Source organism: Alligator mississippiensis, chromosome 5 (genome assembly GCF_030867095.1).
Source record: "Alligator mississippiensis isolate rAllMis1 chromosome 5, rAllMis1, whole genome shotgun sequence".
NCBI classification, from domain to species: Eukaryota; Metazoa; Chordata; order Crocodylia; family Alligatoridae; genus Alligator; species Alligator mississippiensis.
In genome coordinates, this window is record NC_081828.1 from 7,501,242 (window position 1) to 7,789,599 (window position 288,358).

The following is a 288,358-nucleotide window of genomic DNA, read 5'->3' on the forward strand; positions in this document are numbered from 1 at the left end:
GTGTGTGTTGGGAGGGTTGGGTGTGTGTGTTAGGGAGGGCATGGGTGTGGATGTGTGTGTGTGTGTTGGGGAGGGGGTTGAGTTGGGAGGGGTTGGGTTGGTGTGTGTGTGTGTTGGGAGGGTTGGGTGTGTGTGTTAGGGAGGGCATGGGTGTGGATGTGTGTGTGTGTGTTGGGGAGGGGGTTGAGTTGGGAGGGGTTGGGTTGGTGTGTGTGTGTGTTGGGAGGGTTGGGTGTGTGTCTGTGTATTGGAGGAGGGGGTTGTGTGTGTGTGTGTGTTGGGGAGGGGTTGGGTTGGTGTGTGTGTGTTGGGAGGGTTGGGTGTGTGTCTGTGTATTGGAGGAGGGGGTTGTGTGTGTGTGTCTGTGTTGGGGAGGGGTTGGGTTGGTGTGTGTGTGTTGGGAGGGTTGGGTGTGTGTCTGTGTATTGGAGGAGGGGGTTGTGTGTGTGTGTGTTGGGGAGGGGTTGGGTTGGTGTGTGTGTGTTGGGAGGGTTTGGTGTGTGTCTGTGTATTGGAGGAGGGGGTTGTGTGTGTGTGTCTGTTGGGGAGGGGTTGGGTTGGTGTGTGTGTGTTGGGAGGGTTGGGTGCGTGTCTGTGTATTGGAGGAGGGGGTTGTGTGTGTGTGTCTGTGTTGGGGAGGGGTTGGGTTGGTGTGTGTGTGTTGGGAGGGTTGGGTGTGTGTCTGTGTATTGGAGGAGGGGGTTGTGTGTGTGTGTGTTGGGGAGGGGTTGGGTTGGTGTGTGTGTGTTGGGAGGGTTTGGTGTGTGTCTGTGTATTGGAGGAGGGGGTTGTGTGTGTGTGTCTGTGTTGGGGAGGGGTTGGGTTGGTGTGTGTGTGTTGGGAGGGTTGGGTGTGTGTGTATTGGAGGAGGGGGTTGTGTGTGTGTGTCTGTGTTGGGGAGGGGTTGGGTTGGTGTGTGTGTGTTGAGAGGGTTGGGTGTGTGTCTGTGTATTGGAGGAGGGGGTTGTGTGTGTGTGTCTGTTGGGGAGGGGTTGGATTGGGTTGGTGTGTGTGTGTTGGGAGGGTTGGGTGCGTGTCTGTGTATTGGAGGAGGGGGTTGTGTGTGTGTGTCTGTTGGGGAGGGGTTGGATTGGGTTGGTGTGTGTGTGTTGGGAGGGTTGGGTGTGTGTCTGTGTATTGGAGGAGGGGGTTGTGTGTGTGTGTCTGTTGGGGAGGGGTTGGGTTGGTGTGTGTGTGTTGGGAGGGTTGGGTGTGTGTCTGTGTATTGGAGGAGGGGGTTGTGTGTGTGTGTGTTGGGGAGGGGTTGGGTTGGTGTGTGTGTGTTGGGAGGGTTTGGTGTGTGTCTGTGTATTGGAGGAGGGGGTTGTGTGTGTGTGTCTGTGTTGGGGAGGGGTTGGGTTGGTGTGTGTGTGTTGGGAGGGTTGGGTGTGTGTCTGTGTATTGGAGGAGGGGGTTGTGTGTGTGTCTGTGTTGGGGAGGGGTTGGGTTGGTGTGTGTGTGTTGGGAGGGTTTGGTGTGTGTCTGTGTATTGGAGGAGGGGGTTGTGTGTGTGTGTCTGTTGGGGAGGGGTTGGGTTGGTGTGTGTGTGTTGGGAGGGTTGGGTGTGTGTCTGTGTATTGGAGGAGGGGGTTGTGTGTGTGTGTGTGTGTTGGGGAGGGGTTGGGTTGGTGTGTGTGTGTTGGGAGGGTTTGGTGTGTGTCTGTGTATTGGAGGAGGGGGTTGTGTGTGTGTGTCTGTGTTGGGGAGGGGTTGGGTTGGTGTGTGTGTGTTGGGAGGGTTGGGTGTGTGTCTGTGTATTGGAGGAGGGGGTTGTGTGTGTGTGTCTGTGTTGGGGAGGGGTTGGGTTGGTGTGTGTGTGTTGGGAGGGTTTGGTGTGTGTCTGTGTATTGGAGGAGGGGGTTGTGTGTGTGTGTCTGTTGGGGAGGGGTTGGGTTGGTGTGTGTGTGTTGGGAGGGTTGGGTGTGTGTCTGTGTATTGGAGGAGGGGGTTGTGTGTGTGTGTCTGTGTTGGGGAGGGGTTGGGTTGGTGTGTGTGTGTTGGGAGGGTTGGGTGTGTGTCTGTGTATTGGAGGAGGGGGTTGTGTGTGTGTGTCTGTTGGGGAGGGGTTGGGTTGGTGTGTGTGTGTTGGGAGGGTTTGGTGTGTGTCTGTGTATTGGAGGAGGGGGTTGTGTGTGTGTCTGTGTTGGGGAGGGGTTGGGTTGGTGTGTGTGTGTTGGGAGGGTTGGGTGTGTGTCTGTGTATTGGAGGAGGGGGTTGTGTGTGTGTGTCTGTGTTGGGGAGGGGTTGGGTTGGTGTGTGTGTGTTGGGAGGGTTGGGTGTGTGTCTGTGTATTGGAGGAGGGGGTTGTGTGTGTGTGTCTGTTGGGGAGGGGTTGGGTTGGTGTGTGTGTGTGTTGGGAGGGTTGGGTGTGTGTCTGTGTATTGGAGGAGGGGGTTGTGTGTGTGTGTGTGTTGGGGAGGGGTTGGGTTGGTGTGTGTGTGTTGGGAGGGTTTGGTGTGTGTCTGTGTATTGGAGGAGGGGGTTGTGTGTGTGTGTCTGTGTTGGGGAGGGGTTGGGTTGGTGTGTGTGTGTTGGGAGGGTTGGGTGTGTGTCTGTGTATTGGAGGAGGGGGTTGTGTGTGTGTGTCTGTGTTGGGGAGGGGTTGGGTTGGTGTGTGTGTGTTGGGAGGGTTGGGTGTGTGTCTGTGTATTGGAGGAGGGGGTTGTGTGTGTGTGTCTGTTGGGGAGGGGTTGGGTTGGTGTGTGTGTGTTGGGAGGGTTTGGTGTGTGTCTGTGTATTGGAGGAGGGGGTTGTGTGTGTGTGTCTGTGTTGGGGAGGGGTTGGGTTGGTGTGTGTGTGTTGGGAGGGTTGGGTGTGTGTCTGTGTATTGGAGGAGGGGGTTGTGTGTGTGTGTCTGTGTTGGGGAGGGGTTGGGTTGGTGTGTGTGTGTTGGGAGGGTTGGGTGTGTGTCTGTGTATTGGAGGAGGGGGTTGGTTGGGGGGGTGTTGGGGAGGGGGTTCCTTGTGTGCGTGTTGGAGGACGGGGTTGGGGTGTGGGGGGAGGGCGGGGATTGGGGGTTTTGGGAAGTCTGGGCCCCTGGCCCCTCCTCCAGCCACAGCCCTGCAAGGGGGCAGGGGGGGGGTCATTTTGGACAGGCAGTTGCCCCCCCCCCCCCCAGTGCCCAGGCCTGACCGGCAGCAATGACAGCACAGCAGAGAGCAGCTTGTGGGGGTGTTGGGGGGAAAGGGGTCAGTGTGTGTGTGTTGTGGGAGGGGGTTGTGTTAAGGGTTTGCAGGGTGTGAGGTGTTTGGGGTGGCATGAGAGGGAGGGAGTTTTGGTGTGTGTGTGTGTATTGGGAGAGGAGGAGGGGAGGGGGCTGCAGGTGCACATGCGTGTTGGGGGAACAGGGTTGGGGCATGTATTAGAGGCTCGGATGTGCGTGCATTTGGGGAGAGGAGGGGTTGGGGGGTGTGTGTGTGTGTCCACCCTCTGCCCCCAGCCCAGCAGGTGAGACTGGCCATGTGGCAATCACAGAGGCTTTTTTTTCATGCAGCCCAGTGGGGACCCTCATTAAGCGGTGCCTCTCGCCCTCATCTCCAGACCTGACAGGGGAGCCGGACCATACGGCAAGTGCGGGACGGGCTCCTGCAGCCCGCCCCGGGGGTGGAACCACCCGGAGGAGAGTGAGTGCAGCGGGGGCGAGGAGGGGCTCGTTATGTGCGTTTCCCATACGGTGCCATATGCCAAGAGGGCCCATGTGTGTTTCAATAAAGAAAGCCTCAGAGGGGAGGCTCCTAATTTGTCTCCACCATACACACGCTCCCAGGCCCACCCTGTGAAACTGCCCCTGTGAGCAACTGCAATGTTGCAAGCGCAGGAGGTTTATTGTGGCTGCGTTTCCCTGTTTCCTAGGTGAGCCGGAGCCTAGAGCGATTGAAAATACTCCAAGACTGAGACCCGGAGCAGGTTGAACAAGATCTCCTCCCACACTGAGTGTGACTTCGAGAATTGCCTTGACTTCCTCTTTCTCTCACTGTCCTGGATCTCTTCCAACCTGGTGCAGGCCCTCCATGCTCCAGTGGAACTGCTCTCCCCTGAAAAACAGGGGAGACTTAATTTTGCAGCCTCTGCCATGTCCTCGCTTTCACTTAGTGCTGTCAGTCATTTCCCCTTCCTTTGCACCCCATTTCCCTCTAGCTTTTGTGGCCCTGGCTCTCCATCTCCCTCCAGCAGTGGCTGTGGTGGCTTCTCTTCCTCCACCCTTGCTTCTCAGTCCTTTGTCTCGTCCTCTTCTCTCTCAAAATTGCTTATGTGCATATGACTTCCTCTTTCTACTAACTCAGTTACATCTCTGTGGCAACAAATCTTCAGGTTTTCTGCACCAGACTTGGCTCCCTCTGCACAGAACCGTATGCTTTATTGTTGCTCTGATATGTGTTCCTCATTCTCAGGTATGTCTTCTTGTATAACCAATGACTCAAGCTTCATTTGTTAACAAAAACGGTCTTATTTTTTCTCCCAACTCCTTTTTCCTGTCACTATAGACAGTACCATTATCCCTGCACCCTCAGGCTCACAAGCCTAAGGCCATGTTTCTTCCCTCTTCCAATCCTTACTCATCCAAACTGTTATCAAGTGGCAGTGTGTCTTTCTCCATTCCTTTCTGCCCCAACAGCTAAACTGCTTCTTCACATTCTGGTCATCTGAGTAAATTCCCCCATATCCACTACTGTTTTTCCCTGTTCTCTTCCTGTCCCTAATGCTCCTGCATTACATTCCTCTCCAATGGATCTTATCAGACCCCTTGCCCTCTCACTGTTTCCCTTTGGCTAGCATATTGGGTACGCATTTGCCATCCTTGCCTTCAAGGTCTACCATTACAAAGGTCACGTCCCCAATTATTATCAAGGTTCTCAGTTTCCTCATCCCTTTTATTCCAACTGCACATTATCAATGCCCACTCATGCACACCTAATCTTTAAGCTGGGCTGCCCACATAGTAATACCTACCTAGCACATACCTACCTATAGTGTGTTTCATCTGTAGTGCTCATGGAACAACCTCCTATTGCAGTTCTCCAGATCACCTTCCTCTCCTTATTCAGATTTCTCTGAGATTCCCTCCTCTTAGCATTACAAGTATTAATCCAGACAATTAAATGTCCTCACAAAGAGCCATTCTTTCAAGTTACTCCCTGTGGGCAGAGCCCTGTGCCTGCAAAGAACCCCAGTGAAGTCAATGACCTAGTCCTCGTCCAAGTTAAGGCAACTGGAAAGTCGTCCACTACTTATGCAGAGTATGTTTAATACTTTTTAAAACCAGGTGTGCTAGTACAGTTGTAATCCGGGAATCAGATACAGCTGAAAGGTATTAAACATAGATGATAAGCAGACTGTGGAATACAACTGATCTGATTCAGCTGAGAAAAAGCATCTTTTTCTCATCTAAAATTTCCTGTGGGGCTGAACATGGGAATAAATACTCTTCCATATAGAGTAGTTTGAAGAAACAGGGCCAACAAGGAGATGAGGGAAACAGGGAGCAAGAAAAATAATGTGGTAATTTTTACAGCACACAAATGCATTAGGTGAGAGGATGCGTGCCCCAAAGAATTTATCATGTAATCTTAGATATATGCCACCAAAGGGAATAATGGGACAGTGTTGTAAACCCTGCCAAAACAATCATCCCAGCTCCTGGGTCTGATCATGTCACCCCCTTGTATCCTTTCTCTACATCCTACAGTACTCCTAAAGCACATGGAGCACCTACTGGGCACATCTACATGTTCATTAATGTGCCATAATTACAACACTTTAAGTTTAGTACCTGTAATAATAGGTACAAACATAATGCGCCATAATCAACACTACTGCACATTAGTGCAAACAAATGGTCTTTTTGTGCCATTAATGCACAGTAGACCAAACCTACTGTGCATTACTGCACTAACATTGGGTTTGCCTACTGTCCTAATGCATAGCAGAGGTAGTCTACTGCGTTTGAAATGTCTTGTGTAGATACACCCATTCATTGTACATAAAATGCAATTTTAAGATTTGCATTTTTTAAATCCAATTTAAAATTAAACTTTGCTTTCCAGGCCCTTCACAACCTATTCCTATCCTCTTATCTCTCATACACTGTGAAGATGTCAGCTTTTGCCTGCACTCTGCCAGTGATGCCAGTCATCATCACCCACTTGTCACACTTTCATATCAGTCTCTTTGTGTTTGCTTTCATTGCTGCTCCTCACACATGGGACACTTCATTTTTCAAACAACTGTTAGTTATTCAGGTATGATATATGTGCACCTCAGTTAAGCAGTGTGCTACTTAAATAAATTTATATAAAAACTGTTGATGTTGATTCATTTCTTACAACATTTGAGGAAGAGGTGGATTTTAAAGGAAAAACTGGATTTTGTTTTCATCCTTATTATGTATAAGAGCTTAAGAACAGTGTTTAAAACATGTGTTTTCCTTCCTTGCATTTTATACAATCGCTTTTTGTCCATATTATGTAAGTATCTTTGGCGATTAAAGAACAAGGGAAATCGTGACATCACAAAAATAGGGAGAGAAGAGATTTTTGATCAAGCAGTTGTAAATATTTTGTTTTATTCAAAACTTGTGCCACTCTGAAAAACTGATGAACAGTTTGGAGTCATGATTATTTGCAGGCAGGATGATTTGAATTGCATCAATTAAGGTTGGGCCAAATTCAGGACTATATACTGAAACTCTCCCAGGAAACTAAAGATGATCAGATTTAATACTCCTGATTTTCTGTAGTAAAAAGTAAGCAAACAAACTTAATATATGCCAGGCCTTTTTAATACATTGTAAAGAAGCAAAAAGGGAATAGCTCAATTTTTTTAAATTGTTTTCGGAGGACCTTTAACAAGGGACTGAGTAATGAGATTATTGTGGATGGATGTATTTGTTTAATGCATCATGGATGTGGCATGGTGAAAATGCTGCGGAGATGTTTTAGAGAAAAGTAGACAAATGGGATATCCAGCCTTGAATCAGTGGTGAAACGGAGGGAGTCGAGTACAAAACAGTAATAGATGAGGACAGGTTTGTAAGCACCTCTGATAAGGACAAGACATTCAAATCGGATACAGAAGCAAAGAGAGAAGGGAACTAATAGAAGAAACCAAAGGATGGGGTGATACAGAAAAATTACAAAACCGTGTCATTAAGATATGTACACTGTGTACTTAAATTACGGCAATCTTGCGGCTATATACCTCATTCTCCCTTTTCTGTTCCGCTAATATTTATTACTCTCATTGGTTTTGTAATGTCTAAAATTATACTGTAAATTCTCTGTCTCAGGACACTATGTTTTATGGGTTCTATAATGCACCCAGCATATTGTTAGATGCTCTAAATAAGAAATAACAACACCTCATGGATTTTTTCTGTTATTATGAAGCATAAGAAAAATTAAAATGCAGCAAGTCTGGAAAGGTCAAACTATATTTCCCCTCAACCTATACATGGCTTTGGAATGAATCAAAAGCTTTGCTAAGAGAACCAAAATAAAATATGAGATGCAGTAACTGCAAAACTTGGATCAATTTGTACCCAAACGGTCAACACGTTATCTTATTTCATTCCTAAAAATATTTTCTAATTTAATATTTTATGAGTATTTTGAACTATTTGTTCTTAATAAGAGTTGTCCTTGCGCTTAAATATTTTATAACTACATAGAGTAACCGTCAGCTTGAAGGCACCCGATTTGGATGCTACACATGGGCGATTTCATCATTGCACCAGTGCAAAGCATGAGCAAGTTATGACTCCAGGGAGGATGGGGTTAATCTGTGCTTTCCCAGCTGCCCTAGCATCTGTAGGACTGAAAAAAACGGGATCTGCAGGGCACAAGACCACTCTGGTCATGTCACCTTCCTGCTGAGACAAAGGTTTCTGCAAGTTTTCACCGTTTTCACAAGGTGTATTCGCCAGCATTAGTTTATGTGAAGCATCTACAAATCTGAGCCACGCTATACAGAAAAGGGAGTGCCACCAAGGTGATGGGCAATGCCAGCCAATTGTATGCAAAAGGGAAAATTTTACCAAGGGACACTGGAGCAAACACTCATACAAAAAGGAGTATTTTCATTCCTGTAGGCCACAAGGAATTTTGGTATTTCAGGAGAACGCCCTCCTACACACACACGCACACACTAAAACTACAGTTTATCTATCTGAGAAAGACGAAGGGCTGAGTCAGCTCTGCTGGGATTTTAACATGTGGGTCAAGACAGTTTCAGAATTTCAAATATGAAGCTGAATGCTAAGCTATAAAAATGTTCTCTACCATTCAATGCCAGCTGCACTAGCAGATTCTTTGATTTCTGGAAACCCCCAATTCACAGAGACCCGAACTTGTAATAGGGATTACAGATTGTTATTAATCATGCGTACCTTCTAAAAAGGACTTTGTTTCATTGCAAATGGCTCAAAAGTCTTTGTTCAGGTGTTTTCAGGAACGTGACATGACCTCAAGGCATTCCTGGTAGCAGTGACTACTATGAAAACTGTTAAAATGAGAATCAAGTACCAGTAATAATATACTTTGTGGGGCCCTTACCTGTCTTTTCTGATTGCCTTGATATTATCTTTCCAATGTCCTGGGACCTGTATATATTACTGACATGTCCAGGACTATCTCCTAAAACCAAAACCTATATTGGTTTTAATGCACTGTACTTTCACATGGCCTGAGCCTTAAATCTTCTTCTCATCTTTAAATTCTTCGTAGCATTTTCTTTACTGGGCAAAATTATTTAAAGATCTAGTTCAATGAACATTGAAAAAGGGGTAACCAGTAACCATTTACCACTGATTATTATCCTGAAAAAACAAGCATAGGCTCTGCAACTGAAATGTAGTTATGGTTTTTAGAGAAAAGGGCAACTCAGAATGGGTTTAGGATCTACACTCAATTTCTTATTTAAGCAAGTTCACGTATTTGGTGGCATGCAGTTATTTCCAGCAGTGAAAAAAAAAAAAGGAAGTGTGAATCACTATTACAGTCACCAGAGGCAGCATTTGGGATAGAGGAGGTAAGCTGAAGTTGGTAGGTGTTTGCTTCAGACAGGAGTGAGTTCAAAGGGTGAACCTACACTAGGAAAAAAAGATACGTATTCTTACCACCATGTCTTAGCTGACAATAGCTAACATGTAATTAAATTCTAATAAAGGCAAGGCAATTTGCAGTTGTCGTGTATATTAGCACGCCAAAGTAAATACTAACTCTGGCCAATATGTGCTAAAATTACGTAGTATCTTATCTAGGATTCCCCTGCACGTTAGCTAACATGATAAGAAAATGTGTTTCTTACTGAGGACAAGGGCAAAGAGCGCAGATCATTGAACAAAATAACTCTACATCGATGTAAACAAGGACTATTTATCCAGTTGTTCAAATCACTTGGAAACTGGGATTCAAAGGGATTCAGCTTAATAGCATTAAGGTCATTACATAGAAAGCTAAGTTCATATAACTTTTTTAATCAATCAGTTCATATGTTTCAATACGCAAACTCCCCACAGTGCCTTTCCCTTCCCCTTTCCTTGGACAAAACATTGAGACATGGGTGTCAGATTGTCAATACTTTACATTTTTTTATTTATCAAGCTTGTTCATCTTACAACTGGCAGTGATGAGAAACGTGTACTCAGTGCAGCATAATCATACCCAGTCATCTCCCTCCACCCTTGAATGCAGAGGCTGTCGGGAAAGCTATTGAGCACGTAGCTTATTAAAAGTTTGCACCCAACATATCTTTCTCCATTCTAGAGCTTCAGGGACCTTCACAACCTGCAAACCATCCACCCCCTCCTTTGCAATAGGTTAGTGAAACTGGAGAGGAAAAAAGCCTTAAATTAGGCCCGTAAGGAAACTACCATATATATTTGATTAGAAGCCACAGAATTTATTAAATTTAATTACTGCTCAATCCTGCTTGCAATCAAGGATGGTTTAAAAAAATGAGGACACTTCTATGAAATTAAAATTAGCCTTCCCTGCAGTTTGAATAGCAAAAATACATGGCAAAAAGATGTAGTCACGAATCAAACGTAACTGCTAAATGAAGATATATGGTAAAACACAGGTGGACTATTGTAGTGGCTGAGTTAACTAACCTAGTCCAGTTGGCAATGAGGGAAAGCTCATTTAGTTATGGGTTTCATGCCCCTCCCCTCCCACATTTTACCTATTATTGCTCTATCATTTTCAAGGTGAGTGGCATGTAATAGCGGCACAGCAAACATCACTACAACTGGGAGTCCCCATATCACACGAGACATGGCTCCAGAAAAACACTCCGAGACTGTACACGCTCTTGAAATCTTAACTACAGATTATTATCTGTAGTTATTATAACTACAGTATTACTATCCTGCTTTATGGATGGGGAACAAAAGCACAGAGACTTCAGTGACCTGCCCAAGCCTCTTGCAGCTCACACCCAAACATCAGGGCCTTTCTCATCTTTTGAGTGTTTGCCACCTCCCCGAGCCAGCCCGTGCAGGGAGCTGATGGCCTAGCAGATGATAGAGCTTTGTCTGAGATGAATTTTGTGGACTCCGAGACATTTACCAAAAATCCCGACACTTAAAACAAGCAAAACACAACACAGTAGTAGATGGCATTCCTTTAGGGCCTGTACAAAAAACAGCTGATGCAATTTAGTGACCGGGAAGTCTTTTACTCAGACAACATTTATTGGGAGATAAACAACGTCCACCATCCAATTCTACAAGCTAATTAAACAGCAGGGCTAAGGTAATGGAGATCTCCGCCTGCATGGCTTGGACATAAGGTTTATTACCCATGTCATTATGGGACAACAGCAGCAAGAGCAAATATTTGCCTATTCAGAAAGTAAATTATACTATTCTTTAAGTAATAACATGCTCCAGAGGTCAGAGAGTAGGCTTGTTTCTAGTTACTTTTCTGCAGAGATTGATGCTCGACTACTATTTGATGTTGATTAATTGACAGCAGCAAAACCAGCTGGAAGATGGAGTAAACCCCAAACCTGGGAGCACCAAAGCAGGGTCCATCCACCTGAGACATGCTGACCCTTATCACTCCCATGGACTTCAGAGAGCAGTGATCCCGGTGAGATCTGCCCAAGAGGGGTTTGAATAGCTCTGTCATTAAGTGACTTGATAAATTATCTTTAAACACACGGATTTAAACAGCACCTAGCGATGGTGGGTGGGGGCATTGTGTGGTTTATAGAACTGATATTACCTGGTGAATAAATTGCATGCTGATACAGAATTATATACATAGAGACCTTGGAAACTCTGCTGGGTTCCTGTTGTGCAGTTTTCTTACAATTCTTTCAGCTGAGGGTCTGTTGGGGTTTCTTCCTGTAAAGCCTATTAGCTCTCCAATAATCTGTCACAAAAACTGGGCCCTCTATTTGGAGGCCCTGAGCCTCTGCATCAGCAGTGGCTTTTACCCACCCCCCAGCAGCCGAGTTGCATGTTGCCAGGTGGTGCCTGCTGCTAAGAGTCCTTTTCAGGGGTCCCTAGAGCAAAGCAGCCACTGCTGTACTAACATTCTTGCCTGTCCCCTGGGTGCTGGGATGACGATATGTCTGCTTCTTTGGCCTGTGCCCAACCACTCACAATCCATTCTCCCTTTACGTCTCCCTGAACCGATGAATAGTTCTCCGTAATACGCAGAGAAATGGGAAAATGTGCTTGCAGAGGTGCCCAACACTCCTTTGTTCTCTTGGTTGGAGGGCAGGCTAGTTCTCCTTGGAAGGCTTCTCCAGGCACTGGTCTGTAGGGTACGATCTCATCCTAGGGGGTTAATAGGAATCATTAGCCATATGTAAATGGCACCACTACTAAAAAGTAGTAGCACAAGCTTACTTCCCCTAAAAGTCCTACTGCAAATGAAGTCCGTGAGAGCTTTTCTGGTTTTAATACTAACAGTATTGAGATCTAAATTTCTTTTGTAAAATACTTTTCTTGACAGTGCTTAGACTAAAGTACATTTACTGTAATCTTCAGCTATGGCCTTCAAATGACTTGCATTCTATGAGCTGTCTTCACACTGAGCAGTTGTATATGAATGTACTGAAATCCTGAAATGTTTAATATCCTTTTAAAGTGCACGTAATTTTCTCAAAGAGCAAAATGTCTGCGGTAATCCAAGTGGAAAATCTAGATTCAAAAATCTTAATGTTTTTAAAGCTATACCCTCTAACAATATTTCATACAGAGCAGTAGGTATATAACTGTTCTCAAACCTTAAATGTTTTTACAATAATTTAAACTTATAATAATTTCTTTTATTGCATTTTAGATTTGAAAGTAGCAAGAATAATTTCAAAGAAAAGAAAGACAACTTCAAACGTGAGATGCAACCAAAAGACATTTTACAGGATGAAAGAACAAACGCAAGGAGGATCAAGACCTTACAGTGAGATCAGCTATTAGCTAATTAAATATGTGAATAAAATACATCATGTTAAACAGAAGCAGTATTGGTGATAGGCAATCTGCTAGGCAAACAAATTATAGCAAAATGTTTTCAGATCTTCAGAGAGAAACATTTGTCTTAATCAGATTTACTATGACAAAGAATTGAGATAAATCAATGTCTGTTAATTAAAGGACACTGTCAACCTGATGTTACGTAGAAAAAAACGACAAGAGCAAAGTTTAGAAATGAAGTTCCTAATAGGTCACTTCTTGCAAACTGTGCTCTAATTTAAATAAATAAATAAATAATATATATTCCTTAAAAACTGACTTTTTCTGTTCTCATGCAAATCAGTGCTGCAGGCATGCACCTCTAGCTTTGCTGCCAGGATCATGTCTCTTCTTCATTCAATGACCATTTATTTGGAAATGCACAAGTAGCGATGGGAGAAAGGACCAGAGCCAAGCTCTCTCTCCTCCCATGGGGCTACAGGTTAGGCTTATTCCTGTGTTCTCTCCTCCTGGCCCCATGGATATTACATTTCTTTGTGCACTTTGTGCACAGTGCTTCTGTTTCAAGAGGAGAGTGGAAAGGGACATCCTCCCAACTTAGCCTCTACACTACTAGTTAAAGCCACTGAGCCACCTCGTGCTTTTGGTGGGGCAGAGGGGAGTATCTACAACTCTACATTTGTGAGGGACCTAAATCTGTCAGTATATGCTAGCCTTACTCAGGCTCTCTCAAGACTGAGAGGCAAGGCAGAGGGTGGGGGGAACTCACGGCCTGTCAGGACCAGGAGGTGGGTAGTCATGCCTAGTGGTTAGCCCCAAGGTCAGAAACCCAAGTCTAGAGTCAGAATGGGATCACAGTCAGAGTCTAGACCTGCCGGTCAAGCCAGATTCCAGAGACTGAAGACATGGTCAGATTCAAGCAAGGGTCAAGAAGCAGAGGGGTGGTGATGAACAAGCCAAGGTCAAGGAACCAGAATCAGGCGCTGAAAGTGATAGTCAAGAGCAAGTTACTAGGGAACAATCAAAGAGGCCAATCAAAGAGGTGCATCATATGTTGCATGAGCTTCCACTTCAGTGGCTGCCTAATCTTGGGTGACTGGGGATTGCAATTTGACTTAGGCGGCCAAAATCCACCCAACTCCTGACTAGGCACACAAGACCTCTTCTGGATCTGGCCTAGACTTATTAAGCAAGGCTTTCATTCTGTGTCCAGTTTTACTAGTACGTATGCCTAAGTTTATGTGGAGCCCCAATAATTGTTGGTCTCAAGAACTGTACTTGATAAAAATGGAACGGGCCACACGCAGAAGACAGACAAATGTCTGAGGCTAAAAAATCGAGTGGCTTCCTCTCTTTCTTTTCCCGTTCAGCAATACAAAGCTTGGGTGTTACCTCATTTTAAGATGTAAATATGATTTTCAGACTGAAAATGAGCCTTGAGCTTAGTACTTTGTAAATGAAATGAGATTCCCAGAATAAGCACATTTCTGTGTTTTTTCCACTGATTTTGCATGTAGCTTTTTCAAGAAGTCGTCATCGTGTATCTGTCAGCAAGGCTGTAAGAGTGGGAGGATGTTTGGATTTCCGGCATATTGAAACACAGCTCTTGGCCACCAGCTAAGATGTGTGTGAATTTCATTTTATATCTGTTCATTGCAATATTGCATATGTGTAAAACATTATTTTTTTTAAAAAGCTCTTTGAAATAGGCTCCATATTATTAATTGTAGGTAAGTAATCAACTACTTTTCTCCAAAATAAGACCAAGTAGTACAAGCTGAGGGTATTTACAGTAAAGATATCCTGATGTAACTTATATCTTGGCTGGTGGCTTGTGAATGATGTGATGCTGTCCCAAGAGAAGTAAAATAAAACCCTAGTAATATGGTGAATAATGAGCTGATGTTCATAGCACTTACTGGGAACCTACTCCCTAGCCTGGCTTTTCTTTCCAGATACAACTTAAACTGTATATTTCCTCTATATCTTCTGTATTAAAATATCGTTTGCCAACCAGACTTATAGTAATCCAAATACTTTTTACAGTGCATATTTTTCCCAGGTGCAAAAGTTTGACAATGAACCAGGTAGCATGCTATTATTCTGTAATTAGTTTTTATATGCACATCTATATGTACTTCATCTTCAATTTGCAGCCCCTGCCTTTTCTTTTTTTCCCATGTCAAAGTCACCCTTCTCACCCTATGCTCTCTGCTCTACCCTCACTCTGTGTGTACAATCCCCTTCCCACCAATGCCATATGTAACCTTCTTCACAGGGTACCAATGCAGATCCTTGCACTAAAGAGCTCTTCAATGCCATAAGTAAAAAGATAGGCCTGAGATTTTCAAAGCTCTTGTCTTTACTAGGAAAAAGATGTGATTTTTACAAATGTTCATGATCTAACATGTTACAAACAAACCTTTCCCCCTAAGCATAGATGTGTCCTTTGGTAGTTAGGCACCCGGCCCCTGTTGAATTTGCAAATCCTTGCACATGATAGTACATTAAAACCAACATTATTATATCTTCCCTTATAAATAAAACGGTAGACTCAGAAATTAACCTGCAGTCATATGTATGTACTGGGCAAATAAAATCCATCTTGCACATCTCTTGCACTAAGTTGTGCTATCAGGAGTAAAACCTTGTTTTAGTCATTAAAGTAATCGGATACGCGCCAAAGACACCTAGGGAGATGGTATGTTGAGAAAGCAGGTGCCAGTCTCAGGCAAACAAGCATTTTTCTGATCCTAGCTACATGTTAATGGATCCATATCTTTAATAAACAAAACCATTACACTGAGTTCTACCAGGAAATTTCCATCTTCCTCGTTGCAAAAACAAAAGATACTAAAATGCTAAAAGCATTTTATTTATTTATAGACTTTTCCACTGTGCTCATCACCATAATGCAGCACTGTAAATGCTACAAAGTGAAATTGTGATCTATAATTGTAAAACAACAGTGATCCTCAAGCCATGCTTGGTCTTAGAGAACTTCCCCAGTTCCACAGAGAGAACAATAGCATCTGTTACAGATTTTTCAGTCCGGATTTATAAAGGGAAGATGTGACAGGCTAAAATACTTAACTAGCAAGTAAAAAGTTGAGTGAATTTACACTGGAATCGAGATCTGAGCTACAGAGCGAAAGAAGAGCACGTGACAAGCTCAGACTCTGCCGTCCTGTCCTTACAGATGTCTTGCTGCATCTGCAGGTCGGGCCTGATGCTGAGAAAACACAGCAACATAACCTCCTTGTCCTTGTACGTTAGAAGCAACGTCATGATCAGTGCCCTGTGTATTGTGTAGCATGGTGGGAACAAATGGCAAAGCAACACCCACTGCCCCTTCAATTGCATAGAAAACCCAGAATATGTGTGAAGCTATGACTAAATACAACCAATTCATCCATAACTATCTCAGCTCTTTTCTTTTACACAATGCTGTACAGACAGCTGAGTCCAATCTCTGACTCTTCAGCCCAGCAGCATACCTTAGCACCTCCTTTCCCCTGATACGAGAACAAAGGTTGGAACGTGCTTCAGGAACCTGCCTTCCCAGCAACAGAGGTTGTGGCTGCTGTGCTGATTTCCACGCAGCCCACCTTGCTCGAATCCCTCCCAGTTTCACCGTACCGTTGCAGGTAGAATTGACCCTCTGACAGGGCGCATGCCTTGTACATCTGTTACTTGGCCTTTGCGGGGAAAGCCAAAAAAAAAGCATGAAGAGGCAAACAGCTCCTGGAGAAGCAGGAAGACAGAAAGCAACATTTTAGGAACCTGGCTACAGCAAAAAAGAAAAGCTGACTGCTGTAGCCTTCCAGAAATAGCAAGTTTCCACAGCTGCAAAGTCGTGGATTCTTTGGGGCTCTAGGCACAATGAATGAGACGATTCACACCTCTCAGGACTGTTGTCTTAGGCTCAGGCCAGCAACACTCCTCGTTTTGCATTTTTATATACCTCTGGACCGCCGTGAACAATAGAAACGTACTATTTACAAAGAAAAACCCTAAGATTTTGGCGTGCAATTCAACAGCAAAGAGTGAGTTCTGCAACACATTCTGCAGCGGTGGAATATGCAAGTCTTGATCTGATGTACTGCAGCCTAGGCACCAATCACAAATTAAGACCCTGGAGCAGAGGTATCAAAAGTGCTCATTTAATTTCAAATATGCAGCCTGATAACTCTTAAGTACAAGTCTGTAATATCAAAGTATGCAAGATATTCATTACATCCAGCCTCCTTTCTCTTCTGAGAACCCAGATATTTTCCCATTAGAAATTTTCCAGATCACCCACCTTATTAAGGAGGAATTCTTTTATTCTTTTTGTAGTTAAGTCATCAATTTTGTTAGGTGCGGTGGATCAATTGTCTTCTGCACTCAGCCATTTCTCAGTTATCTGCTTCATCTAGTCTTTCAGCAACTGCAACTCTTTCTCCCCTTAAACTGAAATGTGAGCTATGAGTTCCTACATGCTCTTCTGTCCACAATAACCATAATTCCAGTGTGTTTCCTGGATAATATGCTCTGATGCAAAGTTAGAGTTACAGCCATAGTCTATCTGTCTGTCTTACCTCACTGATGAATTAGGAATTTTTAAGTTTTCAAAGCTACTTAATAAAACCAGAATTTAATGACAGAAAATTTCAACAATTTTGGACCTAGTGTGTATTGCAACCTTAACTCTGTCCCCTAATGCACACATTGTAGACTGCAAACTGTTCAGAAAGTAACAGATTGCAGATGCTTCTGAAAATGAAGAATAATAATGCAATATAATCATTTATAACATGGTAACATAAAAAACAATGTGAAACATTCCTTAAGGAGTATTCTGCTAATATAATGGAGAGGAATAACACTTGTTCAACATACTTTTAATGGAAAACTGTGAAAACATGTTGAGATGTGCATTGCTTTATGTTTAAATTACTGTATCACATCAATATGAAATATTGCAGATAGCATTTGTCATTAAGTCATGTGATAAAAGATCATGGTTTCATGCATTCACAAACAGAACAAATTAAGGTTGCTATGGAAATCTTGACTTCGTATTTTCATAACTACTCTGAAATTAAAATTTCAACCTTAGAGTTATACTAGGACGAGGATTTTTTTAAAATATCAATATATAAAATAAGTAATCAAATAACTAGACATCTATTTCTGGGTAATTATAACATGTCTCAGTGACATTAGCAAGATCTGAGGCCTAAAGACAACTTTTTGTAAGCAGCTCATAAATGTAGTGACCATCCCGAAGTAGAGTCATGACCCGGTGTGTTAGTATGGAAAACAGTTTAAATATGTGTGCTTATTGCACAGTAGAGATAGGGGTATGAAATCATCAACAGCCAGTCAGGAGAGTCTAGCTGTAAACAGTTCAAATAAATTCACACCAATCCATTAATTTAAATAATACCAGCTAAATAATAATAACCATGCTATCAGCAGCCAAAAATTGTACATAATGAAAGTAGAACACGTATCACGGAGGGAGACAATTGCACTAGGGTTCCAGTTTGATAACGAAAGCATTCTAGTTTTCATCACTAGACTAAGAGAAAATTGTTTCAGATGAATTACTGAACGCATGTGATCCAACTCCAAATTCCCATTTCATGGGGTACTTTGAATTTTGAAATTTATTTTCACTTAGAGAAAAACAATTATTGTTGAACATATACAGAGAATTTCCTGTATTATTTTATTATTTTACTATATCTGTTAATGTCTTATTTTATTATTTTACTATATTAATGCATTATTTTATATTTTTAGATTCTCTTGTTACATGTGACATCGTAACAGAGTATGACACGTCACATTATGCACAACTACCACTATCACGGAAGGCACACAACAGTGTCCTGATTTCATGAACATTTTGTCAAAATTGATAGAGTTTGATGGGGAAAAAATAGGTTCCTGCAAAACAGTATTTTCCAACTGAAAATTCTTGATGAACATTTTCTGACCAGCTCCAACACTCAACACAAACTGCTCAAACAAAAAAGGACAAGCAGATTCGATGGCTTTTCGTCATTCAGATGCCTTAACTTCTCCCCTAAAAGCACCTGCTGTCTTAAGGCTACTAATGATAAAAGTAGATTGATCCAGGCGGAGGGGCTCTCCCTGCACTAGCTATGGGAAAAACATTGTTTATTAAGGCAAGAAAGGCAAAGGAAGGAAACTCCCCTTTGCAGCAGCCTCTATCTGCAATGCAAGCCCACTACCTCTACCCCAATAACTAAAAGGACAAGCCCCTTCAGAGAGACTTCACAGGTTCTTCTCAGGTGAGACCTGCATATAGAAACGTGATATAATACCCTAGGGAGAGCTGTCAGCAGTGGGACTGAATTTAGCACCCCATCATCTTAAAACATAAGCATCTGTTTTCTGAACATTCAGGAACCAAAAGCAAATCATCAAGCTCTCCCTGTAGTCCAGCTGCCAGCAGAGGGAGACAGAATACCAGTCCGAGCCAGCCTGCATTGCAAAAACTACCTTGATCTGGGTAGAGTAAAAAGGAGTGGAAACTTGGGGAGTTAAGAGGGTATGGTACAGATACAATGAATTGAATGGACAAATATTTTAAGAGCAAATTTGCAAAAGGCGGAGGCAGCCAATCTAGCAATTAGAACTCCAGTATCAACAACTGCCAAGTATAGACCAGCAAACCTTGTCTACAGCAAATGTATCATAAAACTGGGAATGACAGCAGAAACCGGCTTTGCAAAATGAAGAGATTCTATAGACACTCTTAATAGTCTAATCCTTTTAATCATTACACCAAGATGGCTCCCTTGCTGTAAAATTAATTTAGAAAACCAAAGAAGTCAGACGGGCTTGCTTGCTGTGAACCTCTCGTAGTGTAATGGTGCGATGTTATGATCTGAATGCCCAGGTCTTCTGCATGGAGAAGACAACTGAGGAAACGGAGTTTCCTTTCTTCGCTGGACGGATCAGATGAGCATATTGTCCACTGAATCACTTCAAGGTGTGAGGCTGCCAAGCAATTGCCTGTTTCCTTTGACCTAAGGCAGTCCTAATGACAATCCCCAGAACAGGTACCATGCGAGGAAATTTAGCAGAGAGGGAATACAGGAAATAAACAATATAAAGAGTCTGAATTATTTAACCTTGTTCTTGGTTCCATTCCTGCTGGCGCAAGTCAAGAACAAGGGCAGGAGTATGAGGCACTGGAATAGGGTTACCAACCCAAAACAAATAATTTACTGACAATCTGCAAATTTTTTAATGGACAACCACATTTTTGAATGGGCATATGTCTTTACCGGTATATATTTTATGTAATGTAAATGTCACCGTTCTGCCAGTCTGGACAAGAGCTAGGTTCAAATGTAGGGGGTTAATACCAAACATAGTAAATATATATATTAAAGAAATGCCAATAAAAAGTTTCTAGATGGCCAGTACAAAAGATTTCTTGGATTGGCAACCCAGTTTGACAGCAGTCATGGCTTTATACCATGCACATTCACCCCCCTACTCATCTCCAGACTCTGATACCTGTGACTGCACCCCACACCATGCTGCCCCCTCAGTCCCACCCCTAGCCTTATATCCACCAGTCCCATTCCTTCTATCCTGGCACAGACCCCCAACAAAGTGCCACTCTCTGCCTATCTGTGAGATCAGCAGCAGCAAAAGCACAGGGCTTGGGTGTGGGGGAGGGAGCAAGGAGCTACCGAAATCCCATAAAACACAAAACCCTGAAAAAAGCTCCTTTCAGGGACCTGGTGGTCCTATTGTGCTCCACCTGTGTTCAGCACTGCCTCCAGCTCCTTTCTGATCACAGAGCTAGATGGAAGCTCCAGTGCCTTTCTGTTTTTAAGGACAGCACAATGTTCTTACAGTTTTTACAGACAGGAGGCTTTAAGCTTGATTTTTATGGAATGTTGGCTAATTTACAGACAGCTGGCAGCCCCGCATTGGAGTAACCAGGAAAAGTTAACCAAAAGAATGTTAAGCAACAAAGAAATCTAATAGAAACCATAACAAAAATCCACGGTATAACACTCACTGCTGAAGGCCAACTGATTCAAAATCAATTCAACCTGTGCAACTCTGAGGTCTTATATTCTCAGCTGTTCCTATTTAAATGCTGTTTGGCTCCAGCAAGATGTTAAAAGATTTTTTCAGCTTGCCCTCTATATCAAGTGAAAATCAAATGCTCACTTAATGTACATATCTGTATATTGCCACATTGATTGAAATGAGATCATATGTTGAAATATAAATGCAGCCAGCCCATCCTGATATTGCAGTACAGGCATTTGTGTAGCTCAGTTGTGCTCACAGTTTTAGCAAGGTGAGTTTGCAGGGCTAGTCTGCAGGCTGAATCAGGCCCTGCAACACCTCCACCCAGCCCAAACCCAATCCTAGCCAGACAGGGGAAGCAAGGGTCCCTAGGTCCCAATCCTGGCACATGGAGCCAGGCAGGGGCAGCACGCCTAGGGTGCCACTGCCTAGGGCCTTATCTTAGCATGTGAGCACCAGTCAGAGGTGGCGCAGGGTCCTGGTGCCCAATAATGCTGGGCAGGATTGGGCTCTGGGGGCCCCATGCTGGGGACCCCACGTGGCCCTACATGCCAGGATAAAACACTGTGCCACCCTGGGTGCCCAAGCTGGCATGCAAAGGCAAGTCCCTGGGGGTCCCTACAGGATCTGCGGGGAACCTGTTCGGCTGGATTACACAGCTCTGGAGCCTGCATCTGATCCATAGACCAGGGGTTGAGTATCCCTGCTGTAGGTTATCAGAATGGCAGAATAAAGTTAAAACCCTTAGCAGATAAATGTCCAATCCAAAATCAGCATTCACAAATCCAAAAATTAGGTTAAGTCTTTACCTTAACTATCTGATGAACTATATTAAAAAGCATTTGAGTGTCTTCCACTAAATTAATGGGAGAGGCCAAGAAATTATCTGTGCAGCACTATAGAAACCTGTGGGATAACAGTTATACGAAAACTAGAAAGAGATAATTATTGCTAAAAATGGAGCTAATCTGTCATTGGGAACTGCATTACCAACTGTTTAGGAGGGATGGATATGGTGTTTCTAACTGGACCCATCTCTAAATACTTCTTTTTACAAGCTTTTCTATTTCTCCAGAATGCTAGAAGACTATTAAAAGCTGAATCCTCTTGATTTAAGCCTGCTTTTGACAGAACCTCTAATTTTCTGAAACAAGCTCTTTTTCACCACCTCTGTTATTTGAAATCTGAATAAACTAGAGGTCCCTTAGGGACAAATCATTCAGTGAGCTCCAACGGGTTTATATTCTCTCTGGTCTTATTAGCACATGATACCTGGCTAAGGTCTTATTATTAAACATTTATAAAGAACCATATCTTTGTATGATGCTTTACAAAATTAAAAATGCATAAGGATAACTAAAACAAAAAGTAGGATGATAGACCAAGTTCATTCTCATGGGCACAGATGGACAAAAAGATGGGGGGAGGAAATGGGGCTTTTTTTTTCTCTTTTTACTTGAAATTTGAGAATGAAAAAAAATCAAGTCTATATCTCTAGCTAAAAAAATTTTAAACCACCCTAGCCCTGACAAAGGCCAGTTATGTCAATTTTGAATACAAGGACCTTAAATATCATATTTAATAAAAAAGTGTTGTGCTTCCAAAAATATATGACTATGCAAATGTAAATAGTATTTTTGTCTTTAATATAGTACCATATTTCTGCAAATAGCAAGCATTTTGATCATTTTTTCTCGCTGTCATCTCGTAGAACTTCAGTATCTCGGTTGAATTCTATTTCAGAAGCAGTCACATAAGGACATGACTCCGAGTGAATCCATGCGCGTTGAGGCAATTCAAAGAAAACTTAAAGTGGTCCAAAGATTAAGCTCATATGAAGATAGAGAATTGTTCAAATATGGATATTTTCTTTCACATGCCAGCTCTGTTTGGTTCCTCCTGAATGATGGTGCATCTTAGCCACTTTTTGCAATCAGCTGTTGTATACTGTAGAAAAGTATTATACAAATACAATAATTAGTGGACAGCTGGTAACAAAGATGCCAGCTCGCTTTCTAAACAGTGAGGGTCTGTTATGAAACCAAAGGCTACCTTTAACAAACTTTTCTTCTGCAAGAACAAATTTAAAATAAATCTTACCTTGCAGTTAATTGTGTCTTGCATTATATTAGGTACCTGTTTTTCTTTTATAAATCTTGCAGGACCCAACAAATATGGAACATGAGTTGAAGGAAAATTGTGAATAAAGCTGGAAGCGTAATCAAGTTCCGGTATTATCAAAGACCACTTGAGCTTCGCACTCAGAATTACCCTCTTAGGTTACTAGGTTTGGTGGGAGGTCTGATTGTACAAAGAACACAAGTTTGCATCTGATGTCTTCAGAACCTTTAATCTACATATAACCTTTGTAGTTGCAAAGCAAGCATTGTAATGAGCTTCTGAACAAGCCATAGCATGGTATTCTCTCGCTAGTGTTTAAAATACACAAAATAGTCATCTATTTTGTAGACTGCAGTAGACTGCATTTCCTATTCAAGCTAAAAAGTGTGCATTATGCATAAATGACACAATGATTTGAAGTTTAAAATTTTGAATATATAATTTGTTCATTGTGCTCTAATAGCACCAGGAAATCTCAGAGTCTCTGTTTTATTTAATCTAATATTGCTGTTTTATCAAATGAATGTGTTAGCAAAATTCCATACTTTGCTTTAAGATTTCAACCATGAGACAGGTGAGCTCCTTATTGGTAGTAAGTCACACCCTTTCCGTTCTATATTATTGTTCGATTGCTCAGATCAAACAAAGAAATGGGGCGGATTGTGGGAGGAGTAACGCACATGAAATGATCAGGTAGACAGACGTATATAGACAAAGGAACACAGGTGCCTTTCTAATTCAGGTGTACAATGAGAACCCAAATCCTTTGATTTGGAGCTTCTTAACATTGCCATTACCATCCATAGCGGATTTGTTTTCAGAAGGAGAAATGTAAGTTTTCACTTTATTTCTTATTTTAGAAAGCAGGTTGTGTTGTTTTTGGTTATATAACTAAAATACGGAGTCACAGTGCAGGATTATGAAACTAAATAAATCTTTACAGTAATTACATGTAATGAATATCTAAACTCTTCGCTATCAGCGCTCAGTCTGCAAAAATAAATGGGTTAAAATTGGCTTTTTCTATATTTCAACGGAAATAATGTTAGCATTCACATTTCCTTCTTTGGAGAGCAAAGAATAGTCTGCTATTAACACTTTTAATACTATATATAGTAGGTTAAGTACTTAGCTTTGGTGGATGGACTAGATCAGTGTTTCTCAACCTTTTAATTAGAAAGTACCCCTTAACTTCTGAAAATTTTAATAAGTACCCCAACACTCAATTTTCCAGGTGATTTTATATTTACAGACTAATGTGTGCCGTATGTTGGAAGAAGGGCTGTGGGATGACAGATGTCTGACCTGGTGTGGGCAGGGTTGCCACCTTTTACACTAGCGGTGCACAACTCGAATATGTAGCTGGGCTAGAGGTGATGTTGGCCAAAGCTAGGAGGGCTGAACCCAGTGCCGCGCAAAGCGTGGCACGCCAAATTATTACTGGGGAATTTAAAGCACCGTGCAGTGCACGGCATGCCAAATTTTTTGCCATAGTTTTCAGAAGAGGGAGGGGCAAGACAGAGAGGAAAAGAGGGTGAGAGAGAGTGTTGGGGTACCCATGTACCCCCAGGGGTACGCATACCATAGGTTGAGAAACTATGGACTAGATAAGTTACAAGGTCCCATCCATCTTTCATTTCTATGATGTTTTATAATATTTATAGATCAAAAGGGATATAGTCAATGGACTGCATTTCTCTATAGAATGGCCCTAGTTAATATGGCAATGCTGGCTTTTTGTAATTTGTCCCGCAAAAACATTTGCATGGAAAAACATATCCGATGGAAAGCTTGAAATGGTAAAGATAGGATATTTTGCAGACTTGTAAATGATTTTTCAAAGACCTTATAAAATCAGGGTAAAACCAGAAATGCGGAATAGTACAAATGGCATATACTTGAAATAAAAAAGTTAAATATGAGAGAGATCTTTTTTTTTTTATGTCTATAGGACTTGAAAAACAGGCTGATTTTAGAAAAGCTGTTGTCTAATGGGGTCATAGCTTATCATTCAATGGATTGATACCCTTTTTGTGCCTGTTGTTTGGAGTAAGACTTCTCAGTTTTTAGGAGCATCCATCTCCCTTCAGGGAAACAGGCAAAAAGTAGAGAAAGATTTCCATGATTCTGGCTATCAAAATACACAGAAAAAAATAATTCAACAGACCCACAAATACATTGAGACGAATGTAGCTGAGAAATATGTTGGCATTTGTTCTTTGCATAGTGGAATAAGATTAAGGTAGTAAACCTGTAACAATATACAGAAAAAGTCATATTCACTGACAGAACATAAAAGCCCCTGTTAAATTCTACCAAGATTACAGTTCCTCTCTGTGATTTTGAATAACTTATGCTTTCCTTTGGGATGCCAGCTCTAAACAATCGACTCCTGGCAATTTTAAGGATTCCCTTGGTTAAAAATAGCCTGCAAATGTAAGGGATTGGATTCAATGACACAAGAGGCCCATTGCACTTGTGCGTTTGAAGTGGTCTTCTATCTTCTACATAGAGAGCATCATAAATTGCCTCTGTAATGGCAGACCATTAAACCTGGAAGGATTTTGACCAAACTAATAGACAGATTTAGACAAACAAATTATTTCTATGCTGATATCTGAAACACGTGGATTGCGACCCAGTATTCAGCAGTCGCTTGATAACAATCCAATGTGGAATCATGCATGTACGTGAGCTGGCGTATTGGGAGCAATCTGAATCTCGCTCAGACAACCCCACCCACACCTACATGTATACAAAGAACTGCGACATTCAAAGAGCATCAGCAAAGCCCCCCCTTATCACGTGCAGAGATCAGGGTACAATTCTGAGGTTAAAGGAATGGGTATTCAAAAGGGCTGAGATGTTAGGGCCAAACAATTGTCTCACGTTGTGGTAGAAAACACCTTGAAATCAATGCAAGTTGCACATGTGGATTGAAGCACGTTGCATATTACATCGTGAACTTGTAACTTTCTGGAGACAACGACATTTTCATAAGGGGATCGGCAGGGTTTTTATACCTCCTTAATCAGCCTCCCTCTCAACAGGCTCCCACATGTGTATGTCACCCTGCCCTCATTGTACAGATCATGCCATGGATGTCATTTCTGCCTTTTGAAACCGGAAACCAAATTCAGCATTTTTGTAACAATTCTGTCCTCAGTGATGATATCTCCTGTCAAACACGGGCTAAATTTAGCCTCACGGTAAGGATGACCTACACTGCAAAGAAATAAATACAGCTGTATGAAAAATATAGGACAAAGTTATGTTGAAGGGAAAGCTTCCCACAATTTTCTATTTATGGCACAAGATCATACATTTGTGTCACAGTGCCTTATCCTTTGCTGGAGCACTGCTCAAACATTGGCTTTTTTAGCCTACTCAGATGCTTTAAACTAGGTCCTCCCTGGTACAGTCACAGGACATCACGCACTAGGTAAGGGGAGTCCCTTGCAAGGTGGGGCAAAGAGAAATGGTGATTCTTGCTGAGGCACATTTGCATTTCTTTTTTGTTTGCAAACATCCAGGGGCTCCGTCGTGTACTAAATGGCAGGTGGGCAGCCAGCATAGCGGAGAGGTGTCAAATGTTATTGATATATATGAAAAATCAATTATTGTCAAGGCTTTGGGGAGATGGAAGCAAACGCGGGACCCTGTGAATGGCAGTACATGGGACATGCATGGTGTGGGTTGGTGCCACGTAGGACAAGGTGCATCTAGGGGCCCTGCCAGTTGTTCACACGAAAGCTGGATAGAAACCAGCTCCAGCGTTGTTCCACATGCATGTGCTTTATAGTGGGTTGGTTCTTTTTATACCTGGACAGTCCTTCTTTATGGGACCTTTGTGCCTGTGGCCAGTCCAAACTCATTGCAGGACTCACCAGTCAAGGGGGCAATAATAACCCTGCCTGCATGACCCGTGTCAGGGCATGGCGCGATTCACCAGGCCGTTGTGCATACAGACATCATGCAGAGATCCTGGTTTTCTCTGATTAAAAAAAAATCCCCAATTTTCAGTTAAAAAAAAGTAACTCCACATCCACATTTGTCCACGATTAAAATGCAACACCACTCTATAGACCAGGGGTTCCCAACATTTATGTGCCCAAGGGCACATTCGAATTTAAAAGGAAAAGCACCAGGCGCCAATATGAATATTCAAATTTAGAATTTAGAGCCCTGGCTATGCGCGTGCGCAGCGTCTCGTTTGGGGAAGGAGTCACAAGCGCCACGCCGTCGCCACGTCGGTCAGACCGACCCAGTCTCATTTGGGCGGCTGTTGTGCCCAGCCGGCCAGAAAAACATGGACGTGTCGCCGTTCTGTGTTCAAGCGGCAGCGACGGCATTCGTTCTTGGAACGATGACTTTCCCTCATCGTGAAAACGTATGCGGGCACCTGAATAAACCTCGGGGTGTGAGCGTTGCCAACCGCTGATATATATCGATAGATAGATCTATCTATCGTTATATTGATCTATTGATAGATCTCTCAATCCATTGATATGTAGATCTATCGATATATCAATAGCTAGGTCTATCCATTGATGTATTACATATCGATAGATCTATCATGATATCCATCTATTCATATATCGATCTATTAATATGTAGATCTATTGATGTATCAATAGCTAGGTCTATCTATTGATATATAGATCTACATATTGATAGATCTATCATATCTATCTATTCATATATAGATCTATTAATAGATCAATCTATTGATATGTAGATCTATTGATATATTGCTAGGTCTGTCTATTGATATATAGATCTACATATTGATAGACCTATTAATAGATTAATATATCTATATATATTTATCCATATATATATATAGAGAGAGATCTATTTATAGATATCTATATATATAGATTAATATATCTATTAATATATCAATCTATTGATATATAGATGTATCGATAGACCTACATATTGATAGATCTGTTGATAGCCCTATCAATAGATATATCTATATAGATCAATACAATACATAGATCTATATATTGATAGATAATTCTATATAGATCTATTTATCTATAGACAGACCTTTCTGTAGATAGATCTATCAATAGCCCTATCAATAGATATATTTATATTGGTCTATCAGTACAATATATAGCTCTATATATTGATCGGTAATTTAATATAGATCTCTCTCTCCATAGACCTATCTATCGAGCGATAGATCTATATATTTATATAGTAGAGGTGTTTTAAACCACGGGAAAGTGGGGGTTTAGGGTTACCTTTTTAAACCAAAAAGCGGGAGCGGGGGGTTTCAAGCGGGGGGTTTCAAGCGGACACCCGTGAGCCCTGCGGCGTCGCGGAGCGCCCAGCCCAGACTCGTGCGGTGTCTCGCAGGGGCTGGCGCGGCCGGAGCCGGAGCCGGGCGGGGGTCGAGTGGCGCCGCGTGGCTCGGGGCGGGACACGTGCCGGGCCCACGAGCCGTGGGGTTTCCCGCCGCCGCCCCCCCGCGCCGGAAGCGGCGGTTCCGCCGGACGCGCCCGCGTTCCACGTTCCACGTCCCACGTTCGGAGCCACGTGCGCCGCCGCCGCCGCCGCCGCCCCGCGCCGCCAGCATGCGGTTTCGCAGCGAGGTAAGCGCGGGCCCGGGCGGTGCGCGCGGGGCAGGTTGACGACCCCCCTCCCCCGCCTAGGCCGGCGGGCTCCAGGCAGCTCCCCTTCAACTCGAGTCCGCCCCCCCCCCCCCATAATTGTTTTTGACTACAAAAAAATACCCCTTCTCTGGCCCAGCTGCCCCCCTCCAAAACCCCAACCCCCATGGGGTGCCACAACCCCCTGTCTGCAGTGCCAGCTGGCAGCCTGCCCTCCCCACCCCCCACTCCGGGGCTAGGTTGGGGCAGGGCCAAGCCCCTGGGGTGTGTTGGGGCTGGGAGGGATGGCAGTGCCGCCAGACAGGGCGAGCACCTCTGTGCTGGAGCCGTGCCTCTCTTTCAGAGATTTCGGACAGCTGGTGTGGGTTGATGGCGCGAGTTGTGTTTGCACACCTCCCGTTGCACGGGAGGCGGCGTGGCGGAGAATGGGGCACTTCTTTGACTTCCTCGCTCGTGGTTTCTAGAAGAGACCGCTGCGCCCAGCGTTTGCGCGGAGGGTTTTGCCAGCAGGATATAGAGGCCTCGGCGCCTGGACTGATGCTTTACCCCTTTCCCCGTTCAGTCAGAAGTTCACTGTCCTTCCTTTTCCGTGTCCTCGTGACAAGGTGGTTAGTAGCAGTCTGACAGGGTTGTGCCATGAGCGCTTCTGCTGTGGCCTCAAACTTGCAAACTTTAGCACCCGCACCACCCCAGCCCCCAGCAACGCACCTGCTGACCCTGGTTATTCATTTAGCCCTTTACCCCCCAAATGCATCCAGACAAGGAGGTCCTATCAGCTTGGCCTTGAAATCAAGCCCAACCACCAAGTGTTTGCTGAATCACAGTCTCAAGACCCGGCTTTAAGCATCTCGCATCTCCCGCTCTGTTAAGGCTAGCGAGACGTTTTATCTTTAGCTAAATGTAAGATATCCTTGTCTTTTTTTCCTGGAGAATCAATGTCTGGTGAAGGGGGTGGTGTCTACCTTGCTAGAAAGCTATCGGCATTAATTGAACAGCTGCAATCAGGGTTCATCCACTTTTGAAGCAAAGGTATGTTATGAAATGGTATTTTTGTGTGGAATTTCAAAAACTGTCCATTTGGGAAACCTGGGATGTTGGCTTTACTCATTATCCCCTCCCTAGGTAGTGACTTCTGTGGCTTCATTCATTACCCCTCTGGGACACTGGGTTCTGATTTCAGTAGTAAATAACTTGCAATACAAGAGAGAGAGAGGCTGTGGTAACCAGCTTTCCAGCACAGAAAAAATCATTTGATCCCTTTGTGTTTTAAACCATGTTAATAAAGTATCTTGTCCTTTTTAGGATTCTACGATGTTTATAAGCTAATGCATTTCACGACCGTAGCACACAAATACCAGTGTAACACAGCGGTCAGTCGATAGCCTGCATCACTGGATAGAGCTCACAGGGTTTCTAGATCCCTCTACGTTTGCCCATTGGGATGGTAAACTCCCAAACACTGGTAGAGGACTTCAGAGCAGTTGCAGCATATGAACCTACTTTGAACTCATTTTGTTGACTAAATTTAAACATTTGGTGGTGGCGAATAGGGGAGTTAAAAGTTAAATTTCTAATGGAATTCCTTATCTGATTGCTCCTTTTTGTATTTCAATTATAACTGTAGATTTTATCTTTTGAAATCACACTTTTTAATTCTTTGAATTGCACAATACTTATTCTGGAAGTAAGTTTTACTGGTTTTCATTCCTCCAGCCAGCTTTTCCCCACCCTGTGTATTGAAGTTCCCCATTTAATAATTTAATACATTTAATAAATCAATGTATGTAAAACTTTTTGTTAGCTTTTCCTTCCATATAACTTATTCATTGGAGTGGTATCATTTTACACTATCTGGTGGAGTTTATGCATTACAAAAGTATATCCCTATAAACATTTATCTTCTGAGTGGCTTTGGAGTACTGCACATCAAATAAGAGGGTCTGGATGTGTCCTGTTTATCTACTGACTTTGGAAACTTGGAGTAGGTTGCATATGATGGCAACGTTCACGTTTCATAACCTAGTCGGGTGACAGTAACAGATTTCTGATTGCCATGCTTGTTTGATTAGTTTGTCGGTCCTTAAGCACATCTCCCATGACTTCATTGGGACTTTTATATGGAAGAGCTGCACATTCAGCACCCTCGGAGGTATCTGCTTTGTCTTCTGTGATATTTTATAGGAACCACGTGATATTATTTGATCATGTCGCCTCCTGAGTTTTGCACCAGCATTCAGTCTTTGTTTACGAAAGAGCTTGGCAAAGCAGTTTAGGAATTTTATTTTATAAATTTAAAAACTGCTTCCTTTTATGCTTTTTTAATTTAAACTTTCCCTTGCAGCTTTAGGAAACTAAGGCAAGAGCCCTGTGTTGCTAATTAAGAAGCAGAAAGTGCCACCGATTTTAAGAAAAATGAAATTGATAGTCTAATTTTACTATCTAAGCTAAGTGAAATGCAAAATAGTAAAGTAATCCTAAATGATGAAATGTAAATTAGATTTTTAAATTAGGTAATGTTTGAAGATATTAGGGTATTATAACATTTGTTTCATTGTTAATATTCTGAGATGTTTTAGGGAAAGGTAAGGAAAGATAAATCATAGCAAAATAATTTAAGTGACATTAAAAAAAAATCAATTATAATATTAGGCTTATTGCTATGCAGAGGAAAAGCCCTTTGCAGAGAAATAAGTCTGTTCTTTACTCTTGTGTGCTGGATAGAAAAAAAATAGCCTAAAGAGAAGATGCATCTCAGGCTGTGTGAATAGGGAGGCATTAGGGAGATCTTCCAGTACGTGAAGTGGTATGAATACTCCCCGCGTTGGCCTGCATGGGGGATATTTTACAATCCCAGATTTGGCATAGGTAGCAAGGAGGCTGGCACATACATGCCCATTTTTATCTCTTTTAAAGGGTTCTTAGGGATTTAGTTGTTAAGGGTTTTTTTCAAACCAGATGCTAGAAAGGAAATTTAATATATTTATTACAGAGTGCTCAAGAGAATATCTCAAATCTACAAGCTAAAGCCTGAACAAGTAGAATTTAAAAGAAACCCTGTGGGTACAGAGCGGGTTGATACAGGCTGTCTAGTTTGCAGCTTCAGGGTAACCTTGGTTGGGCTGGAGCTGGCACCCTTTCTTCCTGCCATTCCCCTTCCTAGTTTGTAAAGCTATGGGGGGGATGATCAGTAATCTGAGATCTTTGCAAGGAAACCAGAAGTGCTTTGTGCTTTTATCAGTCCTGGGGTTAAGTTGTATTAAAAAAACAAATGGAGAGAAAAAGCGCTATTTGGGTTTATCTCCAAGCGTGAGTTCCCTAAAACAGAGTAGGTCTCCCCACTGTCCTGGGGGACCCAATCGCGGGCGTAAGTTAAGGATCCTGGATTTGTACGTGCGCTTTCTTGTGTTCTGGGGGATCTAATGTACTTGCTTATTCCTCCACACAAATAAATGCACGTGGGGGCCGTGGAGGTGAAGCAGTTGCCAAATGGCAAACTGGCTGCCCCACACTGGTTTCACCCTGCCTATAGGTAGCCAGCTAAAACATATCACAAGCTGGGCTGAGCACAGTCTCTGCACATCTGTGAACAGCTGTTCACAGCCTGCGCGCTTCTGGCTAGCTCAGGAGTTGGGTAAAGCTGGTATAAAGTGCCAGGCTAAACCCGCACTCCTCTTATAAGCAGAACTTCATCTCTGAAGCTTTGGTCCGTTTCTTTTTATTGCTCCTCAGTGGTGCCGGGGCCAAATGATGTCTTGCCACTCAGTATATTCTTGGAGTGACATGCTTGACTCCATGACGTCTACCAAATTTAAAAGAGTGCTTTTAGAGAGTCAAGTTTGGGGTCTCTGGTTGCAGAGATGATTTTCCAAATAAAGGCTACTGAGTCTGCTACTTAGGGAACTCCTTTCCCTGGGATGTTGACTTCTAAATGGTTACCATCACAGGATTGTTTTGGCCGTAGTATCTAAATATTCTAGGGCTGTGGGTGAAGCTTCCTTTATTTTCTAATAACTCTAGGAGTCAGTGGGAGGAAATAGCCCTATTTGTGTTGTAGAATTGGGGGCAAAGTATATCTTCTAGATCAGTGGTTTTCAAACTTTTTTCATGCACAGACCCCTAAAAGATTTCAAATGGAGGTGCAGACCCCTTTGGAAATTTCGAATGCAAGCATGGACCCCTTTGAATGGTAAGGATGGGTGTTCACATACTTTTAATTGATCATAATCATCTTCCGTGGACCCCTTAGGCATAGCCTACAGACCCCCCAGGGGTCCGCAGACCACAGGTTAGAAACCACTGTTCTAGATCATTTTAGGTTGGCTCTTTTTTTTTTTCCTGTTTGATTTTTCATTGTTATTAACTATTACTGTATGAAGAATCATCCTGACAGCAGTTGTGAAGAGCAGCCAAGGTAACTGGGATGAATGCATCCTTGTAGAAATGCGGCTAGAGCAACATGAGAAAGGTACGTTTCTGATGTTCATCATAAAGTCCGATTAGCTGTAACGGCTCTTTGGGCTTAAGGTAAATCTCCAGCATTTCCAACATTAATCTTGGAAACTGTCATGTTTCTAAATTAACTGTTGTAGCTATTTGGATCAAGTAGAGCATCTCATAGAATTTAGTATCACTGATAAGATGCAAATAGATCAGCATCTATCAGTAACAAGGACCCATTTAGCATGAATAAAGGAACATTTTATTTTAAACACTGTATAAACCATAATAGAATATAACTTCTGTGCAGAAGGATGGATCTATGAAAGGAAAATCTGTCACAGGGTTCAGGACAAAATATGCCCTCAGAGTTGAATTTCTGTGGTGCATCCTTTGATTCAGCTGTATCTTTGAAGGATTTTGCAGCACAAGTAACAAAAGAAGAAGAAAAAACAACGGGGAAGCTAAAAAATAATAATTAACAAAGGTGACGGCTCCTGATGAGATTTCTGATTGTTTACAAGTAGTCTGTATATGTCAAAGCCCTGCTGTACAGCAGTTTTTTGGGAAACGTTTAATTTATTTTTTTTAAGTCTAGCATGCAATGACCTCTCTTACATCTTTTAATTAAAAGTTTGGATGCAGCGAATAATTATGGCCTGCTTGTGAAGGTTTTGTTCTGTTTATGAATGCTGCCTTGGAAAAGCACTGATCTTACTCGGAGGTTTTGCGTGGTGCTTTTCCTTTGGGGTTAGCGGACAGATGATCCGTCTTGGGCTCGTTCTGTTTCCAGGTGCCAGGAGAAGATGCTCTCTGAAAACGATAGCTCAACAAACAGGCATTTTATGCTGTTCCATGACCTAGCACAGTCAGTTAGAGATTTGATTTAAAAAACATTGAGCGACTTAAACCTAAACCAAAATGGTAGTGAATTTCTCAAGTTTCTTTAGGTTTGTTTGGTGTTTTTAGTTCTTTCAGACATTTTTGGTAAGGAAAAAGGGTTTTGGTGGGAAGATCTAAACGTGTATTATTTTTAGCTGTTAGTATTTCTGTCAGCTTATCCCCCATACTGTATATTGCTCATGTATTGTGAAACCACGGAAAACATTTTTTTTTTAATTTTGTGGAAGAATAAATATTGTATTGCAAGTCAGTTTATTACCTGAATTAGGAAGCAAGGAGTTATTAGCCACACTTGTGCACTCATGTTTGCAACATCCCCACAACGTGCAATAGCATCTGCAGTCTGGCTGAAAGAGTTTTTTTAAATAAAATGTTCTACAAAAACCGTATCTAGAGTTCCTCACAAAAAGAAAACAATATATATGGGTAGCTTGATACTACAAGGATCTAGTGCATGGTAGGTGATTTTTCTAAACATGTTTTTAGAGAATTTTTAATAGAATATAGGCAATCAGGACTCGTAGTAGCAATGATATCTTTTATTAGACCCACAAGACTTTTGCACAAAAAAAAAAAAAAATTTAATCTTGCAAAATCTTTTGCAAAAATCTTGTGGGTCTAATAAAAGATACCATCTTGACTATGAGTCCTAATTGCTTTTTCTTCTAGACCAATACGGCTACAACCTGGATACCTAATAGAATATTTTGACTCTAAAAAAATTGTGAAGCACCTTGTTTTTGTGGGTTGTGACTAAACTGATATTTTGCAGTCTTGTTTTCTTTCTCCTGGTTCTGCGGTCACAGTAGTTAATGATATTCTCATATGTGTTTTGAGGTTCAACTGGAATTTTCTCCCATTTATTAACATAATTGAACAGACTTGTACAGTACTTGACACCTACTGTTCTTAAGGACTTTGGTACATCTGCTGGCACTTAACTGGTCTGGGTGCTTTCTCCTTTTCATGTTCTTAAGTAAGCTGCCTTCTTCCTGTATGTCACCAGTCATGACCCTTTTCGGTTTACATGCTCTTAGTTCCTCCCTTGCATTCTCTACATGCATCACTCTTCCAACAGAATTACTCCAGACTTGAATTAATTCATTATTTGTTTGCAGTGCCGTACTGTTGTTCGCAGCTGTTGCCATTCCCTCACTCAAGTTTGAATATCCTCCTGGTTGCCAAAAGGTGTTTTATAAATTTATGCTCCAAGCACTATGACCACCAAATAACAAGGTGCAGAAAAGGATCAGTCATGGGGAAGAAAGAAGACGTGCTCCCTGTCTTGACCTCAAGTAATGAACTCTCAGACTGACTTTTGTTCTTTTCTTTTTTAAGCTTTATTAAAGATGAATCTCATCCTTATAAAAGAAGGGAAAAAACAGTTAAATACATCCATGTTCTTAAGGTGTTATGGTTTGCGATATCCTCCAGCTCACATGACTACTTAATTTCCTTTGACTTCAGTTGAGATGGCTGTCAATCCCATAGACTCCTTTGTATGTGTTCGGAGCCATGGTCCTTTAGTTTTTGGTATATCTGGATTTAAAGTTGTGTTAAGAAGGATATTCAGATCTTAATTTGGCAATTGTTGTTCAGGTGTCTTTCTTGTGGCATCCAACAACCCCTTTTTGCGGTTGTATTTTTTCAATGCCGATGGCAGGGGTCGGACTTGATGATCTGCTCAGGTCCCCTCCGACCCTACCAACTATGAACCTATGAATACTCTGGAACATTTTTGCTTAAGCCCAGAGGGGCCCTTCCCCATTTCATATTAAGTGAACCAGAGCTTTAATGCTGTTCTCCTTCAGTACATCTTTGATGATGGGTTGGCATGTTGGATGATAGTAATATCTATGATGTTTGGAAGTGGCAAAGGGATGAAGGAAGAAGAAAATGGACAGAATAGTGAGACAAGGGAAGAGCAACAAAGTACACCCCATTCAAAAGAGAGCCTCTGGCCAATCAGACGTGGCTGCCACTGAAAAGCCAGCTCTGGTGTAGAAAAACAGCAGTCGCGGGGAACAAAGAAGAGCTGTTTCATCACTTTACCTCAAGTAATGAAATATTGAGGCATAATTTTTCGGGAGCCACGTCTTTCATAAATGGTGGGACGTGCCCTTGGAGCGTGTCCTGATCCCCGCTTCCTCCTGGGTCCGGCCGCATTGGCTCGTCTGGTGAGGGGGCTTTGTCGCCTTGTGCTTTTGCTGTTTCACATTTTAAATTTACCCTTAGATCTGGAGCCATTGGTATTGCAGCCATGTAATAGTGACTGTAAGGGATTGTGGGAGTCCTGTGTTACAGACACCTGCCCAAGCAGGAAAATTCTGCACAGAGGGTTGTTGGGGGTATTTCTGGTATTAGCATCACACAAAAGTGCCTGTACTTTTTGCTTGCACAGAGGAAGTAAGACCCAAAGCAGCAAATAGTACATAGTTGGCAGGAGACTTCATGCCGTGCTAGACAACTCCAGTCTCTCAAACTGTATCTTGAGTGTGAAGCTTTTAAATTTATTATTCTGTTAAATGATTTGGCATGTCTCTCCTTCCTCTTCTTACTCCCATCACTCCAGGATCCTGTGCTGTCTCGACACTAACTCGCAGGCCAGCCAAATTCCCCACTTCACCAGTAGGACCGTAGAAAGAGAGAGAGTTTGCTGCCACTCCAGATTTCCCACAACAGAGAAATGTGACTAGAGGGGTGAGAAATTCATTGCTTTGCTCAGATGTTTTCTTGTCACAGCAGAGCGGGAGGAAAGTAACAGCCAGGCTATTTCCTCCTCCCACTCCCTGCTCGGGAAGGAGGGAGGGCTCTAAGGTCAGCCCTGGGCTCTGCTCGCTGTGCCAGCTAGGCTGACCCCTGCCATAGATGATCTCGTTAAGGAGCGTAAATTGCTGAAGAGCATGGCAAAGTCAATGGGGGTAATTTGTACCCCCGACTTCCTGTGCTTTAGGAAACCACCTACATCAAAAAGTAAAAACTGGTGCTGGATATGAGATGCATTAGGGTGTGGGTTTTGTGTTGCGTTGGTTTTTTTAACCTGGTGGATACTGAGACTTACAGATGGTCTCTCTGGCTGTGTAGGCTTTTCTGTAAAACAGACTAGATAAAACAATTAAAAGAGGTTAAAGCGTACGCCATTCAGACATACATTTTTGCTAGGGCAGTGTTTCCTCATTCTGCACTTAAAGACTGACCGCTCCACCCCCGCCCGTCCTGTGCAGCCGTGCCTTGTTCTTTTTAAACCTATCTCTATCCCTGTCTCCATCTCTGTCTCTCCTGTTATGTTCTTATTAACTCTCGCTTCATCCTGCAAGGTGGAAGGAAGTTTGGAGCCCTGTCCTTTTGAAGGTGTCTGCAACTTCACGTGGACAGAGTAATCTTTCTTACCCATCAACTCTAGGTTTCTTGCTGTTCGAATTTCAGAGGCGCATTCATGAGTGGAAGTAGGACGAATTAAATAAGGATGCATTGAACGTCTGGGAAATGAGGGGACATAATGGATCTAATCCTCACCCAAATCTTCACTCTTGTGCAGAGGTGGCATTTACGGTCCTCTGATGATTATAATGCTGCTCTCTACAGACCCGCTCCCCTGATGCTTGTTCCAAATTATGCTGGGTTATAATGAAAAATGCATCTGAGGATCAGTGTAATGTAGGGACTGTCAGCCGTTTCCTGTTTCCTTTAACAACACTGCTTTCTTTTTCTGTGCAGCCAGGACTTCTCTGGGAGTGCGTTGCATCATTTTTACATTGCATAGTTCTGGGATGGGCTCTAAAATGCTGGAGCATCATACTGACACAGAGCTTCTTAAACTGGATAATGCCAGTGTTGGTGAGAACTGTAGATGCATACATTGAAGGATCAAGCCTGTTGTATTAGTTTCGCCCTCCTGTTTGTGGATATGCAGGGGCTGTGAAATGGTGGATTAATAGCTGCAATAGCTGTTTTTAGAAATTATTCTGCTGGCATCTTATAGGTTTATTGGGCAGAAGGAAGAGGCTTTAATAGAGAAAGCAGGCAGCCACTTTGGAAGAAGTATTCACACTTGTACTTTCAGTGGCTTAGTATTTCAAGAGCAAGTATGTGAAGTTAAGTTCTTTTCTTTATAGGTTTCTGTATAGGTGTGTGTAGAACTCATTGTATTCTCAGAGCACTTTCCAGTTGTACATCAGACAACATGCTAAACTTCATGTGGTGGTGGTCTTTTCTCATTCTGTTGCCAGAAGAAGCCTATAAAGTGGACTGTCTTGTCGAGGTAGGGACTTTTTTTTTTAATTAAATATTGTTGCTGTGTCTTTATATTCAAGGAATCAAAGTTAAATACATGTGCCTTGAACCTGAAGCAGAAGGTAATAGTCTGTGATGGTACTTATTTCCTGGGGGAGTTGATATCAGTTTTGCATTAGCCCCTTGGAAACAGAATTTGCTTGCATAGATAATTTCTTCTACAGTACAAGAGGACCATGGGCGTTATCATAGAATTGTGGCAGCTTTTTCGCTATCTTGGGCCCAGGTCATGGAGTACCCTGAAGCTCAAATCTAAAACCTTAAACTTGATTTGAAATTCTGTAGGATGCAAGTGCAGAGAGAAGAGGGCAAGGCATGATAGCTAGGGACAGAAATTATACGTAAAGCAGTATAAAGGGTCAGAAACCAGTTCAAATCTGTAACGTGGCAGAAGTTCAGTGTGCATAAACTGCTTTAAAAATGGCCAAAACCACTTTAAGATAAATCTGGATGGATGTAGTATCAGAAATAACTGATTTAGGTTAAATCTATTTATTGAACTTCTGTCCCAGATCCCCTCCAGATTCAAGTTAACTCACAATCCCCCAGCATCCCAGATTGCTTTGTGCCTCCCCTGCAAATCCCTGGTGGCAAGGTGGGAAGGCTAGCCTGGGCCCAAGTTGTGTGCTCCAGCTAAGCAGGGAAGCATCCTCTAGCACCCCCTGGCTTCTGGCCTGGGCCACAGCAGGAATGTGACTGCATTTTGGGAATCAAAAGTGAATGTCTGTTCACTTGCTTATCAGTTCAATCTACGCTGCTTAGACTAACCTGGGAAGATTGAATTGATTCAGCCTGGGGCTTTTTGAATGTCTGTACATAGCTGATGTGTTTGCATTAGCCTCTGTTGCTAAGGGGGCATGCCACAGCATTCAGTACTAATTGGAGTCTTTTAATATTCCTAGTTGTATTGTAACCAAGAGATGGCAAAGGCCATGAATAACCAAGGCCAGATAACCCAGTATGATTTGATTCAGATCTTTAGCTGCTATTACAGGGAGGAGACCCTAGCCAGTTGGAGACAGTGGTTTCTTAAAAAGACAATTAGTTTTCATTATCACACTATTGAGCCAGTGATACCTGTGGGAATGATTAGTTAATATTTTAATTGCATTTTGTATTTTATGTAGTGCCCAAAAGTTTACAAACTTAAATTTTTGCATACTTAGTTACTACAGGACCCTGTGTAGTGCCCGGTCATACTACATGGTGCTTTCAGTCAAAAATGAAAGAGAATTTAGGTCAGGGATATAAAACTGATGTAGCCTCCTGGGCCAGATCCAGATTGCAGGGGTCCCTCACAGGCTGAATACTGACCCACAGTAACAGGGCAAGTGGTGTCAGGGTGCTGTGGAGGTAAATGTAGCTGTCATCCACCCCTCACTGCTGATGGTCTTCCCCAACAGGGTTGCATACCTCAGATTTTCATGGCAGCTCCTGCCCCTTCAGTTCTTGCCCTTCTGGTTGCCCTGTGGACCAGATGACACTGCTCTGAGGGCCAGGTAGAGCCAATGGGTTTGGCATCTCTCATCGAGGCTGTTGAAGTTGTAGGCAAGAACTTAAAGGAAAGAGTGTACATGCATGTGTTGAAGTTTGGCCACGAACCATTGAAAACTTTTCTCTGTGGCCATCTCCAAGCTTATGGAAAGAAGTTACCTGACTCAGTTGACTTGTATCTTCTCTCACGCTCTCAAAAAAGGGTACTTTAAAAAAAAAAGAGCACCTTCTTTTATATTGATAGCAATCTCATGAAAAGACACTCATTTAAAAGGTGGATAATAATATAATTTTTCAGTGCCATAGCATGTGCCTGAGGAACAACATTAAACATAGAGGCATTTTTTGGTTTATTAGGTGAGTGTAAAGGTCCCTGGTTGTTTGATGTCAGAAGAACAATTAAGTTTTATCAGAGCAGAGCAGGGTGTCTCTAGACACAGGTTACAAAGCATCTACTGATACTATTAAAAGAAAGATTGCTTGTTGTTGCATTGGGGAATCCTTTTAAAACATCAGGAATATTGCCAGAAAGAATATAAATGCATTTTAGCAGTTGAATGAGATATTCTTAAACTCGAGGGTGGTGGTCTGTGTCTGGATAAATATCTGTTTTGATTTGGTTGTTGCATTTGTCTCATAGCTATAAACTAGCTATAGTGGAACTCATTTATTCCTGGCACCTCTGCTGCTTTGCATATATGGAATTTGCTGCAGAATTGTGGTCCAGAATCTAAGTTTCTCATTTTAAAACAAAATTAGGTTTCTAAGCTAAGTGATGGCAAGCATTACTTTGATAATAAGGGTAGATCCCTCTATTGATAAGTCAGGCAAGTGACTTTCCATCCTAAGACACAGCTGATCCATAGTGGCCAACATAACCTTGCTGGATCCATGGGCCAAAAGGTAGGCCTGTGTGAACCAGCCAGTATTCACTTTGGATTTGAATTCGGCCAGTTTGGGGGCCAGTGATTCGATCTGGTGATTCGGCCAAATCTGATTCGGAGATTTGGCTGCTGCCGATTGGCCGCATCTCTGAATTGACTGAATCCCCCGCCCATTCTCCCAGCCCCATCATTGGCTGCCCCACCCGCCCCAGCTCCCGGCTCTTTGAAAAAAAAGCCTGGCACTCACTGGCTGCTGCCAGGTGGAGGGGCGATCCCTGCTGCTCCCCCACTGCCCTATGCCATGTGGGGGGGGGGGGAGGTCTCTGCCGCGAGCCCCCAGAAGCCCCAAGGCCGCTGCAGCAGCCAGTGAGTGCGGGGCTTTTTTTTTTCAAAAGAGCCGGGAGCTGGGGCAGGCGGGGCAGCCATGGGAGAGTTGGGGGGGGGGGCCTCGGGGCTCTTGTGGCAGAGCCCCCCATGCAGTGAGGGGCAGCAGGGATCGCCCCCGCCTGGCAGCAGCCAGTGAATGGGGGCTTCTTTTTTTTAAGAGTTGGGAGCTGGGGCCAAGCAGGGCAGCCATGGGGGGGCTGGGAGAGCGGGCGGAGGTTGGGGGGCGCTCAGGGGGGCTGCGGGAGCAGGCAGGGGATGAGGCCTGGCAGGGGTCTCCCATGGTCCCCTCCCCCCCTCCTCCAGCTCCCCCCGTCCCCACCCCCTCCTTACCAGCATGGACTCCAGGTCCAGCTCCCTGCGGCAGCGAACAGGGACTGCCTGAATCTCCAAAGCTTTCTGAATCTTTTCCAAATTGATTCCGAGAGCTTCGAATTGATTTGGACCTTTTATTTGATCTCCTGATTTGATTTGATTTGGATTTGGAGATTTAGCTGCTGAATCTCCTCTGAATCGAATCAGCACCCGAAGCTTTGCACAGCCCTCCCTAAAGACTTAATTCCACCTTGAGGATACGGTATCATGTAGCACTAAGTAGCCTTAGCATTGCCTTCAGCTATGTTATGTCTCACATCTGTGGATCAGCTTGAGAGAAATGTAAACTCTTTAAATTACCACAAATGATGGGGAAATTTTTATACCTTGGTCTCTTGGCCATCTAGTTTCTTTGTCTTTCTGAGTGTCCTTGAAGTAGAGGACAGCATTAAGGCAGGCAAGGTGGCACTGATCCATTTTCTATGGTTCATATCTCTGGTTTGGAGACCTTAGCTGATTTCTGATGAAGCAGACTGTCAGCAACGAAAGCTTACGTCTCTCTGAAGTAATTGGTCTCTAAGGTGCTGCCTTGCTCTGCCTTCTGCCTTACTTCACGATGTGGCTGACTACGTTTCTTGGCTCTGAATGGTATTTAGTGTCTCTTTTCTGGGCTTCCCCTCTGGATTAACTATATTAGACAGTAGGTGCATCTACACATGCGGTTAGCGTGCAGCAATAAACTCCGGCTCACATTGTGCCAGACTGTATTGCTCCCGGGCGCTGTGTTTGAATGTGCGCCCAGGACTTCAGCACGTTGAACTGGGTCAGAGCAGCCCTGGCTGGCAGGACACCCGGGGGGTCAGCTTGACACCTGGGTCTGCTCCAACCTGGCTCAGCGTGCTGCGGAGGGGCTGGCTGGGGCACGAGGATACTTCATTGTGGGGCTAGCCAGCGGGCAGTCCCCGCACTGAAACACCCTTGTGTTCCAGCCAGCCAGGGCAGTGTCTACACATGTGTTGCTGCGGAGTAAAAAAACTCCACCATAGGTTACAAGTACTAGCCTATGGTGGAGTTAATGAGTTTACTCCGTGCTAATAGCACTGCACATGTAGACACAGATGTTTACCGTGGAGCCAGTTAGGCAGCTCCGGAGTAAATGTCTCATGTAGACGTGCTCACTGTGTGTTAAATGCCAAGGCCTTAGTCCTGCAACAAAAACTCTGGAGAGAGGGAGGGAGGGATGGAGAAAGAGGAGGAGGAGGTGCTGTCCATCATAGACCAAGGCTGTTGGACAGTTTCGTCCTTTCCTCTTTGTCCATCAAAGATGTAGTAGCACCCTTCTCCTTGGAGCTGTCAGCAGTGTTTCTCTACCTTTGTGAGGAAGAGGAGATGGTGTTTACAATCTCTAATTCAAGGTTCCCCCCAAAAATTGGGATGAGGGTGGGAGGAACTATCCAGGCTTGACGGCAAGGGCCTAAAACTCGTCAACTAGTGCAAGAAGTTCCATCACATTTCTGGGAATAGTCATAAAGCTCGCGAAAGGTCGTAGGTTAACATATGAAGATGCTGGTACCTTCGCATATGAAAGTTCACTGGTTGTATCTGGGGTTTTGCTTTGTCAGGGCCATTACCAGCAATCACCTTTTCTTGTCCACCTTGTTTCCTCTCTGTGAGTGGATAAAAGTACTGGTTGTGGTGATAGCCTTCCTGGGGAAGGCCAAAATTCAGTTCATCTTGTATGCGGAGGATGGACTGGTAGAGAATATCTGCCTCGGCCAGCTGACGTTCAGTAATTTTTCACCTGTGCCGTGTTTAAATATGATAGAAAAGTTTACTCGCGCCCTTCCGCCATTGTACTCGTGAGGAAATTGTCTTCCACAGTCAGCTTGTTTGGATTCATCACAATTGGGGAAAAATGTTGATAGTCGAAAAGGGTGCAAGCCTAAGGAGGTGCCCTAGACAAAAGGCAACGGGACCTCTCTGCAAATGGTCTTTGAATTAGCCCCTTCTGCAGAGCTGCAGTGTAGACCTCTTTCTTCTTCCTTTCCTAGTTGGTCCAACTCTTCATCACCTTTCCTGGTTCAGTCTTGTAGGAGAGGCATGATCCTGCCCCTGAATTTGGGAGGACACCAGCACATAGCAGGCTGAATTGTTACTGGTATTGGTAGGTCATCAATGAGCAGGGAAATTGCGATCCCTTCGCAATCTCAGATGTGAGCAGTTGCAATGAGCAGAATACAGTCGATGAATGGTCAGTTCCCGTGTGTTTGTGGATGCTTTTAATAAATTGAATCATATCACACTTAGGAGATGAACTGTGTGTTCAAAGGAAGAATTTAGGAAGAGAGAGGGAGGATGGTGCAAAAGATGAAAGGGATTTTGAAGCATAAGTAAGGGCATTGAAGGAAGGGTGAAAACTTTGGGGTGGGAAACTTCAGGGCTTTCATCTTCATTGATAGCACGCACATATTCACCCGTGCTTGCTGCTGGTTGGTATAGCTGTACGAATACAGGATGGCAGAGGAGGGCCATCCCTTCTGGAGCTCCATACCGCTGTACCTCGGCCTCCACCTACACCATGTTTGCATTTTTCTTTTTTTATTCTGCAGAAAGTGTTGATCTCAGCACTTCCATTTCTGTCTCTTTTGCCCCTCTCTGTCCCATTTGCCAGGCACAGAATGCTGTCCCGAGGCCTGTGTTTCCACCCCCTCCTTTAAAGCCCACCCAAAGGCCCACTTTTTTGTGAGGCTCAAAACAGAAATAATGAAAAAATAATAGATTATATGAGTATGAGGAATCGCCTACGGTAATTCTCCAGGTGAGGTTTATCTTCCAGTAGCTCTTCTAAAAATAGCAAGCCATCCCAGGCAGGGATTGCCTTCACTTTGTAAATGCTCTGCAGCTAGTTCTGGGTCTCGCTGTGCATTTTATTTCCCTCTTCTTGTGCCAGCTGATTTCTAGAACATTTATGTCTGGATGCTTCAGGTGTGTCATTTTGACCAGGGCTTTTTAAAGCCTTTCCCCACACAAGATCTGCATCTTGTTGTCTGATCTCCCTTGCCATTGAAAAACAGTTTAAAGCAGGGTTAAGTGAGTAGTTTATGTTCTGTATTGTTTTAGTAATATATCCCCCCCAAAAGGCAACAAAAAGCAATTGATTCTTATTGGTTGATAACCATTAAACACACTGATTTGTAACTAAACATTGCTCTTCCTTTCACTAACCAGAAGGATAGCTCTCTGTAAATAGTTAATGAAGCAATGATATAGCTTAACATAGTTTAGGTTTTACGTTTTTCCCTTTTTATTAGGTTAAAATCGTGAATGATGCATTTCATACTGGAGAAGTATTCATTTTTAACTTGGGATTTGTGTCAAGTGTTTGTTGGACGAAAATTTAGAAAGTGCAAAACCAGCATTTTAAAATGGTGGGTTTTTTTAAATACCTTAAATCTGCTGGATACATTAGGGGGAAAAAAATGTATTTTATCAAACCATATTTTTCATTTAATATCAAGAGAAATCTTAGGAAGTATTCAGTAGTTTTATTAATTGAACTAACTGTTTCTGATCACCATTTCCTTCAGGAATTTAGAACTAAAGGGTCTCGTCTGTTTACACTTTTTTAATTCAAATATTAAAATGGCGTGGCGGAGGGAAGTCAACCTGTTGTTTTGAACTTCAAGATGGTTTCTTGACTCTGGAACATAATTAGTTAAATAAACTGAAATGAGAAAGTAGTCTCTTTGCAACTGCAGAGGGAAGCTATTGTGATTAAAAGCTGGTTTAGCCCTTTAACAAGCTCTGGTTTTAGGTGTTTAGCTGGTGACTCCCAGCGCCTGACTCCCTTCAAAAACTTCAGGAGGAAATATGTGCAATCTAACATTTTTATTTCATTTTGATGACTCCAGTGGGAACCTTAGGCCTTATAGGAAGTTTTTGATTTCAGAGATTAAACACATTTTAAAAAAATATTTAAATCAAATTTATATTGATTTTTTTTTTTTTTTTTTTTTTATGCACCCTGATTTAAAGGGGACTGCAGGTGAATCTGCACAGGGCATTGCTATCATTGCAAGCAGTAGTTTTACATGCAGGGTTAAAATCAAAGGCAGTTTCAGAGAGACCGAGTATGCTTGTGGAACATATGAAAGAAAGGGTGGAAGAATTTAAGTATAATAAAATCAGCCCAAGTTCCAAGATGCCACTTCAAATCATTTTTGCACATGCTTCTCCAGAAAGAAGAGGAGGCAGAGGAGTCCCTGCATTGACCCTTAGTGGTCAGCCCAAATCCTATTTTCTGAAATGCTTTTTTTCTGCTGCCAACTTGTAATGAAAGGGGGCGGGTGATGCAGAGAATTCACAAGTGGCCCTTCCGTACCTTTTGTGAACGTTGCATTGTCCGAGCCTGTAACCTTTTCTGTGCTAATTTCACTGTTTTCATCATGGCGACAAACCTCAATTTTGCCATTTTGTTTCTCTAATTCTAGTTTATGCAAAACAACAAGAAATGTGGTTGCTGCCTAGGCAGAGAGCCAGGCGCTGCCAAGGTCTAATCTTGGCATTAATTTTCTGCACCTTTTAGCAGTTCACTTAACCTGTGCACTTTATTTCTGAGTCTCTAAAATGGATATAATAAAGGGTGGCGGGTGTGATTTATTTAACATTTGTGAAAGATTTGGCAGGTAGAACCGGTGAACTTTGGGACATAGTATAATACTTATTTGTTAAATGGGCCACTTTAAAACTTTATTTTTATACCCTTGTGAAGTTAGTTATGAGAGATGAAGGGATTTTTTTTTTTTTTATTGGCTCAGTGATGGGGTTGACCCAAATGTGGTAGTGAGGGGATTTTTTTTATATGCAATTTTAAGATTTCATGAGAGTAGGCAGAATATAAATAAAACATGCTATATAAGTGCCAAGTATTATATCTATGAGGAGTTTGGGAAATTAATAAATCCTGAGGCCTCTTATCATCCTTATTATTCTCCCCTGTATCTTTTCCAGCTTTTTTTCAATATCCTTCCTGTAATATTGTGCACAGGAATGGAGATGTGGCTTTGCCAGTCTTTTGTGTACTGCATGAAAATCTCTTCTGATTTAGTTTCCTCCACTGATATATTCTGGTATCCTGCTGGTCGATACCTGGTACCTCTCCGCACTTCGTTCTTGATCACTATGTGGCAGCTTGAGAACAACGAGGGTGCTACTACACTCCTGAAGTTTCCAGCTCCTTTGTTATATCCATTTTTTGGCTTAAACAGGATATAATACCTTGTTACATAGGATCAGATGACATTTCCATACTCAGCCCAAAGATGAATTTTTGGGGAATATATGGGCCAACACTTGTAACTTGCTCTTGAACTAGGTAAAAGTAGAGGCACCAGGGAATGGGGTTGGGGGGAGGGTTGGTCTGATCCCATCATCAAGAAAATGATGTGTTGCTCTGGCATAAACACATTAAAAATGGCTGAACTCCAGATTTCTTTGGTGACTAAGGTCCTTTCATTATTTACAAGTAAATGCATTTAAAAATGCAGTCATAAATCATTGAAAACCTTCAATTTGTGCATGGTAGTGACTTCGCTAGCAGTGGAAGCAATAATATTCTTTTCCAAGATGTTGGTGTCTACACGAAACATTTCTAATTTTCTCCACAGCCCGAATTTAGTCCTTTTGGTAATCCTGAATGGGCATCTGTGGAATTTATGACGTCTGCTGGTGAATCTAAGCTTTAACACCTCCAGGTTTAAACGGAGGAACAAAAGTACGGAAATAGAAGTATTATAAGTGAATGTCACTGTATTACCAATGAAATACCTATCAGGAATTTGACACATTTTATTTTCATTGCCATGTTAATTTATCTGGCTAGTCTGTGTTGCATTTTTCCCCCCTGTAGTTCCTTTTAAATGTGTGTACCAATAAAAATGGTTACTGTTATACCAGAAATATAGGACATGCAGTATGGATAAATTAACAGTGTTGGTTATGAAGCACAAAGGTGCAGAGAGATGAGCATGGGCTCATATTTTCCAGGACATTTTTCTCCTTTGAATGCTTATCCACTTGCACGGTCCCACTAATGGTGCATATGCACCTCCAGCACTCGGGGTCGGAGGCACTTGCCCCCGCCGAGCAGCAGCCACACCATGCACATCCCTTGCCTCTACTTCGCTCCACGCTGAAAGTAAACGGGTGAAAACATCCAGGCTTGCAGTTCCCCTTAACTACTTCAGCTTCATCAGGAGCTTCTTCTTTTTTCTGTCCAAATCATGTCTGGCCTAGAGTCTTTTATAAAACCACTGCTTTTATTGTTATTATCTTTTGTACCGATCTTTTGAGAGTTTTTCCTGCCCTTTTTCAGGTTGCTTTCTGATGTTTTTCTTTCTGTTTTGTTCTCTGTTATCCTCTCTGCTCAGACGTAAGGCTTCTTTGGTCTGCACCAAGTACTGCTTCAGCTCCGTGTTCTTCCACCAGTCAGCCAGTTCTCTTGTATTTTGTTCTTTTCTTCTCATCTTTATGTCATGGCTTATCTCGGGTCTCTGAGATTTAATCTGTTGTATACGCTAAGGTACAGAAGAACACCGTAGGGACCTCTCTTGTCTAGAGCCAGCTGTCGATTTCTAAGCCCTTCTTAGGGGCATGGGACTCCCTGGGGGCATAAAACTTGCAACCCCCAGGCCAGCTTTGGCCCTTGGTGCCATTCAATCTGGCTGCTGGCCTACTAGAAATTGTGGAAACGGGCTATTGGGCACACAATTCAGGGCTCCTGGACCCTGATAAACAGATACAGCCCTTGCTCATCCTGCAGCCAGTTGGCCCTCTCCCACCACCTGTGCTGGACATATGGATCCAACCCAGGGCCCAGGGAGAGTTTGACATCCTTTCCCTAGACAGTAGAGGTCCTTAAAGCTTCAGGTCAGCCATCTGGATAAACCTGTGGGGCGCAGCCTCTTATCCTAGAGCAGGGCTCAGATATGGCAGAGGTACCACTTAGAGAGCATCCTCTTTATCTGCCTCTGAGAGGTCCTTTGAGTATACATCCAGAGATAGTTCCTGAGGGAGGTTCCTGTCTGAGCACTCAGACTTTCCTCACCATCTCCCTTTCCAAGGCATTGCAGCCACAAACGGAGTGAAGTGTTGTCCTGGCACCAAGCCCTGGTCCTGTAGAGCTGGTTGCAGCAGTGCCCAGGATTCCCAAGTAATGTGTATCTAGCATCTGGGGCAAGCACAGGAATCTACTCTGGGAGTACCTGAGCTGTCTACTCTGCTCCATTTTCACTGCTTCCTCAATTGATTCTCCTTCAGGAAACAGGCAAAGCCAGCATCCACTTCCCTTCCCTTTCTCATTATATTCCCAGACTGCAACAAGCCAGTGGGTTCTAGAGTCGGTTCACAACCTGCTTCCCCTTCCCTTTCTAGAGACCCTTCCATTGAGTTGTTGCTACAAGAGGAAATTCTTCCCTGCTAGCTCTAGGGGTCATAGAGGAAGTTTCTCTGCCTCTTGGAAGGAAAAGTACTTCCCAATGATTATTTCCTGGTTCCGGAAAGAAAAGGGGATGGTGACCTATCTTGGATTTAACACCTTGATCCACAACTTAAAATTCCAGATGGTGTCATTATCTATCATTAGTAGGCATCTCTTTGTCTTGCAAGGCAATAGAGTTACGCTAAATGAGGTTCCTCATCAGATGTCTTCTTTCCTCTGCATGGTGGGCTTTTCTTCATTCAAAAGCCCTCAGTCCGTGCTTTAATAGACTGTTTCCAAGCACTTTGATCATCAGCAATCTTCTCCCAGTTGTTTGGCATTGCTTTCAAATTTCTCTTGGAACTATGTTTGAACCAGAGATAAGGATGTCCACGTGGTCTTCTTTCTGTAGAGTTCACCATACAAGATGTCCTTAGGTATACAGCTATCATCCATTCTCTGCGTATGACTCATGACGCTGGCTAAGAAGAGAATGGATGCTCAGGATGGCAGCACGCTGCAAGACCTCTACGTGGGCAAATTTGTCTTGCCAGGAAATTCCTGCAATGCCGCAAAGGCAGCATAAGTGGAAGCTGTTGAGGCACTTCTCTTGAGTAGAGTCAGTGGTCTAGAATTCACTGCCATGCAAAAGGGTACCGATGATGCAAGCATGATATACTTTGATTTTGGTCTTGTTCCACACTCATTTGCTCAGTATGCTCATGGTACCTGTTGCTTTGCCAATACAGTTATTCAGTTCAGCCTCGAGTGACAGGTTGTTGGTAACGGTGGAGCCAAGATATATAAATTTACTTACAATATCCAATATGCTTTCACCTGTTATGATTGCTGGTGGTTGAATCGGTGTTCTGTCCTATAATATCAGTCGTCTTGATGCTGATTGTAAGACCAAAACCTTGGCAGGCGCGAGTGAAGCAACTGATGAGGCTTTGAAGGTCACTCTCTTTGTGGGTATCATCAGCAACTAGCAGTTTACGAATAAAAACGTTCTGCACGTTTGCCTTCACTTTAAAGCATGTGAGGTTGAATAAAAAGTCTGTCCCGTCTTGGAGGAAAGGCAGCAGAAGGGCACAGCATCCCCCTTGGCTCTCCAGGGAACTAGCGGCCCTCCTCCGTTTTAAAAGGAAGACCTACAAAGGATGAAGAATGGGATCCGCCACCAAGGAGGAATACTCTGCTCTGGTCCAGATGTTCAGAGATCAAACCAGGAAAGCCAAGGCTGCGATGGAACTCCAGCTAGCTACAAATATCAAGGACAATAAAAAGTCCTTTTTTAGATATGTGGGGAGCCGGAGGAAAAGCAAGGGCAACATTGGACCCTTGCTAAACCAGATGGGACAACTGACAACCGATGCCCAGGAAAAAGCAAGCTTGCTAAATGGGTACTTTGCGTCAATTTTTCAGCAGTCCCGTGGAACGCCTCTGCCCACTGTGGGACAGGGGTGCCCAGGTGAGGAAGATTCTTTACCCTCGATTGAAGCTGATCTCATGAAGGAATACCTTGACAGGCTGGATACCTTCAAGTCCGCTGGCCCTGATTGTTTACACCCAAGGGTACTCAAGGAGCTGGAGAGCATCATAGCTCAGCCCCTGGCCCAGATCTTTGAGAACTCCTGGTGCTCTGGTGTAGTGCCCGAAGATTGGAAGAAGGCCAATGTGGTGCCTATCTTCAAGAAAGGGAGGAAAGTAGATCCGGCAAACTATAGGCCCATCAGCCTGACCTCTGTCCTGGGGAAGGTCTTGGAAAAGATTATCAAAGAGGCCATTCTTAACAGACTAGCTGATGGCAATATCCTGAGGGATACCCAGCACAGGTTTGTTGCAGGTAGGTCTTGCTTGACCAATCTAATTTCCTTTTACGACCAGGTGACCTATCACCTGGACAAGGGAGAAGAGATTGATGTCCTATATCTTGACTTAAGAAAAGCCTTCGATCTGGTATCCCATGATCACCTCTTAGCAAAACTGGCTAACTGTGGCCTCAACCTCACCACCATCTACTGGCTGGGGAATTGGCTCCATGGCAGGACTCAGAGGGTGGTGGTTGATGGAAGTCAATTGTCGTGGTGCACTGGGACCGGTGGGGTCCCTCAAGGCTCTGTCCTAGGGCCTATACTATTTAACATCTTCATCAGTGATGTAGACATTGGAGTCAGCAGCGGGATGGCCAAGTTCACCGATGACACCAAACTCTGGGGTAAAGCATCCACACCTGAGGACAGGAGGGCGATCCAGGCAGATGTTGACAGGCTCATGAAATGGGCAGATGAAAACCTGATGGTGTTCCAACACCGAAAAATGCAAGGTACTTCATCTTGGGAGGAAAAACCTGCAGCATGCTTATAGGCTGGGCAGTGCTACGCTGGTTAGCACTACTGATGAAGGGGACTTGGGGGTCATGATTGACCACAAGATGAACATGAGCCTTCAGTGTGATGCTGCAGCTAGTAAAGCGAGGAAAACACTGGCTTGCATCCATAGATGCTTCTCAAGCAAATCCTGGGACATCATTCTCCCCTTGTACTCGGTCCTGGTGAGGCTGCAGCTGGAGTACTGTGTCCAGTTTTGGGCTCCACAATTCAAAAAGGATGTGGAGAAGCTTGAAAGAGTGCAGAGGAGAGCCACGCGTATGGTAAGAGGTCAGGAAAACAGACCTTATGATGAGAAGCTGAGAGCCATGGGACTCCTCAGCCTGGAAAAGCTCAGGCTCAGGGGTGATCTGGTGGCCGCCTATAAGTTTATCAGGGGTGCTCATCAGGGTCTTGGGGAACATCTGTTCACCAGAGTGCCCCAAGGGATGACAAGATCGAACAGTCACAAACTCCGCCGCGACCAATTCTGGCTGGACATAAGGAAGAACTTCTTTACTGTCTGAGACCCCAAGGTTTGGAATAGGCTGCTACCAGAGGTGGTTCAAGCACCCTTTGAAGGCCTTCAAGACACATTTCGATGCTTATCTTGCTGGGATCCTATGATCCCTGCTGACTTCCTGCCCCTGGGGCAGGGGCTGGACTCGATGATCCTTCAGGGTCCCTTCCAGCCCGAATGTCTATGAATAATGTTCCATCTAAGCGCGTATATGGATAAATTCCTTTGGTGGTGGTCCCAAAAGCATATATTATTAGAAGGAAAAAAAAAACCCAGACAGGATTGGGGCAAGGGCACAACAGCTCTGCTTGACTCTGCTTCAGATGTCAGAAGCCTCAGATATAGATCCGTCATAGCTGACCGTTCCCTCCATTCCATCATGGAAAGCAGGGAACATGCAGAGACATTTTGGTGGTAACCAGTATTTTCCAAAAATTGGAAGAGGCCTTTTCTACTGATAAGGTTGAAGCCTTTAGGTCAGTGAAGGCAGTGTAGAGGGATCTTCTTTGTCCCCTACATTTTTCTTGGATTTGTCAGAGCAAGATCATATTTATGGTGGACCTTCTAGCTCTCAAAGGTAGACATGGTCAGCAAGGGTCTGAAGTGTTCTAAGCACTACCCCAGCAACGATCTTTCCAGCAATACTTAGTAGTGAATATATTAGTAGTTTAGTCCCTGCAGTTGCCCTTATTCTTCTACAGAATGACCATTTTGGCATCTTGCATATATTGTGGCACTGTTCCTACTGTCCAGCAGTGAGTAAGAAGCTCCTTTGGGTGTAGAAGAAGCATGGGTTTCTCGCATATTATCACTTCTGCAGGAATGCCATCTTTTCCAGGGGCCTTGCCAATGGCCAGGTTGTCTGTGCCTGACTTAGGCTAAGGTCCTCAATGGTTAGAATATTATCATCAAGCTCTTCAAAGACAGACAGTGAAATTAAGGATTGTGTCAGTGAGATCATTTTTCCTTGAATAGAGTTCAAGATAATGTTCTACCCATCTTTCCATCTGTTGCTTTCGATCTGTTATGACTTCTCCTGATGCTGTCTCTAACAGAACCGACTTCTTTGCAGTTGGACCTATTGCCTTCTTGATTCTATCACACAAGCCTCTGATTTTTCCAGTGTCAAATGCAGATTTATCATTATTTATAATAATACAAGGAATCATTATTTATCATAAAATCATTATTGTCATTATCTCATCACTGTAATGGGGTTTGGTTTGTATCTTGACCTTCAGGATGATTACTTATTTTATTATTATCCTGACTTTCCAAATACAGGTAGTCCTTGAGTTAAAACGTTTTGAGTTACAATGTTTCGCACTTATTTATAAATTGACACCCTGTTTCAACTTTATGACATCAGTTTCGACTTTACAACGCTTGATCCGATGTGACGCCGCGCCAGTGAACAAGTTTGCTGCGTCGCCGGTCTCCCTGGAGAACAGCTGTCCAAACATCCTTTGGACACTTTCTTTAAGAAAGCAGATGAGACCAGAAAAACCTGCAGCCAAGACTCCTGAGAAGACTCCAGCTGAGAACCCTTCAAAAAGTCCAACCAAAAGCCCTTCAAAATATCCAGCAAGGTCACCTCAAAGAAGTTCTTCCAAATCAAGATGATTGCTAGTTACAATATAAATACATTAATGTAGCTATATTACTCATCTATAATTGATTGATGATCAATTTCTGGGGTATTCTTGGTGAAAATAGGGTATCGGACCTTGGTTCAGGAACCAATCCCCCATTTATACCATTTTCTTAGGAGAAAATTGGTTCCAAGTTACAGCGTTTCGACATAAGCCGTGGTTTTCAGGAACCAATTGTGTCGTAAGTCTGAGGACTGCCTGTACCTTTACTTCATGGTGAGCCAGGAACATTACTGATACGAGGGCCTTCTGTTCAGCCTCTCAGCAGCCCACAACATTTTCACCATCCTTTAGTAGTAGAAGCAGTCCATCCTCAACTGGACAATGAGATGGTGTAGGAAAGTCCCTTGGAAAATATGTCAGAGGACCTTTGTACCACCTGATACCAGTTCCAAGGCTGGTATTTCTAGGGTCCAGGATTCTTTACTGGTCAGAGCCTACCTCCCTAGAGACTGGTTCCAGTCATCACTGGTCTCATCCTGCAGGTCTAGATCAACCTGGCCCTGTTTGTTTAGCTTACACACTGGTCCCTTGCACCTGACTGAGAGTGCATGGCAGACTCCAGCTGACATGAATGTAGGCATCATTATAAGCCTTTTATTCCCCAGGGAGAAGCCTCTGGGAGTTTACTTTTCGGTGTTCTCCCAGTGGTCAGATCTTCTCTGCCGTGATGAAAGAAGCCATCCAGTATATGCAGAGGAATCCCAAGTCTCTGGTCTCAGCCATCAGTGGGCACACGAACAGGTGCTTCAGTGCAGGAGTGGAGAGTACACATCAGCAGCATTCATATGCAATACTTCTGGTCTGCCTGGGAGGTGAGGCTCTCCAGTAACTTCCTACAAGGTACCAAGAGCACATCAAAAATCCTTACACCACGTCCAGAGGCATCGTCTCTAGATTATAACAGATTAGATCAGTGGGGGCCAACCTTTTTGGCAGGTGTGCTATAAATTATCCCATGTGCTCCCCAAATGCCATTCTGATTCCCTTTTCGTGACCAATTTGCTCCCTGCCTGATTTGCTGCTCTGCTTTCTGCTCCCTGCCCTGGCTGCCCTTTCCCCTATCTGCCCTGTGCCATGCACTTGTGGTGCACATGGTACAGATTGGCCACCCTGGATTGGATCTTAATATTACTGCAGTATTCAACATCAGCATAAAAGGGAGAGCACCAAATGTCTTCTACCCTGCCCCCTCCAAGGAGGTAATCAGCTTGTCTTCTTTTTTTCACTTGCATAGAACTAAGCCTCATGAAAAAATCCCACTGGCTTTTTATTTCCTTGGCCAAAAGATCCACAGTGAAGCTATTTCAGCCAAGAGACTTTCCAGCTGGACACTGTACCATGTAGGAGACCACAAACATCAACCCACCGATGCAGGTCAGAGCTCATTCAGCAAAACACCATTGACTTCGGGGACTTCCTTATGGCACATCCCTATACGGACAGCCATAAGGTGCTCCATATATTCCTTTTCCAAGTGCAGTGCCGTCATGGTAAAGCAGATGTCATGCTTCGTAAGGCCCTCACTCGTTCATTTAGGACTCGGAGGTTGTTGTCCAGGTGAGTGCACGCTCTGGAGTCGCTTGACTTGGAAGCGTGTGTATGGTTAACCACTCAAAGAAGGAAGAAGTTACTTTCAGAAGCCGATGCTCTTTGAAAGGTGTCGTCTGTATGCATATGCCGCATCCCACCCTCCATCACCTCTTCATGAAAATCCTTTACAATCTGGGATTGTGGGGGTAAGAGACAGCAGAGGAATGAGAAGTGTGCGTTGCCCTTTATCCCTGCGCCGTGGAGCAGGAAGAGAGGCAGGGTGTGTGTTGTGGGGGTGCTGCCAAGGCCAAAAGCCCCTGAGCTCAAAAGATTGAGGCAGAAGCACACCTGATGTTTTGTTGAAGAACCTCTGACCCTCATTGGTGGGTTCATGTTAATGGTCTCATCTCAAAGAGCTCCACTATTGGAAAATGACTTGTCTTTCTGAAGGTACTCTGTATCATTTAGGCTGCTAGTACTGGGTGTCCTCATCACCACAGTAGTTGAACCCATTGCAATCATAGATGCATTCATTTTTGCACCCCTCTTTTTACAGATGGAGAGCGGAGGCAGGGAGTAGATTAAATTACTTGACTTACCCAAAATCACTTAGTTCTGTGGCAGTGCTGGGACATGAACCCAGAATCCCAGTTCAGGGCCCTATCTATTACAGTCTCTTTCTTGCTTGGGTCATCACTTTCAAAAGTCCTAGTTAGACCCCAAAAAGCGGTGCAGTCTGTTTTGCAGAAATACCAACCACTTACAGCCGGTGCTGAAGAGAAGTTGCTGAACGTAATCAGCAATTTATGCAGGCAAATAAGTTTCGGTATCTAAATTTCCTTTTGTTTTTCCTGTGCTTTATGCATCTAGATTTCTCCCAGGACACCTGTTTTTTTTTTCCTTCAAAATATTATTAAATGCTTTTTCAAAATGTTATTAAAAGTTGTTAAAAGTTACCGTAGCATTCTGAGCAGTCTGGGTCCCATCTATGAAAATTAAAGTGACTTTTTTTTTTTTTTTTTTAAAGGAACTCATAATTGTTCTCTTAGGACACATCTACACATCGTCCTGCTTTAGTACTTCCTTTGGGAAGTATGGGCAGTTCCTGTGCCATGCTCATGGCGCATGGTTAGATTTCACCACTACATCGCCATCGCAGCAAGCAGTACCAGGGGCGTAGCTGGTGACATAGCTGGCAATCACGTGTAGACCTGCACGATCGCTACGTCACCCTAGGACGACATGCAGACGTGCCCATAAGGTCGGAGTCACAGGAACATAGAGAGGTTTCTGTTAAGGTTTCAACTCTGGTACTTTATTAGAAATTAAATTAAATGCATCTGCGCATCTAGACGAAGCAATCACCCATCTCGGCTGTCCTTTATGCCAGGTGAAGTAAGAGTTGTGACAAAAGTCCTGTGTTGGGTTTTCACTGCTGTCAAGTCCATCTTTGTCTTCACTGTCAGGTCAGTACAGGGATCAAGCTGGATCTGCTGGTGCCCTCAGAAATCCAGCGTGGCTTGTTGCTGTGGGTAGCTTGTTGGGGAAACCAGTGTAGTTCCAGGTCTTGCTGAGCAGACTCTCAAGAAAGCACTAAAAGCATACGGCTGCTGAAGATTGGCTGATAGCAGTGCTATCCCAAATAGTCTGCAGTCAGGATGCCAAAGACCGTACTGACTTTAATAGGCCCTGGAAGGACAAAGCTGTGCTGAATCGTGAGCTGCAAGCCACTCTGCACTCATAGCAGGGAGGCTGTAGCATCTCTTAGCTTACCCGCAGGTTGAGGGATTTGGCTCTTGGAGGTTTTGCTGTGGCTTGCATCCAGGCAGCAAAGAAAGGAGCTGTCCAGAGGATACTTTGCTGTTAATGCATGGTACTGAAAATGTGCTTTCGATACCTTTCCCTGGGATCACGTCCACAGCCCGCTCTAGGTGCACCCATAGTCTCCTCCGAGAATCTCCTGGGCTCCAGGCTCTCGCTGGCACTCCCACATAAGTACCCGCCGTGGGACTTGCCTGCACACAAACCATTGAAAACTCAGTCTGTGGCACTTGAAGTCATTGTGAGGCCTCCAAATTGCATGCATCTTTTAAGCAGGCTCTGTGACACGACACTCTGCATATGTCCCAAGAAGCTGAATTTTGGTTTCTTTAGGAGCCATAACTGGATTTCCTGGGTTTTAAGCATCTACATTTTAAACTCAGGATTACATTTAGGTAGGTTGATTTTTGTCACTGGGCTGTTTTGCTTTGTTTTCTGGGTTTTTTTGGTTCATTCTGAATCTTTGTCTGCTGGCAACATTTATTTTTCCTTTATGGGTACAGATCAGCAAAGTGACAGGATTTCCAGGGACAGTCACGGGATTGCATGCCCCTAGCACCGAGAGAAATCACAACTCACCTCCGTCACTAGCACAGCGGGGTCCACACGACCAGGGGCACAATGAGAAGCTGGGCTCTTGTGCATGCAAATTAAACAACCACGCAAAGCCCCAACCCACTTCATATCCTTATTTCCCATCTTCGGTTGGGTTTTTTTTGAGCTGAAATCAAGATTCAAATTCTCTTGAATCATTCTAGAAACCTTGACGTGTTTTTGGGTTTTGGGGGTGGGTTTGGTTTTATAACTTCATCAATGACGGAGCATCCTTGAAAGTCTCAATCTCCTGTTAGCTTTAGAGAACAACTTTCCTGAAAATCACATTGGCATTACCCCAGGCACAGCTTTTGATTGTCCTTCCTGTTTGATTTCAGAAGGTGACCAGTTACTTATTTAAACCAGCCGTTGGTTGAATAAACTATAGCATCTTATTACAGTGCCGGAGTGTGAAGCAAGTTGTTTAGATAAGGGAGTGTTAAAATGCTGCTGTTGGGTATATTTACCTTTAAAAAAAACAAACTCTATTGATTATTTTATCAGGATTATCTGATGTTGTGTTCTTCATTTTCTCTCTGAATTCACACTTGCAAGTTTTTATTTCTTACTGGATGGATGGCTATTCCAGGTTCTGTCGTATATACGAATGTCCCCAAAATGTTACCGGGGGCTTCCAGGTTGTACATCTAGTGTGATACAGTTCAACGTCTCTATTTTACACATTCACGTTTTTCAAACTTTCTCCGAACTTTCAGCTGACTTGTAAATAATCAGGTTCTCTTGTCTCTATTTGCATGCACATATTTACATCGTTTAATTTTTCATCCCCTTCATGTTAAGTTTGCCTGTGTTATGTTGGGTTAGGGTTTTTTTTCAGTTGAATTCTCATAATACGTTTTCTGGGAAGGCAGCTGAAGCGAATGCTGACCCCTGTTAAAAAAATGTTTAGAGGTTCCCAGATGGAGAGCGCTGTCCCTAGTCCTGGGTATTACAGTTGGCAGGGGCATGTGACATCTTTCCTTAGATGCTATATTGCATAGATGCTGTATTCTTGAATTGCCGCACAAGGCAAATCTTAGTGTTTGCATTGTGTGAACCCTTTCTCTTCTCCATTGTTTGGTGTTCATTGGCGCTGTACTTCAAGCCCACCTATATGTCTCTCTCCTCCACCTCCTTACTTTGTTCCAACAAACAGCAAAATACTGTTTGGTCCTAAAATGTATCTTAATTTTATTTAGTGATAAAAGAAACATTTTTTTTTTTTTAATCTGCTTTTCTACTCATTTGCTTGGTCCCCTGTGAAAGAATGGAAAAGGAAAATGAGGTGAAAGAAAATGTCAGGTTGTAGTTTGCAGGCAGCATCATCTAAGTGGCTTGCTATAATCGTATTAGGGTAGAATTAAACTGAATTCTTTATTTTATGCTGTAGTGGAATAGGACTGTTCCTGATTTCCCCCCTCCCCCCCCCCCTTGCTTTGATGATTAGTGTGAAAACTCAAACAGCATAAATGATAGAGCTCTGCAGCAGTGCACTGAGAAACTGGTGTGAAAAAGGTCTGAGTTAGAGTTTTGTGTCCTTGCACATGAAAGCTCTGGTGCTTTCCTAATAGACTGAAAATGAGACTACTGCTGCTTTATAAGAGGTCTGTTCCAACCACATTGCTCTGCAGCTTGGCAGATGGTGGCACGTCAATGGTTTCATATTGATTGGTTGAATTTGCCTCAGGGTAACAGGAGTATGGGTCCTTAAAAATGTGCTTCATGGGTTTGTTTTTTTTCTTTTTCCCTGTTTTTTTTTTTTTAATTTAAATATTTCTCTTTAAATCAGAGGAATGGTGATAATCAAAAACCTGAGGTTACCTGGAAGTAAAATACCCTGAAAATAGATTCTTACCAAGACCAGCAAGCTAAGAATATTTTATTTACTAAATGATTACGTTTTAATGTTAGAGAAAGTGACACTTTTAATTAGTGCTCAAGACATATGGTGAGTGAGAAAATAAGCTTATTTCATACAACCAGAAATTGCTGCAAATAACCTTTCTCCCATATAAGGAGGAGTGGCTTGAAACTTAATATATTCAAGGAGGTTATGTTGTAAATCAGCACCTAATATTATAAGTCAGCACTTAACATTACTTAAAGGCCCAAGGTGGGAGGTGAGGAATACTATGGGGCGTAAGCATCGCCTTAACTCTGTTTTTTAAACTCTTCATGCAGATACCTATATATGAAAAATGCCTGATTGTTCAGACATTGCACGTGTTGCAGTTCCAATAAATACACATGGTTATAGTTAGGTTTTTAAAAAGAAATAAAATAATGTGACCATAACCTTATAGTTAGGTGTTTTTAAAGAAATAAAATAACGTGACCTTTACCCCTATGCAGAACCTTTCTGGGTCCTGCTGTCACTGAACTGGTTGCAAACGTCCATAGATTTCAGTAGGATTCACTCTCGCCCACGATAAGTTTTTTTGTGTTTTTGTCTGTCTTTCGTTCTCCCGCACACTACTGCTTTGTGGTTTAAACGTTAAAATGGTAGTTGCAAGCTCATCAGAGCAGGAGAAAGTCTTTATTATGTGTCTGTACAGCGCCTGGCGCAGCGGAGCGTGGGTCTGTTTTGGGCTTTTGGATACTGCTAGCGTGAATGCAGTCACTTTGTGTGGTAGTAGGCATATTCTTCACTGCAGTGATCTAAAGTAAAACAGAAGACATTTCTACATAATGTACAGAGTGATAGAAAGGTTGGACAAGCAATTTCCAACGAGTTTTCCTTAGTTGCGTTATTCCAGAAAACTGAGACTGTTATAAACCATCAAAGCCCAAGCCTAGACCAAAAATATCAAAAATCAACACGAGCACGAGGCATCACTTTGGTGATCATAACACTATTTCGGTAACTAATCTTGCATTTCACCCGGGGAAGTTGCACTTTGTTTGCTAGCAGACCCCTTCCTCCGTATTAATAATCTCTACTGAATATTATGCTTGTGTTTTCTTGAACCAGTTTATCATCCTATATGCGATATAGCCTATACCCCCTTTTCTTTGGACCGGTAGACCATTTGCACCAATATTGTTCCTTTAATTCTGTTTCAGCCTCTGCACTGATTAAGTTCATTTTTGCTCATTGATAGGCTTATGTGTAATTTTTTAGATCCATGATTAAGATTAAAAAAAAAAAAATAATTCTCTGCTGCGAGTTGTGGGGTTTGTCGGGGTTTTGTTGGCTTTCTCAGGGGAGGAGGCGGGGACTGAAAACAATGCAAAAATTCATTTTTACTTGCAAAACCGTGGGCTCTTTCTGTTCTGGATCACAACCGAAAGCGATTCCAAGAAAAATCTTTTAAGATGGTTACTTGAGTCGTGCACACTGCCCACCTGGTGGCTGTGGAGTGAACTGTTACTTTAAAGAATAGTTTAAACAACAGCCATGTTTGGGGCAGGCTAATCTTGCAAAGAGAGCAGTACATATAACGGGAGTCTACTGTGTGTGTGATAAGGGGGAAATTCAGCTCACTGCCTAGATGTTTTAATGTGCGAACTCTAGGGAAATAACATATTGACTATTCTGTTGTGCGCAGGAAAATTGAAGAACCCTTTGCAGACAGAGGGCTTGCAAAGGATTCTTTCTGTTGCTCTTAAACCCAAATCTGTGGCAAGATGTTTGAAATCAGCAGGACGCTTAATGCTGCTTTGTTAAATAATGAGGTAATATTTTGTGACTTTTTTTTTTTTTTTTTCTGGGCAGCATCTGTTTTTTGGGGGGGTTTTTTCTCCTTTTTTCATATGTTTGGGAAGGATTCCGTGTAATCTTAGGAAAGTCAGAGATGATGAAAAAAATCATTCTTCAATTTTTTTTTTTTTTGCTTTTTTTTCTTTTTCTTTTCCCTTTCGATGCTTTTGGAGAATTGGGTTGTCTTTTTATTTGTGGTTTCAATCGGCTGCTGTTGCCTAGGACATGATGCCACGTAAGGCTTCTAAACTGCACAGAGTAGGTAGTTATTAACGCTGAATTGGCTTCTGGTATAGTCCATCTGGGCTCTGTACGAGAGAGCTTGCTAGCGGCTACTGATGCTAAGATACCCGCAACCTTTGGGATGTATGCATGGTGGAGAGGGGCTGAGTGATATGAGATCACTTCTTTTAAGGGAAACTGTCATTAATGAGTCAAGAAACTGCTCATTTATGGTAAGGAGAGAGAGGGGGACAAACAATCCTGTGATTTCATTTTGATATTGGATTAGCTGTTTGAGACAAGTTTCTTTTTGTGGGGATGGAGGCTTGCATTAAAATATCGCTTTGCTCAGAGGCTGCCTGGCTGATTCTGGAGAGCCGAGATTGAGAATTTGATGCTTTACAAATGTGTCACAACTGTGATGCGGTGGTCAGCCACTTGCACCGAAAGATGAATGGTACTATTGGAAACCCGATAATAAGGTTGACTTTTTCAACAATAGGATTCTGCCTTTGTCTTTAGAGAGAGGCCTCTGAGGACATTTGTGCATTTGGTTTTAGGATTCCTCTGAAAGATTTAGCATGTGTCCTTTTTTTTTTTCCCCCCCCCCTCTTTCGGAAAAGTGATCAATATACAAAGTACATGGATTTTTAAATTGGCAAAACAGCGAATTGTTCAGGACTACAATGTGCGATTATCGTTTTAAAAAAATGGCTGAATCTTTTGACATGCATGACATTAATTTATAGCTAACAAAGTGCGTTGAAGTTGAAAAGAAAAAAAAAAAAGATTTCTTTAACCCTTGTTCATTTTCACTAACCCTTGAAGAAACCTTAAGTAAAAATTTGCATTACAAATTAAAGTTTAATATTCAATGGGGTGTTTTATTTTTCCACTAGACTATATGGTAATATAGTAGCTATGCAGCATTTTGATGCTGGTGAATTCACCCTGGTAGTTCAGTTGGTGTTTGAGTTGCATAGGGCGAGTTAGGGAGCCCATCCTACAAACCATTTTAATCTTTGCTAGCTTTTACAAAGCAACACATATTTTAAAAACTATTGGGTGGTGAGAGAAATCCTCTGCAGCCATTTGAATTGTTCATAATAGATTTAGATTGAATTCAGTGTTTTACTCCACGAGTAGAAGGGTTTGATTTCTTTTAAATGAGTTTTTTTTTTTCTGCTTGTTTGAGTTATTTATATCTACATTTTAAAGCTTAATATATTTCCTTCAGTCACTGGTATAAGCTGTGTATTTTTTCTGTGCATGCGTCTGTGCTTTAAAGAAATTTTGCAACGTGTACAGTGTCATTTGCAAGATTAACAAACCTGAGTTAATATTTGCATTTAAAAAGGCCTTTCCTAAAATCAGTGAGTAGATATTTGGGAACGTTTATAATATTTGAAAACCAGGTTTTGTTTCTGCAGAGAAGACCTAGGTGAGCATATGCCATGGCCCATGCTAGTGTTCTCCGCAGGTTTTCGGTTTTTTTTTTCTGTTGCACACTAGAAATGCTTACATTACACTCGAGCTTTTTAAAATATTTTCTTTTACCCGAGACCTCGGTGATAAAACAAAACGGTTAAATTCCCAGGGTTGCAAAGAATAAAAGTTGGTAGCTTTAGACTAGGTAAATTTTAATTTGAGGTTAGCTGCAAATACAGCACACCATGCCTTATTATATTGGATCCTAGGTATTAAAAAAAAAAGTCCTTAAGTGGTTTTCTCGAGGAAGAAGAGAAAAATAAATATTTCCTAATTAATGACATTTCCCCCCTCCCCAAAAAAAAAAAAAAATCCCCTCCGAGTTGCCTATTAGTGAACTGTTCTTGTTTATCATTGGAGTTGTGTTGCTTTCTCAGAACAAGAAAAGGATGCGTGTTTCCTGTAGAGTTATAAACACCAAACGTTTATAATTCTCTTTTTCATAAATCTAAAGAGTAATGAAGTGAGGTAGCTGGAAAAGGATAAAATACCTTTATTGTGCTTTAAATGCTCTGATAAATAATGCCCGGTATGTTTTAGCGACACCGTTAAGTGACAGCAACGTCAAACCTACTTTTTAAAATGTATGCATTTAAAAAATCTTCCTGCTAAAAGAAAAAAAAATTTTTTTGATTATTAAAATCAATAGTACCTGAGAATAAATGCAGTTAAAATGCACATTAAAGTGCTTTTGTCATATCTTTAAGCCTAGAGGCAGATCATTAAATATGCATTTCTCCGGAAAGGAACTGTCGAGAAAGATAAGGTGGTTAAAATACTCTAGACCTCAAAGCCACACATGCAAGAGGTAAGAAGATGTAGTCATTGAAGCATGGCTGAGGTATGACACCTCCACGGCGGAGGTTTATAAACCGGAGATGTGGCCTGCAAGTGCTACTGTACTTGTGGGCTGGGGAAGAGGTAAAAATACATGTATGTATGTTGTTTCTTCAACTGGGCCTTAATTACTAGACACAAGCAGCAGTTCAGAAATCTGGTCTCTGTTGTTGTAGAGGTCACCAAATCATTAACATTGTCAATCTGGCACTAGCTAATTTCAATAGCACCTGATGTTGCAACGCCTCCTTTAGTTTCCCCAGCCAATCAGATTCTGGCTTCAGCTGACAGATGGTCCCATAAATGGATGTAAAAAGGAGAAGCTGCAAGCCAATTTCAGCAAGGCTGTGTTCAGTTGTTCTTATCTACATCCTCGAATCGGGGGGCTTCAGCACAGTGCGCTTTTTCTTTCTTTTTTTTTATTCTTTTGCCGCACAAACGTCCGCACTGTGCTTTGTGGATCTTTTTAAAAAATAAATAAATCCCTGAAACCTTAGCAAATCTTTAGAAGAGTTGAAGCCTTTCAAGACCCAATATTTGCCATTAAGAATGGTTATGGTAGGTATTAGTAGATTTCAAATATGATTATAGCAGTTTTATATATATATATATATATAGAGATGTAGATATATAGTTTTCCCCCAATCTGCCTCATTATCTGTTTTCACATGAGTTTAGCTTGCTGCGACTGGTTTGTTTCTACATTTTTCTTCTCTCTTTCTGTTTGTCTGTCTCTCTCATCTCTATTGCCTGCATATCCTTTAATAAAGGACGTACTTTGTCATTGTAAGGTAATTGCGATTTCTCTCCGAATAAAGAAAAGGCTCATTTCTAATGCACGGCTGTGTGTGGCTAACTGTGAAATGCTAAAGGAAAAAAGAGGCTTCGGTGGGGTGTGTGTGTGTGCGTGTGCAAGGGGGGGGGTGTACAGTTAATTTCCACCTTGGCATGTTGGAAATACAAATGCAGAGCAGAGTCCTTGGAAAAAAGCCTCAAGACTGGTAATTTTGTTTTGGTGGACTGCGCAATAGGTATGGTAATTTTTAAGAGAGTGATTTATATGAGCTTCAGTAAATGCTGCATATTGTATTTCAAAGAGTTTCCTGTCATGACCTCATAAAAAGAGGAGGAGGCTTGTATGTGTTGCAGCGCCTAGTATATGTCGATTTTTGTTGCATCGTTGGGCAGCCGTACTGTAAGAAGGAATGTCAGCTTTTACATAACGCTCTTTTTGCTTTTGACACCGTGAGGGGCTGTAGGGGTCCATCTTTGTAATCACAGATGGAGTGGAATGGCTTGAAAATGGTAAGTGAACGCTGAGAGCTGGTTGCAGATTTCGTACCGTTTGCGTGCCTTGTGCATTTCTTTTGTGTAGCATCGCAGCTCGGGAGTCGGGAATAAAATCCCAGATCTTTGTTTATTTTTAGGAGGATGCGTGTGTGTGTGTGTGTGTGTGCATGCATTTAATATACCTTAGTGTGATGGCACTTCACACTGTTTCCATTGAACATTGCATTTCAGTCTAGCAAGGATGGTCTCTGCTGACAGTCACAATGTCATTGTACTGTGTGCCCATCGGCTCAGGCAGCAGGCGATGCCTTTTCATTCGCATTTGTGCTCTACGAGGGGTTCATGAAATCATTGCATCTAAAAATCAAGCATTGTTTCCTTTAAGCTAGTGCAAGAGTGAAGCAGAAGGGTGTGCTTTTTTTTTTTTTTTTTTTTTTTTTTTAAATGCTGATGGAAATCAAAGCCATTTCTGTGAAAATAGTATTTCTATTTTTAGCGTATTCTTCTGGCAATGAAATCAGAAACTACTCGGCTTATTCCTCCTTTATGTTTTCCTTACAGATTGTGCAAAATGGCATGATCAAATCCAACTATTGCCGACTTTGAATTTTACAGAACAGTGCAATCCAGGGGCGGGGGGGCGGGGAGGGAGAAGAAAAATCTTCAAAATTCATATCATCCCTGCTAGTTTTCTTTCAATTGAACGTTTTACAGACTTTCACTGTGGATATTTATTGTAACTGGGAAACAAAGCTACGGTCTTTTCCATTCTTATAGGATTGTCTTTGTCTAGCTGCTTGTTTTGATGGGTGTAAAACAAATAAGATTAGACTGAGCAGCCGAACTGAAAGCGATAGCTGGGAGGAAAAGCCAATGAAAGGTTGCCGGGGAAACGAGCATAGGGGAAGCTGAGTGGGGGAGCAGGTGGCAATCATGTGGGAATACTGCAAACAGTGTAAAAAAAAAAAAAAGAAAGAAAGAAAGAAAAAAAAAGCCAACCCCCCCCCCCCCCAAAAACCAGGGGCTACCTCGATTATCTTTGCTGTTCTTTGTGGTAGTCACAACTTTAATTATTCTTTATAAATAGGTGTTAATTACATTTCTGGCTCAGGCTTACAGTGATTTCTGGAAATCTATTTTTAAGCATCTGTTCTTTCTTCTCTGCAAAAGTGGGTTAGCATTTTTTTTTTTTTTTTTTTTGTATTCCTGCCGTGAAATTGTACGTGCAAAAAAAATGGCAAGGCATCCTGCAAGGCAGTATTAAAAAAAAAAAAAAAAAAAAAAAAATGTAAATTATATTGAATGAAGTTGACAGAGGTATAATAGTGAACTCCCACAGCTGATCACTTCTGCAAATCATTTCTTAGAATTTTCCAGCAAATGTCCCTATGAGAACAGTAGGTAGAGTGAATTTACCCTAAGCAGTGATTTTGTGTTAAGTGATATTGGTATTTTTGCAAAATCAAACGGTTCTATGGCAGAAGCATCAGTTCAGGGGAGTTCATCATATCCTACAGCGTTTGCGCCCAGCAGAATTTATTAAAATAATGAAACTGTCCTCCCTCGTCCTCCCCAGCCCCACCTCAAGCCACACCGTATTATCTACCTGCTCAACAATATCCACTTTCAGTCTCGAGCCGGGTACATCGCTTTTACTTTTTTAAAGGATCGTGCATCTTTTGCTAATTGCTCTGGGATGGTGTGATATGGGTGGGGGGGGCACAATAATGTGGCAGAGCAGAAGTGCATCTTTAAAAAAGGGGATGGGTGCCAGGAGTGTTTAGAAGCGTAGTAGCCTGGTAAGTCGTAGCTGGGAGAGGAAAAGGTATATAAAAAATGTGCTTGCCCAGAAAACGTTCATCCATCACACATCAGGAGGCACAGGAGAAACGTTTTGAGGCTAGAGGACATGCCTCGCTTCCTGTCTTAAGAATTTCCCGATTTTTGGTCGATTCGTTTTCGGGCGTGTGCGCTTTGCTTCCAGCGTTCAATTCCGATGGGAATGTTGGGTGTTAAGTTTAAAGGGAATATGCAAGAAATGAAATCGCCCTTCTAATTTGCTCTCTTTTAAGTCAGGCTTGTGCTGCGGTCTTTTCTTTAAGGAAGTAATTGAATGGCCCTCTGAAAACTGCAACGCTTTTTCTCTGTAGGGGAAGACAGATTTGGAGGTTTTTGTTGTCTGTGTGCGTGTACAAGCTGAAATGTCATGCATGTGTGTGCACACACAGAGGCACCACATAGGCATGAACAGATGTAATATGGGAGAGAGGAAAATAATATTCATTCTGTCCTCGGATCAGTGATGTTATATTCTAAAACTATGAACTTGGGTTGCGAGAATAAATTAGGATGGCTTTGATCAGGCACAGCTGCATTGTTTGAGGGTTGCAAGCAGCCAGTGCAGCTCTATTTTCATTTTCTGTCCAGCTTAGGATTTTGACAAGCGTTTAAAAATAAGGAAATCCTGATTTTTCTCTTTATTTTTTACAAAACACGTTTCTCCCCCTGATCTCCCGCTTTTCTTTGTTTTAAGATTATATTAATGAGCACAGCCTGCGTGTATGTAGCCACATTCTCTCCTTGCACGTTGGAGAGCACATAGTGTAGGCAAATAGCGGGTAAATAAGTGAAATGTCATCTGAGATTGCCACGGATATTTATGTATAAACCTGTAAAATGTAAAGCCTTTTCCTGTATAAGGAAAACATGGAGAAAATATAACTGGGTTTTTTTTTTTCCTATGGCAATATATGTGAAATTCTTACCTTGGTGAGGATATACCCCAAAAGGATGGAATTTTGCATGTAAAGTTGTTGGCCCCAGACATCAGTTTAAAATGACATTGCCAGAGACCTTCCTAATCAAGTTCCCATGTTAGATACAGAAATGCTCTTCCATTATTGACTGAATTGGCAGCGTTCTTTGCTTTCCTTTTCTCTCCGTTTTACCTTTCTGGGCTTTCTCAGATGAAGTAAACCCAAGTTGTTGCTGACTTATAGTAAGACAAAGGACAGTTAAAAACGAGCTGCAGGAGGTTTTATTTGGAAATCCCTTTTGAATGGGCATGGAAATACTCTGACCATCTTTATTAGATCCTGCTAAAGGTTTGGGTTCTTATTGGAGGAAATGTAGTTGTTGCATAAATATGATATGTTTTTAGTCTTATTAATTATTTTTTTTTGAAAAGAATGTCTTCTAGATTCTGGGGGATTCTTTTCTCATCCCTCCCCTGCTTAGTATGCTGCTGGGAGTACTCATTAAATGAAGGCTATTTTCTGCATGTGATTGCCATACTACTTACCCATTATCTGGTGGTGGACAGTGGTGTTAGCTTTTGTCTGAAATTGCACATTATTGTCTTGCATTTCCTACCAAGGGGATTTGTTGTGTTCCTTGGTAATTTCCACTTTCAGAAAATTTCAAGCGATACCACAGGCAAGACATGAGCAGTAGGAGAGAATACGAGATATAGGCAGGAAGAAACCCAGAACTTCAAATCCGCTTGTCTGTTCCAACAATCTGTGTCTACCAGACAACTAATTTACATGCCTGGACACATTAAAATATACATTTGTTTGTCTGTGGGACAGCCGACTGGATACACTCCGATGCACTAGCAAATGCTGCAATGCAGTATTTTTTTCAATGTCATTGGGGTTTTTGGGGGAGAAGAGGCGCAAACAGTCTTGCTATGAGCAAGATGATGTTGAAAAGCATGGTACCTCTGTAGGTGAGAGGCCAGATTTCACAAAATTTGCTAATCTGTGTTAGAAAGTCACCCCTCCTCCACTGCTCGCTCGCTCTTTCTCTGTGCGAGATGGATGGAAAGAGGGATGAGCGTGTATTTGTACAAGTCTGTTTGTGCATATATATCTTCCCATCGAATTTGTACATGTGAGAGAAAATGCAGGAATTCATACGAGAACAGAAAGGGCATTCACTAAACGTAAGATATAGCATGGTCTCATTCGTGTAGTGCAAAGGTCAATACTTATTTTGAGCCTAAGACTTCCAAGTAACTTTATGGCTTTATTGGCATACATTTTTTGTCTTGCTAGAGCATTATCTGTAGAGCAGAAAATGATTTCTCTGCAACAAGTACAGTATATCTAATCCTAGTACAATTAGCATTTTCTCTATATAAATGCTTAATCTTTGCATCTGAATGTATTTAGCCATTGGGATGATGCAAAGCAAAGGAGTGGGGAAACTGGAAATTCAAACACTTTTTGCTTGCTTTTCTTCCCTCCCTCTCCTTCTACCCCCCCCCCCCTTATTTTAAATAGTCCATCTTTACTTTCTAAAATCCCAGAATATTTTAGGTGCAGGGGGCTTTTATAGGTCACTAGCTTTACAGCAAAAAAAAGAAAAGGAGGCAAAAGAAGTCTCAGTATGTCACAGGCAGTAATTGTCTAAAATTAGCCATCTAGAAAAGGAAGGAAAGGCTTGAAGGGAAGAGAATGAGGCACAAACATGTGAAACCGCACCGTGCTAGTCTGGGAGATAATGAGTGATAAATTTGAACTGGTGCAGTGCCGTGATGCCCATTAATTTCTCAAAACCTTGACTTTGTAGATTTGTTACTTAGTTTGTTGTTCACACCTTTAATTATACCCGGTTTTGGATGATAGCTCAGGGCACCAGCGATGAGCCCTTTTGTTTGTTGTTTACTTAATTAAGTATTCCGGCAAAGAGTTCACAATAGCTTGGGAACATCGGTACTTTGAAATGGGATTGTAATAAGAACACGCTTTTAATTTTCATAACCACTTGATATTGTCTTCGTATAACATTTACATTATTTGCATACATTCATTAAGAAAGAGCTCTGTGGTACTGCTGTTCGGCTCCTTTTTCTTTTTCTGTAACGACAATCTGTGTTTGCCCTAGCCATTTCCAAGCTTTTATCCATATCGTATCTTTGGGGCCTCATAAAGCAAGGAGGAAGCTGAGAGGCATTCTTACCTATTGTTCTACCCTTGATTGTGTCTTTGCACGAAGACAGTCTCCCCAATGAAGAAGGTAATCTATAAGAGCCAGGAAATGCTGAGAATCAGCAAGGAATCCTTAATTAAATTTCATGAAGAGACAGTGAGAATGTGGGGGGTGGGAAATAGGGTCAGTTAAATGGTCGTGCATGCTTTCTGGAGACGAGCTACACAGGAAAATGCAAGGCTGGCTTTGACAATATTTGGAGTCATGATGTATATAAAATGCTGTAGTACTCCCTTGTTGCTAAGGTGCACACAATTGTGTCAGACATGCTGCTGTGATGGGCAAATGATGTGTCCTTGAACTCTCTGAAAAAAAAATCCCCCCCCCCCCCGTTTCTTTTTTATTTAAAATGGATTTATATTAGCAGAAAACAACCCATAATGAAAAATACCGGCAACATCCAATCTAGGATATGTAGTGCATGTGCTTTGAAAAAAGATGCAAACGAATGTTGAAGTTGTAGTGTAATTTGTAAAGCTGCAAGAAAGTCGCATGCAAAACGTGTCCGTGATTGTGTATGCTGGTAGTGGACAGTGACATTGTTGGTGGCTTTCCAGTAGTAAAAGTGTTTCAGTCCCAATCGTTTAATAGCATCGTGGGTGGACTTGCTAAGTGCTGGGAAGGATAGTCAAACACCATCCTCTGGTTTTAGCTCCCTCATAGGCATTTGATCAAAACGTGGACTCACGTGACCCATCGTGTGACCCTAGAAATTTGCGAATTACGAATTACGTTTTTTAACAAGCATGGGTTGTGCAAGTTGGCCTGTGGTGAGTCGACGCTCACTTACACTAGTCTGCTACTTTTTCAAGCAGTCCGTCTAAGCTCCTTGGTGTTTTTTAGGTTACACCTGAAAAATTACAGAATTGAATTGAACTGCAAAATTCTCATTTAGAAAACATAGTAGCAGTCAGTCAAGCTCAAACGTTAAACTATAGTAGAAAGTGCTGTTTAAAAGCTTCTGGAGCTTGACGATGGATCAAGGAAGTTTGTCTCTTCCCCCTCCTTCCCTTCTCCAAAAGTTGTTATTACAATACTTAAAACTAGCAAAAATGACAATTTCTTCAATTTAAAATTTGAAGTAGATCTGACTCATCTTCTAAAACTATGTTATAGTGTACCCAGCCAGAATGTAGAGCACTGGGAATATGGTCCATAGCATTAATTATCTGTTGTGCAGCGTTGCAGTACAGTTCCCAGAAGTCCACATACTTCTTGTAACACCAGAACAAAAGTGATATTTGTCACTGTCAGAATTATTGTCTTTGTGGTAGCCCTTCCCAAAAGACAGTTTCACTTGCATTGATTTTTCCATTGCATAAAAATAACTCTTCTTCCATTTTGTAGTGTTTTGTTGGTAATATAGGTAGGGAGTTTATGTAAGAGTCACTACCTTTTAGTCATGCTTGTCAACGGGCATTTTTGATCAGGAGGCAACCTGATTTTGCATCATTATAAGGCTCTATGTATGTAGAGTGGCTCTGGTTTGAGACAGTCATGGCAAACCTCACAGGCAAAATAATAATAGGTTGCTATACTCAGTTATATGCTGAAGGTTTGCTTTGTCCCTTAACAATGTCAGAATCAAAACTCCCATGGACTTCAGCAATTCAGGGTCAGATCTTAAAATATTCACAATGGTCACCATTAAAGAGCCTGCTTAGGAACTCGTAGTAAAATAGTAATGCATGATTTCATACTGGGAAATATTTCCAGATTTTGGATACCTAAACTAAGTGTTGGTAAGTGTGAAGATTGAAATTATTACAACCATCCTACTTTTACTATTGATTTTATCCTTGCCCTTCTGCTGCTGATCAATCATTTCCTTGCTGCACTGTGTCCACCATAGACTGCAAGAACCTTTGGCCCAAGACCTCTCTCATTTGTGTAAAGGAGTGGTTGGTTCCCAGTGTTTTTGGACTCGGGGCACTTCTCAGAAAATGCCAGTTCTTAGTTTTCACACCTTTTTCAACTACAGAAAAATAATAGAGTAATTCTCTTGCAAGACTCCAGAAGGGCAAAGTGGTTTTAATACTTTGATTTCCTATTGGAAATCTCCCAAGTGTATCTTGTGATTCATGTTCGCCCACCTAACACTGCTAACATTTCATGGTGCCCCGTGGCACCCTTGAAAGGATCTCAAGGCACCCTGGTTGAGAATCACTGCTGTAATTGGGGGCTGGACTCGAATCTTCTGAGGTCCCTTCCAGCCCTAATGTCTGTGAAATCTGTGAAAAGCACCAGCCATACTCCTGGCATGGTAGAAATAATTGTATGTCTTTGTTACACAAAAGTTGGTGGTAATACGTGTGTACAAATGGCATTTAACAGAATGTGCAAATGCTAGAAAATCTTCCGCATGTGTGTGTGTGCCGCATGTATGTGTGTGTGCTGGGTATGCTGTTGCTTATTGCTGTTAATTTCCTTCCTGTAAGAGCAGCTGTTCCCGAGAATCATGTCTTTGCTTGATACAGAGGGTCTTGGAAAATTCAATATATATCTACTGTAGTAGTTGCAGTAGTTCTTAATATGATTAGGGATGGAAACTAACTCCATAATCTAGCAGAGTAGCATATTCTTTTTTAGTGTAACTGGGCCAGGACAAACTTAACATTTTCTGCAGTATCTTTTACTTGGTGAGAGATTCCTGAGTGCACTTCAGAATTTGACATTGTATTTGATAATTTATAGAGCATGGTTTATATTTAACTGTAGACATGCTAATCCAGGAAAAAGAGGAGAATATTTTTAGAATCTTTTTTTTTTTTTTTTATTGTCTGTACTTGTCATTAGCCTACTATGGAAAGAAATATTCATACATTTAGACATTTAGTGGAAAAAAATGTTGATGTTAAATACCCTCAACATATCAATGCTGTATGCAAATTTGTAATGAATGACTTGCTTGGGGGGGTCTTTGATTATCAACAACCTTTTATGTTAATATCCAGCCAGATTACCCAACAAGGGATCGACCTTCTCCTAGTCCATTTTTTGTACCCGTTTGGAGTCCAGCCTCCTTCATTTTACCCCCAGCGGTCAGAGATGGAGGTTATTTTTAACAGTGATGCAGTGTCACTTCCTACATCGCCATCACTTGCTTTAGTAGAACTTAATGTATTGCACTTGACCTACGACTCTGAATGACGCAGGCCCTTATTTGACTTGAAAGAGTGCCCCTTTGGGCAGTTGAGGCTAGCAGAGGTACTGTTGGAGTCCTGATGGCACAAAACAAGATATAGGCATGAATGTATTTTCCACGATGGGTTTCCTACTCATGTTTGAAATGTACATGTCCTGATAATGCATTGATCTTCTTGGTGTACCCATCTTTTTGAACATCTTTGGGGTTCATTTATTGGAAAAATTGAGGGAGGAGTTTCCTTTGAAAGTTTAAAGGAAGAGGTCTTCTGATTTGGCCTGTGGCATGTTTCTGTATGTTCGATGGTCTATAAAATTATAGATTTTTAAGTACAAAAGAGTTTATTATGATCATTTAACCTGGTCTGTGGTGAGTAGGTTGGTGTGCAAAGCTGTTTTGTCTCTTGATGGTTGCATAATACATCTGATGCTCAAGATATTTAGAGTCCAGCCTAGGTCTTCTTTTATGCATGTGATTTTATATCTAAATAAGCAAAATATTCTTCTTTTTAGGTCTTTTACCATGCAGTGGATTTAAGTCCTTCTCACTTGGTGCACAGTATAGACATTTTTTCCCATAATATAATGAGACTAGAGAGCTACTTCTGTATACTAGTAGGTCATATCCACTTCTTTTACCATGAGAATCTTCCAATAATCAATGGTTTTTGCTATCAGTTTGTGACCCTTCAGTTTGGGATGATTTTAGTATTTATGGGGGTAGTCCATTAAAATTTTGGTCAGGCTTTGTTTGTTGCAAAAGCAGGAAGCCTTTTTCTTCCTGAAAGCACCATTGTTTTCAGAAATGACATTGTCATGGTGCAAGATTGTGGCCTTGTAAATGAGTTCTATGTAGGTAGAAAAGTAGTAATATTCCTAGTTTATAACTAATTCATGCAGTGTCCTTTAGTATTGGACAGGGAAGTATACAGCTAACACAAGATGGAAGAGGCTTCCCTTCCATTGTCATCCCAAGTCTGATCTTGGTTGGTTCTGTACCACTTAGACTTGAGTTGACGCAAGTTGTTGGCGGAGGAAAAGGTTCGTGTGTGTTTAGTAGAATTATCTAACTATAGTCGCCAGTATATCTTCAGTAAAGTCCTACTGAAATGAGAATCCAAGGTATGTTTGAAAGAACTGGTGCGGTATGCACGTTGCTAAGCCATTGGTTTCTTTGTATGCCTTCACTTAAATGAAAAACAGTAGGGTCTAATTTAAAAAATGCTTTGAGCCTAAGTCCTATGGAAATGGATTTGACTTCTGAAGTCGCTGAAGCACGTTTGAAAATGTTACCTGATGTTTCTAGTGTATCAGTTGCTCCAGATCTTAGATGTTCCTTGTTCAGCCTTGTCTTCTCTAGTTCTTGTTAGTAGGTGTCTCCGACTTTTCAGTTGCAAATGACATAGCTTATAATATGGGAGGTTTGTTTAAATTTCTGTTGGAGCTTAAAATATGAGGAAAAAGCATATCAAGCAAAAACGGTTGACCGCATTAAAGCTATGTCAGTTTACACCCACTAAGTACCTGACCAGTTACACTTATCTTTAAATCAATAGATACACGTGTGTGTGAAGAATATACCTGGACACAAACAAAAGAAGCATTAGAATTTATTTTTTTTTAAACTGGCAGTGTCATTAAATAAATAGTAAATTTGATCTAATGGATAGAGGTTGGGTGGGAAAGTGCAAGATCAGAATCAAATTCTAAAAACAAGCCAAAAAAAGGTTCCTTGTCCTGTACTTGTATTTTCAGGTTACAAATTCTCCAATCTAAGAGAACCTTTGTGCGTCTGTATCTAACAGAGTCCCATATTGATATTTTTTGGTGCGCACAATCTTGGCTTGCATCGCACAGCCATTATTGTAGTGCTCTGCTCTTCCCTGAGCCAACCACCATGCTAGAAAGTATAGATTTTAAATACACTTCTGGGTATTCAGCCTTGTAACTGTTAATGCATCATTTAAAAAGAAAAGGGTAGTCTATAGGAGACCTCTTCCCCTTTTGTGGGGTTCACCACCTAATATAGCATAATTTTTTTGAGGAAGAGGTGAGAAATCCTACTATAGTGGGATTCAGAGCACCCGATCAGGAAAAACTGGCTTCCTTGTTAGGAGACTGTGTGCGTCTTTTTTAGCACTTTCTTGTCCTTCAGCTGCATCTTGAAAGAACAAGCAGGGGGAAATGAGGAATGATACAGACTGATCGAAACAGCTTGGGAAACTCGTAGGTACAGAGTAACCTGACTTGAGAGTGCCAACTTAGCAAAAAGAAAGGGTAATTGGAGAGGAAGGAGGCGTGCCTCAGGAGGGAGGAACCTGACCTGTGCGCCTTTGTTCTAATTTATAAGATGTACTGAACTTCATGCGTGTGCCACCCATGGCCTCGTGGGAGAACCAAGTGGTTGGTTTCTCATACAGAGTAGCCTTTTGTTCCAGATGTCCTGGCTCCAAGTTAGGACAGTTCCCTGTTATTGCTCTTTGTCAAGGTCTGTGCCAGCAAGACCTCAAGGACCTATAAGGGATTTGAACCTGAGCTAACTGTAACCCATGTCACGTGCTCGGAGGCTCTTATTTGCCACGCTTTGTGTTTTGCTGTGGCATCTCTCTTCCAAAGCTCAATTCCAGTTTGGAGACTGTAAAATCAAAGCCGGATTCTCTATTTCTGTATACACACGTCAACCTGAATGGCGTAGAAGATTTTTTTTTATATATATATTGGAGTGTGTGTGTGTGTGTGTGTGTGTATATGTGTGTGTATATTATTCCAATGAATCCAGTGTAAATAGAGACAGCAGCTCAACTTCTGGGGCCTGGAAGTGAATCCACAAATAAAGTAGGCTGCTTTGAATAGGGTAACCCTGATTTAGAGCTAGGCAGGTCACCTTTACGTGCTCCACAGCGTGTTGTACCTTTTTAATTCTTCTTTGCAGCGGGATATATAAAAGCTCAGAAATGTTCAGGATGTGGTCTCCTGCTCTTGCTGGATGTTTGTGGCGTATTAAAAATAGAACCACATAGTATATATAGGGCTTCAAAAAAAACCGGAGAGATTCTTGCTGGCGTGAACCTGTATGTTCCACTTTATGGCACAGTAAAGAAGCTGTGGACAGGTATAAAACTTTTGCTTAATGGAGGTACTCGAAGGACAAGAAGAGAAACGGTGTGAGGGTCAGATAGTACATACATATGAGGGCTCTGCAGCTATAGTCTGCTTTTGTTGGGTGGGGTGGAAAAAACCCCACAATGGCTTTATGATTAGAAACAACCAACGCTGCAGTTATACGTATACAGTTAAACGTATATAGTTATACGTTTCTGCATGTGTGCAGGACTTGCTGCAGATGTAGCATGTGCTGGAAAGGGAGGCCAGTGGTTGCATCTCTGCTCTCCATCCTCGTTGGGCTGCTTCTGTTGTCTGAAAGTATTGCCCGTGTGCAGTTGTACAGAAAGTGTCATTTTCTCCCTCTTCGTTGCCACCCCCAATATATATAAAAAGAGGGAGAGATGACACAGAGGACATGATGTACCTATTTCATCTCTTCTCAATAATTCCAGCGTATTTTTACATGCTTTGAGAGGAACAGCTGCTCCAGGTTTGCCTGTTGTGTAATTTATTGACTGATAACAACGTGGGCTTGCAGCCTCCTTTCATCTCTTCCTCTCCCGTACACTGAATATTTGCAAAGTCTGAGAACTAGATGAACTGGAGTGTGTAGGTTAAAAAAAGAAGCCATTTTTACAGGCAGTAAAATGGAGAACCGAATTTGTTGCACAGCATTAGCATGCCTGCCACGGTTGCAAAAGAGTTGGGAGGAAGAGTGGTGGCCTTTCAGATTAACACGTTGACCTGGGATACGGGAGATTTAAGGGATCCGCTACAGATTTCCTGTATGACCTTGGGCAAGTTGTTTAAAAGTCTCTGCACTTTGCTCAGCATGTTGCGGAGCAGTCCCTGGCCTTGGCCTGACTATGTGTTTATACATCATCTAGCACAATAGGGCTGGGGTCTCAGTTGGAGACATTATTGTAGCAACACGCAGTAGTACTAACATATTTTACTTTCTTTGTCCTGCTAGATGCCACGCAGTTGGTAAAAATGTGAAAAGAAATCTCCATTTCCATGCATCATCTTGCACAGAAATGTATAATTCCAAATCTTTGTCCTAAAGACATTGGGAAGTTTAAAAAAAAAAAGAAAAATGCTTTATAAAAATAGTGATTTTACTGTATTATGTATTAAAGGCTTGCCATTTTGAAATGCATGAATTTGACTTTTTGTCATCTTGGATCACTCATGTTCAGCACAGTTATGGCACCCTGTAATTGTGAACTTGCTAAAAATATTTGAATATCATTTTAACACTGTTAGAACGTATTTTGGAACCAGTATTTTGTATTAATGCTGAAGCTTAAAACCTGTATAACAATGACTGCCAGTTCAGGATATTTTCTTTCCTAGGCTAAGCCCTTTTTACTGCATCAATATTTGAAATATTAAATACATCTTCCATAGGAAGAGCGGGAAGGGCACAGCATATGAAAACTGTGTGTGTGGCGGGATATGTCAAATTATAGAGGGTGGTTAGATAATGATTCATTTCTGGGATATTGGATTTGCCTTGAGGCAGAATTGCTCTAAAGCTGAATTTTCCTCTTTTATTTCATGTTCATGATGTATTTATTAAGTAAATAATAGCAGTCTAGTAGTGCGGTGCCTAAGCTTTAATAAAAAAACATGACTGACAGCATGATTTGACAGTCATGTTATGGAGAAGAAAATGGTTACTGGGGATCCACATAGACTGCTTCCTGGGCTCATTTTAAGGTCATTTGTGGCGGGGGAGGGGAAATGCACATATTTGTCCAAGGTAAAATTTGGTCCTTAATTCTCACTTTGCCAGTCTCTGCTGTGAATCCTTTTTAATTGCTATTTATTATCACAGTCATGCCCAGAGGTCTTAGCAAGGCTTGGGGCCATTTTGTGCAAAATGCTGTATAAACACATATGAAGATCTTCTGCGCACACAAGAGTTTTTGCAATTCATGACCTGAGTTTTGCAAATACTTTTCATGCATGCTTAATTTACTGCTATGAGTAGTCCTAGTAACCAGGGGTACTATTTACAGTAGTTTAGTAGTGTATGAGTGCAAATCAGGACCTGCATATATATTGGGGGGTGGGGCATGTATGTGCGCATGAGCACTCTAGAGGCAAAGATTTCTTAGGGAGGTATCTTTTATTGGAGCAGCTGCATAGTTGGGATAGCTATACGAGCTTTCTTCAGACCCTTGCCTCTTACGTAATTCCTGGACCATCCCAGCTACATCACTCTGGTGCTCCTGTAACGTGCGCATACATGCGGACATACATACTCAAAGCGAATGTATACTATATATTAACTGTACGTGTCTCAGTAGCTTCAGTGGGACTACACACATCTGTAACATTAAGCACGTGCACAGGTTTGGATTTAACCATCTGATCCCACAAGCAGCTGTAAGAAAGAAATCCTTGCATTCTGCATCGTTGCTACATTGGGCGTGATTTTTTTCTCACTATCAAAGCTACTTTTTTAAAGATGGCTGTGGACCCCCAGGAAGAAGACTGTGCATTTTCAAGTCTCTCTACCTTTATTCCAACTATGTAGTTGGTCCAAAAAAGATAATCACCCTACGAAATCCTCTCCTCTTGCACATTTCTGGGCCATCACAGCTACAGCATCATTTATGACTGACCTCTGCTGTGGCCCCATTTGTTTTCAAATGTAAAGCAAACAACTTGCAGTGCTAATTAAAGTGCTTTCTGGGATAAAGTAAGAGTTTTGCATTATTTATCTAAATTCTTTTTATGGACGAACGTTCTGAGTTTGTTCATTAATGAGCGCTTAGAAATAATATAAAATTAGACCTCATGAATTGTTCATGAGGTATAATTTACCATGATCACTTTTCCTGGCATTTAGGTGTTGTGAACAATTTATTATGCATAGATAAGATATTTATTTTTGATTTCCGAGTGCTAGAAATAATCTGTCCAGATGAACGGTATCCTTTCCATCGTTCTTCGAAATTATTTTTAGATTGCGCTTTCTTAAGAGAAGCCTGGTTGTGGAGTCTTTTCCAAATATTGCCTTTTAGCGCTGTGAAAACAAATATTTATTTTTGGCGACTAATCGTTACTGTATCTTTTCCCATATGTAGCAAGGTCAATGGGATTTATTTATAAAGGGAGTTATCCAAGTTTCAGATGACAAGAATAGGGTTTAAGAAAACAGTGACGTCCAAGCAGCTTTCAGTGCATGTGTGCAGCCTCCTTCTCAGCCCCACACACAGACACGCCGCGACTGCAGAAAGCAAATGTTGGAAATAGGAAACGTGAATATTTACGTGCATTGAGCCAATGGCTATTGTTTACGCATGCAATAGGAAGATAAGGCTGTCTTAATCTGTCTGTGGGTAGTTTTCTAAATGATTCATTAACTGTTCTTTGTAATGGTAGATGGATGTAACATATTTACTGTAATAACAACTGAAGATTAATGTCGGTTAGCAGTAGCTTGTTTAAGCCTTACAATGGATGCGTTTACATGATACACGCAGGTATTCTTTGCATTATTGCTGAAGCTAATATTTTAGCCGAGAGATTAAGCTCCCTGAATTAGTTTGGAAATATTTATACGACGACTCAAAAGAGAGAGACTTCTGAAGCATCATTTAGGATGTCGGAGCTGCTGTGGGGGATTTTTCTGCCGTTGACGTTTTGGAGCGGGGAGTTGCACCGCGCTTCGTGATTAGCTGTGCTTTGCAGACCGGTGCCAGAGCTCACGCAGGCTTCCCAAGCAGCCCAGCATTTCTTTGTGAAACCTGTCACACTGAAATGCCCTGTAGTTTGCAGGTGTATTACCATAGTGAAAAAAAGTAGCACAACGAGACATCATTTTAGAAACCAGGGGTCTGATGGACCATCCCGAGAAGCGGAGACAAGGCATGCCTTTATTTAATAGGTACAGCTGTAAACTTGACATTTGTTTTTCTCGCCTTTTGTGAAAGATTATAAATCAAGTGAACTTTTCATCGATCGTCTTCAGTTACTCTTGGTCTCGAATCAACGTGTTTTATATAGCATGTGAAATAATCATTCATTTTTTCTGAGCTGTCCTACACGTACAGTTTTGTATCTGATTGGCATTGCTAATACTGATCTCCATGCAAAGGGAATAAAAGGCTAAGTTTGTTGCCAAAAGATTTAGAAAAAGGAGTTCTAGGGTCATTTCAGAAATTAAAAAGTTGAGGATTGATCTGTTTGCCTTAGCTATAGCCAATAAGACTTTTTTAAAAGGCACCGTAATAGATTGCTGGTCTTTACTCTCTTAATCTTTTCCTAACCAATAATGTTAGAGAGAGAGCCCAGACCATCATTTCCTTGAAAAAATCATTCCTTTGAATGCCTGGTCATGTAAATATAGATGTTGTGGGAAAGTGCTTGCAGTGTAACATTTTAAGAGCATAAATATTTACCTAAATCGGTTTAATGAAATTCTGCAAAAGTATTGGGAATATTAAATGAGATATTAAAGACTATGGTTTTAAATATAATGGGTGTAATGCATTCTTTCAGGGAAATATACTTCTATGTATAAAGTATGACCTTGAGGGTAAATGACTATATATTTGAGTGGTTTGGGGGGGTTTGTTGGTTTTCATTTGTTTGGTTGGTTGAGTTGGTTTGTGGGGTTAGGGGGTAGAAGGAGATGCTGAGCGCCAGTATCTACCTAGATCCCTAACCTTAAAAAAAATACATGCATAGTTCTCTCTACAAGACTTTTTTCTAGAAAATGAGCTAATCTTCAATAATAAGAAAGATCCTTTTTGTAAAATTATAACCATTAAAAGAGTTTACACAGTTAAACCATTTGAAAGCAAATACTATGTCCAGGACATTAAAGGAGACCCTTTTTAAGGAGGTTGTTGTGGTGAATTAAAATTAAAAAAAAATGTCTGGTGTGGGGACCACAAGACATGAGTGGGCTACCGAGGCACATTTTTCCATATAGTTAATGAATTTATTTTTAAGTAGTACACAGCCTGCAGTAATACCCAATGACTCTTTTTATATTAAATGATAGGAACAGTATTCCAGCTAAGTTGAGTAGACCTTATCGGACCTCCAAGGTTTAGAAGAGTCAAGTGGGTTGACAACACCCAGAAAAAACGTTTGGGGCTTTTATTGTTACTGTCATGAACAAAGCACATCTCTACATTGGTTAAATTACATGAATAAGTCCAAAGTAAACATTATTCTTTCATGCTGGTAAGGACAGGTTTTGCAGTCTCTGATATAGAGCTGTGATTTTTCTACATAAATCCTCCAAAATCCCTTTCATACACAGGAAAGGCCTTTAAATAATTTAATGATAAAATCCGTGCACTTCAGATGTTTGTGATAAATGCTTCCGGTAATATCTTTGAGCTCTCTCTCTTCCCCTGTTCTCCTGTAGTGATATTACTATTAGCAACTCCCAGCATTACAGTAACTTTGGTGATAGCAAATTATGGGCCTAATTTTCTTTTCATATTAGTGGAAATCTCGAAGAACTTTCACGACGCTGAGTAGGTGAATAGAGACCCTGGCTCTGAAAAACCAGTCACGGACGTGAGAGATCTGCAATAAGGAAATACCAACAAAGGACGCATATATTTGCTCAAACACAGCCTATCCTTTCTATGATGTTGCTGTCTTTGCTTATATTCACCTTGGTTAAAAATCTGAAGGTTGAGCAACAGATTAAAAAGACAGAAATGCAATTTTTAAAGAGTTTGCGCAACGTTTAAAGCAGGCAGAACAACAAACTTTGAACTTTATCATCCTTTATATATTTTAAGTAGACGGTCAAGGCCTAATTGTTTAGCAGGAGTAACGAAGCATGCCTTTTGCTTCTGTTACTAGTAAATGAATGTGAACATTTTTTTTAGTATATGGCACTGAAGACCTGCTCCCGCTGCCACTGAAATAAGTGGCAATATTTCCATTAACTCCAGAAGTGAAGTATCAGGCGTGAAGTGCGTTCCATGAACTTTCAGCTTGCTGTGTGACGGTGTTATTTTTGTGATATTAATATCGATGGTGGGGATTTCAATACCCATGGAAAGCTGCATTTTTCTCTATCAGCTATGTTCTCCCAGTCTCTTAAGTTGAATCTGGTTATTTATCAATTATTAGTTGGGTAAAATCCTGGCTTTTGAACCTTGTGGCTCAAGTAACATTTGAGACCAGCCAAATGTTGCATCTAGTAGAAAGCATGATGCAGAAATGTAATGACCAAAACTGCAAAAACACTAACATCTGCTGAATGAAGTGTGTAAAATAGTCACGCTTTAGCAAAAGAGGATGACTCTACTTCACTGACATATTTTTTTTTTTTAGTGTTTTTGAATTGAGTTAGATGCCAACGTCTTGATCCTGTGAAATACAGAGCATGCCCGCTCCCCATGGGAGGGGGGACAGGAAGGGGGTTGTGGGGTAAGAGTTAAGGTCATTCAGCATCTCAAAGGATTGTTCCTGTAGGAAGCATGGACCAGGATTTTGTTTTCAAATTCAAGTTGATGCAGTTGTGTAGATACAGTATAGGTGATGGGATTATACTCAGTTCAGCTGCTCACCAGGGCAGGGGATAAGGACATCTTCAGCAGATGACCAGCAAGGCTTCCCAGGGTTGGAACAGGTTGTGGATTTAAGGTTACAGAGTGGAAGGGAGATGGTTTCTTTAAACACACTTGGAGTTGTACTTTAAAAAAAAAAAAGATAAAGCCTTTAATTAGGGAGCACAGATGATACTGAACAAGGCAGGGAGGTTTAAATGACCCCACTGAACAGTCGTGGGGCGACGGGGATTGCTGCTACATGATCAGTAGATTTGGCATGGGAAGTTCAGACTGGAATCTGTTGAATTTTTACTAAGTTGCTATTTGCATGAAATGATCACCTGGATGCTCTGATTTTTTTTTAAAAATTATTATTATTTTATTCTACTTTAACTAGTTTTGTTCTATAGGTTTGTTGTGACATTGTGTTAAACACCATAGTGTGAGGTCTTTGTTCACTGCACTATCAAAGCATCTGTTTTTCACTGGGACTGTTAATTTAAAATAAGCACTGAGTGTATTTCTAATTACGAACGGCATAGATGAAATATCAAACACAGTGTTGTAACCACATCAATTCACAGTCACTTTTTTTTGTCCTTTCTATTCCTTCCTGAAGTTAAATCAAGTAAAAAGAATCTGCCGGATATCAGTCTAGATGTGAATGCTCCTGTACTCCTTTCCCCGTCCCTCCCCCCCCCACTTCCTTCTCCTCCAAAGTTTTGTAGGAAATTACTAAATGTAACTTGTCACAATATGTACCTTCCTGGCTTTAAAAAAGAGAGTGTGTTAAGTCGTAAGTAATTATAATAATTATAGGATCAGATCAACACAGGGTTCAAACTGTATAGTGTCTCAGTACTTTAATTCTCTCCTGAATTTTTCTGTGATGTCTAAATTTCTTTGGCCTGTTAGTAGTGGCTTTTTCTTCTCCCTGGTAGCACTGAGTAGCTGTTTTAAGCCTTTCATAAACTTGAGGTTTTGCCTGGCTGGGGGACATTTCCCACCAGCCGCCATCCCTGCAGCTGCGCCAGTGCAATCCACCATTTGTACAACTGGGGCTCACCCCAATTTGAAGATGAGATAACGTCCAGCAAAGATAATCTTGGCTTTCCTTTTCAGCACTGGAGATTGCAGTTAAATTGTAGTTGCATGGAAATTGTAGTTGGGGCAAACCCAGCATAAGCTAGGCCCTGAACTGCTGAAACTCTTTAAACTTTCTTTGCTGCACCCTGAATTGTTAAAACAATTGGTAAAACATGCAACTGCAATCTTTTAAATTGAAAGTTCTTGCATTGTTAGGTCCCTATCCTGCCCATAGACACATAAGTAACTTTACTCATGCAGTTAATAATATTGGCAACAATGGGGCTACTTACATAGTTTATAGTTTCTAGGGTCGGAAGGGACCGGAGCAGATCATCCAGTCCAACCCCCTGCCCTGGGCAGGAACGAGTGCTGGGATCATAATACCCCAGCCAGATATCTATGTAACCTCCTCTTGAAGACCCCCAAGGTAGAGGAGAGCACCATCTCCTTTGGGAGCCCATTGCAGAGCCCGGCAGCCCTAACCGTAAAGTAATGCTTCCTGATACCAAGCCTGAACCTGCTCTCAATCAATTTGTGACTGTTATTCCTTGTTATCCCAGGTGGTGCCCGGGGGACCAGAGCCTCACCTATTATCCGCTGGTCCCCCCCGGTGAGTTTATAGACGGCCACTAGATCCCCTCTTGGTCTTCTCTTGTGGAGGCTGAATAGATTCAGGCCCTTTAGTCTATCTTCATAGGGCCTGGCCTGCATAAGTATTTGCAAGAATGGACCTTTATTTTGTAATAAAAAAGGATCATCTGGATGTGTTTATTGGACATTGTAGTTTGAAATGTTGAGATGAAGAGAGATTTAATCTGTACCCATATCCAATAAGCCATTTGGAAGTAGCTTCTCTAATTAAAGAAGGAGCCCTTTGTTTCCAGCACCTGTTAAAATTACTCACCCATATGAAGGTTGCAGATTTGAAGCTTTATTCTGTAAAGAAGTACCAGGTGATTTGGTGAAAAATATAGCTAGCAAATGCAGGTTGTTATTGGAACCAGGAACCATGCGTCTTGCAAGACTCAGGAGTTATTTATTCAGGGTAATCCTAACCCCAACACTTTGGGTTGAATGCCCTTGGTTAATTTGTTGTCATTGCACTTTGCAATACAGCCCTTTATCTTTTCATATAGACTGCTATACTTCATCTGATTTAATAGAACCGTAATTTTAATTATTATTATTACCTTGAATTATAATTCAGTTTGTCACTTAACTATACATGTGAGAAAATAGTTACAGAATGAAAACAGAAATTAACTGCATTAATTTTTTTCCTCCCTGCATCTTAGTATATGCTCAGAGCCAAAGACTAGCATGACCTACTTTACAACAATAACGGAGGAATCAAGCCAGGGTTTGTTGTGTTTTTTTTCGGTTAAAGTGTCTAAATTGGCCGTGAATGCTACCTACTCATTCATTTATCAGTATCTTTAAAAATAGCAATTGTATCTGCGAAACTTCAAGCAGTGTTTTTCCTTTTTATCTTTATTTAGATAATTAGCACCATGGAGCCTCAGGTGTCGAATGGCCCTACATCCAATACAACCAATGGACCCTCCAGCAACAGTAGAAACTGCCCTTCCCCCATGCAGACAGGGGCTGCCACAGACGACAGCAAAACCAACCTCATAGTCAACTATTTACCCCAGAATATGACACAGGAGGAGTTCAGGAGTCTGTTTGGGAGCATTGGTGAAATCGAATCTTGCAAACTCGTGAGAGACAAAATTACAGGTATGCGCTTACGTATTTTGGACATTGGCGTAGCTGGCGCGCGTTTCGGTTTTACATAATCTTCTAGACAGCCCAAGTTCTCAGTCTTTCAAGTATTAATGGAGTTGCGCATGGTGTCAACAACACAATATATACCGGTACTGTTTGTGTCCAGAATGGGAAATGTGGAAACCAGCCCAGTAAATTTCCTGCAGGTGGGATACCTTCTGTTTTCAAGGGTGCCCATTGTATATAGACATGCTGTAGACCTTTATTCTTATTCCAGCCCTCATACAGAACTAGACAAAACAAACAGCCAAGATTGATCTGAAACACATAACTTCTGTACAGTTACAGAACCCATTTTACTTAGCATTGGCTTTCCTGATACTCTTCCATTTTAATTTACTTGCACTTAATTGTACAAGGATAACCTGTGCTTTTGACTACAGGTTTATGTTCGTAGGTTTATTCTCTGAAATGGTTTCTTTGCTTGAGCCCTTTTTTCTCATGGAGTAAGCCCTGTTGGTAGAGCTCTCCCCCCCATGATTCAGAAATAAATCCCTCCTTAAGAGTCGAGATTCTGCATCAAAACGAAGAGAAATACGTACATGCTCTCGTAGGAGAGGTCCGGAGAATTGAGCACGTTCAGTATGTCCTTGCTGCTGACGTGTTGCAGCCATAGCTAGTAACGGAGCAGTGCACAGCACATCATAAAAAGAGGCTGCAGAATAAACCAGCAGCTTTCCAGCAGCTTGTGAGAGCCGTGTGGCCTGATTACTTCCATTCAGAATCGGGAGTGATTGAAACGTTGACTGTTTGGTGCTACGCAGCTGGGGATGCGCAGGATAAATGCACGGCCATTATAGCCACACCCGGCCTTGTCTGGGAACCACGTCTGCATTCCCTGATACCCAGCCAGTCGCAGGATGTTGTGCAGGGAGCAGGTTTGATTCGAGTGTGCCATGCTCAACCCTTCATAACGATCCTGAGCACCTTTCCTGCTGCGCTGCCTATTGCATATGGGCCTGCACCCATAGGAGACAGCACCCTGGAGATGCTCTGATCCATTTTCCTTAACTTGCAGCAAAGAAATAATCAATCCTTGAAACAGAAGGATTCCAAAAAGAGCCGTCTTTTATAAAAATGCATGCTTGGAGACCTAAAGTGAAAGATGAAAAATGGGCATGAACGCTGTATAGAGAGAGAATGAAAAAGTGAGGCATGTAAAATACATATTTTTATATATAATTTTAGCATTCCCATAACCCTTGTGCTAGCAGTATTTGTATCATCCACATAGTGCTCTTTAAACACAAACTGTTTCTTTTTTATTTACTTTTTGACATGTAACCGCTTCAAGTTCAACACCAAGGCACAGAATAAATGGCAGTAGCCTAAGGGCAGATCAAGTCCTCAAATGTGTAGTCCAGCTGAGTTCTCTTTTGCACATTGTCCATGATGCATCTATTTTAATACGTGCTTTTGATTAGGACTTGGCTTCAGGTGTATGAAGGGGTAGAGGCATCTTGACTTTCTTTACTCTTTTTCCCCCCCCTTTATTTGATTTAAACCATGACTTGTTCCATTGGTTTAAGAGCAGAGCTGCAAGTGTGGCAAAGTACCTAGTGCTATAATACATTTCCCTGGATCTTTGTCCTCATGGCTGTTATTTAGCTAAAAAACAATTGTGTTTCTTTCCGATCAAAAAAAAAAAAAAAATCCAAGAAACTAAAATTACAGCTAACTTCAGTTGTTTTGAGTGAGTAGACAAACATTAGAAGTTTTTAATTTTTAAAAAAGCAAATGCTACTGGAATGAAGTACTTCTATTTTGGACTTTGATCATGAAAGAGTACTTTCCAACTGCTATAAGGATATTTTTTGGTTGCTTGGATAGCTCAAACTATGTGGTACTTTTCTTTAAATATTGTCACGAGATACTTCTGTTACTTCTCTGCAGGGATGGGAACCCCTCTATTGAGGGAGTTCGTTAAAGAAACGTATTATTTATCTCTTATGTATTATTTATCTCCCCTGTATTTCAGTCTGCTTCAAGGGCTCGGTTTCTTTTTGAAGAATCTAACATTTTTCCTGGATTATTCCTTGCGATCATTAGAAATCTTGGGCGCTCGGTTTTTCAGTATGGGTTCAGGGCTTAAATTTTTCAAAAACGCCTAAATGGTTTAGGAGCCTGTGATTTCAAGAGTTTTTTAGTTACTTAGGAGCCCAAGTTTCGTTGCAATTCAGGGGTACTTTGCAGCTTAAGTGTCTCAAGGCGCTTTTGAAAATGGAAATTAGGCCCCTTTGAAAATATTACCTTCCAGTAATTTTCCATTGTCCCAGTCCAGTCGCGTAGTTTCAGGTTGTGGAGAGGACTTTATTCCAAAAGGCTCCATTTTGCTCAACTCACACATTTTGGCGTATCTTCTGCATTTGATCTCCTCACTGCTTTGTTGCTGTGTAATCTGCCTTGTGGCGATGACCGATGCCACCACACCTCAACCTTGCTTTCTGGCTTCAAAAATCCCTGAGAGCAAATGGGACAATGAAGGGTCCAATGGAGCAGGTGGAGGTCCCGGTCTCTAGGGGAGTAGCATAGATGCCTGGAGAGCCATTCTCCAAATTCAGCAACATTTCCTTCACCTTGAAACCTGGGGAGCAGCAGAGGTTAAACTGCTGAATATAGACTCATCAAAACCTGGAGTCATTCGGCTGTCGGTGCTGATCAATAGCACCACGCAAGAGGTATGTCCTTAGAAGGCATGAAGAAGCAGTATTTTCACCCAGAAAGGCATTGACAAATAAAAAATACATACAACAAGACCCGATCTGTATAGCAGACCCAGTTAACCAATTTGATAGACTCTTGGCCCATGTGAACAGCAGCAAAATGCAAATACAAAAATCAGACTTGAAGTACCTTTCCAAATCATTCCATGCATGTTTTATTATAGAGGCGAGGTCCTGTAGGAACTACCTCCTCAGTGGGTATCTTCTTTTTTATGAGCAGTCATGTACTATGGAATTATTTGTTTGGAGGTGAAGGTGTACTACAGAATAAAATTAACTATATTGCATAGTAGCTTCTCATGGCTCGCTTGTGATCTGAGCTCAGAAACAGGCATTTATTTTCAGTCCCATGTGGATATTGGCTGCTTTTTTTCAGATTTTCCAGTTTGTGGAATGTATGTTAATTTTTGTTTCACAAAAAATGCAAGGCATCAGTCATCTAGAATGCGTTTAAACGAGCACTGGCGTACTGTCCATGAAAATATGGACTTTCTGCATACACATATTCTGCTTTCTGGTAAAGTAAAAAAATGTGACCATAAAGGAAAGCCTAGAGTTGGACTTAGTTAGCTGCAAAGGGACGTTTAAATGAGCGCTTGAAGAAAAATTAACAGGGCATGTTCTAAATGTAGATCTAAAATTTTAAGCCTAGCAGGATGATATTATAAAATCTCCAAGGGGGGGAGGGGAGTGCTGACAAGATTTAATTGGTGCAAGTAAAATATCTAGTTTTCCCCATTCTGTTAAGGAAATGCACAGATTTTAGCAAGATAATGTTTAGACTCCCAAGATATTTTTTTTTACCAGGAGTTCAAAGCTAAACAAAGTCTGTTAAACATACAGGATCCTCCTGAGAGAATTTATGTTCAGGATTGCTTTATCATTATTTTAAATAGGGATTAAACAGTTACTGTATATTAACAATAATCATCTCTTCCACGTCTTCATGCAGGTCTTTCAGAACAGTAGTGAATTTAAAAAAAAAACCCCAAGATTCCTGATGCTACCCCTCGCTCTGGAGAGACATATGTTTAAACAAGCATATTCCTTTACTGAAAAAAAATGCTAATTTGGTACTACACTGAACTTGAGTTGAATAGGAATGACAGCTTCTAAGACAGCCTTTAATTTGGTATTCAAAACCAAAATTGTAAACTTCAGTTTTGTTTGGTAGCTTCTCAGAGCAGTCAGGATATACAGTAGCATTTTTAAAAGATGCTAATGATTTGAAAGAGGAGATATAACTCAGGCATACATTTTAATTATGGGGGAAGGGTAGCCATTGAAAAATGTATTTTAGTTGCAGTGAATTTAAGGGAATGAGACAAGGAAAAGCGGAAAGACCAAAGATATTTTCCTTCCTTTGGCAGAGATGTTTAATAAAAGCAGAACTTGTGGTTGTAAAATGTGCTTATTAAATTCTTCATTTACACTACCTAATTAATTCTAGCATTTTAAATTAACAGTGAAACTGGTCCCTGCTGTACCATTTCAGAGCTACAGCATATTTCGTCCAACAGCCCAGTTGTTCAGGTTTAATCAGCTGCTCTCCAAAAATGAAAAAGATAGAACTTGAGTTTAAAAAAAAAAAAATGGTACAAACATTTTCAAACAATTGTAGATGAAAGGGAGATGGCCTTATAGGTGGAAGCTGTTGCTGTAAATCATTGGTTCTCAAACTTCTGAGGGTCACGCATCCTTCTACCTTTTTTAATATTGCCTAGGCATCCCTCTGATTTCATGTTACAGATAATAAAAAGAGTCGTTCTTTATGTTGCCAGAACCATAGTGTGAACTCTGCAGTAATCAAGAGAGAGTGTCAAGATGTGCTACATTTTTTCCTCCTCATTTTGATTTCCCCTTTTCCTTTTCTACATTCTCATTTCTTCCTCTCATGTACCCTCTATCAGGGCATTGCATGCCTCGGGTATTTGTACCCTAGTTGGAGGAACATTGCTTTTTTTTTTTTTTTTTTTTTTTTTTTTTTAGAAGAATTTGTAAGCCAGTGCTTAAAACCAAGTTTAAATTAAAACCGAATTGCAGATTCTCCCTGTTTGTTTGATCTGTCTCCAAATGGAGGTAGCGGAGAAACTCTCATTTACTGTGCTTACCCAAGTATAAGACAACCTGGAATATAAGACGACCGACGACACCCCCCCCCCCATTATTAGTTTGTATATCTGGAAAATTTATGAATTTGTTATAATGTTCCAGGTATAGAAAATAAGTCGCTGCACCCACTCACTTCCCACTGCAGCCCCCCGCCACGTGCACCCCCAGCTCCCCACAGCCTCTGCCTCGTCCTCTTACTGTCAGACATTGCCCCCACTGCTCCATCCCAGAGCACAGCAAGTAGAAGATCAGCCCTTGCCTGGCTGTGCAGCAGTGTTGGCACTGCTGATTGCCCACCAGGCAAAGGAGTTTCCATGTGCTCCGTGCCCTGGAGAGACCCCAGCCTGAGCTGAGCTGCACCTGACAGTAAAGGGGAGGGTGGGCGGCAGGGCAAGGGGGCAGAAGCTGTAAAGGGGAAGCAGGGCGGGAAGGGGCAAGAGTCTGGGCCAGAGTCAAAGCTGCAGCAGCCACCTGCTACCCCCTTCTCTTCTTACGCAGATATAAGGAGGTTTTTCCCTACACTGATTGCAGGGGGGGGGGAACCTCATCTTATATTCAAATAAATATGGTACTTAAGTGGGAACACTGGGCTCTGAATTCAAAGCGACCTTTGAAAAGGGCACATTCAACTTGTTTGGGGCCAGATACTATTATTATTTGAAGAAAGGTGCAGTTGGTGCACCGTCTCAAAGAGGTTTCTATTGCTGCTGCTCAAAATGTTTGCTGGTGGTGATTTCAAATATTGTTTTGGTCTTATAACAAATTGAACAGTGAGCCCAAATAGTGTAACTTTATTATTTTTAAAATTCTGTTTATTGATTTGTTAATGTATGGAGAAACTTCAACATTAATCTACAACAGGGTTGGGCAGTTATTTGGGCCTGGGGGCAGCTGTGACCCAGATTGAATCAATTGGCAAGTGCCCCCCCACAGGCCGGATGCAATCAGCTGGCGGGCCAGATCTGGCCTGCAGCCCGTATTTTGCCCACCCCGATCTACAAGGCGCAGGTTATATTGCACTAAAATCTTATGAAGACCCAGATGCGTTGGGAAACAGGAAGTTTGATATAGGATAGCAATATGTGAACACGTATAGCATATGAAACAATTTGCATCTTCTTCCTTTGTATGCTATAATTCCACACTGGTATAATCAGAAAGTTTGCCGCTTCCCCACCAAGATGGCACAGCAATACATTGTGACTTCTGAATTTGCACCCAACTCTGTGAATAAAGCATAGAGAAAGATTGCCACATTTCGTTTATGAGATCTGTCTAGTGTCACAGTAAGATTTCAATCCAGGTAGGGTATTTGAGTCCCAATGGGTGAGTGGTATAAGCAGTGATGCATCGAGGGTAAAGAGGTTGGATGTACAAGCCCTTGACTAGAAGTACAGAGATCAACTCTTATTCATTGGCTGCTAGAAAGAAACTGTGTTGCCTAAACCAGTGGCTGGATGCTATGGGCCTTAAACTTCCTGCCCCGCATCTCCCCCTTACCTTATGGAAGACCTGAAAGAAGCAGTGCTTCTGATCTGGTAACCCCAAAGGTTTCTACCTGGGGGAACTGGAAGCAGCACGGCTGTGATACAAGGCGTATCCTACCATTGCAGGGTGCAGAAGGAAGCTTTGCTGCAGGCAGTGCTGCTGCATCCAAGGCCTTCCCCATAGGCACTGGTAAACGATTAACCTGAAAATAAAGCATACATGAAACTCCTTTAAGGCAGCGTGAAGAGGGAATAGCTCCTTTGGCAAGCATGTGAGAATTTTGTTTTGTTTTCTTTGTTACTCCCTGTGGCTCACCAGCACACAACACAGCGGTATTTTTGAAGAAGGAGGGAGCCTAGATTTAATTTAATGACTAGCAATTTTGACCAATATCAGATTTGTTGGCACTCAACTGGTGATGCCTTAGAATTGGGTCAGGTGTTCAGAGAGTGGCTGCTTGACACTGTCTGAAAATGGGGCCTCTTCAAGTGTTTTCTATTTGAGCGTGCAGAATTGCTAAATACCTCGGGAGACTATACCTGAGATCTCCATGAAGAGTCTTGTTTTCACAAGAGCAGAAGCCGTTATCTGCTGTTCAGAGCTGCAAGAGTAAATCTGAGATATAGGAAGAAGACCCAGATAGCATAGTGCGAACTAATAGGCTAGGGACAGAAGTTACACACAAACTAGTACAAGTGATCAGAAACCGGTTCCAATCTGTATCACAACAGAAGTTCAGTGCGCATATACCGTTTTCAAAATGGCTAAAACCAGTTTAAGATAAACCTGGATGGATGAGGTGGTACAATTACCTACCCTGGAAATCTTCAAGAGGAGACTGGACAGTCACCTCGCTGGGGTCACCTGACCCCAGTTGTCTTTCCTGCCTAGCGCAGGGGGGCTGAACCCGGTGATCTTGCAAAGTCCCTTCCAGCCCCTTACAATCTATGAATCTACGCAGTATCAGACTTAACTGATTTAGTTTAAATTGGTTATATTGAACTTCTGTCCCGGCTCCCCTCCAGATTCAAGTTAACTCATAGTCCCCCAGTGTCCCAGGATGCTTTGCACCTCCCCTGTGAACCGCCTATGGCAGGGTGGGCAGGCTAGCCATGGCTCAAGTTGTCTGCTCCAGTCTAGCAGGGAGGCGTGCTTTAGCACCCTCCGGTTTCTGCAGGCATGTGGCCGCTTTCCAAAATCAGAAGCATTCACTGTTCACTTGCTTTTTGATTTGATCTGTACATCTTAGACTAACCTGCGAAGATTGAATTGATTCAGCCTTGGGATTTTTGACTGTCTGTACTTAGCCATAAAAGATGCTTCTTCTCCTGGAAAGAAGCTTCTGAGAGTCTCTTCAAAGCTGTAATAAGCAGGTGATGACAAAGAAACTCAGTATCTACTGCTTCCAGTAAGCATCGCCCTTCCAGCTTGCCCATTTGTCTGTAGCCTGGGCGGTTTGAGTTTTTAAGTATCTTAATTGGAAGTTCTGGTGTATGGTCAGCTAGGCTCAAGAAATGTCCCTCTTGAGAGCATGGGGGAAAATAAACACAGAACTATAATGTAAGGAGGTAAAGCCATAGTAGAATTAATCATTAAAGTCAGTGGTAGGAAATAGTGAATGGGGATAGGAAATAATTACATAATCAAGTCTGCATTTGAATAACATTGCTAGTAAGAGGTAAAGAGAACTTCTTTGTTTTGATAGCAGAAAAAATCAGTACTGCACAGTGGAGACCTTGACTTTAGGATGAAAGGAGCCACAGTTAAATGTTGTGTTATCTTATATGTATATAGGATAGGAAAAATATGAAGAAAGGTCTTTCTTTTTATTCAGGGGAAAATATCATAGATCTGTGATGTCTGAAATTGAGTGTTGTTCCTGTTTTGTTTAAGGTCTGATTTCTCAAAACTACAAGCCGAACACTTATGGACAGTTTGTAATCACAGGCCCTTTATTTGAATTTTCTGTAAGAAACTTGGCAAAAACTGATTGTGAAGCACATTGTATATTTGATCCTAAATGATTGAACCTCCAAGCTGAAAACTAACAGTTTTTAAGATTTTTTTTTATTGACTTTTACAGTGGTTTTGCATGGAAAGTTTCTTCCATTTTGAGATACTGCCAGTTTTAGTAGTATTCCCCATTTTAAGTGCATTAAGTAGATAGGATTATATGACACAGGGATTATGTTAGATAAGATTTCAAAAATTGTTTAGAAAGGATAAAAACCCATATGCTATGTGGCATAAACCAGCTACTAACAGCATTTAGAAAAAACCTCTATTTGGGACAGTTAATTCCATCATTGCTAACTATGGAGGGATTTTTGCACCTTTGAAGCATCTGCTACCGGTCACTGTTAAGATACTGAATTCTTTAAGCTAGTCTGATTTAATATGGCAAATGCTTTGTTCCAGTGTGCCTAAATGTAAGAGATGCTAGCTCTGAAAGTAATAGGATCTTCCAACAGAAAAAACATTGTGTGCAGCCATTGTGGAAGCTGTGCCACGACTAGTTAATGTTATTGTAGAACAGTGATTTGTTTTGTTATTTTTTTAAAGGTCATATTTAGTACCTCCAAAATGGGCCAGGTTGTAGATCCTTCAAGAAACATAATATTTAATTCTTTTTCCGGTTTCCTTGAAAACACAGGTCTCTGGCTCAATTAATATTTGTTAAAATGGAAAAAAAACTTCATTATTATAGGCATCAGATTGACTATTCTGCCAGAGTCCGTTTATCCGGAAACTAATCCCAAGTTAAGTGAATTAGCTTAAGGTTTTGATGAGGTGACTCGTAGGTTAGTCTAACCATTATGGCTGTTTTATCTAAATGTTAGTTTTCTGTGTATGAGTCAGCAGTAGAAATGCAGCGAGTGAAGAAATGGTCAAAAAGAGTAAGTGCAATTGCAGCTGAAACTCAGATGTGCTTAGAGGGACAGAGAGCCAGATAGCAGTATAAAATATTATCTGTTAGGGCTGAACAAAGAAAATTCTTGTAGTTGATCAAATGGAGTACAAGGAATACGTTCTAATTTTTGTTTTAAAATCCATTTGTCTGCGAGTAATTCATGAGTCGGAAATGCTGCGGTTTTTATGTCAGTGGGACTGAGATTAAAATGCTACAAACATATTTAACATATTAAGAGTGGTAATGCATTTTGAACTGTGTACTAAATCTAAAAGGCAGTTATATTTATTATTCTGAATATCATGTTAACATATTAAGATACGTTTTTTTCCTAATTTGGTGTCCTGATGTCCTTTTTACACCACTTTCCTCAAACGGATTCTGTTCTTGAGCACAGATGAACCTAGTTTCAATGCTGCATATCCAGGAAAATCTCTAAATATTGATTATCTAAATGAACATTTGTGTTAAGTATCTGGAGTGCATTCATTAGCATTGGGGAAAGAAATAGTAATCAGTATCTTACTGCTGGATTTCAAAAATGTATTTGGAATGGCTTAATGTCTCTTCTGAATGCAGAGGAGAAGCGGTCATATTTGCATCCGTCATTTTCTTTTATCGCCTCGCTGCAGTAGTCTTATGCATATTCTACACAAGCGAACAAAAGAATTTTTGATTTGTTGGCTACAGGAAAAAAGCCATTGAAAAGGGATGTTGGGGCAAGTGGGGGAAAGCATGACACTAAGTGCTGTGACAGACCTTTCTAATTAACTCCAGCAGTTTCAATCTGAGACTTTTCTGAAGTGTCTTAAATACCTGTAATGCTTGCATAGCTTATTCTTTACATATGAACTTCTTGTTTTGAGTAAATAACACCACTGGCCCATCATCTCTAATTACGGAGGATTTGTGGTACCTCAGCAACATAAGATGCACCTGTGCTTCTGGAATTGTGCTTTCCAGTCCTAATATTATTTTTATGCATGTGATTTTATCCACTGGATGAAATGTCTTGTGGCCACCTTTTCCATCCTAAAAATAGGACATGCAGCATTATTCCACTTCTCAGAAACAAGTCTGCAAAGAATCCGTCAGAGTCCTGTATTGTTGAGCATGGTCCACTCACTTCTCTCCAGCGTTATCTTTCCCTTTTCTAGAAGCATAGAGCCGATACCCAAGTGCTCATGCCTGACTTCTTTTCTCTTTAACCCTTCCTCTTTTCTTCCCATCCAGACCCAGAGCTGACAAAGACAGAAGGAAGGAAAGGGACCGGAAAGAGTTCCCAAAAATCAGTGGGAGGTTTGGCACCAGTTTCTACAGGGTCCCCAACTTACAGCTGAGGCTTGATCTCATGGAGAAAAGACAGAAGTAGACAAGATGTGTTTCCATCCTTCCCCTGCCAAGACAGGGGACACCTTTTTTTTTTGTCTTTCTGAAGACCCTCCAGCTTTCAACCATCCCAGAGAATGGGTTGGCCTAAATGCAGCTGCTTATCCCAGGCAATTTGCACAGCGACAAAAGCTGTTCGTGGCTGGTTTGTTGCTGAAATGGATATAGCCACTGCTCCCACTTCCCACATGACCATCCTTCACAGCGCTAGTAGTTAGGGCAAGAAACCAAACTGGTTTTCAGACCGACAAATTTGCGAGTGGGTTTAAGATATGGTTGCATTAGGTAGCTGCGGACTGGATCAACGACCCAGGAGATCCCTTCCACTTCTTTTGTTCCACAGTTTGGCCATCGTTTCTCCATGTCCTAGAGTACTGGGTGTTTTCTTCCATGGGTACAGGAGCTTTGTAAGAACTCTTTCCATCCTGGACTTTTGGGGTGACTATCACAAAGATCCTGAGATCTGTTGGGAGTCTACGTCCCCAGCAATTCTTCTCTTCTGAATCCCCCATCAAGTCTCTTGACAGCCCCTGAGCCTGCTCTTCAAAATTCACATGCTCAAGCCCTTCTCCGTCCTCCAGGATGATAGGATTTCATCAAGTGAATCTGACCTGACAAAGGACACCGTTTCTGGTGGCCAACGTAGACCCTTTCCATCTTCATCTCAAGCAAAATTATAGTTGCAGTACTGTGACAGGGTTCTCCCTTGAGCATGTTCATAGTTGTTGCACTGAGGTCTTTCCAGGCACAAATCCTTTCCAACAACTTGGCCATTGGAAATTTCAGAGGTAAAAGCCCCGTGCTCGCATATTCCAGACCTTCCGGTCAGAGGTTTATTTGCTCACTGTCTCCAAGTTTAAGAGGAATTGGAGCTTCGAGGCTTGTTATGTCTCTGTGTACAAGCAGATGAGAAGGGATTTGGACCTGTTCTTTTAACACTTTCTCTTAAACCTGCACAGCTCCCATCCCCCCGGTTCAGCCATGCCATGATTCACCTGCTAGCACTCTTTCTGTTGCCCTCTGTGATCCGTGCAACCAGCTTCTCCTTAGTCACACACACAATCCTACTTTCCCTGAGTGGGGTACTATAATATCCCATCAAAATCATTTAAGATGAGTCCTATCTGCTTTTCTTTTTGGCTGTTCTGTGTCTGGGGATATCCTGGACTTTCAAAATGTCCAGAACCTTGTCTGGATGTGCTGGGGGGGGTCTCTTTCCTTCACCACCATTGCTTGTTTCTGTAACTGGAGATGCCAAACTTTTGGGGTCCCTTTTAGCTGATGAGGAGAGTTGAGCGGAGAGACAAAGCACCCCATTCCTTGAGCTTAGCTCTTCAGGCATGGAAATTCATTTTTCACCCTTTCATTTTTGCGTTTGAACAGACCTGCTTCCCCACTCTTTAGTGGGACACAGTACTCATTTTCTAAGTGCTCAGGGATCCCCCATTTGCTCTCTGGGAAGTCCACTTGATGGTGTTATCTCATGGTTTCAGTTTCACAATAGGGGAATGTGTAGATCATGGCAAGAATATGGAGTTTTTTTATTACATATATGCCTGTATGCTTGCTGACATGGGTTCAGAAAGTTTGTTAGTAGTTTGTTTTCCGGGCTACTGCAAAGACAGATGGGTGATGAGTTGTATCGGCAAACAGAGTGGCAACAGGATCCGCAGCTCTGTTTTACTAAAAGGATCACTACTTCCTGGGGCGTGAAGGCTGACACACCTGTTCCCAAGGTGTATAAATGTCTCCACGTGCAATTTTGAAGCTTCATCAGCTGAATCTGAGGATACCTCCTGTGCTCGCAGGTTTTGAAAGCAGCAAAAGGCAACAGGCCTTTCTCCTTGGGTCGCAGTTTGCTACATCTGAGGGTTATCTTGACCGTTTCTGCTGGCAGGCATGAAAAGGGCACAAAACAATTGTTCCCTGATATGTCCTTTTTTTTTCCTAATTCTTTTCCATCACTATCATTTCCAATTATCCATCTCTATTTTCTATTCGCTCTATTTCTCTATTTTTTTTCTTGCTTCATCTGGAAGCCTTTCATTCTTTTAAAAAAAAAAAAAAATCCATTTTTCTTGCTTCCTGGTAGGTTGGAACCATAACGACAAATTTGCTTGATTATCCCTATTGGTAGTGATTGACTTCAGTGAAACTACTAATGTGCGATTAGGCTGACCTGAGATGGATAGATGAATGGATGAATAGGGTATCTAGAGGTAGCTATAGATATAGATAGATAGAGGTATCTATATCTATACATATCTGTAGATATCTATATACATATCTGTAGATATCAATAGATAGATTATCTATCTATCTATCTATCTATCTATCTATCTATCTAATATATGTGTGTGTGTGGATGCATAGGATTTGTAAGGTGTCACCTGTTTAATATTGCTAAAGGGAACATCTTTGCAAAGCCACGTGGCTGTATGCTGAGTCTTGCATCTTTTCTGTTTTGGCCAGCCGTTGAATGTAGCTTTTAACCAGACCATCCAGGCATGACGGGTGTATACAGAAGTCCTCCATGCATATTGTACAGTGCTCTTAAACATGGCAAAAATGCAGTTTTTAGTGAGGTGGCAGCCCAGTTCCAAGCATCTGGTCCTCAGCCATGCAGGATCTCAGGGTGAGTGTGTGCGTCTCACCTGCAATGTGTCCCCCCGTCGCTGAGAGCGGGCACCATATCTGCCCCAAGGCTGTGCATCGGCCCGTCTGGCCTGATCACTGCTGTCTCAGTTAGCTGGTGGGAACAGGGTGGGTTGCTGTCTTTTGCAGACTTGGCTAGTACTCCCCGGCTACTCCGGTGGTGCTGGAGAGCACTAACAAAGCCCATTTGGGATGCTGGCATTATTGCCAGAAACTTGGCCTGCGTACAGAAATTATTTAAAGTGCTGTAGGCTACTAAAGTGCTATAAAATACAGTGCTTCAAATGTAATACTTCATTTAAAGTGCTGTCCCCATTTTTAAAGTGCTGTAAAGCTGTGTGCTTCTGTTATGTCACAGCAATAAAGCACTTGAAATGGTGAAAAAAGCAACTTCTGTACATACCCAGTATTGTTAATAGTCACATTTGTGACATTAGAAGGAAAAGGAATTGCTCTGCTATCTCGCATATGAAAGGGAATAAGTTTGTCATTCTGAGTCTTGAAGCAATGGGGGTTTTTTTGTGGGGACGGGTTGTTCATTTGGGGAGGAGGGTTGTTTTTTGTTCCTTGCTTTGTTCTTTTGCCCAAATTCTCCTCTCCTTTGCTGAGGTTTTAAATACACTTGCTGAAAGTATCATGTTGAAACTTGTATTTTAGACAAAGAGGGAATGACTGTGAATTGGTTGGCTTGGACTTCACAGGATTATTAATACATTTCAGTGAAAGAACTGGCTAGTATGTGTGCACAATGAGGTGGCAACATTTCTCTGGTGTAGTGCATTACCCTTTTCTTCCAAAAGACAGTATATAAAAGAATATTATAAATAGTAGAATATTAATCGTTAGAAAAAGCCCAGGTGTTCCAGATGTCGAAACTAGCCTCTTGGTTCAGATTTCATGCAGGTTGTAGAAGGACTTCTGTTTTAAAGCTTTAACAAGACAGAATTTGTCCCATAGACTCACTGTAGTCTACACATTTGTGGATAATGAGATTTTATAAGTAAAGTTATTTTGGAATAGGTGTGAGAGAGAGTCTCCTCTCCCTTTAGTGTCTTTGCAGATGCCATGTAAAGCAAGCTACATAGATGAAACTACTACAGATGAACCTTCCTGGATTTCAGCGTGCAGTTTTTATGGATGTCTCAGTTGATCAGATTAAAATGCTGCAGATACAGGTTGTGTGGTTAATATTAGATTTTGTATTCCGGTCTGTAATATGTGATTTTCCTCTGTGTATTGGAAAAACTGGTTAATAGAGCTCATAAGAGAGTTTAATTAGTAGGCTGTTTGCGAGGCAGAGTAGGTATTCTGAGTCATTGTTCAAAATTACTGTGAAATTTCTCGGTATTGGATTGTTTTTTCCGCTTCTTGTTGTTAACAGGATGTTTGGGTGCAGAGTGCATCGCCTAAATGTTGCTGAATACAATCATGTAATGACAAAAGTACCAGTTTTTTAATTAGCAGTCAACCCAGTTTCGAACAGTGCTCTTGCAATACGTTGCTACATCCTGCATATTGTTGCTCCACCCTCTTCTCTGGCTCCATCCTCACTTATTTCAGACCTAGCATATTGCTGCCCCAGACTCGACCTAAAATACCTCTTGGTTTGAGGCCTCACTAAGGTTTCACCTTTCTGTTCTGGCTGCCATTCTTCTGCCACTTCTTAACCGTTTCCCGTGTGGGATGGGGTATACTCGTGGTCTTCCAGCAACAAGGAACAAAATCCCTCCTTTAAACCAGACTGCATGTGTTTTGCCAAAGCAGTGTTTCCTCTCAACTCTGCTGATACCGTTTCCGGATCCGCCTTCAGGGGGTTTCCAATGACAGAGCATGCATCACTCCCTGGGCTTTGTTTGTTCTTCTGCTCTTCTCTTTTCTCTTGTATAGCGCATTTAACTACTTGGTGTCATTGGGGTTTTGTAAACTTTGGACAACCGTCCGCACGTACTATAGCAGGGGCGGGCAATTATTTTGGGCAGAGGGCCGCTTACTGAGTTTCAGCAAGCCATCGAGGCCCGCATGACAGGCAACCGGGGGCAGATTTATATCAATTTTCCAAATTTTTAGGGGCCCCGCGGACCGGATAAAATGGCCTGGTGGGCCACATTTTGCCCACCCCTGCACTATAGTGACTTAGGAGCCAAAGTATAATTTGCAAACGGGATTTGGACTTTTAAATGGCGATGTCACTTTTTGTTATGAAAATGGTGCTTTTTTGACAATTCTTATCCCATGTACAATATGGTATAAGCATCTGTAAAGTTATACACTGAATTAATTAGTCATTCACACAAGACAGCCATTGAAAATTTAGCATCGAGCTTACCTTTTTATGCTGCCTCCAGTTTTAGCTCTGTTTTAATTGGTGCGGTAATAAATCCATCACTGAGGCTTTAGTCACCCCTCAACCTAACCAAAGTCAAGTAGTTTGAAAAATCCTGTACTGGGGTCATCTTTGGGACCTTGGCTGAAGAGGAGCTGTCTCCCGTGATGAAGGTTGGACCACTTGCTACCTGAGACTGTCACAGCTTAACAGTTCTTGCTGTGAGACAGTTTTTCTCTTGAAATTCAGACTATATTATTTTTTCCCTTCCTTAATTTCACTTCTTTTCTCATGGTTACACCTACAGATGTCACACTAAATAATTCCTCTCTCTTTGGTGTTTATACATTTCAAATATTTGTAGGCTTCTCTCCCTCCTTTTAGTCATCACTTAGCCAAGCTACAGCACATTTTAATATTTAAATGTTGAGCTCGTTTAATCTTGCCTTATAAATCATTCTCTAGCCCCCAGATCAGATCTGTTCTTTGAAATTTGTCTTCAGTTTGTCACTATCTTTCTGATGTCCAGAATTTAATGCCTTATTATTCTAGATGCAGCTGATCCCGAGCTGCAGAGAAATGCTATTACCTCTCCATTATATGCCATTCTGCTTTTGAAGGGGATGGGAAGCCGGGGTAACAACACACTGCAAACTTCTGACAGAGGTTGTCTTCTTTTCCCTTCCATATTCCTGATCTTTTCTTTCATCAATATGTATGTATGTGTTTGGAAGCATTTGCCCCACGTGTATTCATTGTCCTCAGTGTGGTGATTATTGTTTTATTTTTATCCATATTTTAAATCGCTGTGTTGTTTTGTCTTTTCTTCTATATTAGATTCACTACTGGTCTTAATTCATGGGGATCTCTTCCTCCATTCATGTCTGTCTCTAGATCAGTGGATTTTTGTGGTCGGTTATAACATAATTCTGTTCAGACTTGAAAAAATGAGTCTTAATCTGTACAGGCAGTCCTCAACTTACAACGTTTCGAGTTACAACGTTTCACACTTACAACATTTATAAATTGACACCTGGTTTCAACTTTCTGACGTCAGTTTTGATTTTACAATGCTCGATCTGATGCGATGCCACGCCAACGAAAAAGTTCACTGCATAGCCCGTCTCCCTGAAGAACATCTGTTCAAACTTCCTTGGACACTTGCTTTAAGAGAGCAGATGAGACTCCAGAAAAACCGGCAGCCGAGACTCCTGAGAAGACTCCAGCCAAGAGCCCTCCAAAAAGTCCAGCCAACAGCCCTTCAAAAGGTCCAGCAAAGTCACCTCAAAGAAGTCCTTCCAAATCAATATGATTGTTATTTACAATATAAATACATTAATGCTGCTATATTAGTCATGTATAATTAATTGAGTACAAAATTCTGGGGTATTTTTGGTGAAAATAGGGTATCGGGCTCTAGTTCAGGAACCAATCCCCCATTTATAGCATTGTTTCCTTTGGGAAAATCGGTTCTGAGTTGCAGCGTTTTGACTCAAGGTGTGGTTTTCAGGAACCAATTGTCATAAGTCCGAGGACTGCCTGTACCATTCCAGTGGACTCCATGCTTCTTGAAGGAAAGTAGGGAAGAAAAGAAGATAAAGGACAGCAAAATAAACACAAAGTAGGGGAAAAAGTAGGTGCTCTCAAGAATTGGATTTGAGATTCTCTAATATACATCATCCCTTTGCAGCCTGCTATATAAGTACAACCTATGAGGAGTTTTCTTGTCATCTGCCATTGTGTAAGACAGTGGTTCTCAACCTTTTTAGCCCTCCATAACTTTTCTGAATTTTGCAGAACTCTGATTGAGAATCACTGAGCTACAGTCTAAAGTCGGGAAAGACATGGGAGTGTGCCTTAATGCTGAAGAAGTTAAGAACCATTGCTCTAGTCTAGCTGGTGCCAGGTAAGGGCAGTGGGAACAGGACATAGCCCTGCTGTGCCCTTCCCTTTCACTGTCTGCCCCCTCCCTGCCCTTCGACTGTACCCAAGGGGGCAAGGGCAGTCCCCTCCACTGAGGCTACTCCTGCAGGGTCTCGCATGCCAGCGATCACCCCTGCATCCTGTCTCTCTGGTCCACTCCACTCTTTTCATGGATGAGTTAGGCAAATTACAGCTCTGACCCGGCATCCGCCTGCCCACAGCATTGTGCTGTTAGGAGCATGGGAGCAGCGGGCACAGGAGGAACTGGGGGCAAAAGAGGGCAGCCCCAACAGCTATAGCTGAGCCAAGCACTGGGCACCAGACTCTGGAAGGAGAGCATTTGCCTTTGCACACAAGGGCCAGGTGGCATTGCACCCAAGGGTGTCATGGGACCCCAGCTGAGAATCCCTGGTCAAGGATCATGGACACTATGTGCATGTGCGATGGAAAATGGACAGGAAAAAACTTCAAAGGGGACTGAAGGAACAATAAAGTTTAACCGCATCCTTTTTTTTCATATTTAATCCCTCCACCCAATAATAATATTTAACTCCAGTTAAATATTGGCACAATAATTCTTATTTGCAGACTGGTAGGCATTGTAATAAGAAAAAAAATCTTCATAATCAGCTAATTCATCTGACCCCAGCACTCTTTCCTGCCCAGGGCAGGGGGTTGGACTCGATGACCCGCTGAGGTCCCTTCCGACCCAAACATCTATGAATCTATAACTCTGCCTTATCATTCAGATACAGCAATCCTGGCGCTTCGTTTTCACTAGTGTGCCATGCAAAGGGACAACTTCAGGCCCGCTTGGAAGCCTCTTTTAAAAAGGAGCCTTGATGTAAATTAGAATCCAGGCTGATGACTGCAGATTCGAGCTAGTTGGAAAATAAAAAGGGCTTTTCTTTTTGCAGTGAAAAGCCCCAATTTTTTCCATGAAAAATGAAAAAGTAAAAATAGTTTGGCTGGAAACAGGAATGGCTTGCTTGGGACGTGCTGTCTCAGTGCCCACGGGAGTCACAGTGCTTTGCGCTCCCACTGGGTTTCTGGCTATATTGCCTGGCTAGCCAGCATCACTGTCTCCTTGCTGGATGAGGGGGAGGCCATGTGTCTCCAAAGAGGAAACCAGGGCCAGCGAGCAGAATGGGGCACAGTGGTGGCATATCCACACTGAAACGTTTCAGTGAAAGTCTGCTGGCCCTGCAGGCTTTGGTTTTTCAATTAAAAATTTAAATTTTCCACTGAAAGCAGATGCTCATTTCATAAAAATTTCATTTATTTGAAAACCCAGATTAAGTAAAAATAAATGTTGATGAAAAACTTTCTGACTGGCTGCACTTCAAATGGATCAAAATAGCAACACGGAAAAACAAGGGAAGCAAAGTCCTCATTTTGGAAAGTAAGTTGTTTGCAAGCTCTCTCCAGCCGAGCTCCATTGTGAAATGGGGGATGGTCCAATTCTTGGGTTGACCCTTATGGAGACAGGTTTAGGTCTCTGTCCAGCTAGTGACTGGCACTGTGTGGTGCTGGGCAAGTCGTCGTATCCGTGTGCCTCAGTTTCCCATCTGTGAAATGATGCCTTTTTTCAGAGGGTTTTGGGAAAAGAAAACACATTAAAAATATTGGAGTGCTTGCATAGTATGGTAACGGGGCAGTGTAAATACCGTAGAAGGATAGGCTTGGTCCTGAGTACGTTCACTTCTCATGGTCGTCGTTCTCATAATTGAAAGCTGTGTCCAGAATATTTCTAGTCTCGTTAATGCGGTAATCGCAGTTACCTTGGCTCTGAAAGTGCCATTCAGCATACATCTAAGAGTAAAGTTTACTTCAGACAATATGTAGAATAGAAAACCCAGATGCTGGTCATTAGAAAATCTAGCATGCTACCTGTGGAAGTAGGAGTATGTGGAGTTGGTGTAGTCGGAGGTTTTCTAAAGGATGGTGTTCTGAAGTGGTTGCATATCTCTCAGAGCTGCATTTCACCCAGGGAATGAGCCAGTGCATTATAGTTATACTTACTAGTTGAGATTTCCAAAAGCTGAGAGACCTTGTGAAAGTTGTGCCCATTTTGCATGCTGCGTTGCTTGGTATCTTGGGATTCTTTTGAATGAAAAGCCTGATTTTTCAGAGATGGAGAAATGCCTTCAATTAACATCTGAATTCAGTCGGCGCTGCTACTGTGTCAGTGTGTCTGCAGATAAAGCAAATAAACTCTTACCTAACTAAAGCAGCTTGACACAAATGGGAAGGAAGACAAAGGTAACATTATTCTCATCTTCTCTGGCATAGCTTGCTCAAGCCGCATGTTTGCTAACTAGTGCAGATATGAACGGATGCTTATATTTTTAGCTTCTTTTCCGTGACTGCCATATTCAGGCCCTTGTTGTTCACTGCCAGCTGGAGACTCAACGTCTCTTGTTTCATAGATTTCAGAGACATTAGGGGCTGGAAGCAACATTGTGAAGTCATCGGGTCCAGCTCCCCACTATAGGCAGGAAGTCTGCTGGGGTCAAATGATCCCGGCAAGATAAGCATCTGAAGATAGGATTGTTTTTGAGGCTTTGGGCAAATTTTTTCCCTCCCAAGTTTTCACGGAGAGAATAGTTTAAGATTGTACATAGCATTTTGTTGGAAACATTGGGGATCTGGGGTTTTTCAAATGCAAAGCAGTGCATGTTGTGAAGAAAGTGGGCTTTGCTAGAGGATAGCGTTGGATTTATGATGGTCCTTAGCTCCCGAGGGTTCTGTTGTCTCTGCCACCCAAAAACCTTGTTCCTCTTGTACAGACAAGCTTTATCAGATTTTCTCTGGCATTACTAGACTGTAGGTACTGCTAGAAATTCACCTTCGGTGAGATTTCCTATGGGAACATCTAACCTTTGCCATTCTGAGTGCAGGGCTTCAGTGCCTTTAGGGGAAGAATTTTCTAAGGGAACTCATCCTTTCTGAGCAAGGTTTTATGTCAGCATGTGCATTTTACTGAAGCTTCAACCAGATCCAGTCTGAATCATGATATCTGAGTTTTTCCTCCTTATGTGTTGCAATAGGTATATATGTAAAATATATATATATATATATATATATTTGATCACCAACTATTAAGATAGCTTTATATGGAAGGCAGTAAGTATCTTTGTTTGACTCCAGAAGCTGGCATCCCTGTCCTATAAGACCCTTCCATTTCTAGTTTTATAAGACATTCATTACTAGCATCTGCTTTTTAACTAGGAACAAGTAGTTCTCTATAACTGTAGGCTGGCTGTAGCTTAAAAGTGAAGGTTCAGCATTTCTTGGATGCTGGAAAGGTGCTTGCCTCTTATTTAATTAAGACGTGCAGTTGTTCCTGTCATTCAGAGACACACTGCATCTTGTGGGAAGAATCTCAGTATTAAAGGGGCCTAAGATGCATTGACTGTCTAGCATTTTATATCTATAAATTCAAAGCATTTTTTGTACCCCGTGACAATTAGGCCCAGCCTGCTTCCCGTTGTGATTGGAGATACCCAGCCACTTAAAAATGACTCTCACACTGGAGCATAGTTATTGCATCAGTAGCATTGGACTTATTTTCCATGACCTGTGTTCTTTCCAAAGATGTCTTTAAACACCTGCCAATCAGAAATACTTCTGTTTCTGTCAAGGACCCAACTTTCCCCTGTCTGTCTCTCTCTGTTCCTCGCCCCCCCTCCCCTCCCCCCCCCCGGTTTGATAATGAGCCTGCCAATTTCATTTTTAATTTTTTGCCAAATTTCAGCCAAAGTGACAACTGGACTGCAGTATAAAAAGGGTCTCCCTCTTAAACAAGGTTTCAGTAAGCAGCATCTGTCCTAAAAAGTTCAGGAGTTCTGAAACATCTCGCATTTGTTTTAAATAACCGGTAGGGTTGAGAGCCATTACATGAGAAATCTACAGCAAAAGATACACGACTTTCACATTGATTATGTTGGGTCGCAACAGCACGTCTTACCTTTAGGCGTTCGGTTTTGGCAGAGGGTCAGCCAGGCAGCTCTGTGCCCGGGACAGTGCTGGCTACTGCCATGCCAGCTGCCCCCCAAGTGTGGCACACGGGGCCGCTACCCTGATCACTCCCCTCTGTTATGCTACTTGGATTTAGGGAGATGCTGTGTGTAGCTTGTATTTTCTCACTGTTTTTCTTTGCAATTAGTAAGTATGGCATCAGGGGTTTCTGCTCTTTTAAAGGGATGAAAAGGTAAACAGCGTAGATGACTTGTCATGTTGTGATAAGACACCAAAATAAGGAGCAGCTCTACGCAAGTCAAGTGTTGGAAAAGGAAGTGGCTTTACCTATGTGGGATTTTTTCTTTCTGTGCAAAGATTATTCTTAATTAAAATTTGGGAACTCTTTGTGTATAGATACCAACAGGGAGAATCCTCAGATGATAATTAGGCTTGGCGGGATCCGCTTTTTATCGGTAAATGTTAATAAACGTTGATTTTTACCTCTCACTCACAGGCCAATGAAAAATATTACTGTCGTTAATAAGTGACATTTATAGAAAGGGGATGTAAAAAAAGAAAAAGATGGCTGATGGTGTGTTTGACAGAGGGAGCAGTCCTACAGAGCCGTGCTGACTGTAGTTTGGACCACAACTCCCAGAAACCCCAGGGGATTGGGAACAAAGGAAGAGGGAGCTACGGGCAAGCAGAGCCGGGACTGATGGCAGCTCTGCTGCTCACCTGGAGGAAATCCTAAAGTAATTATGCTTGTTGCAGCGGGTGGTCAAACTGCACTATAATAATAGTATACTGTCATTAATAAATTGTCTTCCCTCCACACCCCTATGTCTGCCCCTCCCTACAAACTTTGTGCAGTTTAAAATTTAAATAGACAAAAAATTAAATAAATGCTTAAAAATAAACATCAATATTATCCATCGAAATGATTAAAAAATAAAAACTGAATTCTGCCAAGCCTAATTATGAATGAATGGGCTAACAGGGTTTCCTCCCCTTTTGGTGGGTAAAGCCACTCATGGAGGCTCTGTGAACAATGAGCCATCGCTCATCAAATTGTATTAGCTTATTGTAAAATCACCTATCCGGTCAAACAGGCTGACCGCGAGACTTCCATCAGCTAACATCAAACTGATGACTCGTGTTTCTGAAGCTGTTGACCATGAGTCTAAACACTGCTACCTGTGTTTGTGTGTGCAAATGTTGGGGGGTTTTGCCCCTAAAGCAGAAGAAAGTGGAAGATCAAATGGCCACCTCTTTTAAATAGTTTTTCAGAGGGATATTCATTTTTTCCAGGTGAACTTGCAAGATTTTTTTTCTGGCACTGTGTGTATTTCTTCCTTGATTGCTAGTGAATTTGGAATTAAAATGTTTAATTCTTTCCATAAATTTCTTCTCAAGTGCCTGGCATGAAGCTATTGGCTATTGAAGCTTAAAGAGATTCCACTCCTAGGACTATCATTAGGAGGCCTTCGTTGTTCACTGCTAAGTGGTTGCCTACATTAAAATCTACCGAGGAGGTCTTAATTTCCCTTGGACTGACTCTATTTCTCCCCATGGTTTTCCTCCCTTTTTTAAGTAGCTGAAGTTGGTTTCCTTTTTTTGGATACTGTTTGCCAGATAAAAAATATGAAGAACCTTGACGGCTCCTCTGTTTGTATTTGAACACATCTGCCTCTATAGTAGGAGGCATAACTTGTACTGGAACCCCTACTGCAGACTGTTTCATCTAAATTAAGGTCACCTTTGCCTTCCCCTGCTTCAAGAATGTGTTAAATCCTCCGAAAAATGACTGAGGCATCTAAGGGAGAGGCCTTGAAGCATAGTTATATAAAAAAATAAAGCCTCAAATATGATCTGGACTCTTATATTTCCAGGTTTTTTTGAATGGGGATGATGAGAATCCTTTCCTGTGTCCCACCACCTAGTAATACAAAATATAAAAGGCAATAAAACATTTTTGAGCTCCTTTTTAAGCAGGTTGAGAAGGCCATTTGAATTTATTTGAGCTTTATTTATTTATTATTGAGCAGTCAATAGATTGTGCAGCAGAAAACTTGCTCTTGCTGATTTGTAAGTGAAAATTGTTAAGCAAGTATGGTGCAAAGAGAGAAATTCTTCCCATCTTTCCCTAAGCTTGTCCACCGTTCTTGGATGAGTTTCCACTAGGAGACTTGAGATCTGATCAGCAGCTGCTGAGGACCACACCAGTGGCACGTGCCATATTTGAGAAGCTTCCAAAACGGAAATAGTCATTGAGGATCTTTGGATTCTCAGGTTGGATCTGTTACCATCATCTTAAGACTGGATTATTGTGGTTACACTATCATGTCTAGGAGTGCTTATCATGAACCAGGCCCTTGCTGTATTTGGCCTACCAGATAAACACTGAACAAAAAGCCACCCTCTGCTCCAAGAGCTTGCAATTTTCTGTTCGACAGGATCCAACGGTTGGATATAGATAGACAGATGGGGAGCTCAAAGAACCAGTGCGGCATTAAGCAGCATGACCAGAAGTGGTATCAGTATGCAAACATCCTAACTTCTCCAGTCTTTTGTAGGTGTCATGGCAGAGGGGAGTTTATACTGAGGTCGCTTTGCAGATATGTTGAGTGCTTCTCCCAACTATGGGAGAAAGGACAAAATTAGTTGTTTGAAAGTTTAACAAGTGCGTATGGAGGTTTAGCCTCATTTTTACTGGTAGAGAAGCAGTTTGAACTTCAATTGGCTACAGATTCTTCCACAAAGATGAATTTGCCACAGGTGGAAGGAGCGTGGTTTTGAGCTAGGAAACCTGGGGAGCTGACAAAGTGCAGCGTTTTGCCTGTAGGTCTCTCTCGAACTCAGTCCAGGTCACACGCGACTGAATGTTGTTACCCTCTGATTGCTATTTGGTAACTGATTTGTAGGGACCTACCGAATTCACGGTGGAAGTAGTGTGTGCTGCGGCACCTTTAATCATGCATGTTCCCCTGCATGCATCTTGCCCCTTGCGCCAACCCTTTGCTGCTGATTAGCAGAGGATCCCGCCGCTCCCTCCTGATCAGCGGGGAATATAAAACCATGGTTTTAAACATGGTGCTATTTCTGCCTCCCCGCCAGACAGGGCCATCTGGGGCCTCTCAGCCAGTCAGTGGTGGGAGGCAAAATCAGCACCATATTTAAAACCACAGTTTTCGCCTCCTTACTGATCAGGAGTAAGCTGCAAGCAAGGCCCCTCCACCAATCAGCAGGGGCGCCTGCAAGATTAAAGGAGCCACGGCGCACCCCATGTCCGCCATGAATTTGATAGGTCCCTAATGGTATCAAATTAGTTGTCTTAGTCCAGTTGCTGAAAGAGAGAGGCCTGCACTGCAAAAATGGCACCAATCTGACTGATGCCGTTTGGCATTCGTGTTATCAATCTCAGGAGAGCGGCCAAACATTTTAATTAGCTTTTCACATATAGAAGCGGGCGAAGTGTGATGAAGTGACAGTGTAGGGAAACTTGTATTGCCGCTACCAGGCTAGCCCTGTTTTTGTAAATAGCTAAAGGGTCCAATCTCCAATGAAAACAACACTTTTCTCTGGTGCACGATTCATTTTATGGAAAAAAAAAAGCAGCCTAGCCTAGATTTTTGGCCTTGTCTTAAGGCTGCTCATAGATTGTCCGAAGAAAATACAAGGGTTTTTTTTCAATAGGGCATGCAGAAATATGAAAGGGTCAGATGCTTTTTCCCTTTTCTTTTGGGGGAATGATGGCACTGGAAACCATTAGGAGAACAAGCAGCAGGAATGGTAAATTTATACATTCATACGTTACGAAGACAGAGGGAACCCTTAGGATGCTCTTGTCTGACCTCCTGCACAAATGCAAGCAATAATACTTCCCTGCTTGGCCTTTTCTTTTTTTTTTCTTCTTTTGTAATTAAAACATCCAAAACAATTTTTGATTGAAAAAGTGGAGAACATTTAGGAAGATGTTCCAAGTCCATTACAATTGTCAGCGTTAAAAATCTGCTTTCTCATCTGAATTTTGTCTTGCTTCAGCTTCTAACAGTTGGATCATGTTATCCCTTTTGACGAGGTACAAACATTCAAAAAGCCTGCGGCAAACTTGACCTCTAAGTTGCACGGTTTGCTGTTAGCGGCATCGTTTGGATCAGTGGATGAGTAGTGAACAGAACGCACCGTTGCCCTTTGGCGGGGGGACAAGTCTTAGACTGGATTCTGCCATTTTTAAACCAGTCTGTGTATCAAACTTCTGTTATGGGTATAGACCAGTTTCCAGTCGCTTATACCAGTAGAAGTGTAACATCTGAACTTGGCCCTTTGTCTGGTAGATTAAAGAGCCCAAAGTATCAAAGTTTTACAGATTGAGCTCCTGGAATTTTCCACTTTTAAGGCATGTTTTCCAGTCCTTCTTGTGACTCTTCTGAACCATTTTTTGCTTATTTTTATCTTTCTTGAATTGTAGATATCAGAATTGGACACCATAGCGGTTGCACCAGTGCCAAATTCAGAGAGAACATGATCATCTTGCTTCCCATTTGGCATTCCCCTGTTTATATAGTTTAGGATTATTTTAGTCTCCTAGCCCACATCACCCTACGTTGTTTGCTCAGTGACATTACAATTTTACATTTGGGCTGTACTAAAGCACAGGTTGCTTTCTTGGACCTGGATGGCCAGTTCATTATTAGCTATGCTTCCAAATTTTGGGCCTGTATGGTCTTTATCAGTGTTGATTTTAAGTTCTCTTCCATTCCTCGATAAAAATGGTAAATAGGTCAGGGCCAAGAACTGCTTCCTCTGGGAACACGTATCTATTTGATGATTCCCTCTTTGCAATTCCTATTTGAGTTGTCAGCCATTTGTTAATCTGTTTAATCTGTCATGATACTTTTTTACTGTTCTAGTTTCTGAATCAACCTGTTCTGCAGCGTGCAGTCAGATGTTTTACAGAAGTGTTAGGATGTCAGCACCATTACCTTTATAAACCAAACTCACAATCTTATTAATAAAAAGAGGAGGTTTGTTTCATTTGCTCTGTTATCCATCAACATAAATGTTGATTCACACTGATCATGTTCCCAGCCTTTAATCCTTTATCAGTCAAGTCCTATATCATCTCTTCCATTGTGTCCAAGTGGAATCAGTTAGATTGGTGCTATTCTTGCAGTGCAGGCAAATAGTAGTACGTTTCAGGCTGACAGGGCCTATAATTATCTGAAGCATCCTGTCAGATCTTTTTAAATATTAACACAGTAACTTACTCCCAAAAATCAGTTTAACCAACTCTTCTGAAACTCTTGGGTCCATGTTATCTGGGGCTGGCCACCCAAAAGATGTTCAAAAAGAACTTCAGCAGCTATTTAACATCCTCCTTCATTATTGTTCTGTTTGATCAATAAAAACTCCAGCCTTTTTCTAAATACAGAAGATGAATATAGTGCACAGCTCCCTTTCTGTATTATTATTGTTACTGTTGTTATTGTTATTGATTGTTCTGCCGTTTACATCTACCATCTGACCAAGCACCATTGTTGGGATCTTTCCTGTTTCTAATATACTTAGAAAACTGTAGAAAAATAGGGCTGAAAGAGCCCTCGAGAATTCATGCAGTCCACCTGTGTTGGTCTGATGTGTATTCATTACTAGCAATTGCCATTCTGCTTCTTTGGAGGGGGTACACATACATGCTTATAACGCATCTACTAGAATACAAGATGACCCTGAATATAAGACGACCCCCCCCCCTCAATAATTAGGTTCTGTATATGGAACATTTATACATTTGTTATAATTTTCCAGGTATAGCATCTAATTCTTGGAGGTTTGTCCTGAATTTGTAAAACTCCCACTTCTACAGCAGGGAAAATAAATCGGGGGCTGGGGGTGGGTGGGAGGGGCTTCACGTGGCCCCCTTACCCTCTGCTTCCCCCTCCCAACTTTTTCCCCTTGCAGCCCCTTCCCCACTCCTTACTAGCAGACCCTGCTCTCCCTGAGCACATGGAAATGAGGGGCAAATTTGAAAACATGGACTTTGAAATAAACATCCCTATAGTAATTTGCCTAGACTTAGTTCATCCAGAAATTATACATTTTACCTTTTTTAGAACTGCCACCTGTTTTACCACAGGTACTCCATAAACACTTTTAAGCAGCACTTTTGCACCTACTTATATATGGTACAAACTACCTATGCATGATATTAGTCCGAAGCCTAAAGGTTCATTATTTACCATAGTGCGCTGGGCAAGGCCCTGCCAGAGTTAACAGCATTTCAAGCCACGATGACCCCATAGCTCAGCACTACACAGTATGTGTTTATGTGTGTATACTCCAGATGCCCCCCTCCTCTGCTAAAGGATCATTGTGCTAATTAGCCCCTGATCATGACTGGAACCGAGTGTTCTTGTCACAAGTTCTGGGATCCTCTAAAAGTGTATATGCAGATAACACACAGGGCAACCTGGTCTGGCTGTACTTCATGGAGGGATGGACCACACTAATCATATGTGCCGTGCTAAGAGAGAGGCTGAGAAAAGGGATTCTGGGTGAACTGTCTAGGGCCCTGGTTGGTGATGTTTGCTAGACACTCAAGGCTGATGAAGAAACAGGAATCATTGGATATGAGAAAATAAGGCACAGCTTAGCTCTGGGAGTGAAGAGGAAATAGAAATGTATTCAGTGTAGTGGCTCACCATGACTTGAGAAAGTTGACCCTGAACACAGTGGACACTACCATATAACTTATTCAGATGGGCTGCACTAACCTATCCTTGTGGTAAGTTCCCATCAGTTTGTTTGCCAGTTATGGGCCATATGTTTTATAGTCATGCTCCGTGCTGGCTGTATTTAATCAACTTCATAGTTGGTTTCCATTACTGAGTACTTGCTGCTTTTGGCAGGAGTTTAATGATTGAATGATGGACAGTGTATTTAATGAGAATTCCTTGTATGCATTTATAAGATGAGAAGCTTTTTTCTCCCATGCTGATTGAGGTGTGGGGGGAACCTCATCTTATATTCAAGTAAATATGCTTTATATATATAAAAATGTTTTTCGGGGTTTTTTTAAAGGTGTGCGTGCGTGTATTAATACCTCATTTCGGTTCCCCTCTAAACCAGGTTAGATATTACCATGTTTGACCCTTTTTTTTTTTTTCCAACTGTGACTTTATATTTTTTTCACCTTTGTGAAACTAGCCCTTTTAAAGCCCTTAGGGCATTTATACATGTGCTCTGGGAGTGCGGGCGGAGGGGGGGAAACACTTTAATTAGAGTGGCTCCAAGAGCTGCTCCAATTAAAGCACCTGGAGCGTCTTGTGTGTCAGTGTCCCCCTGCTTAAAAATGGTGGCAGGGGCACTTTATCTAAAGCTCGCTCTGCAAGCATCAGATAAAGCGCCCTTACCACTATTTTTAAGTGCAGGGATGCTGATACACAAGATGCTGGAGGCTCCTGGGGCGTGAGTATTACCATACTCCAGCAAACTTGATTCATCTGGATTAATCAGGTCTGCTCCGAAGCACTGTAATTACAGTGTGTTGGAGCAACCTCACTGCTTCTGTATAGGCACCGAGAGAGAGAGAGAGAGAGTGTGTGTGTGTGATTTATTTGGATTTTGTGGCCAGGTCTTAATTACTTAGTTTAGCTACATCTGCCTACGGTTCCTCTTCACCTGTGCAAATGAACTTTAATGTAGAGTCCCCCAATATTGCTAGTATTAGAAAGTAGTAGTAGTTTTATAAAGATCTAGAAACATCCCTTGCTGTACAACCATATCTAACCTTAGTGTAGAGTGAACTAGTAAATTCCAAACCACAGAAAATATTTATAATTTAAGGCCCTGTTCCTATGAAATGCAGCATACAAATAGACATCTGTGCCTTTGCAGAGAGGCCCATTTAAAAGGTCCAGGTGCATGCTAGGAAATGGTATCCTTTTTGCTACATGCAATAAAAATACATGATCCAAAAATGAAAATTCATATTAGAACAATTTCTTCTTCCCCCTTCCTCCTTGCCATCTACCAGTGACAGTTTTTTAGTTCGCTCTAATTTCTGCTTTTGGTTTATTGTGAAACTGACGGCTCTTGAGAATAATTTGAAAGGAGTATTTTTAGCTTGATATATCATTCTTTGTTCGTTAGCTGTAAATATTTAGTGCACTAATAGTGTATGATGTCTGCCAGCAATCTCATGACTAACTCACTTTTCACAGAATTATTTTTCTGGGTTTATCTTCCTTTTGCACCTTTAACCAAAATATTCTCTTTTTCTAGAGACATTATAAAGGCACTTTTTCTATTTTACGTATGTAAGTAAGTTTTTGATATGTAGGTTATATTTAAAAAATATACAAAACAAAGCCCAAAAAATTCTGAAACTGTTCTGTTGACCAATAATGATTTTTCCCCCTTCAGCATTATTCGTATAAATGTAAAGCAAGTGGCAGAGTGTAGCCACAGAAATTTGCTAATGGAAACAACTGCACCAAAATTGCTGTGGGCGGTATTGAGGGCTGATATATTTTTATGATAAATTTTATAGTTTTTCCTAACTCCCTAGAACTCAGTTTCCAGAATTTTAATTAGGCCAGCTTTGACCTTCCTATTCCTAATAAATCATAGGGAGATAGTACAATTTAGTAATAAATAGACTTGGTATAAAATCACAACCAGTAATTTGGGAATAATAATATTATAATTTTATTAATAGTTTTGTACTAATATCAGTATGTTCTTCTGGAGCATATGTTAATATGAGCATGTAGTGTCTTCACTTGTGAAATCAGTTCTGCACACAGGATTTTAGTAACCATTTAATTGTTGCCTTTGAGCCCAATTTTGCAAACATGCACAGAAGTCGTTGCACTTCTGGACAGACTCCTTCCACCTTTGAGTAAACATCTACCGTCAATATCATTTTATTTTAATTTTTTGGTATAGAGGGTCATAGGTGGTCAGATCAAAGATGCTTCTACAGTATTACTGAAGAAACTGGAGAAAGAGTGGGTGACCTCTTATGAAACCCTTGTGCTATTTTCCTCTTAAATCAGCTGTCTTCTATCATCCTTTCACTTCCCAGGAGTTTTTTTTATCTGTAGTCTCTTCCTGGCAAATGCATTTACATAAGAGAAATGAAACTGTTCCTGTGAATGACTCTGCAGAGTCAGGGCCTAAAACTCATTTTACTCTGTTTTTTAAAAGACAAATGGCTCCTCTTCTGGGAAGACCTGGATTCACTTCCAAGCTCTGCCAAATGCTTCCTGTTTAACACTTGGGGCTGGGTTTCATTCCATTTTTCTATGTCTAAGTATGGTCTTATTCTGCCCTGCCCAGGTCCCTAGAAAACCATTAATATAAGGCATGGACAAATGTTCACTTGAAGAGGTGTCAAAGGGGGATGGGGAGCTGCTGTTTCAGCTACATAGCAGCTGTGCTGTGCTCTAACCACTAGATGCGCAGAAACCTGTAGCAAACCACTGCAAGTGAATGTGCATGCCCATAAAAGGGTCAATGTGCCCTTGCTGCTTTGGGACTTAGTCTTAAGGGCCAGCTACAGACGTTACACTTTTATCAGTATGAGTGATCAGAAACTAGTCCATACCTGTAAGATAACAGAAGTTCAGCACACAGAAACTGGTTTAAAAATGGCAGAACCAGGTCTAAGATTTGCCACCCCCCCCCCCCATAAGGTGAATGTGTGTTCTCCACTTACAGAAGATCACGTAACTTAGATCTGTTCTGCCTCAGGCTTTTTGAATGTCTGTACCTAGCCATAATGAAGATGAAGACACATGAACCCTTTTTTGCGGGGAGGTGGGATCCTCTGGTGAAATGGAATGGGATTGTACACGGACACGGAGATGTCTGATAGGGCGAATGGGCCCTTATCTTTCCGTGCTTCAGGTCCACATCTGTAAAATAAGGTAATGCACCTTCCCTGATTCACAGAAGTATTGAGGATCAAATGCATTACAGATTGTGGAGTCTTAAATACAGCTGTATCAGGGGCCATGTCACGTACGTTAACCAGATAAAAAACCAGCGGGGAAGGCTGCTACAAAGAACATTTGTTACGCTATTTATGCTCTAGCTCTTTGCTCAATCTAATGTGTATTGTCTTTTGGTTAATGCTAGCTAACTTGAATTGGAAATTTTTTTGCTGTTGTTGAGATGAATTTAGCCATTCAGGTAGAACGGGTGTATTTTTGTGTCCTGTACTGGTCGAGTTAAGCCAGTGGAATGGAAGTGCTCCCCGAGCGTATTTTAATGCTAAAAGAGCAGGTTCTTCTCTGTAATAAAGCCATAGATTTCATGGATTTCTAGGGTCGGAAGAGACCCCCTGCTCTGGGCAGGAAAGCGCTGGGGTCAACCGACCCCAGCCAGGTGCTTGTCTAATCTCCTCTCGAACTCCTCCAAGGTAGGGGAAAGCACCACCTCCCTTGGAAGCCCATTCCATATTTTGGCAACCCTCACCATAAGTAATTTCTTCCTGATGTCCAATCTAAATCTGCTCTCCTTCATTTTATGGCCATTGTTTCTAGTAACCCTGAAGGGCACCCTGGTAAAAAGAGTATCCCCTGTTCCCTGCTGACCCCCCCCCCCCCCCGGATGAGTTTGTAGACAGCCACAAGATCCCCTCTCAGCCTTTTCTTGCGATGAGATTCAGGTCCATCGGTCTGTCTTCATAGGGTCTTACCTGCAGGCCCTCAACCCTACGAGGAGCCCTTCTCTGAACCTTTTCAAGGTTATCCACGTCCCTCTTGAAGTTCAGCACCCAAAACTGGACGCCGTACTCCGGTTGCGGCCTCACCAATGCCGCGTAGAGGGGAAGTATCACCTCCTTAGACCTGCTCGTGATGCACCTACTAATGCAAGAGAGAGCACGGTTAGCCTTACTTATTACCTCATCACATTGGCGACTTGTGTTCATTTTTGCGTCGACTATGACTCTGAGATCCCTTTCCACTGCTCCATAGAATACATGAGCTTTTGCAAGTGTTTTGAAGATATAATCTATTTTGGGTTTTAAAAATACGGAGCACCTTGATCGGATTGGCTGAGACAGAGACGTTCCGTTATTTATTGGATTATAGAACACAATTATTTCTTGTTTGAGACCCTGATTTGGGGAGGGCAGGGATGGGGGCACCTCCTGCGCACAAAGGCTTAGTTAAACGGTCTGTGTTCACAGGAGATGGATGAGCTAGGATCTGCATATCACGCTGAAGGATGGTTCCTCCTACATAGGAGCCACCATGACCTCCCCTTTCTCTGTCTACAGGAGTGAAGGAAGGGGTTGGGTAGCCACTTCTGCACTGGACAGGTAGAGCCCCTAGTGTGCAGTTTTTACAGCTGTCCTTGCCTAGACCTCTCATGACTTTTCTTCCTTTATCTCCTGCTGAATCACACCGACTCCTTTGTATATCAGACCCCCACGAGCAGGTAGGATTGAGCCTAAGAAAATATTTTCCAAATAAGTTGTACACGTATGTGAGCCCAGGAAGTGGAATCCTGAAAGCTGTTTGGAGTTTATTTTTTACATTTCCTTATCTGTAATCATGTCTACTTCTGCTTTTACATGCTTCGAAAATGTGCACGCTTTCAGCAAACAGGTTTAAAACAAAGCGGCCCTGCAGTAATTGCATTTTCAAATAACCAAAAGAACTTTGCTTGAGCACAAGTGGCAAAAAATGTGGACGCCTGAATGCAAAACGTGCTTCTGCGTTGCATATCCTGCATGTTTTCGAATCGGGGTGCGAACGAAGCGGAGGAAATAGCTAGGTTTTTTTGATACAACTTTTGGTTCGGTTATCCCAGTCGGTTGCAGACATGCGCTTTCCCTGCTGCATGTGTATACCTATCGTGCTAATAATAGTACATCGCTAGCACCGTATTACTAGACGGAGTTGTTAACCCGGTCTCCTCCTTCTACCACAAACATAAACACAGACATTACTAGTAAAACAGAAGCTGTTGAAACCATTTTGGCTGCCGAAATGGGCTCCTGCCACCAGCAGCAGTTGTGCCGTTTTCTTTGCTGACACGTACTAAAGAAAGCTTAATCTCATAAATTATCCAGCATGTGATGTTCTGTCATTTCTCGTCATGGCTGCATTACCGTGCTCAAGATAGTAACACCATATAGAACGTTTGAAGCTGATTTCACGATTGGCTAAGCTGCGTTTCTTTAAGGGGACTATTAATATGGGATGCTTCCTAACTTTCACAATATGACAACCTGATAGACTACTTGTAAACAGTGGCGTGATTTGAGCATTTCTTTTCCTTTCGGTTGAAATGGGAGCCTCGTTGCTTGTGCTGCTGATTCTTTAGTCACGTTTGCTCTGAACTCGGCATAAAACCATTAATCGTGTTTATGTAATTCTGCTGCTATCAACCCCTGGGTTACATGCTTTCCAGTTAACTCACTCTAGAACAGCCTTTTTTAGCCCTTTTTAAAGGTGTGAATGTTATAGTGACTTAATTTTAATGTTGGCTTTCACAGTAATGAGGACAGAATGGAGTGATGAAACACTGACAGCTTTTACTGTACATAGAGAGCCTAGGTGAAAGTGGTGAAGAAAATTTTGATCCCACACTTGGAAGTTGTTTATGTGCTGAAAAGATACTGAGTCCTTTTTTTTTTGTTTCTTATGTTTCAACAGGGCAGAGTTTAGGGTATGGATTTGTTAACTATATTGATCCAAAGGATGCAGAGAAAGCCATTAACACTTTAAATGGACTCAGACTCCAGACCAAAACCATAAAGGTAAGACAATACAAAGAGCCTTTTGCTAAATTTAGGAAGAGCAGATAGTAGTTGAGACCCCGTTTTTGGCAATCGCATCGCTATTTTAATCTCCAGTTAAATGGCAAAGCTAACTAGCTCTTGCTCAGAACAAAGGCAAGATATTTGGTAGATGGAATCTTTTTATTTCTTGCAAACTGCTGCTATTTTTATTTGCCAGGGAAAAATGACGTCTTAAAGCTTTGTAATGGGATTTGAAGTTAGGATAAAACAGTCATCCACTAGCGAGAACATTACCTGTAAAACAAAGGTGAAATACACACTATATATTCCTAAATGACCATTACACACCTTGTTTTGTGCTGATTGCAATTAATTTGGCATGGGATTGTCAAACACTTACTGCCATTTATAACAAACACGCTTCACCCCAGTTTAGACATGCCATTTTTCAACAAATGTGGTAGTCTTTCTCAAGCATTACTCTTCCAATTTCACTGCCCTATGTTTGATCCACTTACTTGAAACCGGGAACCTCAAAGGGACTAGAGAACAGGCTGCAGTCCCCCGGTTTGCCATGCTGATATGCCACAAGTTTCTACATGGTTACTTAGTGATCCTAAAAGCAAACTAATTTCTACACTGTCATATTTCTCACTGAATACTTGGTATGGATGGGTGTGATAAATATGCCACAAGAACATTCAGCCTTTCACAAAATGTTCTTTATCCGTACTTGGATAAAAAGGCAGTGTCAAAAGTATTAACAGACACACTCACGCACACCTGCGTAAAGCAGTTGAAAACCTTTTCATTATTTCGACCATTTTCTTAATTTTGCCCTATACTTTCATTTTTCAAACAAAAAGTTGTTCTGGACTGGGAAAATGCACGGACTTGGAAATTTTAATTGAAAAAGGAAGGACAACAAGAATTATTTCAACAGTTTCAATATTTCCTTTTCAAGCAGAGAAATTTGTTAAAACCATGCCTTTCCCACAGCATATTTTGGTTTCCATGAATTGTAGTGTTGCCTGGGGGAAAAAACAAATCATTGAAAACCAGCTGGGACAGCTGACCGGGAATTTTAGACAAGTAGCCTCTTGTTCTGTACGTTGACCTTTCAGAAAACAGATTTGGTTACATATAAAATTGAATTGTGGAAAATTCAGGTTGGAAGGGACTTCAGGAAATCATCTAGTCCATCCCCCAGCTCAAACCAGACCATGCCCGACTAGATCATCCCAGCCAAGGCTTTGTGTAGCTGGGTCTTAAAACTTCCAAGGATGGAGAGTCCACTACCTCTCTGGGTAACCTGTTCCAGTGCTTTACTACCTTCCTAGTGAGAGAGTTGTTTTTTCCCCCTAATATCCAACCTAAACTCCATTTGCTGCAACTTGAGACCATTTCTCCTTGTTCTGTTATCTGCCACCGCTGTGAAAATACTCTTTCCAAACTCATCTTGAGGGAACAGGACCATTCCGTATGTACATACTTATTCCCTGCACCAAAATGCTTACAAGGGGATTTTTGCAGTTAAGGTTTTTATGTATTTAATTTATCATGATGCATAATGTAAAGCAACAGCATCAACTCGTCTTATCAACTGCTACAGATTGCAACTATTAATGCTCAGACTCAGCAACTTATTCATTCCACTTTTAATAAAGTTGAGCTGCAAGTTGATCTCTCTCTAAACCTATCTTAATGGGACAATGGCAAGAGAAAATAGTACATTAATAATATTTTCTTACTTGTTTTTTTAACTAGTTAGGTTAGGCTCACGAGAATTTTAAAAATTGGAATTATTTTTTAACACTGTGCATTAACTTTTCTGTATACCATTCCATTTGGATACATTAGTTCAACTGTTTTTAGTAAATGTCCATGTTTAATCATTCGGGTTCTTGTGAGCTAGAACAGTAATATTTGTGTTTCTAGTGCACCTGAAGAACCTTTAATCAGAAAAGAAGATACCTTGCTAGTAATCATATTCTATTTTTTACTCCCATTTAATAAAATATTTTAACTTAAAATGATTCGCACCCATTTAACAAATTGTATCTTCAGCAGTAAAAGTTTGTTTTTACAGGTGCTTGGCCTACCAAATGTGTCTGAACATTTTGCTGCTGCTTTAATTTTTTAAAAATCTCTTTTAAAATGATATGGGTACAGAGAGTAGACTGGTTTTTGGTTTCTGTTATGCTTATAAATAACACATTGATGACTGATTGAAGATGTGAAATTCTTTTGGAATTTCAAAGACATTTAAAATTCAGTAGTAAACAAGGAAACAGGTCTACGATGTACAGATAGGAATTACATAACCCTTGCAGTGATTAGCAGGACATGTATAGTCTGCAAAACATATGTTTTTAAATAGGTATTTACACAGTCACCTAAATTAACCCGAGGGAGCCTCAGAGTTGAATTGCCAGGCTTTGTATACACAATAAAGTATAAGTGCTTAATGGGCAATTTGCACACAGCTTCGAATTGCATGTATTGCAAAGAAAAAGTGTGGCAAATTGTAAAATGGCATCTCATTAAACCACCCACCCTATCCCACATACCTTTGTGAATTTTTTCTTTAATTTATCATTTTACTGTATTTAATAATTCTCTTAAAACAGGTTCTTTTTAATGTGTTACACAATCTGGAGACTTCACAGCGTTCATCTTGTTAAGCTGTGGATTGTATGTTTTCAGCATCCATGCCAGTTCCCATGCTGGTTAAATACGCCGGAGGGATCTACCTGTGAATTGCATCTCGGCTTTCCGCTCTTGCAAAGCAGTCACAAATCAGAGTCAACCCAGCTACATTGCCCTTCTCTGGCCGGCACCCCACCCTTTTCCTTGTGTTTCACAATGAGCTGTGGTTTAGAGCAGGGGCATATTTGCTTGTATTGTTGGATCAATGTACAGAATTATAAGAGCATCTAATTGATTCTTGTAGATGCCCTCTAAAAAGCTTTAAAAAATGTCATCAGTATTTTCAGAGACCAGATTGAACATACCTTTATTTTGCTGGCTGAAATGGCTTGATTTTGTTAAATATTGGCATTAGTATTAAAGATGCAGGAAATGGACATTGTTTTATTATTTTATTGTTTAGGTTTGCTCCAGTCTAAGCTGGAGTCCATTAGGGCCTTCCAGCTTAGACCAGATTGAGCCTCAGGTATGTGACCACGTAAGGTGTTGGTATGTGGCTTCACCTCCCTACATGCCGTCCAGGAAAGGCTACTCCCCTTGGTTACTCTCTACCTATGGGGAGGTGGTAGGGAGGGTGGACTCATGGCATCTGTCTACGAGACTTCCTCCTTCCCATGCCAACTCACCTTCCTCCTTCCCATGCCAGCTGTTTTACAAGCTGACCCCCTAGGAAACAGAGCCAGCACTCTACCCACCCAGTTGCTTGTCGGCATTGAGTAAAGCTTGTGGGACCTTCTGTGGCTCCAGCCCCCAAAACCAAGGTCTGAGGAAGCTGTGAGGCATTTGGAAGCATGTTCATTCCCACAATTTTGTCACATAAGGCCGGGTACAATATGCCGCTGAGCTGTGACACATTTTTAAAATGTGAAGGCGGTAGGCCTTATGCAGAGTTAGCGGGCACTTGCATTTGCATTCAGGAAAACCTGCAGCAAGATGTTAACCTTGAAAGCGAACTTTTAATGGGGCATTATCAAGTCAACTATAGTCTTCGACACTGCAAGTCATTGCATGTCCTTCACCTGTCCCTGCCTCCCACCTTTGCCATTTTCCTGGCTTTCCAGGAAAATGTCCCCGCACTGTTGGCCATTCTTCTCTCTCCTGTGAAAGAGCCGCAGTCTGGAGGAATGCTGGCTGCGTGCAGGTGATCCAGCCAGCTGACAAGGCCCGGGCATCTGTCAAATGGACAGAAACAATAAACTAAAGAAAGCTGTATTTTTTAATTTTTCAGTGTTGTAATCAGTAACCCTTTCCTTATCAATAGGAGCCAAACATTTTCTGGCGTGTTTTATTATTTTGCTGAATGGTGGGTGCCCTTTTACTCTTTGACTATGACTTTAATCAAGATATCTGGGGAAGGGGCACCGATAAAGGAAATGTTTGTATGTTCACATGCCTAGCAATAGATCTTTTTTAGGTGAGTTGTATTCACACTGAGCTAAGCATAGCACATATTTTAGCAAATGGTTTCTGTAGCATTGTAGTTGTTCCCTATGAGGGAAGAGACATTTCCTTTGTAATCACAGATCAAACTTCTGTGCAGTTCTACACAATATTTTGGGTAGATGAAGATGTGTCACCTACTGAAATAAATCCAGCTGCCTGATATGGGAGCCATTTTGAGAAGGTTAATTTAAGCCTGATGGTAAAGGTTAATGTTGAAGATTGGCTAGAATTTGAGTTGAATCAAATAGCAAAAAGGAAATGAGATGTACAGTGCAGTGCACTAGGTAGGTAGAGATTGCTTAAACACCGCTACTCCAGGGCTGAATCAAATGGATGGCATCTGCTAGGAGGTAGAGGTAATGTTCTGTAATGTCCATAAATGATCAAAACATCTGAACGTTGCTATCGAGGACACTGGAACAAGGACGTTGAAGAACTTGGAAGGGAGGTTGAAATCAGAAGGAAACTGTGGACCACCTGGAGAGCAGCCCTGGTCCTTCCTTGCGTTACCTTGTGAGACATGTCTCCCCGGTTGAAGCGGGCCACACGCTGCCTGCCATAAGACGAGCAGAAGAGTATTAGGAGAGGATGGAGGCCCTGACCTAGCCAGTCTCTTGTCTGATAGGTGCTGCCATAAAGAACAAAGTTGGTCCAAACTCTTGATTTCTGTCAGTATAATCGAGGTGTTAAATTCCTCCCGTACATAAAGTGACAAAGCTCCAAACGAGCAAGACCCCTCAGTGTAGTCAAAGGCTTTCTCTGCATCTCAGTTGACTATAATTTCAGGCTTTTTGGAAATTAATATCGATGATTAAGTATTGATATTTTAGCATCGTCTGATACTAGCTGGAAGCAGTTACTGTTACTAAATCCTGTTTTATTCACATCTAGGTGGCGATAGCTTAAAAGAAAATGATTAGGAGGCTGGCAAGGACCTGAGAAACTTATTAACCACTTCCTGCTGCGTAGGAGCAGAGCAGCAATGTGACAGCGTTAATATGTAAAAACGTGTGTTTTGGTTTCCATGGCTGTTGTCTTTAGATGCAGGGTTTTTTTCCCAAAGTGGAAGCTCTTTAAAGGCCACGACAAATTTTTTAAATAACTCACGTACTCACCAACCTGCCCGTGCATCAGTGGAAGGTAACCAGAGAATAGCAAGATCAAATTCAATTCATGCTATACCCTACCAGGCTCTGGCTAAAAGGCTGTCTTTGAAGGTTAAACAGAAGGTTAATCCAGATAGGCAAGGGCAGACTGAGAAGGGGAAGGAGTGTGAAAGCCCCATTTAAACTCAGCGTGGGCACCTGGTTGCAGCTGCAGCAGAACAGTGCAAGGGAAAGGATGGTCTGTTGGGTAACCAGCTCCTAAACCATGTAGTGCTTTGAAGGTTAAAACCAATAAACTGAACTGCAGCCAGAAACTTCTTGGCAGTGAGATGTGCTGCTGATTAGAGTTGTGGTGTTATGTGCCCCCTGCATGACGCCGGCCTAAGTACGTGGGCGCCTGCTTTCTCCATTAGGGCAAGTTTCCAAGCGGTCTCAGCAGATAGCCAGTGTAGAGCATGCAACTGTGACCTGACCGTCGGGTAACAACCGCAAGAGTCATTGCTGCAAGGTGCTCCCAGTTCATCCCAATTCATCTTCGGTGGGGATCATGGTGTTTCAGGGAGCAGGACCCAAGGTGTATTTATGATCTGTTGGGCACATTCGGGCACCCTGCCACTTCTTTCCCAGCTCCCACTATAAAGCTTTATAAATGTTGAGTGGAATTAAGGACCACAAATGGACAGCTGTTGGTGTGTGTGTTTTTTTCACGATAGATCAGATTGCAGGTGTTCCAGCCTGCAGAATTAGGGTCTAACACCCCCCACCCCCCGGTTGCTTTTAAAATGAAGATAATCATTTTGTTGCATTATACAGCAGGTCAGCATTAGTCGTAAAGGGGAGATCTGTGATTGTGGTACCCGAGGATAAAGCCCAGAGAGCTTTGCTGACACTGGTTTTTTGCTCTTTAACAGAAGACAGCTCTGTCTCTAACAGTTTGAACGTTGTAACTCGGGTTAACAAATTCCTTTTCACCCTTCTGTCTGCAATAGTGCTATTGCTATAATGAAAGGGGGTTTTCCACTGCGTATATTTGTGGAGATTCCAGTTTGGGTTTTCTGTTCCACACAGCGTGAACAATTATTTCTCTTATCGTTGCTTTTCACGTTTCCCGAAATACTGCCAGATCCTTATTGGCAGATATCGTCCCAAAAATATGGGGACAGAATCACCTTTGTTATCCCTAATCATAATTTACCCTCGAAGTTGCATTGAGACACTAAGGGTAAAATAACTCTTCATCCCAAGAGTTAAAAGAAGATATTTTGACAGGGTGATGCTGATAATCTGGGTCTTGGATTTTCAGGATCTTCGTTAGAGATGGCACAGGCATGCAGAGAAACTAGCCAGATCCATGTGTTTTTAAAAGCAGTGTCTCTCTCTGCATGGGATGTTCACAAATCTTATTTTTTACATGCAGGATACTAGATGGAAACGTCCTGCTTTTTTTCTGCCACTAACTCACTGTGTGACTTCAGGCAAATTTATTTCACTTCTCTCTGCTGGCATGACTTCCATTGGGATAAAATAGTGCCAATGCTTCTCTTTTGTCAAGCGCTTTGTAAGCCCACTGATGGTACCTATCTGTGTAAATCAGCTGTAGGCAAACTTTTCCAGCTAGGGACCAGAATGATGCCCGCTTGGGTCAGAGGCGGGCAGATGGACTGGCACTGGGACCTGTCCAGAACCGGGGCTTCTCATGGGGCATGGGGAAAGCACCCACAGTTGAAGCCCACCTTGTGCTGAAGCCCCTTATCTGTAGGCCAGATCCAATGCCTCCATGACCTTTGTGTGCCAACCCCTGATCTAAATAGATCATGCACAGAGAGTAAGAGGAAACATTATCCCCATTTTATAGGCTGGACTCTCAGGCAGGAAAAGGTTAAGTGACTTGCCCAAAGCTACGCAAGGAATAGCTCCTTCCATATATCGCTCCTAGTAACAGAGTCTTTCAAACTTCTTAATGAAGGTCCGTACCTGCCTGTGTCACTGGGCCACATTTTCCCAATAATTTACAAACGTTGGGTGGGGAGGAGTAAAAGACGGCAGCCCGCAGGACACTGCGCATGAACGTCTAGGGATTGGGGTTGTCTCGGGTAGCGGTGCCCTGTGGTCTTAGAGCATCCGTGCTGCCATCTCGCGGGCCTCAAGCTGGCAGAAACTGGTCCACGCAGAAGGCAGCATACTTCATTTTTTACAAGAAAGCGAGTGCCTTGCGTCACTTAGAAGCAGCTCTTGTGACCCGGTAGAGCAGGGTTGACACACTCCAAATGGATGGGACCGGGCTGCCGTGCAAGAAGACAAAGCTTTTGGGAGCACACCCAGACCAACAGAAATTGAGAGGCTATTTCATTAGCCTTGCTTCTGGGGAAAAATCTTTCTAACAGATGGATAGGCTGTGATGGACTTAGATGTAGTCATGCTGGATAGGCGCATTAGCTAAAGGTTTCTTGCAAGTTTATTGGCAGTGAAATGGCTGAGAGTCAGCATTAGGCACCGAGTAGTCAGGTGTCTTCGAGACAGGTGGGACAAGCTCAGGCTTCTCTTGGTGGTTGTATTATGGTCACAAAGATTATGGTTTTGGCCATGGGGGCCGAAACTTCTGCCAAAAGTTTGGTGGGCAGGAAAACAGCTAAAAAAATCAGGAGGGAAAATAATTCTGCTGAGCGTACAAATGTTCTTCTACGCCTGTAGACTGCAGCTAATTATTTCCAGGGAAGGCATGCAATGCAAGAGCCTGTATAACTTCCGCATGTATGTTGCTTCTCCTGGACACACATTGATGAGACTCTAGCAAATTTTACCTTTCTTTAACAGTTCAAGTAGAGAAGTATTTTGTCCAGCGCCAACCACAGTGGTGGTGCCTGAAAGGTGTGGTGACAAGCAGTCTGAAAGAATATTTAGCTAAATATCTACATCCCCGTGTGTGACAGGTAGCTATTAGCCACACCTCATTACTGTTGGATTAAATATTTTAGTGTGGATAAACTAAGCATCACAGGGGGTGGAAAAATGTCTCCAAGCTGCCTTTTTACCTGGCTATTGGTGGCAGCCAAGCCCCTTAGTATAATTTATGGTGACCTGAGGACAGCTCTAAGTTACACTGGGTAAAGTGGTCTCCTAATGGTGTTTCTGACGGATCACAGTATTTCCAGCCATGATCGTACCCAGGAATGTCTGAGCTGTGCAGTGCGGGGTGTTGAGTTGGTTTTGGGTCCATCAAAGAAATCCACAGCTTTGTCACCGAGACTTCCCTGCCCTTGTTACGCTCTTGAGCCTGGGTCCAGGATCTGTCCGATAGCATGTGGAAATGGTTTGAAGCAGTCTTTTTAAAGAGCATCTTTCCAATAGAAGAGAGACCCTTGAAGAAGTTTGATTGTATTGGTTGTAAAATTAGATGTGTAGCAAAAAAAATAATAACAATTCTCTGTTATTCTGTGCATATTGATAGAATTTATCATTGGAGACAAGGGAGCTATAAAAGAAACCCAACAGTATCATATTATTTCCCATGCAGATTTAATCTAAGCAATGTGCAGTGATCTTACAGAATAACCACCTCTCGATTCCAAGTTGTAACGTGCCTGGATCGGCCCTTCATGTAGCCGCTTTGCATGCTCAGACTCGCATACCCTGAATTTCTTGCAGTAGCAAGGATTTTCACGTCTTTTTCTTTTTCCAACGGGATTTGTGTTGTAAGTCCCTGCGTTGCGAATAACCAGCGTAAATAAACTCATTTTTAACGGGAGAGAAGTGTGAATGTAAAGAATTCGTGCAACATTATTTTCTGAGCGTTTTACAATTTTAGGTAACAGAATGGGAGCTGGTTTTGGCATGGCTCCGTAATAGCTGTTTTAACATCAGTAGCAGGGTGACCTCTTGGTTGGGGGGGAGGGTTGCTTTTGAGAGTTAACACCTTTTGAAAGCCTGTGCCGCACAGAACTGAGTGAAGTAGTAACTTGAATGCAGGACGGCACATCCTAACCAGCATTTGTAATCCTCCGACCTAAGAGGAAATCTAAGGAAATGTTGCTAGAGGTTAAATAATTGCCATTTCTGTCGCTGGCCTTGCGTCCATCCAGCTGAGAACCCCATCTCCCACATACTGAGGATAGCTGAGTAACTTTGAGCAGCTTCTTGCCAGACTCCCCTGCATCCAGAAAATCTTAATGTCAGGTGGAATTAAAATGATATCTGAGTTGTTATCTGTGCTTACGTGTGCTGTGGGTGGATGTTTGTAAGAGAGAGTGAACTTTGCACAATCTCTCTGTCCTTTATCTGTCTTCCCGGCTTTTACAAGAACAGAGGAGAGTATTAAAAATTGCAAGAATCCCAGTCTTTGTCACTGGTCCTGGAAGTGGGGTTTTTGCACAGACCAGTATACTCCCAGCCTACACAAATAGAGCACGAACGTGCCAGCACGAAGAAGCCCAGAACCTGAGTTTCTCGTTGGCACTTTTCCCAGGAACTTTATTGATCTTCTAAGTCTCTGGCTTGAGGAGCAGATGGATTTTTCCAGGCTCTGAACAGTGTTTTAAACTGTTATTTCTAAAGTAGGTTAAGCTCTAGGTGTGTGATCCTTGGCAGTATGCTTCTTAAGACGAGATGCTTGCAAACCAGATTTTGTTGGAGATGTATTCTGCCTCTCTCCACCCTCAAGGTGAAACGCTGGCTGCATTGAAGTCCGTGACCAAGTTCCCACCAAGTTCAGTGCAGCCAGGATTTCGTTCCCTGCCTTTAATCCTCCTGAAAACTGAGGGATTCCTCGTGATGGCAGATTGTGGATAGATAGAAATATCCCAGGTGTAGCTGTACCGGGGCTTGCTAGCCCTAGTACTTAACACGCTACCTGTTCTAGTCCTGGGTCTCTCTTGAGCCCGTCTTGCTCGTCGTCCCCCAGCTTTCTTCAGTTTGCGTGTTTGTTTTATGGTTATACACAAATGGGGAATAGGATAAGAACCAGCGGTGCTCAACATATCAGCAAAGACTGCATTTTGAACCATCACTTCCACGGATGGAGGGACAATCCTTTAATCTCTAGGTGCCCCTCTACCCTGCCAACAGAAATCTTGGTGCATATGTGGGATTTTGAAAGGCGTATTACTTAGATGAAGGTGTCCTATTGAAAGCACCAGGTATGAGCTCCTAAACCCCTTGAGCACACACTAAAGAGACCTGGTCGGGCAAGACACCTGAATTCCTGCCCTCTTCCCCAGCCTCTGGACTTACTGTGGGTTGAAAAGCTATTAGACTTTTTTTGTGCCAGTGGTGTCATTGTCTCCAACTGCCATACCTGGTGGAAATATTTTCATTAAACCTTTTTCCCCCCCCTCATTTCTCTCCTTATTTTTCATCCATTTCGCTTTGGTTCTTGTTGCTTACCATTAATTTTAAAAAGTTATATACAGGCATCCAAGTTATAAGAAAGTTATCAAAAACCTTCATGGAAAATCTGTAGAGCTTGTCTCCAGTTACATGCAGAAGGCTGGGGAAGCTGATATTAGTCACTCGCATCATTTTCTGCGTTGAGTCAACATCTATTTTTAGGTGTGGAGCACATAAAGACATCGTCTTGACACACAAAGACATCTAATGACATCATTTGTGTTTGGGCTGTAGAGGAGCCAGCTTAATGCATCCTCCTTTTGACTTAAAGTATGTACGTAGACATAGCACAGGAATTTAAGCGTACATTTAGATTGAAATACATTTTATTTAATTAAATTGTAAGGAATCGGTATTTTAGACATGCCATTTAATATAAATATGTTCACATTCCAGGCTGAATACTCGCTGTGTAAGAAGCGACTTTTTATAGTTTGAGGACTTGAGTGTATTTTTTATTTTTTTTTAAATGTAGTGTTTTATATGTGTGTTAAAGGTGTAAACCTAGCTTTTCTATTAGTTTTGTGCTAGCTGTTTTTCCCACATCTAATGTAGTAATTTCCTGACTATATACACACAGTATATTAACTGGATTTTTACCTGCTTATCTCGTGGTGTTTTTATGGGTAGCTTTCAGACTGGCAGCGAAAGAGGGATTTTTTTTCGCAATCAATTGCAGATAAAATGATGGGAACGTATCTTCAGATCCCTAAACAGATGTTCGTTTAGCTTAATTTCACCAGTGTTTTGTGATTCAGCAAGGGTAGAGCAAACCAGCGCAGAATGAAAGCACAAAGGGATAGAGCATAAAAGTTCACTCTGCAAATAACCTGATCTGTTTCAGACACTTGAAACAAAAAACGCTGGAACCTCCAAACGCTGGGTATATTCAGAGATTATTGTGTGTTGGATACAGTAAATCATCTATACACCCACAACCCACAGGGGTAAATTTACAAAGCTGTGTGTGGGAAGTTGTGCATTATTCTAACTCCATACAATAGTTATTTTGTGCCTGCACTTAAAAGAACCCTTATCCTTGCATTTATTTATCTCCAGCTTTTCTTTTGTTCTCTTCACATTTTCCTGGTTCTTGTTGCTATAACAAGAGCAGCTAAAATCTGAAGTATGGGGCTATTCAAACCAGCATTAAGAGAGTGTAAAGATGGAAAGTTAACCTGTCGGTTTAAATGTGAAAGGTGAATGCATCCCTCTAAAATGTGTTTAATTCTTCTTTTTAATCCCGTAGGTGTCGTATGCCCGTCCAAGTTCAGCATCAATCCGAGATGCGAACTTGTATGTCAGCGGCCTTCCAAAAACAATGACCCAGAAAGAACTAGAACAGCTATTTTCACAATACGGGCGCATTATCACCTCACGTATTCTGGTTGATCAAGTCACAGGTTAACATTTTTTTTTTCTTAAAATTCAAATCTTTCATGGAAGTGGCAAACTTAAATGCTGTTGAACTGGGCCAGCTATAATGAAGTGTCAACATTGTGCAGTACATTAAGAAAATACAATTCTGGACATACATTTCAATCCTATGTTAAAGTGCATATACAGGGGGCGGGGGGGGTTAATATAACTGTGGGGGAATATGTTCATTTTAAAACGCTGATTTTTTTTTTTTAATTACTTCCAGTCTGTTTTTAAGGGGAATGTATGGAGCAGTTTACTAATGTGTTAGGTCTGCTTCTATTTAATAATCGCAGTATAACATAGGAGGGGCATTCAGTTGTGTTTCCTTGCTTGCTTAGGGGACCGGCTCCTGAAAGCCATCTTCCTTTTATTTATTTGCCTAAAAGACTGATTTCTTTATTCCTAGGAGTTTCTCGGGGTGTGGGATTTATCCGTTTTGATAAGAGAATAGAGGCAGAAGAAGCCATAAAGGGACTAAATGGCCAGAAGCCTAGTGGTGCTACAGAACCAATTACTGTGAAGTTTGCCAATAACCCCAGCCAGAAAACAAGCCAGGCCCTCCTTTCACAGCTGTACCAGTCTCCCAACAGACGCTATCCTGGACCCCTTCACCACCAGGCTCAGAGATTCAGGTAATTATCTGCACAGGAACTGAGCGTGTACCCGGTACACTGGTTCGGGGCAGGTGTTGTTTTGGAAATCTGGTCTAGATCGGTAGATTGCCCCGAATTTCCTTGTGAAATGGAACGTTCTTTCCGTGAGAACGAGAAGAAAACCTGCTGACAGCAATAGTCATGTCTTATTTACTGAAATAGCTCAAAAATACTCTTCAATCAGTTTTCACGGAGCCTTAGACAAAGGGCTGATGGAATAAAAGGTTACGTGGATAATTAAATGAAAACTGACGATGCTGTTCTTTCTGATTTCTTAGTAACTCATTTTCTGCTATATTAATGGTTTGGATGCAACTTTCACTTTGATGTTAAGTGTATTGGATTGGTAGCAAGCAAGAAGTTGAGTTTATTCACAGCAGTTTCATTAACGTATTAGCATCAGATGGCTGCTGTCAATATAAAGGCACCTTGTGTAGCCCTTGGTTTGACCTGCAGACGCTCTCCGTAAGGTTTTTGCTTTGCATTGAAAAGTACTGCTTGTATCAGATATATATAACTTGATATTAGCAGTAGTCTGTGCTCTCTGTACTACTGGGTAAGGTTTTTATTTTTATTTTTTAATGTTAAATGGGAAGGGTCAGACTTATTGGTGGAGTTAAGATAAATATTGGCTTTTAAAAATTCTTCCCTTGAATCTGAATTTTGCCATGTTAAAATATGCTAATAAATTGAAGAAGGGCACAGGGATAGTCAGTTGTCTGGCTATTCTGAAAACAAGCATATATTTAAAATATTCTTCTGGTAAGCTTACAATATCCATTGAGGTTTTTGCTGAATCATTACATGGATAAAGGGTATTTCATATGTGTGTTGAATGTTAAAGCAAATTATGCTTCATCTACAAAATTCATTGGCAATTTACATTGACAGCTTTGGGGGATCGTTATTAAATGTTTTTCTAATGGGAACAAAGCCTAAACCCATCTTGTAAAACTTGGTAGCAAGAATTGCTATAAATGGTTTGTTTCTACTCCTGTAATTTTGGACTGTGACATTTTATTCACAAGTTTAATTGCAATGGAAGGTGAACAGCTGAAGTATCATACTTGTTATGATTTCACACTAATGTAATCTAAAAAAAGAAAAATCAAAGGGGAATTTTTAACAGCAAATCAAACCTGGAGCTAGAGGTATATATGCTTCACCTTTCATTGAATGTAAAAGCATGTTAAAATGGCATTAAATGTTGTGGTGGAAACTTAAGCACAGTCTGAACTTGATAGTGCCATTGGTTCCTAAACTCCTTAGATGTGTGGGAAACTTGTTGAGCATTTCTTCTTTGAAAATGGAACATTATTAATAATAGTTCCATTGAGCGATCTTGCCATCTGTGAGACATTAACCCAAAGACCCTCCTTCTCTTTTCAGGCTGGACAATTTGCTTAATATGGCCTATGGCGTAAAGAGGTAATTAGAATTCCACAGATTGCCAGATGTCCATGTTGGCACAGATTGGTGCTACAATTTATTTTTTAATTCACTAACTTTTATTATTTTTTTTTAATTCCTTCTTTTCTTCCACCAGCATGTCAAATTCTTTTTTTAAGTTTGGACTTCGGTTGGTTTTGTTGCTTTAAGGCCACACGCAAAAATTCCATGTGGTTTTTTTTTCACCTTTTCTTTCATTTACAGGTGGGCTTCTCAGATGGTTTTGGTGCAACAGCTACACACATTCAGATACCAATAGACTGGCCAAATGACACGTTTCCTCAACTCAGAATTATTAACCTGAGCTTTCTGCTAGTCTCCAACCTTGTTGCGTAAAATTTCTTGGTGGAAAACGGAGTTAAACGGCTATTGGCTAAAATGTATGGAAGGACCTCAAGTTCTCCTATATCTGCATTTTATCGGAAAGATGACTTCAAAAGTGTAACTGTGTGCACCTTAATCATCCTTCAGTTTTCTTTTGTTACAGGTTTAACAAGTGTTGCAAATATTTGTCCGTGCGTGTTGTTTGTTTCTTATGCTCGTTTTAATGTGGAAAAGTGTGTCTGTTGAGATTGGATTAAAAGATTAGCTAATTTGGAAACAGTTGTTCTCCACCATGAGTGTGTTCCATGTTAAGTCTGAAATCGGAAACAAGGAGTTCATATCTGTATATATGGTACGCATCACTACTATTGAGGCATAGTCTCATTTATAATGTTACCTAGAAGTGTCCAGTCCACCCATATCCCCACATTTGGAGATGAGAAATCATCTTTGTTTTCAGTAAGTGATGGTCCGACACGTTCTTGAAAACTAGGCGTGCTTTTTATAAACCTCATATTATGCATCTGGTACAGTAAGCATGTAGTAGACAGTATTTATATGATCCCAGTGGCCATCGTACCATCTACCAGCAGGTCCTGTAAACCATTAGACAAATATTATAAGCAAAAGTAACTGTCACACTAGATGTTTCACATTTCTCCAGAAGCCTCAGAAAAGGTATCCATTAGCACGTTTTTTGTTGGGTTTTTTGGTACCTGTTTTGTTTTGTGGTGACAGCCAGATGATGAATCGGAGTTCATTGCATGGTTTTGCAGTTCATTGTGCACCTGTGACTGCCTCACCTGCACTCTGCCCACTCCTCCATCTCTTGCATCGCTGTTAGTAATGTTCAAGGACTCCAAACAGCTGCCACTTAAAACTACCTGTCAGAGGGATGTTCCTTTTTTCTTTCTCCACTTAAATGTGCCAATTATTCTCAGAATTACACTGACCTGTGGCCCAGGATAAATGCTACTCAGTCCTAGACTACAGAGGGTTTAATTTCTCATTTCATGTGTCTCATCAGAGCAAGGAAGAAAGAACAGCCTCCTACCATGTCAAAGCCGGGCCTCTGCTTTCGACTATGATCTGCCAGTATTAGTAGATCATGAGACTTCAGGCTTAAACATCACAACAGCTTCCTTCAGTAATTCTTGAAGTTTTTAAAATTTGTTAGTTGTTTTCTTCTCCCTGAAAACCCAGAAGATATGTACTGGCTGCTCTAGCAAATCGAGAGCCGCAAGGCAGAGGGATGCAGCAAGTAGGATCAACAAGCATTTTTACAACTGTCTACAAACAGTCTCCAGAGTGTCTGTTGTTTTTCCTGTGACAGTGTAGCATGAGACACGCTGATGTGGGATGAAGATTTTATTGGTACTCATCGGATGACTCATTTGGCCTAACTCATTATCGTCCCAAACACAGGTCAATAAACTTTCACCATACCAGCCTGCATGGTGGTAGGAGCTACACCCACCACTGTACTTTCAATTGTGTTCTTAGATGGAAAAACTTAGGGAAAGCTTAGGCAACTTTCAGGGAAGCACCTCCGTGCCACGGACATCTGCAGACCACAAACCTTTGTCGTAACTCTTCATGCCCATACATAAGTATGACGTTTCTGCAGTCTCATAGTGTGGCATATCGTGGACCTGTGCACAACTTTTGTGCACTCTGCAAACCGCATGCTTTAGCATGATGTATCATAATTTACATGGAAGCATACCAGAAACCCTTCTGGCATGCACATGCTTCAGATGAAGTATAACAACACAGAGAGAACACTGTTTGCTGGCCTTTTATATAGGCCAGCAAAGTTTGAAGTGAACTTAGTATAACATTTGAAGGCCCATCTTCAACTGCTGATTGAATAGAAATTGTGATCCTTAGACCTTGCTTTAGATGGCTGGATCCTAAGCCATATATGTTGGCATAGCCTGTGCTGGGTGTTTTTTTGTTTTGTTTTGTTTTTAACCAGCCGAGGCAATAGCATGAGAGAGCTAAACCCACAAAGCTATCCCGCACGATTACGATAATATTAGCATAAGCATACAAGGACAAGAACAAAGTTGTGCCATCCTGTAGGCGGGATTTTCAGAAATTGAGTTCCTTGGGAGTTTTGCCCCAAGTAAGGTCAGTACTTGGATCCCTTTGAAAAGCCGTGCTTGTGCCTGAGAGCATTTGAATGTGTGAATAAAATTACTCCATCATAGGCCACAGATGCAAACAAATGATTTTTCTCAGTTTGGGCTGTGTATTGAAAAGCAATTTTTTTTTAAGGTTATGGTAGAGGAGATGGAGTTTCTAGCTGTAATTCCAGATAGGTGATACAAAATCAACATGATGCACAGTTCTTTTTATAGTCATTTAACTTGCATTACTGTTGAGTAACATTTTGCAGGTCTGTTTGCCAAAGGCACGCTAAAAGAATAGCAATTTCAAAACAAGGTATCAGACAGAAAGCTTCCTACTTCACAGTTATGTCACTGAGTCATTCCCAAAACACAAGCAAGAATTTTATTCGGCTTGGGGAATTAAAATTTGCTGCGTTCAAGATGCCCACTTTTAAATTCCATGGGAAATACGATTTCAGCAAGATTTTCTCTGTGCTCAGTTGTTATTTTAAAACAGAACCCACCTGATAGTGGTCTCAAAAATGGCGTGGTTTGTCAAACTTTTAAAGCAATGTCATGTTCGTAAACCAAACATAACAAAGACATTGCCCTCATGCACTGGTTTTCCTATTTTATAATTAGAACACAACCAATCCTGTTTTGGGGGTGTCACCACCAACAGTATATTCTTTTCAAATGTCTTTGATTACAGTTTTCTAGAAAGAAACGAAACTCAAAACAAAACAGAAAGCCCTCTGTATTTTTTGGATAGATATGAACATATTAACACCACTGAATCTTTCTACAAATATTTCATATTCATATTTAAAGTAAGTCCTAAGAGAGCTATATTCCCACAAGAAACTGGTGGGAATTGAAGTGCTAAACCATCAGTAAATTTGCTGCTGTACCCACTGTCCTTCATTTGTGTTTTCTTTGAGAATGATAGGGACAAATCCTGCAGTCCTTGAGCAGGAGAACTCCTTTTTAGAGTTTACAGGATTAGATCGATATTTAATTCTTTTGCTGGACCACAGTAAGCAGCTAAATTGAAGTTATCCATATAGAGGAACATGCAGCTGTATCCGATTCTGGTCCTTTCCATTGGGCATAGATCTCAGTCGTTCAAAGCAGGGGTTGAAGTCTGTGTAACTGAGACCAAAGGGGCGGGGGCGGCATATAGTTTGCATCCCCAGGTTTGGATGGTGATTTATTTAAGTCTTGATTCCATGTAACGTGTTCAAAGAGATATATTTAGAATAGACCCCTCTTTTTGTTTGGTAGGTTCTCCCCAATCACAATTGATGGGATGACGAGCCTGGTCGGAATGAATATCCCTGGTCACACTGGGACTGGATGGTGTATCTTTGTCTACAACTTGTCTCCCGACTCAGATGAAAGTGTGCTGTGGCAGCTCTTTGGTCCCTTCGGAGCAGTCAATAACGTCAAGGTCATCCGCGATTTCAACACCAACAAGTGCAAGGGATTTGGCTTTGTCACCATGACCAACTACGACGAAGCTGCCATGGCAATTGCCAGCCTTAATGGATACCGTTTAGGAGACAGAGTATTGCAAGTTTCCTTTAAAACCAATAAAACCCACAAATCCTGAATTTCATATCCTTACTTACTAAAATATATATATAAATATATATACGAACAAAAAAAAAAAACTCTTCAAGGCTTATATTCAACCATGGACTTTATAAGCCAGTGTTGCCTAAGTATTAAAACATTGGATATCCTGTGATGAACAGGAAAGGATTTTATAATGCTTAGAAAAAAAACCTTTGATGCATTGAATGTTCTTTCATAGCTGTCGTTGTTGAATATACTATACATAGATAACAATGTGCAGGGATTTTTACCCGGCCAGCTAGTTTTACCACCTTCCTTGAAGGTGGGTCTTTTTAAGATGACCATTCACTCATTTAAAAAAATAAATAAAAACAATTTTTACAAACTAATGGGATTAAAAGCAAGAAAAAAAAAGATTCTTTTTTCTTTTCCTTTTTCTTTCAAAGCATTGATCCAATCAGATTGGTAAACCCCCCCACATAAATTAAAGAGGAACAATAAAAATTGCAAAAAAAAAAAGAAAAAAAAAACAACCATAATTTTGCAACTTTTTTTATTTTTCCTTTTTTCTTTTATATCATGTGAACTAAACAGTCTTCTGTTAGGGAATGGGGTCAAAGGGGGATACCTGATGACACAACAATTTAAATAACATTAACAATGTTGCCAAAGAGGTGGTCTCTTTGCTGAAAATGGGTTTCAAGAAAAATCTATTTTTATAAAATATAAAGAATTTTTACAAGAGAATCTGGATTTGAGAAAAATATTTTGACTGGCTAATTTAGGGGAAATTGACAACTTTGTCATGTTCATACTGCACTGGTAACTTTTTAGAGATCAAGATGTGTGTTTTAAACTGGATTAGTAGATTGTTTTTTGAAGGATGGGTTACAAACAGATGATCTTCGTATCTTTTCATAGCATGTAATAAAAATATTAAATACAGTACGGGAGAGTGTTCTTCCCAGGCACACAGTTACCCACAGTCAAAACCCAAAAGCAAGGAGATGAGTTGCAAGACAGTTTTTCTTTAAGTCATCAGTACGGGATATCAGCAGAACAAAAGTTAAAAAAATTAGTTTTTTGATCAAAAACTTCCTTGGTTTGAGCAGTAGGTGCTACAAAATTATTTACATATCTTAGTATCATAGTTAAATGTAATGTGTTTAGAAAAACTACATTTGCTTTAAATTTGTTAAGACTTTTCAAATTCACTTTCTAGCCCATGCTAATATAACTGGGCTGTGTTGGCACATTTGGAACACTGTTTATGTTGCTTGAAACACTTATTTATTTAATTGCCGATGTGATGCATATGGCCAAAATCAAATATAGCTAGTTTGGCTAGTCTACTTATTTGTTTACTTAAACTATGGGAAGAAGCATATTATTGTGTCATTTTGTTGTGTGTGTATGTGTATATATAATATAAATATATATATATAAAGTTATTTTTTCTTTTGGTTAATTTATTCTAAGTTGTAACACTTTGCTAGTTTTGTTTGTATATGTCTTAAAATGTTTTCTTATGATACTTAAGTGACAGAGGTATCAAGGTAACTTGTGTAGAAATATTGTTTGATATATTGTCATGTTTGTTGTGAATATTTTTTCTTACTGCACAGTAGAAAAGAAAACAACTGGGTCTTTATTTTAATGTAATTCAGATTGGGGAAAACAGAGCTAAGGGAACAAACTGACTGAGGGGGTGCTCTCCCATGTCCAGTGCACTGATCATTTTAGTATGTTTGTGCTTTGTACGGTTATATATTTAAAACAAAAAAAAGGGTCATGCTCTTCCCTGAGTACTAGAAACAGTTACTCGCTATGCATAATCTAGTTGATAGTTAAATTTGCTATTGCTTTTCTTGTCTTGTTATATAAAATCTTTTCAATACAAGTTTAGTCTAATGGTAATAAAACGTTATGGTTATTTATAACTTGTGCTTATTTTGTGCATTTTTTCCATGCTATACCCACTAACTGCATGTAGACTAAGTATTGTTTTTTCACACTGAAGAGGCAAACTTTTGTAGTAGACAAATAACTAAAGCAAAGGCTGCATCATAATTTTATCAGTTTTTTTTTTTTTACTTTAAAAATGTTAGATTTTAGTTCAAAAGAACACTCATTCAATGTTCAGGGAAACCTTTATACATCATCTGCTATGAATGAGCGCAGTTTGCTGGGAAAGTTTTGATGCATTTGCTAAGCATTAGTGGGGAAGGCATGTCAGAATCTTTTCTCTACAATGTGTTTTACTATCTGAATAATAATAATAATAAAAAATCTTTCTTAGGACCAGGCAGTTGTATACTTTAGTTATAATGAATGACTTCATGTTAACCTTGCTAGTTTAGATCATTTCTGAGGGAAAGTATTGTAAATGTTTTTTTCATAATCTTGTTGTGTTTGAATTATTTGTACTTTAATTGTCCAGACAATAAATGAAAGTGTGTAGAATGGCTATGGACTTTCCAGATTTTTAAACGTGTGCAGATGTTTTTAGTAACCTCAGCCACATCATAAAGAAGGTAGATATTATTGAGTGCAGTCAACAAGGTCTTTAAAGATATCCTAAAGTATAAGGCAAACCAGTTGAAGGGTCTTTGTTACCTTTTTCCTAACAAAGCTTGAGCTTGGAGAGAATCAGCCAATTTGAGGTCTTTTAATTCAAATTAATTACTGCAGAGTCATTGTACTTAAGAACTTTTTATTTTTCAGTGGGGGAGATCTTAGAAGGAGGGTTTTTTTTATGTTCACAGTGTTTTTACACAACGAAAGTATTATCAATACTGAAAAGGTAGTAAATGGGTTTTGTCATTATGCAAGTCTTAAGTCAACAGTTAGTTTGTTTGACTTTTCTATTTAACATGCTTATGCTATAAATGTCATGCAGTATGAAACAGTCGACATATTATCTGCTGTAAGATTCAAATATATATATATATATATATAAATCACAGTCATTCAACATTTGAATTTTTTTTCACCATGTACTCTAGCCAGAGGTGATCCTCTCTCTCAGTTGATTTATTGGTTTGAATCCCATTAAATACTGCTCTTCACCCTTTGTTTATGTTCTGTAATATTCTCTCACTAATTGAAAATATGTACCTTGTAAAACTGCAACTCTGCATTTCATAACTGAGCTTAGGAAAAAAAACGTGTCAGTGGATTGGATGGACTGCAGTTCTTCAGCATCTTCACTAATAAACTCATGTCTTTATGAGATTAAATTAACATGTTGGCTAGAATAATTAATTTCAGGCCATGGAATGAGATTGTTCTTAAATTTACAGCCTGTTTAATTCAGCCTTAAATCAACCTGAGCATTATATGGTAACATGTAAAGGTTGTTACTTCCTCTGTTTAAAGACTAGGAGCTTTTCTGCTGTTTTTCTACAGCAAACAGACCCACATCATCAAAAAGAAAAAAAGTAAAAGGTCATATACCTTAGGCAGTTATTAACATATAACCCAAAGTATCAGAGAACCATTTTATTTTGAAACTGAAGTTCTGAAGGAGGACTTTGACTTGGGAAGAGTACACATAAATATATATATATGGGAAAGAGTGCTCCTTACAAAGCACTTTCCTAGGAGGGTGTGCAGTAATTTCTGGTGACTTTTTTCCCCCCTCCTATGCTGTGTGAATCATGTGCTTATGTTGTCAGAAGAGTAGGAAAGGCAAACGCCTCTCCTTTGTTCACCATAGGGCATGTCTACATGTGCATTAATGCACTGTAATCGGTGCTACTGCGCAGTACTGCCGGCACATGTCTTTACATGATGCTAATGTGCAGTAGACTAATTCTATTGCACATTAGCATGGCTTTTGCCATGATGTGCTAATGTTCAGGAGAATTAGTCTACTGAGCTTTCAGCGTCTCTTGTGGACACCAGGGGCGCATCTACAAGTTCTTTGGGAGCAATCCTGCTCTCATTGAAGTTGATTGGAGTTTTGCCACGGACCTCGGTGGGGCCAGGATTTCGCTCTTTAACTGTTCCCCCTTTGCCTGTCAAATATTCAATTCTTTAATCCAAGCATAGCATTTATTTTTCTTCAGCGTTGCAGCAGATAAGAAGAATCTCTTGGGGGGGTGACTTTGTTTCTACTCTCCGTCCAGTTTATTTAAGATGACTCGTTTAACAAAGGAAGGCTCTGCATTGTTGGCAGCTTTGGCATGCCGCCCCTCTGAGGTGTTTTCCCCGTTGTCATCAGGGCTTTTGTTCAAATTTACCTTCACAGTATTTGAACTTTTGTAAAATTGAACCAAAAAAATTGTTTTCCCCAGCTTTAATGAAAATGTTTAAGCCAAATCCGACTAATACCAAATCCAGAGCAGTTCCTGACCTTTATATTTTTTTCTGTTAAAGTACAATTTATCCTTTTTCGCCAAGAGAAGAATGTGCTCATGTATTGAAAGGAACAGGTCATATCTAGAAATGAACTGTAGAAAGATCTGAGTTATCAGTGTGCTATTCCCTGCCATTAAACTTCAGGAAGTCAACCCTTTGTCCCCATAATTGTAGCAGTAAGTTGCAAATGAGGACAAAGACCTGTTAGTCGATCACAAGAAAAGTCTGAGCCATCAATGCAGCCATGAAAAAGATAAATGTGATACAAGGCTGTAGCAGGCATTGGTGTTTCCAGGAGAGACAGAGGAGGTATTAATTAATACCTTTGTTCAAAGCACTGATAAGACCTCACATGGAATGAGTTTGTTCAAGGTAACGGAAAGCATATTTCATGGCAGGAAGCCAAAAAACCTTCAGCCTAGCAGAACGAGGTCTGAGAATGGGTATGGCTCTTCCGTCCACTGTATCAAGGGTAAGAACCAAGAAGGAAGGAAGAATTATTTAAGCTAAACTACAATGTTAGCACAAAAACAAATAGATATGAACTAGTTAGGCTGGAAATCGGAAGGAAGTCGAACCATCAGACAAGGTTCTGAAACCGTCTTCCAATAAAATAGTGGAAGCAAAAGACCCAAATTGGGCAAGTTGCATCCTAACTCCAAGTAATGTTGATGGTGCAGGATCGCCGTGTGATCTGGCCAACAGGGCTGTGACGGACTGTCCTAGTGTATTTTAAACAAGCCTAAAAAAAAATTTCTTATAAGAAACAAAAATGCAAGCCTTAATCTTTGTGAACTGCAAATTAGTTCAGCCTTCTTCATCCCACAGTGAAACCATCTTCAAAAAATACTGTCTGCATTATGCTAGTAAATATTTTCCTGGAAGAAAGAAGCAACTTAATAGTAACAATAAAACAAGCATCTATTCTAAGATGTCTAGTCTAAACTCAAAATGCTGATGTCTGTCACTACAACCCAGCTTGCCTGATCTGCTGCTTATTCATGGACTGATGTAAGGCAAGGAATCTTAGGATTAGAGTCTAGAAGTGGCGTGAGGGAGTTCACGTCTTTTTCTCACTGTACAGCTGAGGAAAACTGAGGCACACAAAGCTTAATTCTCTAAGGTCACATCACACAGGCGGTCTTAGAGAAGTTAGCTTTGACAACTAGATAATCTGACCTGCTCTTCACATGGGGTCCAAACTGAGTTCATGTAACTTAGGCATTTCTTAAATATAATCCGGGCACCACTTTATTTTGAAGCTGAAGTTCTGAAAGAGGATTTCATATCACGTTCGTTACTTGTAAAATATGAGCTATGTTTCATTCCCAGTTACTCTTGATTTACTGTCAAATCAACACCACAGTCCATCTCTTGGACAGAAGAGGCAGACAAGCATATTCCTGTCTGTCCTCCATGCATTGCCATTTAAGGTTCTGGGTCTTTCATCCCCAAGACTTTCCAGGAGCTGAGCTTAATTACTTGTCAGGGACACCTCTTCAGTCCTGCACCAAGATCAATAAAAAGGCAGGCAGCTGGGCTGTCTCTCCAGAGCGCCTGTTGAGGTGGTGCTTGCTTAATAGCCCCCGTTTGGTATTCTCTTCTCGGACAGGTTTCATGTCTTGCCTCCTTCAGAACACAATGCAAAAAATCACTTCTGCTGTTGGAAGCTAACAGTAGACTGACCAGTCAGGCCTTCCTCTCTTCCAATCATCATGGAAGCCACTAAAACATCTTTCTCACTGGAAGAGGAGGAGCATTACCAATAGTCCTAACTGGGCGAGCAATATGCATCTAGTTACTATAGCGGCCACTACCCTAGAAATATGCCTCTGCTTAGATCTGTAGTAATTAAATAAACTAAATCATCAGATGTCATCTTAAAGATTAAGGATTTCTCACTTCCTCTACCGTAAAGTCCCACCAATTCCTTCCCGGCCCATTCACATACAGTCTGCTTGATTTCCAATGGACTGGTATTTGTTAGAAATTAGGGGTGTGCGAAACGGGCTATGTTTGATTTGGATTCGGCCCGAATCGGGCATAGTGATTTGATTGTGATCACTGTCCCAAATTCAATTCGGCCAAACCCAGATGTGAAGATTCAATGCTGATTCGGAGAATCAGTGATTCAGACATAGACACAGCTTTAAATGATTTTTCTACATAACTCGAGGTACCAGGTGCGGCTTGTGATGATGGGGCGGATGGAGCATCCTACAGGAGTGCGGGGGGTTCCCCGAGTGCTCGGCGGCAAGCCCGGAAGTGGACCGGAAATACCGGAGCCCCGTGCCCCCCCCCAGCTCAGCAATTGGCTGTGGGGGGAGCCTGGATGGCCCCGCTACCCCAGACCCAGGAGGCACCAGTCACTGAGGCGGGGGGACACGCTGATCCCCCTGCACGCTCCATGGTGGACCCGGAAGTGAATCTGAATTGCTGAATCTTTCCGAATCGATTTGAAGGGTTCCAATTTGATTCGGAGAGATTAAGGGTCTCCTGATTCGATTTGGATTTGGAGATTCAGCTGCTGAATCGGGCCAAATCTCTGCCGAATCGAATCGGGGACCGAAGCTTTGCACAGCCCTATTGAAATGTTTTTTAATACTAAATAACCAGTGCTGTGTTTAAAGATGATACGATGCCAAGAGACGTTCCTGTTAACGTTCTTACATGAAGTGCATTTCCCCTTTTCAGATTGTGGGGCTCAACAATTTCTGGTTTTTAGGGATGCACATAATTAGTGCAATTCTTTTATTTCTCCCCTGAAACCCCCAGAAACAAGCACATAGTAGGGACATTAGTTGTAAATGGTCTATCAACAAATGTTTCGCTGAAGCATTCACAAAGGCACAAAGCTGATCAAATTAATAAGAATCAAAAATAAAATCTAAAAAAACCTTTCAAGTGGATGTGAGCGATGTAAATGAAAGGGAAGTTATTTTGAAATGAGTTCCTGATAAGGCAAGAAACCTGCTGAAGGAAAATAACTTAAATCTCGAGTCTCTACTGTACTGTATATAAATGAATACTGATTAAATGCCTTAGCAAGTTTTTTTATAGCAACATCTGGGGAAACTAACACTAAGGCTCCAAATATTACTTTTATTTTCAAATGAATTCCAAACAAACGAAATCATTAGCTTTTCAATCTGAACATCATGATTGAATACAGTTGCCACTCACCATTTCCCTTAAAGAGCTACTCATGCATCACCTTGCTTCTGTTTATCTGAATTGCATCGGTCCTACCAAAATGATATGCAAGAATTAGCTTTTATAAACAATACAATTCTGATTTTTAAGTCGGCACGAGGCACTTAATTAATTTTGTAGGATAAGGAATCTGTCGCAAATATACAGCAGTACACCCACTCATCACCATCTGCCGTGGAGAATTAAATGTACAACTCTCAAATGAAATCCTGCAAAGTTGGTGCAAAAAGGTCCTTGCTTGAATTTAAACAAGGCTGCGGAAACCTGCAAACACATTGTAAAAGATCATGAAAACAATAACAAATTTGTCCATCTGTGAGCAAGTGCTAGCAGGTTGTGTGTGTGTGTATTGATGGATATATATAGTGGTGCATTTGCGATAACACTTGCATCTCACAATGCAGCTTGATGTGTTTCATATCTTCTCCACTTTAGCTGAAGAAAATCATTCATTTTTAGCACTTTGAATAGACTCCAGTGCTTTGGACCAGGTGTTCTGAGCATTAGAAGTTGAGAGAAAGAGCACATGAAATGCTTTTTTTTGTATTAGGATTTAGCGACAATTTTGAAAAATTGGCAAATATGGCAATTGTTTTGGGTTTTTTATTAACAAACGCTGTTCGACTGAAGTGAGGAAAAATAAACATCAACAACTACTGTTGCCATGAACAGAACTCGAACATGAATAAAAATATCTTTATCCCTTTGACACTAATGAAGCCTGCTGCTTTTTTCCTTAATCTTGATGCCTCCTTTTTTTTTTTTTTTCAGCTATTGATTTCAACTGAGTGCATCATTTTACACAGAAAGGAAATGCATGTGACACTAATCTTTTGGATTTAGGAGCACAGCTTGATTCACTGTTTGCCTTAAGGATACAGCATGTTGTCTGAAGAAGACCTCTCTTGTCCCTTCTGGTGTATGTCATCAAAAAAAACCCTATATAAGTGCATATAAGAAGTTTAGACCATAGGGGGAAAATCTTTGCAGTCCCTGGAAGCTGAGAAAGCTCAGGCCTTCCCAGGAAGCACTAAGCAATGGACTCTAAAGCAGTCCCCAAGCACAGGCCCCAGCGCTGCTCTCCGAGGTGCCTCATTTCTGGGATTCGGCGGATGCTGAGCTGGAGAGAGCGGTCAGGGCGCGCTGCTCAGCAGCCGTGCCGAGCGCAGCGTATATGTGCTCTAGGCATATGCTAGATGAGCCTCCGTTCTGTAAACACAGACCAGATAGGTGTCTCCCAAGAGGTGTCCCTGGCAGCACAGTCATCGCTGGGGCTATGTCCGTGAAGCTTCATTGAAACCTTCCCATTCAAACAAGAGGGCTGCCCAGAAAACGTGCTGGCTTGCTCAGTGGTTCATTTCCCTAATGCACGCTGCTTTACAAACCTGCATACGCACTGCGCAGAAACACAAGCAAGCAATAATTTAATTGAGGCCATGCTTAGCTCAAATTCTGGCCTCTGCAGCCACCAATACAATAGATTACTGTTAGAAGAAAAGGATGCTTATGGGCCAGCATTTTCTTCCCCAACTGCTCCACTGCTGGGAGAGAAGAACCCACACCACTTGCTCATGGGAGGTTATTTAGGCCCTTCCATTATGTTCCCCACTTCCTTTTTAGGATAACATCCTCTCAAACTCACCCCATCCTTTCCTGTACCTGCAAAGGCCTTCTTTGTGCTTGGGGCCATCTTACAGATGTAATTACTTAACTACTAACCAATCGTGCAAGTAGTCGAGAAATGCAACATCAGAGCCAGTCGTGCAAGTAGTCGAGAAATGCTACCTTCCTCTTGTTGGAAGGTTCCTAGAAAGAACAGAAGTGAAGGAGAGCCTGCACAGACCAGCAAAACCACTCACCATTAAACCACAGCGTAGAAATTAAGAATCTCATTGCAGACCTAAGGAGACAGCCTTCCTGGGCCACCCACTAATCTAATTACTGAGTGAGGGCACCAAGCTATGTCAGCTGCTTGCATGTGCACAAATCAGCTGTCTTCAATAATTACCTAAAGTAGCGGGGTCTGAACAGAGAGGACATTTGAAGTGCTTCAGATACCTTTGAAGTGCTTCAAAAGGTGAGCCGTGTATGTGTACGTGCTCTTTGAAGCATGCCTTTCTGAACACGTCAGTCTCCAGAGTGCTACTCTGCCTTGCCTTCCAGAAATGACCCTGAAGGAAATGGGTATTATTTTAGAAGCACTTTAAAATGAAGCATTTCAGGTTACATGTACTCCATAGAGCATGCATAATAGGAGATCCCTCAGTCCTCCAGAATCCCACAGTGCTTTGCTCTGCTCCCCCACCCCCCCACACACACATGCAGGGGCAAGGGGAAGCAAAGAGAGGCTCTGTATAATACCCTCTTGCCAGAACTGGGAGACTGAAGGCCCCAGGCCCTGCACCAGAACCAGGAAACCCCAGAACAGAGACCCCACATCCCATCCCTCACATCCATCCCCCACACAGGAACCGGGATTCTGGCTCCCCAATCCCAATGTACCCCTCCACATCTGGTCTCCCATTGCAGGAGGGTGGAAACAGAGTGGATAGAAGAGCACTCACTGGCATTGACTCCATTCCCCACACCACCTTGGGGTGAGGAGAGCAAAGCCACAGTTCCCAGGAAATGGGCTGCAGAGCTGCACTGGCAGTCTGTTCTCCCCCGCCAAGTCTTGCGGGGAGGGAACGTAGTCACAGGTTGCCACAAGTCCCTGGCTAGCAGGCACACCACTGCATGTAGCTGCCCGTGACACCTAGAGCATACTGGAGCAGTCGGGTCATGTGCTATTTCACAGCACTTCCTCCTCACCAGCCTTCTTACAAAGAACACCGTCCACGCTCTCAGTTTAGGTAATAAACTCCACAATGATGATGCAATAGCATGCATACAGAGGTGGTCCACATCTGCCTATCCCAGAACTGGCTGATTAGCTGGGAAATCATCCCTTCAAGAGGTTGGGCCAGCCAGGGTTAGCTCAACCCCTGAAGACTGCACAACCTCACCAGACACAAATCCAACTGGATCCTATCTCCAGTGAAGAAAGCTCCAGATGCCAATGTGTTTGGCCAGACTGAGCAGCAGCAGAAGGGTAGAGGGATATAATTTCTAGTGAATACATCTCAGTCTAGCAGTGTTGCTAGAAGAGCAGGTCACAAAGAGTGGGCCTAGCTGCTGTGAGTGGAGATGGCTGGAGGCGGAGGGTCAGGAGGCAGCCTTGACTTGCAGGACTTGGCCCAAGCTACATGAGTACCATGCATCACTAGTGCAGTACTCAAAGTTACTCTGGCACTGATGTTTCCTTCAGCTCCAAGACGGGAGTAGCAGGGGCTCTGGGACTAGAGGGCATGAACCCTGAAGCAGCACGTTCTCCAAAGCCAGAGGAGAAGGAAGAAGAGGGCTCTCTGTGAACTTACAAAGAACAATCAGTTCAAGGAGCACCATTTTCCAGGGAAACCTTGTGTTTGAGAGAAACCTCACTAGTTGCAGAGAGCCCACTACTCTGAGGGTCACATCCATTGGTCTTGCATTCCCTGCCTTATCCCACAATGCCTCTGAGAGTTGGTGAGGTTGCATTTCCTGCCTGGGACATACATCAACACTGACATTTAGGGTTGACCCTGACCATCATCATCGTCAACCAGCCCAGGACACGTTAGCTTGCCTTTCTTATCCGTAACTTCCTTTACCATCAGCACCGCAGGCATCCACCACGACTTTCCTGTCTCTCTCACATGGAGCCCTTCTAGGAATCAGTTGGCCCACTACTTGTCTCTCCCCTGCTCAGCTCTAATTAAGCTCAGTAGAGACAGGAAGTAGGGTTGGAGAACAGGAAGTTGTTGGTAGCTGGTAGCTTTCCAGTGCTTGGGTGAGTTTTCGATACATTCTGGTGGCGTTGCATGCCGGAAGGGGGTGTTTTATCTGAGCTGGGAGGGGCCCGGGACTGAGGATTCACCGGCGTGCAGAAGGTGGCATAGCACACGATTATGGCCCCTCTGTTACAAAAACAGCGTGTTTGCTGCTCCTGTTTTAGTCATAATGGGCCACTTCCCTGGACACCTCAATGGGCCTATAATGAAACTGCCTGGGTGTCTGGCCCATTATCTCTTGGTATTTGCCTTAGGGACCATAATAGAGGGAACCACTGTGACAGACCTGCAAATTTCTTCTTGTCCAGTCAGCTGGGGAGAGTTATTTCTTTAAAAGGGAGAATAAAATGTCCCTAGGTATTTCCATTATCATCAGGAATAATGGCAAAAGGAGGGCAAACAAATTTTGTGCCTGGCTTGATAAATTTTCTTGATAACTCTGCCGGACTGCTTTTGTGATTGATCATGTTTACACATATTGGAAAAGTTCAGGTCCCTGCAACGTGTTTGATTGTTTTCCAGCCACAATCTCTTATCTATGAAAATGGCAAACACAATGAAATGTTATCAGCAAAATTTAAAAAACAATAATAAAAAAGCAGCCAAATCTGGTGGTTCATGGTGCCTAGACCTAGTAAACCTCTTAATACTTTTGCACCTCAGCATTTTAAACACACGTGACCGGGGGGGGGGGGGGGGGGGGGGGAGGGGCGCATGTGTGCACGTGCGTATGTGTGTGTGTTCCCTATTTAAAAATCAAAGGCAGCTCTCTGCTGGTATAAACCACGTTTGTACAATGGAACAATTTTTTACAGCTAAATTATAAGCACTTGAGAATAAAAGGTTTATAATGGAAATGCTGACAGACTCTTAACTATAGTGCTGGGATCTCTCTTGCTATTATGACCAGATAAACCAACAAGGTAATTCAATGTAGTGTTCCAGCTCCGAGATGCTACCCTGCTCCTCCTGGTCCCAGCTGTTCAGGGAAAGTTAAATATAAAACTTAATGAAACTGCAGTGACTGGCTGCAAAGCTTCATGGTTATCCTTGCTCTGGGGAGAGCTGAATTTCTCCCCGGGGAAGGTTTCTAAAAGGTAAGTAGTGACCATCTGATTCAGGAGCCAGCATGGACTTGTGAGTATACTGAAGTCTTCCTCCAAGTAAATAAAATGGCTGGTTAAACCAGGCTGACATCTCAGAGTGAAGGCAGTTATTGTTGGACGTGTCGGTGATCTGGGAATCAAAGACTGATTGAGTTGAAGAGCATTTCCATATTGTCAGCGGTAAAAGCGAACGGAGGCAGGGCTCCATCCAGTTCCCTGTGGACTCCTCACAAATCTCACGCAACTACGCCAGGTGCTGAGAGCTGCAGTGATGTGCACATGCAATCACAAAAAAGAGATGCCCAACTGCCTCTGAAAATCACCCCCAAAGCAGCAAAGCATTTAAGCACGTCTCCCTCCCTCATTCAGCCAAGCAGCTGTTTGTACGGCAGTGTGACCCAAAGCCAAGTCCCCTTCAGGCAGGTAGGTAGGGAGTGCTTCCTTGGCGGCTTTAGCTGGAAACAACATTTTGTGGATCCTGGGATCCTACTGCCCCTTGCTCAACTTGCTTTGTCCTTCTAAGCACGCTCAGATGGGATCTGCCAGCATTTCCACCATACAGCCCCCTTTGCCCTTCCTTTGTAGGAAGGCACATCACCCCACAGAAGACTGAAGTGTTAGCCACAGAAATATAACTAGCAGCTATTGGAAAGAGGGAGGCAGCCCTCCTACCTCTCAACCCAGCAACCTAGTGGTTGGGCATTGCTCAGGGAGTGGGAGTGGGAGACCCAAGGTCTAGGTCCTCACCCAGAGAGGTCTGAACCTGCATCTCCCACTCCCTAGCAAAGTGTCCTACTCACCAGGCTATGGGCTAAGTAGGGCTCAGAGCACTTTCCACCCTTCTTACTGAAGCTGAAGAGAGGCAGGTACATGTTACCTGGGTCTGCGGGCCAGCGAGACAGGCACCGCGCTGGAAGGGAGTGGGGCATGAGCTCTGGCCCCTGCTGCCTCCCCCACCCCATCCATCTATTTTATCAACGACTATTACATTAAAACGCAGAAATGCTATCGGAGCAAGAAATCAGGCCCCGGGATCATGACTGGGCCCCCGGAAAATAAAGTGCACCCAATTAATGAACAGCCTGTGCAAAGTCCAGCACCACAGGAGCTCTCTAGCAAAGGTAGGAATTGAATCCAGTTTCCCAGGGCACCAATCAGCCATCTTAACCATGAAGCCCTCTCTTCTCTTCCCACGATCCTCTGCCTTGCTCTCTCTGCCCCTTCCAGCTTCTGCGGCAAATGGGGCAGGTGTCCTACAGACAACAGCTTCCTTCGCTGCATAACTGCGTCGTTCCCCGAGCGGGTCCGTCCCGGGCACTGAGCGAGGTGGGAGTGCTGCGGAAAAATAGCACGTGACCGTGTAATTAAAGACTGTCTCGTCACGTGTATGCGCAAGGGGCCTGAATTCAGGTTGCGCAGGCAGCCTTAAATCTGGCATTGTCTAACTTCCGAGCGCTTGACTTTGTAACCTTGATGATGTTCATTTAATGTCATTTTTTTTGTGTGTCATTATCTGCAGACAGCTGAGTGTTTTCACTTGGAAAGTTGTCTTTGAATGGTGCAACCTGCCTTTGCAAGAGGCTGCTGTTTACTGCTGCAATGCATTTATTCTGAAGCCGAGTTAGTCTGCTGCAAGGAATTACTCAGACCATTAATTTTGGAAACTGGTGCTGGAGAGATCACGAATGTTAAGAATTCTAATTACTTCGGGCCTGGGAAATTTAATGAATAAAAGAGACTTTTCATAAGCATCTCAAGCCATAATATTTGAATACTATTGGCATTAATTAAAATATCTGAAATTTTTCAAGGACCCTCCTCTTTTATTTCTCGCATCTGAACAGAAGCATCGTTCTGCTAAAACCATGAGAAATAATGTTCTTTGGGGCTGATAATCTCATTTATATCCATGTCATGGCAGGAACAACCTTTTGCTGGAATTTTGTTTATCCTTCAAAAATTTCCCCTCTAATAATTTCTTCCCTTGCCCCCTCTGACTAGGCAGCCGCTGCCTCATATTTGTCTCCTATGCAGTGCTGCGAAGATAAAAGTCCAGATGATTTGGCATTGTGCAAGGGACCGAACTCTCAGGGTCTGATTAATGATGCTATCCATCTCAGAAGATAGTAATTCCCTCCTTTGGAGCTTAAGGGAAAAAATAGACTAACCTTTGAATTCATATTTCATCATCTTGCACTGGCATTTGTGGCTTTTCGCAGGACACTGGGGTCTGCAGCTCTGTTAGTCACAGCAGTTGGGCTTGGAGCTGGCAACAATGATGCCCTATCGCCCACTATTATTCAAAGCAGCAAGTGCAACAGGAAAGACCGAGGCTGCTTTTCCCAATTCGAATTTCTGTTAGCTCCTCCACAGGGCTTCCTACCTCCTCCGTAGGCTACATTGGGCTCAGCAAGGATTCAGTGCCAGGTCTTGAATGCATCGCCTAAGTCCTACCCTTCCTGTGGGACAATGGTGCTATTTGGTGTGGCCGGCACAAGACGCCGACATCTATCTCTTTTCAGATTAGCTTTCTGCTTCTGGTGCTGAGAACTGGTCTCACAAGTGATTATGGGCTATAGACTCAGGCTAGAAAGAGATTTGTGCTAGCCCAAAGCTTTAGTAAAGTGGACTCGTGCCATGAATTTGAAGTTCAAATGAACTCATGATCATGAAAGTTTCATTTTGTTTCTGATCTTAAACTCTTTTGGGCGTTTGTCAAGTCTCTAAATAAATCAGTCACTTGCTAGTTATTAATAGTGGGACCTCACATTCATTGATGCATTCTCACTTTTTAGAGTGTCTAATTAAAGGAGTGATGGAGGAATTGCCTTTTGCTGCTAAACTACTGTGCTATGGGTGAGAAAATGGAGTCACTTTTTCCAGCAGTTGAAAACATACTGGCTTGTGTCTATGAGAAACCTCAGCTACCAGCAAAATTATTGCCATTTTGCAGTCACTGCAAAATTAGATGCAATGAAATACTAGGGCCAGTGAAGAAGCTGATCTGCATTCAGCAGCATTTCAGCTGGCATTTTCTCTAGCAAGGATGCAAAATGTATGAGTCTGAAAATGTAAAATAGCATTCGTAGTGGATCGGGAAAAGAACCACTCTACTAGCACCATAAATTATGGGAGGGGAAAAAAAGGAGGTTCTTCTTATTAGCGAAAACGGGCACCGTCCTCTCCATCTCAAAGGTGTTTGGCTTTAAACACAGCTATTCCTTTTGGGATTCTGCACAACGGTGCATTGCAGAAAGCACACGGGTCACTGCTCCCTGCCGGTGTGTCCTCCCCCTCAGTGTGGACATGCCGAATCAGCAGACTTCCCAGTTTGCGTGTGCATATCTCTGTGCCGGGCACAGCCAGGTGTCACACAGGTGAAGTTGCACGTACATGAAGCCCGGCGTTCCTCTTTTTTCTTCTTTTTTCTTTTAAACACATGGTTGAATGAACAAAGAAGCCTGCTGATGTTGTATGTTCAGTGCCGCGGAGAAGAAAATCGATATGGGAACCACAGATGGTTGCAATACTACACCGGACAGTATACATTAGGCCTCTTTTTGATAGGAACAGAGCTGATTTATTCTTAATAGCCTAACTCTGCTGACCATTAGATTTTGTTTCATTATTCAAAAGCAAACACTGAACAAGCATTTTCTGGAAGTGCCAGACTCCTTCAGGCAGGAGGAAGCGCATGCGTGTGCCCTTCAGACACTTGTTTTATTTCACAAGGTTTCTGGAAGCACTTTTACCACTGAAATGGATCTGGACCGGAGCTTTTTTTAACAAGCCTTTTTGTCATGGCTTGGGTTGCTATACTACAGACCCGGTCAGCCTTCCTAAAGTATTTGTTTCATTCTCATCTGACTTAGAAGCAGCACCTCCACCCAAGAAAATAACAAGAGACCGAGGTCTGACTCTCTGCAGGTTTTTCTCCCGAAAAGGCATAAAAATAATGCTGCTTTTGCTCGTCTTCTTAGCTAGCTCTGGACCCCCCACGGGCTCCCTGCGCTGTCACCTGTACAGACTGTTCCTGCCAGTAGGAAAACCGGGGAAGCTGTAGAGTAGCATCAGGGGGGACACATTCAATAGGCTAAACCCACTGTGTCCTGTTCTACTATTTATACCGCAGTACCTTAGTGCTTAGGCCTTGCCTCAAAGCACATCTTCATTGCTCAATGAGCAGAGGAGCTATGGAGCAGTAGCTCTGCAGATCTGAACGCCCCCAGGGCCAGGACATAAGAGGTGTGTCCCACTCTCCTGGGTGCTACTTCTTGCACGGAAGAACCAGTCAACATTTTACTAGCCCTGGCTTCAGTGATGGGACATGCCTGCAAAGGTAATAGTCGCAACACCAATAGCCAAGAAGTTCCAGCTCTGGGTTATTCTGATGTTCAGCTTTCTCACCGCTCCATCCTCTATGCATCCGCTCTCCATTTCAAGGGTGTCTTGGGATTTCCTGGAGATATTTAGAGCTTCATGTGGGCAACAGGCGCATTGGGAAAGGGGCAAAACCCATGCGGGACTATGTCCTCTCCTCTTCAGCACTGGTGCTTCAGCAGGTGAAGCGAGTCCAGGAGGCCCCTTCTGTACATACTATTATACATCAAGATCTGCCCTACAGTTCATCCTAGATACTCAATACCTGCCAGGTTCCAGTGGAGGTGAGGGTTTGGGGAGGAGAAGTAGGCTGTCTGCTGCTCTAGTATCTTATTGACATGATTTCTTCCCTTTTTCCTGCAAATCCGTCCATAACTGCCTTGAGCCCCAAACCCCAGCCTGCCCACACCTCCACTCAGTTGCCATAGCAGGTGAAGGCCACTTCCAAGCTGCCCTACAATGTAAGCAAGGTTTCTTTAATGTATCAGCCAAATGCATCCTTACCTAGGCACGTGTGAAGGCTGCTAACCACGCATAGTCACTCCAAGTGGCACTTTAGGGCAGGACAGGGAAGAATACCACATCCCACTGGAGCAGCAGCTTGGCTTGATGGACTTAGTCACGTACCAATGCTCTCATCCCCTCTTTTATGGAAAGCGCCTTTTGCAGTTTCAAGGACAGCACGGGGCCAAGACTTGTGTGGCCTTTGTGCCTTCCCTTTGTTTAGTGGCTTATTCCATTGACGCCGTGGCCTAGTTCTGCAAGGCTGGCGTGTGCAGAACTCTCCTATTTACCTTGCAGGTGTTTAAAACTTGCAGAATTCAACTGGATTATGTAAAGCAGCAAAATCTCCACAATGTAAATTGGCCTGACTTCTGAGAACTGCAGGTTTCAGTACCCGAAATAAAGCCTGCAGCAAGATGGAGAATCCGAGGGAGGTCCTTTTGGTGCACAAAGATCAAGCACGAGCTGCAATTCAAACATACCTTTATTCCCAGGTTTTATCTAATTTCAGTTTCACACAAAATAATGTTGCCCTAGAAATAAAATTTCCCCATATGTCTGCCATGGCTCCACAATGCCCAGTTAGCGAAGCAGTGAAGCAAAGCACTAGGTACTTGACAGCTCTCTTTGTATCACTCTCCACATGTACTCTAATTCTAGAAAGCGAGTGCCATGTATTTCAATGTAGGGTTTTTTTTCTCTCTCTCTGCTTTCCTGAAGCAGTTACATGACTTCTGAATTCGGTCATCTTTTCTGTTACTAAGAAATGTGTATAGGAACAGGACCCCGGTAGAAATACTGAACATTAAAATGTAGCGAGCTGAGGACATTAGCAATGTGATCTACAGAGCTCTGCAAAATGAATTTTTATGATTTTTCCCAGCTTAACATGGTAGCATTAATATTTCATTACTAGATTTCACTCTGATTTTGGTCCTGTTACTGTCTCACCCAATTTATTGCTTGAGAAAGTTATTTTTAATCTCTAGTGGTAACTGAAGATAAACCCTTACAAAACCTTCCCCAGCCTGGAACCTGCTTGCTATGGCTCATGATAGCCCAGATGAGACCGTATCCAGATTTTATTTGTGGAAACAGAATTTATATGGCCATTTCGGTTTTTTAACTCTCGGTTTCTAGTTCTAAATCCTGCATTCGTCACTCTCCTTCTGCTTTAATGCAGACTGTAGATTTGGAGACACAGGGAACAGAGATGATGTATTAAAGCAGGGGCAGGAAATTATTTTGGACAGAGGGCCACTTACTGAGTTTTAGCAAGCCATCAAGGGTCACATGACAGGTAGCCAGGGGCAGAAAAATATTAATTTTCTAGATATTTTAGGGACCCTGCGGAACGGATAGAGTGGCCTGGCGGGCCGCATCCAGCCCCCGGGTCGCATTTTGCCCACTCCTGTATTAAAGAGACCTGATCCTATTCCAAGGGCTGGATGAATCTCTTTTCAAGCATTTGCTGCAGCCTAACTTGGAGGTACATCAGCAGCAGATGCTCAACAGCTTCCAAAATCAAACTGTTTCCTATTGCCCAGCCTAAGCAGTCCCTGGTCATTCTCCCTCCCCTTACCCAACTGAAAAGTGCCTTCTGCTCCCAAATGCTGGCTCCCATCAAACCAGTGCAGACAATGAGATCCTCCCTTAGGGAGACATTTCTCCCCACCCCCAACAATTCATGCCTGGAGGGTGCTCTTTGTAATTGGTTCGTTTGCCCCTTCCTCCCAAGTCTTCCCCTCGTTGCTCCTTGTCCTCCTCGAGATGCTTGCTCTGTGCTGCAGAGTTGGTGCGTCCGGGTGCACACAAAATAGGCAGGTTGCAAGGAATTCCCCCCCTGGCACCACTGCAAAGCAGGCAGGCAGGGCTGCCATCTCTGTTCCCTCCACCTCCCCTGCCCTCCCCTTCAAAGGGCCCAGAGCACCGGAGGGGTTGGAGGGAAGCTATTTCAGGACTGGCACAGGTTATAGCCCTCGGGTGAGGGTTACGGCCACACTGTGCTCCTTCCTAAGGGCTATGCTGAAAGGACCTGCTTCAGCCCATCAGAAGGGACCGAAAAATGGATGCGCTATGCCAAGTGCGTCCACACCAACCCTAATGTACTTGATGTGCTGCCAGTATGTAGGCAGATCAACCTCACACTGCCACTTTTAGCTGCTTCACCGCTTCCAGACTCATCCGGATCATTTGCATTATCATATGTATCTCTATAGAATTGCTTTCTCCTCCCATTACAATCCAAGGGCATTACAGCAAAGACAACTCCAATAGGCATCAGCAAGCCAGCCCAAGGTTTGCAGTGAACCCTAGCTATCTCCCTTAAGCAACCGGTCATTTGGTGATACCTACAGCGGTCAACTAACTTCTGTCACATTCCACTGTATATAAGGGACCTTCAGTGGGGGTTACTATTGTCCAAGCACACCAGCTTAAATCCTTTCTGTAGCAGTTATAGCAGCCCTTCTACGTCGGGGCCTGTACTCCAAAACCTACAGGCAGCAGAAAAATCATGGAGTCTCCTTCTCCAAAACCTCCTGTCACAGCTGGCAAAATCCATCTGCTTGGATGGGTACGTTAGCAGCCCCAAACAGACCAGGTCACGGGGCCACATTAATGCCAATATGCATTTTGGGGGCATGGGAGGGATGGGGAATGTGAAGTATGCTTATATTAGGCCCTTTAGCAATATCTTAAAATGACACCAGCTGACCGAAACCAAATAGTCTAACTTTGACACTCATTGCATCAATCAACTGCAAAAAAGCTCTTCTACTTTCTAAACTTTAAGTATACTCTGCATAAAGATGATGAGCAGCAGAATGGGATTTTCATGTGAAAGTGTTCTCTCCTGTAATCTTTACCGATCGGAGAATTGTAACAAGTGCATGGAAATTACAAGCTGCTATCAAAATTACTGAGACTAAAACTACCATTTTCTCCTGCATTAGAACAATTTTAACATTGTTAGAGGAATACATCTCAGCAATTTTAAAATTATTTGAGTCATGACAGAAAGACTCAAAACTGCAATATTTATCTTTCAGTTTCATATTAGGATGTTCCTTAAGACTTGAGAGATGACATATTACACACTATTTTGTGGGTACCAGAGAAAGTTTCACTGACAAGTAAAGCATCTAGATAGGAGGCATTCATTACGTAGGATTTAATTTGATCTATTTTGTATTCATAGTACAGTAAATAAAAAAGACTTTAGTGGTCATGGCAGACCTGCAACAACCACTACAAAAATTCAATTTATAATTGCATATCTTCTTTTTTTTTAACTGCAAGCTTTGGAATACATTTGATTAAATTCTGCTTTCCAGTGGACTTAATGAGAATTTTAATTCTCAAGAGATTTCTATAGGCATAACAGGTAAGATGAGTCTATCAAGTCATAGCTGTAGTAGTTAGTACAGGGAGCAGACTCCTTTGAACATAAATAAAATTCATAAGTGCGCATGCATATATTTTAATACCGCTGTGATGCATATTGGCAGAGCAATAAATAGCATGGAGATTTACCATTCTGCTGCTGTATCTGTTTTCCAAATGCACAAAAATCCAAATGGCACTCCAGAGGTACAATGGCATCTTTCAGCAATATGTTTCTGCTGGGTGGCTTGAGTGAAACCCAACTCTTTTGAATTCTCTCCTTGAATTATAGAGTATGGAGACTGAACCAACCTAACAGACCATCCTGGTCATACTCCTGCTTTCCCTGGTGGGTTGGCTAAGGGCTTATTGCAAGATCCCCAGAAGTCTGTCCTGGCAGGTTGGCCACAGGGAGCATGCTGGCTTTCTACATGAAGTGACGGGGCTGCCAGGTAACAGGCTCGTTGTCTTTGTTTCCCTCCGTAATCTCCCTTGGAAGGATTTTTTTCCCACCTCAAGAGCTCTGGTGGAGGGCTGAGAAGGAACACCAGGCCACAAGTACACTGTGCACAGGAAGCCATAAGGGACTATTTTTTTCCTGTATTGTGAGAAGGTGGCTTGTGAGGTCCCATTTTTCAGTTAAGACAGCTCACATCTGTTCTTCTCCAAATTCAAAGTGCTGTAACCCTTTGTCTTCTAGGATCACCTCCCCGGGAGGGGAGGAGCCCTGGCAAAATACATACCACCGGTCTGGGACTGGCAGAAGGTTTCTATTGTCTCCCCATCTGTACAGCTGGGAAAACCGGGGAGGCTGGCAGTCCTTGTCTCAAGAGCTGTGCAGCTGATTGGATGCTGCTGGAAGTGGACTCAGAGGCAGTCCTACTCTTCAAAGCCAAAGTGTTTGCTGCCTTTGGATCTGGCTATACCACAGTGGCTGTAGCTCACCCAGACATGCCAAAGCTAACTTTACACTGCTTAGCTCAGGTGCTCCAGAAATGTACCTACAGAAGCACAAAGTGCGGAGCTAGCTAACTGCCCGAGTATCCTGCCATACTGTACCTGCTAGTAGTCCCAGACCCAGCTGGCTTACATTTTGCTTGGGTATATTCTCATGAGCTGCAGTCACTTCAGTAAGCTTGTGCCTTTAGCACTAGAAGTCAAGCAACATAATCGGAGTAGGCGAAATGGTAGAGAGAGTCCCTGTGATACCAGGGACCTCTTCCCACCTGACCAAATGGTTTTGATGAGGACCAATATGCAGCATGCAGTCAGGAAAGTGCTTCTCTCTTGCCCAGTTGCTCAATAAAGCAGCAGTCTTGATGTCATGATTACACCATCGACTGCATTGCATCTGTCCTATAGCCTCCCCCATGTTAATGTAGCACCCTTGAGTGAATCCTTAAACTCCTGCAGCGACACTTGTGTATATGTCCTTAGTTTGCATTAGGTAGTACAACATCTAGCATCCAGTTTGATGAAAGCAGCTGGCTACAAACATTTGTAATGTTTTAAATAATTTAATTACCCTGCTAATTTTTTTCTCAACTGGCTGAACAGGAAATTAGCTGAAAAGTGCAGGCTCTATTCTCTTCCTGATGTGTGCACACCATTTCATCACTGCCCATAGCACTAGATGGGCAGGAAAGCACGCTCTAGATAGTGCATGCTGCAGTTGGCTGACTTGGGCTCCAGTCTTGAAACCCAATGCGCATTGGCCAACTGCTGCGCTCATGCAACTGTCCTAGAGAAGCTGTGGACTCTCCATGCTTGGAAACTTTCAAGAGCAGTTTGGACAGACACTTGGCTGGGATGGTTTAGTCAGGGATGATCCTGTCATGAGCAGGGGGCTGCATGACCTCATGAGGTCCCCTCCAGTCCTATTTTCCCATGATCCTATGTAGAGCCTCATGGATACCAAAGTACAGCACAGAGGACCTCTTCCACTGTGACAACAGCAATTTTGCCTCTTTTGATGCCGAAGGATAAGGAGTAGGGTGCTACATTAACATGAGGACATAGGACATAGGATGTCCTACTCATTGGGTGCATTTACACATGCAAAGAATCTGGGAGCAATAAACTACTTGAGAATAAACTCTCCCAAGCATGTGTCTATATGTGCAGGGACACAGGAGCGGATTTGCTGCTCCTAGCAGCAGACTGCTCCCGCTCCCTGTGGCCCTGTAATGGGCCCTGCAGCAGCCAGGGGGTGCTAGCTTAGGCACCTGCCTCCTGGCAGGGGCTTGGACAATACTTCCTGCCCCTGGAAGCTGCCTGCTACCGGGCTGGGCTCCGCCACCAGAGCCCGGGTAGGAACAATGTCTCACTGCCCTAGCAGCAAGGAACTCTCAACCACCACTCTGTGATCATGGGGCCCAGGCTGGGACAGCCTTCTCTCCCAGCACCGGCCCTGTGACCACAGAGTTGGTGCTGGGAGAGAAGGATCTCCCAGCCCAGGCCCTGTGACCACGGGGCTTGAGCTGGGAAATAAGGATCCCTCAGCCTGGGTTCTGCAACTGCAGGGCTCAGGATGGGAGATAAGGATCTCCCAGCCTGAGCCCCACAACCATGGAGCGGGGGCTGGGAGCTCCCTGCTGCTGGGTCAGGGGGACATTGTCCCCACCCAGACTTCAGTGGTGGAGCCTGCCCCAGCAGCAGGCAGCTCTTGGGGACAGGGAGAAATCTCCCGGTCCCTGCTGCCTGGCTGACCAGGAAAAAATGTGCTCCCAGTTATGCATCTACATATGTGCTACTGTGCAGTAAGTAATCTCAAGTAAATTTCCTACTTGCATTTGCAGGTAGCAAATTTACTCGCAATTAGAGCCAATAACTATACAGTAAGTGTCTGCACATATAGATGCAGACATTTACTGTGCACTAATTAGCTCTACTGTGCAATGAAGTGTCTTGTGTAGACATGCCCCTTAGGTTCTTAGTTTGCATTAGGACATAAGGGGCGCGTCTACATGTGCATTTAAGTGCTACTAAATGTAATAAGCATTAAGTGATTCTTGGCAGGTGTCTATACATGCAGGCACTTGGCACTAGACACTTGGCAGTTAGTGTAGTTGGCAAGTTAGTTAGTGCCAAGTCCCTGTAGCCCTGTTATGTACCCCTCGTGGCTGGGTAGACCTGTCACTAAAGTTAGTGCCAGGTCATGTCTACATGTGTGTTAATGTGCTTTAACTAACTGCAGATATCAAATTTAGGCATTGGCCTAATTTCACCATTTTTAATGTGCATTAAGGGTGCGCACATGTAGATGCGCACCTGTAATGCACATTAAATTAAGCGAATGTGCATTAACAAGTCTCATGTAGACGCGCCTAAGGAGTAGGAGTGCATGGCTGAAATTCTGTCTGCATCCAACTCAATGAGAAAAGTCCCATTATCTTGAATGAGACCAGGATTTGACCCTCTACAACAGTGGTCACCAACCAGTGGATCTCTTGCACTAGACCTCAGAGCCTCTTGGAGTTGATCCAAGGCTGGGGTGGGTGGCTGAGTGCCTGCGTGCATGCATGCACACACATGCCCCAGTCCAGCAGGTCAGTCCATGGGGGAGGGAAGGGGTGGAGGCTAGATCGAGGGACGGAGGCAGGAGCAGGGGTAAGTTGAGTGGGGTCCTGGCTGGGTGGGACTTGCCTGCTGGGGAGACGTGCCCCGAAATAAAGTTTCTCCCTCTGCTTTGATCTCTCCCCTCCCCCTTCCCTCTCCACAGACTTACCTTCTGGGCGGGTGGGAGGGGGTGGCAGCAGCGCACGGTAGATCTTGGGTTGCTTTTAAATGCCAAAAGTGATCTCCTACTTAAAAAGTTTGGAGACCACTGCTCTACAACTATATGTGTATTTGCTAACGCTATAAAGTTACTGGTGATAGTCACTGTATAGCTCTAAACTGAATTTGGCTGATGGTCATCTGGCATGAATTGGGTTAGGTGGTTTAGTTGGCATTGCTATAACAGAATGAATAGGAAGAACATCTAGTTCTTATTACAGCATTTTTCATGTACAGATCTCAAAGTGCTGTACACAGGAGGTCTGTGCAGTTATGGGGCAAACTGAGTTATTAGAGCAAGGTAACAGGAAGAGAACCCACTTCTCCTGAGTCCCCATCAAAATCCCAATCCATCACCCCCACGGCCTCCATGAAGCAGATGGACTTCTGCAGTTGAATTTTGAGGGAGCCTTGAATTGGAAGTTAGAGCTGGAATCGAATTGAATTTGGATCAAGATTTCCCTGGCAGTGACAATGGGGAATAGGAAGGGAATTTGGTCTCTATGACTGTTGTTACTAATTGGGCCTATGTTGTTTTTAATAGCAAACAACAGCCATTTTTTTAAAAACCTCCCAGTATAGCTCACAATGGCACATTAAAAGAACAGATTAAATATAGCCTGTGCTTATGCTTATTTCTTGAAATAGGTTAATAAACACTGCCTAGATGAAAGGAGCCTCAAGCGTTAAAAAAAGAAATCAGAAGGTCTCACTTAAGTGATTTTTTGGCAGGCATCAAATTAACAAATATAATATGGACTGCTGACAAGGTGCTCCATCATTCTCTGCTATAAGATTTTTTACACACACACACACACACACACACACACACACACACACACACACACACACATATATGTTGCTTCCATTAATACTTCACTTGATAATGATAAATGGCATTTTTATTTGAAAGGAAAATATTAAAAAAGTTCTGATTTTCAAGAGCAGCTTAGAATAAATGACACCATTATGTGCTGCAGTATTTTCTGCTCCTGAAAAACCACACCGTTTTAACGAAGGTCTTTACTGGAAGGGGAATGCAAACGTATTCACTTCACAGATAATTTTCCCCTGGAAATTACACAAAGCCCTGTTTTGCAGGAAGGGGGAGGTTAAAAAAAAAAAGAGACATAAAAGAGACATAATGAGACCATGCAAGTCTTTCGTAAGCAATACAGCATCTTAATTTCTGGTAAATTCAAACGGCTTCCATCTGGGGGCTGATTCTGTCAGTCTGTATCTATGTCTGTCTGCCTTTATCTTTCTCTCTAGGCATTCATTGCTGTGACTTCTGAGCACCATGCAAGCAAACGGGAGCTCTGGCCGCAGCCCGGGCTGCAGAATCCATCCCCTGCTTGACAGTGATCGGGTCTGACATGGAGAAGCACTTACACCCGAATCTCCGGCTCTTTGTATTTGGCCTGAGATACACGTGTCGTCTGGCACAAGTTAAAAATAAAACATTTAGGGCTACACTGGGGCCAGCCCTCATGCGGCTCTGCATTGCGTGGGGGAGGGCAGGAGGAGGAGGAGGCCTCCTGGCTTGTGCCAGGGTCAGCTTGCATTGCAGTCAGCGGCTCAGGGGAGCACATGCATGCAAAGCCAAGCAGTGCCCCTACCTCTCTATCAGCCCGCAGAGCCCTGCCCCAAGCGCTGGTTGAAAAGTCTCCTTCAGAAGCTTTTTTCCAATTGAAAAACTGGGTTTTTGACAATGAACATTTTTCAAGGAAAATATCTGCTGCCTTCAGACATGTTTGATCTTCTTGCCAGAAAACCCAAATCCTTGAAAGCTGAACAGGTTTCTGGCTGGTAACTGGGAGAGGTTTTATTTCATTGCCAGGCGGAGGTTTTCTGCTGAAAAATGTGACAAAAGTTATTTTTCTTTGTTTTTCACAAAATTAGGGGGGAAAGACAACATTGTTTCCTGAGCAGCTCTAGTGCCCTGCAAAGAGGAGCGTGACAGATTGCTCTTCTCAAGCTCCAAGGAGGCTGAATTGCACCCATCCCCTGAAGTATACCCCAGCAGTGCAACCCTGTCATGCCTCTGACTACAGATGCTAGTAAAGCACTTTCTGCCTAGACCTTTACTTCTGACCCTAACGCTATGACAGGTGTTACATTTGTCCCAGACCCAGTTGGATCTGTGTTTGTCCCAGAAGTAGAGACGTGCGGGATTGGTGCGGACACACGTCGCCCTTCCAGTCGGGGATTAGCGAGTGGTTGAGTGCACCACCACTGATCTGCCACTGATCTAATGATGCGATCCCAGGACATCTCTTCAGATACACTTTGCCAAGTCCCAGGACAAGCTGTTAGCAGATCTTGTCCCATGAACCTTTTTGGGACCTGCCCTGGGACAACAGAACTGGACGTCTAACTGATCACAAGTTGTCCCAAGAGAAAATGAATTCTCCCAGGACAAATGTGACATCCATTAGTAGTCTGAGAAATCAATGGATATCACTGACTCTGGTCTAAGTAACAGGAATAGCTCCATCCCAGCCGATGGACTTGCACTGCTCTGGAAGTAGAGCAAACCAGACTAGGATTGGACTGGAGGGACTAAAAGGACTTCTGGGTCATCGAGTCCAACCCCCTGGGATTGCAGACAGCCACTTCATAAGATTGCTTTAGGGAATTGAAACTCTGCCTTGGGTTTCTGGCCCCCTGCACCTATTAGAGGACTTTCTGAATCGGACTCCTCTAGTGGCCAGAAGTCTATTTGGAAGCCTAAATTTATTCATAGCCCATTTTCACTTTTTCTGTTCTTGTGCTAATGTTGCTCTTTCGCTTAAAAACATCTCTTCTTTCCCTGATGTTTACATCTGAGGTATCCTGAGAGAACAGTAATGTCCCTTCTCAGCCTTCATTCGCTAGACTAAACTGACCAAGCTTTCCTAGGCTCCTCTTCTCTCGAACGTGCATGACCAGAGCTGCGCGCAGTATCCAAACAAGTGGTCACCAGCCCTTGTACAATAGGATACTACTTCCCTGTCCCTATTGGAAACACTTCACCTAATGCAGGACAGACTTGCATTTTCCCTTTTACAGTTGTCTGTCCCAAGTGGCTTCAAGGCATCTTGTGATCCACTAGTTCGCTCAGTTTTTCCCCTTCTCTGTCATTGCCAATGGACAAACATCCAGCATATAGCAGTAGCTCTTGTTATTATTTCATAAGTCACGGCCTTGCACTTTGCATTATTAAATTTCATCCCATGTCTATCATTCCAGGACGGACCGAAGGTGACCAGCTTCTTTCTGTATGATATTTTTGTCCTACCCTGTATTGGTGATGCCTCCCAACTTTGTGTCAACAATAAATTTAATCCGCGTGCTCTACTTTAAGACATGAGCATTAGCAAAAATAATAGTAAAAATCAGTCCCGTGACCAAGCCTTAAGGAAATCCACTACTAAACTCCCTTCAATCCAATACTTCCCTTCTAGGACAGACTATTGTCTTTTCCCTATTAGCCAGTTTCTTCGGCATCTTACGATTCTTCTACTAATCCACACCGCTTCTCTTTTTAAACCAATATTGTCCCATGCAACACCACATCAAATAGGTGACCGAAGTTCAGATAGATTAGACCCACCACATTACCCTTAAGTAAAAATATCAGTTATGTTCAAGAAAGGTTAATGTGGGTCACTATAAACTCAATAGTGAAGGTTTTTTACTCCAAGTGCCAGTTCTTTTAGTATTCTGGGACAGAGGCCATCTCCTCCTACCAGCCTGAAGGCATTAAACTCTTCTAAGTCTGCTTCCACCTCAGATATGGTTATTTCTGTTTCCATACCCTCATTCCCACTAGCCAGCCTGCATTTGGCCCCATGCTCAACATCTTTGTTTAGAAAAGAGGCAAGGTACTCATTTCGGTTTTGAGCCACACCTAGAGTATCTTTAATACTTACCCCCTCGCTGCCCTGTGGCCTCACTATTTCACCACTCATTCTCTTCTTACTTATATTAAACTCTTCCTGTTTGTTTTAATTTTCTTGGTAAGTGCTATCTGAGTTGAAGTGATAGCAATTCTCCCTTTACCCCTACGTTTTCTGACCTCTAAGACTTGGGCACATCCAAATGAGTGTGGATGTGTGGCATGTGGCACTGTAGACCCATCTGTGGTGCCACATACTGCATATGTGCACCCCCTGCAGTGCTCCTTTGCAGCGCGTGGGGGTTTTTTGACCCCAGGGGATCCAGAGGTAAAACAAAACATGCCGAAAAAAATCTGGGTGGCACATGTGGCAGCAGTGCATGCTACCCAAAACTGGAGCCTGGCCGGCTAGAGCCAAGCCCTAGCTCAGCGGTGGGCAAAATGTGGCCCGTGGGCCAGATGTGGCCTGCCAGGCCACTCCATCTGGCCTGCGGGACCCCTAAAAAATTTAGAAAATTCATATTTATCTGCCCCTGGCTGCCTACCATGCAGCCCTCGATGGCTTGCAAAACCCAGTAAGCGGCCCTCTGCCCAAAATAATTGCCCACCCCTGCCCTAGCTGCTGGCCAGACTCCCAGCTGCAGGAGTGCCATGGCTGAAGCTCCCGTTGGCCCCCAGGACTCCAGGGAAGGCTGGTGGAGTCAGCACGGCTGCTGGCCCCAGCCTCCTCTACCCCATCTAGGGCACCGTGCTGCACACCAGGCGCACGTGGCATGGGCATTCCCTGGGGACAAGCAGCAGTGGCCACCTTGTACCTCTGCTCTTTGTCCCCAGGGAAACACACGTTTCCGCTCGTGGGTGTGCGCCTTGGTCTTCTTTGCTGATCAATTCCTTTTCCCTGTTCCATGTAGGCTTTAACACTGCGAGACTTCAAAATTTTGTCTCAATAAAAATGCCTGCAGTGAAATGGCATTATAAGAACATTTATTCTAAGGTGTTGCCAAAAAATTGTTATCAGCCATTATACAGCATAATGCAATTTGTTTATATTTATTGACTGAATTTATGTCTTAGAGCTGAAAAGTATTGCCTCTCAGATTTAGTACAGCAGATTTACTGACTCACTGATGTGTACTTCTGATCTGAAAGCAAATTCCCAGCCATATAACAGTTCATACTGTCAATGCAATACGTCCCAACATCTATGCCCGCTGACAAGGGCTAAAATGAAACCAGGCAAAACGTAGCCGCTGTTAGAAATCTGACTCAAGGAAAACATTATTGGATCCATATTTAATCTCTCTTTGATTTCATGTTAAGTCTGCACCATTTGCAAGTCAAAGGATGGTTTCTTTAGGTGTCAGTTTTGCTAACTCTCTCTGGGATCTACAGTTCAAACGGTGTTTTTGACTTCCTCATACTTCATCACTAATAATAAAGGCTGATCAATTAGCATACAAATGACAACTCGGCACAATCCAAAGAAGTTTCCGTGAGGATCATGAAGAAAAGGAAAAGGAGCCTGTTTCTGTTTCTTTCTCCCATAGTTATGTTTCCTTTGTAGAAGGTAGGAGAGTGAAAGTATTTTGGAGGCATCTGATAGGGATTTTGCCAGAGGGAGAAGTCATTAACCCTTTGACAGCACATATGCCTCAAGGACCACACCATACCTAGACTCCTAGCAGCCCCAGGTGAACTTTTAGGATTGGGCCCTGCATCGCCAGAGATAATGATAATAATAATCGGACAATGGGGGAAAATGGCCATTTTCAGGCCCCCTTTCTGTCCAGACCCTGGGCGGCCACCCAGTTCACCCATGCCTGTGTCCATCCCCGCTCAAGGACATAGGTGCCTACTCACAAAGGTCCCCCTTTTACACAGCTTTAGAGGTTCGCTGGGTTTTATAACGCTAGGATACTGGGAGCCATCCTGCTGCTGCTGTACAGTGTGGTTTGTATCACAATACAATTCATTCCCACGTTATACCTGTATGCAGTAACTATGGGTGGGTGACCAGGACACCAGCCCTGGGATCCAAGATTGAGGGGGTGGAAGAATGGTGCCCACCATGGCACAGAAACTGCTTGTTAAGCCTCTGCTTGCATATGCACATATTCCAGAGACTGTTTCCCAGCGGTCTCAACTGCAACATGGTGTTCATTTAAGAGGAAACTTACTTATTTCTGATATTTAGGCATGCGTAGAGGTGACCCAGCACTTGTCATTTGTCCTTCAAAAGTGCATGTGTTTGGGCAAGTGAGCCCAGTCAGACAGTAGAGCCAGGGATGGTGCTTTTGATAAGATTGCTTTTCAATAAGGTGTTGGAGACGGGCAGTGCTGCTTTTTCATACAGATGTAAAAATAATGTAAATCCACTAGGTTGACACAATCGCTGTGGCTTGCAGCAGCGCAGTAACACAGTGACAACATATCCCAGAAAAGGTAGTAAAGGAGACGTGGAAGCAACATTAATAAAAGCATCCTAGAGCTACATAATGTATCCGTAGTATGTGTTTTGTGGTTTATATATTGGACTTCTGACTTAGGTGCTGAGGTAATGGGAAAATGCCCCCAACCCCCCTTAATACATTGCAACCAACACTCCAGTGTAACATACTGGTTTATAAAGAAAAATGACATCCTATCATACACACTGCCATGCCACACGGGCCTGCTATTTTAAAACACATTTGAGTGAAGCCAACAGAATTCCTCATAAGGAGACCAGGTTTCACTTGAAGGCTCCAGTTCAGCAAAGCACTTAAACATATGCTTAAATCCCACTAGAGTCAATCACATGTTAAATGCATAATCACGTATTTGACTGAATCGGGGTCCAAGTGCCGTGCAAAAGCCGAGAAACTAACTGGCATGGCCATTATAGTTTAATCCACAATAGCTATTCCAGATTATCTCCCCACGTGCACACCTTATTCCAGAACAAAAGTGACTTTATTTCAGAACAAGTATTCCACTAATGAAGCCAGAGAAAACAATTATATCAGTATTAAAGGCTACTGAAACACAACCGTTATAATGCAACAGTTATATCTGCTCGATACTGTAGTGATACAACCATAGCAAAACTGCTCCAGCTTTAACCCTGCTTCATTCAGGGCCAAAGTTACAATGATTTAGCGCATTTGTATCTGCAGGTTCATTCAGATGTAATACTTCGATTGTAACAGCTGCTACATGCCGTTGTGCACCCTCCCTCTTCCTTTAAAGTCGATACAATGTACCACACATTTCTCCATACCCAAAGTGGAGTAATTATTCCAGTATAAAGGAACTGAATCTGGAAGAGAGTGTTTGCACGGGGGAGTTATTCTAAAGTAAAGTAAGTATAGCAGAGTAGTTATGATGGGCGTTTTCTGCCATGCCGGGAAGGACTAATTAACTATCCTTGTCAATGCCCCTAGGTGAGATAAGTATTATCCCCGGCTTGCATGAGTGGAAATTGAAGCGTACAGAGGTTAACTTACTCTACACTGTATGGACGCAGCTGCAGTGTCAGAATCTGAACTCTCCATCACTCGGTCTCCAAACCCGTGGTCATTTCACTAGGCCATGCTGCCTTTCAGGAACACTTTTGAGCACTTTAACCTAAAGTGCTGTCTTCCTTAACAGTTCACTTTGTAGCTAGGGACCTACCAAATTCACAATTTTGTGATTTTCGCGGAAACCCAAAATTTGGTAAGTCCCCCAGGAAAAGCCCAGTCCCTGCAAAAAGTACAGCGGGGGGGGGGGGGAGAATGGAAAGCCCTGGCATCCTAAAGCACATGGGGTTGTAGGGGATTTTCAAGGCAGATCACAGCAGCCCCACTACCTCCCCCCAAACACACCTCTGATTGGCTGAGGGGACCTGGAAGTCCTGCCCTTCCCTGGAGACTGACAGATGGTGTGCAGGGGCCCACTGCACTCCGCTGAGGAAATGGCGACCAGTGCCACTCTCGGACCATGAAATTGGGGGATAGCCCCTATGAATTAGATAGGTCCCTAGTTATAACACATTTTCCCAACACATTAAGAATTAACAAATGAATTCAATATACCGGTATTTAAAATTAAGAACGCAATTATTTCCCTGCTTTGCATGAAGTTTCGATACCACTGAGAAGACTACCGCTTGTCCTAATGTCTAGAGAAGATTATTAATGTCCTACATCTCTGGTCCCATGGTATTAATTTAAGACCAGATCACTGGATTTGCCGCCCCAGTTAACAGGAATATGTTACTGAGATAACAGTGACTTATTTTTATCCCTTTCTTTATGAAAGCATTCTCTAGGTGAAGAAATGTGCCCATTCTAACCGGAGGAATATTTCGTTTTCATTAACAAGACAAAAAATAATAATACAGTAACTCCTGCTTATTATTTCAATCCAATCTGTTCCTCACTTTTGTTGGCATATACTGTGGAACTTTTTTACCCAGATGACCACAAGAGTGCATATAACAAATCTCACAGTATATGGTAAAACATATAATAACCTCTGGACAATGCAAATTTTAGCAGTAATTATCTTCCTTTTTAATCATGGCATTTACTTGGCCTCTTGTCTTTTCTATCATTTGGAATTTTTATGCCTTCATTATTAAATGGCAGTCTACCAAGCTGTCAAACGATAATAGCTGAAAATGACTAAGGTTTTTAAAAATAGGTGAGAAGTGTTAGTTTATTACAAAGGCTATTCACCCCACGCTCTGTGCAGCTAGCTAGTATTGGGTCCAGGCACCGACTAATTGCTGGGATTTGGGCATGTTAGCTTTTGGGAAATCCAAATATTCATATACCTATAACTGAGTGTATTAGTTGTTCTCAGGATGCCTTTAAACTGCCAATTTGATGCAGCTGTGAAAAGGTAAATGCGCAGCTTGGATGCATCCGTTTCCGGTAGAGATGGGGGCAGTATTGGTACCATTGTACAAAGTGCTCATGTAAACCGGGTACAATCCTGGTCACCCATCCTAAAGAAAACCTCCAACTCAAAGAGGTGCAGAGAAAAGCTGGTAGGATGACTAAGGGAATGGGGAGCCTGCCCCACAGAAGATGATCAGAAGAACTTGGCTTGTTTAGTGTAGCAAAAAGATGGCTGAACGGCAAAAAGATTGCATCAGGAAGGGAAACACCAGAGGGAGAGGCTAAGCAAGCAGTTTAGCACAAGAACAAATGGGCACGAACTGGCTGCAGATAAATACAGGCTAGAAATTCTTTCGGCTAATCATCAGAGCAGCGAGGTTCTGGAAGAGCCTTCCAGACAAAGCCGTGAGGACAAAAACACTAATTTTAAAGTGGAGTTTGGTAAACTGATGAAATTGAGATAAGATTACATTATATTATTATTATAATTATTATTATTATTAGAAAAAATAAGATGACATGACAGTTCCCCGGGGGCTGGATTCAGTGACCCAGAAGGTCCCGTTCAGTCCTAGGCTCCTATACTAAGTTTCCATGTACCATTTCCATAAATAACACGTGTTAAGTATGTACTGACATATTCTTTTAGTACAGGTTATTCTACAGTCCAACAAGTTAATGCTCTGCTTATAGCCAGGGGTTTTTATAACCATCTAGACACACATTACTCCTGTCTATAATGCAGCATTAGTTACACCTTTGTTAACATTTTAAATATAGAAACTTTCAGACCAAAAATGACCCGCGCAGACATTCGTGGCAGCATCCCAGAACGTGCTGGGTCTTCATAAATGCTCAAGAAATCTTGTGAGTTCGGTGAACAAATCACTGTCTCTTCATTTGTCTGCTTTTGAAGGCAGAAAGGTGAAGGGTTTATGTGTGTCCCAGCCACCAGTGTAACTATGCTTCCCTTGTCTACAATAGGGGTTTTGTACTGATCCAGCTACTCTGGGGTAATCACACCAATGGGTGTAATTGGTGCTAATTCCCATTGTAGACAAGGCCTTAGCGTCCCAAGTGGATTAGAAATCAGATGCTCTTGGCTCCCCCGGTTCTGTGCTCAAATCTCTCCACCAGCCTGGTAACAATTAAAAAAGCCCTGCAGGTTTTTCAGGTCCTAAGCAGTATTCTCAAGTGCCTGTGATATCTTGCTTTTCCTGCCAAATGATCACTATTCTCAACTACTGTATTTAGTATACATGGCAGAGGCCTTGTTTTGATGTGGGTCATTTATGCAGACATCACCGCACGGGAGATAAAAGCTTCCTTTCATTTCAGCGTGGCATATGGTCCACCACAACACCCAACAATTACAGTCAGAGCAATTTTCTAGAATCAGCCAAATCTCTGCATAATTGTCAGCAATCAACATTGCCATTAATAAATTATTTTGAGTGAAACCATTGGGACACTAAATTATTTCCCTGGACAAAAATCAGTTCTCATGCCAGGCAGGAGTTCTGTAACTAAAGGTGACAATCATTGCACTCCCAATGTATACACAAATACATCCTGGATTAAAAAAAGATAAGCTCACTGCCTTTGGCTATGCAACTATTTCAGTTGGCTCCTTTTCCCCCATGTTATAAGCAGTCATTGATATGTATTCTTTAACTCCGTAATGATGGGGGAGAGTTAAAACCAGGCAATATGAATTAGCATTTCACCCTTGGCCAGAAACACGCCTTAAAGAAACTTACTGTATAGTTCATTTTGACAATGTTTTTCTATCCTTTCACTCAAATTATCATTCATGTACAGTATGTATTTTTAATTTAAAACCAAAACACTGAATAATTAAATACCATGGAGAATACTAATGCGTGGAGCAAAGTGGGACAAATAGATTCTGTCTACAAGATTTCTATGATCCTTTCCCTATTAACATAAGCATGGGTTCTGCTGGGTATTTACATATTAGATTTGGCAAGCAATAATACAATGAGAAGTAATTTTTGCATTAATATCTTCTCTTTCAAATAAGACAAGTTCCCGAACTTGTCAAACATAAATGCAAAATTATGAAAAACAATCCTAAGCTAAAACTCTGGTTATTAAAATGCATGGCAACTAATTATTGATCTGATGCTATTCTGCATAAAGAAGACATGCTTGACTGAACAGAAATATTTTTAAATCATTAAAATACATGTGTTTATTTTACTGAATCTAAATTGGAAGTGGTAGATTATTCTTATTGTCTAACAAATTAGGAAGTGTGACAATACTGCTGTACAGTGCTGATGTACGATTTCTTTCTCCATATACTTATTACTTTCTGTCAAATTAAAACTAAACCACCATTGGAAACCTTGAGCAGCCATAATATGAAAATCAAATGTGAATAGCTATTAGAAAAACGTAGTACCTCAGATTGCTCCAGGCAAATACACAGAGATACAATACTAAACACTACCTTTGTATAAGAAAGGAGCAGAAACCCTCTTATGGGACGTGCTGCCAGTTGAAGCTAAAGTCCTGTCAAAACAGCAGTTCTACTGTGGGAACATGCTGAAATCTAAAATCTTTGTGCAGCTGGGGTTTTTTCCCTTTAGTTTTCCCCTTAAAACAAGAACCTAAGTGAAATTCAGTTCACTGCAGATTTACCGATGCATCATTTCACTCTAAGGACAGATTAATAATTCCTGAACTTATTTCAACTGAATTTCATGGCCAAGATATCCTGTAATTTTACACCTCCTCACGATGACCTTTATACTGTACTTATTTTACCAAATATCACCCGTAACATTTTTTCCATTCCAACAAGCTTCAGGATACATATATCTTGATATTACTTCGGAATTACTATGGTGTGGAGCTCTCTGTAAATAATCATTGACATGTAGCTCATTCGTTGTAAAATTCTGAAAAGCATTAATACTGGAGACTATTCATCTTTAATGCATTTTGTATAACTCAATGTTAACCTTTATGGAAAGTACCAGCTCGTTTTGATGAATCCCTAAATCAGCTTGACTAATCTAAGACGGGATCATCATCACAAATATATATTGTAACAATAGCGATGCTCATGCTGCGGGCTTTGACTTCCGAATAGCAAGCACGTTAACGGATGGCTTTTGCACAAGCCACAAGTTCTTTCTTAACTTTTTAAAAGCCAGACTCTGCCCTCTTACAACACATTCGGTGACTAACCCAAGTGCTGCTCTTTCTGAGTGAAGGGAGAACAGCCTGGTTGATCCCTGGACTGAAAGCTTTTGAGCTGCATGCATTCACTTGCCAGTCAATGAGCTGTGCCACAATCACAGGGGCCAAACAGGCAAGCAGTTCCCTAACCTTGTTCTCCAGAGGTGTTTTAAATATTAAAGCTATTGATGCCTGGAGTTCCTAGTCTTAAAGCCCGTTCTAGTCAGTGGGTGCATCTACACATGCATTAATGAGCCATAGTTACTGTGCATTAAGTTTAGTACCTGTAATAACCTTTTTAGTGATGCTAATGTGCAGAAGATTAATTCTATTGTACTTTAGAACAATAGCATGGCTTCTACCGTGGCACGCTAAAGTGCACTAGAATTAGTCTACTGTGCATTTAGCGTCTTGTGTAGATGTGCCCAGCGGTGACACCCATGTGGTGCCACTCAGATGCCAACCAGGATCAGGCACAGCATGGGGGTTTCTGCCCTACAGCAGTGTCCAAGCAATGGCAGCTTTTTTGCTTTTCCCTTAGAAGGAACAATATAAACCTAGAAATGCTAGTACTCCAGCAGCCGGTCTGGTGAAACAGCATCTACTGTCTCCACTGGTGCCTGCCCTGCTGGCCTCAGATTTGACACTGCATACATAATTGCTCAAGGGAGCAGCAACCCAGGATTGCCAGGGGGAAACTTCACAATTGAGATTGCTCATTAGCTGCACTCTTTTAACATCTATTGTAGACAAGCCTAATAGCTACAGCCCTGTTGCCTCTAGGCCTGGACCCTCTTGGCACATTAGACCCTTTGAGTTTGGGTTCTGTTTTCTGGTCCTCTGTGGTTTCCTCCCCTGTGTCTAGGTAAGTAAGCGCGAGCGGGGAATTCTTTGCTGTTGAGCCATTGTGACTCACCGCTGCCTTAAGATTTCTACTGCTATTGTCCTGGATCATTTTGTCCTATCAGTGACCACTCCCTAATGACACTTTCTTTTCTGTGCTGATGTTAACAGCTTTTGCAAGTTTTTGTCTGTTTTGGGTAACTTGGACCCCAAATCTCTTCCCTTGGAAATAAATACCCACAAAAAGATTTTCTGTGGGAAGGCAAATTCAAAAAATGTCCCTCCATAGAATTGCCTTTGGGTGCCAAGCATAATATTCCCCACAGAGCACACGGTAGTGTTGCCTCCCAAGAACCCTATGGGGGTGTCTACACATCAACCTACTCGCCATAGTGATATGCTACATCACCGAATGACGTGATACAGAGACTTGGAGATCACATGCGCCTACACGTGACCGGCAGCTACTTCACCGTAGCAGAGCGCTCCCCCTACGGTGAAGTCGTGGCTAAAACTAACCATGTGCCACAAGCACGGTGCAGTTTGGGCAGTTAGTACACTGTGCTTCAATACTTCCAAAAGGAAGTAGTAAAGCATGGAGCAGTAACAACGTCGCTGTAGGGTGATGCGTGGATGCATCCTATGAGAGAGCATTTGCAAAAGGTCTAAATCAATGCTTCTAAAGCCCTAAGTCTCTATGCAAATTCTGGGGCTCTCTGGTTCTCCCATCCTCATTTCCGAAAGCAGAACTCTTGAACTCGGGGAACAGAATGTATGGGTAAATCACTGTGTTTTACTATATAAGGTGTGAAGCAGCACCCTAGAGTGCCCTAAGATCCTTTTACAGGTGCCATGAGGTGCCATGCGGTATTAGTACTGTTAGGTATGGAAACAGCTACCCGTGATTCACAAGATAAACTCAAATTTCAAATAGGAATCCATAGTGTGAAAGACATTGTGACCTGTTGTGGTTTTCCTGAGTTCTTTGCAACAGAAGAATTGCTCTGTTATTTTTCTATAATCAAAAATGAGTGAAAGCCAAGATCTGACATTTTCTGAGTGATGCCTTGAGTTTAAAATGGTTGAGAAGCACTGGTATAAAGTCAGGAGCTCTCTGAAAGCTAGTCTGAGCTCAGTTTTCTACAGTAGGTAAAACTAAACAGAAGGTATTTCATACAAAGTAGCACTTACAACCTTCAAAAGGACCTTCAGACATGCTACAAGATGGTATTTAGATTTTCCCTATCCACACAGTTTTGTATTAATATAGCCTTTTTTTTAATTTCACCAAGCACATTTCTGGCAAACTATACCCCAAACTGCCTTGCAGATACGGAACTGGAAAGAAGTTCAAGGAATCACTATGGAAAACCTGCTGCCCACACTTAAAGGATTTGGTTGTATCGTTGGCCCAGCTCTTCTCATTTCCTCTCAGTCCCAGATTTTACCCTTCGATTGTTTATTCATAGAAATAAATTCCAGAGGGTTAGAGCACTAGTAGGTGGGGAAAATTATATTATTCCTATTATGTGTTTCTGGTAAGGTGGTAGCATGAAGAAGTCCTCTTCATGGATTAGGGAAGCATCGTTCTACCCATTGAATTGAGGTAACTCTGTGACCACATATGCTCCTTCAGGAATATTTTAAAGTATTAAAAGCTGGTGTCACAATGGGTGCATCTACATGAGACACTTTACTGAGTAGTAAAGCAACACCATCTACACGTGCATGGCAGTTAGTGCACAGTAGAGTACTGTGTCCCGGCAAATACAAGTGGTGTCCAGCAGGGCAGTAAATTACTGCACTTAAATGCATGTGTAAACAGGGATGTTGGGATTGGTTTGCTCCAGCTCAAATTGAGCCAGAGTATAGTCCATCACATTAACTGCACATGTAGATGCACCCAATGAGTAGCAAATTTTTCCTTTCCTATCCACCTCTTCCACCAGTGCAGGTTGAATTTGATATAGTGAACTAGGTAGAAGCAAGAATAAATATTTTCAAAGGACTAGACCCTCAGCTACTTTAAACCAGTGTAACCCCACTGAGGTGAATGGAGCAAAGATGCCTTACACCAGCTGAGGGTTTGGCCCCTATTTTATAACAAGTCTACATTTAACCTTCAGGAAGAAGAACAATAAATAGATTTTGCCTAACGCTTGTTAGAAGTTTTACATGAATCCCAAAATGCAGCTTCACAAATATTTTCAACCTCCACCCTAAAGAATATATTGAATTATATAAATTGTGCTGTTCCTTTGATATAATAAGTTGAGAGCTCTTACTGAATCAACTTTATAATGAATTCTTTCAGATCCTGATGAAAATGTTCACTTACGAAGGAACTTAGCTTGATTTTGAAATTAATGTAGTAATTTAGAACTACTTTCATACGGAAGGTTTAATGATAGCTGAATCCTGAAAAATGAATAAAGTATTTGCTGCTTTTGGCTGAGCTGATGGCTGGTATCAGGGTTGTCTTCCAGGAGTGATAGTTACCATTGTCTGGTGGTTATATCTAATACCAAAGCTACCATGTGAAATGATGGCACCACCCAAGTCAGTGACAGAGCACATACTACCTGCTGTGGACTTGGCTTTCTTACAACCTTCATAGACTCATTCTAATTACACAAATGTATTAACAGAAATGAGGAAGGATCAAGGACCTTACTCCTTTCAGGAAACTGATTATGTAAGACGCTCATTTCATCTTAAAGAAGCCTCTTCCCCTGAAACAAAAATATCTCCTTGAGGATCCTAACAATAACTTATGACTGAAAATAGGTGAGGAATTATTTCCAGAAACTTGGGTTTGGTAATTGGTCAAAATTTGTTCATGTGAGCAAGAATGATTTAATCTTATTTTCCACATTCATTACAAAATGGTTCATTAGGTAATCTTATTTATACCATGGGCATCCAAGTCATTCCCTTAGTATTTTTAAATCTTAAATCTCTGGAAAGTAGATGACATCATTACATTTTAGGTTTCAAAATCCCATATCATGATTGCCTCCTGGGTAAAAAAACCAAAAAGCAAACAACTCCCCCTCCCTCCCCCCCCCAATGTATTTATTGTAAACACTGAGTCAAATACTCAGCTGGTAAAAGTCAGTGTAGCTGCACAGAGTCACAGTGAACCGTGCCAGTTCTTGGATTTATATCAGATGAGATCATGGCTGATGCGATTTCCAGGTATCTTTAGATATTTTCTAAACTCTGAAGATGGCAGACCATTGGTTTCCATCAACTGATGTAATGAATGTTGAACATAATGCATTAAATTCAGCTTTCAGTATCATCAATACAGTTTTCCTGACTGCATGTAACCAAGCAGAATTTGAATGACTGTTGCAGCTTGAATAGCATAATGAAACAGGAGAGAGTCTGATGTGCTATAAAATGTGGCCTAGGACGATCTTTTCTTAGTTTCTCATGTCTTTACAAATGGAATTTGCTGTATTTGTCCATACAGACTGGAAAACTCCCCAGGTGTAAAGCTATTTCTTCTGGAAACCTCAGGAGCAATGTTGTTGTTAAAGGGACTATTCGCTCTCAAGATCCTGGTTTGTTCTGATGCAAGGGGACACGGTTTTTGGGAATAGGCAAGCAATGTTGGCTCAGATCTTCATTCTCTCTCCAGCACGTTTGCACCACTCTGGCTGCACTGGTGTTACTGTATCCCTGGATGGCACAGCTGCCACCTCTTCTCTTACCACAATATTTGGGCTTGCTGGATGGATTGCCACAGCAGTACTATGGTTTAGTGACCCCTGATTGCCCCAGCAGCTGCCTTGGCCCTTTCCCCAAGATGCTATAAAATTCAGTTCAGCCAGACCTAGTGACTGAGCCTGCAGACTCTTCTATGCCTAGCTGCTTTGTAAAGACAAGGTATTGCCTTCACTGCCAATGGGATAGGAGTAAAACTGGATCTAATTTGAGAAATCTATCTATTTTGGGGTGGTTATATGACTCTTCATGGCCACAGTAGCCAAACAGCTCACAGTCTTAAAGGCATTTAGTAACTTCCCAGCACCTCTCACCATTAGATGAGGAACTGAGGCAGAGAGACTAAGAATAGATTTTTATTTCACCTAGAGGATGACCAAGGTGCAGCTTGTGACCAGTTCTGGCTGACATGTAGGAGTGAGTCTGTTACCCGCTCTGGGCATGTCAGATGGAGATGTGCAGCTGTTTCCTTATTCCTATAAAGGGGGCACTGACATGCCCAGATGCAGGTTGCAGAATCACTCCTACACTTTAATCAGGTGCCTCAGAGACAGCCGCCACCTGCACTTTGGTCCACTAAGTAACTTGTCCAAGGTTGGCAGCAAGTATACAGGGGAGGGTAAACCCATGTCAGCCAGATGTCAGCCTGGTGCCCAAACCACTAGGCCAGTCTTCCTGAGTAAACGTGACAATCAGAAGAAAAGCCAAAACAGCAGACACTCCTCTACCTATTTGTCTGGTGCAGCACTTGATTCTGCATTACCGTTACCTCCACTGTTGACATTGCATCAGTTTTTGACCCAGGAAGCTTGCTAGTCTTATAGTCTCTAAAGCTTGTTGTGCAAATGTTAGATCCTGTGAAACTCTGCAAAGCTAAAATGGGCAGTGTAGTGGGCTGTCAGGTTGCACCAGGCAGTCTTTATTTTCCTGGGCAAATGTGCCTGCAGAACATGATATAAACCATAAAGCTATAAACATCAGGTACAACAGAAAAGGCCCTGTGGTCTTTTCCCAGACCAGCAAGAGTCCCCTGGCTCTCTCCTGTCGCCTCTAGTATCACAGTCCTCCTCTCTCTCTCTCCCTCAGCTCTCTTCCCTGGAAGTTTTAACTTCTTCCGGTCCAGCCAGTTATTCCCATCAGCTGGCCCAGGCCTCCTAGATAGGCCTGCAGTCACTTTTTTTACAGCCTGCAACTTGGCTGGAGCCTTTGAAACATGCAGCCTGCTATGAGCCAGTAACAGGTTAAAAGACACATCTTCCTACTCTGGTCCAGGAAATGGGACCTGTGCAGATTCATATAGATCACAGATTAGTTTGTTAAGAAAAGCTGAGATGGGGTCTCTGAGAAGGTCTGTGTAACAATTTGATCTGAAATGTGTCGATTACATCCCGCTGTGTTATTCCCAGGCTGTGCCATTTCACCCTCATTAATATTAGAAGCGCAGATAACGCTAAAATAGGGTTAGCTTTTAAAACTCTGAAGGATATTGCTATTTGTTGGATAATCTTGGGTTATCCAACAAAGATGGGTTAAAATCGGAACAAGAAATTTAAAGTGTCTATATGTAATGCAAGGGAATAAAAGTTAAATCTCAACTAGAATTGTTGAGCTTTCAAGAGCAATTTCACTGATCAGCGTCTGAATTGTCTGTCTAGACTGCAAACTCATTGGGATAGTGACCTCCCCTGCATACTTGTCTGTAAAGTACCTACCACTCTTTTGCCACTATACAAATAACAAGTAATGATGATTACAATAAGGAGATGCATTTAAGTAGAAAAATACCAAAACTAGAAATAGGTGAAATGCTGATGAATTAATTAGTATGGTGGAGGAAAATGCCCTGAGTGTACTGGCTGATCCAACACTTAAATTCTCACTTCAGTATGCAGGAGCAATGAAGAAGGTTAATAGAATGCTGTCATGTATTAAGGAGGTAAGAGATTGAATAAAATTATTTTCTCACTTTGTAAGGCCCTATGGCATTTAGACCATAGCCTGAGTATAGTGTCCAATGTTGGTCACGATTGCTGGAGACAGATGTAGTTAATTGGAGAAAGCACAGCAGAAGGCAAACAAAATGATTAATGGACTAGAGGGGCCTCACACAGTACTTGAGAAAATGATGAAATGGGGATTATTTGGCCTCCAGGAAAGGTGATTAAGAGGTGAACTCACTGAAATATTTAAACTAGCTAAGGGTTATTATCAAATTAAGTTTGAAGATCTATTTGAAGTTGTTTGACAGACCAGAACTAAAGGACACAGGATTAAGTGTGCTATCTTCACAGGTCACCATGGTATACAGGTAGCCAGCATGACGTGACAGTGGCTATGGTTAGAGGGTTGGATGGCAGAGTAGACTATTTTGAAACAAGCTGGAATACCTCACAAAAAAGTTCTCTCCTCAACCTTACTAATACTTTATTTTCTGGGGGGGATGGACAAATTGGTGAATATGGGCTGCCTCCATACAGGGTTGACTATTTCTTGCCATGAGTAATCTCATATCTATATATTTGGTTCCAACGAAGATTGGCCAACTCCTTTAGCAGGATTTTGTCTTGCTTTTTGTCTCACTTTGGGACCTCTATCGTTCCTATCACTCGAAATTAACAGGCACGTCGCTCTGAGTGCCTCTTAATTTGTAACATTGTAATAGTGTTCTCATGGCCATGATTGTCCAATGAGGTGAGGGAAGCAACATTTATAATAGTGATTCTCAAACTGTTTTGACTCCAGGCACCCTTGATTAGGCTTGAGGCACCCTCTATAACTTTTGTGAATTGAAAATTGAGAATGATTGATTTTATAAGTTAATGATGCTATCTTTTATTAGACCAACGTAGTTCAGGGAGATGGGAGACAGACTTTCAGGCTTCAAGAACCCTTCAAGGCTTTTGGAAATCAAAGAATCATAGAAAGTTTGGGTTTAGAGGGACCTCAGGAGGCCATCTAGTCCAACTCTTGCCCAAGGCAACATCATCCCTATCAAACCATACCAGACAAGTGCTTATCTAATCTATTCTTAAAATGATACAGTCAAGTCTGCCACAAACACCAAGAGCAGTCTAACCTGCCATAGTTGAAGCAGGAGGGTAAGGGCTACCCCACCATTGAAAGGGTTGTTAAAAAACACTCAAGCAATCCAAGGAAGAGCACCATGCCCCCTACTACAGAGGAAGGCGGAATCTGTTCCAACAACGGTGACGCGTAGGGGATGTACGGGGGTGCACGTGCACCCCCTGAGAGTGCTGGTGCAGTCCCTGACCAGCTGTGCTCCCCGGTTAGGTGATGGGCAAGGGGGGGCAGGTGGGAGTGCCAGTGCGTCCCTTGAGATTGCCGGCCGGGGAGTGGGAGTGCCGGATGTAGTGCTGCGGCTACTTCCTGGTTGGTGAGTTTTGCTGCAGGTGGACCCCCACTCCCCCCACCCCAGTCAGCGAGATTGGCTGCGATCAAGACTGGTCCCGTGCCCCCCCGACTAAGGTGGCACCAGTCGACCATGTGATCCAACCACACTGTGGGGTAAAATTCCTCCCTCATCCCAAATGTGGCAATCGATCTGGCTCTGAGCAGAAGGGTAAGGCCCTCTAACCATGCACATCTGGGTTTTAATCCCAGCAGGAACATTGGCACACCCCAGTCAAAATGCCCTGCCCTGAATGGAGCCAGCACCCAGCGCTTCTGAGAAAGGCAAAAGAAAAACACCTAACAGCTGTAGCAAAATGCAGAGAAAAAAATCCTTCTGACCCTATGTGGCAATTAGCAAAGCCCAGAAGCATGAGAAAATGCAAACATCCTCCTCTCTGCTCAGACCTGGACACAGGCGAACTAAGCGGCTGCCCAGGGCCCGGGCAGAAAGGGGGCCCAAAAATGAAAAAAAGTTACAATTGAAAAAATAAAGTTTTAATATTTTGCATATACAGGACTGGCAATGTTATCAATTGAGAATGAACTATTTTAAGATATTGATACCAACAAAATCTTTTGCAACAAAAAAATCATTATCTCTGGTGAAGGGGGGCCCAATACTAAGAGTTCACCTGGGGCCACCAGGAGCCTAGGTATGGCACTGACTCTGCTCAAAACCTGGGGACAGCAGGCATAAATCCACAGATCACACCCTCTAACTCAGGGGCGGGCAATTATTTTGGGCGGAGGGCCGCTTACTGAGTTTTGGCAAGCCGTTGAGGGCTGCATGATAGGCAGCTAGGGGCAGATAAATATTAATTTTCTAAATTTTTAGGGGCACTGCGGGCCAGATAGAATGGCCTGGCAGGCTGCATCTGGCCCCCAGGCCACATTTTGCCCACCCTGCTCTAATTGGATAGCCTGAACTCCCCTTTCTGCATCCCCTCCATAAGCTAAGCTGGTGTTGGAGCTCACCATTCTCCTCCTGCTGAGCCTGGTTCTCCAATACCCTCCTGTCCTGGGCTTCAGCACTCTGCTTAGTCAACCTCTTCTTGAAAACCTCCAATGAAGGAGATTCCCCAATGTCCGCAGACAGTCTGTTCCACTGTCTCGTTGTTCTGCCAGCGAAGTAGGTTCTCCTGATGTCCAAACTAAACCTACTTTGCTGCAGCGTCAGGCTGTGGGTTGGTGTCCTGCTCTCTGCAGCAACAGAGAAAACGTGTTCTTCCTCTTCTTTATGGCAGCCTTTCAAATAACTTCAGAAGATAGCCCAAGTGAATAACTCGTTGGTTAATCAATTATGTGAATTCTGACCACTAATGAGTTTAGTTGAGGTTAAACTAAAGCAGCTCTTCCAACTTATACTTAGCTTGGACTGTGATGGCTTCAGGCCTTCAACAGGTCTGGGGCAGAAGCTAGTCCCCTGTCTTTCACAATTATACAAGTTAGTCCACTAAAAGATATTACTTTGCCTCACAGCTTATCCTTCTCTCGCGGTCTTTAATGCACTTATTGAGGTGGGGTGGTGAATGTAGGAAGCTAACACCAAACACAGCAAAGAGGACCAGGTTAAATTTTTCATGTGGGTAGTGCAAAATACTTAAAGGAAACTTGGAGGTTTTGAAGCAAAGATTTGGACACTCTAGGTAAAATGAGAGATGGTGGTGAAAAGTAATGAATTTCAAATGTATGCCTGGTCATTCATGGGGCTGGGAGCTGTTGAGTAGAATATTTTGATCAATAAAAGGCTCGAGTTTGCCACTGATGGATGGAAGCTGTGGAATCTGCAAGGAGGCAATCCTGACATGAGACTGAAATAAATAGTTCTGGATAGGGAAAATAGGCTGCCTCTGAACACAGAAGGGAAGAGGACACAGTGGCTATTAATAATGAAATATGATGATGTTTCTTAATTAGTAAATAGTAATTGTAGAAATGGATATATAGTGCAATAGATGAACAAAATCTCAAGTGAAAGAAAGTGATCGCAAAATACTATTAAGCTGAAAAGGTATAATGAGGAAAACACAAAATGTGCTAAAATGGAAAGCATGATTGTTCCTTCAAGCAAAAAAAATGCTATTACCAATCAAGAAAAATCTGGAACCTATTTTTCTCTGAACTAATGCAAGTTTTATACAACACAAGGCTGCCTGAATATTTATTTATTTATTTATTTATTTTTGGGCAAAAGCGAGTCTAAAAAGGTATATTAATTGGAAAATTCATATTTGGGCAAATCAGGAAAATCAGTGGTGTATAGAAGTATTTGGAGAGAAATGATATATGCTGTGACAAAGAAATAAAGAATAGGGCTACCTCAGACAAAGGAAGGAAGGGAGGAAGGACAATAGGGAGAAATAGATTTCTGGAATGGAATGGGTAACTAAATGCATATATATATATATATATATATATATATATATATATATAATATGAATACACAAACACATATATATATATATATGTGTGTGTATGTGTATTCATATTATTATACATATACTGAATATGAATGTGTGAATACACACACACACACACACACACACACACACATATATATATAATATGTGTGTGTGTATTCATTTGGGTGGACAGAGAAGTAAACATAAATGCAGATAAAAAAGAAAAACAAAGTATAACATTCATTGAGATGAACACAGCATTAACTGGGGGGGAAAAACCCGAATACTGGGCATTTTCCCACGGACCTATAGTCCTTCAGAACTCAGTGCCCTCGCACACAGTCGCTGTGATGGGCCCAGCAAGATCACAGCCTAGCCTGCCTTCGACTTTGGTTTCAAAAACACACCAGGTCTGATCAATAAAACACAAGTTGCAGCACAACTAGGATTCAGTGATCATATGATTGGATTTGAAATATTTGTAAGAAAAAGGTAGTAGCACCAAGTATCGCTTTTTCTACAGCCAGACTTTCAGGGAATGCAGAATGAGTGTGAGGTGCATCCAGAATACTCTGGTTGACAGCAAAGATCCTGTGGCGCAGTTGTAAATATTTAAAAACAGATAAAGATGATATAATCAAAATTAATTCTATCAAAACCCACTGTATTTCTATGGAAGACATCACGGAGTTAAATATGGTTCTGCTGGGTTATAAAAGCACTGATACTCTGATAAAACTGGTGCAGTCACAAAACCAATCTATTACATGGGGAAAAATGCTAATATTGCTCTTTATGCAATATCAAGTTTTTTTGCACACGATATGCTAATTTTATTAGGCAAGAAATATATATGAAAGGTTATCTGAAGAGCGAGTGAAAAGATTGGGACTATTTACCTTAAAAAGGAGATTAATAATATGGGATATGATAAAAGTGTACAAAATAATGAATTCAGCAGAGGAGGTAAACCAGGCATTTCTGTTCACCCTTTCTCCTAGTACCACAATTTGGGGAAGCTGAAAGGGGCAAATTCAAAAGTGATGTAAGAATATATGATTTCACTTCAATAAACACAGGCTATTCTGGATGCTGAGAGCTGGGCAGAATACTAAAAAGCCTTTGTGACAGCTAACAGGAATACCCAGTTACAGTTGGAAATATTAAAAAATAAAATCATATTTTAGACATGCTATCAACTCCCATGCTTCAATCAGCCGCTAATTATTGGGGCTAGGCGGTCACTTTCTTTGGGAACAGTTATCCCCAAAACGACTTGCATCTGTGTCTGAAGCAGCTGGTTTTGACTGCTATCAGAGACAGGACACTGGACAAGGTGAGCCTCTGCTTTAATCTACCCTGGCAATGCCTATTTTCTTGTTACGTGTGTGACTTTTTGAGGGAGGGAGAGCGTGAGTGAGCGAGCAGAAGACAGCGTAATTCTAAAAGATGGAAGAACAGCATTAGTCACCAATTGATTGCTGCTGAACTCCCCCTGCTTTTGAAGCACTCCAAATACTACGCGTTCAGAATATGTATACCTGCCCACGCGCACACACCTACGTACACACACAAGTTTCTCAATAGTAAGCATGCACCTGAGGAATTTGTTCTCTGCGGAAAGGTGATTAGCATGCACGTTCATACTTCCAGACAAAAGTCTCAGACTTATCTCCTTGTCCAACTCTTTCCAGCTTACTGAATTGTCTTTGCCTAAGTAAACTGGCAAGGGTTCAGGCTGCAGTGAGGAATGGCAGTCGGCTTCTCTTACTGAAATCTTTAGCGTCTCAAGCTTTGTCATTTGCCTAGCTAGCATAGTAGTGGGCACTAAATTAATTATTGTAATATGAGTACCTATCTGGAGTACTCTAGATACTCCAGACACCACCCCCGCCCATGATCTCTGCTACCGCTGTCACTGTTCCCTGCTAAGCCCACCCCATGCAGCCTGCTTAGGATGGGCAAGAGCAACTTTGAAGCTTCTCCTGCTCCTGGGACAGTGGAGAAAGCAGGGGCAGCAGGCAGGGGATGAGGGGAAGAGGAGGGGAGGGAAAGGGCAGGATGTGCCTCTAAGCATGGAGGGGACGTGGGGGATTCTTACATGCTTTGGAGACTAAAAAAAGTCTCCAGAGGCTCCTACGGTGTGGTCTGTCCCCGCTGGTGGGTGGAGGGAAGCAGCTAGGAGCAGGTGTACATCCATCCCTGCTTCTGCACCCCTGCTTTGCTTTGCCAAACCCTGGACTGATCCTTGTCTGGAGGTCATCTAGTCTAACACCCTGCCCAAACCTTCCTGTACAAGTCCTTGTCTCACCGACTACCAAAACTACACAGTCAACCCTGTCACATAACCACAAGGCATAGCTCCCTAACCTTCTGCGGGTAAAGCAGGGAAACAATTATGGCCAATGTCCTGCTGCTGCAACGGTTGTTAAAATATGCTTGAGAGATCCAAGGAAAAGGACAATGCCCCCCGCTACTAAGGAAGGCAACCCCCACCCCTCCATCTGTCCCAATATGACCATGGGGTAAAACTCTTTCCTGGCCCCAAACATGGTGATCAGCAGTCAGACCCGACGCAGAGGGACAAGACCCTCTAGCAAAGAACCACCAGGTTTTAGTCCCAGCAGAAGCACCGATGCACCCCAGCCAAAATCCCCAGCATTGGCTGCAGCCAACACCCAATACCTCTGAGAAAGGTGAAAAAGAAAAAGCTTGATACATGCAGCAAGAGGAGGGGAACCAAATTCCTTCATCTTTAGGGCCAGTGTTTTATTTAGAAGACATATACAGGCCCTCTTCTAGCATGCCCTTATGTCTGCTTACTGAGGGCTGCTTGCTGAGTTTTGGCAAGCCATCGAAGGCCATCGAAGGCCGCATGACAGGCAGCCAAGAGCAGATAAATACTAATTTTCTAAATTTTTTAGGGGCCCCGTGGGCTGAATAGAATGGCCTGGCGGGCCACTTTCCACCCACGGGCCACAATTTGCCCACCCCTGCCTTACATTGTATGCTTGGCATACCGCCCCACTTTTGCCCAAGCCACCCGCCTTGTTACTCACGCCTCTGAAGGTGTTTTTGACTGTTTCAGGATATGAACCATGTGTAAATAGGTTGTCCTGGATCATCTCCCATTAGCTGCATAGCGGCAAGCTATATTTTCAGCATGTTCCCATCCTGTGGAGGAGAAAGGGGGTGGCACTCATCACTGGAGCCAAAAAACTGCTTATAGATGAGTTTCTCTCATCCAGGGTGCCACGGCACCCTAAAGTGCCATAAGATTAATTCAAGGGTGCCCTATGGAGACACAATGTTATCACTGTTTAGGTGTGCAAACACGCTTTCCAAGATTGCCATGCTAGTACTTTTAGATGTGCTAACGTGATTCACAAAATAAACCCAGAGATTTCAAATCGGAGGCCACAGTGCTCAACACACTCTGCCCTGGTGCGGTCTTTCTGAGTTCTTTGCAACAGAAAACTGGCTCTATTATTTTTCTGTAGTCAAAAATTAATGAAAACTAGACACTGGCATTTTCCCAGGGGAGCCTTGAGTCTTACCGAGCCTAAAGAGTGGACAACCACTGTTGTAGATCCTCAGATGAATAACCCCTCAAAGTGCAAGGGATCCTATTGTCGTTATCATGTTTCAGGGCAGGGACAATCTCTGGTTTTTGCAACAACTGTTATTCCAATATATTATATATTTCCTGTTGCCCCACAAAACATCCCAAACCAATTCCAGGGGCCTGGGGCCGAGGGAGGCTTCTTGCACACTGAAGTGTGGCTTTAATAACTGCTCCTCTAACAGGAATGGCTCCAGTCTGTAAATTTAACCCCTGAGAACTGCAGTTATTTTATCCACCCATTTTAGGATTGCAGACATCTTCCAAGGGAAAAAAGAGTTGTCTTAGATTAGCCAATGCAGCTATGCTCCCATCCTCCTTGGAGAGAGACGATGATTTAGCTGTCTCGTCCTTGGGAAATCTATTTAATCCAAAGATTAAACTGGAAGAGCCTGATCTCTTCATAGCAAAAGGCCGCTCCTAGCACAGTGCTTTCTCTATGGCAGTGCTCAGCCTTCACTTTCTCTTTCACCTCGAGTAAAAAGAGTTGTAATTGTCCTAATAAACTTGCGTTAGCATCAAAGACAGCAACTGTCACAATATAGTGTTTTGTCTGGATAAAATTTACTCAGGGATGGAGATGGTTTCTAGACTCCTAATTCTGAGACGGGAGTTAATTATTAGCTAAATGAAAACACCGAGGAGACCTGGAGAACAGCTTTCTCTTCGATTTTCCACAAATTTGTCTTAGTCTTCAAAATAGTTGATGCCATATGTGGCTTGGTTTTAAAATCATTGTGGGACTTGAAGGAACTCAAGTAGCGGCACCTGAGCTGCTTCATTAGCCTGATTTACCTCCCGGGTCCCCGGCTCCAGCAGCCTGCTAGCCCTGCGTGAGGAGGAACAGCTACGGCTCCCTGCTGCGTTAGCCAAGTCTTTTGTCCTCCCTATCAAAGTGGAAGGCATACTTTTTGCCTGTAAAGTCTAGAAGCCCACGCACCGTACCAAACACATCAATAAATAAAACCTACCATATAAGTAGTCTGTTAAAGAAAACTAGCACTCCAAACAGAGCTCTTCAAATGCTCACTCTGTGCTTTAGAGAAGGAAAAAAAAAATCCCTGGGAACACAAGCCAACCCCTGATTTATTCATCACCTTGTAACAAAAAATCAGATCTGTCTGTCCGCCTGGTTTTATCTATCTGTCTGTCTGTCTTTGCTTTTAAAGATTGTACTGGGCATGGAAACTAAGTCCAGGGAGTCCTGACTGGGGGCAAGACTCCACTGCAATTGAAAGGGAAAGGTCAAAGCTGGTACTGTCGCTGCTTGGAGATTATAGGAAGAGTAGAGACCGACGCGTGGAAACTTGATGTCGGTGTCTCAGGAGTCCACTGTGAATGCAGTCATCCGAGCTCTCACCCACTCTTCCTGGCGATTGCAGGAAATTTCAGGCTGCGACCTTTTGAAAAATGTGCATAAAATATTGTAGCTTGCCTCTTCTCCAAAGGGCATCTGTAGTGCGAGGCGGATAAAGCGGGCCTTGCAATTGGTAGGAAACATGTGGAGCTTTGTGTTTACATTTATTTGTATACAGTCGTTGGGTTTTTCCCCCCCCTAAATTACTGCCCTCTGAATTCTCTCGGTTGTATGTGCACCGCAGTTAAACTACTTTTCCTGATAAATATGGAAACTTGATGACTTGAAAAAATCCTTCCATGTCAATTCTGCAGTTCATATTCATGCTGAGATTGTATCTAATTTTGAAAATCTTCACACTTGTGCCCTGCCATCATGTGTAATCTTTTATGCATGGCTACCTCCACTGCTGCTGAAGCAGTTGCTATGCGACAGATGAACCTGCTCCGTGGGGCCCTGACATTAGTAAAAGCAAATTGACCACAGGAGCACTAATCTAGCATGAAAAGCAGTTGGTGCCGTGCATTTCCTCGAGAAGGATTACCTAATCAACAAGCAAAACCTCCTTTGAAACGTGAGCTGAATTACCTGGGCCTGGATTTCCCTGTTTCACACCTTTTCGCCACATCAGATCGTCCGAAAGGGTGAAGTGCAGGAGGCACGTCGCTCAAGGGCCAGACCCGCGCCGCCGATCGCATCCCACACCTCCTGCTCTAGCATGTCGACAGATTCATCATCTGGGCCAATACTCAGTAGGAATCCTTTTTTATTTCACTTGATTTTTCCAAGGTGTCTAATGCTGGTTATCGTGACAAATAGAGACGAACTATGGCCAAATAACACTGGAGCAGCACCGCTCACATTGCCTATGGACCTTCAGTGTTAATAAAGGGTTAGTTACAAAAGCACAGCGCGCCACAAGTGGAAACCAAGATATGGCACCTTCTTCCCGGAAAGCGCCACAACACGCCACTGCCCACAAGATGAAAGTCATCCCGTAGGAACTGTGCATTACCAGAAGGACAGGTACCCATATCGTAATTAGTGATTTAACCCTTCAAGAGCCAGGTCATTTTCTTTGGACGAGTCACTCAATGTAAGATTACAGGTACTGGAGAAAAGGTGGCATGAAATCTCAACTGACCCGTAGGTTGCAGGCTCTGAGGACAATAAAGGCTGCTAATCTACCCTATTTCCCTGGAGATAGAAAGGTTATTTAATCCTTATCTTTTGTTGCAGATGGGCAGACAAGCTAGAGACAGACAGAGTCAGCATTTCAAAAGGATGACAAGAAGGAGAAGCCTGGGCGTTATGCATTGAAGCTAATGGACATATGCGGTTTGCGTATTATTTTACAGGTGCAACAGTGGGCCCAAGTTTACTTAACCAGAAGTCACAGAATTTCCCGGGGTGTCCTGTGCAGTGAGACTAATTTGAATACAATGTGCAGGTTTTGCCTGCCTCCTTCTTTCTGCGGCGGTGCAGCACCCACAGTCCCAGCCAGCATTGCCATTCATTTCAAGATGCAGCATTGCAAGCTAGGACCTTAAGTTTCCATTAATGCCACCGTTAGCTGTCTTCCAGAACTCAGCACACTGCACATACTTAAAGCCACTTTTGGACCATCCCATTACTAAGGCCCTGCTCCTCAGCAAATCTCATTTTCACTGATAGCTGACGGGTTTAGTGCCTTTCAGGCGCGCTCAGGATGAGACCCATGGTGCCATCATTAAGAGACTCAACACCGATGCTCTGAATGGTCTACAAAGGGTCTCAGCAAGGTAAAGGTACGCCTTTTCCCTTCCTGTGAAACCCTAATCTCTCTTCCTTGACTCTCAATATAGAGTCTGAGCTTCCCAACATACCGACATTACAATGGGACTTGCTGTCTTCTAAAATAATCATTTCACTTAACTCATCAAACGTCTTATCTCCAGTGCAGCTTCTGGTTTCTGCTAAGCTCTTGTCAAGGCATACAGTACAAGGGTGACTGACTGTTCATTGTGTGACACATAGGGACTTAGCAGTGCGACTCCCATTAACCTTAATGGGATTCATGCAGCTAGATCCCCACCCTGAATATTTAACCTCCACTGTCTCTGTCTCTCCCAGTCAGGCTAAATTGCCTTGATGAGTGAAATAAATAAAAACAAACACACTCTGACTTTAATGTACTGTTTATACATATGCAGGTTCAACAGTCTCTCAAACTGGCCTCAGACAAATCCTGTGTTATTCCACCTGTGACCAGCTGCTATACAATGTACCTTGCCACAATAGTAATTCATTCTGCAAGCATCTCCCTGCCTATATGGAGGTCTTGGTACCAGTCAAGCTTTTAAATGTTGCATTAATAGCTTTTTGTGCACTGCCAAATGCAAGGTCACAGAATTTATTATTTATTCTCTATCCTGTATGTCTTAAGTGGCCTTCACTCAGACCATCTTGCCTGCGCGTGTTATCAGTTCTCACAACCTAATTGGGTTGTGTCAGTACATGAATGGGAGACCAGTCAGTATTTGGCTGGGAGAGCAAGTGTTGAATCAATGCTCTAACATGTCATTAAGAGGGTGGCTTTGGTGGTGATGCCATTTTTCATGACAAGTTAAACCAAGTTGAACTTGTGGTTGCTAAAGTTCCCGCAGCACGTTTTGAAAAATTAAGGGTGTTAACAATGATGCCTTGGCTGAATTGTGATTAAGTTAATGATCTGTCTTCTACAGTTTCAAATGAATGGGATGCTCTTCAGATCCTATTCTGTCTGAGTTTGCTTTGCTCTGAAGCATGTCCTGCATATACAGCACATATTTGTTGAAAGCGTTACATTCCTTTGAGGTGAAATATAATTTGTAAATGTGCAATAGTATCATTTTACTTGAATATGTAAAAAATGTTCAGTGATCCATCAGCCTAAAGATACTGTTACAGTAATATATTCATATAGTATTAAACAGAATTCAAAGACATTTTTGCCACTGGCTGCTTTGGGGCTGCATGGTACTTGTATTGTATTACATTCACTCTAATATAACAAATTGTTTATAAAAGTATTAGCACAACGCCCATCATGAATGATGGGGGGGATGGGGACAGCAAACTGCATCTGGCCCTGCTCCCTCCCCCACTGCTCCGGGTCCAGCCCCGCTCCGCCCCCCCCGCCCCACCAGTCCAGGTACTGCCCCTCTTCCCCTGCCCCTGCTGCTGCTCCAGGTTCTGCCCTGCTCCCCACCCCCTCCCACCACCCCTCTAGGTTGTGCCCCGCTCCCCCTGCCACTCTGGATCCAGCCCCACTCCGCCCCTGATCCCTGCCACTCCACGCAAAGGGAGCATGGCTGCATGGGGGGGGTGGCGCGTGGCCGCGAGGCATGGCATGGGGAGCAGTCACGGTGCAGGGAGTGCTCTCTGGCTGTGTGGTGTGGGGAGTGGCCCGGGGTGTGGCACAGGTGCGCAGGGAGCGTGGTGCACAGCTGTGCATGGAGGGGCATTGGGGCGTGGTGCAGGGAGTAACCACGGCAGGGGGGAGTGCCCCCTGGCTGCAGCCATGTGGAGTAGGGGGTGGCCCTGGGGTGTGGCACAGGGCTCACAGTGGGGCATGCAACCATGGGGCGTGGTGTGGGGAGTGGCCACTGTGCAGGAGCGTGGGGAAAGCCCACCGGCTGTGGCCATGTGACGCAGGCAGCAGCCCCAGGCCATGGTGCATGTCTGCAGGGTGTGGCACAGGAAGCGGCTACAGCACCGGCAGCACCCATTGGCATAAGCAGCTGCCTCAGGGTGTGACGTGGAGCATGCAGGGGGGCGTGGCGCATGGGCATGCAGGGTGGTGTTGCATGGCTGCAGGGCATGGCTTGGGGAGCGGCCATGGCACAGGGAGTGCCCACTGACTGTTGCTGCGTGGCACGAGGCCACAGCTGGCAGGTGCTCCACACATGGGGGGGCATGCTGCACGGCTGTGTGGGGGACATGGCTTCCTGCTGTGTTGGGGGTCATGGCGCGCGGTCACAGAGTGCAACAGGAAGTGGGTATGAGAGGCGTGCCCCACCCCATGGATGCATGCTGCAGCCAGTGAGCACTGCCTGCGCCCCCACACCCACTCCCTGTGGAACCCTGCTACTGCGCGCCACACCCCTCCCCACATGTCCCATGCCACACACCCCCGCGCACCTTGTGCTGCCAGCAGGAACTTCCGGGGGGGGGGGCATGGTGCACAGCCACAGGGTACCAAGTGGAGAGCGGTCATGGGGGGTATGCCCTGCCCTGCAGCCATGTGCTGCAGCCAATGGGTGCTGCCCATGCCCCCCTGCTCACTCGCTGCATGGCACCCTGCAGCCACACACCATGCCTCCCCTCATGCACACCACTTGCCTCAACCCCCTACACAGCCACACGCCCTATGCCACAATCTGGGCTGCTCCCCATGCTGTGCTCCGCAATGGGGAGCACAGCGTGTCCCCGACCACCTCCACCCCCACCTCCGACTGTATGTGCCTCTGTCTGTTAAGACTCCAGGAAGCACATGCACAGTTGGCCCGGAGCATTACGGACAGACAGACACACTGCCAGAAATGCTACAGCTTCTTTTTTATTAGGATTCTTCCAGACCACCTTTATATTTCCTAGTATATATGGCATGAGATGATGATGGTTGATAATTATTACACCTGGGAGAACTACTTATCAGCCCTACTTAATGTGCTAATGTACTAGGCACGGTACAGTCACAGGACACAAAGATGTTCCCTATTCCAAAGGAGCTTCCAGTCTGAGCATAAGACAGAAATAAAGTCAGGAGGATATGAGAAAACACTGTCAACATGATAGGCACCAGTCTCCGCAAGTCAGCAGCCTTATTGTTAGTAGTCATTAGTACTAATAGCAATGACTAGTATTTATCATTTCCTAAAGTACATATTTGCTTCCCTCATTTTAAATATTAATGCACAACTGCAAACATATTTCAGGCGCATAGAGCATTTATACACATGCTCCAGGAGGCTGGGGGGGGGAGCATTTTAATTAGAGCGGCTCTGAAAGCCTTAGTTTTGCCATGTTAAGCAAGTGTAGGCACACCACAGGTGTTGCTACAGGGTTCCAGCCTTTAGAGGCTTCCCAGTGCCCGTACCCGCTGCCCTCTCCTCCCTTTCCATGTTCTCACCTGCCATATATTGATATAAACTCAGTAGAGGAGGCTGCCTGGAGGGTCTTCTTTGTTGTGTCTCCAGTCCACCTTTTCTATATAATCTGCTCCCAGTATTCTGCACAGGCCACTGCTTTTGGTGTTGGTGTTGCCAAATCTTGTGGGATGCATTGTGGTGCTACGGGGCATCTCAGGAGATGATCCATGGTTTGCTTCTTCTGACAAACACATTGGTCAGCTGCGTACAGGCCCCATGATTTCAACTTTGCATCTGCTGAGACCCACTCTTCATCTGTTCAGGCTCTGCCACGTGTGCCATTTGTAATTGGAGCCAGATGCTAACTCCTCACTGGGAGTAATTCTTTGCCGGCTCCATTCAACAGCTTTGTTGCCTAGTTTCTCCCAATCTTTTTGCCAGAAGGTAGTCCTGGCTGATTCCAGTGATGTGGGCAATCGTGTGGTAGAGGACAAAAAGCTATTTCTCGATGAGAGATGACGGTGCATTGGTTGATGTTCATATGTGGGAGGGGACCGTCTGACTCTTGTACCTGCCAGTCAATGTCACCTGCTACTTTCCTCCTGATGTAAGAGGGCGCTATGCCAGATCCTGCATATAGGCAGGGAACAGGGGTAGGTTTTAGGCAGCCTGTTATAATTCTGCATGTATCAAACACCAACCAGCCTGGGGGTAAAGCATGCTTAAAGGAACGGACCCGTGTCTACACCACAGCTCCCCGGCCCCATCCCACTTTTAGTTTAGCTGGGCCTTCTAGCTTGGGGCCCACTATTCAGGGCCCCTGGCTCCTGTGTTCAGCTTGGTCAAGCTCCATGATTCCTGGGTCCCAAAATGTGTGATATTCACCACATTGCCTGTTCGTAGTCCCAAATCACCCCCCAGTCTTTATGCTCTGCCTGCTTGACTAAGCTTTGATTTTGGAGTGCCCCCAGTCACCTCCTTTCTGTGGCCTCCACATTTCTTTCAGCCACAACCCAATCCTCCAGGGAACAGCAAATGAAAATCACCCCAAATGCCACCACCCATCCCTGGGCACAGCAATGTCCCACCAGGGTTCACCTTCCCCTTGTGTGGCACGCTCCACACAGCACGAAACCAAAACAGAAGAGTGCACAGAGCACTAATCTCACTTCCCGTGCAAGTCTGCAGCTTCTCTTCACTCAGACTTTCTTCTGATTCCCCCCTGCCACGCTCTGTGCTTCTGTCCTTGTGCCTCCCTAGGCGGGTTTTGTCCTCGGCAGCTCCCCCAGCCAGACTGCCTCTCTCTGGGCTAAGCCTGGAGCTTATGCAGCAGGCTCTGCATCACCTGACCCTTCACTTCTGCCTCCTGGGTCATCAGGCTTTGTCTGCACCTGGACTCGGTTTCACATCCCCAGCCTGGGCGCAGACTGTGGCAGCACCCTGAGACCCACCAACTCAGACCACGTGGTAAGGTAACGGGAAGGACTGTGCATGTGTACAGGGAGAGAGATGGAGGTGAAAATGAGGAAAAAGTGGGGAAGGGGGAAGGTAGCAGTGAGAGCAAACCCTAAACCACCCAGGTTTTCTAGTAATGGGGTCAGGACCCCGTTATAGCAAGTAAGTTTATTTTAGTCTCCTTGCCTAAAATGAGTCTCCCATTCCTGTAGCCAGGCTAGCAGCCTTTCTCTGCACCTGTTCCAGATTGAACTGATCTTTCTTGAAAACTGGCAGACAAAATTGTTCAGAGTATTTCAGATTAGGTCTCAGCAATGCCTTGTACAATTGCATTAATAGGTCCCAACATCAACTGGAAATTAGGACATTTATACACACAGTTTTTGATCCCGCAAGCAGCCGGAGATCCACCGCTTCAAAGCAGACTCAATTAATTGAATCTGCTCTGCATGCGAGCTAAGGCGCACCGCGCTGCCCCGCATGTAGTTGTGTAAGTGGCAAAATGCACGTCAGCGCGCAGAAAATGGTGGTGGTGCGCTTTTGAACTAAAGCACCTCCAATGTGTTTCAATTCAAAAGCGCACTGCCGCCGTTTTCTCAGCGCTGTTGCGCATTTCGGCACTTACACAACTGTAAGCATTGCAGCGCCAGGCACTTGTCAAAGCGCTCAGTGTTGCGGCGTTTGCATGTGTAAAAATGCCCACTCCTAGGATGGCATCTGGGGCCCTGCTTCCATCTTCCAGTTAATTTAATATCTCCTATTGTTCATCTGTGGTTGTTTTCTATCCTAACCACCGCTTACAATTTGGAGCTGTGATAAAGATGATCATTAAGCAGGGCAACGTTCCAATCCTCATGGGCTACAATTAGATTTTGGGTGCCATGTGGGTGGATTGTATCAGACAAATATTGTAATCCTTGATTTATTTCTTAACAATCACTACATCCTATATCTATAAATAAAATTCGTCTCAAAACCTGACAGATTTGCAAGACAAAGTTGTTAAAAACCAAACTTAAATTAAGAGGCTCATGCTGGATTGTCATAATAACAGGGGCCCAAATTTAGCTTTCAACACAGCTCCCAGGGCTTGATTCTGTGCCCATTGAAGGTAATGGTAAGGAGCCCGCTGACTGTAACGGGGCAGGAGCAGGCGCATCGTGAAGGCAATGGGAGTTGCATGTTTGTATATGAGGGCAGAACTCTCCCCAGGGCACTCGCTCTGAAAATAGCAACTCTCCTCAAGTCTAAAGATTAGCATCACTTGTAAATTCCTTTACCAACACTCCTAATGGTTGCTTAAGTTAAATAGTTTCTGCTCTGATCCCACTGTGAAAAATAAATCGAAAGCTTCAGAATGCAGCTAAAGCTGATGCAATTTCAGGGGGTTTTTTTTAACACAAAGAGAAGAATGACTAGAAATGCCATGTTTATTTTGACAATAAAATATTTGCCTTTTCAGCATTTGTGACCTTCTCTCTCACATTTCATTGAATCTGAAAGATAAGTCACTCTCTCTTAGCATACAGCACATCAGGAACCAAAGAGGAGGGCGAGAGTGGAAAGGCACAAACACTCTGAAATGGGAATCGGCAGGGAGAAGGGGGGGGATAAAAAATTGAAACCCTAAACTTGTCCGTTTCATGTGAAGAAAACTAATTATAAAATCAGAATGCATTACCATAATTGTTTATATCTGTGTTTTAAGGAATTTGCTGTCTTCTGAATCTAATAAACGAAGCAACTGAAGCTTGACTGCTACAACAGTTTTTAATCTGTTTGGAAATTAGTCCAAACAATGAAGAAATGCTTTCCAGTACTACATGAAAATGATACAGTAAGGAAAGAAAATGGAAGGGAAAGGGAAACCTTTTTAAAAGCCCTTAATTATTATAGTGAATAATTAGTGGTCAGATTGCACCTGGGTGGTTTGAGGTGCTTGGTGGGATGCAAGGCCATGAGAAGCCCTCCCCATACTTGTGTGATCTACATAAGTACCAGGAAGAAGGCTAGGTGCTGCTTCACCAGAGACCCGTGTCACTTGTGTACATGAGCTAGGAGCATCGTGTGGCTGCACAACCAGCAGTAAGCTGCAACCCATAAAGGGATCTGTCCTCTCTGCGCTTGAGAGCAGCCTGTTCGGCCTCACAGAGGTGGAGCGGCTCTACCCCACCCTTTGCACGCCCTGTATCTAAAGGATGCAGTCTTAACTCCCAGAATGTGAGATGAATTTTGAATATCTTCATCTCTTTCTGTTGATATCGCGCTCAACCCTGCAGTGTCTGAGCATCTGACTGTCCCTGTCTGTAGTGGGCAAATATTTGTATAGCCATGCCCTCACTGAGACATAACTGTCTTAGGTGCTATCACACAGGAATCTCCAGCTGTGGGTGATCAGGCCTTTTTCCTTAAAACCAACAGGTTTTCTGCAGGATGCCATAGTATTCATTGCCTGGGAGATAAATTTAGCAGCCAACTCCAGTTATACTAATAAAGGCAACTGGATGGTTTGGAGGAATGGCAAAGCGTTATGAAGCCTTCATATCCAGTTCAGGCCAGTCATAGGTATGTACAGAAGTGATTTTTTTTGCATGATAAGGCCCCCAAAAATGCTCTGTAGCTGTAACACAACAAACATTCACAGCTGCAGAGCACTTTTAAAATGGCCGATTGTGAGAAAACGTAACCCACATCTGATGTAGTATCAGACAGGGAGCTCTAAGACAGAGCGCCTTAAGGAACCTGTGTACAGGCTCCCTTTAAGGGTTAATTTTGCATGATTCTGCCCGCATCCCATGCGGCTTTGCAGAGCTGTCAGAGACAGAAAACCTCTGTCTCCTCCTTGCACAGCTGGCAAGGGAGCCCCCGCAGCTCTTGGATCTGGCCCGGCTAGCCCTGCTGGGGTCTTGGGGGGAGCCAGGCCAGGCCTGAGATAGCGGGGCTCCCTTCTCCCCACCCCTCATGTGAGCATCTTGACATCAGCAGAGGCTGCTGCGCCTGAACCTGGGGTAGGGGGAAGGTAGCCTCCCCTGCACTGTGCAGGCCCAGCTCAGCTTTCCCCAATCTCCCAGCAAGGGTAGTGGAGGGGGCGCATAGCAGGGGGGCTCCATCCTTCTTGCCTCTTTAGTCATTGCTAACAGTTGCCAGCTGGTGAAGAGGGCAGGGCTGGGTCCGTGCAGGCAGCCCACCCATCCAACAGGCGAACACCTGTTGGGTTCAGTGATGCTCTAACTCATGGTGCTTTGTGTAAAGCGCCATAGTTAGGGCACTTCCCTGACAGGCTGCCTGCACGTCTGTACACACCCATAGTTTAAAGATCATAGCAGAGAATTTCAAAGGCACAAAGGTTCACTAAGCTCGTGACTCAACTACCATTGATGCCTTTGAATATCACCCCCATTATCTTGGCTGGCTGTTTGACCTGATTAGGGGTCTCAGTTTGCTGCCTGGTGACTAGGAATCCACGTTACCTGATCTTGTGCTCGAGCCCAGCAGAGGCCATGGTTCAGATGGGAAGGAAAAGCAAACTGTGCTTTCCCTACACAGGTGCTCTGTTTGGATCAGGCTGAGATATGTCGATGTGGGCACGATGCTGCTAATGCTGCCTTCATTACCACTGTTCTGTGAATTCAAACAAGGCCTTGGCCCCAGTACAGCACTGCACTTACTCAAATCCTGAGCTGGTGAGCAGTCCCGTTGACTCAGTGGCATATCTTGCGTGCTATAGACTCAGCTGAGGGGCTAGGGTCCCATGGCTTTCAGTCCAGCACCTTTCACCAGCACTTAGTAACCACTACTTTTTTCACAAATGAAGCAGCCAATAGCACTGAGTTTGAATACTGTAAAGGTTCCAAAGTGTGTCAAGGAAGCTAATGAACAGAAGCTGCATCTTTGACTCAAATAGAAACAAAATCATCTCTCATTTGTTCAGTGGAAGCCACTGAAATTATTTCTTTTTAATCAAGACTTGGCCATTATAGATATTCTGCAAGGAAGAAATACCGTGCACCCAAGCCTCCATGCAGAATGAACATGAGAAACAGCGCGGTCAGTTTGAAGTGCTAAGGAAGCAGAGTACTGAAAGGAAAGGTCAGCTGCCTATCCGCCAGGCATCACAGAGCATGGCGAGTCTCTCTCACCCCAGCCAATGCAAAGTCCTCTCTCTCTCTCTTTGAGGATGAAGGCGATATCTGCAGCTTGCTATAAGAAATGATGTTTGCTAGAGGACATTGTGCTTCTGATCTAGTTTGTCGCTCCCTCACACCTCTGAAAATTTTTGCTCTGGGGGATGGGTGTTATATAGCTCTGGGAAATCTATGGTGGTTTGTCTTCTTGGTGGTCTTCTTTGTGTTGCAAGTAAAGTTGTTAAAGGGTTTCAAAATTTGAAAACAAAGCTCAGTAGAGGATACTTTCTTTCATTTAAAAAAACAAAACACTCCAAAATCATACAGCAGCAAGCACCTCTCGGGAAGAGATCACATTGGAGCAGTATGCTCAGCTAAGATGCTTTCCTGGGGAGACTTTCAGAGCTGCGATGCCACAAGCTTCTGGACTCTGATTTCCTTTCTGAAAGCACAAAGGCATAGATTTCATAGACATTAGGGCTGGAAGGGACCTCGGAAGATCATCGAGTCCAGCCCCCCGCCCAAAGGGCAGGAAGTCAGCTGGGGTCATAGGATCCCAGCAAGATAAGCATCCAGTTTCATCTTGAAGGTGTTCAATGAAGGTGCTTGAACCACCTCCGGTGGCAGGCTGTTCCAGACCTTGGGGGCTCGGACAGTAAAGAAATTCTTCCTTATGTCCAGCCTGAAATGATCTTGTAGTAGTTTGTGACCATTCGACCTCGTCATCCCTTGGGGCGCTCTGGTGAACAAACGTTCCCCTAGATACTGGTGGTCACCCCTGATAAATTTGTAGGTGGCCATCAGATCACCCCTGAGCCTGCGCTTTTCCAGGCTAAAGAGCCCCAGGGCTCTCAGCCTGTCATCGTAGGGTCTGCTTCCCTGACCTCTGATCATGCGCGTGGCTCTTCTCTGGACTCTCTCAAGCTTCTCCACATCCTTTTTGAATTGTGGAGCCCAAAACTGGACGCAGTACTCCAGCTGCGGCCTCACCAAGGCCGAGTACAGGGGGAGAATGACGTCCCGGGATTTGCTTGAGAAGCATCTATGGATGCAAGCCAGCGTTTTGGTCGCTTTACTAGCCGCAGCATTGCATTGCAGGCTCATGTTCATCTTGTGGTCAATGATGACCCCCAAGTCTCTTTCTTGCATAGTGCTAGCCAACATAGCACTGCCGAGCCTATAAGGATGCTACGGGTTTTTTTTCCCAAGGTGGAGAACCTTGCATTTATCGGCGTTGAACACCATCAGATTTTTGTCCGCCCACTTGCTGAGCCTGTCCAGGTCAGCCTGGACCACCCGCCTGTCTTCTGGTGTGGATGCTTTGCCCCAAAGTTTGGTGTCATCTGCGAACTTGGCCAGTCCGCTTCTGACTCCAGTGTCCACATCATTAATGAAGATGTTGAACAGTATGGGTCCAAGGACAGAGCTCTGGGGGACCCCACTGGTCACAGGACACCACGATGAGTGACTTCCATCAATTACTACCCTCTGGGTCTGACCCCGGAGCCAATTTTCCAGCCAGTGGGTCGTGGAGGACCCAAGGCCACAATTGGCCAGTTTCTCCAAGAGACGATCATGGGACACCAGATCGAAGGCTTTTTTGAAGTCAAGATATATGACATCAATCTCATCTCCCTTGTCCAGGTGATAGGTCACCTGGTCGTAGAAGGAAATGAGTTTGGTCAAGCAAGACCTACCTGCAACAAACCCGTGCTGGCTATCCCTTAAGATGTTGGCGTTGGCCAGTCCATTAAGGATGGCCTCTTTAATAAACTTTTCTAAGATCTTCCCCGGGATAGAAGTCAGGCTGATGGGCCTATAATTAGCCAGATCCACTTTCCTCCCTTTCTTGAAGATAGGCACCACATTGGCCTTCTTCCAGTCTTCAGGCACTACACCAGAGCGCCAGGAGTTTTCAGAGATCCGCGCTAGAGGCTGGGCTATGATGCTCGCCAGCTCCTTGAGTACCCTGGGGTGAAGATTATCAGGGCCGGCTGACTTGAAGGTATCCAGCTTCTCAAGATGTTCCTTCATGAAGTCAGCATTAATAGAGGGCAGGGGATCACCCTCACCCAGACTTCCCGGCCCTGTAGCGGGCATGGGCGTCCCATGGGGCTGATGAAAGACCGACGCAAAGTACCTATTTAATAGGTTGGCTTTTTCCTGGGCGTCAGTTGTCAGTTGCCCCATCTGGTTCAGCAGGGGTCCAACGTGGCCCCTGCTTTTCCTCCGGCTCCCCACGTATCTGAAAAAGGACTTTTTATTGTCCTTGATGCTCAAAGCTAGCTGGAGTTCAGTTGCAGCCTTGGCTTTCCTGGTCAGCTCCCTACAGGACCGGACCAGTGCAGAATAATCCTCCTTGGAGGTGACTCCCATCCTCCATCCTTTGTAGGCCTTTCTTTTTAGCCTCAGGAGGTCTGCCAGGTCCCTGGAGAGCCAGGGGGGCTGCTGTGCCCTCTTGCTGCCTTTCCTCCAAGATGGAACAGACTTAGTTTGGGCATTGAGGATCGCTCCCTTGAGGAGCAACCACTCTTCTTGAACTCCCCTCTCCCTGCAGTCACAGTCCCTTAAGGCCTCACTGACAAGCCTCCTGAGCTTGTCAAAGTCGGCTTTCCTGAAGTCAAGGACTTCCATGTTGCTGACTGACTTGCCAGCTTTTCGGCGGATGGTGAAGGTGATCAGCTCGTGGTCGCTGTCACCCAGCTTCCCATCGATCACTAGGTCGCCGACTAGGTCCTCCCCAGTAGCCAGCACCAGGTCGAGCAGCACTTTGCCTCTCGTTGGCCCATAGACTTCTTGAGTCAGGTAGAGGTCATCCACGCACGAGAGGAAGCTCTGTGACCGCTCAGATTTTGCTGAGCAATCCTCCCACGAGATGTCTGGGTAATTGAAGTCACCCATGACAACCATGGTCCTGGAGCAAGCTGCCTCAGCCAGTTCCTGGGCAAACTCCTGGTCTAGCTCAGGACTTTGGGTGGGAGGTCTGTAATAGACTCCCTCTCTCCACGGGCCCTGCTTACCCCGGCTGTGCTGGGGGTCAGCGGGGGGCTCCACGGCTGCTGGAGGGCTTCTGGGGGGCTTCAGGGGAGCGGGGGCGCAGCGAGCTTTCACCCCTGCGTCTCTCGCCACTCCCGCATAAACCCTGTAAGGCAGGAATCCCATCTTACTATCCAAACATTGTGCAGTGCCGAGCACATTGCAAACACTCAGTAATAAACCTTGAAAGGATTTCATAAATGTCTGTGTGAGTTGGGGAAGGGAACAGTTTAAAGACCAGGCTAATTATATTCTCAGTTATAGCGATATTATTGCAGTGAGTTACTCTAAGCAGTATACATGGGAGAAGAGTTTGTCCCCTTCTACTGATATTCCAGCTGCTCCCGCTGCCGTTGTGTACTTTATTTTCTTTCCATGTGTGTGAACAAGCATTTCCAGTCTAAACCCGTTTACGTGGGGATCGCCACGACCCTGGACGTCTCATCTGGAAATATACAAATGAATCAATCGATGTAGGATGTGAAAAGAAATGGGAATGCCTATTGGTGGCTTATTTTATTTGGTTTAACACTTGCAATGATTTTGCAGACACTGCTGTTCCTTAAAGACATTCTGATTACAAGGCATTCTTACTGAGCATGCTCGGTACAGGCCAAGTGCTGTACACTGCTGTGTATAACATGTAGGCATAATGAGGCAAGCTTCGACGTGCTCCCAGACTGCAATCCTTGGAGAGGTATTGGCTCCAGCTTGGTGAGTTCATGATACGGTGAACATCCAAAGCATGATGGGAAAGATTTCACTCCTAAATCTCCCACGTCTCCTAGGCTTCACTCAGACCCTTCCTCCAGTTGGAGCATAGTTTGCTTGCTGGAATTGCATCTTGTGCGTGGCTAGTGCAAACACCCGGGTCCGTGCATATACACATATATTTGGTGAAGAAGGGGACTCTTTTGTCTCATCCTCTGATCATTCGGATTATGTTCATGTATGCTGCTGGTTATCAAAGGGTTCGAAGTGCTAAAGATTTTTTTACATTTCAATCATGTTTATACTTCAGCTTTCTTCCCCCTGTTTTCTTTTATACATCTTCCTATGCCTGCAAATGCCCAGCAAAAGCTGTGGAGTATACCCTTCTGGGTCCCAATTAAGATTCTGAACTGCTGTTCTCTGTATGATAACAACCTGAAGTGCTGACAACACGCTACCTGTCAACAGGCAAATGAAGGCCAACCATCTGTTCTACTATAAATTGTCTCCATTACTCTCAACTTGAAAATCCGCTTTAAAGACTCTCTAATTATCTAGTAACCTGAGCCAAATGATGCAATGTTATTTTAACTAGAATCGTCATTGTGTACAAGAAAAATAAACATAAAAAGCTCTGAACAAAGAAAGGGTTTTGAAAAGCTGTTTTATATCTGATTTTTATGTATACAGCTCTGATGTGCATGCTGAAGCAGCTTAGAATCGCAGGAGCAAAGTATCAGCTTGCTGCTGGTTGAAATCCTGAATTTCAATTGATAGAGAGCTGGCTAAACATTTTTGCTCAGGAGTCTTTTGTCTAGAAACACTGTAATTACAAACTTCCTGGAAATAACTAGCGCTGCAGAAAAACGGATACCCAGCGTGCCCAAGCACAATACCCAGTTTGCCCACCAAGACCCAGGGAAGGGGTCATTCTCTACGAAATAGCCTTGGCTGCTATTCTGGAGCGTGAGTTGGTTGGCCCATCGGCGTTGCTGCAAGAAGTTCTCAGGAAAAGGAAAAGGGCCTGGACTGCTCTTTGGAAGGAGGTGTGGGTTTGCTTGCATTTCACTCTAGGACCAGTAGGCTCAGAGGTTAAAGTAAGTCAAAGCAATGGAAACATAAAAGACACGACTCCATCCTGTCTTCACCTCCTTAAAATCCCTTGTTTCCCAGTCTCTATTTGAGCTGTTCCCATTCACTCCCTTCTTGCCCAGTGTCTCCCTTCATGCTGTGCTATAGGCTCACAGCTGCCTGCTACTTAGTATACATGGATCCCTCCCCTTTCCTCCAAAACACTTACGAGAACCTATTGTTTCATCAAGTATTCCAGGTGCACAGATCACCTGCTGCTTTGTACTATATTTCCCCTCTGCCCTCTTATCTGCACTGAGCAGGGACTTGTTACCTCTTGCAACCTGCTCGCTCGCTCTGCATTGCCACCTATGTTTTGACACTATAGGCGCAGACAGAATTGCAGCTCCCCACTGTAACTCAAAGCGCTTTGCATAGCTGCGTCATCCCAGCCCCACTCCTAGCATGCGCAGACAGATGTTAATGACGGCACTCCATTTTGGAGCGTCTTCATCTGAACCCTCGTTCAGATTGTCACAGGATCGGGCCCTTCGAAAGTGCTCTGCAGCCATGCGCTTGTGTTTGGTCACAGCTGTAAAGAGTTTTCAGGGCCAGTTTAGGTGAAGATTGTCACTTCTGTCTGTGCCTTACATGAACAATAACAACAAAATGAAAAGCTTAATTCCACTAACACTATTAATCTATGACCTGAATCCACAACAACAAGGAAGTTGTGACTTTGGGTCAGATTCTCCATGGGCCAATGCCTTGTTCAATCACTTACCCTTGTGCAAAAAGTATTAAAAATGCTAATGAATCAGGATTTGCACAGGTATAAATAAGCACACAGGATGGAAGTCAGTGCTAAATATCCTGCTTTACTGCTGTCAGTAGAAAATCTTTAGCCTAGCAAACAGGCCAAGCCAGGGGAGTATTCACAGGAGGGCTCCTCCACTGAACAGTGGGTCACTGGTCTCTGAACAGAAGAAATTCATCCCACAAATCTAAGGCTTACAGTCATTTGAATGCCAGATGAGTCCACACATATGTGACAGCCCTCAGCAGGGACTCAAGTGGGGAACTCCAGACCTGAAAGCAACAGTCCTTGTAGCTTGAGCTGAAGAGGCAGCCTCTCCAGCTGAGAGCTGTAATAGGTCTATATCCTCTGTGGATTGAACTTGGAGGGGGCTGGATAACACAATGGGTCACACGTGCACACATGCAGTGGAAGAAACAGTCTCAGGCTGAAGAACAGGTGCTGTGTAAATCGCATCCTCAGTATTGTGAGATCCAGGTGCCTCAGCCCAGGGGAGGAATACAATTTGAATAGGTCTTGGTGCCCATAATCTTTTTATACAGATGCTTTGCACTTCTCAAGGATCCTCCATCTAGGATCTCAAACAGTACCTCGGATATTAACTCAGCATCGCACCTGCACAGTTGGGGAGGGCAGTATTATAATAATTTCCATTTTATACCTGGGAAGCTGAGGCACAGAGAAACGGAGTAACAATCCCAGTTTCTCCTGGTATACTTGTGGCAGAATTAGAAGCAGGACCCAGACTCCTGGCTCGGTACTTTAAACACAAAACCTCCTTCCCATTCGTTTTATCTGTAACTATACAAGTTTAGCTAAATTGATATGTTTGAGCTCAGAGGCCAGGTACAGACATCACACATTTACCAGTATAAGTGACTGGAAACTGGTCTATACCTGTAACAAAAGAGACATTTGACATACATCAACTGGTCTAAAAAAGGCAGAATCTGGTCTAAGATTTGCTCCCCCACCCCAACCGCCCCCCGGCCGACAAATGTGCGTGCTTTAAATTACACCACTTACAGAAAATTGCATAATTTAGATCAATTCCACCTCAGGCTTTTTGAATGTCTGTACCTAGCCAAATGAAACCTTGTCTTCACTGAAGTTCCTAGTAAAATTTCACTGATTTCAGTAGAACCAGGATTCAACCCAAAGATTTTCAATGCGGGACTCATCACACCGCTGCTTTAATCCTGCCATTAGATCAGCAGTTGATATAAGTAGATCAAGGAAAGTCTGACCATTAAAGTAAACAGAGTTTCCACCAACTGAAGATCTCCATACACTTTCAGGACCAGCACTAGAAGCAAGTGGTAAATCATGACTACAAAAAAGGCAAAGCGCAAAAGCAAAACATGATAAAATGCAAGAGCTCTATGCAAATATTTTAATTATGACATAACTAGTCATGTGCATGATGCTTTACAGATAGAGCACAGGTGGAGCTTTCAAAAGCACCTGAATGATTAGGAGCACAAAATTGCATCTAATACATTTAACATTTAGGGCTCAATGCTTACTCCCAAGTTCAACATGCATTGCAATCAATCTGATAACTCACTGTACTCAGCACTGCATTCAACAGCAAGTGTTCATGGGTCTGGGCCACCAACTAGAATCTGACATGGGAAATTAAATGTTAAGGAGATACTAAGCAGCTCAAGGTACTAGATCAGACGGTTAGTTCACTTACGGAGAACGGTCTTCAGATTTTCTTGGTTTGAAAGAGGAAGGTAAGAATTTGAAGGCTCTTAGGAATGTTTGTAAGGCACTCCAAGAACCAGGTGGGGCCTTTATATGATCAATCAGGGAGGTCTGAGTAACTCCTGCAATATTTGTACGTGTGGCAGAGTGTGCTGCCCTTTGAGAAACAATGCGGTATTGCCAGCCAAAGCAAGCCTGGGTTCAATCAGGGAGCCTTGCCTGCTGTCTGGGCTGCATGAACAGAGAAAGCAAAATGACGGGGAGGAGTTTTGCTGGGCTCGGCTTTTTAGCTGTATGTTTGGTTGCTGTGCTTCACAGCTTGGAGGGAAGAGCTTTATGAGTTTCTCTTCCCCAACTTGCTGCTTAAGGGAAACATTTTCTTCCTAGACCAGTGGTTTTCCACCTGTGGTCCATGAACCCCTGGGAGGGGGATCTGCAGACTATGTCTAAAGGGTTCAGAAAAGATGACTGTTCATAGATGCTAGGGTTGGAAGGGACCTCAGTAGATCATCGAGTGCGACTCCCTGCCCTCAGCAGGAAAGAGTGCTGCGTCAGATGACCCCAGCCAGATACCTATCCAGCCTTCTCTTAAAGACCCCCAAGGTAGGAGAGAGCACCACCTCCCTTGGAGGTCCCTTAATAACCTTGCCTCAAATTTTGACTGAATTGAGGCCAAGTCTGGAGGGAATTTGGGCCTTGCTCTGAGAGATCCTTGCCTGGGTTTTGACCTAAGGTCATTTTTGGTAGCTAGTGGTAAATAGATAATAATCAGTCTCATTTCTCATGGCCTCAGCCCAAACCCAGGCAAATCTAGTGGGGTAGTGGAGTCTACACTAAAATTTGCAGTCAGACACTTCACCATTTTGGTTCAATTCGAGTCTATATTCAGTACTATTTGTCTTTGGCCATTGGTCATTTAGATCTATGGGTTTCTGTCACCTAGAAGCTCCAGAGTTATGAATCTAAACACACCAAGAAAGAAAAAAAAGTTTTGAAAGATCTTCCCACAGTCTCATGAGCTGTGATAATATCTAGTTGGGACATATTCTTTAAGGACTTCCTGAAACATTCCTGCTATTACCTTCAAAATAAATATGTCACAGGTGCATCCCATCAAGTTCTCAGATGCCGTTTGTATAAATACCTGTTACTAGATCTAATGTACAATATGGAGAAAAATGTAGATTCAGCTACATGACAGGTATTTCAGCGTATCACATAATTAGCTTTGTTTGGTTATTTTAATTTTGTTTCTATTGGCAAGATGCAGTATGAAATATCTGCTAATTAGATAGGAAGTTCCCCTGAAGACATCTATCAACTGTTTCTATTAATACAGGCAACTGAGAGTAGGTAGGAAGACAAAACATTCAGAAACAACTTTTAGTTAATTAAATTGAGGTATAGATGTAAAAAAAAACTCCCTATTTTTCCCCATCAACAAATACGCTATCATATCTCCTAGACAACTATTTAAATGTTTTTTTCAGACTTCCCAACAGAGTGAAGGATAAACTGAGAGCCTGGCATGGTACAATCATTTGAATCCCCATCTACTTTATTGGGCAGGTGTATCAAGCATAAAAATACAATATGCTGCCAAGAGGTCTAGTCTCAATGTAAAAAGTCCAATCAATTGAAGATACAACCAACAGGAGGGGGAATAGAAATGAACCAGCCCCACAGCTATAGGGGTTCAAGTAGCACATGATGTGCATCTAGGAGATGTATGTCCTAGGAGAGAATACATGCTCCCAGACCTTGTTTGACTGTGATAATAGAGTAAGATTATCCTCCACTGAGTTGTAGTACTTCTAGAATAGGAGGAACTCAGAGTAGCTGGGCTTTTTCTTCCTCCTCAACTCACTAATTTTTAACATGCCCCAATCTGATACTCTAGCTGACCAGCTGCAAAGTTTGTATGTCAACATCTAAGTCCATTACACTGCAGGACAACATATTGATCAGTTGAGGTCAGATGGTTTAACAGTCCCAAAGGATTTGTATTTAGGCTTGCCAGGTTTCAATAAGGTGCAGCCATAACTAGCAGACAGTGGTCTCTTGTTATAGTGTCCCCTTTGGGGAGGAGGGAAAAGGATAGAGCCTTACCATGCGACTTACTGATGGCATTGGACTTACTATCTAGACAAGAGTCCCTACCCTGCTCCACGTAAGTAGCACAAAAGGCACAGATGCTGGTCACTAAGGAGTCTTTTGTAGGGCTAGTCATCCTCAGCAAACTTGGAGATTACGAACCATACTGTACAACTTCTAAAACACAATGCATTTCAACTCCTCTGACAGGAAAAGGTGGATCTTGTACAGGCTAGGAGGCAGCACATGTTGCTGGCTGCTGCTGCTGCTGGGGAATGACATAATGGGTTCAGATTAAACCTCTATTAACTGCAGGGGTCCTGCCTTGCAGGTCTTGGGAAAGCTTAAACCATTTTCTTCAAAAGGTGCCAGTTCTCTGACACAGGAAGTCCTGCCCTGAAATGGAGCAAAGTTGCTTCCCATGTTTTTTAGGAGCCAGATGACTATAGAATATTCCTTTCCAGGCTTGAGGTTGGCCATCACATCCATGGATTTAGAGGTGATAAAACACATTAGTCTGAAGTCAGGCAGAAGGTAGGGCAGGGTGACACCTTAGGTCACATCCAGACAAGCGCGGGCCCTGGGGGCAAGTAGCAGTGGTTTGGTTCCCCCGCCCCCCTTGCCACTGACGCCACTGGAGGAGACCTCTAGGACTGTAGAGGAAGGACTGCCAGAGGCACCACTAGAAAAGGAAGAAGACATGGACTCCTAGGAAGGTGGAAGCTGGAAGCTGGAAGCTTGTGACTTCCCCTGGAGAACAGATATGGAGTCCTAGCAACGCAGGAGGTAGAGCATATTGCATTAGTGAAGGAGGTCAGGCCAGGCATCTCCAAGGTTGGGAGGATTGAGACCACTGCCATCAAGAGGAAGCAGTGGGTAGCGGTGGCTGGAGACTCCCTTCTGCGGGGGATGAAGTCATCCATCTGCCGGCCTGATCTCTTGTATTGGGACATCCACTGCTTGCCTGGATCCAAAATATTATGGAAGGATCACTAAGACTCATCTGGTCCTCTGACTACTACCCCATTCTGCTCATCCATGTGGGCACCAATGTTACTTCCAGAGGTGACCCTGAGCAGATTAAAAGTGATTACAGGGCTCTGGGTGCAAGAGTGAAGGGGACAGGGACTCAGGTGGTGTTCATCCTTCTAGTCAAGGGCAAGGGCCTGGGCAGGAGCAGAAGCATCCTGCAGATCAGTGCATGAACAGATGCTGTCACCAGCATGGCTTTGGCTTCTTTGACCATGGGATTTTCTTCCAAGAAGAAGGATTGCTGGGAAGAGATGGGACCCACCTGATGAAGAGAGGGAAAAGCATCTTCACAAACGGGCTTGCTCACCTAGTGAGGAGGGCTTTAAATTAGGTTTGCCAGGGGATGGAGACCAAAGCCCTGAGGTAAGTGGGGAAGCGGGTGCCCTGGAGGAAGCACAAGCAGGAGGGGGCAGCAGGGAGGCCTTCTCATTCTTCCTGAGAAAGCAGGGCAATCGGCTCGTTACCTCAAGTGTCTGTACACAAATTCACTAATGGAAGTTTTCTAATCACAGGCCCTGGTTCTTATGGGGGACTTCAATCACCCTGACATCTGCTGGGAGGGCAATACAGCAGTGGGCAGGCAATTAGGAAGTTTTTGGAGCATGCTGGAGACAACTTTCTGGATTGCAAGTGTTAAAGAGGCCAACTAGGGGCCATGCTCTTCTTGACCTGCTGCTCACAACCAGGGAGGAATTGGTGGGGAGCATAGAAGTGGATGGGAACTTGGGCAGCAGCGACCATGAGGTGACTGAGTTCAGGATCCTGAGGAGAGGAAGGAAGGTGGGAAGGAGAGCAGCTGAGTAAGGACCCTGGACTTCAGAAAAGGAGACTTTGACTTGCTCAGGGAGCTGATGGGCAGGCTCCCCCAGTTCAAGGGGGAAAGGAGTCTGGGAGACCTGGCTGTATTTTAAAGAAACCTTACTGAGGGCACAGGATGAACCATCCTGATGCACAGGAAGACTTGCAAGTATGGCAGAAGACCAAGCTGGCTTAGCAGGGAACCCTTTAGTGATCTGAAACACAAAGGAAGCTTACAAGAAATGGAAACTTAGACAAACCACTAGGGAGGCATGTAAGAGTATTGCTTGGGCATGCAGGGATGAAATCAGGAAGGCCAAAGCGCAACTGGAGTCAGAGCTAGCAAGGGACATGAAGAGTAACAGGAAGGGTTTCTATAAGTATGTCAGCAGCAAGAGGAAGACCAGGGAAAGTGTGGGTCTCTTACTGAATGGGGGAGGCAACCTAGTGACATATGATGAGGAAAAGGCTGAAGCACTAAATGCCTTTCTCACCTCCGCCCTCACAGGCAAGGTCAGCTCCCAGACCACTGCACCTGGCAGCACAGTTTGGGGAGGAGGTGAGCAGCCAACAGTGGTGAAAGACCAGGTTAGGGACTATTGAGAAAAGTTGGATGTGTACAAGTCCATGGGGCGAGACACTATGAAAACTTGTGGCAATTAGGAGAGGTCCTGGCTGACTGGAAAAGGGCAAATATAGTGCCCATCTTTAAGAAAGGAGAGAAGGAGGGAACTCCAGACCTGTCAGCCTCACCTCAGTCCCTGGAAAAATCATGAAGTAGGTCCTCAAAGTATCCATTTCTAAGCACTTGGAGGAGAAGGTGACTAGGAACAGTCAGCATGGATTCACCAAGGGCAAGTCATGCTTGATCAACCTGACCACTTTCACATACAAGTTGGTTTCTAAAGTTTTGGGTTTTGGGTTTTTTGGGGGTTGAGGTCAGTGAAGGAATGTCCAGGGAGGTTAAGGATCTCCACGTTGTAGCTGAATGGGTCTAGAGGAAAAGCCCATTACAGGTCTTACAGTAGAACTGATAAGGCCGCAAGTAGATGGAACGAGGGGCATGTGTGCACGACACTTTACATTGGGCTAAATGCTTTTGCAGTGCTTTAATGGTGTAGATGTTTGCATGCCTTTGTGGCGTATTGTGCATTAATTCCAGCCATTGTAGGAAATTTGGCAGCATAATGAGCCTTAAATGACTTGGAGCGCAGCAAACTAAAACTCCTTTGAGGAGCTTTAGTTTGCTGCCTCTACAGCTGTGGAGCAAAGCACCAGGCTCCGTGCAGCTCTGTGGATCTGCAGGAAGCCCTGCAGGCAGCCTGGCAGCAGCCCAGGAAGGCAGCTCTGCCCAAGAAAAGCAGCAAACCTGATCTCTCGTCCCGTCCCCCTCCTGGAGCCTGCCTGACTGCCTGAGCTGCGTGGGGGCCTGGTGCTTCCCTCCACAGCTGTGGTGCCCCCTGGGACTGCCCAAGCTAGGTGCCTTCAGGTGGGTGCCACCTGGGGGGTGGCACTGCTGTCACAGAGGAAAGAACCAGCTCTCCCCCCCCCAGCCCAGGGACCGCTCCGCCCACTGGCAGCTCGCCCTCCCCGCCGGAGAGGCAGGTAAGTCAGCGGGGTGTGTGCAGGACATGGGGGTTTAATCAGCTATAAACTAAAGTGGTGTCTTTTAAAACCCACCGCTTCAATTTAGGGCCCTCATTTCATCTACACATACCCTGTTTTTATTAGACCAACAAGATTTTGCAAAAACAAAACAAAAAAAAATGTTTAATTGCAAGCTTTTGGGCACAAACACCCTTCATCCGGCATTGGAGAAAAGATTGTAAAAGTTCTCCTGGGTAGAAATGAAAGTTCATATTTTATAGGATTTCACAGAGGAGTCAATAGATGGAAAACTCCTCTGGGCAGGCAGCTCTTAGCTGGTAACGAGTCTCTCACCTCTTGTGAGGTTCTGTGATGATGCAAATTAGCTTGAACAAAGACAGGAGCAGTATCCCAGGTTTCAGGTGGTCAAAGTTGCTTCCTCTTTGGGAAAATATGAGGATTTCATTTAAAAATCAGCTAAAATTTGTTCTCTTCCATGGGTCAGGTATCCAGGTTGTAGTCATATTGGTCAAGAGGAAAAAGCAACCAGGGCTCGTGGTAGAGGTGATCTCTTTTATTAAACCAACAGGGAAGTTAAAGTAAAGTTAAAGTTCTGCCACAGGCTTTTGTGTGTTTCTGGAATTGATGTTGAATCATTGCCCATTCACTCTTTTACATAGGGTTTGTCCTCTCTGGGCAATGTAGAGATCAGAAGGGCACTGTAAGCAAGTTATGGCATGTATGACATTGGTGGGGGAAGTTATAATTCATGTTCCTCAGATCTGTGTTGAAGAGGGCACAGAGCTGGCTTCTGGGTCTATAGCAAGGCCTGATGGTTTTGTGAGAATTGGAGTTTTGTAGTCTGTTGCTGGAGGGATGTCATTTGTGGTTGGGGGTCTGCCTATAAGCCAAGACAATCTTGTCCCCCTAGACCAGTGGTTTTCAAACTTTTTGAGCTGAGCACCCCTTTGAGTTACAATTTTGTTCATGCCCCCCACCCTGCCAGTCTCCCTCACCCCAGAGCAGCAGCTTAGCCAGGCACAGGGCTCCCCTCATCCTAGCAGCTGCCACAGCTCTGCTCAGTTTGACTCAGCTCGACTTAGCTCACCAGGGTGGGCTCCACCAGCCACGGCTTCAGTACCTCCTGCCTTGGCCCCACTGTAGCTCTAGGCTGCATGCCTGCCATGCCAGGCTCCTGGAGGTGCAGCAGCTGGCTGGCGGAGCCTGCCTGGGGCTCCCTGCCCCTGCGTCCCCCCATGAGGCTGCAGGGGCACCAGCTCCTTGCAGACTTCTTACCTGCGCTCCCTGATGATGTGCGTCCCCTGTAAACGTTCCTCTATGACCCCCCGCTCCCCCTCCCCCCCCAAAGGGGCATGTCCCAGTTTGAAAACCTCTGCTCTAGGCTAGCTTGAAATAGTCTTTACTTTCCAGGAGAGGTTGGAAATCATTAATGATGCATTTAAGGTGTTCAAGCTCAGCTGTATGAGACTACCAGAAGGATTCTATTATTCTTGCCACAGGGTTGATAGCTGAGCAAGTCAGACCAGATACAGTTTGGGGATTGTATTGTAAGCATAGGAAATTTTGTTGTAGATACCCTGGTGATGGGATCAGAGCGGATCTGGTTGTAATGTGGAACTTGGCTGCAAACAATGGATCTGGTGGTAGACTTAGAGTGGAAGCGGGTAGCATGGCGATAGCTATAAAGACTGGCTGCCTTCCAGTACAAGGTGGTGGTGCCATGCTCATTGCAAAGTTCTAATACAAAGTCAGCAGGCTTCTTCTAGGGATGGGTGATCAGCGAAGAATTTTAATTTAGGCTTTGATTTTCAAGTGAGCTCTGCTCGCAAAAATCCCCAATCAGTGGAGGAATTCTCGAGGGAAGCGGTGTCTCGTTCAAAGGAATAGCCAACCCATCCTGTAAACTTAGGGGACAGCATAGCTCTGTGGTCCCCTTGACTTTGGTGCAGAGGAGATTTCTGCCATCCACTCTTCAAGGAGTAATTCTACAGAGCTAAAGGTGATCTCTTCTGTTGTATCTTAGGCATGAGGGATCACCCACTCCTAGAAGAAGAATGACTTCCATCACAGTCCTGTGGCAGCCCCCGGCAGGGCAGGAGGGCAGGTATGCCAATGTCTGGCAGGGCTGAGGTTGTCTGCAGGTTCCATGGATAACCATCTAAGGAGCAGCTTGATGTGGAGTCTGAGCCCATCGTGAACATCTGGGAGTGGCTTCTTCTTATGTAGTACCAGTCGCTGGGCGGCAGGGACAGTTCAGTCTCCAGTGTGAAGATTGGACTTCATCTGCAAATCCATTCGAAACAACAGAAAAATCAGTGATGATGGGAAGATAAGGCCTATTCATAGGGGACTCAGACAACCTGTGTTCTGTCTAAGGCCCTGACCTTTACAGGGAATACCCATGTTTGAAAAATCATGTAGCTTTATTTCATGAAGTATATATGTCTAAGAATAAGAGGAACAGAACAGCCAGAGAATTTGCTAGCAGCGTATGTGCCATACAGCAATATAGGTACTAATTCCATAACTAGAGTCTGATACTAGCTTATTGTGCTTTTTTCCTCTCTGTATATCTAAATTCACAGTCTTTACCACCTGCGTGTGAAGAATGGAATAAATAATGGTTTACCACTGTGATGGAGAACTTCTGCTAAAATCCCAGTAAGTCATCAAATGGCTGTTACGTACAAAGATAATGCAGTCAATAGTGGGGCTTTTTCAGCAGGGTTAGGCAGCAACACTATATGTGCATGTTTTATTAGGTACAGAAATGGATATTTCAGTCTAAGCACCACATGTAGATCAAACTGACAGACTCCGGTGGGATTAAGCCCCATCACCTTCTGAATGCAAGACAAGCATAAAACCACTGCAGCAATGGAAAAAAAAAATCAGCTTGAAAATAATTAAACAGCAAGGCAGCCACCCATAATGATATTCAGCAGTGCACATTAGGGACAGTTTGCTGGAAAGGCACAAGAGCACTCCAGTTGTTTAATTAACATTGAAACGGCGGTTCCACAAGAACTAAAAATCCTGTTAATTTATGTGTCTCTTAATGATGCTCATTTAAATACTGTCAACTTTTCTCCAGTTTAATATTCATGATTTCTAGTCATTAAAACACCATGCTCAGCTCACGGATTCACTGAGAAACACAAATTGTTTGATGATGATGTCAGTTCTTAAAAAGTTCTCTTTCCCCATAAAGTGTAAATCTCTCCGTGCTCACACTAGGGTCGCGGTAATCTGGTCTATAAATATCATTTTTATCATTCCCATAATACAATAAACTACAGTGTTCTCTCTCACCTTCAAACGTGAGCCCTGCTCTCATTGTCAGGAGTTATTTATGTGAGGGTAGTTATCTTTTTATGACTGAGCACCTCAGCTGGTTAATGTAATATCTTTATATATTGGGAGACTGGGCTTAAATCCCATTTTAGATTATAAAAACTATTTTCAGCCAGAGCAGGAAACATTACATTAACAATAATTTTAGTGCAGAAAAGACACTTCGAGTTGGATATTGGAGAGAAATTGTTGATCCAGATGGGGCTAAAATGTGACCTCTTGGTTTATATGCATGTGGTCTGAATTCATGCTTGCATGCATGGCCTTTTGCTGCCCCTCTGCTCTCGAGACTGCTACTGTGGGAATCCTAGAAAACTGGTTAAAAAAACCCACTGTTGAGAACTGTAGTGTACACTCCAGCAGCTTCAAGACTATATATAAATATATATATAGTCTTCTCCATTAAAAACCATATATATATATGTGTGTGTGTGTGTGTGTGTGTGTGTGTGTATATATATATATATATATACACACACATATGGTTTTTAATGGAGAAGATTTTTATCTTTTGATATCTCAGCATTTACAACAAAACATTGCAATTACAGTGTTGTGAGCCATATACATACTTTTGCTCCAAACTGAACAATGCTTGGCAGTATATTGACTCTGCATTGTTATATCATGACTCTCTTTTATATCTAAGTGCAACCATAATTTGTTATATGTATATTTAACTTTATCCAAAATTACATTAACTTGGAAGCTGATTATTTTCTTAGGAAGCAGAAGGTAAAAATTTAGGAGAATGGAAGTATTTGGGATCAGAGGGGTGTGGATGTCATGCAGTTATTGCCTTCTATATATTCCTTTCTTGACTATCTGTTTAGGAACAACGAAGTCTACATCTGTGCAGGAGGTTGGACTAAATGACCTTTGAGGTCCTTTGCAACTGTATGATTCTATTTTTCTTATTAATATATGGCTATGCCCACATCAAAGCATCTCAGTGCTTTCAGTATTCATATTATGTTGCTTTCCTGTGTGGGATGCAATATTACTTTTTACCCATTTTTTGTGAGTTTATCTGGCATTGCTTTCACAAAGGACGCTAAATCTTCTAACAAATATTCTATTAATAGTCTTTCCACTCCCCCCCTCCTATAGATTTTTATAAAAGAAGTTGTTGCCTGGATCTACATTTTATTATTGCTTTCTTTGCTAATAAAAAGCAAGAATAAAAGTAGCTTCTCTATTCCCAACTTAAATCTTTATAACAGACCAACCCCTAATATACATTATTAACTCCTGTTAGAGTTCTACCTCTAGTACTTTTTTTATTATATTTTTTCAGGGTGGATTTTCAAAATCTTTTCACCATGCAGCTTTCCCCTACCATGTGTCTGAAAAAGGGACTGACTACTTCGCATTTTGTACAGACTTCTGGGATGATATCATGTATTTTATTATATAGCAATATAGAGAAATACATTCTATGAAGCAGATAGTAATGAACTTTGCCCTATCCGGTTAGCATTGAAGCCAGTATTTATCATCTCCATTGTCTTATTCCATTTTTTATTTTATTTGTTTGCTCTTGTTTCATATTTACATTCTGCACTCCGTAATCTAGCTGTATGCAGTTTGCCATTTAAAACCACGGTCATGGACTATTTGGTCTGGACATCACCTTGAATACTGAAACGTCAAGCCCTGGTAGAAATTTTCTAAGGTGGTTAGTGTCGCAGGGCACTAAAGTATACCATTGCCTGCTCCCTTAGGAGCAGAAGCAGCTTAGCTGGAGAGCCCTGAGAGCTAGGCAGAGCTAAAGAATTTTTTTTGCAAAAATCTAGTTGGTCTAATAAAAGAGATCACCTCTACCAATAGTCCAGATTCCTAATTAATAAATGCATATTTAAGTAACGGGGAAAGGTTTGTGGGTGCCAAGATTTTGGAATCTAAGTCTAATACACAATTATATAAAGACATAGGTTGCCAATTTTGTTCTGTCTTTATCCAGGATGGATTCTCCCCACTAGAGAGCCATTCCAGTACTAGATTGAGTTGTGCCATCCAATTACCTTTTAAAATCTCGTAGCACTGCTCCACCCTAGTCAATCAGACATGATAGCTGTTGCATTTTAATTCTTAGACATCTCGTGGGGAGGACAGTAAGGTGTGAAAATGATGCAGGGCATCCTTTTTATGTACTACCAGTTGATGTCAATGCTAATAGTGTCCGCCTGTCTAGGTCATTGACAATAATTTTCACGAATGGCTCAATAACTAATTAAATAGCTCCCCTACTCTAGGTGGTACATTCAAAACTAAATATCTAATTTTATTGCTCATTACTTCCAGTGGGCATCGATCATGGTTTAGAACTAACACATACTATCTCAGACTGTGAGTAATTTAGTCTGCACCCCAATTCCTGAATTAAATCTTCAAGTATTACTCAAATGTGTTTTGACGGTGGCAAGTGAGGAAGTAGAAGGCAGCTAGCATGGAAACTTCATTTTCTCCTCCCTGTATGAACATTCATTGCCCCAACCTCTTGTGCTAATAGTTCAATAACAGAATCAAGCATGAGGAACAGCTTTATCCTGGCCCTGTGTACAAGGATTTCAGCTCTGTTTCTGCAGCTTTTCCCCAAGTAAACGCAGAAATGTGTTTATAGATTGTTTTGATCCTACTCTGAATGTATCCCCCAAAACTATATTTTGCCAACATCTTGAACAGCATTATACCAAAACAAAACCTTTTCTCTACTCATGGTTAGAATTGCTTCTTTATTAATGCTGGATTGCTGAAGCCCGTGTAGAAATTTTCTTCCACATGTAGAAATTGTCTTCTTCAAGTGTTTCCTCCCTTTAGGAGGCCAGTTCGGTTTTAATGAACCAAGTTCTTCATTACTCTTTGTAATCCAGGTGCCAGTATTTTAGTCCTAATCAAAGCGGGCAGTCAGACCATCTGATCAAATTAATCCATATCTGATCTATGTATCAGAACTGCACCTGCTTGATAGGTGCCCAGTAAGCACTCTGCTGTTTCAGAAACCTGGAGTCACTGATAAAGATTAAGTGTTTAAAACATGGGTAACTTCTCTGGAAATCAAAGGTGTTTTCTACCTGCCCAGGGCTGCCCTGGTTTTCATTACCATTACCTAGTTTCATACTTAGTAGGGTCAGAAGGTACCTAAGCAGATCATCAAGTCCGACCCCCTGCCATGGGCAGGAAAGGATGCTGGGGTCAAATGACCCCGGCTAGGTGGCTGTCTAGCTCCTTTTGAAGACCCAAAGGGTAGGGGCGAGCACCACTTCCTTTGGAAGTTAGCTCCAGTTCCGAGCCGCCCTAACAGTGAAGTAGCGCCTCCTGATGTCTAGCCTGAATCTACTCTCAGTCAGCTTCTGGCCGTTGTTCCTTGTTACCCCCAGTAGTGCTCGGGGACACAGGGACTCTCCCATTGCCTGCCGGTCTTCCTTGGCAAGTTTATAGGTGGCCACTCGATCCCCTCTCAGTCTTCTCTTGTGGAGGCTGAACACGTTCAGGTCCCATCGCCTCTCCTCATAGGACCTGCCCTGCTGTCCCCAGATCAGGTGGGTGGCCCTCCTCTGGACCCTCTCCATGCTGTCCACATCCCTCCTGAACTGTGGCACCCAGAACTGGACGCAGTAATCCAACGGCGGCCTGACCAGTGTCACATGCAGTGGCAGGGGGGGATCACCTCCTTGGACCTGCTTGAGATGCATCTATGGATGCGTAACAAGGTATGGTTAGCCTTCCTGACTGCGTCCTCACATTGGCGGCCCATGTTCATCTTGGAATCAATAATGACTCCAAGGTCCTTCTCTACCTCTGTGCTGACGAGAAGGGAGTTCCCCAGCCTGTAGGTCTGCTGCTGGTTCTTCCTCCCCAGGTGCAGCACCTTGCACTTGTCTGTATTAAAACCCATCCTATTCTCATCTGCCCACCCCTGTAACCTGTCCAGATCTAGTTGTAGTCTGTCCCTCTCTTCTAGCGTGCCCACTTCTCCCCACATCTTAGTGCCATCCATGAATTTGAACAAGGTGCTTTTCACCCCCTTGTCCAAGTCGCTGATGAAGATGTTGAACAGTGCGGGCCTGAGGACCGAGCCCTGGGGGACCCCACTGCCCACATCCCTCCAAGTAAAAAATGACCCATCCACCACCACTCTCTGGGTGCGGTCCTCCGGCCAATTTGTGACCCATCTGACTGTGTAGGTGTCGACACCAGAGTCGCCTACTTTTTTAATGAGGATGGGGTGAGAGACGGTGTCAAAGGCCTTCCTAAAGTGCAAAAAGACTACGTTCACCGCAACACCTGCGTCCAAGGCTTTTGTGACCTGGTCATAGAAGGCCACCAAGTTGGTCTGACAGGACCTGCCTCTAATGAATCCATGTTGATTGCCCCTAAGCATAATCTCCCCTGCTGGCCCCTTGCAGATGTGCTCCTGGATAATATTCTCGAGTTGTTTAGCATTTCTCTTTCATTATGTGAAAGAAATCCTGCAATCATTGAGATCATTGTATCCAGTAACCTTCCTGGTTTTCCCCATTGGTACACCATTTGTTTGCCAAATAGAAAAGCTGCCTATTTTATGGTTTTTTTCGGGGGGGGGGGGGGGGGTTGTAATTGATGCTTCTAAAACATTTTTTGCCTCCTTAATCACTTGGTGCAAGCCTGCCTTGACTAATCACTTCATTGCTTCTATAAGCAGTAAATTTATCCTTCTAAGTATGCCTGGTCTTCCCTTTATTTTTTTTTCTGTAACTCTCATGAATTAATGTATCCTCCTCCTACTTGTATAATGTCCCACCACCTACTGTTTACCTGAAAGGGATTGTCCTTCATATAATTATCAATATATGAATAACTTTTCTCCATCTTGAATTGGACCTTATTTCCTGAAAGCAGATGCAGCATCAGAGATGCGTTTGTGCTAAACTTGATATTGTGGGGGTTTTTGTTTCTTTTTTTATCATTTGTTTTTATTGGGTAGTTTAGTCCTCTACCACTCCAGAGACCCATATTGCTTCTGATCCATTTACCCATTTCTGAGCATGGACAGTATTATCTTTCCCATGAAATACTTCCTCATCTTCCACCACCCTACCTCCCTGATATCTGTAGCTCTACACTATGTGTTGATTACCTTCCCTGCAATTACATTCACTATATCCCCTAACTATAACGAAACCTCATAACTGTCACATAAACCATACACTTTATTCATTCTAATCTTCATTTTCTCCTGATTCTTTGTACTATATTTATTTTCCAATATACTTAATAAAAACGATAAACTTTCCTACTATTTAGCTCTTGGGCCATTACTTGTTTAAAACAACTACTAAAACATATTCCTAATAAACTTAGCATAACATTCATTACATAAATTTCTGCCACCATGGCAGTATTTTTCTTACAACACAAGCACTGTATTTTATTACATTCCAAAGGCATCCCAATTCCCTTCCCTTACACCTAATGAGCCCTCAGGTGAGATATACTTAACGTGAGTCTAATCAGTTCCTACTTGTTCTTGCTTCCAGCACTGAGGTCAGGAACTTCTGGGCTTCCCTTGGCATGTAGGAAGTGTAAGTTTGACCTGCCTGATATATATTCAGGGTTGCTAAGAATATCAGAGAGAAAAATCAAAGTTTTTTTTTTTTTTTCCCCGTGGAGCTGCTTGAATCCTGCCTTCCTCCTCTGTTTGCCTAGCCGATAATCTTGACATAAGGATACCACCCCCCAAAGTTGTTTCTCTCAGGTTGCACAGCCATGCTATCACTGGGCATGATTTAGTTGACTTTCTGTTGTATACTCTTACCCCAGTCCTCTGACCCTATCAATCTTGATATTATTTGATTTGACCAGAAGTGTCAATGCTTTGGGAATCCATGTTTCAAAATATTGTAGAGGATAATTGCTTTCAGCCCCTCTAGCCATTCTAGTACTCTTCTACTTTCCAGATCTTCCAGGTTTTCTGTCGGTTTTGACTGCAGATTTTAAATTCTCCTCCTGATTCTATCAGTTCTCTTCAGTGGAAGGGGCTCTAGAGTCCAGGGCCTCGATCCACAAAGGGATGTAGGTATGCAACTATTTCTTTGGATCCCTAACTCCAAAATATGGTTTGCCAAAATCTAATCTGATGCTAACGCTGGAAGCACCTAGGGCATCTTTACATGTGCTCCAGGGGAGGGGCCCTTTAATTAGAGCTGCTTTCAAGAGCTGTTCTAACTAAAGCACCTTCAGCGTCTCATATATTCACCATCCTCCGCTTCAAAATGGTGGCAGGGGCACTTTAACTAAAGCTTGTTCGACAATGTTTAGTTTAAACGCCCCCGTCGCCATTTTAAAGCACAGGGACATGGGATACACAAGATGCAGAGGCTGCTGAAGCACACTAATTATCACCCTCCAACAGACTTGATTAATTGAGTCTGCTCCAATGCACTGTAATTACAGTGCATCAGAGCAGTGTCCCCGCATGTGTGCAGGCACCTCTAGTTACTTAGAATTTTTCCAGTAAACTCTCCATGGCAGCTAAATGTCTGCCCTCAGGCATGCCACGAACAGCCAGTCTTGACCATGGTGAGCCCTTGACACCACCCACTTTTTTTGCTTGTGGCTGATTGTTTTATAAATCTCAGCCTGGTAATTATAGCTTGTTCTGCTATGTTGAGGATCTTGTGGAAAAGAGGAAAAAACGGAAAAAGAAGTGGTATACGAGAACACAAATTATTCTTGCATTGTAGTCAAGCTCAAGACAAAACGGCAGAATCACTGGGTAAAACCCAAGAGAAGACATGTCCTTTCTCTAGGGGGGTGGTGCATGTGGGTGTGTGAGTTCCTTTTCTCAACTTCAGTGGCACATAAAGTGGGTGCTTGAATGCTTACTTTGATCAGCATATTGTTCCATGATTTGTGGGGCAATGGACTCTCTCACTACCAGACGTAATACTCCTGTTAGCAGCCACCCAAAATACAAACACTTATTTCCAAATGTGAAAAAAAAGATAAAGGCGAGGCTTTACAGAACTGGTTTTATTGACTTTTCCCCTCCCCTGCGGTGGCATTGGTGCCTCTTCAAGGAACAAAAGCTGCTGCAGGCAGTACCTCCACCTCCGAGTCCCAAATGATGGAAATAAACAGTCGCCCATCTAAGACCTTCTACTGGGACAAAACTCTAGCTCATAGTAGGCAAATGTATGAGGTGATGAGACGGCTATAATGGGCAATATTGGGCAAAATAAAAACCCAGAACTGAAATGCTTGAGGGTGAACAGCGATGGTGCAATTGTACAAGACAAATTTTATTTCATTTATTTATTTATTTAGAGAAATTAAAGTAAAATCTTTACTCCTTTAACTGACCACAGGGAACAAAACAGTTTGCAAATGTAAATTACAACTGTGAAAAATATAAGCTGTACTTTCTTAATATTCATAGTGATGTTTACTACAAACAGCATTAAAATAAAACGTATTCTTATCTCTCCAAAAACACATTTTTGTTGAAATGAATTTTTTTATGATTATCTTGTTGGGAGCTGGTGTTTGTGCCTATATAAAAGAATTAAGGCTCATGCATTGTCCTATATATGCCAGATTTCCTTGTGGTTCATTTGTTTGTTAAATGTATTAACCTCTTCTAGCCATCATGTACTTTATAGAGAAACTGTGAATAAATTATTTATCATGTGCAGGAAGTATTTTTCCAAAAGGAGGAAGGTGTTACAGTGAAGTCTGTAACAAAATGGAAAATCGGTATGCTTTACGTTAGATGCTGAATAATGAGGAAGTAGAGAGAAGGTTTTCAGCTACATTACGTGCGTGGTTCTCTCTAAGGGTCCTTTATTTGTTGTTTGTTTCACTGGAAAAACCCCCCTAAGAATGAGAATTGCTATTGCTGATCAGACCAGTCGTTCAAATGGTCCAGTTGCCTAATTCTGCCTAGTGCTAGTGCAATACTCTAAAAGAAGCAGCAAGAGTGCCCATAATACTAAACTGTGTTATCCTCTTAGAGAATGCCTAAATCAAGGCACTGAGACTGTGATTTCCCCAAAGTACTTAGGTGCCTAACTCCCTGGGAAAATGTGGCTTTTAATGGCTGTGCTTAGCTGAATCTAGGACTTAATAAATCCCATCAATGATGGGAATTAACAGCGTCTTAAATGGATCTACCAGATTTTCTTTTCCAGTGCATTACTACGGGATTGTTTGCTGTATTAATATTGTAGGACCAACTCCAGAGCTGGTGTGAATGGTCATTCATTTCAGCAGACTTTATCTGAGCTATGAGAATGCATACAACTGGCGTATCTGGTTCCTTCCATATTTGCATTTCTGAACTGGCTATAAAGCCTCTATAGCGACCCATCTCTTCCATTTATCCTGGGAGAGAAGCCAATAGGCTGTAACTGTTTAATTTAATCTACTCTAGTCAGAAAACCCCTTGAGATGAACAGCCTAGGAGAAACTCCTAAATGTACAAAGCTCAGTTTTGTAGATGTTGCTTTACCCCAGCTCAATTTTTTGCAGAAATAAGTCTTATTATAGGGGTAACAAGGGGATGACACTTTTTTCGATTCAAATATTACATTTTGATTGATCTAAGCAAAGTTAGGTTGATCTAAATGCCTGGTTGTTCAGATATTCACAGGGCATAAATTGCCCCAAAATTGCACACCCATCTAAGTTGGTTTCCTTCAGGAGGGGAACTAGGTTTAGATCAATAAGCCCAACCTAGTGAACGTCTGCATGCATTTACAGCCCAGCCCTAGGGCTAGGAAAACCCAGCCACTTGCTGTAGCCCTGGGGCTGTGCTGTTCCTTAAAGCAGGCCACTTACCTGGGTGTGACATAAGCTTATTTGTACCCATAAGTGGACATCATTAAGTAAAATAATGTGTCTATTTCTCATCTCAGGTTTTTTCCACTACCTCACATATGCCAGCATAATAGCTCTAGCTGTATATATATATATATTTTTTTTAATCAAAAGCAAATATGATCTGTGTTTTTAGTAGCATCTTGGGTGCTAAAATGGAATTATAAAGTTAAAATGCTGTAGGTTTGACTTTTTTCACAATTTACAGTGCTTGTTTGCTTTCTACATTTAATTCACTTCAGATAATGAACACAGACTAGTCACTCTCACTCTTGCTTGCAATCTTTTATCCTTATTGGTTCATGAACAGCCTCATAACACTGCAGAATCCGAGTTGCAAATATAAGGCTCTAGGGAAATGGTTTAAAATTATGTTTTCAAAAAAACATTGAGGAAATATCTGCTAATATTAGTTTTTTGGAAAGCTTCCTCTCCCTGCCCCCCAGCTGAAATGAAAACTTAAGCTCAAATTACCTGCTAGTAGTCCCAAGTTCTGTCTGATTAAGTGTTCAGACTAAACATAGATGGAGATTTGAACAGCATTTTGTATTTGTCCACTTTGACCACAATGGGAATGAGGTAAGGTTCAGCCAACAAGGGCCAGATTTTCAAAGTATTCAGTAATCAGAAACTCTCATGAAGTTGCTAGTAGTTGGAAAACTGAAGATGTGACCATTTAGAGACAAATTTTCAAAGGTATTTTGGTGCCTAGTGGGATTTTCAAAAGTGCCTATGCTGAGATCCTTAAAGGTGCTTGTGCTCCAACCAGCATGATGTCCCAGAGTCAGCCTACAACTGTTGGAACTTGTAGCCTGTGTCAGGTTCCCAGTAGGGTGTAAGGGAAGAGTTAAGCGTGTAAGGAATAGACTTTCAGAAGTTAACAAGCCAGGAGTGAAATACCGAAGAGCAAGGTAGGGAGAGACGAGGGATTGCGCACAAAAATAATTAACCTACAGGGCCAGAGCTAGGTGCCTTCTTACACTCAAGATCCTCAGTTGTCAACCTCCTTCTTCCGTTGGGCACCTAAAGCACTTAGGTAGTCCACATCCTAGAAGTCCAGACTGTCTGTGTCACTGTCCTGCTCATATGGACCCTATATTTTCCTGTCCTATTAGAGGCCTCCCTTTGGCTTGCTGATGTGAGAGCTAGCAAGCAATAGTTATTGTGCAATACCTGATTTGGTTTGGGGTTTTTTCTTTTTTCTTTTTGCTTGTGGGTGTGAGTATCCCACTTGGGGGTTTCTCCCTGGTGCTTCAGGTAGGGCTCAAAGTAGCCCATCAGCTGTGAAACAGTTTCAACACGTGCACAGTGTAGCAGGGGGCTTTCCCAGGGCCGATCTATCATTGGCCTGGCCACCTGTTTCTGGGCCAACCGCCCACGCCCTCAGCTGCCACGCCTTGTTGTTTCTTAATTGGTTCTCATTAAGGCGGGAGGTTGCCCATTCTTGCCCCGATGCCAGGGGGTGCTACCTGCTGCTCTGTTCCTCCCATACACTGCAGCCCATGCCTCACAGATGGCATTCAGGTGACAATTACTCCTAGCCTGAGACCAGAGCAAACTGAGTCCAAAGTTGGACTCTACGCACACTCATAGTTGGTAGGGTCAGAAGGGACCTGAGGAGATCATTTAGTCTGACCCCCTGCTGTTGCAGGAAAGAGTACTGGGTCAAATGACACTGGCCAGATGTTCGTCCAGCCTTTTTTTAAAAGGCCCCCAGGGTAGGAGCCAGCACCACTTCTCTTGGAAGTTGGTTCCAGTTCCTAGCTGCCCTGACGGTGAAGTAACACCTCCTGATGTCTAGCCTGAAACTACCCTCCACTAGCTTGTGTCCATTGTTTCTTGTAACTCCTAGGAGTGCTTGGGGGAAACAGGGACTCTCCCAATGCCTGCTGGTCCCCCTTGACTAGTTTGTAGACTGCCACTAGATCCCCTCTTATCCTTCTCTTTTGGAGGCTGAACAGGTTCAGGTCCCTCAGTCTCTCCTCGTAGGGCCTGCCCTGCTGACCCCTGATCATGTGGGCAGCCCTCCTTTGAACCCTCTCTATATTGGCCACATCCCTCCTGAAGTGCGGTGCCCAGAACTGGATGCAGTACTCCAGATGTGGCCTGACCAGTGTCGCGTAGAAGGGGAGGATCACCTCCTTGGACCTGCTTGAGATGCATCTGTGGATGCACGACAAGGTATGGTTAGCCTTCCTGATCGCGTCCCCACACTGTCGGCCCATGTTCATTGTGGTGTTAATGATGACTCCAAGATCCTTTTCTGTCTCGACACTGGCGAGAAGGGAGTTCCCCAGCCTGTAGGTGTGCCGCTGGTTCTTCCTCTCCAGGTGCAATACCCTGTACTTGTCAGTGTTGAACCCCATCCTGTTCTCTTTGGCCCTCCCCATAACTTGTCTCGATCTACTTGCAGGCTGTTCCTTCCTACTAGCGTACCCACTTCCCCCGACATCTTAGTGTCATCTGCAAATTTGAACAGGGTGCTTTTTACCCCCTTGCCTAAGTCACTGATGAAGATGTTGAATAGTGCAGGCCTGAGGACTGAGCCCTGGGGAACCCCACTGCCCACATACCTCTAGGTCAAATAAGACCCATCCACCACCACCCTCTGGGTGCGGCCCTCCAGCCAGTTAGTGACCCATCTGACCGTGTAGGCATCAACACCACTGCCTCCTAGTTTCTTACTGAGAATGGGGTGAGAGACAGTGTCGAAGGCCTTCCTGAAGTCCAGAAAGACTATATCCGCTACGACACCTGCATCCAAGGACTTGGTGACCTGGTCATAGAAGGCCACCAGGTTGGTTTGACAAGACCTGCCCCTAATGAACCCATGCTGGTTGCCCCTGAGCATAACCTCCCCTGCTGGCCCTTCCTGGACATGTGCTAGGAGAATTCCTTCAAAAAGCTTCCCCAGGACTGAGGCAAGACTCACGGGCCTATAGTTTCCTAGATCCTCCTTCCTCCCTTTTTTGAAGATGGGGACCACATTGGCCCTTTTCCAGTCCTCCAGCACATCGCACGAGCACCAGGAGTGCTCGTAGAGCTGTGCCAGAGGTCCCGCAATGACCCCTACTAGTTCCTTCAACACTCTGGGGTGGAGATCATCAGGACCTATGGATTTAAATACATCTAGTCCCTCCAGAAGTTCCCTGACAAGGTCCTCATTAACCCTAGGCCTGGGTGTGCCATTCACAGGGCCCTCAGGGGTGCCAGTGGGGGAGATATCCGGGTCCCTCCTCAGAAATACGGAGGCAAAGAAGTTGTTCAATATGTCAGCTTTACCATCTGGTGAGATGACCAGATTTCCGTGCGTGTCCTGCAGAGGCCCCATGTTACCTGGCACCTTCTTTTGCCCCCCGATGTATTTGAAAAAGGACTTCTTGTTGTCCTTGATCTGGGTCACTAGTCCCAGCTCCATTTCCACCTTGGCCTTCCTGACCACCCCCCTACATTCCCAAGCTACTGAGGTATAGCCCTCTCTTGTGATGGCCCCTCCCTTCCAACGGGTGTACACCTTTTTTGTTTGGAGACGTTCCCAGATGCTTTTGGTGAGCCATGGGGGCCTTTGCGCCCTCTTGCCCCCTTTGACTCATGTAGGGATTACTTCCCTTTGAGCTTGGAGGATTGTCTCCTTAAGGAACGACCACTCCTCCTGAACACTCAACTCCCTCCAGCTCTGGGACATCAGTGTTTCCCCCACTAGTTCTCACCTCGTTAAAATCTGCCTTCCTGAAGTCAAGGGCTGCTGCCTTGCTGGAGGCTTTCACCACCTTGCACTGGATGGTGAATTCCAGCAGATGATAATCACCATCGCCCAGGTGGCCAAGGACCCGCAGACCCCATACCAGGTTGTCACCCGTGTCCAGGACCAAATCCAACAAGGCATCTCCCCTAGTGGGGCTGTGTACCTCCTGGGTTAGATGGAGGTCCTGTATGTCAGTTAAGAACCTGCGTGAGCGGTCAGACCTGGCTGTCTGCTCCTCCCAGCAGATGTCTGGAAAGTTTAGGTCACCCATGATGACCACATCCTTGGACCCAACTATCTCCATGAGCTGGCTTAAGAATTCCTTGTCTTGATCTTCTCCTTGGTTGGGTGGTCTGTAGTAGACCCCCACTGTTAAGTCCCTTCCTCCCTGACCCCCTTGTATTCTGACCCAGAGCACTTCCGTTTGCTCCTCCTCTGACCCAGAGTTACTCACTGTGGATGCGTGTTGCTCCTTGACATAGAGTGCCACACCCCCACCCTTCCTGCCTGTCCTATCTTTCCTGTAGAGCCCTTGATATTCACTGCCCAGTCATGTGTTGGGTCCCACCACATTTCGGTGAGCCCCACTTATACCACCTCCATTCTCACAGGAAGCCTCTTTCACTCCACCCCTCTTTCACTGGGGCCTCTGGCATACAGCCCATTACCAGGCCACACTCCTCCACCCTGCTCCTCCTTGAGTGATCCCTCTGGGCCAACAGGCTTCAATACTCACATGCTGGCCTCACCATGCAAGCCCTTCAGTTCATGCAAGTTCCCTTACTCTGCATGGTGCCCCATGCCCCTCAGCAAGCAACTCATATACACACACAAACACACACACACACACACAGGGCTCCCAGCCCTCTGGTTTCCCCTCTCACTGGGGCTACAGGGCTTCCCTCCCCAGTGGGGCTCAGGTGGCCACAGCTGCACCTGGCCTTCTGGGTCTTGCACACTCCCTGGGCTCAGGTGGCTATATCCATGCCTGGCCCCCTTGTACCCACAGCAATGTGGGGGCTAAGGGTTAAGGTGCCCTGACCCACCTTTCACTGGGGTGATAACTGGCCTGGTATTTCCTGGGGGCTCCCATGTCCCTGAGAGCCCCACCAGGCCACCCACTCCCAGCAGGGTGCAGTTTTAGGTCATGCCCAGGACCAGGAACCTCCAAACCATCCCCCTAAGCTCCTGCCCTTACCTCCAAGAATGTTGCATGCAGCCTTGCAGCCAGGCAATGCAGCCTAGCCTACCATCAGCAAATCACCCTATTTATACAGGCGGCCAGAGCTCTAAAATGGCCACCGCAATCAAGCACCTGCTGGCACCAACAGTGGCACCAACAGTGCCCTGCCACACACAGCTTTGCAAACATGGGACTGGAATGCCTCAAGGTTAGGCAGAACTGAGTGGTCTTTGAAAATATCAGTGGTGTCTTATCTGTGGACTTAGATACCTAAGTATCTTTAAGGATTTAGGCCTTAACCTCCAAAGGGAGTCAAGTATTATAGGCACCTATGTTAGGCCCTTACCTTCAGTAAGCAGCTAGGAGCACTAAATAACCCAAATCTGCAAAGACATGAATTCTGTCATAAACCTATAAGAAAAAGTCTGAACGGGACACTCAATACTCCCTTGACTCCTGTTCTGAGTGAGGAATCTCATTTTCATTGCGGGGTTTTTTTTCCTTTTTCTTTGCACTGAGCACTTTGTTGAGAGGCTGAAGAAATCCCATCAGATTTATTGCACTGTAGAAGATTAACAGTGACAAGCAACCTTGCTTTAGGAGAGCTCTTCCCAACCCTTCACCATAAAGTCGGTTTTCCCTATGTCACCTACCATCTTTTCTGACCTTATCTCTCCCAGTGGCCTGGATACTTCCACAGCCCTTCCTCAAATACTAGTACCTTACTACCCTCTCCAAACATTTTACAGACATGGCATCACGTAGACACGCACTGTTCTTGGTCCCTACTTCTAACACAGTTCATCAGAGACAAATGCTGCTTTTTAAATGCCAAGCCCAGTAAACTTCTTGAATCACTTCTTGCCGTGAAAGAGAGAGAATGCTTCCATTATTGGGCAGGTCACTGTTCTTTTCTGGTGTCAAGCGATGAGTTTCCAGACTGTAACCACACTGACATTTGCTATTGCCCTTAGAAAGTAGAAACATCGAATAGAGTCATAAATAGCCTGTTGGCTGAGTTCAATTTTGCTCCTTGTCAATTTTCTTGTTGCTTTCAGTTGGTAGAAATAACTACTGATGGCTTCCCAACAAATATTAAACAGCAAAAACTTTCCTGTGATATAAATAAAACCAGTGGATAAGAGAAGAATTTTAAGTCTGTGTTTTAAAGATAGCTGAGCTCCCATTTTGGGCAGGGGAACACTTGCTATGTTTGCTAACGTATTTGAGCATGCAGTAGAACTTATCGCATGGTGAGTCCTACCCATCAGCACTGGGTGGTAGCTTTATTCCATATACATCTATACAGGCAACCCCCGATTAATGCTGTTTCACTTAGCGCTATTTCAATATAACACTCATTTTAAATTGATACATGATTTCACTTAGCGCTCGGCGAGTTTTATTATAATGCTTGTGGTTGCCATCTTGGGTCATTTAAAAACAACTGCGGTCACCATCTTGGTTCATCAAATGCTTTTGGTTTTGCTTAATGCTCGGTTTTTCAGGAACCAATTAAAAGCACTAAGCAGGGGTTGCCTGTAGTGCCTGTGAATCCCAGTCATGGAAAAGGCCTCCATTGTGCTTGGCACTATACATATAAGGAGCAGTCCTCGGTCCAAAAAGCTTCCAAACGACACTGTTTTACAGACAGTTGAACTATGAGAAAACAGCTAAAGAGAATCATTTTCAAGTTAAAAGTGATATATTTATTTTTTAATGCTAAAAAAAAAAAAATTAAAACATTTAAAATATGTTTCTACTAGCTACCATGTGCTATGTGCTTATCCTGTGCTTTTTTTTCGCAGCTTGAAAATAGAGTAGATTAGACAAGTTTCACTTTTATTTATAGTCCGTTTCTAGCCAATTCCAGTTAAAGGTTCTCATGCTGTGGGACAAAGTTGTAATGTTTGGGTTGCTACCATTAGTCAGACTCAGACTAACAGTACTCATGTGCTAAATGGAAGCTCACTTCCAGCCATCCTGACTCCAAAGTCTTTGCTAAACAATACATAGTGTCAGATGATGGCTGAGCCCAAGAAGAAGCAATTACTTCCTCCAAACCCCCTTGGATTTACAAGGAAACCCCCACAGAAAAATAGTGTCAGTCTGAGCAACAGTTTGAAATGTCACTGCCTACACTTGCGGTGATGAAGAACATTTCTCCATGTGACAGGCCCAGCAGTGTTGCTGATATAGGATAAGGAGGAGGAAGACAAAGAGGATTTTGGCACACAGTATGGCTAGATTTGAGAGGTACTGTAGCTCCAGAAAAAATGTTGCTTATGAGAGACATATGGTGTTTCATTTATAAATCAGCAGCAGTATGCACCACTCTAGTTGCATCTGACTGACGGGAAGTTTTAAAGCTTAAAGCCGTGAGTTAACGTTCAGATCCTCAAAAGTTTTCAGGGATCCAAATTCCACTGAAATCCAAAGTGCCTAAATACCTCTATACCTGGATACCTAAACACCTCTAAGGGCCTATGTCTAAATGACCCCCTTAAGTAAAAGGATTTTAAACTTGTAAGAAGGTTCAAATACTATTCATGCAGAACACCCCCGCCAGCTTATTAACCATTCTTTCCTTCAAAGATGTTTAAAACTCACTCCAGCTGGTTTATATAAGCTAGAGTCATACTTTAGCTACCAGGTGGACCTGGGATGTTACCTTTCCCTACCATGAAGGCCGCAGAAACTGCTGTGACGTTTAAACGCCAAAGGAAATCATGGGATCCGTTATGATAACAGCACTAGTAGAAACTGGCTTATCAAAGGCATATCTGTGCACATGATGATGGAGGACACTCCCTTCCACTCAAGTGTTACCTGTGGGATTGGAGGAAGCCGTGGGGATGGGTGATTAAGCTATTGCTGTGCTGTTGGTTGTCAGGAAGTAAATCTTAAGATTTTTGTGGTTGTATTTCATGTGGTTGAGTCTTGGTTGTTCCATAATTGAGGTGTCCTGGTAGTTAGTGAAGTTTGCAACATACACACAAACTCCCTAGAAGTCTCTGAAGTCGAGGCGGGCCCATGTTTAATACGCTGCAAGCTAGGATTATTTTCAGAAATGTGAACAGTTCCAGGGGACTGTGGTTTCCCAGTGCAACTTCCCTACCTTAAAGTTAGTCCTTTAGTACTTCTCTGTCAGTCAGTTCTATATAGGAATTACTATTACCACACTTGAGTTAGCCAGAGCTAAAAACAGTCTGCAAGGCTGTGAAATGAATGAGAGCCATTGCCATTGGCTAGCAGCAAAACTGCAGAAGAAAAGTTTGCGTAGTGGAACATCGAGACTATAAAAAAGGAGAGAGTTGTTATCACCTGTGGAGTGGAGAGAGATTAGCAGCAATCAGGGAGATGATGATGAGCCATGAACTCAGTTGATTCTCCCAGTGCTGTCTGTATAGAAATGATGCTGCCCCTCCTAGACAGATGTTTGGGTGGTCCAGGAATCAAAGGGGTGCAACTGCCCCGTGCCTCCGCCTCCCCCCCAAACCCGCCCCTGGCCTGTTTTCCTTCCAGCCAACTAGACTGGATCAGGTTCCTCCAAGAGGACATCAACATCAGTACAGCTCCGCGATTTTTCTAGATGCATCAGTGCTGTACAAGTTGGTGCACGCTTTCCCCAGAGGCTGTGCACTGCCTGCCCGTTTCGATAAGAGCTCTCGCATTATTTGTCTGCCCCTGGGACACCAGACAAGACACTGAACGCTACATTCATTACTGACAACTGCCTCACCATTGTGTTGCATCCCAGACCTGGCCTCTGCATCCATTGCCAAGGCTACTTCAGAAAGTCATGGCCAGACAATGCAATCATCAGTCAGCTGAGTGGCTCTCCTTTAATCTTAATACCAAACGGACTACTGTTTGAAATGCCATTATTTGTTACATTTCTCTAAGCAAAGGGCACGGAAAACTTCTGATCTTCTTCAGACAAAACAGAAGCACTTCATTGGCAGCTGTACTACAAATGCATTTAATCCATTAGTCTGTCTCATGAAACCTAGAATAATAAATGTAGGGGCTGAGATTTGTTTCTTTGGTATACAGCATTTCCTGTGCTCTTGATGAATCATCGCCTTACTTTTTCTAATTGATCATATTGCAAGCTCAGGAAAGAGGGCAAGTCAATTTAAAAAATGTAGCCACTGCATTAGGTCACTTCCTGACATTGGTTCAGAACAGCCAGAAGAGCTCTCATCTTGTGTTACCAAACTATGAGGAGAAATATGCTGAAATGCTGATCAGCAGCAGGCTCATAACTTTGCATTATAAAAGCTCCACAAGGGACCTGCTGGGCTCAATACACTGTTGCCCACCTCCTAGCTAAGGCAGAGTCCAACTCCAGATTTCATAGACATTAGGGCTGGAAGGGACCCTGAAGGATCATCGAGTCCAGCCCCCTGCCCCAGGGGCAAGAAGTCAGCAGGGATCATAGGATCCCAGCAAGATAAACATCCAAAAGTGTCTTCAAGGCGTTCAAAGTGGGTGCTCGAACCACCTCCGGCAGCAGTCTATTGCAAACCTAGGGGGCTCAGACAGTGAAGAAGGTCTTCCTTATGTCCAGCCTGAATCAGTCGTGGCGAAGTTTGTGACCATTTGATCTTGTCATCCCTTGGGGCACTCTGGTGAACAGACATTCCCCCAGATCCTGATGAACACCCCTAATAAACTTATAGGCGGCCACCAGATCACCCCTGAGCCTGCGCTTTTCCAGGCTGAAGAGTCCCATGGCTCTCAGCCTGTTGTTGTAAGGTCTGTTTTCCTGACCTCTGATCATGCACGTGGCTCTTCTCTGGACTCTCTCAAGCTTCTCCACATCCTTTTTGAATTGTGGAGCCCAAAACTGGACGCAGTACTCCAGCTGCAGCCTCACCAGGGCCGAGTACAAGGGGAGAATGATGTCCCGGGATTTGCTTGAGAAACATTTATGGATACAAGCCAGCATTTTACTCGCTTTACTAGCTGCAGCATCGCATTGCAGGCTCATGTCCATCTTGTGGTCAATCATGACCCCCAAGTCCCTTTCATCTGTAGTGCTAACCAGCATAGCACTGCCGAGCCTATAAGCATGCTGCAGGTTTTTCCTCCCAAGGTGCAGAACCTTGCATTTTTTGGTGTTGAACACCGTTAGGTTCTCATCCGCCCATTTCATGAGCCTGTCAAGATCTGCCTGGATCACCCTCCTGTCCTCAAGTGTGGATACTTTACCCCAGAGTTTGGTGTCATCGGTAAACTTGGCCAGCCCACTTCTGACACCAAAGTCTACATCATTGATGAAGACATTAAAAAGTAAAGACCCTAGGACACAGCCTTGAGGGACCCCACTGGTCACAGGGCACCACGACGATTGACTTCTGTCAACCACCACCCTCTGGGTCCTGCCGTGGAGCTGATTCCCCAGTCAGTGGATCATGGTGAGGTTGAGGCTGCAGTTAGCCAGTTTTGCCAAGAGGTGATCATGGTCATAAAAGGAAATTAGATTGGTCAAGCAAGACCTACCCCCAACAAACCTGTGCTGGGTATCCCTCAGGATATTGCCATCAGCTAGCCTGAATAGGATGGCTTCTTTGATAATCTTTTCCAAGATGTTCCCCGGGGTAGAGATCAGGCTGATGGGTCTGTAGTTTGCCAGGTCCACTTTCCTCCCTTTTTTGAAGATTGGCACCACATTGGCCTTCTTCCAATCATCGGACACTTCACCAGAGCACCAGGAGTTCTCAAGGATCTATGCCAGGGGCTGAGCCATGATGCTCGCCAGCTCCTTGAGTACCCTTGGGTGTAAACCATCAGGGCTGGCTGACTTGAAGATATCCAGCCTGTCAAGGTGTTCCTTCATGAGGTCAGCTTTGGAGGGTAAGGACTCTCCCTCACCTGGGCCTCCCTGACCCACAGTGGGCAGGGGCATCCCATGGGACTGGTGAAAAACTGATGCAAAGTACCCATTTAGCAAGTTTGCTTTTTCCTGGGCATCGGTTGTCAGTTGTCCCATCTGGTTTAGCAGGGGTCCAGTGTTGTTCTTGCTTTTCCTCTGACTCCCCACATATCTAAAAAAGGACTTTTTATTATCCTTGATATTTGTAGCTAGCTGGAGTTCCATCGCAGCCTTGGCTTTCCTGGTTTGCTCGCTGCAGGTCTGGACCAGAACAAAGTATTCCTCCTTGGTGGTGGATCCAGTCCTTCATCCTTTGTAGGTCTTCCTTTTAATTCATGCAATTCAAGGTCATAGTTCTGATCAAAGACCTGAATGCTTCCTACAACAGTAATAGTAAATGGGAACAAGGTTGGATCCAGGAGGGGCTGCACCAGTGCACTTGCCCCAACCCGCCTTGATTCCTGGTCCACCCAAAGTTTAAAACCAACTGCCTGGCCGTGGCAGCAGCATTTCTAGTTAGGCAGTGCTGAGACAGTCAATTGACTTCATGACTCATTATAATCTCAACTCCTCACTCCATAGGTGTTAATGACCCTCTTTTATTTTTAATGGTCTTGATGTTCCATCAGTTAAGCGATCCTTTGTTCTGCAATGCTGTTGCCTGTTGGCTGCTCCTGGTAATGAAGCTCCTATTTCACAGCCTTGCAGATTTTTTTTAACTCCTTCCAATGAAGTTATACTTGTTTTTGCTTTAATCTTAAACTGAATAATACAGCCCTGGGCCCCCAACCTACTAGTAAAGCTTTGAGGTTCTTTTTAACTGATGAAAAATGTGCTGTTTGTACATGTGATGGTGGACATCACCATCTGCATCCCCCTTTTCAAAATCCTAGATCCACCCATGAGTGGGAGACTAGTGAAATGGTCCTCCTGGTGAATAAGATTCATAGGCTGGACATTCCTGAGGAATTCTCAACCTCTGGCAAAAGGATGATTATAAACACCCTTCCACTGACTTAATTACTTTGGCTAATGAACAGGGGGAAGTGTTTGAGACAAGGCTCCTCCCAGTCCCTTCAAGGAGAGAGTAAGCAGCCAAAGAGGTTGTTACTCCCATCTATACCCAAGGGGGGGATAGTCTGCATAGGATAGCCCCATGCAGGCATATAGTCTGGATATACAGCAGAACCGCTGTATTTCAGGAGCACCAGCAATAGTGATCTCTTCCTAACCCTCCTTGGCCTTCTCCTTTAGCCAGGAATTAGCACCAGCTAAGCAAGACATTCTTATCTGAGCTCTGACTAATGTTTATGGCTCTCACTAATTGGACAGGCCTCCTAATGACTAGTTACTGTACCACTGATATTTGAAACAAAGAAAAAGCTGCTCCGTAATATACCTTGCCATTAAGACAACGCAGCACAAGGCGAGAAGAATTTCCTTCCTGATCTCCATAGTTGATCATCTCATGCCCTGAAGCATTAGGCTTGATTCTGCTAATCATTATTTAGTTTGTGGAGCTCCAGACTATATTAGTGGTGCCCATTAACTGATACTTTGGGAATTTAATCAAACACTTACACTAAATGGGACTATTTACTTTTCTCCCCTAGAGGTACCCACTTTCAAAAATCCTCTGAATATCATTGAAATAAATATGAAGTCTGAATACCCCAGTGTATTTCAGAGGATTTATGTATGTTGAAATATATTTTTTTCTTACTACTTATTCCCTCGTGCACTCTGACAACACCTCATCTCTGGCATTTCCCTCATGGGGGACCCATCGGAGCATTCCTGTGTCTTTATGGCATGTCAGCGTTGTCTCCCACTAAAACATTGTCTTGAACGCATCATGAGCCCTGCGAGGAAAGGTTCAGAAAACTAGGTAGGCTTAGTTTGGAGAAAAGGAGATTAAAGGAAGGTATGGTTGTAGTTTTCAAATATGTGAAAGTCTGCCAAAAGAAGAGGAGAGCAACTCTAGATTGTGATTAAATCACAGATTTAGATTGCATCTCAGAGGGGAAATAATAACCAAAAACCTGTTTTATGGCCAGCCACATGAATTTCACAGGCGAGCACTTTTGGGAGAGCCGAACTCTGGACTGGAATCCTTTTCTCTGCACTTGGAAGTCACTTTACAGCAATGTAAATGAGAACAAAGTACAAAACAGGGTAGAAACAGGACCTTCATATCTGCCATTTTTCACTGTAGTCCAGTAATAGCATAAGAGGCTTTTCATTGACTTCAGTGGGCTCGGCCATAGCCTTTTACACGGAGTGCTTACTACTTGATGGCTAGGGCCTTATTTTTCAGAGGTGCTGAGCCCTTGCACTGAAAATGAGGCAATACTGCTCCCATCCAGTGATAGGAGTGATTTGTGGATCACTGGACAAAATATACATAGTCATCGCAAAGCCAGGATCTCTTTATGCCCTCCTCATATTCCTTTTCAAGAGACACAAGGCTTCTGCAAACAACCATATTCAGCTTCTGCCACTCGCTGAGCTCCATTTCCTTCAGTCACCCTGCAAACCCTTATGTGCTGCAGGCATGATTTTGTCTTTCTAAAGCCATGCATAAGTGTTGCTTTCTCTCTTTCTATTGCCTTGACCCATCATCTGCTACTTTTCCTCCTTACCTGCCCCCGCCCTTGTACAGGGTCTTCCAGCTTAGCCACTTACTTCTGCTTGTTTATCTCTGGACTAAGCACTACTCATACCATCTGTGACATTACGTAGTTCCCTCCTAGGTATCCCATAACCTCTCAACATTTCTTTCATTGGTCAGGTCAGCAATCGGGGCAAAACACCTGCCAATTATCTCCCTGAACTGAGCCTCCTTCCCCAGGTCAATCAGCATGCTCCCACCCACACATGCAATCACTCCTTCCTGGTCTCCACCTGCCAATTCACAGTATATTTCTGGTGAAACAAATTGATATTTAGATCCAATGTAACTGCTTTACATATCTTTGCTTTGCATGCAGATATGCCATAAGGTTCTGTTTGCTCATTAAAAAGGTCTCAGACACTGTCAGTCAACCTCATCCAGATGCCTTCAAGGATATTGCAGACAGAGGAGATAACAAATAGCAAATCATTTTTGACTGTACCAAAACTAACTACAGTCAACGGTCAGACCTAGCACATTTGTAATGTGTGCTGTCATTGTTTTCATAAATCCTGCACTAGGAAAGGAGCTTTTTTTCCTGTTTTTGGAACGGCGGTCCAAAAAAATGGGTGAGAGACTGAGAGCGTGCGACAATTTTGGAAGACTGTAAATAAATAGTATTCTATTAGACAATTTTTTACACTGTAGCTAACTGATTTCTCGGGAAATATCAACCTATAAGTGATTGCTTTGTGTTCCCTGAAAATTGACACTATGCTTGGGAACACAGAAATTTAAAAACAATGAATGTTCGTGTGAATTAATGATGAGCTTCCATTGCCAATTACTGTAGCTAAGCTCTTTACCTAGGAGGAAATCTTCCAGAAAGATAAATAATGTTGGAAAAGGCAGCCCAAATGAGTCAAGAGTTCCCATAGGTGCAAAATAGCAACCTCTCCTGGGCCCTATCTCATAGGAAACAGCTTTCCAATTAGTTTACCCCAGACAAGCTGGCTTCTCCTCCCTGAGAATTTTGCTACCAGTCTATCTTCCATCTGTGCCTTGGTTTTGTCCTACAAATCACAATCAGTGTGATGCAATGAACTTTTAAACTGCAATGTTATCTTATTTAGATGCTACCTGTCTAATAAATTGAACTTTCTTGTCCTTCAGTGAAATAATATTTGTGTGTATGTTCATGTACAGTAATGAAACACATGGGACACGATCTAGATTATGGACAGTTAACTTGCTCGGGTTTACTTGGGTATGCAGATGGCTTATAGAATAGCTTTCTTTACATGAGATCTGGTTCAGTCTGGCTTCTTTCTAAGGTGAATAAGCAAAATACTAAATGGGAGGGGCGGGGGAAAGAGTAATGGGGCTTTGAAAAGACAAATCCTCCAAAGCTGAAGTTATATTTATCCTGAGTGAATGTTGTGAGCAGGTGATTTTTCCCACCTACTGCATGATGCCATCCTACATACCCAGTTCAAGGTCAAACCTTTCCAAGGTTTCACTTCATTAACAAACAAATGAACAATGAAGTGCAGTCTAACCATCTCTCCCAGCTTGGCTGTTCCTAAATTAGATTTGATCAGCCCATTTCCTTGTTCCTGCCTCCCCCATCCTAGATGCATCTGGTCGGGCAGCCCAGTTTTGAACCCAGCTCCTTCCATTTCAAATTCCCTTATGCTGGTTGGTCTTCTCCATACTTGACCTTGTTGGTAAAGCAGGACAGTCCAGTAACCTCTTCCTGTGTTGGTCTGAAGTGAGATTTATCCACCCCCTTAGGTACGTTGGAGACTTGGCTGCACTTCCTATGTGAACTCTTATTTACCAGGTGTTTTCCACGCTCTCTGTTAGAGGTAGCTGCATATCAATAGTGGCCTGGGCATATTGGCTCCAATCCTGTGGTTCTTACAGTTTGATGTTGGAGGGGGGAAGGAGAGGCAGGGAGTGGCTCATTTCCTAATAAAATAAATTTGCAGTTCTCAGAGGGTTTAGCTAAGTAAAAAGTCAGTCATAGGCAAGCTGGAGACCACAGAATATGATCCATTACTCATAAAGAGCACTGGGATTGTCAACGTTGCAGCCTAATATGCGATTGTATGGCATCATCATTTATATAGCAATATAAGGTGGAGAAATCAAGGAACAGACTAGATCCTACCCAGGGACCCCAGTTGAAGTGATCTCCATTAAGGAGTCAATGTGGGTAACTATATACAGTGGTCTCTGTGATGATACAATAGCCTTTCCTATATCCAGAGTAGGAAATAATGCACAGTAACTACTGGTAGATGCTAACCCTCCAATAAATCTACCTAAGGTTTCTTTTTCAAACCACTTAATGAAACACATTTTTAAAACACTCCATATATTGGATCTATTGATATGATTGTTAATTTATTTTAAATGAATCCAAATGCCATAGGATTTAGGTGCCAGAAGCAGAAGTAGCTTTCAAACTTCTGATTGTTTTAGCCCCGGCCATGCTGGCTAAGCAGCAAAGGAACCATTTGAAGCTGCCATTGCTTGAAAATATAGTCTTATAGTGCTATAGTCCACACTCCATAATTCTCTATTCTTTTTAGTCCACACTCCGTACTTCTCTATTCTTTTTCCATGCCCTCGCTTGAGTAGGGCATGGAAAAAGAGCAGGTTTAGTTAGTTTGAGGGCTGGGGTACAAGTTTAAGGGCCAATGCATGTTCCTGCCTGGGTGTATTAAATCTTTGTGCTCTTCCAGACTGTCAGGCCCACTACTGCTATATGTGAGGGTGAGGTATGTATGCCAGTCCTTCACCTGTGTCACCCCCACCACTACAGGGGATGATAAAGACTTGTCCATGAATGGCACAGCTGTTCCTAGCTGACCTTGGAAACAGGATTGCCGGGCAAGTGAGATACTTAACACCAGCTAATCAGGTCATCTTAGCATCTTATCTGACATGGGAAGCCAGGAATTCCTATAGGATGGTATTAGGATAGTGAGGGAGGGAACCTGCTGATAATGCTGCACCGAATGCCTGATGAGTATTATGGATCTGCACACAAAAGGAAAATCTCCCCCCTGGACTCACACAGCCTTGGTAGCTGGTGAATTGACTGCAAGGAGCTTCTACAAGCCAGAAACCATAGAAGTTAACATGGTCTGGATTGGGCCTCACACATTGTTTTAAAAAAATCCCTTAAAAATTGATAAATACACATCCCTAGACAATGAAGCCCCAGCTGTGTATTTAACTCTAGATCATAATGACTCCAAATCTTCATTAAGGTACTACAGGGAAACACCAGTTTCCATCCATAGCTCTCTGTAATGTTTTTCACAAGAATCCTCACGTCTCCAGAAAACCAGATTCCCAGAAGAAATCTTTCCTTTTTTTTTTCAAACTAACTTTAACAAAACAATAAAGGAGACTCACTGACAGCAGAAAGCATGTCAACCTCCTATTAAAAAACTCACTTAAATTGACACAAGTCAGGAGTTAGTGCTGAAGTCTCATCTTTCACTCATCTTGTACCTATGTATCACAGATAATAAGGTCTTCTCTTAGAAGAACCTCAGAGCAGTTGGGTGACCTTATATACAAAATGAGCTGTAATAACCAGGTACAGCAAGGGTGAGATAAGGGTGCCCTTTAACTGCATTTCTCGGATTTTTTTGAATTTATGCCAGATCCTGAAATATTGTTTCGGTTTACTTTTTTCTGAGTGCAAACAGAGAGCATTGTAGATACGGAGTGTTTCTGCTAATTTTATACAAACATACATACTATCCATGTATTATAAATGACATGCATAATGCTTATTTTTGGAAAGATTTATAGATGCATCCTTTCTGTCACAACTTCTCTATTCAGTGCTTGATACAGAATTGTACCAGTGTAAAAAACATATGGTTTTGGGCTAACTCTGAACCATTAGAAGTCAATAATTTTGTAAAACCAGCAAGCAATCACAGTGCATTTATTCACAAAGGGCCTTTGTGCATTTTAATGAAGTACTTTCTAACTAGCTCTGTTCAATAAATGTACATAAAATATTGGCTGTACTGTAAATACAAGCCTGCTATAGTTCTAAACATCTTGACTTTGTCTAAGGCAGGGGTTACAACAAAAGGAAAATGTAAAGATTTCTTTTACAGAGAAATGCTGCCAGATAAAATATTAATTTCTACATAAAGTGGCTCAGTTCACTGTTAGCATTTTTGTACAGTATACACCTTGGCTGCACATCAGCTGTTATTGGATGGCATAAGCTGTATCCATCTGTAACTTTCATTAAAATAGAATGCCATTGCATAATTATAGTTGGATTTTTTGCATGGAATACCAGTAAATCTTTCCGTACCAGAAGAGATGTTGTATATGAATTCTGTGTTTGGATGCAGAAAATGAGTGGATAACATCAAACCTAACGTGGAAAGTAAGCATGACAAGCACAGAAGAGGCCAATAATTGAAACATCAGGTGCTTGATGTCTGCCACATACAATTTCTCCAGTTTAGCTGGGAGGGCTAGAAGAGGTACATCTGTTTCAGGACAATACATCTATCTCCCTTAGTCATTTACGTACTTATAAATTATAGAGAGATAATTTCTGAAGCAAACTTGGGTAATTTACCCACTCCCTCTTGTTGTACTGAGGATGCCACTCTAGAAGGGCTTTAAATGAACAGTTGAGAAGTATGTTCTCTGCTTTCTGGTGTTATATTATTCCTAGAATGAAGCTCTACATTTTGCCTTTAGGATCATCACAAGTAGAAGAAAGACAGTACTTCACATAGGGTGCCTTAGTCGCTCTTGGAACTGGCTCCATCACAAAGAGGACTGAGTTTAGCATATTTGCATGCCAGAAATAATTTACTCTGTTGCACCCTCTAGTGGGTTGACTATATACTAATCAGATTTCCTGCTTTGTTAGTTCTCCCTTCGTTTTCGTATTTATGCAAGCTGTGGATGCACATGTTAAACAAGAAGTCGCAAGAAGTATAGCTGGGTACCACCATCAGATTTCTTTAATGCAAATTGACATTTCACTTTATTTTAGGACTTGTTTTCCAATAATGAGTCCAAAGCCGTGTATTCTTTAGTACATACAATTCTAAACGCTGTGGGTATCAGTTCCTGTTTTTTATAAAATGGGATCTGTCTTAAGTCTAAGCTTGAGGTAAAACAATTTTTTATTCAACAAAGAAATTACTCAATCTTCTTTCAGGTCAAATACATAAGAAGGAAGAATCCAGGAAGAGAGTGAGAGAGCATGCATTTTTTGCATTAATTGTCTGCATGATAACTACACTAGCTGTGTTCAATAGGTTTTCTGCAAATAATAAAAAGCTTCAGTGTTGGTGTCAGTATTTGATTTAGTGTCTGACATTTCCAGCCTAAAACAGTTGTATTAAAAAAAAATCCAGACCCAGACTGAGAAATGAGGCAAGAAATATGGGAACAAAGATGAAAAGCCACACCCGTACACATTAAATGTAATTCTACTTTCACTGATGTCACTTTTATCACTGATTTCGACAGGGAATCAGGTTCACTGTTTTCCGTGTGATCATTCCCTTTGCTCAGTGTTAATCTTGTGCTAAAATTAAGTCTTGAGGACCAGGCCAAATACAGTGCTTAGATGGTATTCAGCTACATCTGGATGGTACACAGTTTTAATGCCAGCAGGCAAGATACTCATCCTTGTCCTGTCCCCTTTGTGCCAGGGGGAAGATCAAAGCAGGATAAAGGCACCTGAACGTCACAGATCTGTCTGGGAAGGACTCTATGAGCAAGGCCATTAAGATGCATGGTTATAAACCAGCTTCTGGGGAACACCCTCTGCGCTTTCTAGTATAGAGGGTGTGTCGAAGGCAAACCACAGTAGGACAGCCCATATGCAACTAGGGACACATTGCCATCGTTAGGACAGGCTGCTGAGGGCTGTCTATAGGCGCAAAAAGAAGTGACACGTTTCACCCCATCTGGCCCCTGAAAGCACTCTACAGCCATGACTTAACACAAGTGCTTTAAAAGGACCTGATCCCACAGAAATCTGAACCCTCATTACATGGTTCAGGTGAAGGTGCTCCAAAGCAGAGCACCTTCATTAACCTTTGTCTGCTCTTGCTGGGAGCAGGGCTCAGCTGATGCAGCCCAGCACTGCTCCCAGTGCTGCTTTCAGAGCGGAAGCGGGGAAGGGAGTGGATGAAGCTCGTTTTTGGGGTTGCTGAGCTGGCGCTGGAGGGTGGGGCAGGTGGATTGGAGCCCCCCAGAGGTGGGGGGCTCCAATCCACACACCACCCTACTCCAGTGCAGCTGGGGGAACCCCAGAATGGACCTCCCTCCCCCCCTCCCATCCTGAGTCAGCATGGGAGCTGGGGGGGGGGGGCGAGGCAGGGAAGCTAAGAGAGAGAAGCTGCAGACACACAGACTCTCTCTCTGGATGGGCTCCAAACTGGAGCTCCATCTCCCACCTTCTTGACCCAACAGCTGTCTGTTGGGTTGGGAGGATGGGTCTAACTCATGTTGCTTTCTGTAAAGTGCCATGAGTTAGATCCAGGAGTTGCACTTCTGTCTGCACCTTATATTGTACACAAAGGGTGTAAATACCCCAAAACCAGGAGCATACAATGGCTGCCATTAGCCTCCTTCCCATCCCTGGGATGAAATTTCTGTGCTATTTCTAAAGCTCTCACACAATGTGTTTGTGTTTTTAATATGCAAATAAAAACATATAAGCAATTCCAAATGCCATTATGATTGAAAATACTAAGATAATTCCAACGAATTCTGACACTGGATGGCCAGAAGGAGCAAACAAAGCAGTCTAGCTTATCTTTTGTGCTTAGATGTGTTTTATAACAGAGTATGGAGAAAATCAATAGCCCCATCATAAATCTTGCTTACTTTTCTTATAGGCATGATGGCTAACTTTCATGTGAAAATGTCAAAATGAAAGCACTGTGCTCTCCAAGACACCTTGGTTCAATCGGGCATAATACAGTACAAACAACACTAATGTAAATAAATGCACTGAGAACGTGAAAAACCACAGGAGCTGGGACTTTTTAGAATCAGATGATGAGTCCCTTTCTCCCACAAGTGTGCAGCTTCTTGTCAAGTAAGCCCCATTAACTTGTGCTCACCAGTATAAATGCAGGATTCATCGTCTGGCCGAAGTCGCAAAAATTTCAGATTTTGTTCGTTTCAGTCTCAAAATGGTTGATCACAACGTAAACAAGAAAGGCCCTTTGTGCTGAAATAGTTTACATGGTATAATTAGCCATTCTTTAACGTTTTGTCAGCGTAACTCATCTGAAACCCCAAAGGTACCTGGAAAGAGCTGAATCGTTACCCTAGAAAACTCTCACAAGTAGGACACTGCTCTTCTATTTTATTGTGCCTGAAACAGAACAGATAAAACTTGAATTAAGATATGAAGGAAAGCAAAAATTTAAGCCTGCTATGAGTTCAATTATAATGTGTTTGCAGAAGCTGTATTTATGTCATCTAGTTAAAAAAAAATACCAGCATTGCTAAATTGGCTAAGAGGGTTTCTACCGCTTTAAATTAACTAATTGCCACTTAACTTTTTTTTTTTTTTTTTTTTTAAGGAATTGTTGCATTGTGACTAGGACATTTTAAAAACAAATGGTGGTTATTAGTGAGCAATGGAAAATTAAGTGCAAGCAATGTAACTGATGCACACAGAATGGTTTCAGGAAAGAACATACAAATATTTCCATTAATGGCCCTTTCCATTTCATCAATGAGGACAATGATACTACATTTATGGACAGCTGAAAGAAAGATAGTGAAGTTGAGTGAAGATTTTGAAGGGAATTGTTGATAACAGAGGTAACAGGATGAAGAGAATAAAAATAAAATTGCTTCTAGTATCCTGGCAGCAAAAACTAAACTACAGTTTCATCAATATCCACGACATCTGTGACAAGAGTCATCATCATGTTAAAAAAAGCATATTTCATTTTTTCCACTGAGGTGAGGTCTCGGATCCTGCCTCTCCACTTCTCAATCTACCGTTGTCCGTGGGCAAAATTCACTCCGTTGAGATCAGGGCCATCTCTCGCTCACATCCCACAAAAGCCTACATTTTCCAAAGGCGCGTATTATAATCTATTACATATAGATAGTCCTTTGGAGCATAAAAATGTTTTGTTTGCTCAACTCTGAATTTGGTCCAAATCTGGGGAGTATGAGAAGTGAGGGGACGTTCGTGTTGTTTTAGATATCTTGTTCCATGAGGAATTTAATTTTGAACCTAAGGAAGCATTACGCAGAACGTGAGGATCCTGGGCCAGATGCCCCATCCCGGTGCACCTTGTAGAGTCATTTTTATTTCCTACGAAGTGGTTATGAAATGCGACCGGGTCAGAACAGCCCTATTACATCCTTGGCATGTGGTTTACATCCAATTTGCAGAGGTGCAAATGGCTACATCAGGTGTAGCCCGTCAAAGAATCAAGCCCTTCGTATTTAAAACAGCATGTTGTGGCGATGCACAGCTACAGAGGACAAGAATCGTAATAAGGTTAGGTCACAAGTAAAATGAGTCAGATAAGCTCAGCTCCAGACTCTGGTGGATACTCCTCTATAATGCAAAGCTATCGTGTTGCCAAAAGCGCACTTGAAGACTTTGGAGAAATGGGGGGATGCATGGATGGAGGCGGTAGGCAAGCTTCCCCAGAATATAGCTATTTATGTCTCTTTCTTCATGAATATTAAATATACCCAAAATAAGGCAAAAATACTGAAAAGGGTCCTGAGTCATGAAAGTGTATCTATAATAACTCAGTTGGGAAATACTAGTGAAAAGCGGAGAATAGCCCGAGTCTTCAAATCTAAATCTAAAAAAGATACCAACAGGAAAGAGGTCTGTGCGGGTCTAGGGCACTGTCTCTATTATGTAACCTGTTTAGTGGAACAGTAAATTATCAGCAAATTAATTTGGCATAAATAGAACGGTCTTATGGGTTCGGTTTTAGCTGTCAGCAAACTTCTCTCTCCTAAAATTGATCATCGGTGTTATTCCATTCAATCAAATAAGGCCCCATATATTGTATAATGTTATATATTCTGTAACAAGACCTATTATAATTTGAGCTGAATCTGTTATCTTTACTACCGTGTGAATAGAGTCTGAAAGAGTTACAGAAAATGCTGATATACTTAGGATGACCTTCTTTGGTTCAGTAGTGTTACAGGCAGAGATTTTTTTTTTTTGTTAGTAAGAAAGAGAAAATTACATTGAGCTAAAATGAATACTAATGAAACTCCTTAGTTAGCTTTCTTTGTGATAAGAATAAAAAAATTGGAACTATGTTCCTCTAGAATCTGAAGCAATTTTTGCCCTTTCTTCTGATAGAAAGATTACTGACAGTAGAGAAGGAGAGCAAAGTAATTTCATAAAATATCTGCATTTTTAAGAATGCTTTTGTTGCAAAAATGTTGGTGTGCAATTTCTTCAATCTACTTTTTAAGGCTGTAAAGAAAAAGTACCTATTTGTTCTGCACTGCAACAATGCCAGCTGCATTCAATCAACTAAAAAGCTGCAAGCCATAAACCTTCCTCCACAGCTATAGAGGAAAAAAAGGCAGGACCATAAAAATTCATCAGGATAATGTAGAGATGAGGCGCGTTTGAATCACCATCCCTGCAATCAACCAATCACTCATCCTGTGGCATTTACAGCACATCTCATTCCCCTGTTCCTTAAGGACAATTGATTTTCCTGATTCCATTAGCATAACGGCGAGGAAAATGACTGCAGTGCAATATTTCTGGAAAGTTCCAACAAGTATGCTGTGTGCTGGAGTGTGACCATAATAATAAGCTACCTAGCTAGCAACTGCGTGTGCTTCTGTTGCTGCTGCTATGGTATCACATCAGAGTGAAAAGGACACAGACTAAGCAATTTTGGGTTCAAGCACAGAAAAAAAAAATGTTTTCACAGAATATAAAACAAAAACTCACTTAAGCAAATAAACATAATTTCAAGGAGGACTGATCAGTAGGCAACATCTAGCAGCCCCTGAGCATTATTGTGTTCTGGTTAATAATTCCATTTTCTCAAACATTAGCAATATTTCTGCATTCCTCGATGGCTTTTTCTTTTCTTTTTTTCTTTTTTTTTCCCTCCTGCTTTTGCTCAGGTTTAAGACGGAAGAAAATGAAACTTTAATACTGCCAATTCCTTATAAATATACAAGAAGAATGCATCAATGGATTCCCCAAAGAATTTATAATCATTCACAGTATTACACAGTCATCAGCACTAAGCAGGGGTCTACACATTTTTCAGTTTTCTCTTTAACTTCGAGGATAATATCCACATTGGCTTAAATTATTCAAGATGATGAAACATTATTGGTGAACATGCACTACCTAAATTTAAAACTGTACGTTATTATCTTCCCTTGTAAATGTATTTTAAAGATATGTTAACCTTTTTGAAGTGTAATTCAGAGACTACTGTATCTCAAACAACATAAAATACTTTTCATCTTGTGAAGGATCCTTTAGACTTCTAAGGTCCTATCTGTTGTACATTTTTAAGTCCCTTTATAGCTTCAAGCCCAGTGGGTTATGCATGTTAAATTCAATCCCTAAATTGAATTCAAAAGTTGATGCAAGTCTTCCCACAGAACTAAGAGAAGTCTTCCAATTTCACACAGAAAAAGTCAATATTTTTAACTCCTCATTGACATGATTTTGTCATCATTATACTTCCTCGACATGCTTCACTATGATTCATGACCATGAAAAAAAAGGAAGAGGGATCTTTACCCATTTCCAATCCATTCTGTGACATAGTTATGATTGTGGCCTAGATCTGCAAACACTTTTTGTTTTTAGTCCATGACTCAAAGAGTTTACCATCCAAGTACAAGACAATGGGGCGTCAACAGGTGGACACAGTCAAGAAATGCAAAGAGGTACTTAGGTGAGTTCATGTTGATCTGCAAGACAGGCAGTAGTCACAAAACATTAGCAACCTAATCATGGACAAAATGCCCCCCAAAATGACAAAGGAGTTTGCAGAGAGGATATGAAAAAGAATAAAGTATTGAGACTGTTTACAGAGAGCTCCTACCAAGCATGAAGGACAGCATGGGAGAGGCTAGGAAGGTGTTTGATCTCTCAATACTGAACGAGGGTAGCCTCAGGACAAGCATGAAAGACTTTGAAAGTGAAGACAAGAGTCTTATATTTGATGGAAGGAGGGTTGCAAAGAAAGAGACCAAAGAGACAAGCCAAAAAAATGATCTTTATAGCAGCATTTGGGAGAGGTACAAACAGGGCAAGGTTGCATTTGACCAGGCTGAAGAAAAGGGTAGTGCAATAATTGAGATGCAGGATGATGAGATGGATGGATCATTGTGTGGAAAAGGTGGCAGTTTTGAGAAAGTATACAAAACAGGATCAGCAAGTCTTAGACATAGCCTGCATGGAAGGATCTGGAAAGAGAGGTCCAACCTGAAGATAACATAATGGTCACAGGCCTGACAAATAGGCAAGATGGTGTTGTCCACCATGGTCGAAGAAGCAGTAATGAAAAAGATTGGGGTGGGCGTTAGTAAAGAATGCAGTTTTCGATTAAGTGCTGTGCTGTTTGTTGGACACCACAATGTCACAGCGGGCTGTCCAAGATGTTCATCGTGTGAAATGTTGCTTTAAAGTGTCCATATCCAGATCTCAGTCTGTTCAGCATGACCCACACTTCACTGTCAAGGTCATGCCCAATGGGGGACTCATTTGATATTGATATAAAACACTATAGGAATAGGTCTGATCTTCCCCAGAGGTTGGCCTTCTCCATTGCTGCCCATAGGTTTGGTTCAGCATCCTCAATCTCTTCCAGAAGTTTGTAGGCTTCATGTATAAATGGTTTTAAGCCTCTTAAGTCTCTATCTTAGTCAGGTCTTCAGTTAACAGTTGATGGATCAAGTTGTTTGGAAAAATTTCTATTTTTTCCCCCATTTCAACAGATCCTAGGTCATCAGCATTGAGATAGTACCCGAATTTGTGTTTGTGGGTGATATTACCTGTGATACAATGCAAATGAAACAGACACATGCCGGTTTAATTTTAGGCACATGGGCACCATGAAAACACTGTGATTGTTCACTTGTGTAAAAATATTTATGGATTTCGAATGAATTATAAAAATATCAGTACGCGCCTAGCCCAGTAAAGTTACTTGTCCTTGATGGGATCAGGGCTACGTATAACATGAACGTCTGCTCCCATCAAAGCCAACTGGCTTTATTGGAAGCTGGATTAGGTCAACAGTTAGCACTTGATAACCCATCCTAACTGTGTCCAGCACTGGGGCCTGTTGACCAGATTCTTAGCAAAGTAAAATAGCCTTTGAGTGCTAGAGATACCACGCAGGCATGGGGAGCTCTCCCCAGCCTGGCATATGAGCAGATACGGTGTGTGTCACGGATGTTATGAGAACATCTGAGGGGCAGGGCAGAGAGGGGATGTTACAGAGCTCGGTTCTTCACTGGCTTAAAATCCTTACATTAGCGATGTATGTTATAGTTGCTCCTGGACCGGATGAAATCTAGCACTGTAATTAGCTGGCTCTCTGCATCTCCCCCTCTCTGCTGTGTTGGAGCAGAGCAGGGGTGGGGTGAAGAATTTGTCACTGCTTCTCCACGCTGGGTACAGTATTTCTCATTAGTCTGAAGAAGTGTTTCTGTTCTCTAGTTTAACAGCATATGGAAATAAAACATGAATTTGAAATAGGTTTGAAATCATTTTCTCTAAAGAAGACTGTTATCAACTATGTGCATCATTTAAATCTAATACATCCTTGCTACACTGGGCATGCACTTATGCTAACTGATAGCTATTAATAATTAAAAATTAGCATTCGGTGGTGTTTTAGATCTTCAGAGCACTGTACAAACAATAATTGACCCTTTCAACACCAGCACAGGGGGGCTATAGGTAAGCGGAGCACTTATATTTCATGGAGGGATATAATAAGACTGAAATTAAGCATTTGCAGCTCCCAAGAAGCTCTGTAAGTTTGGGCATACAAGAAGAAGAAACCCAAAGATTCAGATGCTCTTTTGTTTCTGTTGAAGCACAACAGTCAGAACCTCAGAAAACCAGGCCACTCATTTGAGTATCGAGCTATTGACTGCAGGGGTTGAGTTTAGCTACCCAAGTCTGAAGATTGTAGCCCTGGGTTTGACATATTTAATGGTGTTGGTTTGCATTCTACCAGTGGTTGTCCTTTTTAGTCCAAAAGGATCCCAAAGCATATTACAAACATGTGACCTCAGCCACAGAGTCAGCACTGTAATGGGAGTAGGCCTGGGACCTTTCAAGACCTTGTCTAATAGTAACCTGATGTACACTTTTAGGACTATTGCTTAACCTCGCTCAGTCACAGGTTTTGCTTTTTAAAACGGGGACAGTATTACTTAACTATCACTGGGGAGAATCATCAGTAATAAAGTAATGCTTGCATACCATTGCAATAGGGTGCTTTGTCTTATCCCTCCACCTGGTTTCTGTGACAAGGGCTCTGGAAACACAGCCCTAATAAAATTGCTACATACTTATATGGCACTGCTGAATTGCAGCCATTTCAGACTAGAGAGGCAGCCCGGGTTCCCATACATTGGGTTTTCCCAGACATGTCCTCTTTTTGGGCCCCCTGTCCTCCTGTCCGGGAGGGTTTTTAAATGCTAGCAAATGTCCAGGTTTCTGCTTTGTCTCTGCTTTCCCAGGCACTAGCAGCTTGGCTGCTTGGGGCTGGGAGCAGCGGGGCAAGGTGATTGGCTGTCAGGGGTCACGTGCTCTGCACACAGGCCCCCACAGCTGCTCCTAGGTAAGAGACACAGAGAGAGAGAGACAGAGAGAGAGGGAGTGCAGCCTAGTCTTCAGCTGTTTTCAGGCTGCTTTCAGCTACCAGAACAATTCAAAATAACCCTGAAACCAGCTTAACCAGTTCTGGAAAATCATCCACTCTACAGAGATCCTCTGGTAGCACAGAACTGGCATAGCAAGCCCTAACGCCAGCCACTCTTGGCTGCAAGAGTAGGGGACATGGCTAGTCTATTATCCTTTTGGTTCCCAAGATGCTTTAGCAGCCCCATGGGACTCCTGGTAGGGGTAGCAGAGGATCAGAGCAGCACACCATTATGATCCCATAGGTGACTGAAAGCAACTCTGTGGACTGTGTAGTGCCTTTATTAGGCAGAGCCCAGGAGTGGGAGGACAGGTACTGAACAGTGGAGAAACAGAACCACTGTATCCAAGTGGAAGACTGGGGAATCCATTAGGATTCAAAATGCAAGATACCCGAAATGGAAAGTGGCCAGGACAAACACCATTACACATCAGCAAGTATCATGTGGGGTTTTAAGGACTATTTTTGCTCAAGAACTCAGGCTTATGTCTCATGTGAAGAATGATATTACCAGCAATACAATGCGCCTTAACACCACTGGGGCATCAGCTGTGTAGTGACTCAGTGTGAAAAGCACAACCTGTTAAATCAATAAAAAACCTTTCTGACATACTCAGCCCTTTTAGGAGTTGCCTACTTACAAACTTGCTCTCATTTTAGTTAAAGCTATTTAATTAAACTGGCACAATTCCCTGAGTGGCCACTGTTATTTTGGTTTAAGAGCAGCTTATTTCAATTTAGGTTAAACCTGTTGCTAACTAACTTGAGCTACGTTTTTTCAGCATAGCTTACAGTAAAATAAGTTTCCACAGAACGATTTGTATTGCTTTAACTAAATTTGTTTTAAATCAGACCTTAAATTAATCTGGTACAACACCATATGTAGAGAAATATTTCTTTTTAGGTTCTCAAGGCACCCTTCATTAGTCTCAAGACACCCCTTAGAAAATGCCAGCTCCAAGCTTTCACTAATTCTTCTGGTGCAAAGAAGTCAGAAAGATCACAACAGATCAGACTGTTTTTGACGTGTTTTTTTCACTGTGGATTCCTATTTTTTAAAAATCTCCAGGTTTATCTTGTGAATCATGTGTAGGCTTTTTCACGCCTAGCAGTGCTAACAGATGTAACCGTGGGGCTGAAAGACGTGACAGTTTGTTGCACAATCGGCCACTGAAAGCGCTCTATAGCCATGCATTGACAGAAGTGCATGGCTGCAGAGTGCTTTAAAAATAAGTTGGGTGACAGTCTGAACCCTCGTTATAGGAGGGTTCAGATGAAGGTGCTTCAAAGCATTCATTAACATCTGAAAGCATGGCTGGGAGCAGGGCTCAGCTGACATGCGCTGTCTTCAGAATGGGAGGGAGGGAAGGAAGGGAGTGGAGGGAGCTTCTTCTGGGGGCTGCCCAGCTGGCACTGGAAGGTGGGGCAGATGGATTGGAGCCCCCTTGAAGTGGGAAGGGCGACCCCCAAAACAAGCTCTCTCCACTCGTTTCCCCACTGTCCTATTGCAAAGATAGCACCAGGTCTTGGAGAGGGGAGGGATGGGGCTAGGGAGAGAGAGGCTGCAAAGATGCAGCCACTCTAAGCTGCAGCTCATCTCCCAGTCCCCAGGATCCAACAGTGAATGTCTGTTGGCTCCCAGGGAAATCTGTAACTCATGGCACTTCCTGAGAAGCGCCACAAGTTAAAGCAGGGAGCTGCTCCCATCAAAGCTAACTGGCTTTATTGGAAGCTGGATTAGGTCAACAGTTAGCGCCCAATATGTGCAATACCTCAGAGCACCCTCAAAAGGATTTCATAACAAAATTCACTGCTTTGGACTTTGCGTGGGTGTCTCCTATCTGTGTATTGACCAGGCCCCATACTGGTTAGCCTGAGTGATCTAACACAAACAGGTAGCTTAACAAAAAAATAAAATAAAAGGACCCTACAGCCTAGCTGCTGCTTTTCAACATCATCTATTTTTTTTCCCAGACATCAAAACCATAAAGCCTTGAGGTTCTCTGACATGTACTGAACCTGGATCCTAAAAGTGCTACAACATAGAGGGAAAATGAGGTGCATGAAAGCGTGAATAATGTATATCTCCTTGCACTGTTCAACTTCATAGCACGCAAATGTCAGGAACTGGCACAGTACTCCGTCCCAGTTCAAAGGCTGGAAACAGCACTAGGTGTTACATTTATCTGCATTTAAAATCAAAGGGCACTAGGTGTAAAATAACAGTTAAGGTCAAACTATTCAGAAGTGTCCTTTCTCTTCAGATGCTGAACTTGAGTCAGATAGGGCTGGACTAGAGAATCCTGGCTTTGGGCTGAAAACAGCACTTACGTTCACCTTACTACCAAGGCTCACAGCTTTTGGTGTTACATTAGATTCAGCTCTTTCTTTTTCCCTTCACATCCAGGCATTTTCTAAGTGCTGCCCCTTTGCCCACTCAAACCCTCAGAGACATACCCTGTCCTCTGGGCCACTGTGGCCAAAGCTCCTCACTGTGCTATGGCACTTGGAAAGGATGAAGTTTCGCTGTTCTTTCCCCTTCAATCTGCTCAAATAAATCACCTCTGCTTTCTCCCTCTCAGGCCATGCTTCCCTCTGTACAATTTCCCTGATCTCTGCACTGGCGTTACTTCTAATTTATGCTTCTCCTAGCTCCCTTCAAGTCCTCTACGACTTCACTCCTTCATCTCACATTTCCCCATCTGTCCAAGCTTCTCTAACCATCAATCCCATTAGCTACTCTAACCGTGCAGTTCTTACACATGTGAACAGTCCCACTGAAGTCAAAGTCACAGGGCCAGGTCCCTCCTCCACTATGCTCCCTTGAGCTTTCAACCCTTCTAGAGCACTCCTAAAACCCAAGGCCTGGGTGCTAGTGACCATGTGCAACTCCAGTGTCTACTGTTTGCCTTACTGTACAGAGCCTGCTTGCACATTTAGGAGCAAACTCTGCCTGCTCCTTGCTGGGTCTCGTGGGCCCTCAAACCACAAAACCAGGTGCACCTCTGAGGCAGGATGTTGCAAAACTGGGTGAATAACAAGATCATCCATTCTGCCTCTATGGAGTTTGCATGAGGACTAGCTTCTAGGGCTTCAACAGGGGAGGTAGCCTCTACTGTGAACCTGCTGTTATTTTGTTGCCTGGATTGCTGCTTCTTTTGGGACAAAAGCCTCTTGTCCTAACTTAAGCAAAACTCCTACCGACTATGAGGAAGAATTTCCCTTGAGGGTATCTAGGCTCTGTGAGATGGTGCTGTTATTTCTTTTTTGGTAATGTGCATTTTAACTACTGTAAAGTGCTGTGCGCATCAGTCATATACATCATTAATAAATAATAATAACTTGATGCTATTTCCATCTGGCAGCGTCTGTAGAGTCTGTCTCTTGGTGTGGTATCCATAATGCTATCGGGCACTTACCAGTCAGACCCCATCAGACCACGCTGGTGGTAAGTAGTGCACAGATAAGCTAGACAGCACACCAGGCATGAAAAGGGGGAGGCAGCTGTTCAGAAAATTCCTGGGCTTATTTACTATCCTACAAAAGCCCTTTAAAAAAAAAAAGAAAGAAAAAAGAAAAGCCCTTCCTTTTTCTTAGCAGCCTGCCAAGAAGTTACTTGGGGGAACAGGGAAAGTGCTCTTTAAAAGGCTATTAAATGTTATTGTTAAAAGAAAAAGGTGCCCATAATGTAATGCCTTCCCCAGAGCAGTTCTTTCCTTTCTCCACAACAGCATCTCGGCTTTCTGTTTGTTTTGCACTAGGAGGCTGATGTTGACATTGTGGCTCTTGATGAATTGGTGCTTGATGTCATTGCCAATGCTAATAGTTCTCCAAAACGAGACTACTTGGTTTTATAATTGCAGCAGCTATGTCGGGTGCTGATGGACTAATGTTAACTCCTTCTGTATCTCAGTAAGAAAAAGACTCCTTACATCCCGGAGTATTTTTGTTCTGTGCTTAGTTAATGACAAACCCTCGATTCGTTAATGACAAGCCTACTGCATGTTGCACATCCGGTGCAATGACAGGGTTCACTAAGGACAAGGACTGACTTTGTGACTCTGGAAGTGCAAAAAAGTTAGGGTTGGCTCAGTCCAGAAGCTCCCCATCCCCAAGATCCTGCACATTAGAGATGTGTACTGAAACTTCAGGGTGATGCAGATTCTGATTTCATAGCTACTCCTTGCCTCCACGGCAGGCCAAAACAAATGCCTAGATTCAAACCCCCCTGACCCATGGGGAAGCATGGATGCAGAGCTGAGATCCATATCTCTACTAAGTCTGCTATGTTCAGATTAGTCTGCTCAAGCACTGTTAAAACAATGCTATGTTGACTAATAAGTAAGAACTTTAGGAAACTCTCAGTTTTTGGCAACTGTTAATTATGAATGTATAGTGGACATCCTATAGATATAGCATATATGCTTGCACGTGTATGTATGTGCAAACAAGATGTCTAAAGTTTCCTACCTGAGAGCTCCTGAACTCAATGTCCATCTTGCAGCAATTGGTGAGCTGACACGAACCCTGACATTAGGATCAGAGCAGAGCTGAAATTTTGAGACTGTTTTAAGAAAGCCAAAATTTATAGCAGAGGAAATGGAGGGTTCTGTCCTTAGCTCTGATCCTTTAATAGGCAGATCTCTTTTCAGGATTGGGATGTGGATTTTGCCAGCAAAGTCAGGAGACACTGATTTTTACTTTGTTTTAAAAGTCATTCCTTAATAATGTTTCAGTCTATACTTGCTGGGCGTACAGCCCTCAAGTCAAGTGCACCCCAAATGCATGCCTCAGAACTGAATGTGCAACCTTCTTCAGGGGGGAAAGTGGCCATTTTAAAGACCAACTAGCAGCTAGGGCTATGAAGAGCACCTGCCCAGTAGATGTGCTGGTTTTTAATGACTACACTTTTATTTCAAAATTTAAATTTGGAGCATAAACTTCACTCCCCCAACACACTTTTGGCTTTTTTTTTAAATGCTGTAAAAGCAACTGAAAGAGCCAAAGTTGCTTGCAAAACTATGCAGAATGGACTTTTTTGCAGGGGGATTGAAGAAGTTGAGAGAAAGAGTTAGACTGGGCAGAGAGGGCAAAAGGAACAGATGAAAGAGAAAGGTGGGCGCATTTATTTTTGCTGCTCAAAGACATGTAACTCAATGTTGAGCATGGCTGTTTGTGTATGCCGTGATCTTGGTGACATTAGTCCTCTTAAGAAAGGAAATTCTGGCAGCCTTCAGACAAAAGAGTTTGCCCAAAATCCAGCAGGGATAGAGGCTGATTGTCCTCATCCCAGCATCACAAAGCAGCCCCTCTACAGGCCATCTGCGAGGCAGAGACACTTTGCAGCCTGGTGCCGCAGCGTTGTGTGCAGACATCTCCATCCTTGCAGTGGCTCCTCCTACACTGCAGGCAGATGTCGAAACTATCCGCGTTGCACACCAGAACTGGCTAGGGGTGTTGTTGGATTTACCTGCACCATAGAGACACGCTAAAAAGTCTCTGTATCACATCTGCAGGGATACAGCGTAGCTGCGTGAAATATTGTACATCATAAAGATAAACAATGAAACCCCAGAGGTTTCCCTGTAACGACTTTTACCTTTTTTCATTTTAGTTAAAAAGCTTCATCAGGAGTTGTTATTGCTCCCAAATAACATTTTAAAATAACAAAAACAACCCCTTGCACGCTGCCTTGGGGATACATTCCTGTACCCTGCAGGTGGAAGGCACTCTTGCAGACACTGCTCCTGAATCCTTCCAGGAGCTGGTGTAAGGACAAGCAAACTGCACACGTAAAGCAATGGGAGCAGAGGTCCTGTAGGACAAGAAGAAGATGAATTTCAAGGGATCAAGAGGAGCAGAACATCAGAAAAGATGCCGGGGTAAGGGAGCAGAACAATAGCTCAGGAGGAAGTCTTATGAGAAAACAGAAGAGCACGAGAGGTGAGGCGTAGCAAAGGAGAAGCGTCAAGGGGCTAAATCAGCAGATAGATACTGAAGTCCTAGAAATAGTGCAGCAGCATAAGAGGCTGAGGAGGAGAAGCAGGTAGAAGCTGGTGAAAGAATAGACCTAGGTAGACCTATTAATTTGGAACAAAATCACAACATGGGCAAAATGAGAAGGGACGCCGTCTACATAGCTCAGATGTCTAACATTAGCATAAACCATCTGGCTATCACCCATGGTTAGAGCCAGTCTCTCCCTCCCTCTCATCTTCACTAGGTCTGTATGCCATGTCTATCACAGCCAGAATATAGTCTCATGCTGCAAGCATGTTATAGCAGAAGCAGCAACTAGTGGTGTAATATGATGGTATAAGGCTTTTTCTACTCCATATTTTCAGTCACGCAGTTATCTGAAACTTTCATGTTTGGGGCTGATATTTTACAGACTTCATCTCCACCCAGAAGTCATCGGCTGTGCTTTGTTTGAAAGCTGGAAGGAAAACCAGTACCAGTTTTCCTAAGCAAAGGGAGCCATAAAAATACACACAATTTTCTTTTAATGAAAAAGAAATTTCTTCCAACCTTTAGTTTATGTGAACAGTTCTAGCAACCAATTGGCTGGAAGATCAAAGCTGAAATTTGGCATGAAAATAGGCTTTGGTGAGGATGTGTCTGATTTAGTCAGGTGAAAATCGGTTTGGATTTGACTGTGCAAAAACCTATTGAGCACTGATAGCACATTTTATGACTTCTTGTTAAGCTTTTAAAATGAGCAGCTAAGGAAAACTAGGTTATGGCATCCTGGCTAATTTATGATCTATCTACCCTGCAGTCACTGCAGCTCAGATCACATAACCTACGATAGCTTTAAAGTAGCCAGCCTACACAGCCACGGCATGATGGAGCTCAGCACCTGAGCTTACCCATGCTCTCCAGCTTGTGTTTTGCAGCCTGCACTGGGCTCCACGCTGCCACAGCCAAAGTGTTTGGCACTGGTAAGGATAAAGTGTGAAAAATGCATACAAAAACTGCAGCGAATGCACTGCATTCATACAATTAGCTGTGCAGAGCATACTTCCTGATCGTTCTTATGGCAGCAATTGGCAACCTTTCCAGGGGGGCAAGCAGGTGCAAAGACCCAGCCGCAGCTGCCACCAATTCTCTCCATGGGCAGCACGAGGAAAGCTCCCATGTCCACCGCTTCTCCCTATAGCAGGGCAGGGAGAGCAACTGCTGCCAAAGCCCGACATCCATGGGCCACAGGTTGCCAACCCCTGTTCTGCAGCAAAGCAGATGCAGGAGGAAGCAGAGTTAGGTTCATGCAGCGTTAACACTTGACATTTCTGACCTTCGAGTGCCTTCACGCTGAGTGCTGACATGTGCAACCACGGTACAGTCTCTCTCTCCGCATGGAACATAATTGTCAAAAAGCAGAGAGAGTTCTGCCTCTGTTTATGTCATATCCATGAGCTGTATACACATGTAGCTGTCTAGGCATAAATATAGATAAAGATATGAGAGATACAAGCATGCAGAGTATTAGATAATTGTTGTTCATTTACTGATCCTTATCCCCTCCCAGAACTGTGGAAGTTAATGAGCTCTGAAATACAAGCTTCAAAAAAAAAGAACAAAAACCCCCAAAACTTTCATTTCAATAACATTATACACCCTCAGGCTCCTATTAAACTTTTTTGCAACAATAACACCAGTCAAGCCAACATTCATATGTGAATTACAATGATACTGCACCACAGGAAAACTTGGAGAGAATTAAATGGAAAAGAGAGCACTGCCTTCAGTCAGCTAACAACTTGAGCTATATCCAAATTAATAGTAAATACTTCCTAGAGATGGGTGAATGAGCTCAGATGAAATAAGAGCCAACCTGACCTTTCCTTCCGTACATGAAGGGAACCTTTCTTGAAGGTTAAAAAAACCTCAGATTCAGCTGGGAAGCTGAAATACCACCAGAAAAACTCATCCCCCAGAATTTCTAACCAGATCTGAGCTGGCCATTTTGTGTCAACACCCTTTACCATCAGAAGTCTGGCCGGATAACATGAAACCTTAAGGGTGAGACTTACCAGAAGTGCCTACATGACTTAGGAGCTCAAGTCAGTAGGACTGGTTCTCCCAAGTCGCTTGCAGACAGCTTTTGAAAGGTCTACTCTTAAACTTTCCATGAGACACCTGGTCAGATATTCCAAAAGCATTTACGAGTTTGACTGCGTTGAAAGCAATGTGAGTGAGGCACCTAGGAACTTTTGAAAATCCCATTAGGTGGCTCTTAAACCTCCTTCCTTTAAAAACAGGCCCCTTGGGCACAGCTAGAAATTCCAGCCTTAAGGGTCTTCCAGGCCATAAGGAAACACTTTTAGGTTTAGATACGAATCCTAAAAAAAGTCACATCCCAACCATATGCACCTTCCAAATACAGAAGAGCTAGAAGCAAAACTATGATCCTCACTCCTCTCAGCTTAGATATGTTTGACTATGAGCTCCAAATGCAAATGTTGGGATTTGAACCCTCTCCCACAATAAAGACAAAGCCAAGTGATTTAGCTTGGCACTTGTACACAAAGCCAAGTGATCTAGCTTTCACTGACGCAAAATAGTTTCATAAAGGGTGGGACATTTTTGATAGCATAGAAGGCTTCAGTGAACCAGTGGCAAAAGCCAAATTTGCAAAAGGGCTTCAGATCCAGCCTCTAATTGGCACCCTAAATGATGCACACTGACACTGTTATCCTCCCACTGCAGGTTTCCATTTCGGTCTCGGCGCTGGCACGCGCTCCGCCAGGTGCAGGATTCCTAGCTGCACGGGGCTTGCTGCAAAATCAGCACCTTGAGCCCACTCTGGATGATTTGGCCTTCTCCATCTACCCGATGCAGAATAAAATCAATGAGATTATTACAAGGCTCTTTCTTCCCTGATTGCATAACCAGCTCTGTGCAATTACAGTCACATACGTTTTCTGTATTAGGTTCAGTCGAATACACAGAACCTTTTCAACACAGTTCTTTTAATATCCCTGTGCCTACATACTTCCAGTGCAATCCAACAGAGTGGGCCAGCCAACTCACAACTGGTGGCTGTTGATTTTTCTGTTTGTTTATTTGCAGATCATCAAGAGCATGTGAAGAGTGGGTATGTGTGAAAAGAACTGCAGACTGAGCAGCTTGAAATTGGAACATTTCTGAGCAGAAACCAGGATTTCCGTGCTTGAGATCACTGGGGACCAAATCCTGACCCCCAAGGAGGGCAGAGCAAACAGGCTTTGGGTAAGGGGGGTCCCCACAGGACCTGGGGAGCAGATTTCTCCTACTCAGCCCACAGAGCACCAGCAATGCCATTCAGCACCTCACCGCGAAGGCTCATAGCTGCAGGGATAGGTGCAGCCCCTACACTGGCTCTCTCCAGGGGCTTTCAGGCAATCAGTCAGGGATGCCCAGGTCACTACATCCCACTCCTCCCTTCCCCTTGTTCTGCTATTCAAACCACTCTCTGGTGGCGCAGGAGCTGCCGTCGGGTACCGCCGTGCAGCACGCGCAGAGGACGTGCTAGGGCAGTATCTCCCAGCTAAGGGCCCCGCGCAGCTGACCTGCACCAGTTCTGGCCGTGGGCAGGAGGAAAAGCAAGTGCCGTTTCTTGGCTGATTGAATTCCCTCTGCAGCTCTGTAAGTCAGCACATTTATTATATTGCTGAACTAATTCCTGTTATCTAACCACACAGCATTGCTTTTTAATTACCTGTGTAAGTTCCCTGCTTGATATGCTTTAGGAAGAAAAAGAACCGGGAGCCAAATCCAGGTAGTCACAGGGTGCAATGCCCATGGAGACTGCTGGGAGCTTCACTCAGCTGCATAAGAGCAGAATTTGGCTACTTCTCCTTACAAGTGAGCCATATGGCTCAGAAGCATGGTTTGTGGGGGCTGGTCTGATGCTCCTGGAAGTGATTCAGGGGGTAGCCCCCTTGACAAATGTCCCTAACCAAAACCAGTACGAAGCTACGAGAGGAGATGGCCCCAGCCGGAGGAGCAGTTGGCCTACGCTCCATCTATCAGACTTACAGACTTGGATGGGGCAAAAGGGGACCCCTGAGTACCACTCAGATTGACAGCCAGCCAAAAACATTATAATTGATGACTCGGGCTCCCCAGAATAGCATCAGGTGATAAACTGTGGCTACGTGTATTTGCTTTCTGATGGCTCAGAAGCCATTTGCAAGCTCGTCTCTATAGACACGAGTGCTGGAACTTGTTTTTCTAGGAAAAAATGAAAGCTGAGGTTCTTGCTTAATAATATGACTTCAGGAGGTAGGACTTTAAAAATTAAGCGGATATTGCTAGGTTCACAGCCACATAGCTAGGGCCCTACTGGATTCATGGCAGAAGTGGGCTGTGCTGGGGCTCCTTTAATGCAGGTTCCCCTTTGCATTCCCCGCACTGCTGATTGGTGGAGGGACCCTGCTTGTGGCTTACTCCTGATTGGCAGGGAAGCAAAAACCGCGGTTTTAAACATGGCTCCATTTTTGCCTCCCCACCGCTGATTGGCCGAGGGGCCCCCAGGGCCCCACTGCTTGCTGCCAACTGGCAGGGAAGCAAAAATGGTGCCATGTTTAAAACCACAGTTTTCACTTCCCTGCCAATCAGGAGCGTGCCACAAGGGGCCCCTCCACCAATCAGTGGTGGGAGGAGGCATGCGGAGGAACCTGCAAATTTAAAGGAGCCGCAGCGCAGTCCACTTCTGCCCAATTCGGTAGGGCCCTACACATCGCAGTGGATTTGGCCAAGATTGCAATTTATACCCCAAAGTAAGGAATTTGATTTCTTAGCTTAAAATTACCAATGGTCTTACTGGTCATAAAATTTCCTGGCTACTCTTTAATATTCAGCTTTTGGGTTCGATTCACCAAGGCAGTTTTTCATCAATATTACTCCATTTAAATCAGTGGAATTACACAAACATAAAATTAAACTAATATTATGATGAATCAGATGAATCACCACCCCCTGTTTTGCTACAGTTTGACCCCAGATCTAGATAAACAGCTCATTCTCCTTATTTAGTCATCCCTAATTTAGGGATGAAGAGCTCAGAAAGTAATATTAGGGGCAGAGAAATCCCAGCTGGCACAGAAGGACATTGTTTTCTGATTTCAGAAGTCCTGGCCAACTCTGGGTCCAGAAATGATTTGGAGTGTCACTTGTTTAATGAAGGCTTCCAATGTGTCCAGATGCTCAGACCTTAACTCAGTTGGAAAGGAAGGCAACCCCTTGGTCAGCCTCCGCTGACCCACCAAAGACAGTCTGACAGTGATGCACGTATGGTCCAGCCTACTTGATATCTGCATCTTCTATGGAAAATCCTTCCTAATGGAAAAACTTTTGCATGCACCAAGCCTTTTATTCATTAATTTTGTACAATCATGCCCATTTAACAGCAACTGTCATTAAGTGATTTTCCATTTAATATCAATTGAAAATCACTGATTTCCTTGTCCAAATAGCAATTAATGCCAATTATTTTACACAGCACCATGCACTGTTACAGGTTTTTCAATTTTCCAGTTAGCTTCACTATATCATTTTTTTTTTTTTTTTTGGCCTAGTTTCATGGTTTTCAAGTCTGAAACAAGAGTCTGAAGCGGTGATTTCATTTTTTGGCATTCAGGAATTAAAACTGCTCATAGATTACAGCAATGGAGATGGCATAAAGTAAATTCCTAGCCCAGTGGCTCTCAACCTGAGACTGGAGGCACCCCTTGTTAGAGTCAATACACCTCTCAGAAATGTCAGTTGTTAGCTTTCACTTGTTTTTTGCCTTCAGAAAAATAATAGAGCAATTCTTCTGTTGCAAAAAACTCTGACAGTCCACAGCAGGTCAGAACGCTTTTGACACTTTGGATTCCTAATGGAAATCTCTGAGTTCATGTACGAGTGTTTGCATGCTTAACAGTGCTAACATTGCGCAACACCCTTACAAGGATCTTATGGCACCCTAGGGTGCCACAGGACCCTGGTTGAGAATCACTGACTTAAACATACAATAAAGAAAGATACTATTTTGCTACATTATAGAAAACATTATGGTCTGCAAACCCTTATTACGAAGGGTTTGTTCTTCAACCAGACTGCAAAACTTGAGACCCCAGTACTATGTATCCTCCCTACCATAAGACCGATAGTGCAGATATTTCCAGGATTGAAATGTTTGTTCCGATATGCACTGGAGCCTCGATCTAAACTGTGTTTCCAAATAGGGCTAGAGCTTTGCTTCAACCAAGTCTTGGTCTGACTGGCTCAAGATGAGAATAAAGGCAGAAACTAAAGCTGATTGAATGTTGTCCATCACTAACTTGTTTATGGACTCTTTTTGCAATATAACAGACCTCCTAGCTGAAGCTGTCCAATTTTATCAGAGCTGCACAGAGTACTTTGGGTGGCTGAAAACAAACCTCCAAAAATATTGTCTTTTGATTTTTGTTCATGCAAGTGTAACCATTTTTCTCAGGGAAAAGATATTTTCATGACCGGCTTAAGCTGGACCCCCATGTGTTCCCGTCCATGGGGGCTTACAGTCACTGGTGCTGTATAACCACATAGTGGGCGCATCTACATGAGATGTTTACTGCGCCATCGACTGATTAACTGTGCAGTCAACATTTCGGCATCTACACACGTGCTCCTATTAGGGCACACAAAAGTAGTAAACTCCACAGCAAGGTAGTATCTGTAAGTACAAGAACTACTCTGCTGCAGAGTTTTTTTCATGAGCAGCAGCAGCGCACATGTAGATGCCAACCCAGTTGGCTGGAGCATGAGGGTGCTTCAGTTTGGAGGGCTGCCTGCCAACCAGTCCCCACCCTGGAGCACCCTTGTGCCCCAGTCAGCCCCATCGCACCACATTTAGCTGAATCGGAGCAGCCCTGGGTCAGCAGGCTGACCCCGCTGGGTCCCCTGCCATCTGGGGCTGTTCCAACTCAGCTCAATGGGCTACGGTACTGGCACATGTGCAGATGTGCCCCCAGCAGCAATAAGCTCCAGAGCTTATTGCTGCATGTTAATAGGTACATGTAGATGCACCCAGTCACCAGCTTTGCTCCCACTCTGCTCCAAATTATCTCCTCTGTGCAGACCTATGTAAAGCCAACATGGAACTCAGTCTATAGCAGCATTGTATTGAGGACCTTCTCCATGGCCCCTGTCTGGCCAGTTGAACTTCACCCTCAGTAAACTAAAGCCATGAAAATGTCTTGCTTCAAAACTTTTTTTTTAATCAAATAAAACTGCAAACATGTTCTTCATTCTTGTGGCTAAAGTCCAAGAATGCAATCTCTGTAAGTGGTGTTGAATTTAGCTTTTTTGTGATAAAGCTCTCTGAGCTTCTTTTCAAATAAACATGTACAGCTTTAAATGAATAAATCATGCAAATACATGTTAATGTATACATAAATTAACACAACATAATAAGGAAAACGAAGAAACAAGATTACAAATTTTCTGCACCTCCAAAATATGAGAGTGATATTTGCTTTAGAAAGAACAAACTCATTTAGCAAAAAGAGCTTATACAGATCCAAACAAACACGAATCTCCAATGAAAGTTAATTTTATGTTCAGCAAAGAAAGAAGATGTGCTTCCCACTACAATAGGCAAAATCCAATTAAATTAGGCAAACTTAGAAACAGAGAAACAAAATTTGATCTAGTAAATAAAATCCAAGTGCCAAATTCTGCTCTGGCTTACACCCTCACAATCTAGTAGGTGAGCTGGAGGCACTTCAGAAAGACATCGAATGAGCTGGTACCATAGAAGAATTTGCCCCAAAGAGACAAGTTTTCAAGCAGAATTTACATAGAAATGAGACTTCTCCTGTCTTCATCTTTTGTATTACTTTGAAAACATTTAAACAGAGTAAAGCTAACTCTCATGACAGGGACACTCAGTGACAGCTGTTAGGAATATATTCTCAACGTTCAGTGAAACAAAATGGGCAGGATTCTCGAAAGCACTCGCCCTTGCCTAACCCTCTTCCCTCTCTGGAGAGTGAGACTGACTTGGTGGGAAGGGCAGGGGAGCAAGGCAGGATTCAACCATTGCTGAGTGCTGCTAAAAGTTCGTCCCGTCTTTTCTTTTGTCATTCTTACCATCATGCTGGTAGACTTATGAAGGTCATAGATTCATGACTTCTATGGTTAGAAGGGCCAATTATGATCATGTAGCTTGACTTCCTGAATAAATGAGGCCATAGAATTGCGGCCAATAATTTCTGCATGAAGCCCAAGTTCTAATATAGAAGTATGACATATAGTACTTCTGTCAAGTAGTCAAGTAAATCATCATATAAGTGACGGTCTATGAGACCCCTTCATGCAATCATTATTACCTACTGCTGAGTTAACTTATTTGTGTCAAGTGAACTTTGACAAAGAACAGAGCACCTAGCTCCTACAAGGTCCTAATGCAGGGGTCCAATTCGACTGTGGTTGGGCTCCAGGGTCTTTGGTGACAAGGGTCAGGTAGAAGAATAAAAGCTGTCATATAGCTGAAACAGATTCAATACAAACCATTATTTAAATCAGCTGGGCAGAAACAGTGCTAACTTTTATCCCACTCAATCCACTGAGTAGTAGAAAACTCAGCCCTAAGACTTCTTGATAATCACCTGGGATTGGAAGGCTTGGAGATGGCAGGCAGAGAATAAGCTAAGGACATCTATCTGATGCATCGAAATCTGTCTGTCTAATGCATTTGCCAGACTTACCACCATGCCTTGCTGCCTCAACTGACTCCATTGCTACATGGACTCATAACATGACCCTCCACATTATCCCTTTTTTATATATATATATCTCAGTGCTTATCTGGGAAGACAACCCTGTTAGAACCAATTCATTTTTTATGGTAGCTAAACCTTGGGGCTCTGCTTTAGCTGGGCACAAAAGCATAGAAATTTGTTTGCAATGCTCTGATCTCATGTCCTACTCTACACTAAGACCTGAACCCACTGGTTTGACCAACCGGTCAGATTATTATATGTTGCTATATTAGTGTCCAATACTACTCCCAAATACAGTCAATGCCAAAACTCCTATTAGCGTCAATGCTATACGTTTGGACTCTGGACCCCAACGCAACATGTTACAGGGTGTGCTCTTCTCATAGTGCCCTTAAGTGATGTTAAGGATAAGTGCAGATATTATAAATGGGCAGATCTAGGACTTCAAAAAGGGAGGTGTGACAGCAGCAACCCACACTGCACCAGACCCCAGCTCCCAGACTTCACCCTGCAACAGCCAGGCGGGCAGATGAGCAGCATCAGGGGCCTTTTTTAACTCTCTCAAATAAGTAAGACTCTTCACTCCCTTCTCCCTTCCCCTCCATACTCAGAGGCTTGTTCCCTCCCCTTCCTTCCTATTCCCTCCCTCCCCCACTTGCCACTGCCACTGTCCCCAGCTTGCCCAGGGCAGGTTGGGGGGTCTCCAGAGCTGCTCCTGCCCCATCCTTACTGGCTCTGTGTGGAACTAGGCTTGGCTAGAGATAGAGGTGACAGCAGGCAGGCCCCCTCCCCACACACCTGCACCTGGGTTGGCAGGGAACATGGAGGGGAGGGTCTGTGCAGGGAGGAGGTACCTGTCCACCGCTGCTGTCCCTGGATGAGCCTGGCTCTGCACAGAGCCTGGTTGCAGCAGGCAAGATTGACTCCAGAGCCCCCCACCTTGCCCCCGGGACAGCTGGAGATGGCAGCAGCAATGGGCAAGGGAAAGGAGGAGGAAGGGGACAGGAGGGGACGGGCACTGAGAGCAGAGGGGAAGGGAGGGGGAATTCTTGCTTGCTTTGGGGACTTTAAAAATGAAGTCCCACAGCGCAGCCAACTGAAAGGCAGGGTGCGTCCGCACCACTGCACCCCCCTGGATCTGCCCCTGCTTCTATTACTCTACCCTCCAAGCCGTCCGGCTTCCAACCACTCATTTGATCATGCAAGGCTAATTCTGCCATGTCAGACATGTTAGACTATATTTCTCCTGAAACACAAAGAATATACAATTTCCTGACAGATTTCAGTACTGAACTGTCAACAAAAATATCGCTACAATAGAGCTGCAAAGTTAACAACCCATTTTGTGATTTCTGGAGATGTCGGTAGTTATTATAAATGACTTTCCAGTTAATTACCTGTTTTGGAAATTAAGGAGATTGGGGGTTCACAGCTGCTCCAATAAGTAGCTTCAGTGCCTGCCTCATCCCATTGAGTATGATGAATAATATATTCTCTCCCACCCAGACTGCCAGACAGTGGCTCTGTCAAACCCCTCAGAGAGCTCACTTTGTCTGCCATGTGTTAGGGGCAACATTTATGATAAAAGTAGAAATTAGATGGTGGTTAATCCCTCCTCTCCAGGTCCCAGGTGGGGCACAAGCACAGTTGCAGTGTGGTTTCCTGGATGCTGTCAAAAAAATTACCTCGGGAAATTGCGTGTGTATCAGGATATAGCAGAGGGAATATCCTCAGGAAGTTATTTTAGGTGCAGTAAGCAGTTGGGTGGACTGTTAAAAGAGAGTTTGGGTGACAAAGTAAAGCAAATGCATGTGATTCCTCTTTGAAAAAGCAAGTCTTACATTACAATTAGACTCTGGTCAAGGAGAGTGGAATTGTAGTGCTCTGGGGTTTTTAATTTGCTTCTTATGACTGCTTAGACTATTTAGCTTCCTGATCATAATAACTCTGGTATTGTAGCAGCACCAAAGGACAGATCCAGCTGTCCTTCCCATGTAATAGATACTAAAATTGTGGACTAGCCTAATGATCTTAAATTCTGCACAATTGTTCCTGTCAAAGCATGACTCTCCTCTCCCTTATAGAAGTATGAGCTAAGGGTAACTCCAGTTAAATCAGTGGAGTCACACGGTGGTGAGTAATCAGGGTAACGGGGGTCAGAATTGGGATCGTTGTTGTACAACAATAATGTAGAACATGAGCAGAGGTTTTGCTTTATGGGCTGGTCCCAAGCAAGTTGTTTCTTCTCCCAAATCAGCTATATTTCATCCTCACAGGTAGCTTAAAATTGACTTTCAGTTGCAATTTCCTTACATTCATAAATCAATGCATTGCAACTTGAAAATCACAATAGACTAGCCCAAAGAAGCCTGCTAGCTACCATTACAGATTCCAACCCTGCAACCCGAACACAGGCCGTTCACATCCCTTCTACCATTTACAATATAGAATTGTACCACTCAAGGCTGGTGAAGCCAGTCACCCTTTGCACTCCTGTTCCCCTGTATGTCCTGGGTGGGTACCAGTGGGACAGAAATTTATGGCTGGATGTGTTTCTCGGTTCATATTACAACTGTAGAAATCCTTCAATGCACTGTCATTTCTATTGCCCGCTGCTTCCCATCTTACTCATTTTCTGCAAAAAAAATTGCGTCCAACTAACCAATGCTGATGACGTACATAAGACTCAGCTACGTGATAAAATCCAACCCCTCACCTCAGCCTGGTGGCATCCTTCCCATCCTCATGTGGCTTTTCCAACCTCCTTAGCCCCTTACTTACTGTTTGTATGTTGGTTAGACAGCTGGCTCACCCTATTTTCACCAAAAATAACCCAGAATTTTGTACTCGATCAATTATAGATGAGCAATATAGCTACATAATGTATTTATATTGTAAATGGCAATCATATTGTTTTGGAAGGACTTCTTTGAGGTGACTTTGCTGGACTTTTTGAAGGGCTCTTGTTTGGACTTTTTGAAGGAGTCTTCTCAGGAGTCTTGGCTGCAGGTTTTCTGGAGTCCTGTCTGCTTTCTTAAAGAAAGTGTCCGAGGATGTTTGGACAGCTGTTCTTCAGGGAGATGGGCAGCGCAGTGAACTTGTTCGCTGGCGTGGTGTTGTGTTGGATCAAGCGTTGTCAAGTTGAAACTGATGTCAGAAATTCGAAACGGGGTGTCAATTTATAAACGTTGCAAGTATGAAATGTTGTAACTCGAAATGTTGCTAAGTCAAGGACTGCCTGTACCTAAAACTAGTTTAAAGCACACTTTAGGTGGCATAAAGTTATACCACTCCAGGGCAGGTTTCTCTCTGATCTGTATTACCCAGCTTGCCTTCCCTTAATGTGTCACCACTCCCCACACATAAGCTGTCCAAGCTGCAGTCCTCCAGCTTCCCAGGATGCAGTGTCCCCTCCCCCACCCTCCTGTTCTGGGTGGACCAACTTCCCACCCCCTGAACTCTGCCGCCCAGGGGGCAGTTCTGCCACCAACCTGACTCTCCCTCCTGTCCCCAGGAGTGTGACCTTCCCATCCCCAGGGGTAAAACACCATGAAAACAGCCTGCAAAGCACATGCCAACTAGCCAGGTCACAGGCCATGGACAGGTCTAGGAGTGAGGTCTAGGGGGGAAGGGGAAGAAGGAACAGGGTAGGGGGCCAGATCGGGTCCTCATGAGCTGGGGCGTACTTTCCAGGCAGTGGCTCTCCTGAAAGCACCTTCCCTCGGTGCTCCCACCTCCCGGGCTCACCAACCCTCGTGGCAAGTCACAGCTGTGCAGGTGGGGGACAGTCAGAGACAGTTTTTAGCTTTAAGGCGTCACTGCTCCAAACTCGAACTAGCACTAATACTGATCAGCATTGAAGCAGCTCAAAGTGCAACCTGTAACAAGGCCCTAATTTAGCTTTGTGGAAAGGCAGCTATTCTTCATTCCTGAAATATGAAGCCGCCTCTTGGTTCAGTTGTAATGATCCTACTAAGAAACTTTGGTTTGCTGTTTTGCTCTTTCTGAAAAAAATAGACTCAAAAGTAGGTTTTTGAAGGCACCTGATTTAATATGGAAAGAAGCTCTGTTAGTTTGAAGTCAGGCAGAAGGCAGAAGGCAGGGTGGGGTGGCACCTTAGAGACTAACTGGTTCAGAAAGGCCAAATCCTACTGATTTTCAGCAGTTCTTTTGCTCCTCAATGCCTTGAGACAGTAAGAAAATTGACCACTCAAGATGCCAGAGAATTCAAATTCTTACCAGAGAACATGAAACACACTCCTAAAAACACGCAGTCTGAGGCAATGTTATACGTCCTTACATTTATTATGTTAGACTTCTTTAAACCAACCAACCACCTCGTTTACACAAAAGTTCAGCATAAACTCCCCTGTAGAAAACATGACTATTACCGTTAATTTTAATGGCACAAGGTTAAAAGGTTGCAGCTTTTTTATAATGCTCTGCTTGTTACGAGGACATCTGTTGATAAATTATTTGGGAAGCTCCTGTTTTGCCCCCTTCATTAGAAAGATCTCAGACTCTCCATTTTTTTGCTTGAATATTGCCATATAAGGCCTTCAGCTAGGTTGACAACTTTGGTCTCTAAGACCGTAAATATTTGTCTATTCAAAGGTAGCATTTATCTTACAAAGGCACACGTACCAGTTTTGCCTCTGACAAGTTCCTTGTTTATTTATTACTCTAATAACAAATAGACTGTCATCCCTGCTGGGCCTCAAAAATGAACTAAATCCGCTGACACAACTGATTGGGAGCGGCTGCAAATTATTTTATTCAAAATTTGTGCAATAGCAGATTCAGGTTGGGGGGGGGGAATGCTGAAATCATAATTCTGCTAGTGACCTATATACTATGGAGGAACAATGCCCAAAGAAGTGACACATGTTTTTGCAGCCCTCGTGCTCAGACTGCAGCATTTGGGCTCCTTGTTGCCAGGGGTTTTGCGTTGAAGCCTCCGCATCTCTGCGTACATGCAGAGATCAGGGTAGAGCAATTTAGAGAGAGGCACTTGGTGGGGTGGGGGAGATGGCAGCGACGAGGCATGCTCAGTAGAGGTCTCTGAAGCTGTGCAGAGGGCTTCTGTTAAGGGCAAGCAGCTTTGCAGGCTCCATACAATCACTGTCTGAGAGCTAAATAAATGATGGCCAGTGGAGACAAGCTTGCAGATAGGGAGCTGGAAACAGCGCTGTAGACTCAGAAGCTAAATACTGCAGTACTAAGATGTGTCTGCCATGAGGGTTATGTCCCAGATTTGAGTGCCACTTTGGATCCAGGCTACTTGACTTCCCTGTCACGCTGGGAGGTGCCAGTCGCCCCCTCCGTGACCAGGACTGCTGCAGATATGAGCTTCTCTGGACTGTGTTTCCTGGGGAGACTGTGGTTGGAAAGAAACCATTGGGATGTTGTGCCTCGGAGGTGTTGGTGGATGCCTCCCTGTGCAGACTGTAGGTCACCTCCGGGAGCAGAGACAAGGGATGAGATGAACCCCGGCAGCAACCAAGAAGGGAAATCCATGGGAGAAAACACCAGGACAGGTACTAAGCAGCCACTTTGAATACTACTACCTATGGTGATTGCAGATGTCTGCATAGACCTTAGGCATTATGAAATGGTGCAGGACTCGCCAGCTCTCAGGTTTACTCGGTGTAACCCCTGCTCTCTTTTAAAGGCCTGACAAGACTGGGCTTTGGCCCATGTCTGGCCAAGGTGCAGAGGAAAGTCAGCATGTTGGCTACACATCAAGTTACCTCATCGTCCCTCTGTCCCATCATGGCTCTCAGGCTTGCTCCTCATCACTTCTCCAGTCCTGCAGTGGCTTTGAGAACAGGTGCACATTGCTGCAGCCTCATGTTGTGCTTCTACCTTTGATTTGGGCCTAACCCTACTCTTCTCTCAGGTGGGCAGCATTGGGTTAGATTATGCCTGATTACAGTCCCCTGCGGGGGTGGTAAAAGGAATCAGATCACCCCTGGGATAGTCCCCTGCACTCCCCAGGCTCACAGGAGCAAGCACGTGCTACCCAAGTCTGGACACTGCAAGGGGAAGTGGGTGGTGAATGGGTAGAGTACGATGCGACAGCAGGGAGAAAAGTAGCTTCATTCACTCTCACCAAAGGCTGCCAGAGAAGTGTTGCCCTCCCTACACAGAGCCAGGAGGAATCAGGGAAGGGAATATACCTTCCCACGTGTCTCTGCAACCCAATGGCTCTCCCAGGTGGGGCTGTTTATGCTCAAGGCACTACTTCCACTCACCTTCCAATCTCCCAACTTCATTGGAAACACTTGTGAGCAAAGCATGGCACAAGATCTGGCACCATTTAGTCCTAATTCGATTTGTATGGACATAAGTGATTCATAAATCCAGCGCTATCCCAGGGAACACAAGATAATTTCATTTACGCCGAGCAGGACCTGCCTGCCCGATTCCTTTACTATTCTATTCTTATCCTGCTCTCATTACAGTATGTTCTGTTATCGTTACTTGGCCAATTGAGACATTTCCAAGAAAATCTCTCAATAATACTTTTCAGAGAAGGAAAGCAGTCTCTTAGCATGTCTTAGCATCTCTTCTACACACTTTACAACAATTTATTCTGCAATGTGATTACATGTTGGCACAGACTCTGATTAGGGCTTTAAACAGGAACTAACAGTAGTTATGTTGAATATGTTTCTCATCTGATGATGCACAATACCATTGATTGGATGTAGATTATATCCAGCATTAACTCCAACTATATAAAAATATCACAATAGAAACTGTATCTCATGGCAGAAAATACTTTTTAATTGCATGGATGATCAGTACATGTGGGAACTTTTGCTTTAAACAATATGCAGCAGCAGTAGGAGTCATGGCTGTCAAAGACACATTCCTACAATTAACGATTAACAATGGTTTCTTTTTCTCATAATTGTTTTTACATTGTTTGGTTTTGACCCTTTATTTATCTGAAAGTCATCTGCAAGAAATGTTGGGTCTGTCATTATCCCAAACTGCCAGAATAAATGGGGATACCCGTTTGGAATCGATTTGTACCTAAGTGCAGGGAACTAGTGTCACATTGCAGGTAGGCCCTATTTGTATCAGATCCTCTACCGAGAGCATTACGAAGTGGATGTGTGACAAAGGAAAAAGTGAGGAATATATTACCAAGCCTTGTGAGACACTATATCCAGTTTATTAGAGAAGTTAATGACTGGTGGGTAGTCAGCTGAAAGGAAGAGAGGAGCCTTTTCCCCCCCCCCCCCCCCGCCACTAGAAAAAGTATAAAGTTGAAACCTTTAACTGTAGTCAAGCTTCAATTTCCATTGACGGCATTGTGTCCTCTCACAGTAACCTGGTCAATGGACCAGAAGATAATGATTTTCATTGAGCTTTAACATAGGACAAAGAAGTGCCTTAGACATTTTTAAATGTGCATCTCATCAAAGGTAATAAAATGTCAAATTCACAACAGAAGACCTTGGTACTCCTATTAAGTGTAGCTCAAGTGGGCTATTATGAATAGGTCCTCTGCTAGGTTTTTAACGGTCATAAAGACAGCAAGCATGGCTAGGCAGAGGCAGCAATGGAAGGAGTCACCAGTAGGCTTATTAACAAAAGGAAGAGAGAAGACACGAGTATAATGCCAGAAAAGAACAGGCAAAATGTCTGTGCATAGCAATAGATGAGTGTGCATTTTCACTACCCTGTTGATAGGAGCCCCTGTTTAGACGCTGCAAGATGCCAAGTGCCTGACGGTAGAGTGTGTTCCTAATTGCGTGGCAGACATTGCTGGAGGTTTTTTTCCAAAGGCAGCTGAAGGTAATTTGAATCTAGGGAAATGGGGATGTCAAAACTCAGTTGCTGAATTCTTTGCCCATATTAATTCTCAGACCTTTTTATGTATCTTTCCTTACATGTGACTGTAAACTACTCAAAAGGCCATCTTTGAGGATGATTCGATTTCTGCTTGGATTTTGCCTACTGTAGTTTGTTCGTAACTTAAAGAACCAAACTGGCCTCATTGTGTTTGGAGAAGGGCCTTCAAGTGTATGCTTATTTGAATGAAAAGCTGAATAGCAAATCAATTATTCTTCCATTATCTTTACCTATGGACTTTTATTAATTCAGTCATGTCAGGTTTTTTCCTCTCTTTTTCTATGATCCTCCGGGTAGATTTCCTCAGCTAATTGTAGGGTCAGAACTTCAATAAAGACTTAGAATAACTCATGTGCAAAGTTTTTTAATACCCGAAACATGCCCTGGGGTTCAGTCCTTGAACAAAGAATACCAGACAGACGCCTCAGTCTATAAAAATAGCCATCCATGACTAAAATATATTCAATATAGAGTATCCAATTTGGAAAATAATCTTATTACACATAACTGTTCACCATACTTAATGTAACTGTTCCCAAATATGCAGATTACACTGAATGTAGAGAATTAAAGGCAGCTATTCCAAACCCAGAAGAATATTTTAGAAAGTTGCAAGAGAAAACAGTATGATGTCTGAATTAATTACCTGACCTTTGCTTTGAATATGTAATATCACAGTCATTACATTTTATTAAAAGACTGTATAATCACAAACGTAATCACAAAAGCAATGTTTAAGAAAAAATTTATTTGAACCTTTGTACTTGGGTCACACACAGTATAATTCAGTTTTTCTCTCTGCTTAATGTAATTCACATACAAACTCTGGCATGTAAAACTATAAAGCCCAGATGAACGAACCTGGCTTCCAAAAAGATGGCAACTTTTCCACTAAAGCATTTCATGAAGAATGGTACAGTCCCTAACCATAACACAGTGTCGTGCTACTGAGTGGGCGCATCTACATGTGCACATTTACTGAGCAGTAACTGAAATTACTGTGAGGTATGGTTGCGCATCTACATGTGCATGCCCGTACTGTGCAGTAAATATAGCAACTTACACTGACTTGAGCATAAATTTGATACCTGCACAATGCAGGTATCAAATTTATGACCAATTAGTTACTGTGCAGTAACACATGTGTAGATGCCTTACTGCACAGTAACACTGTGTGTGTGGACTGACTTGGGACTAAAGTTAGTCCCAAGTCAGACCACACACGACGTTAATGCACTGTAGCTGCCAGCCTATTCCTGCTTACTGCGCAGTAACGTACCGCACAGTAAATTTAAGCCAGCATAAATATGCACAGTTAGATGCAAAGTTGAAAGTTTCATAAGGCTAGACTATGGCCTTTTGCCACAATTGATCCGTGTCACTAGGGGAAGCATTGGAAGCAGTTTCCTTTTTCAAACAAGGTAGAAGCCTCTAGGTAATTTATTTGGGGACATGTACATAGCTCGCCTGAATGAGGATATGGGGAAATCTTGAGAAGCTAATATGAGTCACAGCACAGAAAATAGGTATCTAGGAGAAGGTGGGGGAAGGCCAGTGCAAGCATGTGGAGCTCATTTGGGTCACTGGCAAACCACAGCCAGAAATATCTCTTTAGCACATGCAACATAGAATTGCTAGCCAGCTGGCTCAGGAGTCTGGAAATCCTGGGGAACCTCACCTGGAGTCGTCCACATGGCAGGGTTGCCTTATAACAGCAGACCTGGGGAGCTCTACCACGGTCAGTCGGTTGCCCTGCTAGGGATGGAAGGCCTGGTAAGGCTGGCTGCCCAGAAGTTGCAGACCTTGGAAATACTGGGGTCCCCACACTCAGGGCAATACCACCATGCAGTGCTTCCAGAGTTTGCAGATGTGTGGCAGGTCTACCAGAACCCCTGGAGTGAGGGCAGGCTAACTGGTGAGGCGAATAGCTTGCCCTCCCACTAGGTGAGTGGCCCAGCAGAGCCACCTTCCCAAAGCCGTCGCAAAGGGCACTGCCGCAAAGGAAAGGGGAGCAGAAGTAGTGGAGTCCTTACCTACATGGTACGTTTCCATCCACAACAGTGCCCGCCAGCCATAATCCCACCTTGTAGCTGACCAAGGCCAAGAAGCATCTCCCAGTAGCCCCACAGAGATCCCTTTGAGCCCAGGCATCTGGACTGTGTCCTGGGCTGACAGATGCAGCCTTAGAAATGAAATAGTTCTAGCGCTGCCCCTGGGCGTTATTCCCACAGATGGCAACTCGGTCATCCACCCAGAAAGATTGCGGGCTCTTGTCAACCAAGTGGGAGCTGAGAGTGAATCAGTTCGGGCCGCTGTGTCCACAACGAGAACAAAATACTTGCAGTAAGAATGACTCCGTGACGGCCACCCTAAAAGGTGGGCAGCGAATACTGAGGGATTTTCTCGTCATCAGTTTTTCAGACCCGGGGAAAGGGAAACTATCATGCTCGTGCCATAAAAATGAATCTCCAATTCTCTGTGAGTAAACATTTTGAAAATGGGGAACTAAATGCCTAGTTTAAGACTTTAATGTTTCAAGCACCGTGATGAAAAATAGCAGCAACATTACCTCCTGTAGAGGCGAGACGGAAATAAATCAGGGAGTAATTTACTTCAAAGGTCTTTGTGTTTACCTCTCCCTGTCTCCTAACTGGGACACCAATCTTACTGACTGAAACCAGGAATGCAGTCAAGGAAAAAATACCTGCAAAATGCTCAAAATAGTCCAAGCAAATATAGAGCTTGATGCATTTGGGATCCGTGCATTTCTGACAGCCTTGTATTACATGACAGGCTGGAGGGTTCATTTTTATTTTTGTTTGCATTTCCTCTCTCAGCTGTGCCCAAACTCTAACCACCCCGGCCTCCAATTGCAATTTGCCACGCGCCCATTGGGACACATGCACGTGCAACTGGCCTGACTGGGAGCCCCTTTTCTATTTAATGCAAAGGCACAGCTTAGAGAGAGCCCAGCATGGATCAAGATGGAGCCCTGCAAGCTTGAGCCTATAGTCTCTGGAGCAGGAATGAGGGCAGCACAGCAACATCTTACAGATCTGTTGAATGTACTTTGATCCCAACCCCCTTGTTCATGTCTTCTCCCCCTTTATGTTAGAAATAGTCAAATAGAGGATAATAACACTGTATTCAAGAGCAAGAGACTACTTCAGTTAAATTACTTGTCTTTTAGATTCAAGAAAACAGCAAAAGAAAATCAAAGCCTGTCTAGGAGAATATGCGTACCATTTCCATGTGTAGTATTCTCCTTGCCCACATCTACCAACAGTTAACAAATAGATTCATTTTGTTGAGATTCTTCCATGGGGATGATTTTTTTTAGCAAAATGACATTTGGAAGAACCTAATTTTTCAACACAAAAAGCTGCTCGTAAAAAATATGTGGTCTTTCCTCTGATAGCCGCCACCGACCATACAGAGCGGATGTCTTTCTCTGCAGGACTCAGAAACTTTAAAGATTAAAAATACAGTCTGTTCAAAAAAAAAAAAAACCCAAAAAACCCAAGGCTTAACAGTGCCATAGCCAAACGCACCACAAAATAAAGCAAAATTACTGATGAATTCCCTGGAGAATTCGCATTCGCTGCTGAGAGCTATCCCTGCCGGGGTGCACCAATTAATACAGCCGTCTCCCACCTTTCACAAGGCAGAATGAAAATCTGTGCATCTGTACTTTAATTTGCAGCCCAATCAATAGTCCTAACTGAGCCAATATCTGGTAGATTTTGTGTTAACCTTCCCACATCCTGAATATGCCAAATCTCTGCATCGGCTCAGAATACTACTTTCCTAACAGCCCATTTCATTTCAAAGGTGGCGTTTTCCCCTATGTTAAAATGCTCACCATTGATGAGAATATTTTTTACAGCTGTTTCACCCCAAAATATAACCCAAGCAGGTGAAAACATATTGAGTATTGTTTAGAAACAGAAATCAATATGCTCCCTGTAACTTCTGCTCTGGCAGGAAGAGTGGTTTTTCCAGCTCCAGGGTGTAGGTGAGGCCATATAGTTTAATGACTATTGTTTCTCAAGTTCCCCAAAACAAAGTTAAAACTTCAAATATATTTCTCAGCGATTCCAGTACAAGTTAACACAATTTTCTGCTGATCAGAAAGCAAAGTTTGATTTATTTATAATGTTTTTAACAAAACAGATTTTTAACCAAAAAGCCAAGGAAAAATAAATGAATTCTGGCTTTATTCTGCTGACTGAGACAGTCTCTCTATCTTTTGTAAGTGTGTGGAGGAAAAGATAGATCTTTAAGTCTCATGAGGTTTCATAGTAATTAATGCAAACCATTTAAATCTGATTCTGAAAGCTGAATGGACTAAACAATGGAAGGTAAATTACTTTTTTGCTGTTTTTCATCTTTTCAATTCCTCAACAAGGGTCAGAGCTGACACTGGGAAGATTAAATAGCATACCGCACAAAATGACTCTTATCACTCGCCTCTCTAGAAAATTTGTTTTCTATATATGTAAAATGTATATAATGCTCTTGACTACAAAGATACATGGGCATCATTACTATGGTTAGGCCATCATGAATGGGAGTGCATCAGGCAATGCTGGGCATTTGTGTGGAGATGGGAACAAGTTATTAAAATACAGTGAAAATATTGGTAGTGGCACACAGTGCAAGATAGATCTCTGCTTTGTTAATGAGGAGATAAAAGTCTCTGAAAGAATCAGGAGAAAAAGGTAAGAGTGGGGAAAAGTTTGGTAGTAGCAAAGCCTTTCAAGAGTGGGCTGTGGCTCCAACTCCAGCTGGGTTCAGCTCTCATCAGGATGGGTCAAATCCTGGCGGAGCTGCACATAGCTGCTTGCTAGAAAATTGGTGCCCAGTGGAGGCAACATAGAGCAGTGATTCTCAACCAGACTGCTGAGGCCGCGAGACATGAGGAGCTAAGTGCAGGCTTAGGCTTATCCCCATTGCTCTGCCCCTATCGCCCAGCCCCTCTTCAAGGAGGTAAATACTGTAATATATGAATTTGTGTATGAGATGGGGTGCTGCTCAATTCACAAAAGCCATGGAGGGTGTCGCAAGTCAAATGAGGGGTGCCTCAAGTCTAAGAAGACTGAGAACCACTGGCATAGAGAATAAAATGCGGCTAATCCCAGCTCCCAAAAAGTTAGGGACAAACCGCTCTGCTGACTTGACTGAGGTAGGACCTACATATGAGCCTAGCCTCCATGCATAAATGATTCCCACCCATCAAGGGAATCCATACCTCCAATTAAAGTCAGGGAGTGGAGCTGAAGCCAGGGAAAATGCCAGCTGCGTTATTGATGTATCTTAATGTTGCTTTGGCAGTGTGCTTGGGATTTGGGGACAGTTCATATTCAGCAAGTATTTGTTCCTGTAATTCCACAGCCACTCGATAGCGCAGGCCTGTCAGGCTTAGAGACGGGGGAGCCGTTATCACTGCTGACGAGAGGAAACTGCATCCCTGAGCCATGGGGCACCCCTTGCTGAAGAGCAGGGTTTGGGGAAGTGCTGTCAGTGCCTTCTGTTCTCCCAGACTGAGCCTGTCCAGATAGAGCAGGTGTCATCCATGCAGGACCTTTAAAATATTTCTAGGGAAGTGGCTTCCACCCTAGCCAGCCATGTCACAACATCAAGGAAAGTGGATTAAGAATATAGTGAATGTGCCTTCCTACACTGTTCTAATGCAGTCACTTGCAAGAAACACCAAATAGACCCGCACTCATGCATAGCTCAACCTTAAGAAATGTGAGGGGTCACCTGGGGTGGCTGTATGAAGCCAAAAGGGTGACATGCCTATCAAACCGTCTGACTGGCAGTGCTTGCCAAGAGTTTAGGTGTATAAAAAAATTAGGCAGTAAGCAGTCATTGTAGTGGTTATTTTACTGTTACTCTGGCTGCACGTGCTGTATTTGAAACTTTCTTGTTATCTAGGGATGCTGGGCGCCTATGCACTAGGCCTGTGCGAAGTGCCTAGTATTCACTTTGGATTCGGCCGATTCGGGGGACAGGGATTCGATTATGTGATTCGAATCATGGTCCTGAATCAATTCCGCCAAATCTCCGAATCTCCGAATCAGCCAGGCCCATCCCCCCAGCCCGGCAATGGCTGCCCACCCCACCCCAGCTCCCGACACTTGGGGGAAAAAAAGCCCGACTCACCAGGTGCTACTGCGTGGGGGGGGATTCCCACTGCCCCCAACTGTCCCATGCTGCATGGGGGGCTCTGCACAAGCCCCCCAACCCACCCCCTGCTCCCCCAGTTTCCCCCATGGCTGCTCCGCCCACCCCAGCTCCTCCCCTTTAAGAAAAAAATGCCCAAACCCCAGGGCTCACCACTGCTGCCCGGTGGGAAGCGATCCCTGCTGCCCCCCGCTGCCCCATGCCACGTGGGGGGCCCTACATGAAGCCCCAAGGTCACTGCAGGAGCCGTGAGTCCCAGGTTTTTCTCGGGTTTTTTTTTCTTAAAGGGCTGGAGCTAGGGACGGCGAGGCAGCCATGGGCAGGGCTGGGGGAGCGGGGGGGGAGCCGGGGGCTCATGGAAGAGCCCCCCATGCAGTTTGGGCAGTGGGGAGCAGCTGGGATTGCCCCCCTTCCCCAGCAGCACCCGGTGAGTGGGGGCTTTTTTTAAAGGGCTTGGAGCTGGGGCGGGTGAAGCAGCCATGGGGGGGGCTGGGGGTGCGGCTGGGGGTCAGGGGGCTGGGGGAGCAGACAGGGTTTGGGGCCTGGCAGGGGTCCCCCCCATGGTCCCTCCCCCTCTTCTCCAGCCCCCCCCCTTGATGATAGAAGTATGTGGTATTGGGTTACCATATTTCCAGGTCCAAAAATAAGGATATCTGTCACATGGGTGGGAGGCGGGGGGTGGAATATGGCTGTGAGGGGCAGTAGCATGCCAGTGTACTACCCTTCCCCATTTTGTTGCCCTTCACTACCAAGCCCCCTCCTTTGCCACCCCCCAGCAGCATCTCCTGGCCGCTCGGCCCCTGCAAGCCCAGGCGCTGGCCCCTGTGCTACTGGCCGGCCACAGAGTACCCCGCTGCCCTCGGAGGGCCCCCACCCCTTTTCCCCTGCTGGATGAGCAGGCAGCCCCCTCTGCCCCACTCCTCCTGCCCTATCAGAGCCTCATCCCCTGCCCTGACCAAATGTCTGGGATTGAGCCATGCTCCAGGGCTGGGAGCAGGGGGAGGGCAACTGGAGGCAGCAAGGAGCACCACGTGGGTCTGCTCGTGCCTCCATAGCTGCAGGCAAGTATGTCTGTGCTCCCTGCTGCCTCCGATCACCCTCCCCCTGCTCCCACTAGTAGGGCAAAGCAAAATCCAGGACATTTGGTCAGATTTTAACACTCCCCCCACCCCTGCCGGCTGGAGATCAGAGAGCTCAGAAGGAGGATATGTCCAAGAAAACCCAGACGTACGGTAACCCTAGTTCTTGGCTCTGATCACTAATCACCGTCCAGTCCAACAGCCAGCACAAGTTAAGGCCCTTCTCCAGGCTCAGGTATGGCGATGGTATTCTCACAAAAGAACCAGAAGAAGATGCGTTATGTATGTGCTTGTGGATCACAGTGTCCCCATAGGCTTTTCTGTTTCCCATTTGCCTGGATGTCCAGGCCCTGGTTCTCAATGTATACCCAAGGGGAGTGGGATCTTGACTGTTTCAAGTAAAGCAAAATGAGATACAATGCACCTCTATGTAGAAAAGAAACAGGGGTAATCGAGATCTGGATGGCTTAGTGCATGAGCCAGTGCCCTGATATGGTTGAAGCCATATTTGTGGTCCAGTATGAAATGAGTGGGCATGGGGAGGTGTTATAGTGTCATAGAAACAATCCACCTTGCCACGTGAGGCTGGAGACTGCTCCAGAGAGACCTTGTGATAAGACCAAAAATGATGCCACTGAAAAGGCTTACCGCAGCTGTCTGCACTCCAGCTGGACTGGAGAAAAGAGCACTTCAGTTTCTAAAATTGCCAGTCATTTAACATTCAAGTAGCAAACTTCACAAAAACGGGTGAAGTGTACACTATATATATTTCAAAAGCCACTAAGGCCTCGGTTACATTGATTTAGACCAACAAATTCACTGTTTAAGTCATTTATTCAAATGCTTTTAGAACACTTGAATATTCTTAAAAGAAATGCACAGTGTGTGACAAATACTTAGAATTCCTCAGTTCATTGCAAGCATGACTCATCCTTTGGTCCTATTAAAAACACTGTGGAGAGCTTCTTGCAACCCACTTTGAGGCTCAGAGGCATTACCAATCAATAAAGAACTGTTTGTTAGTGAATACACTGCTTATGAATCGTCTTGGTTTAGCAGCCCCCAAGAAAGAAGTCTCCTTGGCGCCTATACACATGCATCGAGCCTGCTCCAACGCACTGTAGTTACAGCACGACGGAACAGACTCGATTAATCTTAAATTTAAGGTTAAATTTACCATGCTCCAACAGACTCCAGCATCACATGCATCATTGTCCCCGTGCTGAAAAATGGTGACGGGGCACTTTAACTAAAGCTCACAAGCTTTAGTTAAAGCACCCCTGCTGCCAGTTTTCAATGCAGGGACACTCATACACGTGATGCTCAGGATGCTTTAATTGGAAAGGAAAAAAATTCTCAATATCAGGATATTAGAAGGCATAACTTTGTCTTACATTCGTTCTGATAAAAACCACTCCCATTCTAGTTGCAAAGGATATTTATACAACCCTTGAAAATAACACTGTCAAGAAGTTTAGTAGTGGCAGCAGTTCTAATAGTAGTATACTACTTTTTCCTACTTCTGTACAGCTTGCCAACTCAGGATCACAAAGACCTATTTAAACATTAATACAAGTTTTAAGTGCCCCTGTGGGTTACTGAGGAGTCATTACCCCCGATGTATCTCAGGAAAAGCAAGATGAGGTACAGGGAGATTAAATAACTTGCCCGGTGTGACAGCGTAAGTCTGTGGCAAAGCCCGGCATTGAACTCAGAGCTCCTAATTCTTACAGATAATGCAAAAAGTGTCCACTTTTTGATCTTTACCTTTCCTTTAAAATCATGGGCCAGAGGACATTGGATTGCAGTTGAATGATGTGTTATGGAGAGAACGTGGGGGCGGGAGGTTGCGTGGCAGTGACACTCGATGAGTAAAATATTTTGTATTTGTAACGTTGCTGATCCTCTAGCCTTAGCTGTAGTTTTCAAAAACCAACAGTGAGTGCGCCTCTCATAGTACAGTACATGCAAAGGGGGGTGTATTATTTGTCAGTGCTCACAAAGGCACTGCTGCTAGTGCAAGCTTTGTTTATGAGACAGAGCACTCTTCCTTTTATGCTGCAAATTTCTGGGCAATGTCAATACTAGTTTAAGAGGTCTCCCACTCTATAGGCCTTCTGTCATGTGCTGACATCTTCTAAGAATCAGCAGATTTTATGCCTCTATTCAGTTCACTTGACCTGCCTCCAAATATGTTCCCAGAATCTGAAAAGCCATTCTGCACAAACGTATGATGAATTCTGGATCAATAACATGAAGGGGATGGGGGGGAAAAAACAAACAAGCTAACTAAGGCAGGTCTAAAGTCTTAAGAGCTATTCACAGATGCTCCTATCTGGACTGTTCAATATGATGTTCTGAATTGCACACAGCAGGATTTCATTTGCTACAAATAGCATTGCACCAACAGCATCTTCAATAATTTTGTCATGCGGCATTCCCTAGATAGAGCAATAATTCATTTAATAAAGAGCAAATTAAAATAGAAAATCTAGTGAAAGCATGCATAGATTTGCTTTGGAGTTTTAAAGAAACCATTGATTTTTTTTTCTCCAGTTCTTCTGTGGTAGCTCATAAGGTCACCTTCATGACAATTCCAACAGGGGTTTATCTTGTACCGCTCACTCTGACATACAGCCTGATGATTTATTATTGCTTAGTTCTTGATACTGTTCACTGCACAATCCAATCTAAGAGACACACATATTTCTCAATTCAGGGACTTCTTTTATTTTATGAAAAATCAGCTCGGTGCTTTTGTGGTAAAAACTAGACTTGGCGTTTGAGCCTAATTTTTTCCTTAAGTATTTTTTCCATGATGTATTCTATTTGCTGCACCCTTGCTTGGTACATGTGGGTGTTTTTTTCTCTCCCCGTTTTACTGTTGTTGCACCCAAAAGGCAAGATTACCAGGGCTGCAGATACTTACAACCTTTAGCATCCAGATTCTCTTATAGACTAGGAGCTGACATGGTGATGGATTTGGGAGGGGGAATATAATTAGACTAAGGAGGGTTAGGAGGAGAATGCAAATATATCACTATTAAACTCTACAGCAAATGGAGGTTCATTTGGATTGCAGGTTAAAAACAAAAAATCTAATGTACGTTCCTTTCTCTCTCTCTCTCTCTCTTTCTCCTTTCTATTGATATCAACTAAAGGTAAAACAGCATCTCTCCTTATTTCTTAAACCTTAGGATTGAAATATCACGTCACTAGCAAAGCTTTTTTCACTTGTCCCATAAACTGTTTAAGCCATTTGGTACCATTAACCTGCCTGGACCAGGCTGGGCACTGTACAGCTGCATTCCTTCAAGTCTGCCAGTCATTAGCTGGTACGTTAAGTAGCTAATGGGGCTCCTAAAATCTTTGCCGCATCATGCAGGTGCTACAGAACAAACATTTTAAAAGGGTGCTATGTCCCAGATTATTAAAGGCCCCAATCCTGGAAAGACAACACCTAGGAATTGGCTTACTCTTGTGACCAGGCCCCTGTAGCCTATGAAGGTTTGCAAGATCAGGCCCCTAATGAGTAAAATTCAACCTCAGACATTTGACTACATGCTTTTATACAGTTGTAAAGTCATGCAAAGCGGCGCCAGAAAGCTTCACGAACATACTCTCCAGTCTGTCCTGCCTTTTTCTGAGAGATGTTTACAACACTGATTGGGTTTTTAAAGAGGGAACAAAGATTAATATTCACACCTGCTATTCTATGACCTCATTACTTTCTCACTAATTGATCAGTCTTAAAAAAAAAAATCAAGGTCCTATGAATATTCCCCTACTAATTGGCTGCTTGTAAGGGAGATTAACTGAGGGTATGTAAATTATTAAAGCCACAAACTGCTTCTGGAGCCTTCCCCACTCTCCTGGGTCAGGTTGGGGATCAGCTGCCTGTCCCCGGCGGACATGTGTCATAGCAGGCTTAAGTAAGCAATCCTCATCTCCACGTCTGCATCTATTAGACACCTTTGCTGGGTCCCTGGCGCCAAGAAGTCAGGCGCCACCCTCTACACTCAGCACCAGAGAGGCACAGCAGGTTGCAAATGTTAAATTTGATACCACAGCAGGAGGTGCCATTTACGGTCCCATAGGATAGCAGTGTCACCGCCTTCCCTTTCATGCTCGCATAAACAAATTGAGGCTGATGTCATTTCAAAGCCTGTTTTCTTATTGTCTTAAATATGTATTTTCCCTTTAATTTAAGATCAACCTGACTTCCAAATGGAAAATTGAATGTTAAAGATTTCATCTTTTTTTTTTGTCTATTTGCACTATTAGTTTAACTGAGATGACAATATGAACTTTATGAAGCTGTTGAAGTACTGGTGAATAAAGACAAAAGCACCGACTACATTGACTAGTGAAAAGCACAAGGTGGCATTAATAACCATTTTTAATTTAACTAAGGTGCATGCATGTTATAACCATAAAACAACCCTCAAATGTTTTTTCCTCCTTTTAATTTGGGGAACTGGAGAATCCTTCTTACCCCTCCTCACCTCTTGCTCAAACCCAGGAAAACATTATCTGCCTTTGCAAATTGCTTCCCTGTAAGTCCTTTGCAATACTGTGAAATCTGAGCTTCTCACATCATTTTACAGCAAATGACCTGGTGCCAGATGTCAGTGACAGTGGTGTAAATCTGAAATAACTCAGTGTAAAAACACCCCCAAGACAAAGCCTTTTATCCTGGGAACCTACAGACCTACAAGCTTATTATCCCACTTTAGGTACCTGCAAAGTATCCAAGATAACACTTTTTTTGCAGGACAATTGCACAGAATTTAATTGCTGTTGAGTTGCACTTGTAAACAATTGTCCCGGGCCTGGTTTGATTCCAGTCAAAGCCCAGGACAATCAGAGTTCATTATCTGCATTGGTCTTACCCCAGAGTTTCTTTGGTGAAAATGAGCTCAAGTGAGTTCAAGATCTGAGCCCAGATTTATTATCTTTAAAAATAATGAATTAGTAACACCAAGTGTTTCAGTCGTATATAATGTACTCAGGATACATTTTTTTCTGTTTAATGTATCGCTTTAACTCATTGTTCAAGTATATTAAAGTGCATTGAATAATAATTACATTCTTTTTTTAAAAAGAAAATAGTCAAACGGGTTATTTTTCTGGGATCATTCTAGCATACGTAATGTGGAATACCAAAGGCACCAGCGTGCCTGGTGAAATTCATCTCCTCTGCATAAATCCCAAATATTCAAACTGCCTGTGACTGGCATGATGGGAGAGGATTGGAGAATTTAAGTCGAACTCTTTGCAGAAGCTTAAGTGGCGGAAATGAGAAACAACAACAACGTTTAGTGCTTACAGCTGATTTTAAAATGGAATTGCAAGCCAATCTTATTGCAAGCTGCTTAGAGTGAACGTAAAATGGAAGAATTAAGCACCGAGGAAAGGAAGAATCCGCCACAAACTAAAGCAGTCTGCAGGTTGTAAAGTCAGACTGTAAGAGCAGAAGTGAGGTCAAAGGGGGAGCAATAGATGCATAGATTTGTACGGCTGGGAAGGGCTAAAGTGATCGTCAGGTCTGACTTCCTGCAGACTGCAGGCCAGAGACTGCCACTTGGTAAATCCTACACCAGTGCCAATAACTTGTGGATGGGCCATGGGATGACTTTAGAAAGACGGCCAGTCTTGCTTTAAAGATTGCAAGTGATCAGTAGTGTAATGAGGTTTTCTTAGAGGTGGGGAAATAGCAGCTCCCCCTCCCCTCCATCTACAATACTACCAGCGATAGAGAATCGACCACGTGTGCTGTCCCAACCACTAATTATCCTCCTTGTTCAATACATGTCTCAACAGTAGTGAACGTACAGTCCCGGGCTGCATGAGTGACAGGAAGATAAAGAACTGCCCA

The 288,358-nt window shown here is 43.2% G+C and overlaps 1 protein-coding gene and 2 long non-coding RNA genes across 11 annotated transcripts; 2 read left to right on the forward strand and 1 right to left on the reverse strand.

Annotated features, from left to right (window-relative positions):
- Positions 1–3,350: 3,350 nt before the first annotated feature.
- LOC109281071 (uncharacterized) lies at positions 3,351–6,303 on the forward strand. Its single transcript, XR_002087598.2, has 2 exons — positions 3,351–3,623; positions 3,853–6,303. It is a non-coding gene; the product is annotated as an uncharacterized LOC109281071 (long non-coding RNA).
- Positions 6,304–22,122: 15,819 nt separating this feature from the next.
- Positions 22,123–28,143, reverse strand: LOC132250723 (uncharacterized). Its single transcript, XR_009462308.1, has 2 exons — positions 27,874–28,143; positions 22,123–22,444 (listed from the first exon to the last, which is right to left on the reverse strand). It is a non-coding gene; the product is annotated as an uncharacterized LOC132250723 (long non-coding RNA).
- ELAVL4 (ELAV like RNA binding protein 4) lies at positions 28,127–140,009 on the forward strand. Of its 9 annotated transcripts, none has more exons than XM_019479308.2 (8): positions 28,127–28,224; positions 84,827–85,067; positions 95,583–95,648; positions 119,277–119,380; positions 131,252–131,405; positions 131,831–132,056; positions 133,467–133,505; positions 137,249–140,009. In XM_019479308.2, the coding sequence occupies exons 1-8, from the start codon at positions 28,207–28,209 to the stop codon at positions 137,574–137,576; spliced, it is 1,176 nt and encodes a 391-aa protein (XP_019334853.1). In that variant the 5' UTR covers positions 28,127–28,206; the 3' UTR covers positions 137,577–140,009. The 9 variants fall into 9 exon arrangements, with proteins under 9 accessions (XP_019334853.1, XP_059583803.1, XP_019334851.1 ...); XM_019479306.2 differs by lacking the exon at positions 28,127–28,224 and adding an exon at positions 60,351–60,593; XM_019479304.2 differs by lacking the exon at positions 28,127–28,224 and adding an exon at positions 60,970–61,073.
- Positions 140,010–288,358: the final 148,349 nt, after the last annotated feature.

Coding starts and splice junctions, on each gene's coding strand:
- ELAVL4 (XM_019479304.2), top strand. CDS start 60,987: ATGCATGGTGGAGAGGGGCTGAGTGATATGAGATCACTTCTTTTAAGG. Junction 85,068..95,582: donor CGTGAGAGACAAAATTACAG/GTATGCGCTTAC, acceptor CTTCCCATCCAG/ACCCAGAGCTGACAAAGACA. Junction 119,381..131,251: donor TCCAGACCAAAACCATAAAG/GTAAGACAATAC, acceptor TTAATCCCGTAG/GTGTCGTATGCCCGTCCAAG.